The sequence below is a fragment of the Agelaius tricolor genome, unplaced genomic scaffold (genome assembly GCF_023055355.1).
Source record: "Agelaius tricolor isolate 1412-34295 unplaced genomic scaffold, bAgeTri1.0.p SCAF_1, whole genome shotgun sequence".
Classification (NCBI taxonomy): domain Eukaryota; kingdom Metazoa; phylum Chordata; class Aves; order Passeriformes; family Icteridae; genus Agelaius; species Agelaius tricolor.
This window is the reverse complement of record NW_027269261.1, coordinates 64,125,346-64,368,487: the sequence shown is the minus strand read 5'-3', so window position 1 is coordinate 64,368,487 and position 243,142 is coordinate 64,125,346. Positions and strand designations below refer to the sequence as shown.

Genomic DNA, 243,142 nt, shown 5'->3' with positions numbered 1-243,142 from the left:
ATGATTATCATTGCACTTTTTAAAGGAATTTTTGTTCTCATGTCCTTTTTGATTTCATATATTTTGTGCCAAAACTACCACAATTTCTTGTGGAAGAGAAGATCTTAAATTGAATGTGCTCCTTTGCTTGACTTCTGTCATATAACTTATGACTTCTGTCATAAGTTGCAAATATATATTGGTTCCTTTACCAAATGAACTGAAATAAGATTAGAGAGCCTAAGAGGACACTAAAAGTCATTAACTTTCTGATTTACTGAACTAGAAAATAATAATGTCATTAACTCCCATCTTAAAATGCAAGACTAGTCTTCTGAAAAGTTTAGTTAGTGCTTGCACCTGCTCTATAAATTTAAGCAACGCACTGCTCAGCTTTATTGCCTCCATCCTCAGATAGTGAGGTCCATAATTCCAGGGCACAGATGATTAATGCCACCCTGTTTGCATTCCTGCATCTGTGTGATGAGTCAGGATGCACAGGAAGGAACAGTTTTAAGCTATGAATTTTTCCCATCTTTCTCTATTTTCCTGAGCGAGTCTGGTTAGAATCTGTGTAAGAAGCTCTTTTCTACTGAAGATTTCGAATACAGCAAAGTTGAAGCTGTAAAACATTTCAGCATGTAGATGACATCTACATTTTTGACTTATTTTTTTAAAACAGTTTAAATACATTTGTTTTGATAAAATTATTCTTTTAGTGATGTTTTTGCTAAAACAATGGCATAAAATACTTCTGCTTCAACTTGTATATTTTATTGTGTTGAAAACTTTGGGATTTTTACAATTGGTTATGAGGCAAGTATAATTTCAAAATCCATATACTTTTCTCATGAACTAAATTTCCTTTTTTATCTTTTGTTTGGATCAGCATCTCTTGTTTGCTGTAGGTGCCTTTCAGGAAGGTCATGACTTGATCAGTATGTGCCTCCAGTCCCTCAGAACCATCTTCATCCATTCAAAGGTTAGTTTTTTTTTTCCTTCTCTCTTCATCCATCCTCCCCAAAGCTTCAGCCTAATCCTATGTCACCTGATGACAGCCAAAGATCTCAACCTCAGATCTTTTGAGGTGCATGTTAAATAAATAAGTTTGTGGCTTTGCATCTTTCTCTTCAAAATCCTACAATTCTGATATGGGTGTCAGAATCACTTTCTAATTTTTTCACTTTCACATGTGAAAACCAGCAAATTTCTCAATTTATCAGAGGAACTAAATCTACCAATCTACCTCTCCATCTACCCCCTATGGAGGGGTAGATAAGAGAGAGGGAAAAGTGAAGATCGAGAGTGACAGTGATAGCAAGGAACTAAAGCATTAGGATAAATAATGCCATGCTCAAAGTATTATTTCAGCATGTAATGGCTCCCTTTCCTTTCTGATCAGCTCTCAACTAAAAATCAATTTACTTTAGCAGAGAGAACATCATGTTATTTTGTTATTTATTAAAATTTGTATTCTCTTTGCAGCATTGTTGACTACCACAAATAGTCAGTCTAGAAAGTATTTAGCTTGCTTGCACAGAGAGGATATAATAAAGCTAAAAGTTTTTAATAGAGTGATAACAAAGATGATGTAATGGTATTTGCACATGACGAGTAAATGTGCTAAGACAGTTCAGCCCTGAAAATAGCCAGTGGGGTTTGAAGTATGATAAAAGCCTAAAAACTCATGAGTGGTTTTTAGTCTTATGTTTTGGGTTTTTTTCCTTACATGAGAAAAGAGTAACATGAGAGACATGAAATTATCAGGCTGCAAAGAGAGAAATGAAAGAGACATGAAACTATTAGGCTGCACATTCAAGATGCATAAGAAAAAATGAGTGTTCATACACCCTCTAATTGAAATATTTTCACCATTACCACAGAGCACTGTAGATGCTGAAAATATATATGACTTCCAAAAAGATATTCATAAAAGGATTATTTATTTAGGGTCATTAAACATAAAAGGAGTATGTCCACTGTCTCTTGAGACACAGGGCTCCAAGTATTCTGACAGTTCACCAGGGGAACATCCGTTCCTGCTTGCAGTATTCTCATATCTTTCCTAGGCGTCAGCTGCTGCCCACTGTCAGAGACAGGACTGGGCAGACCTTTAGTCTTCCCCAGTATGGCTTTTCCTACCTTCACTAAAATAGCTTGTATGCTACAGGCTTATTTAGTATCCAACACTGTGATGGATTTGAGATTTGCTGGTTGTAAGAGCTGTCCTCTTTTGGGATTCTTCAAAGACTGTTGTGCTGCAGGGGCTTGCTATCATTAAGATAGATGTGGGAAGTTCACGTTACCTGACTTTAGACATCTATGTGTGACGTAATCACCTGAATCCCTGCTCTGATCAGTGGAGAAGAGAATTCATGGTTATTGTCGTCTCCCCAGGAGATAAGCTGGGCACTATGAACCACAGAGCTCTCTGTAAGGGCAGCCAAGAGATTAACTCTCACTGCCCTTGACTGGCATCCACACTGGAGAAAATGTGAGGGGAGAACTGGTGAGAAAGGGAAGTAAGTAGAGAGTTGTATTCTGGTTCTGCTTACTCCTTCACGGAGCACATTGCAAAAAAAAAAGCAGGAAATGTGGCTTTTAAATTTTTTTTCAAGGAGAGAGTGGTGTATTTTCAAAAACAAGAGTGCAAGGACAAGTCATCTGGAAAATCTCTCTGGCATACAGACTTCAACCAATTTTGATGTCCACAAAGATGTTAAAGACATCTTTTGTTATCCAGAAAGATCCTATTCTTCCTTTGTGAGTGTAAAACATCCACAAAAGATAAATTTGACTCAAAAAATTTCCTGATTGCCATATATTTTCTCCAAAATCCCAGTTCTAGGATTCAGAGGGCTAGCTAGGAATGAGAAAAATGCATTTAAATCACTCCTGACTCTAAAAAGCTGTACGATGGAAATGAAACTGCCTAAAAATCATATCAGACAGGAGGTGAACACAGAGCAGAGCATCTGAAGGGTGGCACAAGGAGGAGTGGGCTGCTATCACTTGGGTTCAGAGGAGCTGGACTGTAGTTCCTGGTGGTTGAATTCATCCACAATAGAATTGTATCAGATGTATGACATATTATTTTGGGTATTGTTTCTGTGTTCAAGATAAAATCATCTGTCTTTCTGCCATATGGAAAAAGTTTGTTACATCAATGTTTTTCCTATCACCAGTGAAAAACAAGTTCCCAAATATCTGTGACTATACTTACAATTATACCTACACCTTTAAATATCTGAATATTATTTTCAAAGCTGAAAATCATTCTCTTGCTGATCTGCATCTGTAATAGGTCATTGTTTCTTCATGATGACACTTAAGTTGCTCACCACTCCTTCTTCAGACAAATTAAATGTACCACAATGGAAGGTACTCCATCTGCCTTAAGCCAGAGTTCTTCATATAATTTATGCTCCAAATGCTATGTTTTGCATTGTTAATCTGTAGGGAATTGCTTGCTGTTATGATGTTTTGATGCAAAATTACAGCTGCAGGACACTAACATGAAGAAGAACATGCAATAAGGGCAGCTGCAAAATAAATACTTGAGTCAAAATGGGTGGCATTCATTTGACCAACCTTCATTTACATGTGACCTAACTCTATGCACCCTCATCAATAAAGAGGAACAGTAACTTCTAAAGCACTACTCATCCTATCCCAAAGCAGAAATCTTAGCTAGGGGAAGCTGTTGGTATGACTGGCAGGGGAGGCATAATGGGAACCTGAGACAGCTTGTGCACTGCACAGAAGCAGGAGAAGAGAATTGTTTCTTTACAAGTTATTAAGCAATGAAAGAAACTGTTTTTTCACCTTTTATGAGTAATTAAGAGGTAGGTCTCTAAAGGATAATACTTGCTTAATAAAATGCATTTAATAAGGTTTGCATCATCAGAGGCCCTGCTGCACACACATCTGACCTCTCCTTCACCTCCTTCAGAAGATGTATCAGCTCACACTGGAAGTACTGAAATGTGCTTCAGCTACTCTTCTGAGAGACAAGGCAAAAGGAATGGACTGTGATATGGCAGGAAGCCTTTCTGCATTGATCTTCATTATGGTGAATATTCAAGTCCCCAGAAGTGTGAGTAATGTAAGTTCAGGCTTCCTGAACAACTGATCTGCATTTGATGGATCAAAAAAAGACACTGCAGTGTCTCTTAAAAAATTGTGCCTCTTTACATTCAACACATAATGAACATCAAACTAGCCTATGATATGGGTGACATTTTGACAGTTTTGATATACAGTTTGAAATTTTTCTTCTTCCCTTAAAAAATAAAAACATCCAAAAATCATAGGGTCCTCTGCTGGATCCCCAGACTCATTGCCTATGAATCTGGAGAATACTTCTTGTGTGGTCATCTAAATCTCTTGAAAAAATCATCCTTTATTCAAACAGCAATGGAGACCCAAAGACTTCTTTCAGAAGCTTCACTCTAAGGTCTCACTGTCCTTTTGCTGAGAGGTATCATAACCCAGAGATCCACAGCTATTTCAAGAGAGCAGTTGGAACTTACCACATGTTTAAATAAAAAATTACTCTATTTTTCATAGAGTGAAGGAAATCTTCAGAATACTCATTTGGGATTGCAGTTACCTGTAACTTGGTTGGGAGATGTCAATAACTCAGACCCTCACTCTGAGCAATGAATTTTTGTGTTTGAGCACTAGCTGAACATTGACTCATATGGGAACACGGAGTGGAGATGCAGCTTTGGTTCTCTTGACCTACCAGTCAGCAAAGGAAGGATTGTTATTTGCTGCCTGCAGCAGTCAGGAAAAAGTTATTTTGGTACTCACTTGTTCTGTAATTTAAAAAGACAACTAACTGCATGTGGAGGATTTAAAGCAGGCAAAAAAGTAAAAGGGAAGTGAGAGAAGGGATGGCAGCAAAGTTTTTAATGTATTAGGATGTCTGTCTTGATGTGTCTGTTGGAGATTTACCGTATCCAATGTTGGAAACGGTATTGGAAATCCAATGCTCTCAAATGTAATAGTTCTATAAACAGTCTACTATAGTAAAATCATAAAAAAAATCCCTGTGCCCTGATGCAGGGAATGATTGGCATCTGACTCCATTGATTCAGAATGCTGAACAAGTGCTTTATTAAACTATATTATATTACATTATACTATACTATAACTATACTACAAAGAATGCTAAAGAATACGAAGGAAAACTTGTGACTGTCTCCCAACAGTCAGGACACAGCTTTTTCCAACTGGCCAAGGAAACAAAACAATCCTCAGCAGAATCCAACTGACAAATCACTGCAGGTAAACAATCTTCCTAACACATTCCACATGCGCAAAACAACAGGAGCAGCAAGTAGAGATAAGAATTGTTTTTTCCTTCTTCTCTCTGTGCTTGTCTAGAAAAAAATCTTGAGAGAGTGAGAGAACTATGTCTCTCTGTTCAGAGAATGTGAATGTCACAGCCACTCACCCTTTTCTGTGGGGTATTGAAAGCAGCCAGAGGCACTGGTAGCTGTGCAGACACAGGAAGCTGCAGATGGACCAACATGTTATGGCTCTCCTTCAAAAATGACAGGATGCATAACCAGAGCCCAAGTCTGTGTATTGCTGGTGTATCTGAGTCTGGCTATTTTTTCCTGAATGACTGAGGGCAGCATCAGAAAATTTGAGAGCCTGAAAACTAAGTGTGGCCTGACAGTATTCATCTCAATAGGAATCAGAACACTCTGTGGCCTGAGTTTATTTCAGAATAGCAACATGCTCCTCTTAACAATTTAAAAAAAAACCCTTCTCTCTGTGTTCCCATGAACTTTCTGAGCTTGTAACACATGGAATAACTCTTACCCTCTTGTTCTTCTGGCTCCAGCCATGGAATTGTCTATACATCTAAGTACATGTTGTTTCATTATACAGTCACATTTCTGTGAAATGTTGGATGGTAACAATGTTGTCTATAAAGGTTTGAAGGATATTTTCTTGTTTGTTTTGAGAATTCTGTGTTAGGGCCACCTAAGACTAATGAATGAAAAAGAAATGGTGTCAGTAGCAGTTAAAAGGTAATTTAAAGAATTAACAGCAGGAAAAGAGAATGCTGTACACAAACTACTTTATACATTTCAGACCTTCTTTTTAAACAGAAGCTGGTGGTAGCTTTCCTGTTGTGAATCCAATGCTTTTTACTGGAAATCAATCACTCCTTCCATGGGAACCCATTAGAAACTTTAATAATAGCAATCTATTGCACCTCACTGATAGGTTTTCCAGCAGTCTAATCTTCTGGACTTGTTTTTACCAATGATTTAGGACAGCTGGCTTCTCTAAAATACATTAATTGGTTGTAGTCCTACTGTGTTTAAAGTCTTGCAAAAAGACATTGTATATTGATCATAGTCTTCCTCTGGGATTCTGGGGAATCAGCCTAGTGTGATTTGGAGCTAGCTTGGTTTCATGCCAGAGGATTGGTGCATTATTCATGAAAAAAAAAAAAAAAAGAAAGCAAAAAGAAAGCAACTGTAAATGTAAAGGAAGGAAGAATTTATGAGATATCAGATTTAGATGATTTTGGCACTTCAGACTATAGCTTCAGGCCCTCCTTTGACAAAGTCTGCATTATTTTCCCTATCCCCTATGACATTGCAATCCTCTGCTTCAGACCATGGTCTCTTGTATTGTGTGTCCAAAAGTGATTAATGAGAAGAGCAGGCTAGAGCTTGAGGCTTCAGTTTGGATGGCATGGAGCTCCTTGAAGAACTGGGAGGCTATGAAGGACAACTCAAAACATCTCTTTTAAGGAGTGATAGACATTCTATTTCCAGATATCTTTAGTTTTCACTGTGATTATAAATTGCATGTGCTTGTCTCTGTCTTTGGACGTGAAGGCAAGGCACGCTTTCAGCTGGGTGGAGAAGGTCCCTCTCCTCTGCCTGCTTTTGGAAGAGAAAAAGAGTGTGTGTTTAGTGTGATGTATGTGTCTGCCCACTCTCACATATGGTATAGGCTGGTGAGGGGTCAGATTTCTTTTCTGATATAGGGATGAACTGAAGGAACCTTCCTGTCAAATTCAAGTGTATGAGAGTATAAGGACTGACCATGCTATTTTATTTGTAAAAATTTGATATTTCAATATTTAATAAGATATTTTTAAAGGGTGTTTTAAATATTACATATTCAAGCAGAAAGCAGGTATACTTTTGGATGAGTACCTAAAAGTTTGGAAGACAGTATTTGGGCATTGGGCATAAGTTCATGCAGTTGGAAAAAAGGTTCCAGTTAGGAGAGTGACAAGACTAATTTATCTAATAATGTATTTATGCATGAGTCTGAAATGTTATTGTGAGCAGTCTAAACTAGTTAATTGGGAAGTTTTAATATCAAAAACCTTATTATACATTTCTGTGTTTTCTAAGCAGCTTGAATGTTAATCTTCAGTAGCGCTGTGACTCCAAGGGTGGTAGATTTGTTTTCAATAACTTGTTATGTTCTTAATCAACAATAGTAGTTTATATATGCCTATTTCAGCCTCGTAATCTGATGAAAAGAAGACATTGAGAATGGGTGAAATTGTCTTTATAGCATAAATCTGTAACATGTTGTTTATGCTGTTTGTAGTAAGAAGAGAAACCTTGTGGGTCTAGATTTGTTATTGTTATTTGAAGATTTATAAAATTTTTATCTTACTGTTTTACTATATAAACATAAATATTTTTAAAAATATCAAGAACGTGATGGATGTGCAAAGATATATCTTACTGAAAAAAAAGCATATCTGATTTATGCCTGTCCAAATGTCCAAAAACATGCAGCCATACATCAGGCCTCACTGGTGAGATAAATACTTGCATTTTTTTTATGAGAATGAAGAAAGTTATCAGGCTGTGGGGGAGCATGGATATGGGGTTGAGTCTGCTGCTTCATCCTGCTGGGATGGGGTGCTGGGCAGAGCTGATACCAAGAGCAAAGGAGCAGGGGCAGAGGGAAAGGGGCTACAGGCACAGCAATGCTTTGCTGCCCAGTGCTCACAGCACTCTCCTAGTCCTGAACCAACTTGGAGGCTTTGTCCAAAGGATGTGACACAGGAAAACAGGATGTGATGAGTCACAGACTGTGAGCAAGGTTGCTGCTTGTGTATGAAGATAGTGGCAATTGTTGGAAATTTTCTCCACCAGTATTCATGCTGTCACCAGCGTCACATAACAAAGTACACTCTTGTCTCCAGCCTCAGCTCCCCTATTTGCATACTGACAGTGTCTTCCTTAGCCCCCTTTCACCTCATCAGTACTCTGGAATCTCATGCTCAGTTGCTAATTCTGTCTGGTTCTCACCAAGTCCCTGTTTCATATGCAATAGTTGGTTTCCCAGGCTCGGTCCAGATGCTTTTTCCTAGAGATACTTGGCATTTAAAAAGATCATTTGTTTGAGAGGGCCCAGAATGACAAGTTAGATGTCTATATCATTATTATCCATTATTCTGACAATCTATGTGTCATCCACACATTTTAACAACAGTGATATTTTGTATTATTAGAGAGCATTAATAAAACATTATTGAATTAATCCCTGTACAGGGATCATCCTGTTAGAATATTCCTCACTTCAATATAACTCTCCATTGACAGCTGCATTTGGGTATCTGCCAATTACTGCATTCTTAATCCATTTAATGTGTTCTCTACTGGTGTATAAGAGACTAATTTTGTAATAAGATTCATATGTGTCACTAAATCAAACACCTCATGAAAGGCAGACTCTACAAATTACTTTTGTCAAACAAGTTAGAAATCTCAGAAAAAAAAATCATAGCTACAGTCATCTTGGGGAACTAAGTTACAGAATCTGAATCAAAATATCTTTAAAGAGAAAAGTGCTAAAATATTTCTTTAGGGATAATTTCACTAAGGGAATTTAGAATGATGAGTGTGACCTCTAACCCAGGTACCATCCACTTTCACCTAAGTTCATGAAAAGTGAGTTAGCATAAGGTCTAGCATCTCCAGGAGAAGGGAATAAAAATACCTTTCTCTCCTCTCTTTCTGGCAGTTTTCTCCCTGAAAATTGCTCCTCAAATGTGAGAGAGGTCTTAGTACAACATGGTGTTGAAAAAAAAAGGAGTGGGACCTTGAGTGGCTATGCAGGCCCTCTGTTCCAGACATACTTTAAAAAAACACACTGGCTCTTCGTTTATTCTGAAAGAAAGATGGCAGAACAGGACAAGAAAGAGGCGCAAAACAGGATAAAGTGCCTAAATTCTTCCCTGCTCTTTGTTCCTTCCATCTCTGTTTCTGCATGATTAGTTTAGATGTCTCCCAAGTCTGCCTTTGTGCAATCCATTTTTGGACATCTGAGAGGATATCTGCACAGGTTGCTGTCTGTCCCTGTGCATATGCAGCCCCCTGGCTAAGCCTGGCAAATGTAGGTTTCCACTGGTCAAGCTGTCATTTGGCATGGGGCTTTGCTAGCATTAATATACTTTAGTTTTTCAGAGGGAGAAACACTATGTTGCACATAGCAGCTCTTTGCCTTCCCGGCCCTACTGCCAGAAGTGAAAATAAGGAGCTCTGGGGTCTTCAGCCTAAGGACAGGCTTTCAGTGCACTAAGGTTTTTGTGCCTCTAAGTATCACTATTTGGTAACAGAAGGAAAATCTACCTTGTGTAGTGTAATATGTGTAAAAAAAAGTGTAATATGAAATCATTCAAAATAACATCATGTTAGACATTTATTTTAAAATTGTCTTAATTTAACATGTGCCTACAAACTGAGAACAGTAGCTGCACCAATCTTATAAATTTTAATTAGCCAGAAACAACTCTTAGGATATTCCATACTAATAGTGATATTATGCAAAATAACTGCATAGAAGGAAAATCATATAGATTTTTGGGAACCATAACGTTTCATCTTCCAGATCTATCCTGACATCTATATCACAATTTTAAAATGCTATAATTCCCTTGTATATGGCATCAGTCAATTTTATGATCTTTAAGGTAATTTTATTGTGCAGGTCTTCAAAGGTTTAGTGTTACTGTGTTCAGTCGTTTCTTTATGTAATCATTGTTACTAGAGAAGATGAGAGGAAATGGATTTAAATATCATGATCTTGACAAGTTGGGGAAATGGTCAGAAAATCATGGTTGCAGTTCAATAAGCCTGAGAAAAAACACTGTATTTGAAAAAAGAACAGATCACAAGACAGGGAAAAGGCACATAGAAGTTCCCGAGGAAAGGATTGAGCTATATTATGAATACAACCATATGGACCAAGGTCAACAGTCCAACAGTGTCTATGTCTGACAGCAAGGAACATTCATGCTTAGGAAAAGACTACAAGATACAGGAAGGACAGAATGCCACCTCTCCTTACACGTTCTGCACTTCTGGCACTTGAGATTAGAAGCTTAGTGGATGGACATCTCCAGCATCATATTTTAGAATACTTAAGTGTAACTTCCAAGTTTTATTTAAAAATCTCTGGACCTGTTATTATTTGTGCTATCCAAATCATCCTGTGGCAAAAGGTTTCACAGTTTAATTGTATACCTCAGACAACTTGCTTCCTTTTGTTAATGTTAAACCTGCTCCCTCTAATTTCATTTTATACCCTTTATCTTATATTCTATAAAAATAATATACCATACTCTTCTTACCCATATTTTCTGTTACTTTTTTGATTAAAATATTTAATTTTTAAATTTAAAAATTAATTAAATTTTTAATTTAAAAAATAATCCACATGTTCAATTGTTTTTGTAACTAATATTGAGTACTGGGCTTACATTCCCAAAGAATTGTTCACAGGATCTACACAGTCTCATTTTTGAGTCATAAAATCTTATTGCAAGCTGCTGCTATACATACAGAATTACAATTACTTACCTTCATGAGACTTACTTTACATTTATTGTTTCCTCCTGAAATCTTTTGTGCTTTATTATGAGACTCTTCTTCAGCTATTTTCAGCCAGATTAGCTGTGACTAACAGGAAAGTGCCTGTACTGCACCCCAGGTGTTAACCCCTGTCTGACTTACGAGTGGATCTGTGTACCTCTATCAGTTTGCCTATGTGCAGAGCCACTCACAATGTAAGTAGGTATGTGTGCAGGTATCTGATTTGTAATGACCCAACTGACATTTATGCACACAAATCAGGCATCCACAAATATCTATATTTTCCTGTCACCAAAATTCTGGTCCCCAGTGAATTAAATGTCATCCTCATTAGAAGCATAATTTCCTGGTGAACAAGCATTAGGTGTATGTAGTTCAATCCTTAAATCTCAAAACTGAGAGAAAAGTCAGTTATAACCTCTGCATGTTGGTGCTATTGATGTTGAATTGTATTCAAAAAATTTAATAGATTTCTGTGGAATGGAGTCTGCAAAGGGATTAATCACAACATGAACATCATGGCCTGGACCTTGTATACTTTTCAGACAAGACTGAACTGGAAAGAAAAGTAGAAAAAAGCTTACAGGCAGTGCTGCTGTGTGTTCCTTGAGGACAGCTGTGACTACCCTTTGTTCAATTTTATAGCTGTGAAAGAATTACTATAGAGCATTCACCCAAAATGCTAAAGGTAAACACACACCTGGGAAAATAATTTCAAAATGTAGTGTGCCCAATTAGGCATGAGTCAGCTGAATGCCTGACTGCACACCCAATTGGCCCATTAAATTTGTCATGGTTTCTTATTCAGTTTGGGTAATTGTGCATGCAAATGAACAGGTACCCATATAACCTGCAATTTCCATAAGTAATTGACATATTTTGCATGTGTAATTACTTTCTTTGTAACTGAGACTCAAATTTTGACTATCCTAATGTTCATCAAGAGCATGAGCTTTGGTCCTTTCAGCAGGAAATGAAGTTCAGTGATCCACTGACAAATTGAATTCACCTCAGAAAAATGGAGAATTATCTCACCAACCTAGATAATCCTGAATTGTTCTCTTTCTGATTTAGGAAGGAGGGGTATCATCACACATCAGCAGTGATACTTGACAAGATCCTAGCTAAATACAAACAACAAGATTCTAGATACAAAAATATTATTCCTAGTAGCCACTAAGTCCCTAAAAGTTTTTTTTTTAGAAAGAATAAAAACGGGAACAGTTGGCAAACCCATCAAAGCTTTCTAGACTAAATACCATAGATACTATATAGGCATCTATATATTAATGCAAAAACCTAATCTCATCACTGCTGTGAAATAAACAGCATAATAGAGATGGGATAACTCATGACTATAATATGAACAAAAATTGGTATACTAAGGTCAGGGAGGACAAATAAGGGAGAAGCAAAAAAGTATTGTCTTGCATATACAAGATAATGTACTTGGGAACTGAAAGTGAAAAGTATAACCCAGAAGTCTCTTGTTAATAGCTAAAAAGAACAGGGAAGTAACACTGCAGGTATGTAGACAGATCTTCCCAATGTAGACTGAAAGACAAAGTTGGAGCTTAATGGCAGGTATGAAAAATGGTCCAAACAGAAACAGGATGAAATACTTGTTCTTTGAAGACAGAATGTGGTGTGGGGTGGACCACAAGTTAAATATAAATTAATGGGGTTGTGCAGCTGTGAACATCATGTCTGGGACATATTATCAGCAATGCAGCCCACAGGGTTTCTGCTCCTCTCAGGCCTCTCTTGCCAAGCTACATTGCTGTTTTTGTTACACTTTGAGAAAGGCATGAGAGAGTCCAGGAGAATCTCTAGAAAAAGTGACCTTTGGGAAACATTACAAAAACAGGATCTGGATAAGACAGAACATATTTGGGACAATGTAGTAGAATTTAGGCATATGAAAGTGTGCCACAAAAAAGGAGAGGATAAATTGTTTTCTGAGCTTTTGGTAGATAAAGAAACAGTGATAAGGTTTGTTTTCATTAGGAAATGATCAATTTGGGTATTAGGAAACACTTCCTCCTTATAAAAGAAAGTGACACTGCTAGTCATAGATTTGCTCTGTATGAGCAGGCATCTGCAGTGGTTGTAAAATCTTAATTGCTGGAGATATTAAAAACAATTTAGCCATATGTCTTTCATGAGTGACACAGGGATAATTGATCCTGCCAGAGCTGCGCTAACTAATATTCTCAGGGTTGTTCCCAACTGTTCTTTATATAATGCTGCTATTTTATAGTTTTATTTAGAATTATGATTCTTAGTAATTGCATAGTCTTTTAAAAAAATCAAAATTGAAAAATTTCAATGAGCCAGCAGGATATAGTTTCACAGATATTTACATTTCCTCTTTGTCCTCTGGCCTCTTTATTTAGTGTCTGTTTCCAGAAAAACAGTGGCTTAGTGGCTTAATATGCTCGTCCCTTTGGAGGGTCCCTGAGGACAGTCTGCAGGTAATTTCAGTGTCCAAGAGAGAAACAATCATGAAGGCTTTAGCCCTCTGAAATTTGGCTAATCCAAGCAGTCAGGGCTGTCAGGGTTGGATAATATTCAAGGTCTTTCAAGAACAAAATGACTCTGACTTTCAGTCTATTTTTTGTCATTTCTTATCCTGACTTTAAGCTCTGAGTGTTTCTGGGAGGTAACTGTGGAAATGGTGCTCACCGCCAGACTCATATGCTGCATTTCTGATAGGAGCTCATTCTGGCTCTGCTCCAGACACTGGGAAGCTGGAACAGGTACTGAGGAGGGAACACAAGTCAGTACTCATAAAGACAGAGTCTCCCATCTTTTCTGAAGTTGTATCCATAAAAGCCATGTGCAGTATCAGGCAAAAAGCTGGAAGAACACCAAAAGTCAAAATTTTGATAAAATGGGTGTGACATATTTTAAGAATTTTAATAATTACTTGGTGTAATTATTTTTAATAATTTGGTTATTTTGATGAAGATTTAATAAAGAAAATAATGACGATTTATGCTTCTGAATCCACTGCCTCTGACTCAGATAAATAAGACTCAACTTTGTCTTACAGAAAAGCCTGCCTGGTATTGGTGAGTGAAAAGAGTCTGAGTGAAAGCAGGAAACAAAGGGGACTGGATGTAACAGAAGCAGACAGTGAGCATGGACTAAGGTGTGTTGGCAGCTTGGAGGCATGCATCTCCATCCAATTCCTGGCAACTTGCTCGAGTGGTTGGCATCCAGGGACCAGGCTGCCAGACAGGGCAGGGAGTAGTGATGAAGTTTGTATGAGCAAGCATGTTTGTATTCTGAGTCTCAGAAAGAGGTTTCTCTGGAGGTGATAAAGAGGAACTCTGTCTGCTGGAGTTAGGCAACAGTAAATACCTGTCAGCCTGGTACATAACCTGGGCTCCCAGAGCCATGCCTGCTGACCACTGTGTACCTGCATGGCACATGCTGGGAGCAGTGACCCTTGAGAATGATGTGAGTCAGTAGAAATTAGTGGTGCTCTGCAGACGTTTGCCTCGCTAAAGGCTCTTGTGCAGTCAGACCAAGTAGGTGCCAGTGTGACTCCTAATTTCCCACTGGTGCCTGTGCAGCAGAACCCAGCACAGACCAGGTTCCTTCACTGGAAGGAACTGTGGCTACTGCTTCCTTTGGGAGAGGGTAAGGGAGGTTGACACATTCACCATTTATATGGACAATAAAAAAGATCACTGATCTTTGCAAATTCAGATTCAAAGTCACAGCCATATTATTCTAGCTGTTTTTGCAAACTCTAAGGATCTCCGCACTATTAAATCATGAGACATACATACACAAGTGCTCTCTTCAAAATATGAAGCAAAACAAAATGGTGTTTAAAAATCAGTTTTGTAATTTCTGTGAGAGAAAGATCTTTTTATTTAGTATTTTGGTATTTATTTGGTTTTATTTTAATGTTGCTATAAGACCCATTTACAGCTATCAGGATTTTTCCTTGTAAGTACCTCTCTTCCCTAGGCTAAAGTAATTACATTTAAATGATGTTTTCCCCTTCAGAATGCTGCAGGTGGAGAAATATTCACAATGCAGTGGTTTCATAGTAGTCACAGTTCAGTTTTACTTGCAGCAATCTTAATTGTTTAAGGAAGACCTGAGAACAAAATGGTTCTGTATCTTTAGAAAACACATGAAGATGCCTCTTTACTTCTAATATTTTAACAAGGACTTATTGCTATGAATTACATTTACTTTTATGTCTCAATCTGTCATATGTATCTATATGCCCATGCCCAAATCCTGGGTCAGGTTTCTTGTCATTCAAAGAAGTGGCATAGCATGAGACCTCTAAAATTTCTTAATAGTAGGCAGCAAAGTCAGTTGGGAGGGTGCAGGTAAGAGGTATCTTGAAGTTTTCTTTAAAGGAACCTTTACTTTGTTTTCTACAAAAGGATGTCAACGAGTGTCTGTCCAAAATACAAAGAAAGTAATATAGGTGTCTTAAAATTTAAAGCTTTTTAAATGTGAATTATTCCCAGATTAAAGTGGTGTAAAGCAGATCTCCTACTAAAGGAAGTATTTTACTTACAGGCAGCTGATAAGAATTTTAGTACATTACATTTGTAAAGCTTGTGTGGCTGTAGATGTGATGGTAAGAACTTGAAGCAAGACTTTCTCTTCTGCCTTCATTTTGCTAGACTCATGTTTGTATTAAAATGTTTCACTGACAGGATGGTTTTCTGAGGTCCTTTCTTCCCAATGTCATCAAAAGGTAAATGGAAAAGATCATTGACCTTTGTATTATGGCTAAGGAACATATGTCCTCTCTTTCTCTAAACTTTTAGAATATTCCAGTTTTTAGGGGCCTACATGATCATCAGTTCCTTTTTGGTAAGAGGTTTCCTGCTATTCTGAAGTACTGCATTAGCAATGACAGTGACAGCTACTGGTGCAGGAGGTGTTGGTAAGGTTGATGCAGAGATAGTGAAGCCCTGGAACAGGGGACCCAGGAAAACTTACATCTCTGTCACTGGAGGGATTGAAAAATAAGACAGGTAAAAATCTCTTTGCAATAATTTGCAAAGATTTATCTTAAGATAAACTTAAGATAGTTTATCTTAAGATAAACTATGCCTACTCAAGATTCCTTCCAGTTTAATTTTCTGTTATTCATTGATTTTTACCACATATCTCAAACTGGATCGTGTTTTCTTTCTTTTTGTTTGTTTGGTCTTTTTTTCTTTTGGTTTTGAGTGGCTTTTTAAAATTTTATTTTATTTCTTTCAAGTTCCATCCTCCAGAACTGTGAGAATGGAAGTAGCTGTCAATGAGAAAACTTAAAAGTAACTTCCTACTTTCAGAGAAAGGCTGGAATACTTGACTGCAAGATAGCCTGAGGACACAACACAAGGAGGATTTAACAATAGAACTCAATTCTTTGTGAACAGCAGAAATGAGGAGCCCTACCTTCCCTTGAACTCTAGCACAGCATTTCTTGCTCTTCCACCATCATAATTCCAACTCTCCGCAACCATTCTGTGTTCCCTACCATTACACCGCCCATTTTCCTACAAATCCTTCTCAGTTGGTTAGAATAGGAACTTTGTTTTCCTGACAGATCAAAAGGTGCTGATCTTCCTCAGGAACCCCATTTGCTAACCCTGTTTCTTTATAATGGTGCAATTGATCCAAAACTGTTGAGAAGGTGACTGCTGGCTGCTGCTGCTGTGGGGAAAGAAAGAGAAGTGCCAACCAGCCCCTGCCTTTCCACCACCTGGTGCACCTCTGGCACTCCACCTGACTCGTGGTTTTCCCTGCACTTGCAGGAACTTGGTGAGACCTCAGTACATCTGTCAAAATGTGATTAATATTAGTGAATGTGTGGCAGTGAATTGTGGAGACTGATGGACAGATAGAATGATGAAGCCTCATTTAAATTAGATACAATTAATCTTTACAGTTTTAAAGATATTGAGATTTTGGAAACCTGAGTCATGGTTTTTGAACCAATAGAATTGTTAGATCTGAACAAAATATGCCTTGTAATAGATGACTTTACAATCTAGTATCTTGCAAGTCCTGTCACTGGCTGCTCTAAATTAGTGTCTTTCTTTGCCAGGAATGTAATACCACTCTTTCATTTTAACCTCAGTGATGTGAAATTGTTCTGGTAAACTAATATATCTTTCTCTGGAATCAAGAAAACTACAGCTGGTTCCAAGTCACATAAAATAAATTATCTCAGAGGTGATAAAATATGTCCTGAAGGTCTGATTCAGAATTTAATCACCATAGAGCTTGATGTACTTGTACCAGAGGATGTTTTGGAAATATGCATATGTATTTACACCACCTGCTCACAGGAAAGGACAAAACAACCTGATACTGGTTCTTGTTAGAATTAATTTGTTTTTTTCAGCTGATGTGGATATTTTTCAACCGTGGTTTCAATTATTTTTCCCCTGACCACAGTGATTTTGAACTTAAATATCATATTTGGAATTTAATAACCTGAATGTAGTTTAATAAGTGTAGAATCTTCTAAAATATTTTGTGTATATAATATTGGTTTTGATAACTGTACAGACCAAATATTGTATTATCACAAAAGACATACATGAAATATTAATTTCCAGCATGATATTAAATAAATAATATGAAATTATGACTTTAAAGACTCAGAAACAATGCTCAGAAAATTATTCAAATGTAATATTGCCCAAAAGACACTCATTCAGATATCGTTTATTATTTCCCTGACATGATTTAATATGACAGGAAAGAAATCCCAAAGACTCCAAAACAGCATGAGTTCATGACTTTGCCGTGCTCACCTAACCAAATGACATTAGAAAAACAGGTCTGGAAATCATAATTCTAAGACTTAAAATTGGAGGATTTTTATACATTTGATGGTGATCTGTTCTTTTTTGATTGCAACTATAAAGTAGGAAATGGGCATGAAACAGACCTGTTATCAAAGGCCAGCCTGAAAAATCATATTTTTTGAAGGCTGAGTGCACCAAAAATAACATTTCTTCAATGCTCTGCTTTTTTCTGTAGTTAAACCAGCAGTAAGTGATAGTAGCTTTTACTGCTGTACACTAATCTCTAACCTTATCTTGACTTTATATTCTCAGCAGTATTTGGTCACTGTCAGACCAGAAAAAAAGCTTAAATTCTTATTCATAGTGAGGTGGGGATTTACTGCCACCACATTCTCTGTCACCTCCTCCTGGACAGGAAAAGTGGAATGAGTCCTGACGTAGAGCACATGCCCTGGTGGAGCAGTGCTGTTGGCCAGGTACCTCAGCAGGTCTCCTAGGAAGTTTGGTAATGTGGAAAGACAAAGTCAGCTCTTTTTTATGCATTGTCTCCTTTCAGTTCTAGAGCAGTTGAAAACGTACTTCTCCCCTATAGTAGAGGAAATGTATTTGAATATGTGTATATAGGCTTTGCCCCAGAGGTCCCGGTTGCCCTTGATGGGCTGCAGCTGCGATGTCCTTAATTGGGCTGCAGCTGTAACCAATGAAGATAACTGGGATAAAAGGGGGCGGGTCAGCCAGTCAGGGAGAGCCTTGGAGGAGCCTTGAACTGAGAGAGAACAGCATGCAGCAGAAGGAGTTGGTGGAGATCTGCAGCCATGAGAATACACCAAAGAGGTATGGCCTTTAGAAGTCTGATAGAACAACAATATGGGACTCTAGAAATAATAGAACAACACTCCCCTGGGGCCAGAGGGGCAGAGGTGTGGGGGTGCCCAGGGAAGCTGTGTCAGCTCTGGTCTGGGAGTTTCCAGCCCCAAGGGAGCACAGCCCTGAGCAGCTCCCTCTGACCACAGCGCTGAGTGTGCTGGAGCAGGAATATCCAAAGATCCCTTCCCAAAAAAGATGGCAACAGTTTCCTAAGCCATTGGACTGCATCGTAAGGCTATATGATACTCAATAAAAAAACCTAAAAAACTTTTATACAAGAAAATTTCAATTACAGTATTTACCAGAATCACTTTTGTACCAGTTCTGTCAATAATGGAAAAATGTGTTCTGGGCAGAAGCAGAGGTAAGGGGTCTGGCTGGGCTAGACAGTATAGACTTGTTTAGCAGACAATAGAAGGCTACAGTTCATCTCTTTCAGATGCTTGGTTTATAAAGTATACCTTTGACAATGCAGACAAATTCTCCATTCATGAGAAACGAATCCTGTGGTGACTTGTAGCAAAGATAGCTGTTTAGTCAGGTGAATCTCCTCTTTTAGCCTCCTCCTCTGGGAGCCTTGTGAATGACTTTGCAAACTCAAATTTGCCTGCACAGAACACGAGTTGTCTTTAAAGCCTAACTGTTACTGCAAGTCATGGAGGTGTTCTTTGAAATATGTTTGCATACCCTGCCAGCAATGATTTTCTCCACTGCAGAAAACCTGTGTAGATTAAGGAATTTTCTCTCACAAAGGGAGATTTCTGGCATTTTATCTGTCCTTTTCATAAGGAAATGGGTCAAATAAAACTCATATATTTGAAAGAGAGGCAGGTTTTTAGGGACAGCTTGCACTTACTGATATTTGTGTGTTCAGCACTTCACATTTGAACAGACACAGGGAAAAGCAAAATGATGGGCATGGCTAACCTGATGTCAATGCAGAATTTTTAAAGCCTCTCTTCTCCTATCACATTTTTCTCTGAAGCTATAAAATGATAGGTACTTTAGAAATAATTGTTGGCATGAGCCTTTTGATTTTTCTTCACCACATCAACATATTACATAGGAACAAGTGTGTCAATATTGTGAGGAATGTGGTTGATTACAGAAAAGGATTCTTGTATCTGTATGGATTTTTTTTTCATCACAGTTACATAGGATTGCTATATCAGATCAAAACACTGGCTCATCACACCCTACAGCCTGCCTGTTGCCCTAACTTACATCTGAGGGTTTTTAAAAAACAAGGAAAAATTCCGTAATGCACCAAGGCTGTGGAGGACTCTGGATCCAAGTTGGATATAGACAGGATTTCTGGCTGATCTCTTCATCTCATCTGATGTGTTTCTACATCTACGATTTTATTATCTATAACTCAGAGGCATGATTGCTATGGTAATAGAATTCACCCTTTTGTATAAATAAGTCCATTATATTTGATGCAATATAAGGCGCTTAAAAAAATCTGCAAATCAATGTGAATCTGCAAGAGTTTTAATTAGGCCCTAATGAGAGAGACCAGGAGTTATGATACTTTTGCATAAAGACAAAGACAGAAATAGAAAATAATTTAATTATTATAGTGCTCCTTTCCTTCTAAAACATCCCATCATTTTAATCTGTTTCTCTCATACTTGGTCAGGGTCTTTTGTTTGCAGCTAAGATCATAGAAGTTTGATGAATCAAAATAATATCTCTGCTGAAGGGGATATGAATGCATTATTGTTATGCTTCTGACCTTTTGCCAAGAACAAAAATACATACTCAAAGACAAAGAAGAACTGGACATAGCATCAGGGTTTCTTTTGTAAAGCTTCCAGTTTGCTGAAACTGAAGATTTACATTTTCAATGTAAAAAATTTTGGTGTGCAGATGGAAGGCATCACTTTGACAGGCCTGTTTCTGTAGAAGCTGCAGCTACCATACTGTGAATGGATAGCTGATTAATCAGGGAGCTGGCTGGAAAGCTGTGTTTAGTTCTCTTTCCAGATCTCCTCTAGACTTGCATGACCTTGGGTAAATCACCCTTGCTAGGTCCTTGAAGGAACATCTGCCATTTTATGTGTTTCACAACTCCTGTGCAGTGAGTAGGAAGCCATATAGATCAGCTTTTATGACCTTGATAATTATTTAATCTGGTAGCAACTTAATTCAACACAGAGCAGGACCAGGGCTGGAAATTAGGCTGGGGGACTCCCAGGGCAGTTATGGGTAGGAGGAAGCTCTGTAGGTGGCCTCCTGCACAGAGCAGGACTGTTTTCCAAATCATATCATTTTACTCAGGAGCTGACCAGTGAAATATTGAGAATCTCTGAGGATGGATCTTATGAAGTATCTCTGGGCACCTGTTCTGGTGCTTACCATTCTGATGGTGATTTTATTTTCTTTTCCTTACTGGAAATTGTGATTGTGAGAAGACCCTGGTTTTGCCTTTTCTGTAACCGCACTTTAGGTTGTGGAAGATTGTAGTTAGTCTCTACTCTTAGTCTTCTCCAGGCTGAAAAAAAGCCTCTTCCTTCAGCCTTTCCCCAGGCAAGCCCTTAACCATGTGACTGACCCTGCTCTGGCCTCTCTGCCAGTCACTCCTCTTGTGCTGGGATGGCAAAACAGGGGACAAGACAGCACATACCTCCACAAAAGTGTCAAAAAGAAGGGAATAACTCCCTTACTGTATGCATGTTAATGCTGCACAGCCTGCTGTTAGCCTTCCTCATTGCAGGGATGCACTTCTGCCTCATATTTAACTTGTTTTCTAACATGTTTTTTCTGCAGAATCAGTACCCAGCCAGCCAGTTACTACCCTGTACTGTTGTACTTCCTTTTTCTGTCCCAAGGCATTAAAAATGATCTTTGTTGAAGTTTGAATCTTTGATCCCAACCTTGAGCTAGTTTTTGGTCCAGAAAGTTATTTACCCATCTTGTAGCCTATTCATCCAGTCCATATCCCCAGATCTTATGGTGATTATTTTTAATTTGTTTTCTGTATTCCTAGTTCCATTGCTATAACTTAAAATTTTGCTCTCTGAGTGAAGGACAGCAAAAACACACAGGGAAAGCAAGTTTTTCGTTTATCAGTGAAGAAGAGTGATTTTCGTGTCTGAATACACTATCAAGCAGAAGCTGTTCTGAAAAATGTCTATAGCATAAATATTGTAATGTTATTACAGGGAGAGAGAAATACTGAGTCAGGCTGACTGGGTAATAAATAATGCCCACCTCAGCTAGTGCCAGAAATCACTGCAAGGATGTTTGTGAAGATGAGAGAAGAGTGCTGTGCATCTGCACAGGAGGTCTGGTTCTGAGTGCTCTAGCTATGAACATCCTGGCATGTCCTAAAGGCAGCAGAATGATTATTTCACAGGGTACAAGTGGATGCCAAAGATTAACTGTCCCAGCCATCTCATTCACTGCTCATTTGCTGCCCTCCTTCCCTGTAGGACAGTTATCACTTTGTGCAGGTTACTGATTAGGCATTAAACTTGCAGAGGAATAATCTTAGCAGGAATCAGCACACTCAATTTCCTTGAAGCAGGAATGCTGAAAACTTTTACATGCAGTTTATTAAATTTTGTTCTCATTAAATTGGAATTCTATTAAGCATATTTGACTCCTATTGCTATTTATCACACTTTCTCTGGAGTAAAGTATTTACTGGAGTCAAACATTAATGTCATCAATCAAATCAATTAATGTTATTGATCAAATTTTGAGTGTTATTCCTACCATATATTTAATTCAGTAGGAGTTCTGACCTCAAGAACAAGTCAAACAAATTTAAGAGCAGTGGTCTGTTCACTCTAAATGAAAATTAAGTATTTGATTTAAAGGAGTAACTTCAACACTATATGCATAATTTTTGACCATATTTCTATTCCTCCATAATGGAAAAAGATTTTGTTTGGAGAGAACAATGAAGTACTTTTTCCCTTATGAAGGGAAGAACTTTAAAGAATCATGTTAGCAGACAGAAATGGAATATACAAAAGCACAGCTGCCTGAAGGAATAGGCCAAAGGAGACAACCATTAAGTAATTGGATTAACCTCTGTTTGGCTCTTTTCAGCCGAATGAGATTTATTTTGATAACATGTTGTTTCCTTTCTTCCAGGTTTGCACACAATGTAGCAGCCATTCTCAAAGACTGAAAAAGAAATTGAAGCATGCATCTCAGTAAAAGTCCCTGTCTGCATAATAAAATAATACATCTTTCAGTAACTTGAAATCTGAAACAAGATTGTTCCAGTAGCCATAACCTGAATAATACACAGATGGAGATATTTTTTACATAAAAATTCTTTATAAATTGCAGCTGCAGGGACAATCTCAGGAGGAAATGAGAACTTCTCTTATTTTACTTGAAAATGGATTTAAGAATCAAAATAAATCTATTTTAAATTAGAATAAAATGGATTTAAGAATCAAAATAAATCTATTTTAAATTAGAATAAAGCATCACAAGAGTTTGCAAGCTGGAAGTCCAAAGCATCTTTTGATTCAAATAAATTATGTTTTGATTCAAATAAATTATGTTTTACATCAATTTATAAAAAAAAATCATAAAGATCTAAAAAAAATTATTGTGCTTAGATCAACTATATTAAGTCTAATTTAAAAACAAAGTTATTTCCAAGTAGAAAAATGTCGGAGTTTTGTTAGGAAATATAAAAACAGTTAATTTGGACAATTTTTATAGTTAAAACCCAAATATTTTCTTCTGATATCTTAGCTTCTCTATAGATATAGAATTTAAATATTCTCCAACAAATATATACATTTTATAGGAGCTGTAGGAATTGCTTATTTTTCTGAGAGCCTCCATCCTAATTTATCTAGTTTCTGCATACGTTGCTTGAGGAGAATTTCAGCAAGGATATGGTGCATCTTCCATCTCTGTGGATGTTGCTTGAGGAGAATTTCAGCAAGGATATGGTGCATCTTCTATCTCTGTGGATGGGGTGTTATCAGTTTCCTTTGTCTTCTCTGCCCATATGTCTGGTGTGAGAGTGGCCCAGCCTGTGGCCTTCAGCTGTATCCATGCAGAGCACCCAACCCAGCCATAGCAACTGCATCTCTTATTGAGATAAGGATGGGTTTGGAGCCAAGGGAAGGCTGGATGATGTTTGATTTGAGAGGGATAGAAGTGTTGCCTATGGAACAGATGGCAAAGAGAATATTGGGACTTTTGACTCAAAGCAGCAAACAGGAATGAAGCTAGTTCTCTGCTAATATTAGAAAATCAGAGAGCTACTATAGCGGATGGGATCTAGTTTTTCTCCCTGTCCTTCACTCTCATTTAATTGTGCAGTTGGGCTTATTTCTTTAGTCACACATTTAGTATCCAGTACTTTGAGCTGAGAGTTTGCAATGATTTTTACCAAGGGCTATACTTTGCAACCATCTGAAGACTGAAACTATAACAGAATTCAAGTCTCTGCTCATTCAGAGCATATCTTGCTGGAGTGCACACACTAATGTTTCTGTATTTGTACTCTCCACACAGTAGGAACTAAATAGGATTTTGTTTAATTTGTTGGCATTGGACCAGATGCTTTTTCTAAAGCATCTTCTATTTCCTCAGGCCAGTCTGTTATTGTTGGGGTCACAAGGACACGTGTTCTGCTCCTTGCCTCTGAGCAGCCCGGTTGCCCACAAAGGGCACTGCAGCCAGCAGCCTGCCTGGTAGGGTCCTGCCTTCCAGAGGTGAGTGTGGTGATGGACAAGGCAAATGAAGCATGACCTCTCTTCCATGCTGTATAGCCCCCTGATGCACTTTCACATGTTTCTACAAACTGCTACAAACCGATAGTTTAAGTCTCAGGATCTTTGAAATAGTGTAAGGGCAAGGAGTTTGCCCAAACATTTTGTCCAAGCACTGAGAGTCAGAATTTATATGAAATTGTAACAGATAGTATCATGGTAATTACTGCCCCAATATCATGACTCCAGCAAAAAATGCTTTTCATAAACCTATTAAACTTCATCTTAAAACCAGATAGTTGTTTTTGTTTTTTTTTTCCCCTTAACAATATAACATCTGGAAAGGTTGGTTCAGAATCCTAATTCTACTGTTGTTTAAAGTTGATGACAGTGCCTTCTTTTGTTTTCCATAATGTATTGGCGGTTTTCTAGGCAGTTGTCCTCCTCCTCCAAGATTTCTTGAAGATTTTCTTCAAAAGCTCAAATATTTAATACTGTTAAAAACTTTGTACGTGACTGTTTATTTATGTATTTTACAGTCCCATCCTCTTCATTGAGAAAATATTCATTTCATAACATAAAATCCTTTGAATGAAACTGGTGTATTTTTCTCAGGTAAAAGCTTTCTGCTTGAGTTGCCTGGGATAGGATTTCCATGAGAAGATGTATTTCTGGATCTAAAAGATTATAAAATATCTAGAGGCTTATGTTTCCTTTGTACTCTCACAGGTTTAGGCATAACACTGAGCAAAGTCACTGAAATATGACAATATTTTTCCATTCTGCAGCTCTTTTGGTAACACTTTATCACCAGAAACTGTCACACTTTCTGATTTTACGCTGACGATCCAATGCTGGACTAATTACAGAGTCTTCAAGGAACACAGAATGCAAACCAGAGAAAAAACATTGTTAGAAGCTAAGTTAAAGATTTACAATTCTTCTCCCTCAATTATTGTGCAGAATTTCAGCTCAGAAGAAATAAGACAGTAAAAAATGTAATTAAAATGCCACAAATCTTACAAATAGTGCAGTTTCAGACAATAAGATTTCCTATTGCAAAGTCACTGGTGAGCTTGAAGGAAATTACATGGACCTATGCAAGCTCTGCCTTTTGTTAGAAATGTGGAGCAAGATCTGAGCTTAACTTGTAGAAAAAATGCCAATCTATGTGCTTAGTTATGAAGCAAAATCAGATGTAACTTCAATAGGAAAGACACGTAAATACATCTTTGAAACAAACTTTATTCTACTGTCCTTATGTTCTGCATGGAAGACAGAGATTTCTGTCTCTAGTGGTTTCTTGCCTTGGGCCTGATGCATTAGGGAGTGAAAACATAGAATTTAAGACAAATATAAAGAAGAATTTTCTCAAGTTTGGGGACTTCAGCAGACCCTTTGGCCCAAAGAATCTTATATTCTAACCATAAAATTTTCACCCATCAGAACCAAGAACTGGTGGTTCTCGTTTAGAGCCTTGTGCATCACCTTTTGCCTGGATACCAATCCTGTCATTTCACTGCCCATCCTCTTTCATGTTTTAATCTGGAATAGGAATCACTGATGCATGAAGAGAGTGAACTAGTCACTTGGCAGGAATGAAACATTCTCTTTTTCACTCTTTCCTACCCTGTGCCTTAATTTTCCTTCCAGAATGCTGCTACTAACATCCATCTATACTTCTCTCCAGCTAAAGATATCTAATTTCCATCTAAATATGAAATATCTAGAAGGTACAGAATAATCTGCTGTCCTGAGCCTTGACAATAGAGGCAATGGGTCATTTCACCTGTTTCTGCCTTTGCTAGCATTGCAGAATAAGTCTCCACAAGAAAGTAAGGAACTGGAGGTTGACAGTTGATAGTTTGATGCCAGGAAGCAGCACTGAACTGTTTGACTGTGGAATGATTTATAGGGAATGTATGAGTTTTCATGAGGAAAGTAGAAAGAGTATTTTTTTTCTGGTAATGTTGTATGTGTAACACATTATGGGAGAGAATAAAGCAGAGCAAGGTGCTTACCAAAAATCTGAGAGGGTCTCACTGGAGAAAATTTGGGTGTTTTCGATCTCCCTCATCAAAATAGCAAAAACCACTGTGTTCACCACTGGATGTCTCCCCATTTCTCCGCTGTTTCAATGGATGCTTTCTACAACATAGCCAGGACATTACTTGTTGAATTATTTATTTTTCAGCAGAGGATGTAAAGTCACAGTGACCCCAGATTTCTCTTGTGAAATGCTCTTCACAAATAACTACTTTGAAAGTCAGTGCAGTACATAGGTGAGACACCCCAGGTATGTTTAATTATTTAAGTTAACTTTCATCCTGTTTTCTCAGCAGTCTTAGCAATTTTAATATGCACTTTTAAGAGAGACTGTTACAAATGTATCATCTCTCTTTACTCTGAATAAAGTGCTGTTTTCTCTTATTTTGATTTTTTTTTCTGATTTCAGGAAGTGGAAAAGGACAGGTTCATATCTTAAAGAACTCAAATCGGGCTTGGATTTAATTATAGCTAATAACTGAATAATGCATTAGGAAAGATGCTGTGGAAACCCACTAAGGAGAAATTGATATGAAGTATGTGGTCATGGTGAATAAAACTGCTTTTCCAGTGATTTATTCCAATGAAGAAATTGCTGTGCCCTCAGGACCTGAAATCTAAACCACAGGAACAAATTTGGGTGACTTTTCAGCAAACAGTATACAGGTTTTATTAGAGCAGGTAATGGATTCTGGGACAATTGTTATTTATTGTCATAATTTTAAATCTGAAGTAAAGATATATTTAATTTAGATCAGTTAGTACTTCAGATTAACAGCAGACATTGTTGTTAGAAGGAACAATGTAGTCCAAATAAGAAGCTAGAAGTGTAGTATTCCCTTTATAATTTGCTTTTTCATCTGCAGGGAACTGCATCAGTATTTTTTGCCTGGATACATTCTTTTATGTATGTTTGCATAACTGCATCATATGGATAACCATTCCCTCAAACATCAGTGCTCATTCTCATGCTTTTTCATTTAAGAATTATTAGCTATCAGATCACAGTCTCTCTGTGAACAGCCTTCTACTTTGTAGTCCTCAGTACCATTCCTTCCTGTTACTCCAGTCTTGAGGATCATCTAGTTCTTTCCTATCATCCCTGAATTGATAATGTTATTCTTTATTAGGTCTTATAGAAGTTTCATTATTACAGTCCTAGTTATTTTGTTCTCAACAATGTTCTTAGGAAATTAAATTAATTTTGCTGAAGAACTTTCTTCTGAACCATCATTTCTCTAAATGTGCTCCCCAGCCTGGCATATTGATTTCCAATGGGTTACAAAAGGGATCTTTTTCACACATGAGAAGCAATTATAGTTTCATTTTATGTTTCATCAAAGTTCTTTCTACTAGAAAATTGAAGAAATTCAAGCCCCCCCTAGTACTGAAGAGATCAGACATAAAATCAAGTAAGTATCTTTCCTGTTTGGATAAATTGTCTACATATTTTAAGATATTGCATGGTGAACCATTTACATGATCCTAGAAAAAACATTAACATTCAGTCACTGGGATCTAAGACTTAAAATTTAAATGACAGAGTGATTTAATCTAACATGTAATGAGCAGAGATATCAGTGAGGAACTGAGAAACCAGTCTGTCATAGTTAAAAGCAGCATAATATTTGAGCAATTTAAGAAGGCATCATGCTGCATAAACACTTTTCTATTATATAAAAGATATTATATACTATACAAGTTCTTTATAAAAGGTAGCAATTATATGTCACAGCTGGGAGTCGTTTCACTGCATAAAAATTTAAGAAAAGTACCCTTTTGAGGGCACAGATTTTGTGCTTTAGCCCTTTATTTTGAGATTTATCCTGGGGAAAATTGCACAATGCTTTTGGATTGCAAAGAAAAAATTGTTTGGTTCCAGAAATTATTGTTAGAGGGGCCTTCTTTCCATTCCAAATGAAATAGATGGAGAATGAATAAAAGAAGAAATTGTGAATGTTTACCTGAATTTGACTGATAGGGACAAACCAATAAAGACACGAGAAAGGACAATTGGGCTTTCCTAATATGTTACAAGAATCTATCCAGAGAAATTATTAATTTCTTATTAATAATTTAAAATTACTAATTATTAATCCAAGCAGGCTATCTTGCTGTTTCCAGAGGTTTTAGAAAAAGGGAAGAGGAATCAAAGAGAACTATTACTGTCCCAATGCTGATACTTTCAACCTAAGAAAAATTACTGTGGGACAAATGTGCTTCATTAACATGTTCAAATATTTCCATTCTCCATCAAGAAATTACAATCTAAACACCAAATGATGTCTAATCAACAGCTTTTCTGATTTTCACCAACTAGCTCTCACAAAGCACGATGACAAATTACTTCTTCTAAAGTCAATTTCTTCATACTTTTGAAGCTTCTGTCCTAGTGAAAATTGTACTTTGATAGGCAATAATACTACTTCCATTGGCATTATTTCTCTGACATTCCATAAACAGAAAAGATTTGCTTGTTCAGGCAAATACCACACCTCTGATACTGATTGCACAGTACTAATATGATTCAGCATCTGTAGATGCTTTCTCTCATTTCACCTCTATATGGGGTGAAATTATAAAAGTGAAATTATAATTAGTAAGTGGACTAAAGTCTGTGAGATTTTTATAAAATGACTATGAGTGTTTCTGTTTGAAAACCACTGGTCTGTAAATTATGAGATAGAGAAACCTTGTTTCTCCAGTTATTTCAGTGGGGTCATGCCAATTCCATGCTAGCAAAAGTCCACTTAACTAGCCTGTAGGAGTCATACCTAACATTTTTATTATTAGAACAAGTAGTTTTTTGTTATTTCAGAATAATTGTCTTAAATTTAACTTGAAGGGTCCTTGTTATTATTATTATTTTAGTTTAACCATTTATTTGGTTGCAGACTCCACAAATATTTTTATTCAGCGGGATTTAAATTCAAACTTGGAGTATTTTCAAAATCAAAGTTTCTTGAAGAGAAAGTAAAATAAAGAGCCTCCTCCACAGAAGCTGTTCTTTTGCCACTCTTTGCTAAATAAGGTGCAGGAGAATCAGGAGAAGAAATAAGGAAAATTAAATATTGTTAAAAAAGGACCCATTTAACAGGAATTGTCGCAAGAAAATATTTGAGGTAAAAGGCTTCTTTGGCAAGTAGCAGAGTTGGTTTGGGCTTCATAAATTTAAGGTTTGTAATTTATTTGTCATTAATTGACCAAATAAAAAGAAAGGGAAGATGAAATTAACTAATGTAACTGGAAATTGGAAAATTACAAAATTCTTGAATTTTACCTGGTTTTTCATTACCTTTTTGTCCAAAATATTATCATCCAAAGAGAGGTATACACCTCTCAAAGAGAGTAGATAGTAATGTGAAAACAATGAGGTAATAGCAATATATTATGTCATCAAAAATTTCCAGTTTGGTGCAGAAATATTGCTAAACCACAAATCTGATTTTTATAGACAGAGCTTAAGTACTAGAAAGCCTTCCATAAAGCAGAGTTGTATCAGCACTTTTTTGAGATCAGTTTCTTAAAGGTACTGATCAGACTTTATGACTGCTCATGACTGTTTTCTTTATGCAGTTGTGAATGGTTAGGCCAATTTCAAAGTTTTTCAGAGCAGTTTATTCTGAAATTTACTTTCTTCCAGCAAATGTCACACGAAGTAGTCTGTAGGTGGAAGAGATGGTGCTTGTCTTGGTACAAAATCATGTGGAGATGGGAGCTGCAGTCATCCAAGTGGTGGTGCTCTTCAGAACATCTTCAACAGTCTTGAGCTCCTCTTAATTTGCTGGAAAAATACAGTATGCCCTGGAGTAGGGTCAAAGGGCTCATGACATTGTGGGAGCAGGCCATAAGGGTTTGGCAGACATCTGAGACAGGGAAAATTATAAGACTATGGAAGGGAACTACTGTCCTGGAAGGAACTGAGGGTTACATTAATTCAGCTGCTGCAGAGCAGCAACACTAGTTTTTGTCTCCTTTATTTATTTGTTCATTCTGCATTAATAACGCTTCTCTCCATTATGATCTCCAACAAATATCTTTACCTTTCTATTTCTACCTTTCATTTGCTCTTATGTGCAATTATGCTAATTTTCTTTCCATATTTTAGAGAAGCACAAAGTTAAAAAAATGTTATTAATCTTCTGAAGAACATGATTCCAGGTGAGTCCATTTGAAATAATAGGACAGTGTGCAAAGCCAATTTTGGCAAAGATGTGTCATGAAAATTTTATATAGAGAGACTTAACTCCATTAATGCGTTGCTGAACTAGTGAAAAAGAAAGTCTGATGACAAAAGTGTTTTGAAAAGAATCTTGGAGATGGTGGAAAATGGTGGATCCTTTTAAGAAATAAAAAATCTACTACAGATACATTTAAGAATGTAGAAGAGTGGTACTGGAATGAGTGAATTAATTGCACAGTGTATATCAAACGTCAATGCAAAACCTAGGAAGTTCCAAAAATCATGTAAATAGTCATAGTGATGAATCATTGGCATTACTTTTGAAAGGACTGGCTTAGACTTTTGGATGTTTTGATAGTGTTTCTTCATTCATCTACTTCTGTTTCACAAACCACAGGAATCATGTTTCAGACACTTATTTGCAGACCTTGCATTTATTATTCTTTGGGAATAAGTAAGGAACTTAATACAGGTAGCTAAGTTTGCCTAGGCTACCTCTCTAGTCCATGGCGAGTGACGAGCACTTTCAGAAGGTGATTCAGAGCAATCAGAATCCATTTCTATCTTCACTGACTACATTAAATATTTATACATGGATGGAATAGATGTACCCCACTCAGGATGTATCTGGTGGGAGGCAATCATTGTAGTGTGGTAGCTTAGTTGTTGATGCACCAGAATATATCAAGGAGAAAAGTGGTACAGCTGTCAGACCACTTCTTAATATACCTGTTCTCTAATGGAGAGAGGGCGAAGCTGTTGTGCTCTTGATAAAAAGGAGCCCAAATGTTCCTGTGCCAGAGCCATATGAGAAAAAATGATGACTCAGGATCTCACTTCAGATTCTGTCAGGGATTTCCTAATAGCATCTCATGAGCAGTTTATTAAGATATATAGATCTTGATGAAAGCTGTTAGTTCAACACATTATATACACAGTATATGTTCAGATGATCAGTCTTTTTCTTCTTTATGAAATATCTGGTTCTATGATACATTTCTCATTAGGCAGCTGATTCTAACATTAATTATGAACCAGATTCTAAGGGAGAGTCAACAAAACTATCTGATATGAATGAGCACAGCTGAGCATTGACAGGCTCTTAAACATTTGGGATCTTTGCACTGGGATTTCCCAGCAGAAGGGTCAAATGAAGATGGACTTAGCTCTGCCTTCACAGCGCTAAACCTGAAGAGACTTCCCTCTGGAAGCATTAAGATGAATCAAAATCCAAAGTCATTTCACCTTGGAGCCTGCTGAAAAGGTGCTTTCCTCATACAAATGAACATTTTTTTTTCCTGGTAGCATGTCAATGTTATCTGTCTTACAGAGGATACTGGATTTTGGCTTAGTGCGTTTGGCTTAGTGTACATGTTGTAGTAGCAGGAATTGAAATATTACTGTTAGTTTTGCTTTGGTATTTGTGTGGTCATTGGATGTATCACTTACAAGCACCTAATTAAGACAACTAAATCGTGTCAAGGATCCCCCCCCATTTGCTTTAGTCATAATTGTTTGCAATATAATGGAGGACAGACAAAAAAACTTCAGCAAAGGTCAGTGCATAGAATGACCAGTGGTGAATACAACTATATTCATCCAAATGTCCCCTCTAGATAGAAGTATTTTGCTGGTAAATAACCCTGGGAAAAATGAGGATACACTCTGATAAATCAGAAATTGTACTTGACAAGCTCAAAGATCCAATCAGCTTTGAACAATGGGGGGGGGCAAACTTCTCTAGAGTCAGCATGCACAGGAGAACCTTTTCTTAATAGTATACCATAAATTAATCACTTAATATTAGCAGATTACTGCTAGTCCAAATATGTGGCTTTTGATTTAAATCAGCCTCTATCATGTCAGTACACATTCCAGGGCCAAACTAAAAAGTCTGACATAGTGCCTGCCCCATAAAGCACGGTAGATGTTGAACTGTAAACCCCATGTTCTCGAGAGTGGAGCAATTATAAATATTTGTAGGCTTTCCATTAGAAGCTGGGAATTTGCCTATGCGTAAAGATTTTTTAATCACAGAAGTACATGTGAAGGTCTTACTCAGCTATCCCATCTCTGGAATGTGCTTATTATGTGAGTATTCAGACAGTCCTCCTGCAATCCTCACCTGGTGTTCTTTGCACAGACCATCTTTGCCCACCAGAGATGATGCAAAGGGAGATAGTGAGTACATGTAATGTGTGTGTGTGTATGTGGATGCATGTGGAGACCTGACTATCTGGCATTGTCATACTCAGTAAGGCAAGTGTGACAAGGCAATCCTTATTTCATTCACTGAAAGAAGAGAGATGGACTTTATGCACAAAAAGTTTAAAAAGTGCTAATGATCAAATCAAGAATGGCCAGCAGTGATACTGGCTTATGTAATGTTGGTTTTTTTCTTCAGGAAGTGAATTGAGAAAGCAATTGCTGTCTCAGCTGGCTGCATTGTCATGTGGAAATAAGGCTCAGCCAGTAGCAGACAGGTCTGTCTTGAAATCAGCTTTTAGCACTGAGTCCTGTTATCCCATTGCTATTCCCTTGACCTCTACAGCTGTTTTATTATAAAATTTAGTCATGTGCCAATAACAAGTTCTCTGAATATCATGGTGTGGAAAATGAATAGTTAAGTTCTCAACAGATGTCTGATGATGGATTATTTTTTTTGTCAGGTGATGAATTGTTTTATTGAGTTCTGCTGTTCTGCTGTGCTCTTAGGCTTCATATCTCATTAAGTCATACTATACTTTTTATTTTCACAGCCATAAATTTGGTACATTAATCTGCTAGGTAGATACAAATATCTATCTAGATCTCCTGTGGTTCTCCAATTTGGTAGAGGGTTGTGCCTCTCCATTGCAGAATAGTTGGAGGTTGTCAATCTGTATGTTTGCAATCTATGTGTTAGAAGTACTCAAGAATTTACTGAGGCTTCCAGGCCTGACATATGCAAAAACCTACTCTATTTTAGTTTAATGGCCATATTAAAATTAAGCCACCTGGGCACAGCCAGATTTTTGCACAGAAGCTGTCTCTATGGAAAGAACTTCTAAAAGGGAACCAGATGTTTAATTCTGAATTATTTCAGCACAGACCTTATTCTTAGTGTTTATTACTAAACACTGGTAACAAAGTACATGCTTTTTAAGAGTCAAGCAGCACTGCATATGTTCACTGGAGTCAACAGTCTGCAGCACATTAACCTTGCATTCTAAACCCCTGATATAAAGTGCCCCAGAGTTTTATTGAAAAGCCACTACCAGAGAGATCTTCCATTTTCTTGGGAACTGCAGATCTTTGGAGCTCAGACACCTGCTCTAAAATAAACACTTAAGCAAGAGTACCCTCACAGGAAATCTGTGTTTTAGATTGTTTGCGCAAGTGCCAGTGGAAATTAACACATTCATTTCTTGACAAATTTTGAAGATAAAAAAAAAATTATATCAGGAAAAGATGTGAATGTTTAGTGCACTTTTGCTTTATTTCATTCCTCTATAAAGCAGCACAAATAAAGATAGCCCAGTTTTAATATTTCTTTTCTGATGAATGACAGTGTAGGCTTGGGCTCTTCAGGTTGTAAAATAATGTATGATTTGGGATTCAAGAGAAAGCCATGAAATCAGGAGTATCATAAAGAACAAAAATAGGAAATGACTATGCAATACCTTCTAGTACACAAATGAGGTCAAGCAAATGAACCTAGCAAGCGGCAGGTGAAGACAAAGGCTATGATTCCTCTCACAGCATGCTACTAAACAGTGGAGCCCATTCACTCCTAAATGTTTTGGATGTTAGTATTTTACAGAGTTTAAAAATTGGTTAAACTCATGAAAGAAGAATTTGTTTAAGATTACTAACTAGGAAGAGAGCCTCAGTTTGGGAATGTTATTTCTGATGTTTTTGATTTTCCAAGGAAAATACTATTATACATCTACTCTAGTCTTACTATTTCCTAGGTATCTTCTGCCACTGGTCAAAGTAGAGCAAAAATATGTCTAATTTTCTATTTGGGTGGGAAAAGTTTCTAGTCTGGTTTACTGGTGTGCTGTTTTAGTGCCCTAGAAGAGGCTGTGCTTACTTTACCCCATCTTTGGTGTGTACTGTGTGACTTTTTCATTTAGATTGTTAATTGTTCATGGAGTAGACAGGAGAATTGAAATCCTTCTGACTTTCCATTCCAGGTTGTATCTCTCAGTCTAGTTGACCCTTCTGGTGTAGCTAATGCAATGCAGTGCGCTGCAGAGTTACCCAAGCTATTTCTAAATGTACTTCCAGGATCCTAATCCACTCACTCACCTAGCTTGCTCATAGACTTCAATGCAGCTGTAAGCTAACAAGTATGCAGAATGAACTCTGCCGAGCAACTCCTTTGCTTTCAGTAGTTTCATGATATTATGTGATGCTCTTTTCCCCTTTTTCATGCATCATCTTTCCTGTGGTTTCATCCTAACTTCATATCTGGAGAATGTTTGCAATTTCCAGGGAAACAAGCCGGTCTCACCTCTTATCTCTCTTGACTGACCGGGCCACTCTTACGACATTACAATACGTGATTCTAATTATATGCAAACATGGATAACTGTAATGGATAAGTGCTCTAATCTGAGAGTTCATCCCATTTATACTGTTTATACCATTTGCATGTATGTGGCTTTCAGTACTGTCAGAAGGCTGAACAGAAATTGCACAATAGATGTCAATTAACTCCAGAGAACAACCTTTGTAAACTAATACTCCTTATTTATGTATTAGTACAAAAAAAAAAAAAGGACACATAAGAAGGTTATCTACAGGAAATAAATTATGCAGAATTTGAAAAAAAGACATTGCATGAAATATGATGTATTTGGTGCAAAGAATTCACTAGGGACATCTGAAGAGGCATTCAGTGTGATCATGGTGGCATGGAAAGTGAATGGAGGTTACTTCAATCTGTTGAATAGCTAAGAGACTGAAGAAGAAGTTAGAATGTAGGAGTTAGTCCAGTTGGTGTGGGATGGAGAGCCCACATATTTTAATAATATAGAAATAAAGACACATCTCATCATAGATGCCATGTTGGAAGGAGAATGTGTGGTGGTTAAAATGCTATTGTTGGCTATGTAGGACTTTAATTTCCCCATCAGAGGAAAAGGAAAAAAAGTACTTTCAATTTAATGATTTAAATTAATTTTAAATTTTTTGTCTTTTTTGTCTGTTACACTCAGTGCAATTATGAATTTGGACGTGTCCTTTGACTCACTGACTAGCTTTTTCTTAAAACATACATAAGGAGAAGAAACAAGAGAAAGCCAAATTTTAGGGACAAGATGATGAGAAATTTAAGCCCTGAACTTCACCCAGTGATAGAAGCACTTGTATGTGCTGTCACCCCTTTCAGTGGTGCTGCAATTCAGTAACTTGCAATGTGGTTCACTATTAACCCTTCACATACATGGTTCTCTGAATGCACTCCATATGTGAAGTATTTATGAAGAATTTTAGCATGGCTATGTGTTATCACAAAAATGAATAAGCATATCGGAATCTATACATTAAAATGTTGCATAATAAAGTCTTTTATCATATGCTAAATGAAGCAGACAGAGCATTCATAAATTATGTGTCACTTGCCTGCTTTTCATTAATAATTGCTGTTTCATTGGAACTGTTCCTTATCTACAGCACAAACATGCCAAATGAAGTTTATTTTGATTTATTAATGAAGTATTGCTAATTTCATTTTAGTTATAATTTTTCATTTAAGTGAAGTTTTCACTCCTTTTATTAACAAATTCAGGCAGTAAAAATGATTAGTAATAGAAATCCTTTAACAGTATTACACTATATCTTTATTATACCTTAATCACTCAAAAAAGGTACTTGCAAAAAACCATTGCAACCACAAATGCATTTATGATGAATAACTGAATCACATTGTTTTGACTGCATTTTCATTATGATATTTTTTGTAAGACAAAAAATTGCCAACACATAGAATCTTAGTAAAAATCCAAGTTTATCTACAAAGTGTGAAAAATGTTGAAAAGGATGAGGAAAAACCTGTAAATTAAGACAAAGATAAAACTGTTCAATTTTATTTTCCTATTTTCTGTTCATCTGTGGGTTTACAACCTTCTTTTTTTACTGCCTTTTCTTCTGAAATGTTTAGAAGACTGTTATTCATACACAGTATTTCTGATATAAAAATATTTTATAATAGAAAGGTGATTTCATCTGATAAAACAGTATATTTGGATACCTTGTTAAAAAATAATTCAAGAGTATATTTAGTTACAGGCAAAACTGTGGGGATATGGTGTCCATGAATTCATGCTGTCACATTGCAATATCTTGTGTTGGGATAGTTATTCAATTCCATAGACCCATTTAGAGTTTATGTATAAATATAATGTGACCTGACAACTAAATCTGTTTTTTTGAGGAAGCTGATTCCTTCAGACATATTCCAAACTTAAGAATGCTTAAGAAACATTGCTTAAGAATGTCAACAGTATAGCAAAATTGAGAGGTAGAATGCCTTATTTAGTACAATAATTAAAAATCCAGGGGGTTTTTTGTTTTTTTTTTTTTTTTTTTTGTGCTGGTTTTGGCTGGGGTAGAATTAATTTTTTTCACAGCGTTTGGTATGAGGTTGTGTTTTGGATTTGTGCTGTACACAGGGTTGATAATGTAGAAATGTTTTTGGTTTTGCTGACCAGGGCTCACACAGGGCCAAGGCTTTTTCTAGTTTTCATAGTGACCCACTGGAGAGGGAAGTTAGGGATACATGGAAGATTGGGAGGAAACACAGGACAGATGACTCCAATCAATCAAAGGAATATTTCAGATATCATGCTTAGTATGTAAAGAGGGGGAAAACAGTGAAGTAATTCCTTGTTTTGCTTTGCATATATGGGCAGCTTTTGCTTTCCCTATCAAGCTGTTTTATCTCATCCCAAGAGTTTCCCAGCTTTTACACTTCTGGTTTCCTCCCTGATGCCACTGGTGGGGGAATGAGTGACTGGATTCATGGGGCTTGATTGCTGGCTGTGGTAAAACTGTGGCTGTGTGTGTGAGACCTTGGGTCCTGTAAGGGTCTTCTATGTCCTGGAGCTTGATTTTTCCACAGTAAGCATGAAGCATTAAAAGGTCTTGACTATTTTACACTCTGTCAGAAATAAACTTGTAGGTATGTGAAGATATTAGATCAAAAAGAAAGATATCTAATATATAGGAGTATACCATTTATAGCCCTAAGTTTTTCTTAAAGTAGTTTTCATGTAATCTAGGTCCTTCTTTATGGTTCAACAACTAGAATAATTATCTTCATAGCATGTTGTATATAAATATATTATTTCTTTGTTCTCTACACATTCAGTGTCAATTTAAGTGTTTCTGTTTTATCAGGATATTGAAGGATAGTCAAACAATTGTCTCCCTTTATAACAAAAAAAGGTGATATGTCTTCTGAGGTCCAGTTTTCCCTTCCTCATAACTTGTCCATGCTCTTGATCCCTCTTTGCCCATCTCAATATAATATATCTGAAGAAGTAGGCATTATTATTTTTTTTTTTTGCAAGCTGAAGAGAAGAATTGGACATCTGTTCTACAGTGGGCATGGCACAGTTTTGTCTAAAAATAGATTTAGGAAAAAGAATACAGTGCTGGCACTCTATGTGTTATGATAGGTAGGGGTAAAGTATGTTCACTTTCATTAAAGATGTAGGAAGCACAAGACAATCATGTACATGGTAGACCTGAAGGTATTCTCCTTTCTGTTGGGCCATAATTGACTCAACCATGCTGATGTAAGAGGCAGCTGTACTGTACTAGAAGGTGTCATAAAACATCAAAGACCCTTCACTTGGTGAGAAGACAAATACAATTAGAAACTCTAGTAGAATCTCAGTTCACTACGTGGCATGGAATTAAAAGGGTAGAGGGAGTGAGAAGAGAAATTACACTAATGTACCAAATCTGATATTAATACTTTTGTTTATGCATCTAAAACCTGACATAAATACACTACATTGCACTTTTTCTACATCAAAATTATTGCCATATAGTAAAAACAAGTCCATTTCTAGCTTCTAGTCACACAGCATCACAGAATCATAGGTGAATCTCACATGGCTTTAGTCTTGTGAAAGCTACTGAGATCTGCTCTTAACAGTAAGTGAAGAAAGATTTGTTTCTCTCATGGGTGATTCATCCCACCCCTCAGATTTTTATTTTAGTTTAGGTGAACTCATCAGCAGTTACCAGTCTCTTAAATTGACCACACTTATCATTAAATGCCTTAGACTGGACACCTGACAAAACAGAGATAAAGAGAGACAAATCACATTCAGTGCCTTTTGAGTGATAAAGTTTTGTATTCAGTCTGAGATTTAGCTTTTCTTCTATATAGTCACATGTCTTCACTGTGACCCATTGGGAAATCAGAAATACAGACTCAGAGCCTGCTCATAGTTTGTTTTATAGATTTATTCTCATAAAGTAACAGAAATATATAATACAGATGTATTTTTTTTTCATTCCTTTACAAATTAAAGCAGCTCTACATGCAGAAGTTTGTCCATTTGCAGGAATCTTCAACAACAGGATTTAATTTCTTTATGTTGGTGCTGCTCAACATTCCTGAAAGAGCAGTTGTGCCAGTGGGATTCGCAAAGCTTTTAAGTGAGATCTGACTTATCAGAAAGCTTAATGCATCCCACTGCTTTCAAAAATATCTGAAAATATGCCATAGTGTTGCCTGTCAGAATGCAATAGTTTCAATCCTCAAATGCTGCTTTAGAAGCTGGCTAAATTTAAAGGTGCATATAATTTCTTGTCACTTCAGGTATTCCTTGTTACAGCAAGGAAAAGAGTAAGGATATTTACTAATTCAGCCATAACACTTAGGGCTAGAATGGGGGCTGTGAAGTGATCATCCTTGCTCCTAGGCAGGATCAGCTATTACAGTGTCCCTCTTGACATGTTTACCAAACCTTAAAGTTATGAAAATTCTGTGGGGTCTAAGAATTTCCCACTTATTAACTATTTGTACAGCTAGACAGGGGTATCTGACATTTAACCAAAACCCTGAAGTATTTCTATTTTTTGTCTTGACAGTTGGAGCTAGGCAGGGAATCTAATCCCATTTTTATTTCTCAGTGAGAGGAGTGTGTGCATTTTCTTCTTTTTGTCCTCGCACATCAGAATTTTAGTCAGCAGCCAGAATCACATTTCTGGAAGTAATACACCATTCAGATGGAAAGAGTTGGAGCCTACTCTGCAGGAAAAAATATTATTAGATATGAATATTTGTTACACATAGAGAATTTCTAGTATTGTTATATGAGGTTATACTTTTTTGCAACATAAAGGCAGAATTATTAAGCCCAGGGTTGCTGTTTGCAAGAACATATAGTGGTTAAAAAGACTGAGTTAGTTTCTCTTCTGTCATGAGTGACTGGAAGATGCAGGCAATGGAACAAATGTTTCATAGAATCTTGTGGAAAGCTGAGACAGGAGCTGTGGGAACAGGAAAAGTTTTTCTGGTGTAATATCAGGCTCTGCACTTCTCTTCCTGAGCTTAGATACTCATCTCATGGGATAGTATTTTTTTTTCTTTGACAAAGAAAGACCAGTTGCATAATCTTTTTTCCAATATAAAAGAAATTAAATATATGAAGAAGCCTTTGGACGCATTAAAAGAGCAAAATTAATTTTGGTAAGGAGATGGTTTTCTGTCAGACACAATGATGAGATCTGGGTCTTTCTGCTTTCCTTTCTTGTACCAGTGAGAGTATAACAGAAATTATTTCCCATTGAAATTGAGTTAGAGAATAAAATTCATTACACTTCTTTGTGTAATCCCACGTATTTCTAAGATTTAAAATTAGATGAGTCACTGTTTTGTTTTTGTCAGTTTTCAGATTAAGACAATTATTAATGCAATATTATACATTGGACTCCTGATAGTTAAAGATAAGATGTTTTTTTTCATTATCATAGTATATAATTAATAATTATATATATATATTTTAAATTATATGGTTTTGAGGTATGTGCCAAACTCCATGCGAATATGTTGCAAATGATGGTTACCAATAACAACAATTAACAGAGGAACCAGACTAGAGGCGTTCAGGAGGGCCCTGCTTGGATGCCCTGTTTGACATGAGCTGGGCTGTGACAGACTCATGAAGCAAATAATTCTCAGTCTTCACACACATGATGAAGCTCATCTCCATAAATACTTTGAGGCCATATCTGGTGGGTGAGCTAATTACTTGCCTGGGAGGTGACAGCAGTTCAGTGCCCATGAAGAGCCAAGCTTTCCAGCACATCACAGATGCAAGCCTCCATCACCTACCATCCCATGTGTGATCATCCATTCTCCAAAGAGCATTGGGATCACGCTGCACAGAGGCATTTTTATTTTTCCCCAGAGGAACTAGCAGTCAAAATTTAGGGTGATGTTTGTCCATCTACTGATCTCGGTGTATTTGGGTGCTTGCCAGAAAACAGAGAAGGAAGGAAGAGAATGCTGATTTTTTAGAGGGTCAGCAGATTCAGCTGCAGAGCTTGCAGATTTATGCTGGCTAGGCCAGTTGATTTGATCAGGGATTGATCTCCATCAAAACTATTACAAAAAGAAAAAAAAAATTAACAAAAGCAGACACAACCTGCTTGTGGTTTGCAAGGGAAATGGCTTGAATTCCTGTTTTGAAAATTAGCACTGGACATCCAAAGATAGCCCCTCAGAAATCCTTGCAAAATTGAATGCTACTGCCCTAGAGAGGAACAGAAAATGCTTGAGAGTAGTAAAATCTAACTTTGTTGCAGTGACTTTATGGTTTTTTGTTTTCCATTATCTCCAAATCACCCAGAGCATCATCTCCCTTGTGCTTTGACTTTGCTCTCATCTGCTTTCACTGTTCTCCTGCTTCTCATTTCCTCCTGGGGTGAAGAACTACTTGCAGATCTGATCTCTCAGAGAGAGGGAAAGTAGTGGAAGAAGGTCTTTCTCAGGAAGGAGAGATTCCATTAGCACTCACATTTGTGTCCTTAATCTCTCACTATTATATGTATCATTTTCCACTCAGTAGTTTTTCTTTGGGCATTTTTTTCATAAGTTTAAAATTGGTTTCATAAACCAGTGCCTAGTTTGGCTATTTTGGAAGCTTCCTATTAAGACAAAGTCAGTTTTCAAACTTTTAAATAATTTAAGTTGGTTAATTTTAATATACAAACCTTAATTTTTAATGTACAAATATGTGCACATTTAATATGATCTAAGTTGTTATCCTTGCTAAACATCTCAATACTCCAAAATTAAAAATATTTACAGCTTTTCCACTTTTCCATCTCCTGGAGAATAACAGTGATGGGGTTTATTTGAATCTGTGTCTCTTGAAGGATTTCCCAGTTGGAAAAATCCGATTTTCAAAATGAAATACAATTATGATTAATATAGATTCATCAATGCACTACATTGAAGTGATTTATTCACATCTCTGCCTCATGTGAGCCTTCACAGTTGGAAAAATCAAATTTCAAGAGGCACGTATAGCAGTAAATTGGCATCGATTCATCAATGTTGATGGGAGAACAGTAACATAAACCATTACTAAAGTGACTCTAGTTGTGTTTGTGGGAAGAAGAGACAGGTCTCCATCACTGGAGACTGAAACCTCTTATAATTACAGACAGCATGTGAAAAAGAGAGTTCTTAATCTACAAAAATTTCTTTAGTTTGGCTGAAACAGATTTTAAAGAATTGCACTATATTCCAGCTTGAGTTATTATATTCCATATAAAAGGCCATGGCTTAAAATGTAAGGGCCTATTTCAGCTTTAAATTCCAGGAATTTACAAATGTGTGCTGGGGGGTGTGCTTAGGTCTCTGAAAGTGCACATCCATAGGAGTCCAGGTGCCTTGCTGCATCCACACTCACAGACATTCCTTCTCATCAATTGTATGCTTTTTTTGCAGTGACTGTCAAAGTGCTGATAGCTAGCTAGGCTGTAGCTCCACTAAATGGATTTTTCAAGTGATACCTGTTTGAGCCATCACTAGGTAAGAAGTTGAACCCAGTGTGGAAAGTATTCATGGCTGGCATCTCAGAAGATAGCACCTCTGTCATGTATTTCTGGATTTAATTATTGTTTGCTATCTTTTAAAAATAATCTTTAAAGTGTGTAAAATTATTGGAAAAAGTCTTCCTTTGATCTCAACAAAAGTATCAAACAATTTAATTTGAATAACTTTCAGTCATGTAAAAGTTTTGGTTAAGACATTTATATGACTAAAATAAAAGAAGGATCTGATCTAAAAGTTTATACCAGAATTTTCTTAAACTGAGAGTTCCATTACAAGCCTGAAGTCCTCAGCTCCTTCCTACAACAGATTTCTTTGCATATTAGCTGATGATATTATTTATACAGCATACCAGTATTACAGGAAAAGTGTTAGAGAATGACTTTAACACTCTAACATATGTATTTATCTAAATAAAAGCATACAATTACATATTTTTGGAAGAAAAAGAATGACAATGATTGCATGTGATAAAAGACCCCTTCATAGCAGAGGTCTCAATATGAAGGGTGATAGCTGTCAAATGGGATCATATCCAAACTTGTTAGCTGCTCTATTTCTGTGATTTTTTTAGGGAATTTATCAACTATGTTGCAGAAATCCTTTTCACTGTAGTCTGCCAATCACTCCTGTCCATGACACAGCTGCCCACAAACAGATAAATCTGTAAAATATCCCCATGAATATGTGAATTTTTCTCCCATACCTGGATTAATTCTGAAGTATTCTTGCCCTTGATTACATTAACTTGTCATTTTCACTAATTGTAATCCACTAAAACTGTAGGACATCAACAAAATTCCTATCAGCTGAAAATGCTAAACTATTTTCTCCTTTAAATCATTAACTTTTGGGCAAATTAGAGTCATGCTGCTGGCTTTATTTTCTGGAAGCTGAAGCACCCAGATGTTTCATTTTCATGACATTTAGCATTTAATAAACTCACTGTTACTGGTACTAATTTTCTAAATGCCTTTTCAGCTTTTGTTTTGAAAATAAATCCATGACAAAATGCTTTGGTACTTTAATTTTCTCGTCTAGTCTTTGGGGAAGATTCCAAAATAATTAGCTAAATGATCAATCAGTTGAAAAAAAAGTGAATTTGGAGCTGGATCCAAATGTGCCTATAAGCTATAGGAATCTATTCTATTACATCTGCCCAGAGAGGATAAATCACTTGGCAAGGCATTAATAGGAAAAAAAACCTCTTGACAATAAACTAAAAAGAAGGATGATTTGTATGATTTAAACAGTAGGAAGTTTAAAATCTTAGAAAATGGGTATTTTAGTTTTTACCCTCAACTTTTTTTACATTTTTTGTACATTTAAAAGAACTCTTAATGTTATTTGACTCATCACTCCAGCTCGTTGTTCTAGTTTACTAATTTTAAGAGAACATGTCATGATTTTAGTTGAAATGTAGGTATGCTAGTACCTATGTAATCACTTCTATCTGTAAGACAGCAGAACATTGTATTGACTTTCACACTCAAAAAAAGCTATCAAGCAGTAGTGATTTATTCAGATTTTCTCAAGGCAGAATTATACATATTCACATCAAAGCAGAGGAGGCTCAGCTGTTTTGGGGAAGGCTGGCTGTATGACTTTGGCAGGAAGAGGCAGATCAGAGGGGTGCGTGGAAGGCTCTCATCAAGTTGTCTTCATCAAGTTGCCTTTTCTTCACTGAAATGCTTCTTCTAAGCCCTAATTTAACAACATGGTACTCAAGACTTCTCCTTTTCATTGTTTCTTTTCTGAAGGAAAAGAAACTCCACAGGAGCTGTGTAGCACAATAAATGTGCATTTATGTCTTTGTCATTCAGCTGGAAAGTATGCCTGGGGTATTAATGGTAGCAGCTTTATTTTCCCATTTCTTTGGCAGGTTCAAAACCAAGAAAACCTCCATTTTGTAGTACCTCTCTTTAGAATTAAAAAAGCAGGTGAATTAAATGCTTCTGTTACTCTTTACCATAATTAAAATTTTTCAGTTTGGTGATGATTCAGTTTCAAAAAAGATAGCTATTTCTTCTAACTGGAGCTTAACATGGGATTAATGGGAAAACAAATTAATTTCTGAGCAAAATTTAGCACAAAAAATGAAAAAAAATTAGAATTATGAAAGCAAATATCACACTTAACAGGAAGAAACTTCTTATTCCCTCTGCTACTACCCAAATTCAGCAGTTTGCAGATTCAGCCACCAGCCATCCTATCTAATACAATTTTATTGGTGACTGAGACAAACCCCAAAGGCTTAAGACATGGGCATGTTTATTACCATTCAGTATTCTGAAAGAAAATTAATAGAACATTTCAGGTAAAATCAAATCCGGGAAGAGGTTTGCCTGTTGGCAGAGTATCCTTTAGAATTCCAGAATGATAGAATGGTTAGGGTTGGAAGGGACCTTAAAGATAATCTAGTTCCAACCCTCCTTCCATGGGCAGGGACACCTTCCACTAGACTAGGTATCTCAAAGTCCTGCCCAGCCTGGCCTTGAACACCTCCACGGATGGAGAGTCCACAACCTCTCTGGGCAGCCTGTTCCAGAGCCTCACCACCCTCACAGTAAAAACTTTCTCTCTAATATCTAAACTAAACCCAACCTCCTTCAGCTTGAAGCCATTCTCTCTGTCACTACATGCTGTTGTGAAAAGTCTTTCTTTAGCTCTCTTGCAGGCTCCCTGTAGGTACTGGAAGACTGTTATTAGGTATCCCCGAAGCCTTCTCTTCTCCAGGCTGAACTGCCCCATCTCTCTCAGCCTATCTTCATAGGAGATGTGCTCCAGCCCTGTGCTCAACTTAATGACTCCCTCCTGGACTTCCTCCAACATGTCTACATCTTTCTTGTGCTCGGGTTCCCAGTCCTGAAAACAGTACTCCAGCTGGGGCCTCACCAGAGCAGAGTACAGGGAGAGAATCACCTCCTTCGATGTGCTGGTCACGCTGCTTTTGATGCAGCCCAGGATACAGACAGCTTTTTTCACTTCTAGCACACACTGCTGAGTCATGTCAAGCTTTTCATGTACCGGCAGCCCTAGGTCCTTCTCCCCAGCCCTAGCCTCTTTCCATTCTCTGCCCAGCCTAAAGTTGTTTTTGGGACTGCGCCAAACCAGGTGCAGGACGTCACACTTGGCATTGTTGAACTTCATCAGGATGACCTGGGCCCACCTCTCAAGCCTGACAAGGTCCCTCTGGGTGTCATTCCTTCCCTCCAGCGTGTTCACCGCATCACACACCTGGGTGTCATCAGTGTCACCAGAGTCATCAGGGAACTCACTGAGGGTGCACTGAAACCCACTTTCCATGTCACTAATAAAGATGTTAAAAAGCACCAGTCCAAACACTGAGCCCTGGGGAACACTGCTTGGCACTGCTTTCCATTTGGACATTGCACCACTGACTTCAACACTTTGAGCATGATCATCCAGCCAATTCTTTATCCACCCAGTGGCCCACTCATCAGATCCACGTCTCTCCATTTTAGAGACATAGATGTCATGTGGGACAGTGGCTTTGTTCAAGTCCAGGGAGATGATGCCTGTTGCCCTTCCCTCATCCACCACTGCTGTAACTCTATCGTGGAAGGCCAAGAAATTTGTCAGACATGACTTTTCTTTAGTCATGCCATGTTGGCTGTTACCAATCATCTCATTATTTTCCTTGTGCATTAGCAGAGTTTCCAGGAGGAGCTGCTCCATGATCTTGCCAGACACTGAGGGGAGACTGACTGACCTGTCGTTCCCTGGTTCTCCCTTATCCCCCTTTTTAAAAATGGGTACTATGTTTCCCTTTTTCCAGTCAGTGGGAACTCCACCAGATTGCCATGACTTCTCAAATATGTTGGATAGTGGCATAGCCACTTCCTCAGCCAGTTCTTTCAGTACCCATGGTTGTATCTTGTCAGGTCCCATGGACTTGTACACCTTCAGGTTCCTTAAATGGTTTTGAATTCGGTCTTTTCCTGCAATGGGTGGAGAAGAAAAATGGAACAACTTAGGTTATTCTTAATACAGAGCAAGAATCAACCCAAAGGGAACACAGGGGCCACAATTTGAGCAAGAACATATTTTTCCCTTTGAGAATAAGCAATTCAGCCAAAGAAAAAGGCTCAAAGTTGTAAAGAGATTTTATCTAGTGAGTATCGGTAAAAGAGCTGTGTAATAGAAGTGGTATCTGGAAAGTGCAATTTTTACAATACTTTTCTCAAAGGAAGCATTACTGAATGAATTGCTAGGTTTTTGGACCAGGCAAAATAAAATGTATTCTAAAATTTTTACTAATCTCTGTCATAATAAAAGACAAAACTGAAAACTGAAGAAAACTCTGCTTCAGTGAGAAGTATTTACAACAATAACTAACCCAGTCCTTGAGAGGTGAGGACTTCAGAACAAATGGCTACGTGGAGTATGTATCACAAATGACATGCATACACAAAAATCCATAAAGCAAGAGAAAACCCAAAAAAATGTTACGTTATTTCATTGTAAGAATTCAGCATTGGGAGATATACTCTGTTTTGCCCATAGGTGAATAATATGACTCCTTATGTATTTAGCTAATTGGGAATTTCTGGAGAACTTCATTCAGGATAAATGGATAGTATACAAGCTAGAGATCGAGTGACCTTTTCAGGTGTATAAATAATACATGTTTCATATTTTCAATTGCCTTTGTATTGCTTGCTTCTGGAGAACTAAAAGGTGGTAGAAATATCACCTCCTTTACGATGAATATTTAGCAAATACTACTTTAATATGTGGTTCCTGCCTAGGAACCCTCATAAAGCATTTTTAATTTCCTTTTATTTTGTCAATTACCATCCCTTCACATCTGCACTTTCAACACTACTATTCATGTAATACTTTTAACTTTTTTCTTGGCTTCCAAAATCTTCAGTTCCTGGAAAGAAGTGCTGCCAATGGTGTGTAACTGAGGGCAGTCAGATGCTGACCGTCTTAAGTTCAAAGCAGCTTAAATGACCAGTGTTCTCCCTAAGGGGGTAAGTCTCTCATTTCTTACTGTACTAAGAGGTGGAAGAAAAGTTTTAGAATAGGAAAGGGAAAAGTGTTTCAGCTGCTCTCCTGAGTGCCTGTGTCCTAGCAGATAAAGACATCTCTCTAAAACTGTGCTTACTGCACTTCTATTATGTTGTCCCAGAGTTTTTATCATGGAGAATTTGGCATCTAAGCAAGACTACAATAAGCAGTCAGTTGCTGTGTATGAAAAAATCTAGCTGTGAAGTTCTAGAGCTGGGGATTGGTGGAATAAATTTTTGTGGCAATGTACAATTTACATATATTCTGTCTTGTGTTCTAAGTGGTGACCCGAAGTGTGTGACAAATAGCATTTTGTTGACTTTTAGTAGGACATGTAAAGCATCTGTGTAACAACCAGCTGTGGTGGGTCAGCCTTGGTTAACGACCAAACCTCCAACCATCTGCTCACTCCAGACCTCAGGAAGAGAAAATTGGAAGAACAAGAATGAGGAAGCTCATGGGTCGAGCTAAGGACTGGCAGATTGTTTACTAATCATTGTTGTGAACAAAGACTTGGGGAAAATAAGCTCACAAAAATGTATGGTTTTGTGATTTGGATAGTGGGAAACAGAAAGGCAAACATTAACATCTTTCCTCCCCCTTTCTCAAGCTTAAAGTCACTCCTTCACACACATCTCTGTCAGTAATGGCTGGCCCACAGTGGTTCCTCTTCACTGCTTTGTCCTTCTCAGACTCTCAGCCTGCTCTGGCATGGATGTTTCACGGGCTGTAGGGAAATCTCTGCCCTGGTGTGGAGCAGCTCCTCTTCCTCCTCATCTTCTGGTCTTGGTGCTCCACCTTCTGCTTCTCACTCTTTTTGTTCCTCCCCTCTTTCTCTATGGCATTTCCAAACCTTCCTTACAAATGCTTTCCCTGGGGCATCACCATCATGGCAGCAGGGCTTAGCTGTGCCCTGAGCTGGGTCTCTTGGAGCCATCTGGAACCAGATGTGTTCCAGGGCTGCTCCTCACAGGGGTCACCCTGCAGCACCTGGACACCTGCAGTGCTGTGCTCCAGCACAGTTAATCACTAAAGAAGACCTAAGTCTTCTTACCCAGACTTTCTGAGCACCCACTTGCTCACTGGTGCGTTAGAAACAAGCCACTGAGGAAAGCTCTGTTTTGCTGGAAGGTTTTAAAATGGACAAAACTGGACTCCAGCTGTGACATAGGTAGAAGTGTGAAACTGAGCACGGTCTGAGGGCTGTGGTGGGGTCTGAGGACTGCACCAGCAAGAGTGAATGGCTCTGGGTTAGGCAGCAGTGATCTGTGACCAAAACTTATCTCACTGCTCTTGCTGGAAATTCACCACTCCTGTTGACTTCACCAGGATTTTAGCACCTCAGAGAAAATTGTGCAGGCAAACTGCTAAGTGACGCACCTCACATGGGATGGCTCACCAAACTCTGTGGGGCAAAGGACTCTTGAGCCCCAGTGCAGAGCTGAGCAACTGCAGCCGTATCACCTCTAGGCTGTATTCTGTTTCCCACACCAGATCATCTGCCTTAACCATTGCTGATACAGGCAAGCCATAGTTCCTGTGGGGTGTGGGAATTGGGGATCTCACCATTTTTTGCACTCTCAGTTTCTTGGTGGCCATTTTCCTAATTGTCTGAACTATAAACTTGTCATTGGAGATCACAGCTTCATCTGTACTGGTTGTACAGTTGTATTATACATAAATAAGCACTTTGATGAGCATGAATTATTTGGTGTAGATGAAGTCCAACCTTGAATGACTGCAGCAACGATTTAGCTTTCCATATGTCAGAGTGAAATCAATAAAGTGTGTAAAAAAGCTGGCTAAGTATTGCTAAAAGCCCATTAGGAGTAAATACAATTCTGGATTAGTAAGTTTCCCAGCCTAATTGCATCTTCATAATCAACAGGTTTCTAAAGATTGCATATGTAAACCCTTGTCCTGCACTTTTGAATTCACAGAACAACATATCACAGCCACTGAAGCAGGGTTTATATTTTTTATTTTCCAAAATGTATAACAAACAGCATAAGTTTGTGCAATATTTCAGGCTAATTTGAGTAAAACCATGCAAACCAGGAAATTTTTTAAAGTTTCCAGGTGAATTTAAAGAGAAAAACGCTTGCGCTTCTGAGAGTGGACCTGTTTTTTTCTGTTTTTCTAGGCAGCGACATAGATGAGGAAACAAAATTAAATTACTGATTTTACATCACTTATGTAAAATTTTTATATTTATATTTTATATTTACTGTTATATTTATATTTTATATAAGTAAAATATAAATATAAATTTATATAAATAGAATATAAATTTATATTTATATTTTATATTTACTGTTTATATTTCCAAAGCTTTCAGATATCTAACACTGAAACATTCTTAATTGAAACATTATGGAAATGAGATCCAGAACAAATTCTTGTTATCTCCCATCTCAGATGGGAAGGAAGGATTAAGGCTAACTATAATGACTATAATGAAAAAAAAAGTTCCAAAAGAAGATGAAGATAATGAAGGCTTATAGTATACAATTTTTTTGTCCTGATTATTTGCATTAGATAAAATCTTGAATTAAATGATTTTTCAGAAAGTTAAAATCTCATTTTTAAGACAGCTTTCACAGTAAAAACCTAGGGCAATAACATCCATCATAATATATACAAAATCATGAATTGGAAGTAAAAAGTTGCTGGAAATATAAAAAGAGACACCAAGAGAAAATTGAAGATCATAATTCTACCATCAAAAATTCTCTGTTGGCAGTGCTATCTCCAGACCAGATCTCACAGGGTCTGTGGGGACATTCAACATGAGCACTCATGTCTATGGTGTGATTCTACATGGGAATAGCTACTTCTAGAGCAGGACCTGTTCCTACCTCTTTCTAGTCACCACTGCCTAAACTGCTTGTTGCAATGACAGTTTTTGCAGCACATGACCTGTGCAATATTAGAGCACATTAAGACCAAGGATCCAGTTCATGTAAGGCCATGACCAGTAATCAGAAAATACCAACTGGACCCAGCAGTGTAACAGCAAATCTTTCTGAATTGCAGTAATCTGTCAAAGAATCAGCAGTCCAAAACTCACATGAGTCAATTATTTGATTAAACTAAGATGGATGGGCAGGGAGAGTGTAAGAGGGAGGAGGCCAATGCTATCTTGGTCTATACTAAAAATAAAAAAGTGATGTACAGTTTTTGGTGTGTAGTAGTGGGTTTGCACAAAGAGGATCATGTTGCTTCAGCAGCCAACTACATAACTAAGGTCACTGCTGTATATTTCCCAGGTTAAATGCAAAAAATACAGTAAGGAAATGCAAACAAATAGCAGCTTGCAAAAAGGCATTATTTACATTGCCAGACATAGACTGGTGATATGCCAATTTTCATTCATGTGCCTTTAAATAGATCAAATGCCATCTTGTCTCTTTTTTAGGGCAACAAATTCTTTATTTCTTCATAAATGCACAAAAGAAGGTTGAGGACAAGCACATCTACTTTCAGTTCTACTGTAAGCCACTTACAGTAGTGTGCTGTGAGGAAGTTCTTTCATTTAATCTAGTAAAATGAGATACTTGGATTATTTAATGCGTTTATGTTTCATTTTTTTTTCTGATTGTTTGGGTTTGGTTTTGGTTTTGTTTTTGTTTACTGATCTGAGACAGCATCAAAATCACATAATTACTGCAAATTTGGGTTGTTTTAGTTTCATGAATGGCATCTCACATCCTAGCTTTTCATCTGGCTTAAGCTAATAGCAAATTGTTGGCTGTTATATTGTCCATTTAAATGGCTTTTGCTGCAAAACAATCTGATTTAGCCACGGAAGAGAAGTGGAAGCACTATAATTACTTCATTTGTTTCTCCAAACCTCCATGTCGGTAAAACAGTGTTTTTCTTAACCTTTGACAGCTGGTTTCCCTTTCTCTTCTCACTTAGGGCCTTAGGAAGAGAAGAGCTTGTATTTCACCAACAGGCAGGGCAAACAGTCCATTTAAGTTTCAGATTAAATAGAAATATTCATCATTAACATGACTTGTGGAGTCAACTTACTGATAGTGTATTGAGCTGCTCCGAGTAAGTGTGAGATTCAGGCTACACTGGTCAATGAGACATAAAAATAGCACCAGTCACAGAGCACATTTTCATGACTTAGTGAGGCATTTTCCTGTCAGCAATTTGATTGAACATTAAGAAGAAATGGTTTAGGATTGCAGCTAGTCTTGCAATCTTGCTGATATAAGAGCTACATTCAACCTTTCACTCCTTAGATAAGATTAAATGGAAAACAGACTCACTTCAATGCTGAGCATGTAGGTAAAGAAAAACAAGAGCGAAAGAGGCATGAAAACACACGCACATGCTCACACACACAGTCACATCAATGCCTTGTTAGCATTGCAGCCTTTCCATGAGAAACTGGGCACTTTTACATTTCTATCTTTGTTAAACACCGTTCATTACTGCTTGTTCTGCCGCTGCCCCATGGAAACAGTTCCAGGTACATGCGTGCAAGTGGATCGCGTTCCTGCAATGACAAGTACCACTGTAGCTACTGTGGACCTCAGCAGAAATGGTAAAGTGCAAAATGTCAGTGATCACAGGACTCAGTCTCTCTACTGCCCCGGTTTCCTTGTCTTTCTCTTGGAAGTCTTTGAGTGAGTCTTTTCTTCCTTGTTTGAAGGGGAATTAATAGGAAATTGCAGCCCAAATCCATTAGGTCCATTTAGGAAGACACATTGAAAGTAGCGGACAGGAGCTAGGAAAACAAGGAAGAGATTATTAATGTTTATGGTTTCCAAACTGGGGCCATGAGTCTATTCCATGTTCTTTTGAAAACATCTGCATGATTTCATTCCCACTAAGTCAGTTATAACATCACAAATCTCTAGTGTGATCACAAGCCAGGTTTCTCATATCAACAAGATTTTAGCTAAAAAGCTCAATGAGAGATCTTGTAGCACACGATGAGAAATCATGGACAATTTCATGTTTAAATACATAATTTTTCTCAGAGTTATACTACTCCTTCTCCCAGAGTACTTGCATTTTGGGATAGCTGAATGTAAGGCTCCAAAACTCACACATATATTTTCGGGTTTTTATATTTCACAGTGACTTTCAGATACACTGAAGAGTTCCAGAAAGACTCATATTTAATTCATATCTAACTCATCTCTATTTTATTAGACTTCAGGTGAATTATCTTTTATTATGAATAAAGGGATCATAAATTACGGTACCTATTTTCTGACCTTTCACAGTCATGGATTTTTTCTCCCTTTTAATTTTTGAGTACTGTGTATGTAGTCACACTTTTCATCATGTTTTAAAAGCTCTCAAGAGCACATGCTTCAGCACAGATGGAATTGATATCATTTGCTTGAAAAGCTGAGTTTTGCACTGTGAGATTAACATTGACAAGATTTTAAGACAGTTTTTAATCAGTTAGGTGTTTGGGAAAATGGCTGAAGGAATGTTGGCATCGGAAACAAGTCAGTTTTCATTCAGATGATTTTCTGATGACTTTCTCTTTCCCCTGATGTTCATCCCATTAAAAAAAAAAAAAAATTAGTTGTTCTCTGTGACAATTCTAAACTGAGATGGACTCTAGGGCTCCCTGCATTATAAACTGGGGTGCAGGCTTTATTTATTGACTTCCAAGTCCCATTAAATGGTGGAAAACAGAGCAGTGTGTCAGAAATGCTGGTATATTCCACCCAGTGGTATTATCCTCAGTGGTTTTCTTGCCTGACTCACGCAAAGGTTTTTTGTCTGAAAACCCACTTTAAAATAAAATTGGAAATTAGATCCTTCTGGATCTAATGACTTATTGTTTTTTTACTAAGTCTTAGAATGTATTTTTTCCCCCCAAATTCTCATTGTTTCTGTTTCTCTGTGAGATGGATCTCAGCTTTTTTTAGAAAACAGAGATAAAGCAACTCCCCTGATTAGAGTTCACAGCCCAAATGTGTCAGACCAAGATTCTCCTGTGAGGCTTGACAAGCCATGGACTGGGTGAATGTGCTAAGTCCTCCACCACTGACCCTTCTATGTACATGCTTGGGCAGAACTAGAAAGCTTCTGAGACATAATTTCAACAAATAGACTTACTCCATTCTTGAGCTAAGGTAACTTATATGAGTAAAATTAACTAAAAACAATGTATTGCCACAAAACCCACTATGATTAAAATCTGTATTGTCCTACCAAAATACTTAGTCAGAGATTTTTCAATCAGATCTTTTAAAAAAATCCCACTAACACAAAATCCCCTAAAATTTAATCACAGTGGATGCAAGATCGACAAAGAGAAATTCTTAAAGGAAGAAAAATGCCAATTACAAATTCCCCTTTTACTGTTAAAAGGAAACTATTTCTGTGTATTTCTTTTATGGATACAAAAATGAAAATTAAAAAAAGTCAATTACAATCTTCTTCATGAAGAAGGCAAGTAGGGCACCATGCACTTTCTAGCCCCACTAAATACAAATAAATATTTTACTTGTAGGTAAAAAAAAATTTACTACCCCCCTTGTGTTTTACATGCTATCAGGATGCAAAAATGCACCTCTTTTTCCTTCACTTGTATTCACAAACTTCTGTAAAAAAGCAACATACAAAGCTACATACTTGCAAGTATTTTAAGGATGGTTAGGTTATTTATGTATTGCAATTATAGCATGCCTGACAGCACAGTGTTTTCCAGAAGTGTTACTTGATAATTATTCTAAAACCACTAGTAGAACTAGCTGCTGCAATCTTTCATTTGAAATCCTCATGTATGATCTCTTGTTAAAAGCCACTAAATTCCTGAAGGGGGAAGGAAAGGGCAAACTTTAAGATTTTTGCAACTCAGCCAGCAGCTACAAAATAATAATGTGGCCCACAATTCTAAACTGGAAAAAAAAGATGTAGAAATTAACTAGGAATCATGTTTATTTGGAATGTGTAATGCTAAATATCACTGTATATTTTTTTATTTGGAATGTTAATACTTTGTTGCATTATTTCTATCTGCAGTGTTTGTGAAGTGATACCAGAGTTTTTTTGGCTGGTATGTACTCATGTTGATTTCAATATGGTGAAGTGATATTCAAATGTTTATATAGCCCATTACTTACCATCTATCTTTAGAAAACATCAGAAAAATGTTGCATAAAGAGGAACCTCAGGAGAAATAGGGATAGTAGTAATGAATTGTGTTAAATTTTCTCGTTATTTTCATAAGACTAACATAATTTGTTTCCAATTTGTCAAACTTTCAGTGCTGAAATTGGCTGCAGGCTATATATATGAATATATATATATATATTTTTTTTTCTTTTTTCCTGCATAGATCACCAAATACCCTCAAAAGGTATATATAAATAAAACAAAACCAAAACTCCCCAAAACCCTCAATGAACAACAGGGTGTTTTGTTTATTTCTCTGCCTGAAGAGTAAAAGCAAGATGGGATAAAGAGTGCAAATGGGACAGGAATAAGAACAAGGAGCTAGAAAAGGCAGGATATGTATAACAGGTTTTAAGGTAAGGAGGAAAAAACAATCCTGCTTCTTCCAGGATGTGCTGGTTTTGGCTGGAGTAGGTTTTGTCTCCTCTGTAGTAGGTAATATAGGACAATGTTTTGGATTCTGTCTGGAACAGTGTTGATAATTGAGGAATGGTTTAGTTCCTGCTGAGCAGGACTAACTCAATTGAGGCCTTTCTGCCTTTCACCCCACCCCACCAGTGCGTGGGCAGTGTGTGCACAAGGGTAGGGAGGGGACACAGCCGGGACAGCTGAGCCCAAGAGACCACAGGGAAATTCCATATCATATGGCATCATGCTCAGCAGATACAGCTGGGGGAGAAAAGAAGGGGAGGACATTTGGAGTGATGGCATTTGTTTTTCCAGGCATTGCTCATCCATGATGGAGCTCTATTTTCCTGCAAATGGTTGAATGGAAAGGAGCTTCTCTATGGATAGGAGTGAATGAATTCCTTGCTTTGCTTTGCTTGAGCATGTGGCTTTTTGTTTTATCTATTAAATTATCTTTATCTCAATCCAAGAGCTTTGAAAAAACTTTTGTGTTTTTTTTTTCAACAATCTACAAATATAAAAAAAAGTTTGTATTAATAATTTTTAATTGGATTTCCTTGGAATTAATCCAAAATATTTCATTCTGAAAAATCCCCATTTTCTTCAAATGTTCTTTTGAGGATTAGACAAACTAAAGGCACAATGCCTAATGAGTTTATCCTAATACTAAGGCAATGTTTACACATGATTTAAAACTTAAACAGATTCACTTGGTAAAAGATTGAACTATTTTGATATGTTGTAGAGTATGTGTGATTTAGTGGCTACACTTATAAGAGTACAAGATTTGATAAGCAAGGTGTTATGCTTCCAAATGTAGGTAGAGAAAGATGTAATTTTCAGGTTTTGGAAACAAACTATCAAAAAAGTATTTTTTCCCATACCATCTTTGTAGATTGTGTCTTATTAATTCTCCCAGTGCAAAACTACTCACTTATAAAAGCAAATTCATCATCATTCCTCGATGGAACAGATCTTTTATATTTTAGCTAATTAACAATCAGAGCTTTGAAATAGACATACTGTAGGTTTCCATATTTTCTGGTAAGTCTCTCATATTTCTTTTTATTTTTTTTTTATGGCTGATGAACCTCATACTTTTTTAAAACTGAATTGTCTGTCTCTATCATATTCAAACTTTTTTAGGTAAAATAAAGTCAGCTGTCCATATAGTAAATCTATACAGGATGAAATAGTTTCAGTATTACACTTTTTATTATGGCTTCTTTACAATTTCTGTTTCATGTTACCCTTCTTAGGCTGCTTTATGTAGCAAACCTCAGCTGCAAAACATGCAGATAAGATATTCATTCAGAAAATAACAACATTTTTGCTACTGTGTCTGCAACAGTGTTATGATACAAACCATAGTCAAGAGAACAATTTGAATTTTGGCATGCAAATAAGAATACAAATACTTTCCACACTGCTTTTGCAATTCCCACATTCAATATGAATGCAGAATGTGTCTTTAAAACTGAAGAGGGTTCTCACTTTGAATGTATTGTCTCATATCTTCAGAGCAAATGTTACCAAAAACAAAAAAGGAGGAACAGTAGGAGAAAAATGTGGTTTATCAGTAGACATATTAAATAGACATTGTTATCAGCTTAAGCATAAAGAAAAAGAAAAAAAGCCTTATATTTGGGCTATACTTTAGTTTAGGATGTAGTTTATGAGAATTAATATAATTACTTAAATTCCCCTTGTGAGTGCTACTGAGTAAACAAAAAAGTCAATGCTGGAAAAGTGTCATAACACTTTTTTAAGACATTAGAACTGGTGCTCTTATATGAGGACATCTGGTGCCCAAGATGAATTAATTTCCAAAAGGCTGGGGGAAGGGATATTAAGGAAATTTCTCAAAAAAAAAAAAAAAAAAAAAGAAAAGACTATAACTTTAAGTCATTTTTGCCAGGATGGAAATCAGTTAGAGAGAGAACAGCCAAGATGAGTTCCAGAAAGAGAAGAAACAATCAGAACCCCCTGATTCAAAGATTGTGTGAAGTTGTTTAGGGCTTATACAGTGGAAATGTTAAGTACCTACCACAGTTGCCCAATAATGTATAAAAATGGAGCTTATTTCTGCTCTTGATCTCTAAGTGATATGCATGTCACACAGAGGGCTCTTGCAATATTCCAATGTGAGGAGTATTGCAACAGCACTCTCCTGGAGTTTTCAATTCTTTAGCAGAAAGGAGGAACGCATCCTATAATAAAATTTTATAATCCTAAAGAGTATAAAGGTGCTCCTGTTTATGTATTACAATGATTAAAGTCTCCTTTCTATAAGGAGATAGCTGTTTGTAATGCAAGTCACCAAATTAAATATTCATTGAAAAGAAAACTCTTTTAGGCAATAGCAGTTTGGTTATTAAGGAAAAATTACAGAGAATGTGTGACAATTATTTTCTAGTTTGAATCCAATTTCTTCACTCAGAGGCTGTCCTAATAGAAATAAACAATGCAAAAACACAAAAATTCAGACAATCATAGTATTAGAAACTACTATTCAGTAAGCAATTACAAACAAAAGAAAAACTTTAACAACTACACTTATTTACTTCTCAGGAATGCACATGAAGTGCAAACAAATTTCAGCCATCAAAACTGAACCACACAACAGCAAAAGATTTTGTTCCAATGATTTGGTAACCAAAGATTTTTTCACTTACTAAAGGGTCAGGAAGAGAAGCAAGTGGTTCCCCCTTTCTCCCCTTCTTTTCCTGCCAATTTCAGCCCTGTTATGTAATATTTTGGTGATATTACAGTATGACAAAGTGACCACACAAAGCACAGGGCAGATGGGGAAGGTAAATCATGTGGAATCTTTTATAAATATCACAATTTTTTGCCTTCACACTTGCTAAAAAGAAGAATGTAAATCTCTTTGCTTAGTGGGCCTGTGAAACTTTTAATTACGTCTTAGTTTAATCACATTTAATTGCATTTTATTTCTTCAATAGAAAAATTGAATGCTGAGGGCCTCTGAGGAGACCAAATACTGTTTTCTTAGGTTCACAACAAACATGGCCCATAGATACCTGCTATTCAAACCAACATATTTGGGTCAAAAATTATATTATTTATTTTTCAATTAATTCTTTTCAACTCCTTTCTTATTGATCATGCTATACAGTCATAGTACTGTCATTCTCAGAAATTACAATGCTTAATGGGAAGAAGGATGGGAAAAAGAAGGGGAGAGAACATTTATATGTCCATTACAAATAAACAAGAAATATGACTACCACTTTAAGTCATTTCTATATATCTAAAAACATCCTCTACAAATGACATTTTTCTAGCATTGTATAGAAAATATATAGACAGGAAAAATAAAGCAATTATACCATGAGGACACCTATTTTGCATCTAATTTTGTGCCTTGAATAACAAAAGAAAATGAAGAATATTTGGAAAGTAGCTCCCAAAGCTCCTTTCAAAGTGTCTGTGATGCAATACAATTAATTGCATATCTTTGCAAAGACTGTCCAAGTTTTCATACCTGTTTTATCAAGGGGTTTGTCAGATAATAAGTTATTTAATGAAAAAGGGCTAAAGATGTTTGAGGAGCAGAATTAAATACTAGCAATAACATTGTTATTATAGCCATGAGAATTCAGATTCTCCTTAATAGCTCTTTTTCAGGCATTTGAGGAACTTCTCCAGCAAGGTCTGGAGAAGGTAAAATAGATTTATTCTATAAGAGTTAATATGCCTTTTCCCACAAAAAATGCTCAAAAGTGAGAAAAAGAAGATTTCTCCATAATGTGAAGTGTCTGTGGTCCCAGTTTGCCCCTAATTTTTGCTGAAAACACAAAAGAAATCAGCCTTTATCTGTGTTTCAATGTGCAAAAAAAATAGTATCAGTACAAAGTCAGTAGTACATGTCTCTAATAACACTATCTTAGTATAAAATATGATGAAAATGTATCTAATCAATTGCACTAGAAGGGCACTCTCATTATAGTTAATGTCATTAGAGGGGAAAATATCACCACATATATAAAAATATATATAAGATTAAGGGAACAGAACTGGTTAAGAACAGTTATGATCTGTCATTTGTCAAAGTCAGTGCTCTTTTTGAAACATAGCAACAAAGCTCAATGAATGTGATCTTTATTCTAAGAAAACCAATTTTGCAATAGGAGGTGAAATTTATTATTTCTGTCTTTTAGCTTGAGTGTGATAGATTACATCTAACAACCATTTAAGAAAAAAAATTTTGTTAACTGGCTCTTGCCTTGTCTAGCAAGAAGGCTAAATGGATAAATAAGCTGTATATTTACGGAATATTGTTACATTCCATGTTACGGTCACTGCACACAAACCACGTAATTCTCCCGTAAATGTGTGAACATCCCCAAAGTGACATTCCCCCAAGAGTCATTACAAAAAATCCTTTTTGTTAGACAGTAAAACCATGCAAGATGTAACAGTGCAACACATATGTGGCAATGCAGACATTTCCAACAAAGCATAGCAATAATCAGAGCACACAGGTTTTCAAACTTTGCTAGCATTGAGTTTTCTAAGGAGTCCAGTACTGGCATGATTTGTTGTATTACTGAAACATAGGAGCAAATGGATGAATAATTAAAAAATTGTATATAAGAAGGACCAGAAGTTATCAAACTTTTTCACAGTGCAACAGTAATAGTAATAGTACAGTGGTTTTGGTGGGCAGCAAAATCAAACTGGATTCTCTTGCTATTGCTCAATAAACACTGACAGTGTCATGGTAGGACACATTGTGTACTGGACATGAAATTTAGGCATGTTGAAATGACATTGACTCTGTCAACTTTCAACTAATGTAATTTCAACATATCACAAAAAAATAATTGTTTTTAAATAACTTATTCAAATTTAAAAATTGGTTTAAATTTTATATACAAACACATTTATGTGCACAAAAAAGGATGAAACCAAAGAAGAAGGAATAAACAGTTAGGGATCTTTTTATGTTAATAAGAATGGATACCAAGTAACTGGATGTTAATACCATGTATTTATTTCACTGTAAAGGCATGGAGTAGAGAAAGAAGGTAAGGAGAGGAGAAGAGAAAGGAGAGGAGGGAAACAGTGTATGATAAGGAAGTTAAGCAGCTAATGAAAGGGAAGTTGGTGTTTGAATGATGCAAGTGATTTCTTCATTTCAGTTATCATTCTAACTGAAATCTTTATTGAATAAAGGTTTGAGAGATTTTTGGATTTTGTGTAGCATTATGTTCACACACTTTCTCAATAACAACTGCTCTGCTGGGAACAACAGGACTTCTTTTATGACAATAAAAACTCAATAAAGAGACAGTGTTGAACTGTATGATAAATTTGAACTGCTGGCAAACCCTGGTAGAACCAAATTCACCATGCTTGACAACAGGCACTGGAGGCACTACATTCTGGATTTAGCTCTAGCCATGTGACATAAAGCTGGGATGCAATTCAGATTCTGAAGGGATGAGTAACCCTTCAGATGAGAAGTTCCTCTCTGATTTACCATGGAGAAAATATGCTCTTTTCTAAGTGCTTAAGATTAGAAAAGATCAGATCTGTGCCTGTGTGCTACTTACAATGAAAAATGGAGCTAAATTAGAATATCTTCATCCTGAATTTGCACAGTTCTGGGAATAAGGAAAGACAGGAAGAAACTGTAGGAACTCAATAGGCTGTCTTCTTAAAATATTTCGAAACATCTGCTGCTACTTATTTAAAAATTGTATCACATAATTAGGATTTTTCCACAGGATTTCACTATACTGATGATAGTCTGGAAACATGAACTCACTCCAATATCCAGAAGCCTGGTTTCAGCTGATAATTTTTTAAAAACAAAACCTATGCTGATGAAAAAATATGACAGCAATTACTTTCCTAAAGCTGAAGAGGGATTTGAAGAAATGGCCATTTATCTGAAACAAAGATAAATAATCTCTGACTTGGAAAACTGCTGAACAATCACATTTTTTATATAGCTTTACTTCCACAAAGTATGTCATGGGAATATATAATATGTACTTTTTTTCACTTCTCTTGCAATGTGATTTAAGAAGATATGCCAGTCAAACTAAAGGGCAAAATGAACACAACAATGTTCACTAAGTTACTAAACATTTATATTTTGTTTGTGGCAAAATTGTTCAGAGACTTATATGGATATATTTTTGCTTCATTTGTCTTGAAATAAATTTCACATATATTTACAAATGTTTGGAGCCTTTTAGTTTAATTTTAAAAAAATTTTTTGACCCAGTTAAAGGGAAAACAATGAACTCATTGTTAAACAGGCATAAATAACATTACTAATTGGGTTCATTTTTCAAATCTAAGCAAAACAGCTTCTCTCTACTGGACCTAAACCGGTGTGCTAAATAATAAATTTTTTCATAGCCGTTCTTTTCCCATAGGCTTGTATGCTTAGTTTCACCAGTCTGTCCCACATTTATAGAAAACACAGGTATTTCTTTAATAATTTGCTAGATAAATAAATTTTGGAATTAACATAAGAAGGAATCAGTTAATGAGTTAATTGCAAAAAACCACAGCTTCTGATTACTTTGTGCATTTAAAAATTTTTCTTATCCTCCAATTAATTTTTTTCCCAAATGTCCTTTATTTACGGGGTTGCTCTCTGCGAGTTTTCCCTTGGTGTATTCTCTGGTAGAACTTTTTTCATAATCTTTTAATATAGAAAACCACTCCTAGCTCATGGGGCACATTAACAAGTGTAATGAGAGAGGTCTAATAATGTTTGTGGACCAAGACTTAGGGTGGACTTCAGCCACTTTGAGCAAGATTTAGGTTGAGTACCAGTACCCACATTTGAAGTCATGTTCACCAAGCAGATCCTCAAAGACACCAGGAAATATCTCTTCATTGTAAACTGCAGAGCTCTCCAAATATTAAACTTAGTGCTGTGCATATGCATGAGCCACATGAGCCATCTCTATACATTACTAGGTGTGCCTGGGAGCACCAAATTTAATGTGCAACTATTTCACCGGATAACTGTTTTGAAGTATTTTACATAAAGAGGTTTCTGAAAGAGAAACAGGCCTATCAAATAGATGTCTTGTAAATTAACCTCAGGTACCAATGACTCTTGTATTGATGGATCTGGAATTGGGCAAAATTGAGAGGAACATGCAGCTTGCACTCCACTTACATTATTTTGTAACTCAGAAACACTAGTGCCCTCCTGGAGAATAGAAGCTGTAAAACTGAGCTTTTCCAGTTGAAGAGGGCTGTGAAAGAGTATCATCTTAACCCCTTAGAGACTGCACAATGACTACAAAGGTATAAAGAAACTATCGTCTCTATCATTTTAAAAGCAAAGTACCTACAGCTGCATTTTGTCAAGGGCCTGATGAAGGGACTTGGTCATACTCAAAACATGTCTGGCAGATAGGAATTGAGATTCAATCTCAGTAATTCCCAATTCTACAAATCAAGACAATAAATAAATTCTAGATAAGGTAATTAAATTACAAAATATAGCCAAAAGTAAAAAAGATTAATTCAGAGCAAGGGATGGATGTTGAAGAAGCTCCTGTGGAAAAAACAACATGAATTGAAAGTACTTGTAGATTATCACTGTGAAATTGTTTTGTTTTGTTTTGAAAGCTAAAACTTAAACCTTTGGTCATTTAAGTAGAATCTCTGGAATTCATAATTTATTTGATAATCCCACTATGCTGAGACGCTATTTATAAACTCATTGTTAACATAAAACCTGATATTTAGTTCTCCTTTTGGTATGTCTTTACAGATTTTGAGTTTCAAAACTTATTGCAATCTATTAGAAATTTTCCAGTGACATTTAGTCAGTTTCAGGACAGATCTTAAAGTTTTCATTTAGAAAATATGGCTGAAATTTCCCCCTTGGATGTCTTTTCTGCATAGAAAAAATAAAAAAGATTAATTCAAGGTAAATTAAAAAGAGATTAATTAGTGCATATAAAATGTTGTGTAGATGCTCATTCAGAATTAAAGCAGCCTCAGTGAAAATTCCACACTAGGAATGTGGAAAAACTAAATTAAATCAAGGTCACCTTAGTTCTTAATAAATGATCACTCCAGCATTTAGCATGGTTTAACTGTGCTCTTTAAACATATGCATCTTCTAAATGGTCAGTATTCCTCCACGTCTTCATTTAGACAAGTGTAGTAAGATTTAGTCTCCAAGTATTTGCTTAAAAGCCAACTTCAGGAAAATGGAATGACTAATAGCAAGTTGCTGGAAGGCCTACATATACAGGCTTGGTCCTCACAATTCTGACCAACATGAAATTCCTGTATATCCACAGAATGGAGGATGTTCTACATGGACTCTCCTGCAAGCAGCCTTAGTGCACAGTTCATCCTGCTCTATTGCTGAATTCTTGCACTGGACTGTGATGAAAATCTTAATGAGAATAACCTACAGGGACCCAGGTCTTGTAAATAAATGAGAACTGATCTTTTACAAGAAATTCTGAAACTTAGAGTGTCAGTTCCTTCTAATGACATTCTAGCAAACAGCAGACTGTCTTATATCCAGAAAAAAACAACATAAATATTAGTGATTTATTGCTGAATTCTGGTGATAAAATTCTAGTCAGTACAAGTTCATGCTGCTGAATTTCTGGAAGAAACTGCTGAGAGTATATCAGAACCATCATACATCTGAGACACTGAGACTGGGTGGCAAGGAGAGCAGAGAATATAGTTTCTGCAGTTATAGTTTCTGCAGAACTATAGTTCTGCAGAATATAGTTTCTGCACTGCAAAGTTCTTACTTTCTCTTTTGACCATTACATAATGTTTTTAAAGTCATTCAATGCTTCTGTATTATAGAATATTACCAATGTTTGTGCTTAATGAATTTGACAAAACTTGCTACTTCAGAATGATGAAAAAGATCATGTTTTACTCCAAAGTCTTCAAAAGCTCCAGAACCAAGGAAAAAAATGAAGCCATCTTACTCTCTTTCAAAATAATTATATATGGGAAAAATCTCACGCATTGCACTGCTGACAAGTTTACATTCTCTCAGTACTGAGGAAACCTCCTTCATAGTCTCCCAAATGGCTGTCATATCAAACCTCACACCAAATAAAACTTTCTGCTTTTGCAGACTTGGAAGTCATCTTAACTTTGGAAAATATATTACTGCACAGAAAGTGCAAAGGACTGAAACAACCTCAGTAATAAACCAATTCCCACATGGTTTTATGACATATAATGAATTCACCCCCTGCAGTTGCTGAGGTTTTCGTGTGGTGATTAATATGTAGCATTGAATATAAATTGATAGTATGATGAAATGATTGCTCTTTATTCTAGAAAATATTTGAGAATAGGTATTATATTTGAGAATGTCTATCATTGCAGAAATACATGAAAAATCTAGGTGAGGTGCTTTACTTCCGTCTTTCCTTCTTGCGTAGTATGTTCATATAAACAGTGTTCCAACTCTGCTTAATGTTGATTTCAGTTTTCACAGAAGTACAAGTTCTTTAACTAAACAGTAAGTATAACAGTTTCCACATTAAGTAAAGTTTCAAACCTCTAATAATGTATGAGAGTAGATGCACAAATTATCTATTTATGACACATCTACAAGGAAGTTATCATGACTGGTTTGGTTTCACTTGACCTTCAGAGTAATCCACACTCTATTCTAATTAAAATAAAAACCAAACCAAACATATGGGAATAGTATCAGTTTAATGAATTCTCACTTTTCATGCTCTTGCAACACAGCCTCTCTTTATTTCTGCCACATTTGCACATCTGTGGGCAGTAAAAACGTCAACCCCTTCAACTCACTGTATTATAAATGCAATATACATTAGTTCCAGAGTTTTAATTTAAGAGGGCAGTTGGAAGGTAATTAGGATAAATATAATGAACTTTTGATCCATTTAGATTTTCTTTCTCTGATGTTAGCCTTGAAAAAAAATTCAACATGTAGAAGTGTACAGCTGTTCATATAAAGATTATGGTAGATAATCCTCATGAGAGAGTTGAATTTTTACTCTCCTTAAATTTCATTTCAAGAGTCAAAAAACTGCTTGTGTGTGCTTCCAAATACATTTGTTATAAGATAGAAATAAAAATGAAGTTCCAAGAATTCTCTTTTTTTTTGCTGCTGGTAAATTTCAGCCTCAGTACAGGTGTCAACTATGACATTTAGGGGAGGAAAAAGAAGAGGAAAGCATTCTAATTAATTGCTTGCAGATCTACAGGAGAGTGAAATTTAGTGTCTACTGCACGTTGCACCATTATTTATGAAAGGTACAGTAATGCTTAAAATTCTGTTCAAATGTGGCTCATTCTAAAATTGCAGCTATATACAGCTTTTAAAATTGCTTAATCTTTATCTGATTGCTTTTTAATATCAGGGAAAGGTTGAAGAGTTCTGATCAAAATATAAGAACTGGGAATCTCTTCAGCTTTTGAAGGCTGACTGAAGATTTACTATTTAAAGTTTTAGATTAGCTCAGAATGTGTAAATCCTTTTCTACTTTCATTTATCAGAAAAATAAACTTATTCAGTGTATTCAGTGAACTGGGGAAAAAGCACTGTCTTAATCTGCAAACAGAACAGGTGAAAGTCATAAAGTTCCAATTCAAGTATACATGACCTAGGACTTGGTCTAAACTTTTAAATTCTCAATTTGAGCAAATACATAAAACCAACATCCAAAAGAGTAACTTTGATGTTCTTCTGGAAACCTTTTATCCATGGTCTGAAAACTAAGCATTCTTTTTGGTGGAAAATGAATATTTTAAGAACACTTACATAGTAAATTCTGAAGCCAGTTATGAAGAACTGATTTTGCACAGAGCTGCTCATGATCTGAGAAACATCCAGCTGAGAAAAATTGCCCAGTGATAACATACAACTGAATTAAACAATCATCATAAGTAATGTAGATGAAAGTCACAGAAACACAGTTTTTGAATGATGGAAACTTTGTAGGAGTCTGGTGGGCAAGAGAAAGTCCAGTGAGAGAAAATTTGTAGTACATTTTTGTTTTACACTAAATTTGAGATTTTGTTGCATAGGAGAATTCTTTTCTCTCCTGGCAAAATCTTTGGTTCAATGTACTGGTTATATATTACGATGAACATTTCCTGATCTATAAAAAATTCTGTGTTATTAAATAGCAATAAAATTTTGACAACATGGATTCTACCTTCTGTATCTGTCAGTTGATAACATAATAATCAAGAGGAATAAAAGTGTATATCTTATCTATGTCTATATCTTATCTATGTCTATATATATATATATCTTATCTATGTCTATATCTATATCTTATCTAGTCTATATCTATATCTATGGACTCCTTATCTCTGTGTTCTTGAATAAAGAAAATGAGATGAAAAAAAAATGAAGCTGTATAAAACAAAGTGAGCCATGTGTGCAAATACTTTTGTATAATACACATGGTAACCAATCCAAGTTTTATTTAGCACTTAATTTGTACTCTCTCTTTCTTGAAAACAGATTGTTCTGCACTTGTTTTATACTTAGGTATCTTTTTTATTTTTCTATGATTTAAACTTTCTACATATGGATAAATAGTTATTTCTAAATAAATATATACATATAACTGCACATATGTTACACATCTTATATCATGATTGTAGGACTCTAAATCATTCTACTTACAGTAAAGAAGTCAAAAAAGCATATACAACAAAATAATCTGGAAAATTAGAAGTGAAATACTTTCCTCAGTAGGTTAAGACTACAAAGTTGCATTAGGAGGAACCATATTCATATGTAGCTCATATTTTCTGTGTAAACCAGTTAGATGTCAGGTGAGATTAAAGACTTTGATCCTTGTCTGTCATGAATTAATGGAGTTCCACTGAAGTCATAGCTATTAATTTAATTTATACTAGTCAAGAATCTGGAATATATATTTCCTTTTGCTGTAAACTAGTAAAAAAATTATTACACAATGGAGAGAGATTTTCTCCTGAGATGCTGATCTTTATTCACCATTTTTCCTGGAGTGGAGTGGGGGCAGAATGTGATGGGAGACAATATTTCTTAATGTGGGAGAAAACAAATTGAACATGTTTCTCCCTATGTGACTTTGTTACAGAAAAGATTTTCTATGAGGAGAAAACATTAGTTTTTAACACTGCACTGCCATATTAATTACAGACCTCTTGTTTTATAAGGTAATCAGATGAATATATGTTTAAAAATTTAGAAAGGTGGTAAAGCAATACCATTCCAGCAATTCATTCTTCACAGGAACAAGATTTATGGATTTGAGTTGCCTGATTTGCCTGGCTTGTCTCACATTTTGCTCCATAGACTTGAATTAGAAATGTGAAAATATTGCGTGATCTCCCTTAAAAAAAACAAAAAAAAAACTACCCAAAACAAACCAAACAAAAACAAACAACAAACCAACACTTTCCTGAATCCTTTACAATAAAGAAAAAATCATGTACCTGATGTCAGGTTTTGATGTCGTGGGTCTTCTTTTACTGGTGGGACACATTAAAAAAAACATAGATAATAAATTAATCTACAGTTTCAGCTCAAAATACTGAAATAAATTTCAATAAGAAATATGTTTGTTTCTTGGAATCATCTCTCAGATAAGAATTTCTATAAACCAGATTTTTTTTAAGCCTGACTCTCCTAGTAAATAATTTAAACAGATAAATTTTCTGTCCAGTATAACCATATAAGTAAACTGCTTCTAGGCAGTAGTTTAGTGAACTGGCACCAGTGCTATTGCTATCCTTTGAGGTTTGAGATTTCAATGTGCAAATTTTTTATGCAAGTCATTGCATTTAACCAATGTAGAGAGGATATTTATGCCTTCAATCACTTACCTACTAAGATACTGTAATTTATTGCTATTAATTATCTTTAGAGGTATAACAGAAAGCGTTTCTCTATTTGCATATTACTGTGAGGAAACAATCAAGGCAGTGCTGTGACCAAGAGGTTAGCCAGAATATGGGTGATCATGAAGTCTGTCTTGTGTATACAAAAGGGCTTCTTGTGTAGCTATTTTGTATCCCTGGAGTTGTTTTATGGAATGGATGGTGACCTAAGGCGCCAGACAAGCTGTGGAGATGAACTTTGCACTACCACTTTAGGGAGCACAGGAGCAGACTGGGTGGGTCCTGGTGATCCTGGGCTGCAGTGCTGGGGCTGCACTGGTCCCTGCTGTGCCAGCCAGGGAGGTCACAGGCAGGGCAGCGCTGCAGCCAGACTGGATGTGCTGATCTAATCCCTGATATTCATACGCAAAGGAGGCACCAGACATTCAATTACTGGGGATTTATGTACAATTTCATCGTTTTGGTTTACTTGCATGTATGTAGAAAGACAAAAAAGCTCTTCTTTCTAATCCCATAAAATCCCCCAAACCTGAATGTTTGCATTTTTATTGCTGTTTGCAGAGATTTTCATCCCTTTATTACCTTTAGTTTTTTCATCTTTCAGCTGTTTCTTCGCAGTTTTTTTTTCTACAAAGAAAAAGTAGCACAGTAAAGTTTGGTAAACTGACAGTTGAATAGATTTTACCTAGAGTTTTCAACTAAAATTCTTTGAGAATTAACACAGATATTTTAGGGGTTGCCTCAAACATGCAAATTTGCAATCTCATACTATTTTTATTGTGATCTTCAACATATATATGAACACATAGAATAAATTCCTACCTTCTTTTTCCTTAATTGTCTTTGGTTTTTTTGTGGCTAGAAAGATTTGAAAAGAAATAACATTAAGTGACAGGCATAAGAAATACAGGGCTCTTACAGTAAGTACATTGTGCAAAGATTGTCTCACTGGTAATTTCCCTGGAAGAATTACTGTGGTAAATGTGTCTCATGGCATGTTTACAGTGTCTGTAATATTGCAACAGTGCCTGCTACTCTTAGTGGCACTAGCAGTTCAGGGCTTTGTGTAGAGTGGTTAGAAATTTTTTGAATATTGCTGGTTGTAGAGTAGTTTAGAAAATCCTGATAAAGACTCTAGCACTTGAATTCTGAAATTCCCTAACTACTGCCAGATTTACCTATTTGTTTGTTGCCAAAATACACTAGGGAAGGACTCTGCCTGTTGCTTGCCTCTTACTCTCTTTCCCAGAGTGATCTCAAACATCTGAAAGAAACAAACAAAAATCTCCAGGATACAGAGCTAGATGGACCTTTATACCTGCCATATGTGATCATTCAAAAGTCCTGCAGCAATAGATTGTGATTTATTTAATTGGGGGTGTTTTTCCTAGTCTACATTCACTTAGAGCATGTGCTGTTTCGTTTTCTGCATCCTTTTTCCCCAGCTGCAAAAGCATTTGGTCTGTGACTCCATTCAACCAATCATGGCAGATTGAAATTAAGCAAAGTATATCACTTCAGGCACCTGAGCCCTTTTCAGTATTGCCTGTTGACTGCAGCACAAAAATAGCTGGCTGCCTTCAAATGGTTCATTTGCACTTTGCATCATCCAACCAATAGCAATAATGCTTTCTTCAGTGTCCTCTGGCATGTGTGTCATTTCATTCACACCAGCTCTTGCAGTGAGGAACACCTGTGTGTAGCTCACCAGAACATGCTGCAGAAGGTGAGCAGTGAAAATCACATAATCAGATGGAAAGAAGAGCCTATGGCAGAGACCTCTGTAGCTGCAGTACTCCAGAGTCACTTCACCTATTCTGCTCTACGTTATTGCTGTTCCTTGCTCATGAGCAATGTGCATTAATCAACACTGGTATGTTCATTAGCTCTTTCCATGAGGCATACTAGAAAAATGCAATATTTACCTGATGTTGGGATTTCAGCTGTTGGCTCTCCAGGAAAATAACCAGCAATGAAGAGAAAGGGGACAGGGAAGAGAAGGAAAAGAACAAGAGTTTCAGTACCATGGTTTTTCAGGGCAAGCAACCATTTAAATAGATGATCTCTTTCATCTGCAACTTTTCTTCAGGGTATTAATTTACAAACAAATGTGTCTTGACAATGGGTATGTATGTAAAATTTCACACTGAAAGCTAACAGTCTCACTCCTTGAAGTACTATAATCCAGCATACAACGGTTCCTGCAAATGCAAACACTGTGCCAACCAAAGCTTTCCAGCAAGCAAATATTTTAAGAGACTCATTTTTAAGTGTGCCTTTAAGGTTATAACTGACTATGCTATTTTCCAAAAAATGTATTCAGCTTAAGTGTTACCTCTCTTTTCTTATCATCCTCACTTCCCCCATCCAAAGACTGACACTGACCTTGAATAGCTGTCATTGACCCCTAAGTGTTTCTCCCACACTAGCAGTTTGACTTGCCTTTTAAGAATAAAATCTCTTGAGAGATTTTGACTAAATCTTTCCACACCACCTAGCACAAGAGAAGCATATATTCCTGTGCTATTTTAATACCCAAAATAATTGATGAAAACTGGTCAATCCAACAGATAGAAATTCTCTGATGTAAATCATCATCAGTCATTTTAAATCAAAGAAATTAATTACATTGTCATTTTGAATCCAATAATTTTTAACCCATCACTGCTTCATTAGTCCCACTTTTATGTAAGAATACAATTTGAAAGAAAAAGAAAAGCCTCTTTTCTTAGAACTTAAGAGCAGGACAAAAAAGGAATAAGATCACAAAGCATTTAAGGGTATTCCTTTGACTGAGCTTTCTCTGTACTTTCTTCCTGCTGAGTTTTGGCTTCAGATGAACATCAGCTCACACCAAGGTGAAAATGTTTCAGTCAATGCTTCTTCCACAGGAAGACCGAGCAATTAAGCATCATTTTCCCTAATGCATCCCAGGAAACTTTCACTCAAGTCTTGGCCCATAAGGAGACCTGTAAATGTCAGTGCTCAATGCTTAGGTACTACTGGCATTCAACAAAGGCCAGTTTTGCTGCTATTAAATGCTAACATGCCAAAGTCCTTTAATATTTACTTTTTAGTTATGATCTTGCTCGTAGCTTCTTAAAGATGACACATTACTGCATTATGACCCATGGAATAATTAATGGGTTTTTTTCATTTTCAGAAGAAAAAACTAAGATTTTTTTTCTGAGGTACTGAATCTAGGAAAGAGTTTCATGCTCTCACTTCCTAACTGAAGGAGTGTCTCTTTGAGGGATCTGGATGGGCCCAGTTATGTGCATGTACCCTAATTTAGGATTAATTGATTTCCTTGGACAGTCAGGTACAGGAAGACTGTTGACCTGAAGGGCAGTAGGTTTGACCCTCTGTTGTATGAAATGTTAGGGTCATTTCCTATTCTCAATGCATCAACAAACTTTGACTTACTCTGAGAACATTGGGACATATATTATTCCTATTATGGAGCTTTCATTTTAAACCTAAGTGGGAATATAATTTGCCAATTCTTAAGGTCTTTTTTAAATATCAGTCTACATGTTCCTCTTGACTGCAAACTACAGTTTGGCATTCCTGTGTGTGTAAGATCTGCCACCAGCTTTGTTTTCTGTACAAGGCAATGTCTCACAATTTGTGAGTCTTTAGTCAGTATGCAGGGAGTTAATTCTGTTTCATTACACATTCAAGTTTGATGTACGGTCAATGGCTGTCAAAGACCCTCCTGCACACTAAAACAGAAAGAGTGAAAAATAAGATGATTTACTAATTGCTTTTAAAATTGAGTGAGTGACTATGTGGTGTATACCTGCCTGCAGGTTAGATCATGGCAGCAAGCTCCTACTCTGAAATTGTCTGTGTGATTAATTTGGGTAGTTCTCAAACTCAGCCTTGTCTTTCTGTTTATACCTGCATTCCCTAATTACCCGATTTCTTTAGTAACTTAAACCACATTTGCTTTTACAATAAGACTGAACAAGATTAAATGTGTGAATGAATTCAGCCCAGGATAAATATATTAATTTATTTTATATTCCACTGGACCTGAACTCCAAAATCAGTGGGTATTTTGTGTCTATTGCTACAACTCATACTGAATTACATGACAGCTACATTCATGTTATGGTAAGTACACTGTACACCTGACTAAGAAATACATGAAGCAAAATGTATTAAATAAAGAAGGCAGTGATCTAACTAAGTGCTCTCCTTTAAGTGTAGAAAATCAATTTGAAATAGACAGCTCTGGTGTTTAAAATCTTAAGCTTGATCTATTCAAGGATGGTTTACACAAAAAGGGGCAGTGTATAGAGAATTACTTTTGTAAATGACCATAGGTCTGGGTTTTTTCCTTCTTTTTCTTTTTTCTTTTTTTTTTTTTTTCATTTTTCTAAAGGTACTGTTAACCTTTATAATCATTTCAAGCAGCAGAATATAAGCTCAAGAATGTGGTACAAACAACCCTCTGCAAAGGTCAAGGGAAAATATCCTGACTATTCCTTATATTCACAATATACCAGGGTAATATAGCTCTCAATAAAAAAGCATTGTAGACAGTGATTTTTATGATGAAAGCAAAAGGAATTAGTTACTTAAATCTGTGATGAGCTTCTAACAGTAGTGAGTGCCATCACTGGGTCTCTCAGATAAATCACTGCAGAAGACATTACGTGTCAGTAAACAGATCCAGAGAAACCAAGACTGAGCAAAAGTGGATAATATAATTAAGTAGAGCAAAATTTTCTGAAAATACTGGCAAAAATGGAAATAAGCCCATGGATAGCTTCGCAGAAAGTAATAATTTTGCAATAATAACTCAAAAATGGAACATTGCAGTTCAGGGCTGAAGGATATCCTTCTGTGTAGGCACATTTCAGATGCCTTGTGCTCACACTTTTGTTTTACATCTGGGGTTCAGAGTAACCCTGTTTTCCTACAGGTGTTTCAGAGCATGATTCATCCTCTCTAACTTAAGCACCTAGCACAGGTGACTGGTCTAGGAAGTTGAAGTGAATCACTTTGCTTTGCCTTGTCATCAGCTTACTTTCCACCAGAATAACACATGGTTTGGTCTTGAAATGTCAGGCACAACACCAAAAAGCCCCCACAGATCCTGTGCTAAAGAGGCAACAACTAATTCCTCTGTGAAGGTCCACACTTCAGCATTTTCACTATTCAAAGCACGCAGTACAAACACTGTCCTTCTGATTCTTGTCTGACCATGCTTTGCAGTATGTAATGTGCCACAATAAGCATAGATCCCAGTCTTCACCTGTTCAGAAGCCTTTCTTAAAAACAACCTTAAAAAGGACAATATCCCATGACTTCAGTGGAAGTTTTTGCAATGTGACAAATTCCCCTTGAATCCTCCTTAAAACTAATCTAAATTGGAAATATTTCTTTTTTTTTCTTTAATTTAATTTAGGTTTTTTATTAAAAAAAGCTTTTATTGGAACAAGGCCAACAACGTGCTTAGTGAATTAATAATGTAAGTAATTTCCAAATGGTAAAAGAATTAAGGGAAAGGTTCTCTAATTCAGTTATGCTACATGCTATTTTCTTGTTTTCAATAAACAGTATATTTGCATAGATATAAATTATACATCTACACTCATCTAAACCCACCAGAATATCAGTTTTGCTACCAGTGTAATTTACATTATTTTCTAGGGAGCAAAAATTGCAAATACAGTTTGAATCTTGCATCTTCACAATATTGCATTATAAATGTGCTTGATTTTGTTGTGTTTGGCTGTCAGTAAGCAGACAGAATACAAGAGTATCTGTAGTATAAGCAAGAAAATAGCATTATCTAACATGAGAAAATTGCAAAAATGCAAATTTAGAGAACATGCATCTGAAAAGAAGATTTATATTCCATAAGAAATAAGTCATTACACGTACTTGCAGTGTTTTTCGGTTTGACTGGGAAGGAAAAAGAGGAAAGAAAAATGGTCAAAACAGTCAGGTTTGGCAGAATATTGTTATGGCAGAGAAAGGCTTTATTTATTCTAGATGTTTCCATGTATCAAAACATATTTTTACTAATCTCACAGCAATTAACAACAATTTAATAATGAATGATATTATTAGGGGTGTTCTCATTTATGGACTGAAATTGGTTTGCTAGAGTTAAGGATGACTAATATTAATAATAAAAAATTTTAATTCTTCCCTTATTTCCTTTCATGAAGAAGCATGGAGCAGACATTTTTTAAACCCATGATGACAGTCCACAGTGAAACTGAACAATGCTCCTTCCTGTACCAGCATCAATTTTGCTCTGTCATGTGCATGAGCTGTGATATCAGAGACATTTGCCACAGATTGGGGATGGTGCCAGACCAAGATCTAAATACTATATCATATGATACCTGCAATGGACGAAAATTTAAGTATTGCTCATCCTGGGAGGTTAAGTGTTTTCTGAAGTCCAAATGAAAGGCAGACCCCCCCAAATAACTAGAAAAATGGAACCATTTAAAGTAAGCAGTTTCAGAAAGCAGTTCAAATTCTTTGCTGACATATGTCTTTGACATCAATGGAATTACAGAAATTTGACCTTTGGTGTGTACATATATCTATATCTTAAAATGACAACCAGCCTTACAAGTATGTACTGTGCTATTTAGTTTGTGGTACAATATGTCAGGGCCATTCTATACATCAAAATAGATCACAGGACAATGGTTTGGACATTTGTCATATGCAATTGTATTTCACTATTTCTTTAAATAACATTTTCAAAACAAATATGAAAAATAAAATACAGGAGTGCTTACCTGGTTTTGTAAGGGGAACATTTTTTTCGTGTCTGACTGCTTCATGCTCTAAACAAAAAACAATAGCATAAAAAAATTGCCATAATGTTTCTCAGTTACATTTTGCACCTTTTTTTTTTTTTTAGTAAGAAGGATTGCATGTATGTTTTTCAGGATTAAACATTCCCCTTCTCTTATTTCATGCTGTTACTTGCAAAATGAAACCCACAAATGAATGGTTATTAAGAGATTATCTGCTGAGGGATCTGCCACAAAATAGCAAAGTTCATTAGTACTGCACAAAGCTTCACAAATATAGCTACTATTAATCTACTAAGAGTCGTGCATGTGTCTTAAGGAAGAAGTAAGTTAGAAGTTTCTTCTGTGATTTCTTAAATGTAATTTTTATCCATTTTCAATTTTTATTATTGGAAAGGAGAGTGCAGAGTAAAAAACTCAGCAACCGTTCACTCATCCTTTATTCTTGATTCAGATACACTTGAGCAGAATTGCCAAAGTCTTGGACAAATACTATTACGTATGAATAAATTATATTTAGGTGTGGAAAATACGTCTCATCTCCACATGTACACTTCCTCCCATTCTTCTACTTCATAATCATTACTGAAAAAATTATAAATTATGTTCTGTTGCTGGAAATAGAAAAGTTGAAGCAGCTTTTTTTTTTCCAAATAGGTCTAACAAACAAAAGTCAGACTTAAGAAAAACCCCACCACACAGATCTCATAGCACAGTAGCAGCTATGCAATGGAAACTGTGGCCAAAATACATTTTATGGCTGTGGAATAAATGGACAGCTCTGCTGGCCTTGTTTCATGGTGATGCTCCCTCAGCTCAAGGACTGTGCATCACTTTCCTTTTGAGGAATCAGGACCCAAAAGCAGGCTGTAAAGGGGAAAGTGCTGAAAATGTGAATGGCCTCTGAGAAAAGGGCAATATGCCTCAGCCTTTCTGCTACTCAGATGAATAATTGAACTCCTGGTAGCTGTGATTTCAGGTGGCCAGATAAGTTGAGAAATGCTGAGATGAAGACATCATACGGAATTTCAAATGGGAAACACTTTTATGAAGCATGAATGAAAAATTTGTTCATTTGAGTGAAGAGTGATTCATTTCCCACATCTGGACTTTTTTTTGATCATTTAATTATTTGGGCAATTAATTGACAGTTTAAATTATTATTATTGTAGTTGAATCTGCATTCTGAAGGTGTGAAAGGTATAGAAAATCAATAAGCAGGCTGTGTGGTAAGTTAAGGTATTGACTCTCTTGAGTCCTTTTTGACTGAGAAGAATTCAGGATGCAGTTAATATTAATTTCTATTTTTTTTTTCTTTAACTTAGCAGGAGCATTCATTCAAGCTAGGTAATTTTTAATAGACTTTAACTCCTTTATGAATTTTTGTTGATGGGACTTTTGATATGGGAAGCATGGAATGAATTCACTCCTGCACTGAAGCAATTGGTTACGTCAAATGGGCTTTTAAATAGTAATAACAAGACAGTATATTAAATGAAAGGAACGGGAGACATGGTGATAAAGACACTATAATTTTAAGCAAAACTAGAAATTGCCAAGGCATGCTTTCTTATGTAAAAGTAGAAAAAGATACATGTATCCAACAATTTTACAGGAATTTTTCTAATTAAGGTAAGAATAACATACTTGCTGGCTTTGCCTGGGCTACAGAAGACAAAAGAGATAAAATTGTAATAGTTAGATACTGAAAGAAGAAAAAATAAACTCTTTTTTTCCCCTTTCTTTTTAACATTCAAGCATTTTATTGGAGTCAGTTCTCACTTGTTTTTAGCTTCCCCTACTTGTGCAGGGATGCACAGCATTCAAACCCCTAAAGTTCAGACGGTTTTGTGTTGACTGCCAGTGATGATGAGAATGTTATAATTCCTTGTCTGACACTTCACAGCTTCTAGAACACTCATTGTTACTTGACTTTTTTTCCTGTCAACATTACATTAAAAAAACTATACACTCTTAATCACAGATAAGACCCAAAGATTTAGAGTTTAGTCCCTAACATTTTCTCCATAGGACTGATCCAAAGTCCTAATCCATCTGGTAATTTATTCTCATATTTGGGATCCTTTCAGAGGTCTGATTTACAGCTAGACCTCACTTCATTAGCCCAGCTCTGGCTAATGACAGGCTGAAACAAGCAGCTAAGGAGCTGAAAGACCTTGACCTGTCTTCATCATTGGAAAGACAATTCTTAATAGAACAGAAGCTGCAATTTCCACTCTGCTGGTTTTTCTTTGTGATCAGTTACATATTTCAAAACACTGTGAAAAATATTGCAATGCAAATATACTACTCTAGATGAGTGCTGAATAGTGTTTAGTACCTCCCTCCCCCTCCATCAATCAGGGGAGAATCACTTATTCTTACCTGACTTCTCAGTGGGAGTTGTTTTTTGTTGTTTCATTTTCTCCTCTGTATCATGAAAACAGCATTAAAATCACAATGTGTTAGCATAGGTTCATATAATTGGAAATATAGTTTTATAGGTGATATTATGCATATGGTTCACAATGACAAAATAAATGCATGTCTTCACCACCACTATCCCATTATAGCACTGTAAAACAGCATGCAGGCATTATGAGTTCTGACTGCATGGTGAGATCATGTTCATGGAAAAAGTAAATTACTGGGCCTAATGTCTCAGCTGCCAGAAAACAGCTGCATACCCTTCAGCATCTTTCAGGCAGGCACTCAGGTGGAAGCCATCCTATTCCTGCATCCATTACACCTTTGCCAACAGCACCTTCCTGAGTGTCTAAGTCTAACAGCTTGGTATTAAACAACACTAAGAACTTCTAAATATCTTCTAGAACTTTAAAGACTGTCTAACTAAAAACATGGTTGAGGTATTTATGTGTCTACACACTGAAGATGAAAAAGGTATGGAGATGTCCAAGCACATAACAGGTCACAGAGGGACACATGGGACAGTCTGAAATGCCAGTCCATACCACCTGCTACTGGACAAGCCTACCTAGACCTAGCTGGACATCTGTCACAGGACCTTGGAACAGTCTTGAACTTCTGCTAATCTTATGGGAAAAGCTGCCCATGCCCACATGCTCTTGAGCTGCCTGTGGATTTGCTCAGCACAATTCTCAGATGATGTAGACCCATGTCAACATTGGCCACCAGACCTGAACTTCCTCTTCTCCAAGTAAGTTGGTGGGATTACACTTTCTAATCAAGTGGGGTTTGTTTTACCTTCTCAATGTCCCAGTCAGGTGGAAACTGGGATGTTTATGTTCAGATTTCTGCTCTACCCAGTTTGGTTGATTTTAAATTCACCCTACCTCATCCTTTTATAGCTCAACTCCATTTTAGTCTTTTTCCATAATTGAATTCAAGCTCCCCTCCTAAACTCTACCTTTCAACAATCACATACATTCCTAAATTCTTTTTAAATATGCTTAAGACACAGTCAGACTGTATTTGCCATTCCTCTTGCTGAAAGCAGCTTGCAGCCACTGCCTCTGACCTTATCCTTTCCACTAAGACCTCTGGAAGGCATCATATCAAGGATGACAATGACTGTGTGGAGATCAGGTTGGGCAGATATCTCTTGGTCCCCTTCTCTTGCTTGTTTGGTCTATTTCTGGAAGAAAAATCAGTACTGATGGGGTCAAATAGAGGGAGGGATAAAACTCTCCAGTTACTAATATTTTCTATTATTTGGAAATTGAACATATATCTACATTGCTATGCTTTTCATTTGTTTTCTGGTATGTTTCAATTTAATTTCTGTTAATTTGTATTAAGTTTGGGGCACTTTTATTGCCCTTACTCAGCTATTGCTACTGTCAGTTTCTTATGAAAGCCATGAATTTAAAAGAAATAAAATAAATAAATAAAAATCTCAACTCTATGTTGTGTATGTCTGTGGAGCTAGAAATGTTTTATAACACAACCAGCAGCTTGAAGATGCAACTTATTGAGAGAAAGTGTCTTTTTTCTGCTGTTTGAGGAGCTTTAACATATAACAGTGCATTTCACTAAATTAGATTAGGACATTAAAATTTCTATGTACCAATACAGAAGAAAACCTGGTATGCTGCCTTTAAAGAAAGACCCTGTAACATGCCCTGGATTAATGATAAGTAAAAATAAAAAGGGTTCTCTTTCTTTGGGTATTATCCTGATACTTTTGAACACTAAATAAGATATTTTTCCTTCCTAATTCTGTTGAGAATGTACAGCAATATTTGTTTGTAACTCTACGATGACAAGTCTGTGAGTAAATAAGTAAGGAAATATGTTTGTGAGTGGATGGCACATCTGATTGATTTGAAAGTAGGGGCAGTGTTTCTCCTCAGAATTAATTTATCTTGAAAACTGGACAGGCCTGTGGATTTGCATTCATCTGGGAATGAACACAGTAATTCTTTGGTATTCATTTACCTACTTATTCTGCAACCTAACCACACAGCAGATATTGGTCTGCTGATTCCACTGGAGAACAGCCTGATGCATTCCCTGGCAGAACTATAGGTGGTGGCTGCTTGGCTTTTTCTCTGAGTTTCCAGACACTGGTTGTAGCCAGAAGGGAAACTGAAGGAGTAGAATATCCAGACTTAAGGAGAACTGTCTTATAAGGGAATACACTTCAAGACATCAGGAAGCTTCATAAAATCGATCTGTTCACCACATTCAGTATGAGGAAAAGCAGAGAAAAACATATGATGAGGATAATAATAATATTATTTTGCCAAGAACAGAAGTAATATTTCTAATTTTTCCTGTATTCTTTTTTTACCATATCACAGGGAGTCTTCTAAATAAAAAAATTAAACAATTTTGAGGACTTCATAAAGCTATAAAGAGTAAAAGAATAAATGTTATGAATATTAAAAAAAAATACTGATTTTGAGTAAGCCCGAAGTTTAAAGTTCTGAAATCCTTCATTGAAGAGAATTTATTTGCTCTGCAGGGCTCCAGTTTTGCAGCACTACAAGTATTAATATTAATTTTTTCCCTGATGTACCTAACTTAAATGGAAAAAAATAAGGCTGTAAACATTTCTCTGTGTATTGCAGGCAGTTTCAGCAGAATTACATCAGGAATGGATTCCCTTGCTTTACTTGCCTTCACTGACATACACAAAACACTCTAATTTAAACTTTTCCCTGTGGGATCAATATATTTTCTGAAATTCCATGGTATTTCAGTCATGTGATACTTCTAAGTCTGATGGCAGGAGGCATATGAAAAATGGTTTGAAGCTGCACTGAATCAAGGTGAAAAAGGAGGCCACTGTTTTGTTCAGAATGAAGCTTTTATAATTCAAGCTGTTAACTCAAGAGCACTCCTTGGCACACAGCAGGCAGAAGCACTATTACCACCAGTGCCTGCAGATTAATACTTCCAGTCATCAAGTGAAACTCAAAACAGCCACTGTTCTCCAAAGCAACCATTTATCATCTGAGAATAGAGATTTTATGCTAAAGGAAATTTAGCAAGCATTTTCCTATTTATTTTCCCTTCAAGCACCTAAATACCAAGGGCTTGGGGTCTGGAGTGTGCTGTAGTATGCGAGAGTAAAATCCCAATTGGTCCAATATACTGGTTTGTGACACAGTGCTCTGATGTTTGAGAATGCTACCAAGGAAATTAATTTTCCTGCAGCTACGTGGATGAGATTGAACTAATTGTGCAGCAGGACTGATTTCATTTAGCAGGAAAGGTGAGTGATTATATCATCCCTCCAGACAACCCACTTTCTGGCCACCACTGTGGCCACCAAGCTTGGCTTCCTTGTTCCTGCCTTGACTGAATTCACCTAATGCCTGAAGCATTCTGCTAGCTGTTAATACAAAAAAAGTGATCAATGAGTTAAATAAAAAGCTTGGCCTATGTGTCTTTGAAAGAAGAAGAGAAATATTTTTTTCCCTATTGACTCAAAACCAATATATCTTCAGTAAATCAGATCCTCAAGGCTTCCAGAAATGTGAAAATGTCTATGAAAATATTTAACTTAAAGGTAGAATATTGTACATTAGAGAAATTAATGAGAAAAATTTTTTTTTCCTAATTTTTTAAGAAATAAAGACATTTATTTCTTAAAAAAATAGGAAAAAAATTAATGAAATAAAGCCTGCTTGCTTATCGTTGAGCACATAAGGTTTAAATGGTTTATTTAATCACTTATTCATGAGCACTTCATTTCAATGTGAAGTTCAAACAGCAGCACTTCCAGCAAAGGTCAATGGGATGTGAATACTTGCTTTCCAGTCCCCACTGCTTCTGGAGTGGGTACTGGAAAACCACTCAGGAGTGATGTAAGCTGAGCATCAGTAGCTGAGTTTTCTGTGAGGTTACCCTCTTAATCTTGTTAATTCACACCAGACCCAGCTGTGGATCCTTTAGGGACTTCCTCCTCAAAAAACATGATTAGAACAGAGCCCTGGTTTAAAAGGGGGACCCTTTGTCCTGCTCACTGCAGCCAGGTATTACTTACAGTTTACCCAAGTGTACAGTCAGTCCAGGATTAGTATTGCTATTCTTAGTTCAGCTCCTGTTACTTTTGAGATTCAGGAGCTGGAGGCTGACTCTACTGCAGAGTGTGTACTCAATAAGATTGTAGCTTCTCCTTTTTGGGGGGCCCACACTCACTTAATGTGATTACTAATTTACTGAAAGGGTTGAGAAGGGTTAATTCCCAGTGCACCTCTTTGATGTAGTGCAGGCCATTAAAGCACTCCTTCCGCACACTCTGGGAAATGGGTTTTGCTAATGCTTTTTACTACACCAGTGAGAAAAGTCACAAGAACAGTCAAAAACTGTGATAGATGAATCCTTTTAGTTAAATGTCATCTTCATATTTGTTCCTCTCCAAGACACTGAAAAAACCCAATGGCACAAAGCAAAAGACTTGTGCCTAGCTCAAGGAAGTGTCCAAGTTTTGCAGACCACACATATCCTGATTAAGTGGAACTGGGTGTAAGTGGAGGTTACTTCACCAAACCTACCTGGCTTGCTCTGAGAGACAGCTTTTTCCCGTTTAACACGTTCATGCTCTGAAAATAAGAACCCCTATATTAGAAGGCTTTTTAATTTTTAGAAGATTTTAAAAATAAAAGATTCTCATTATTGTTTTAAAAGATAACTTTGCATGAGAAGAATTTTTTGATAACTATATTATTTATCAAGAAACAATGTTGAACTATTTTTCCCCTATAAAATTAAATTAATGAAAAGGCCTTTAAACTTTTTAATGTGGTTTAATTATTTTCTGTGGATTTTTATAAATATAATAGAATTTCTAAAATTATAAATTGCTTCTAGTATTAATTGTGATTGCTATCACTGATCTTCTGTATAGAAGATTTCTCCTTGATGCTTGATACAGAAATGATGGCAGTTTTTATTACAACAGAAGTGGGGTTTTCTTGTAAAGAATGACAAATAAATGTTCAGTATTCTGCATAAAGGAAAAGAAAAAAAAAGCTTTCCAGGTTTCCCTTTGTCCTGGATTTGGCTGGACTAGAGCTAATCTTCACTAGTATGGAGGTCCCATAAATATACTGTGAGGCAGCAATAAAAAAGGATATTATTCTGTATTATAATAAACGTGTATGCAATTTTGTGCTATTTAAAAGCAGTGTGCTATCCAGATCCCAACATTATGAGACAGAAAATATTTCAGAGGAATGTTAAAAGTATGTTTAGTTCTGATTTGTAGCTCCGAAGTCTAAGCTGTGCAGCAGGCGAGCATTGCAGCATCCCAAGAAATAAATCTCTAAAACTTGGACCAGAGGCCTGGCCAGAGAATTGCAGAGACCCTTCCCCATCTGTGACCCCCTTGATTGTTTCCCAGTGTGAAGCTGCCATGGAGACAAAAGGCATAGGTGGGTCTCAGCTGAATTGGAAAAGTGTTTCCATGCAAACTGGAACCTGTGAAACACACCTGGTCCTGCACTAACAGAGCGAGTCATTGAAAACCAGTGTCATAAGTCAAAATGTTGTGTGAGTTTGTGTTGATGAATTCCACCTTAGGCTGCAAAAACTTTTTAAAAATAAGGAAATACCTTCCTTCTGAAAGTTATAATAACAATATTCTATATTGCCTTGGTACTTACTGTGTTCATGCGGGTTCTCTGAGGTAGCTAGAAGTAAAAAAAAAAGGCATATTTTAATAATTTTGTAGCTGTGATGCTAGAATTTAGTTCATTTCTTAGTGACATTTTAGACATATAAAATTTCAGTGAAATCTATTGAAGTGTGCAGAAGTTATGTTGTATCACCTACACTGTCCACCCCCGATGCATAAAGGGGACACTTAGCTAAGGAACACAGGCACCCTGAATCCCTCATTTAGCCAAAATTTGGTACAAACATCCCTGGAAGGCTCTGCACCTCTTCTGAGGGCTGAGTCACCCTCACTGAAGGCTGACCATATACTAAACCTTGGGAAACTACCTGGCTAAGCAAGGTGCTCACCTTACTTAATGCCCACTAAGAGACAGGGCAAATTCAGACCATAAGGTGTCTACCAGACAAAGACAGAAAATGAATTTTAGCTTGAGTGAGGAAACAGCACCTAGGACAGTCTAAAGATGACAATCCCTGACAATTGCACCTGCTCTATGAGGGCAATGAATTTCAGATGGCTTCAGTGATACTCCAAGAAGCAGAAAGACATTTGGAAATGTTCATTAACTTCATGAGGCCACTTCTAAACAAAAGGATTTCAGTGCTGTGACTTCTAAACTTTGTGCCATTTCATTTTCTGCATTTTTCCAGAAAAAAAAAATCCCAGAGGAGATAAAACTGAAAACCAAATGAATACTTTCCATGGATGTTAAGACAACATTTCTCAGGTAAAGAAATGAGAGCTTGGCAGCTGTACTCAATGCCATTATTGGTTCTGCAGAAGGAAACAAAATGTCAAGACCTAGCCCTCCAGCTGGATTTTTCTTCTTGACTTTTGCTACGCAGCTGTTGTTTTTGAGAGAAAAAAGGCTCTACCACCTGCATGTCTTCTGTGTGTGAGAGAGAGTAACCCCATAGAGAGATGCAGCAGGGCAGGGGATGAGCTGCCTTTGCAGCCCCAGCAGCACAAGCAATAAAATTACTGCTGTGAGCTCCCAGGCTGTGATTCACTGAGCTCCTGAGCTCCTGAGCTCCCACTTGGGACAAAAGCTGCTGTGCATGTGGGTTTCTGTTTCAGTTGTTTTCCCTGCAGTATAAAATCCACTCCCATTTTATATCCAGTCTCTAATCCAAGTTGGGCATTTAAGGAGACAGCAACTGGAGATGGTATACAGAACAAAGTGAAAAAAAACCTAGAACATTTTTCTGGGTAATAAAGAGTAAAGATACAAAGTAAGTGCATATGCTTGCTGCGAACTGAGGAATCAGAAACAGGAGTTCAAAAGAGAAAAAATATGGACAAAGCCACATTCGTTATTTTTATGTGTGTAAGTAAAAATGTTTTGTAAATTTATGCTCATTTAACACTGCAAGACCAACCAAAATGTAGTTCCCTAAGCATCATAAGCTGAGGCAAATTCTACTGCAATTGTGTTTCCATGAAATATGCCAGAAATTTGTAGAGGAAATTAATTTTTTGTTGTGTCAAGACATAGTGAGATATGTTCAGGAAATATGAATTTAAATTTTCAAAAAGGAATTTCAGAGCAAATATTTAAACCAAATGTGAACATTATACCAGTAGCTAGTGTAATGACTTACATAACTAATACAGAATATTGTGCCACATAACTCTTTCAGTAATCACCCAAAATAATTAGAGCTAGGCCACATATGAACAGTGTTAATTTAAATACTCTCTACTGATGCTGCTTTGCAAATATTACAAGCAAACTTCTGTAATAACATCCTTATCTAATATCTGACTAAAATCAAAACAAAACCTTTACTCCTTAACTTTCCAGTGAAGCCAATACAGTTATTTCCCCTTTTATGCTGGTAAATATCAGCCATAGAGAATGTTTAAAGCAATAGGAACTCAGCTAAAGTCTGGTCCTTGAAGCTTGTGAAAGTATCTCTGTTGTCCTTTTCCATCTTTTCTGTGGAAGCATTAATTAGACAAATTTGTATAATGTGGGCATCAAGACAGATTGAAGACTGAGATTACTGCTATCTGTGCTTTGCCTAAAAGTCCAGCTTCCTTATTTCTGGCATAACACTCAGAGATATTTCTACCAGATATTTTGATGAAATAATGAAGATATTCTAAAGTTAAGTCTCTAGAGTGTTGGTTATTCTAAAAATATCTATAGTTTTTCTATAAAAAAGCCAAAAAGAAACACTGAGGTGAAATTTTGAAATGGTATTTGGGCCATAAAAATAAACCTTTATGTTTTGCTAACTCTTATTTCAGTCAATTCAATGTCAATGTTATCCTTCTTGTGTGTCATGATCTCATTAAAAAATGCAACTCAAATGACATGTAGACTAAGCAGAGAGTTGAAATCCCAAGACCATTAGATTCATTTTTATAGTATCACAATTATCTATAGCATGGGTACCTTGATTTTTATTTTATTTAGTGAAAATAGCAAGATGATAGCCCAGGTCAGACTCTGCAAAGTGTGTAATAATATATGTAATTTAGCCTAAAGGGTGAGAAATTAGAGGCTGTGTTATGCACCTCTGGGAATCTCACACACTTCATGTTGTGTCTTGCACTGGATGTGCAAACAAGCATTTTTTGTTTTGGCCACTGATGGCAAGAAGGTCTTGGGCTAAATCAACTCTTTGTCTCATTTCAAATGGTTGTTCTGATGTCATTAGCTAACAGGACTACCTACTGGGTAAAAAAGTACTTATTGTTCACAATGGCAGAAAATTCAGTCCTAAGTAAGTGTTTTATCTTCATTTGTTTAACACTTAATTGTACTAGAGGAGGTCAGATTTGAATCAAATGAAAACAGTTGGATTTTTGATGAAGTATTTGAAGCTACATAAGAATGGATCAATGAAATTATATGGTTCTACTCCCAGCAAAAATTTGCAATGTCTTTTCTGCCATTCTAAATTAAACTTGGAAAACAGACTTCATAGATTTCTTGCTGTTTTCCACTTCAATTTGTTTTTTACTTGCCTGGAATTCTGAAGGCCACAAGGGTATTAATTATATATGGCATATTTTTGTAAATTAGATTCTGATACAGCATTTTATTGAACCATAAATTGGTAAAGCTAAAAGCAGAATGTGCTTTTTGATTATAACATCTATTTTCTATCTGGGTAACAGGTATTTGCTGTTCACACAGCAAATACCTTTGCGAGTGTGCACATTCTACAAGAAAAGAATATGTTGTGCAGGAAATAAAAGCAATGCCAGAAGTACTTGTTTTAGTTAAGAAAAACAAAATAATAACATGTGCTGTAGGTGGGAAAAATTATTTCCAATTAGATAGCTACAGGTGTATTATAAATAAGGAATTTACTTTCCATTAGACAAAGTAAGAGCCTGGTTTATTTCCCTTTAAAGATAGCACAGAGATTCTTTACCATGTTTTGGACTGGACATTGCATGAACACACAACACACTATGTTAATCTGTAACGACATTACAGGCCAAGAGAGAGATCAAGATCAACAGGAATCTTCTAATAGAATTATCAAAATTTGAAATGCATACCTTCCAGTTTATGCATCATGGCAAAGCTAACAGTTGTTTTCCCTCCTTAATATGAGTTCATTCTCCCTCAACTACAGACCAATGAACTATTTGTCCTTCGGACAAATTAGTGGGCATTTTTCCTTCCAAATTTAAGTTTCAAGAACTTAAGAGACCACATCATTGTGCATAATTTAAATAAGACAGTTTTGGTCTAGTTAGGTCAAGGTTTTTCAAAATGTAGCGAACTGTATTATAAAAAAGTCAAACAGAATAAAATACATTCCTTATATGTCTCAGAAAATAAATTCAGAAAAAAGGGGACTATTAGGACTTACCACTCTGTTAAGGAGCAGTTCCCTACATTTGTGAAGCTGTTGCCTGTACTCTTTGCCATTCAAAGGAGAAGTCAAATGTTTGCATAAATTTTTTAGATCAGCAGACCTGATCTGTCATATCTGCCTGTGTCTTACTCAAGTTCTTCTGGCTAGATGAGGAGCAGGCAGACTGTGTTGCAAAGCCAGTCTACTGAGCATATGTCTAAAAATGTGGCTCAAAAACCAGATTAGCTGCAGCAGCATTCCTAAAACGAGAATGGCTTGTGCTCATCCTGATCTCTGCTCTACATTAAAAAACTGCCTTGACAGAGTATGACCAAGAGTTACCCTGTGGCCGAGTCAAAATAAAGAAAGCAAGAAGTGTGTGGTGGTGGCATGAATAGGGGAAGCTGGTATATGATTAAAATACACTGTAATGTTAATTAAAATGCTGTAAGAGCCTTGTCCTCACAGGATCTCTTAATTCCCTACAACATCAATTTTTAATTTCTGGCTTGCTTTAAACCTAGTATTTTCCAGGATATTTTTCCAGGTTTCTAAACATTAAGGTAGTATTATATCACATTAACATGACAAGTATGAAATGCTAAGTGATTAAGACTGTCTGGAATATTTGTAGGGAAGCAGAGAGCTTGGGCTCTTTGTCTAGGAATGCTCCTCTGAGTCTGTGCATCTCCACAGATTTCCATGGATCACTCTATCAGTAGTGGCTGAAGTATAACAATAGGATAAGTTGTTGAGACAAACCCTCCTAAAAGGCTGTGGTTTTCCATTATCATTAATACTTAACCATTGATATTAGACCCTATATGGTATTCACTTGCAACAAACTGATCTTCCTATTGCCACTTTCCACTAAAAAAAGCTGTCAGGCTGCTCTCACAGTTCTTTCTGCTTTATTTTCTTTACCAGAGCAGCCTAGCCCAAGATATCTATCTGCGTTCCTAGAGCTGTCGTGTTTGTGTCCTTGCTGTTTGGTTTGTTTTATACCTCAGGGCTGCATATTGAAAAATGAGCTGACTTTTGGTTTTGGAGGATTTTGTTGACGTTGTCTAGAACAACTTGTTTTGGAAGACTTTTTTTTTAACTGGCAGTTCAAGAGTACTTTATATAACAGGGAAAAACAAAAAGTAATAGAGAGGAGAGAAGGGAGAAACTTTATCATGGTGTAAATATAATAGAAGTAGCAAAGAAGTAGAGACATTTCCAACATTTTTAAATGACTTTTAATAAGAGGAATTGCTTCAGCTTCAATCTGAGATGCATGCCTTTAGGAATCATTAGTAATGATCCCAATCTTTCTCTGTTTCCCAGTTTGTCACTTAAACAATAGAAATGCTCTGGGAAATGTAAGTTGTTGAAACAGCAATCTTGCATGATGGCACTGAAAACTAATATCTTTAAAGTAGTATAAGTCCTAATATCCCAGGAGGACAAATCTTCCATCAACAGAGCTGGAAAGAATAAAATTTCAGTCAAAATAGATGAGGTACATCTGCTGCATTAATGCATTTCATCTTCAGGCACGTGTAGTGAAAGACCTGAAGAGCTTCCTCTCAATATCATCCTCAGCTTCTGACGTTTTCATGTGCTGCTCCCTGAAACTGTGGGATGGGAACATACAGATGAGGGAGAGTATGCTAACAAGCTTTCACTTTTAGAAATATCAGTTTTACATTTGCATATAGCTAAGGCAAAACACAGTGGAGCTTGGGATGTCTTTATTGTAACATGAATTATTGACTCTTAAACGGCAACTGAGTGAAATCAAGCAGACTGAAGTTTATAGGATGTTAGAATGATTTTTCAGAATATAGATGTTAGTTTATGCAAAAAATGTTCACCACTCTATATAAAAAATTGGAACCAAAAGTAGCACCTCTTGCTGATGTTAATATTCATTATAATTCAATCTTCAGTCATAATGTCTGTTATTGGTGAAAGCTGGCAAATTAACCCCCCTGGGCCCAGATTCCATGCAAATACTTTGAAAAGGAACTTCTTGGTTGAGGTCCTTCTTATCTATGACTGGATTTGTAAGAGCATAATAATGGCTGAAAATATATTTATATATGTTATTAAATAAATGTGAAACAATAATAAATTAGAAAAGAATAAGATGACCATGGAAATCATGCAAAGAAGAATTTTGGAGGAAAGAGCAGTTGATATAAGGGGTGGAGAACAATAAAAATTAATTGACTTTTGAAAAAATGGACTTTTCCCAGTGTGCTACTCAAATTAACATGGTGATTAAAGTGCAGGGCTAATGAGTAACTTCTAGAGGCATAACATACTGAACCATCTTTGTTCCTCATGAAATGCTGCTGATGACTGCTTTTGCTTTAATTACGACTCTGTAAAAGTACATTTCTGCAAATGATGTCTGCATAGATAAGAAAAAGAAAGGTAGATTGACACTAGAAGAACTATTCATTCTGGAATTGTATCTGAATAGAATACCTCTGAGCATTCATTTGCACACATCTTTGTGCAGAGCAATAAAGTAATAGTTTATCCCATGGGGAAATTTTTAGCCAATTAAACATGTTTTATGTGGATATGCAGGTGTTCAAGCATATTATGCTGATTGACAAATGTGTTTCTGACATGATGCCAATATATATGTGTTATACCTAACTTACAGTAACAACCCAGGCCACCAATTACACAGAGCACTCTTTCTTCAGAAATCACAGCTGTTTCATAATCATTAAAACAGTAGTTTAACTGACTCCAGTTTTTGGTAACAGGGGCTGAATAAATTACTGTTGTACTTTAATGCAAGTAAGAGCATTAACACAAGCTGTAATCATAACTGCAATTGAAATGTTATGCCAGATCTATCAATATGAATAATTTTACAGGTTTGTTATTTTATAAGACTTAAAAGAGAGTAATCTTAATTTGACCTTGAATAGATTACAAAGTTGTAACCAATCAAGGTTACAACTAATTAGTTGTAAGGTTTTTGTAAATCCTACTAAAAATTAAAGTATCGGCATTTTTTGAAAAAACATGGATGCAAGGTAGCATCACTAGTTTTATGTGCTTCAACTGTGAGTACACAGAGGTGTTAGGTAGATAAACATGGAGATTTCACCTTATTGTTAAAATGTCTAGATTAAATATTTGCATTAGATTCTCCATTTAAGTACAGTGAGAGTGGGTATTCAATCAGTTTTTAAGATGTACAAATTACTTGCTCCTTCTTCTGACTTCTCTTTCAATGTCAGATTATTAAAAGAGTGGGAAAGTTGTTAATTAGCAACAAACAATCCTAATATTCATCAATGTTTGTTTTCTGTTCTTGTTACTAAACCTAAACTATGTTCCCTGTTATTATTAAGTGAGAAATATTAGTATCTCCAGAGGGGCAAGTAATTGCATTCTGACACAGATACAAGACAGATGAAACACTCTTTGCAGATGCTTATTTCTCTCTATCAGCCCTAAACTGAGATTAGGGTGAACAGTTTCAATGTAGATTTACAACTTTAGACATAAAGTTTGCATGAGGTAAAGTGTCTTAATGATTACAATAATCTGAGTATCTAAAAAAAAATCTTAAAATTTATGAATTCAGTGAATTGTCATGAGCTTCAGACAGTCATTCCTCTACCTGCTTATATTGAATGGGTCATGTCTTATCCCACTGAAATATACAACCTAAACAGAGGTTGTACAGATCATCAAGTCTCACATAACCCCCTAAAACTGACATAAATTATTTATACCCCTAAGATAGTTGAGACAGGGCAAACAGAGGTCAAGAAAATTTCAGTTAACTGATTTAGTCTTTTCAGATAATTTTCTTTATTTAATATAAATTATCTGTTCATCAATATTTCTTGAAAATGCTGGGGACTTGATATTTTAGCATGGGAAATCAAAGCTCATTAGTGAGTGCATGGGTAGCCATCTATCAAATTGAAAACATCTTTAGTCAGGAATGGATTTACATTGAAAAACATCTTGTTTCCAGTTCAAAATTCCTGTAGAGTGTTCTTCAGTAAAATCACTTTATTTAACTCTTAATCTGATGCAGGATGACAATATTAACTTCAGTTTGGAAGATCCTTTGGGCTCCATCTTGTGGCTATTTCAGTGACTGTTTCCTTTGAGAGAGCTGCCTGCCTTCAGCTGCTCAAAATATCACTAATAGTTTCAACAGCACACTAGCATATGGCTGTATTTATTATTTTCTAGAATATTATACAGAATTTTTGACCCTATTTTAGGAAAATGGTTTTAAAAGTATTCACAATGATTTGAGGTTTTTGATTCCTTTGTTTTGCACTAAAAGTTCTATTGAGTCCGTGCAATACACTTTGCAGTTATAGAATCAGTTTCTTTAATTTCTTATCCTTTGACTCTTGTTAGACGTAGTGACGCTGTGGTTCATCATGAACCAGTGGCATCTGCAGCTGAGCAGAAATCCCATGCTACCATGATCATTTTCTTTATGAATAAGATGGCTGACTTCCAGTTTTTCTGGTCAATTACAAAACTAAGCAGTTTTGAAATCTCCCCATTTTGTTTTGGTTTGTTTTGTTTGGTTTTTTTTTTTTTTTTTCAGTTTGGAAAGCATCTTGATTTTTATATATATATATATATTGAAAAGGGATGCCACTGTGCTTTGGCCAGTTTATTCCACCCTCTGTATGCAGAAGAGCAGTTTCCAAGCCATACAGTACCATTACATGGAGTACAAGAAGGAAATTGTTCTTTACTGAATTGACAAAAAGATATAGTTTGGAGCTTGAATGTACATGGCTTGCCCATTTTCTCCTTTTCTTTGATTTTAGCTGCACTCAGATATTATACATTTTTTACACCACAATGCATTTATTGAGAAAAAGACTGAATGTGATCCTACACACTCTCCTGTCAATTTATTTTGACAAAACCTGTTACATGAATGTGATTTTCATTTTGCTTTCTAAAACCTAGTAAATGAATTTAAGAGCAAGGTGTCAGAGTGTTAATGCTGAAATTCAGAATGGGAGTGTTGCTACTGACAGGCAACCAGGACCTGCAACTAACTAACTTACAAGCTTTCATAATATCTGACTGTAGGCAGTCTACAGAGCAAGTGAGACTCACAGAGGTCTTGAATTGGATGTGCTCTCAGGAGCAAGGCAGAGTTTTCTCTCTGTCTCTTGCTCATTAGCTCCAAGGAGGATGGAGAAACCAACTCCCTGGCAGCTCAGGTTCACAAGTCACTTTCAGAAATGAGAGTGTTCTTACATGTACTTGTGAGAATGAGCAACCACAGGGATTGTGTCATGGCTGAATCCTCTTTGGTCCACTAGAAACACAGATGTAAAGGATCTTTACAAAACAAGACTTTCTGACACTGACTGGAGAGACAACTCACTACTCTTACTTGCTTGACATCCCCTGCTCAGTCCATGTCCTCTATAGTCAGAAATAAATAGGGAGGTATGAATTGAACTAGGAAATTCTATTTTATGCAGAACTAGAAAAACTTGAAGTTTTCTTTGATCTGGCTCTGTTCCAAACAAGGATTTTTGTAACCCTCTGTGGTTATAAAAAAATTTTGAAATATGAAAATGCTCCTTTTGTTTATAGAAACAAAAATAATTTTAATATTTCTTTCATTTAAAAATGGCAATTAAATGTGAAAAAATGCTGAAATATTTCAGCATGTTACGTTTCTGTTTACTCTTTCCTGGAGATGCCTTGGAAATTATGGGATTTATATCACTTCACCAACCCCTGGATCTATTTTAATTAGTTTGATTCCTTGCTCACAGGAATGCTTTGAATTATTAGCAAGAGTTAAAAATTTTTGTGTACTGGGAGCCAGATTTGCTCTTGGGAAATTCAAGAAGTGCCTTCCTCATGCAAAGGTTTTCTCCCTCTTGCCCTTTTGGAATTGACAAGATTTACAAATTTCTGTGACAGCTTCTCTTTCCCACACATGTTGAAAGAAGGCATAACATGATGCTGGAAGGTAAAGCTGCCCATTTTCTAGGACTTTGTGACCAAAAAGTCCTAGAGACCTAACCTTTAAAAGAGAAATAGTGAATGCCTAAATTTCATGCATTAATTGTGCCTCAAGGTTTCTGTTAGAATCATCCATATTTGGAGAAATCAGCACAATATGTAATCTTTCTCCATCTTAATTTTGTTCTTTTCTGTCTCTTGCCAGCTCCTTCAAATCTGATTTATGCTATGCACAGAATGTACCATCGACTGAACGCGTCATTCCATCTTCTTCTCTTTTATGATGGCTTGTCACTCTGTATGGCTCATTATTCTTGTTTTTCTAGATGAGGGATGTATTTGAATAGGACAAAATAATTGGAGAAAGCTTCGTGTACAGTGTGTGTGCTGTATGATTCACAGGAGAAATGGTAAAGTGCTGTTTGAACTGTGCATGTTACTACCACAATATATTTTGGATAATGAGCCAGTCAATTTAGAGCGCTGCCTGGCTACTTCTATTATTTTTGCAGCTGTGCAAAAAATACTGTATCCTTAAGCAAAACCAGTGAACATTATCCTTTTTTATTGCCAGTCAGAGGAATACACATGCAGCCTAGAGCAATTTCTTGTGACAACAGAATAAGCAGAAATAAATAAAACCTTATCATATTTGGAGTTAGCTAGTAGCATGCAAAATTTTCCATATGAGGCCTGCAGAGAAGGGGAAGACAGATGAGAAAGCATGGCAACTAAAGCATGGCAACTAAAGCATGGCATGTTCATTTTTTGGAAGAGGCCTTATTACTTCTCTCCAGTTTTTCAGTTTAGCGCATAGCTACTAAAGGCATGAACATCACTGAACCAGTTCGCTTTAGTCGCTGGAAGATTTCATTTTTATGGCATTTTTTTCCCTAGAATCACTACCTTCCTTGCTGACAATGTTGGTTATGATCTCAGAAAACCAGAGAGTGGTATAATCCAAAAAATAAATAAAGGGATGATAAACATAAGAATGACTAAAACTGAATTTCAGTTCATGCTTCCATATTTCTGTGAAATAGGTTGGTGGTAACTAGCAGGATGAGATACAGCCTGAGCCAGGTGCATGAAAGTAGCCTACACATACTTGTTGCAAAATCCTTTCAACTAAGAAATCAAAGGAAAATTTTTCAAGCAAAAGAAATATAGAAAAGAAAATGAAATGGAAAAATCAATCTAACTTCAAAGAATGTTCATGAAAAATGCATTTTTCAATCACTTTTGCTGGGGAAGATTTTGGTTAAGAGGGAAGAAAATCCTAGCTGGTGGAAAATGAGCACTAGATGTTTAAAAAAAATTCCCTTGGTTTTCTTCTGTAAAAGAATGGGCCCACAATCTGACAAGGGTGAGAGAAGTAGCATCCTTAAAAATTACCTCATTCTTTTCTTTCCATCAAGGATGTAGCAGCTCATGTTTTTGAAAACTGCAGACATTTTGATATCTGAAAACCAATGGCTCTATGAGTAGCTGCCAGTTTTCTGATTCTCCCTGCTTCATGCGCTACCTTTCACGCCTCAGTTGCTGCAAACTAATCTTTGGACAAAATATCCTGCTTAATACCTATTAAGCATGGTTGTTTTTGATAACTGAAATTAATTTTATTGTCCTGTTAAAGACATGAAGTGAAATTTTGGCCTCAGTGGAATGAATGGGAATTTTGCCACTAACATCAACACAGCCAGGATTTCACTCATGAGCTGATAAAACAGTTGAGACTATAATTTTGTTTTTTCCAGTTCAGTTAACAGCTCTATACAGGGATAACAGAAAAAAACTAATAAATTAGTAGGATTGAAAATGTCTTCATGTATAGGCAGTAAAGGTTGGCTCCTCTGTACAATTATGTGAATCCTAGAATTTCCAAATGGCAAAAGACACGCCCTAGCCCCCCCCCCCCCACCAAATATCTCATCAATTATAAAGAGCTATTTTTTTTTCTCATTGAATGAAAAATCTTTCTCATAAAAAAAGAATCTTGAATAATCCTAAGAAATATATGGATATGTTCTGAAAATGTTCCCATTACTCGATTTAGTGAGAAAGACAAGATTTATAAGCCCAGTACTGAATAAAGTTGAACAGGTTAAAAAAATACCACCTCAGTGCAAATATTTCAAATTATTTTTGCTGTTTGAATAAAATAAGAAATTTAGGAAAAAAAGTTTTAACTCAGCAAATCTTATTCTGAAAGACCACATATAAATAGATATTTAGGTTTTGATAAATACATTATATTTATCTTTAAATAAAAGTAATATCTTTTGTTCTGATTTAGGGCAAATTTTTCCACTAATCTGTTAAAATATCAGAGAATGACTTCAGCAAAGGTTACATGCAAGCTCCATATATATGTGAAAAGAGGAAATTAAATGTGTCTAGGAAAGCAACTTCTGCAAAGAACAAGCAGCCAGGTCAGCATGCATGGTGCCCTGCAAGTTTGTTCTCTTTGACAAATCCTAATGTGGTAACAAAGGCCTTTCATTTTCCTCCCAGCCAGAATGAGGAAGTGTCTGACACTGGTATGTATTGGCCTGTTTTAAAAAGGAGCTACCAATAGTGGAAATGACAACAGTGTTATCCCAGCAGGAGCAGATAAAGTTGGCTGATGGTAGCACACGCGGTGCTGTATGTCATCACAATGCTGTAAATCATCACAATTGTATCACTGAACGAAAGAAACATTTCTCACAGCAGTCACAGCCTGAAAGATGTTTCAGTCAAGGGAAGAGATTGATTTACCTTTCTTCTCCCCCTCCTTTTTCACTGCAGCTGAAACAGAAACAAAAATACAGTGTTTTCAAAATTGAAGTTAATAGCAGTATCAGTAAAAATAATTCAAACACCTATATGAACATTTGTGCACATATATCAAATCATATATATATTATGCCATAAAGGAATACATTTCTTTGCCAGATGAAGAAACTGAAACATTTCCTCACAGACACCCAGCTCTGCCATTGATGAGAGCATAGTCCAGCTTTCTACAGCCTCACACATAATTTTAGACATGGTTATCTTCCTCCCAGACATTGAGAATGGGAGAGATTCATAGAGTGAAAATTTCAAAATCAACAATGAAGGAGGAGGATAGATTGAAATGTCAAGGGGTAAGAGAAGTATAGAGAAAGGTTATGAGACATCATCAGTTTAAGAGAAATGTGTACTTTTTTGCTATGAGAAATTGTAGCATTAAAAAAGAGCAAAAAATAAGACATAAAAACCTGCCTGAAATTATGTTTCTAAGCCTCTGACGAATATTGAGACTTTCAAGACCTGATTATCCAGCAATCCCACCTCTAAACCCCATAACATGAGCTTTGTAGGAAGGAAAATGGGAAAGAGACTGGAAGAAAACTTATACTTTAAAATTTAAACCAAATTTTAAAAACCTGGAATTAGTTCCTCACTGGAAGCTGTGATGTGTGCCCAATATTAAAATTCTGGAGACAGAATAAAAGTTCCCTAAAACTCAGCCCAGTATTCCAATAAAACCTTTCATACATCTACAATGAGTGCTGTGAAACCATAACAAAATTTTACTAGAAGGGATGAGGTGGCTAAAGTGAGAGTTACCTGCATTTACAGATAACTGCTGCAACTCTGATGGAGATGAGCCAAGCTTATCCTTAAATCTCTTCAAAATCCATGCACTACCCATTCGCCAGCCCACATTTATAGGACCAAAACTTCTAAAAATGTAGTAACAGATGTCACTTTATTTTGAAATGTATGTTAGAAGTGGTCTTAGTAAGCCTCTGCCTTAGGCTAGCATTTGCAGGCAAAAGAAGAGAGAGGAATTAAGATTCAGGGCCTATGTTTCCCAGAAAAGGGTGTTCAGCACCCGGTTGCCGATATGAATGGATCTGATGTGATATTGTAACTGGAAATGAAACAAGCAGAAGTGTGACTCTGCATTTATTGGATAATGTGCCCTGGTACAGGACAGAAATCAAGGATCATGAGGTCAGAAGAGGGCAGACACTCCCTAGTAGTTTCAAATGTTTGCACTTTGTGTGCTGATCTCTGTCTTTTCAGTGTTCTTAAAATGAGATATCATTTTACTGCAAACTGTTTGTACATTTGGATAAAAAGAGTCAAGAAGGAACTGGTTAAACCTTGAATTACTAAAATGCTATTTATCAATGGCCTGTGGCAAAAATATTCTGATTTAAAAAATTTTTAATGTTTTCTACCACTCACCCTCCTTTGAGAATTAGATAAATTTTAAGCATCTCAAGAATGTGCTCCAAAAAAAAGGTTTCGTGGCTAGAATCAGTGAAAATCTGGCACAAGGTTTCTGGGATCTGGTCCTCTCTGCAATCACTTCTCTTTTTTAGGTAATGTGTGTAGCAAAGATGTTCTGTGTACATTTCACAAACTGTGGTTACAGCAGATTGAGTAGGTTTTACCCCCAGAGACTGCTCTAGGAGCCTCAATGGCTTTTGAAAGGCATATTTATACAGCCACTTGCCGTGTTTTGAAGGGACTCCCAAATCAACCGAAACCCCAAATGTTGCAGTGTGTCGCCATTTCCTGTCTCACCCATCCCATCCCCATCAGGTATGCCAACCTTTCCCCCTCCGCCTCTGCCCTCCTGCCTGGCAGCTATCCATTATTCTTCACCTTCCAGCAAGGCGTCGTGTGATTGGCAGATGCCCCCCAGGCCTGGGCTCATTGGTTTGTCCCAGCGTCCACATCCCCTGAGCCTTCCCCTGCTCACACCTGGTTGGCCCTCACCTGTCCCTCCCCTCCCCCTGTCCCCGGGGCTTAAAAGGACACGAGACCATGCAGTCGGGTTGGGAGTCTGTCTGTCTGGAGCTGTTGCCACATTCAGAAGTCTATCATGCTACAATAAAACTCTGGACTTAAGCTCCACGGCAGAACCCGCTCCTTTTCTCTTCAGTGTCGTCTGAACCTTTTCTACCAAAGGTAAACTGAGTTCCTATTTTGCCTGGACTTGTTCTGAGGGCCCAGCTGCAGCACCTAGCCAGCCAAAGGCATCTCTGGGGTGAAAACGCCACAGCTGCCGCCTTTGGTCCAGCAGCGAGGACAGATGAAGCCAGGCAGGACACACCCCGAAACATTCGGGGCTTAATATTTAATACCCAATTACGAGACTCTGGGAAGGGCTTATAGGTGAATGTGCAGTGCACCTCTGGGCTCCTCCTGACTTCTGTGCTGCCAGCTCATGGGATGTGGCTCAATGTGCTTCTGCTCCCCAGGCAGAGCAGGGCCCCTCCACGCCTGCCACTGCACTTAGGGCTGGCCAGCTTCTGTTACCATGCTATTATATCCTGTTGGGACATCTGCTGGAATTTTCACCTTGGCCACCGTCTTTCTGATGGGATGTACCGTAAATACTCAACAAATCTCATGAGACAGAAGAGGCCTCATTCCGACCACTGTAGCCAGTAACATCGCTCTGGTCAAATCCTGCTACTCAAAAGTAAAATGATAAAGAATAAATGAAAAAGGGCAGAACACTGTCCTTTACATTGCTCTTTCAGAAGCTGAGCAATGTTTCTGAGTCTGAAAAGCAGCAAAAAGATGGATAGTTTACCCAAGGAACTTGGTTTGCAGGTGATAAAAGGCCAGATTACCTGCTGAATAATGTGTAGTAGCTAGGGAGGGAAGGGCATGAAACAGAGTGATGAACTAGAAAATGTGATGCTCCAATATAAGGGATGCTCTTGGCTGTAGAACTCATCATTGTAGATGAGTGCTTTTTACCCTGATTATTTGCAGAAAGAACTAATTCTTGAGTCAACTTGTTTTTCTCTCTGTGCTGAAGAGACCTGCCTTGTAGTTCTTGAATTACGAATTTGTACACACAGAGCTATTCAAAGAGGGCTCTATTAGCAGCCTAAAATCACAGTCTGTCTTTTCTAGGCCTATCCAAATCCAATCATACTTTTTCAGTTACTATAGATAGTATACAAAGCAAAACACATTTATCAAGAATATACATACCGTGTTATGGAATTACAAATCTAGATTGACAACTATTCCAGAAACCAGAAATGAGCATTGTCATATTTTAGGTTTTGTGAAGAGGTTAAAAAAATAATTTCAAACCATGGAGGACCCTGTTCAATTTTTTTTTTTTTTTTTTTGTGTTGAGTGGGAAAAGAAAGGTAAATTCCAGTGGTGGAAAGGTCAGAAAACTGTGATAATGCAGTAAGTATTTTCAAGGAGGAAAAACATTCAAGTTTAAGATTGTTGTATTGTTTAAGACTTTTATCAGAAACTTGAACCTTTATCACCAGCAGTCCTTCAATCTCATACATAATGGTGTTTCCAAAGGACTTTTTTCTGAGTTGTTGAGCAAACACAAACCATTTCAAAATTGTGAAGATATCTTGAAAGCAGCAAAAATCTTCAAAACACTGGTTCCTACTCAAAACCAGTTCTTTCTATGTAGCTTTATTACCCAGAAATAGCCAGAAACAGATATTTAGTCTAAATAGTCTTTTATTTAGTCATAAAAGTATCTTCTTCTACAAATTCTCCCTTTATTTTCTTATAAGAAGCAGTTGGTTTCCATCCTGAAACAGGGAAGTTTAACTTTATTTCTAAATGTGTAATAATTAATTATGAAAATTACATTTCCATACAGATATCCAGTTCCTCTGTGTCATTTCTAAAGAGCCCTTGACTTAGATTTGTGATTTTCAGTCTTATCATGATCATACTAATTAATCTCAGAGGAAATCTTGAATCTTTCTTATTTCACTTTGTATGAAACTTTTGTTGTTTTTCCTAGCCCACTCCAGTGCCACATTATCGTGTAAGGGTTTTGTACACAACACTCTAGACAAGATGCAGCTTTGATTTATGCAATAGCTTTGGAACATTTTATGCCTTTTTCCTAATGCATTTGCATATGGAAGAAAGTTTTTCACTGACTTGTCTCAGCAATACTTTGGTACTTTCCTGGATTTACATAGTAAATTTAGAGATAAATATTTCTTTAATATTTTCCCTCTACTACATATTTCATTATATTTATGGACACTAAATTTTCTTTGACATCGCGCTGTCTGTTCACCTCATAAATTCAATGTATCACAGCCCCTTCTTATCCTGCATTCTTTAACTGATTTTGTCATCTGAAAATTTCATTACATTGCTATTTCTATCTTATCCTGTTAATTAAGGAATATAACATGAGTCCAGACATGGAATCATAAACAATTCTTCTGTAAACAAGATGCAAGATGAAAATTAATCAATTGCTCTCTAATTCCTAACCAGATATTTATTTTCTTTAATATTGTAGGTCTTAGGCAGCAGCTCCTTGGCTTCTGCAGTAATTCTTATAATGAAACTTTATAAAGGTCTATTTAAAACATTAAATAAATGTTGCGCTTATTACTTTATTAATATATTGGAAACAGTTATTATTAAGACATAGTTTCCATTTCTAGATACAACACAGGCTGGAACACAGTTTTTTTCCAGATATTTGGCTTTGTTCTTAATTTAATTATGGATTCACCAAATTTCTGACAGATTTTTAATTTCTGAATAACTCTGCTGTAATTTAAATACATTTGCCCTGACAGAAAGGGAAATACATTTGGAAGTAATTGATATTTTGACTAAGTTCTAGTACTTATTTTACTTATAAACATGTAAGCTGTGGTGAAACAAGATCAAATGCAAACTCATCCCATGTGTCAGGTACTCTGTGATAACTGTTCATATGCATGCTGTTATGCTGAAGTGAAAACCACCTCATGTAGACAGCTACAGCAAAGCATCTGGCATTCACTGAGTTGATACTGTCTTTGCCCATCTCACCATAAATTGTCCATCTGTTCATAGCTTGAGAAGAAGATACTGTTTGAAAATACTTAAGAACCATACACAGTGATATTTCTCTCTCAGACCTTCGTAGAACATATTTTCTCTCCCTCTTTCAGTCTTTTTGAGTTTAGAATTTCTCTTATTCATGTCAAGTTAAATCTTACTCATGTTAAGAAACCGCAGTTAAAAGAACCAGTATAGTGAGTATCAGAGAGGAGAATTTAGCCTTTAAATTGGCTAGAGCATCTTTTATTTGGAATGATTCTCATTCAGTAGCAGGAAAAACCTTTCCTGCCCTTTTCCTCCTCTGGTCCAGATTTTAATGAACAGTTTTGGAGAAATAACCTCTTATTCAATTATAGTCATGCATTCTATCACTAATGGGCAAGAATTATGTTACAGTTGAACTCCCTCATAACCTGCCTATCCCTTTTGCCTTAATTTGTAAGACATAGCTGCTGACCTACTAAGAAAAAAATTATTCGCTAGAGAACCCCCAAAAAGTTTACAGTATTTTTCTCTTTATTACCAACAATGCCTTCTGAAGAATACAGAAAGATCTTGTCTAGAAGGAAAGTGTGCAAACTCTGCGTTGAATTATCAGTATTCACACTATATGGATTATTAACCCCATGTGCTGGATCTGGCTACAATAGGGTTAAATTTTGCAGTAGTCAGAAGGGAGCATAGCCAGGACCCAGAGGTAATTCCATACCATGTCACGTCATTTTCTGGGGATGGATTCCAGGTTGGGTAGGTGGTGGACAGAGAGGTCAGTTGTTAGTGTTTCCACAGGCAATATTTGCATGTGAATCACTTGCTTTTCTTCTTGTACACTCTGCCATTAATATCCTTGCTGTTATTGCTCATTGTCTTATTTTATTGCTGTTTCCAGACACCCTCATGAGGCACCTTTTGGGCCTCCAATTTTCCTCCCCAGCCTGCCTCAGGGGGGAGTGAGGAGAAAGTGACAGAGCAGTGGGTGGTTTGGAGTGTTCCAGTGGGAACACTAAATTGAGGAATACCATTCCTAAATCCCCACAGTCCTCTCTCTGTCACTTGGTAGAAGAGGCAAGAGTATGGTAATGTTCCTGAGCAAGTTCCCTTTGACTGTGTGTGGTCCAGTGCAATTTGGGCCATAAATCCAGAGGGACTGTGACACACTTGAGAACTTGTTTGAACCTCATGAAGTTCAACAAGGCCAAGCGCAAGATCCTGCACATGGACTGGGGCAATCCTAAGCACAAATACAGACTGGGCAGAGAATAGATTGAGAAAGCCCAAAGGAGAACTATTTGGGGATCTTGGTGGACAAGTTCAACGTGACCCAGCAACGTGCATTGACAGCCCAGAAATCTAACCATGTTCTGGGCTGCATCAAAAGCAGTTGGGCCAGCAGGATGAGGGAGGAGATTTGGTCCTACTCTGGTGAGATCCCAACTACACTACTACATGCAGTTCTGGGGAACTTGAGAAGGACATGAAGAATTCCAGTGAATCTAAAGGAGGCCATGAATATCATCAGAAGGCTGGAGCACCTGTGCTATAAAGACAAGCTGAGAGAGTTGGGTTTATTTGGCCTGGAGAAGAGAATTTTTTGGGGACACCCTCTAGCATCCTCCAGTAGCTGAAGGAGCATACAAGAAAGATGTAGAAATACTCTTCACAATAATATATAGTGACTGAACAAGGGGAAAAGGTTTCTAACTGAAAGGAAGTAGGTTTAGATTAGGTACTAGGAAGAATTTTTTTACTGTGAGGGTGATGGAATAAGTAGAGGCTCTGTGGACTGTGGATGACCTATCCCTGGAAGTGTTCAAAGTCAGGTTTGATAGGGCTTTAAGAAACTTGGTCTTGTTTGATGTGTCCCTGCCCATGCCAGGGTGAGTAAAACTAGATGATCCCTCCTAATTTAAACTATTCTATAAGTCTATGAGAAAAATGGCAATAAAACAAATAAGCCTGATTCTATCAGCTCTTGAGAAGCAGATTATCCCAGTCAGAGAGAATCCTTCTTTCTGATCTAAAATAATATGCAAAACAATAATATTATGCATCCAGAATTTTGATTTATTGCATAAACATGCAAAAATAAAAAGTTAGACTGATTTCTGGGCCCCTCACTTCAAGGAGGACACTGAAGTTCTGGAGTGTGTCCAGAGAAGGGCAATGAAGCTGCTGAAGGATCTGCAGCACAAGTCTTGGGGGTGTTTAGCCTGGAGAAAAGGAGGCTCAGGAGAGACCTTATTGCTCCCTACAACTTCCTGGAAAGAGGCTCTAGGCAGGTGAGGGTCAATCTCTTCTCACAGGCAACCAGTGCCACAGCAAGAGGACATAGCCTCAAACTGCACCAGGGGAGGTTCCGGTTGGACATCAGGAGGAATTCTTCACAGGAAGGGTTACTAAAAACTGGAATGGACTTCCCAGGGTGCTGGAGTCATCATTCCTGGAGGCGTTAAAAAAACTACTGGAAATGGCACTTAGCGCCATGGTCTAGTTGACAATGAAATGTTCTGTCTAAGGTTGGATTCAATAATCTTGGATGCTTTTTCCAGCATAAATAAGTCTGCGAGTCAGTGATTTTGTGATTCAGAGGACTTTTCAGGATGCTATTATGGAGTTCTTGTTGTACCAGCATGTAGCAGTCCCTAACTCCAGGAAATATCTGAAGTATCTGTAGATATACTTTAATTTACAAACCCGTTTTTACTACCAAAAGTGTATTTCTACATACCTATGCAGATGAATATTACTCAGCTTGAATATTTTCCTTAAGGAGCAGTAATAAAAAAATCAAGTATCAAGCCACGAGGACAACTTCACTGTAGTTTGCCATAAAACATATTTTATCTTTATATAACCTACTTTTTGGAATCAAAATTTCTACTCCCTTTCTAATATTGTGTTCATTAACGTTATGTATGTTACTTCTGTTCTTTTTTTTTTTTCTTATTTTCTAGTGTCTCTTGAAGAATATTTACAGAGAACTGCTGACTCAAAATGGGAATTTTATACTTGCCATTATGACTCAGTCTTGGTTAAAATGTGTCATTATGTTAGTTTGACTTTCAAAGCTCTGGTATTTTCCTGAAGTATTTCTTACTGACAGCGTGAAGCAATGATGTTCTGTAATGGATGGGTCATTTGAACAGGCTGATATTGAGATTTTTGTATACCAAATCTATCTACCTTACATTTTAGTTCTCTATTAGTTCTCTCATATTAGTTCTCTATTTTATAATATAATTCTACATTGAACTTCTGTGAATTTGATTTTCACATTTCAGCAATGTACTTATCATAACAAAGGGGTTGCACTGAGGCCACTTCTGTTACTGCAATTTATACTGGATTTGACAGACTTCTGGTAAAGTAGCAAGTGCTAATCCAAACACTGTTATTTCTCAAGGCATTCTTGGTTGGCTAGTTTAACCTGAGATGTCCTCTGAGGAAGCACCCTATGCACTGTCAGTTGGCTAAAAAAAAATAAAGAGCTCATAAAGGTGACCTCCTGCTCACACGTGGTTACAGGGCAATGGCCAAAAAATTTCTGGAATACTTTTCTCCAGAGAGGCTTTTCTCAAACTGTCTGCCTGATGTATGTGACATGTCACTTATCATTGTTAAGAAACAGAGGGTTAGTGATGTGCAGCATCCCACACGAATGCTTAAAGCCACTTTACGCATTGGGGTTACACTCTTCTGACAAAATGTCAATGTCTTGTCATGCATATTCAGTGTCACTGAGTTAGTTGTATTTGCTTTTGGAAATGTTGTACTTGTTTGAATCCCAGAAACTAAGAAATAGCGTATCTGTCACATGAAACAGAGAAGACAGAAACAACTTTTAAAAACCTGCAGCCATTGAGCTGAACTTCCTCCAAAGGAAGATTGTATAAGGTTTGCTGTGTCATGAACTTTGATGGTTAGCAAATTACTGAATCCTATTGTTGACATAAAGTGGTGTCACTATGTATGAGTATGCAACCTGAGATCTTCCCACTCAAGCTCAACTTTCCTATTCAACTTTTCTGTTGCAGTCCTGCTTCAGGGCCTTGAAGGATCTATAGTCCCGCTCACTGGGCAGACATAAGATACACAAGACTGTGCAGGCAGTTGGCCCAATCGTGTGTCTGACTGAATTTAATCCAAGTATTTTAAGTTCTTATAGAGTTAGCTAGAGTCAAAGAGAAATGCGGTCTCAGGTGTGAGATATCATTTGTTCTCAGTGAGCTATGCAAGGCATCAAGTACATCCAGAGATGACATACAAGGTTGTATGCAATGCAGTAGGAATAACTGAAGTGGGTAGTGCTCATCTCGCTTGGGAAGCTGGTAAAGGCTGTGTAAACCCAGGACTATCAAACTCCACCAGAGTTTGATAGAGTCCATTGTTCGTCCAATCAATAAAACAAATCAATTCTATTCAGACTTTGCCCACACTTCTTTAAGAGAACAAACATAGGTGCTTCTAATGTGACCTTAAACTTCAGTAGAGTTAAACTTGGCATTCTTCACACTAAATATTCAAATCTTCATTCTTGTGCTTTGACAAGCAGGAAACTATAAGACTGTAAGACAACACAGCAACATAGATTTTTATGTTTCTTACAGTGTTTTAATTGTAGGTCAAAAAGTTAGGCCATGTAGAAAAAATCTGCATGAAATGCAAGTTCATTGCTGAACATAGCTTGTACTTCCTACTGCTATACCATAAGAAAAATCTTGCATATGTTCTATCAGCTACTACCAAAAGAAGACTTTTACTAAAAAGACAAGAGAGATAGTAGAGTTAATCACTTCTGGGTAGTAATGTTTTCAAATATACTGAGCATAAACCGTTTCATATGCAGCCAGTGGAATTCTACAGTGTTTAATTAGACATGTCCTTCCTTGAAATAATTCAGTTTTGGAATTTTACAGGACAGGAGTTGTTATTCATAAATTGTTTCACTGTCTGACCAAACTGAGTAAACAAAGTAGTTTTTAAATACTTATTCTTTGTATAGTTGGGTGGGTGTTTGACACTTCACTGAAGGTAATTCATTAGCACTGCAATTAAAACACTTTTACAGACATGTATTTCTTCTTTGCAATTCTTGATCTTTTGAAGTAAATAGGATTTTATTCTCATAATCACTTGAATAACTCAATCTTCCAACCACAAATATTTATGATAAGAATTAGAGAATAAACTCAATGGAAAGGTCAAGAGTCAAATACTTAAGGGTCTAATTAATGTTTAACTGTTCATTAACCTATGTTTCATAGACATTTGTGCTAGAACCTAACAGGAAAACCATAGGCTTTGAACCAATAATCAATATAGAAAAATCTGCCCACACCTAGAAGCATAGAATTTAAGTTGTAAAAGACCTTTAAGATCAAGTCCAAGGTGTCAGTCTAACACCACCACCATTTTTTACTGCTAAACCGTGTCCTCAAATGCCATATCCATAAATTCTTTTAACACTTCCAGGAAAGATGGCTCCACTACTTCTCTGTATGGCCTCTTTCAACGCTCGCCAGCTCTGTCTGTGAAGGGTTACTGCTCCCTGTTGGCTAAAGCAAACTAAATGGAATGGTACAATAATGTGTCCCTATTTTTCTAATGCCCTAGACCTTGAACTGACAATTCAGGTTCATCTCCTTTGACTGCTGCAAGGAGTTTCAGACTATTTAAGCCCTAGTTCATTTTCATAGAAATATAAAATGGTTAAGGTTGAAAGGAACCTTAAAGATAACTCAGTTCCAACTGCCCTCCCATTGCAGCAGGGACATCTTTGACTAGGCCACATAAATCAGAGACCCATCTGACCTGGCCTTGAACACCTCCAGGGGTGTATCCACAACTTCTCTAGGCAACCTATTCACCAACCTCACAGTAAAAAATTTCTGCCCACATCTAATCTAAACCTACTTTCCTCCTGTTTGAAGCCATCCCCCCTTGTCCTGTCACTACATGTTCTTGTATATAGTCTCATTCCATCTTCCTTGAAGACTCCTGTCTGGTACTGGAAGGCCACAATTAGGTCACACCAAAGCCTTCTCTGCTCCAGACTGAAGAAACCCAATTTGCTCAGCTTTTCCTCATAGGAGAGGTGTTCTATCCCTCTAATTATCTTGGTGGCCTCCTCTGGATTTCAACAAGTCCATGTTCTTTCTGTGCTGGGGACCCAAGAGCTGGATGCAGCACTGCTGGTGGGGTCTCACCAGAGCAGAGGGAAAGAATTACCTCTTGTCACCTGCTGGCCATACTGCTTTTGATGCAGCCCAGGATACAATTGGCTCTCTGGCCTGCAAGAGTATATTGATGGTTTATGTCCAGCCTCTTATTCAGCAGCAGCCCCAATTCCTTCTTGACAGGGCTACTCTCAATAGCACTTTTTTCTGGCAGCACTTAAGCCTTTACTTTAAATCAGAATGATACAACTATGCAAAGTAATAGCTGATGTCTGCTATTCTGCTATACTTTAGGTGAAATAGCTGCACTTAAAAACTTGCAAATGGTGTCTCTCATAACTTTGTCAGAGAAAATATTACATCAATACTTCTAATATTCCTTAGGGAAACTCTAAAGATAGGAAGCAGTATTATTCGATTATCTGAACCAGTTTTCAAAACTGACTGGAAGATTTTAAGATAGACTACTACATTTCCATGACTCAAGAGACTGTTATTAGCTAACAAGTTATTACATATTTTTATCCATATTATCCATTATTTACACATTTAACTTGAGCAACTGTTTTATAATGAAAAAGTGGATTTAATCCATATGCAAATAGGATAAAAGTAAACTAAGTTTTGTTTGAATTTATTTGATATGAATAAATAAACCTAAACATAGTTGGTTAATTATAATTACAGTGCCTAAATATGCCTAGTATTTGAGATGTACCATAAATTGTAATTGAATTTTATTTGATGGCTAGTGCTGATATTTCAATATAAGAAAAGAGAGAAAAGTGCAATCAAATTATATGTAGAAGAAGTAAAATGCAATCTGAAATGACTAATTTAAATAGAAAGAAAAAGACAAAAATCAAGAAAAAATAAACTAATTCCTTTTGACTTTGGAGTCTATAAAATACCACAGCTACAACTTTGTATAGCCTCATATGCACCTGTCACTTGTTCAATCAGGTAAAAAGAATGTTCAGCAGCAAAGGATGCCATTCAAGGATATTCAGGAATAACTAACCTCAGAAACTGAGATCTGATTTGTGACACCTTGAACAATGGATTTATTTTCTCAACTGAAACTTAGGTTAAGGTTCAGTTCAATTTGGGATTGTTACCTTTTTCCTTAGGATTATTTGAAGCCTTAATTTCTTTTCGTTTTGAAGAGTCTGAAAAAGAAATCAAACACAAAAATGAAAGAAGAAAATTAGCAACATAAACATACACTGCGTTCATTGGTACTGTAACAAATGTGCAAAACACCAGATCAGATAAATGCAGAAAAGAGATGTGTTAGGAATTAGAATTTCCATTTAATTCAATAAAAGTCAAATCTAAAGTTGAAAGCAAACTCAAAATAAGTCCATTAAATCTGCTGGCAAAGTTTCTGAGGAGTCAAACCATACACTCATTCCTGTGCAGCCTATCATTTCAGCCTGCCATGTACATTCAGCAGCAGCTCTGTTATAATTCACTTAGAACAGACTAGCACTCCCACTGCAATATTGGCTGTGCAGGTCAGACAGCACTTAAAGAACACCACAGTAAGAAGCGTTATGACTTTATTATTTTTGAATCATGTCAGACACTGCTCCTTTCAATATATCAGATCTTTTAAATGAGAAGAATCTAGGTTTGGTCCCTTTTTGCCAACAGCCTGTAACTCAAAATATATCAAAACTGCACTGAGATACCAGCAGAAGACTTGTTATTTGCCAGTCACATAATTATAAGACATTACCTTTTTCCTTTAAGGCTGTTGGAGGCTTCACATCTTTTCTTTTTCCAGCCTCTAGAAAGAAATATTTAACATTTATCACAAGTCAGGTTAGGGAAATAAGATGACACTTGAATAGAAGGCAAGTCAAAAGAGATGTGGTAATTAAATAGATTTAACAGCATGGAAATAAAGAATAGGACAAAAAAAAAACAAGGTCATCCATTCATCTTTCTAGTCTTGGATATGCAAAATAATAAGCCTTCAAAATGTCATTAGCTTCTCTGAATTTTAAGGAAACTATGAAGCCCTCTCTCAAGCAGGCAATGAAGAATTACTTAAAAAGAAGAAAGAAACTCTACAGAGCAGTTGGCATCAATGACTTTTCTTTTGCTGAACCCAAATAAAAACTAATCCACATTGATACCATTGAGATATTAGGAATACATCTCTTGAAAGCCAGAGGCTGCTGACAAAGATAAATGGGAGTTTTTTATTCAGGAGTGACAAAAGGACCAGCTACTCATTCAGGACTCCAAAACTCTTTTAATATTGAAAAGGCCATATGGGTATTGCCTGTGAATAGAATTTCACTTCCTATGTATATATAGCTTTTTAAAATGACAGGCACACTGGCTATAAAAGAAGAGCAGTGCTCATCCTTCAAATGTACATTCATATATTTTATGTCAAAATGAATAGTCCAGGGACTTAATTGTACCTTTAATTTTTTTTTTCTTCAGTATATGACAAAGTATTAAAGGAGATGAGAACTCCTGTGATATGTTGCCATTATATTGCAAGGGTTCCATAGTGTTATTTCCTTATTACAAGAGTTTCATAGCTCCTTGATGTTTCTCGTGGGCAGCTCCTCTAAGCACTGACTCTTCCTTCTTCTTCTCGCAGCAGCCAACTGACTCCAGTTCCCTCTCAACTAACCTATCCACTCTTTTAAAACACTCTTCTTCTTATTGGCTACAGCTGTAGCCTGTTAAAGTCAGGCCTACTCCTAATCTTTAATAATTAGCCCAGCTGCAACCCTTTGGGGGTAAGATTACTTTCTATACTACCTTTATTTTCTTATATTCCATCTCCCTTATAGTGATATTCTAGTTCTCCCTTTCTAGTAACTGACAAGGGAGAACTCAGGGACAAAAAAAAACAAAGCAAGCAACCAACCAAATCCCCAAAAGCCCCCCAAAAATGCAGTGGTTAGATAAGCCCAAATAAAGGAAAAATATGATCTTCTTTTGGTGCCCAGGTGAGACAAGGACTGACAACAGTGGCATAGAGGAGAATTCTCAGCCACGAGGGACGTCCTGGCTTCATTTCCTACAGTTTTTACAAGGAACAATACATTCCTTGCAGAAGTGTGTCATTTTGTTCTAGATCTATTCAGCAGCCATAATCTGGACTGCATCCAATATCTCCAGCTTCCAAAAAAATGGGACTTTGTAACAATTTGGACTTCAGACGTGCTGCTCCAGCTCAGGAACCAGGCACAGTATTGACAGCCTTTGCTGTTTCATTTAAATTTTTCAGCTGTTTCAGTTCTCTCCAGAAAGAGAGTGCTCCATACACATCACATTGCAACAAATAGTGTTTGCTCCAAATAGATGCTACCAAGCAACCCATGACCCCTGTGTAAACCGTTAGCAGTGGTCTTGCAACTGAAAGGATTAGACACAGAGATGTATGTGCCCATGGTGCCAACAAGTTAAGAAAAAAATTTGTCCTATCAGTCACCCTCAAACACCTGGATGTGTCAGTAGCCTCAGCCAGTTTCATTCTCAGACACCCACATTCCTGAGCTGTAGCCACATGGACCAGATTCAGCCTAGTTCCTTTCAGTAATATTCCCACTGTGGGATTTAAACAACTCATTTTTGACAGACCAAATCCAAAAGTGGTATAAAACCAAATTTTAGTATTTCCCCCAAGACATAAATTCAAATATTAGCATTTAAAAGAAGCCCAGATGATTTCTAGGGATTCTACTGGGATCTGTACAGCACAAATATTATTAAAAACAATATCATGGTTAAAATAATCTAAACAGGAACAAGGATGGGTTTGGTTTTCCACACTTCTATATACCTACTCAAGAGCTCTTTCTAGACTAAATAACTGTTGTGATATTCAGGTCTGGATTTCTTAACTTCTTCACTTACCTTTTTCTCTTATGCTCTCTGGATTCTTGAGATTTTTTACCTTCAGGGAATCTGTAGGAAGATAATTATGTTTCTGAGACTTAGAAGACAGGAGTACCCTTCTACATTTAAAAGACAAGTCAAGAAATATTGAGAAACCAAGACAAAAATTGTGAGCATAAATAGATGCAAGCTTGATCTCTCTTTATATACTCTCTAGAGACTGTCTCATATTTTTAAGGTGCAATAACGTTAGTAGCAAAAGCGAGAATAGAAATTGCTTTTGGTGACTGTTCGTAGAGACCACATAGAAGAGAGAAATTCGAAAGATGAGGATAAGAGCAAGCAATGACACAGGATTAGGAATTCTTTGGGTCTTATCCAAAACTTCATGAAGACAGTTTCTGCTTTCTCCCTCTGAAGAATATATCTTTACCTCAGTCCTTTAGGGAATATGCATTCAGGGTCAGCAAGCACAGGAAAAGCACACGCTATGTTGTGTAAATAGCTAAAGTTTAAATATTTTTTTCAAGCAACAGTTGCTTGACATCCTAAGTGTATTTATCAGGGAAATTAGGAGAAAATAGTTTTTTCCAAAGTGAAGAAAGAATTTGATAGGCTTTTGAATGTATGCTGTTTGAGTGAGAGAATATCACAGCCTGCAGAATGCTAAATAGACCCAAGTGCATTCCATCTGACAGGATATAGCACCTAAGCATATAGAAAAAACCCATGCCATTTATTCCAAATGAAAGTAAACTAAATCTTCAGCAAAACAGAAAAAGCTAAAAGAAGATTCTTTAAAAAATAATTTTAACTCTGAACATCCTCCTGGCTACCATGGTACCAGGAAGTGATCCCACTTATCCATCTGGATTTAAGTGCGAGTTGTAACAGAAAAAAACCCCACTTCCAGGGTGGCTGAAGCTGGTGGAGAAACCACCGCACAGGGATAGGTTATGAAATTAGGAGCCTGATCTTCACAGCAGCAGGTGGATTCTTCTTCAGGGGACTGAGAAAAAACTTCCAGTGTGAATCCTGAAACCCTTTGAAGTAGCCTCTATATTGAATATATGAAAAGGCTTGAGGGAACAGGTGCCCCACTAGACCATTTTACTCTGGGCACACTGGTGATCTCAGTGATCAGCAGCCACCCTTGCAGCCACAGCCACAAATCTTGGCCTTGTGGGTTTTGTCCCACGTGCCCACGCTGGCTTTTTGTCATCAGTGTAGCAGATCTCCCTTACATTTCCTATCATATTTAGCTCCTAAAGAAGCTTCAGCACTTTTGATTCTCACAACTTTTGGATATAATTCTCAGTGCAGGACACATTATATGGTGTACCAAGTTCCCCACCCTGTGAGCCAAGGATACTGAGATCACCAGTTCTGCTCTTCTTCCAGGGAGCAGGTTTTCATTTTCAGAAGTTTAAACAGAAGTTTAAACTCACTGATGACTTTTCAGAAGTTTTCAAACTTCTGCTCCCAGCTGACCACTTTACTGCTGGTCTCAGAAGGGGAAAAACATAAAGCTGGCTTAAAGCCAGCTTTCACCATAATGCTTTCCTCCCACATTCTACTCCAGGGGTGAAGCTGGGTCAGGTTAGGAAGATGGTATAGAATGATGAAGCAGCAGCAGTGTGATATCCTCAGGATAAAGATATAATTCTCATGCAAATGACAATGGCAGATAAATAAATGGAAATAGACAGAAATGTAAACTGCTACTGTTCACGATATAACTCCATTTTTAAGGGAAAAAATGTTACAAGTTAAGAAAAAAAAAAGCCACAGGCAAGATATTATTTCATGTTACATTTGCTTTAAAGGAAGTGTAAGTATTGCATAGCAGGTACAAATCAGCTCATTTGTTTCTTTAATGACAGTATACTATAACATATATGGCAAGAAAGAAATACGCACTATTGAATTATTTCCCCTATCAATCTGTGTATGAAAATAAATAGGTTTCTTATCCACACATAGCTGACATAAGAAAATATTCAAAGACATCCCAAAACATGTCAAAAGTAAAGAAGAAGAAAAAAGAACATTTGTTCGGAAAATAAATCATGGAACACAGGGTAAGAATGAATTTATGTTATCTATACAGGATAGATGCTGTCAATAACTCAGCACAATGAAAATATATTAGAAAAATTCAATGAAGAGTTATATATGAAATATTACAAACTTTTGGTGCCACTGTTACACCCTCTGGATGAATGAACTTCTACTCTGGTTAGCTGGGTAAGATACCTACCCAAAAACCATGTGGCAAATTATAACTTAGAGTTTCATTGGCCTCAAGTCATTTGAATGCACTTATGTCAACAGAAAATCAGATTTTATATTCGTGAGTATAAATAGGCTTCTTTACTCTTCTTCACTGCAGGGAAGAGCTAAAAAGCTAGTTATAAATTGAGAGTCTTGAGATGTCCTGTATCACTAAGAAGTGGAAAATGTATTATTCCAGTGTTCTCTTTAACTACTCTCAATAAAATCAGGCTTCAAGACTGAAGTCATTTTATTCACCTCATAAAATAGATAAAGTAACTTTGTAGGGTTATGATCTATAGAGTATCCCAGCAACAACTCCAAATTCAGGGATTTAATTTTCCTCTTTCTACTTTAAATAAAACCACTGTGCTTCAGTTTATGAAATATAGCCTGCTTTAGGATAAGGTTTTTAGTCCGGACATCATCCTTGTTCATTCAAACTTAGCCCATCCTTCAAAGGGAATGAGGTGTGATGACAGGTCTTTTATTGCCTAAGGTGCCAGACACACATTAATCACCACAAGTATTTAACACTTCACCTAGAAGTGTTCCTTTATTTTGTTTACATGAATAGTAACAAACTCCCAAGATACATAAATAGGAAGTATATGCAGTCTTAAAAATCCTTACTTTCCTGTGTCCTTTGACATATTTGTATTTTCCAGAAAGATCCATTTTAAGAAAAGAATTGCAAAACATCAAGTCACAAAGGGTAAAAAGAAGTCCCCAGTGACCTGCTCAATAACATTTAGAGGCCCACTCGTGAGGCTTGAAGAGGTGGTGGAGAGGGGAAGGAATGGCATGCAAATAGGCTTTGATTAATTTATGAACCACAGTTTGGGCAGATATGATGACAGAAATGGGGGACAAATAATGTGAAATATATGTTTATGCAGTAGAGTAATCCATAATGCAGTAAGAAAATACAACTAAGAAAGGCACCAAAGTTTCTAGAAGTTTCTCCCCAAAGCTTTATAACTCCCTATAGTCTTTGATGCTGATATATTTTCAACTGAGCTCTACAGCTCACTAATCAGCATCCTTGTTTTTAGGCACAGGCACAGAATTTTGCCAGTTTGATGCCTACTATGGGAAACAGTGATGGCTGCATCAGCAAGAGCTCTCAGGATCTGAAGGACAGGCTCAGCTGGGCTGGATATCAGTGCTACTGCAGGGGGGTCGGGAGCCTGTGATGTCTTTGCAGGTATATTCAGCAGCAAGTTTTCAGCTGTATTGACATTTAAAAGAAATTCCTACCTGCTCTTTTCTGAAGGTTGAGTGGAGAAAGTCTTGCCTCCTTTGTCACGTTAGAAGGACCTGTAATTACTAATTACTAATAACTTAGTAATTGAAGTTGCTGATAAGTTAAACAGGAGCATAGGAGACAGAAAATAGTGCTGTGGCCACTCTCAACAAACGACACACAATGGAAACTTTTAGTGCTGGCAAACCACTATCCATTTGCTCTAAAGAAACTCTTATCAAAGAGAAAAAAGTTTTGTGTCTTCTCTCTTTTTTTTCTCCTCTCCCTGCCTCCCTGTAATGCTTTGAAAGGAGCAGCAGGCTGAATACAGATGCTCCATGCAGGGATAGAGGGGGAAGAGTTGTCACTCAAGTGCCTCTTTTAATTTTCCAGCACAACACCATCAGGCAGACACAGATTATAGGCAGTGTTTGGAGAGGGCCATAGGACCCCATAGAGTTTGGATATACAGCTCTGGTGCAGATAACTAAGGTAGTGTAAATGGGACAGGTGTTCATTAGGAGTAGAACACACACCAATTAACAATATATGCACCAAGAGAATTTGCAGATTGCCATAATTTAATTCAAATTTTTGAACAAAGAAGTAATTGAATGAACATAGATTCTAGGATTTTGAAAATATACCTAGCAATAAATTATTCCTCCTTTGCTGTATATGTCTTTGTCATCTTTCAGTACTGCTTGAATTGATCTACTTCAGTTTTTCTTTGAAATCACATGGAATGACTATAACTTGAAATAGTTACAGACTAAAGTCTATATATTGCAGACCATATCTATCTATATATATCTACAGGCTTATGATAGTTATAGACTATAACTTAGAATAAATAATAACTTGACTATATATGTGGTAGATCTTTTTATTCTGAAGATGTCAAATAAGACTTATCCATAAGTAACTTCTTCCAAATAAAGTTATTTCTAGAAAGGAGGGAAGAAATAAGTGTAAAAAGCACCAAATAAAACAATTGATGAAAGGAAACTTAACTGCATTAACCATCTACTCTGATCAAATTGCCAAAAAAAAGGAAAAGGAATAAAAAAAGATTCAGACCAGCTCTCATGTTGCAGATGGTTGACTGGATGAAGCTCTGGGGTTTTAGCTATAACTTTTACAGAGTATGGAAAGCATGTTTCCCACTCATGTGCTCAAAAACCTTACTTTCTTCCTATTTTGTTCACACATTTGTGAAATTATTCAGTTTAACTGGCCCCTATTAAAGACGTAGCATTGTTCAGACCTTCTTTACAAAGTACTTAACTATTACACAGAGTGATTAATGATGTTGATTTAATTAATTTTGAGAACTCTAAATTTTGTCTCGATATATTCTATTTATATTCCCCCCACCTTTTTAATGCTGTAGATCCTGTAGAATATTTTAACTAATTAAAATATGATTGGTTAAGATTTATAATGAGAAGGACTGCTAATGATTGTTTAAAAAATTAGCATCTTCATTCTATTTTGTGTAGTTTTAGCAAGGCCTGTATTTTATTATATATTCTTACCTTTCTCTTTTAAAGATGTAGGATTCTTCCCTTCCTTTACTTTAGCATGTTCTGTAAAAAATAATTTATTGATTTTCAGGCTAGAGTGTTAAATGGTTAATGGTTAAATGCTGCTAGGATAATGATTGATTGAATAATCAGCGGTTTCTAACTGACACAAGATACCAATTAAATGTGTAGCACAAAATTAATTTTCATCAGTTTTAGCATGCTCACAAAGTGAAAACACAAATTTTCTTAAATTTGAAGAAAGAACAAAGATCACTCAAAACTTATTTCACTTTGCAGCTCATAATACCTGTTATCAAGTGTTCCTAAATTCTGGGTTTAGCCTACTAAGTTTTCCTAACTAGTGTAAACAGTGTACTCTTTGCACTTCTAATTCAGCTAATGCCAATTAAGTTTCACAGTAAATTTACTGAAATATTAAATTGGTTATAAATTCCTAACTAAACCATACTTTAAAAACCAATATGTAATGCATTCCAAGGTTCCTTTTTTTTGATGCACATAGGTCTTAGTTATATACAAATTCGTCTTGCCATGTTACCTTTATTTTTTGTGGCAGCTGGAGATTTCAATTCTTTATCTTTCCCAGGATCTGCAAAAGAATTAGTCACACCAATAAAGTCACAGTCAGAAACCACAACTGACTGAGCAATGAGATTTAACCAGAGGAGAGAATGAAGCATACAGATCGTGCAAGAGACTAAAACTATATATTGGAAGACATGGTTAAAATTGAGTTATTGGAAGATTTGTACAAAATTCACCAGGTATCATTCAGAAAGTTCAGTCCACAAAATACACAAAATATGTTTTGTTGATTAACTATTGTAGAATTAATTATAAAATTTGAAGACTTCAGCTCAGTATGAGACAACAGTTTTTCAGTGCTCTTAACCAGAAAGGTCAAAACTGATGCTTTGCCAAATTTGTCTCATTGGAGCTGAGATTGCCCAAAATAATTGGAGAAAATAATGTGAAGATTCTTGCTGAGCAAGGCCAAGGGTCTTCTTCTTATAAAAAGATCAGAGACTTGGATTTTGGCTTCCTGCATTTCAAGTAATGTAACTGCTGGTTAAACTGTTTTATATGTCATCTGAGAAATTCTGATAGGTGGTTTCTGGGAAAACTAAAAATTCTAGGTTCTCCATCACATATGAAGCAAAAATCCTTCTATTGAAACACTCAGCAGCAATTCAGTGCCAGGATATATTAAACAAAATTGTTAGAAGACCCTCTTGTTTTCTACACATAGGATAAAAAGTCAAGACTCTTGATGAGGAGGAGTTTGTGTTTAGGAGATGGAGGTTGTGTTTAGTAGATAGATATGAAAATTGTATAAGCTACAGTAGGTAGTTTTAGTGGAAATTGTTTACTGCCTTAATGACACACAGTTCACAAATTGTCTCTTTTATTATAAAAGCATAGACTGTGTAGCAGTCTAAATAAATAGCAATTTATCATGATATCAATAAAGCTTCTTGTTCATAGCTTAGTATTTGTCTCTGACTAAGATGAACTGAGGTGCTGGGGAATCTGAATTGAAGGAATACATAAATAAAAAGTTTTATTTATGGTAGAAATAGCCATCAAGTGGAAAAACCTAATTTGCTGTTGACATTGAAAGACCTCTTCCATTGGGACTGATGTCAAGAGATAAATTTTTCATTATTTTTCTCCTTTTACATTGTGTTTCTAAAAAGGCAATACTAGATACTTCCATACAATGTAATTTTTAAAAGAGAAGACTTGGGAAAGAAATCTGTTGAACAAGGTCAAAAATGCAATTTTAGTGAAATAAAGCCGTCTCTTCTATTCCTCATTACGCCTCAGACTGACTGCTTCAGAAACTACTCCTGCTCTCCAGCTTTGACCTTCATGTTTTGTGCTCACCAATTTATTATTCAGTCCCTTATTTTCAGAATGAAAAAATACACAATTTACTGCAGATATCTGTAGGCATATTTGGTGGACATATTCAGACATATTCATAGTCCTAATAAAAAAATAATTCCAATTTTTAAATATTAAGTTAATCACAGAAGACTCTGTGAAGAGAAATAAAATTCAGTGGAAAGACTGAAAAACATTTTCTTCTGTGCTTGTGCATAATGAAAAATTTCCATGAGGTTTCATATTCAGTGCAATAGTGTCTACAAACAAAAGAAGACAGCTGAAGACAGAGCTACAGCCAAAATAAGTAATTTAAAGCATGACATAAAGCCTTTACTTTCAGAAGCCCATTAGTAAGAAATTAAAGCTGTTGTTCCATTATTAAGAGCAGTTACCCAAACTCTTATGGAAGATGTTACTTTCATAAGTAAAACTATAGCTTACTTCCTTGTTTCATCTTTGGTTTATCTGGAGAAAGAGAGGGGAAAGGAAAGTGAAAACAGAAAAGAAGAAGGAAATGTTAGAATACATGTTCACAAGGGAAACTTTTTAAAATATAATCAACTAATGAAAATGTATTTAAATGCATGTTGACCCTAAGTGCTTTAATATATCTTGAACCTCCACTGTTTCTTGACAGAGTATGTGAAAAAAGTTCATGGTTCCCACTTATTTCCTTTCATACATGCACAAAGAATATGAAATCCCCTAGTCTGATATGATCTTTTTTAACTGATGGCAAGTCTCCTTTCTTAGTACTATTGGATACCACCAGAAAGAAAAAAAAAACCAACCTTTTTATCATCTCTTTTAAATATTAATCCTCAGTAACAGGCATTAACTTGCTGGAAACCATCTGATATTTGCTCATGACATTTTTCAAACAAATAGGTCAAAGAATTAAAGTTAAGTGCCTTTTTGCTCATCTTCTAACAGTTAAAAATATTACCTGTAGTTTGGCTTTACAACTAATAAAAGACCATTGAAGTGAGATGTTGCTACAACCTTTCAGCCCATTTCCAGATGGGGGAGTTTGAGATCAAAGCTGCAATAATCACTAAAACCTTTGTTTGAAACAATGAAATGATATCCTGACTGCTAAGCACATCCAGCCTACAGCACTCCAGATTTTCCTGCAAGTCTTCTTATACTGTTTTTTGTAGATTGCAAGTCCCAGTTTTGACCAGGACTGAATCCCTCTACTTTCTGAAGAGTGTTCTGATGCAAATACTTCGAATCATAGAAGTACATGGTAATATTAAAAAAACATCCAGAAGGTGTTTTTTTTTGGACTTGTCTTTTGGTGATCAATGGGTTGGCAGCAGCTCCATACATATAAGGTGCAGAAATGAGAAGCAGAGGGAATTGCTGTGTAAAAGTGTTTGTGCATCAGAGGAACTGAGCTGCTGCCAGCACTAGGAAGTAGCTGCAGAAATAGTTGTGACAGACATTACATGTTGCTCTTATTCCTTTGACTTGGAGACACTAGATAGTGCTGGCATGGGGAGACAGTGCTGCTGCTGCTGCTGCTGCTGCTGCTGACTGCTGTCATGGGAAACAGTGTGTCTCCCTTTTGAGTTCCTTGGGTATCACAACCCGGGGTTTAGAAAACCCTGCTCCATGCCAAACATGAAAAAATACTCTTCAGTATTTGTATTCAGTATATTGTACTCTTCAGTCTGTGCTCTTTATGGCACAGTTAAAATGTTTGGCAGGAAAAATCCCAGCTAGTGGTGGTACATTGTAGAAAGGATAAATCTTACAGCAACTCTCTTTGCATGAGAGACAAAAAGAGGGGAAGCAGTGTGGATGTCTGGAGAAGCGCTTGTGTGGCAATGGAAAATAATGTGAAGATACCCAGCCTAACAATGCCTGAAATCTAGGCCAAGGCCCACCTAATTATAACATTTTCCATGACAACTACCAAGCAGCTGACAGCTGCTGCAGGGTGTCTGTGCTGGCTTGAGTAATTCTAAGTAAAGCTGAAGCTGAGAAACTGAAGAAAAGGAAGGGATAATAGCTTGACTGACTAAAGCTACACCAGTAAACATGTCGTACACCTTATATTAAGGGTTACTGGCAAATTCATCATCAGGGCTCTAGCTGCCAATTTGAGCATGAATAAATATAAAAATCACCTCAATCACATAAAGGAAGTCTGAGCTGATAAGCTTTGGGGATTTATTACTTCACTTCTTACCATAATAACCTAACAAAGAATGGATTGTGTTTAGCAAGTGTACAAGAAGCACGTATGCAGAATATAATGCTGAAGTTAATAATAATAATAACAATAATAAATAGTAGAAATTTATATAATAGGAAAGGACACATCTTTAGATGGTTTAAGGCATCAATCCTTCTCTTTTTGCATTCACTCAGTGGCTTGAGTTTTGTTTTGGCCTTGTTGTAGACCATTCCTTGGTATTCCTGCTGTCGTTGGCTTGGGACACTGGATATAGACTTTGTGTCCCTCTGAACTATATGCCATGCACACCTGGTTCTTGCAGCCTTTCTTCTGCTGTTCCCACTCAGACATTCCCACTCATGCCTTATCCATACCAATCCTAAGATTTTTGTGAAAAATTTATACAAGGTCTGGTCTCAAAAGTTTTTGAGATTCTCTGCAGTGGCTCTTCATGGGGGTGATGTTTCATCTGGAACAAGAAGGGTAGCTCAGCTGACTTCAGAGAGCCCTTTTACTTCATTGGAAGTTATTCTCTCAGACTGAGTAGCAAAGGCTGATCCCTGTCCAGGCTACAGGGGCAGGAAAACTCTTGAAAGATCAGTGGGACACTAAGTCCCAGAACGTTTCACCTGAAGTGGGAAGCCACCTACCTGAAACTTTTGGTTGGGGTGGTAGTTTTGTGGGACAAAGCCAGTTTTATAATGGAAATTCCCTGTTGCTATGACAAATGCAGCAGAAAAAATACTGGTGAACCAATGGATTTAAAGGTTGCTGTCATGCAGCTCTCTGAATCTGAGGTTTTTGTTTCTGTGTCATTGTGTTTTAAGAGAGATAATGCCATCATGTTTTGTTTTCTTTTTACCTTGCACTGCTGCCTTCATTGCTTTTCCTTCTTTTTTCTCAAGGCCTGCTTCAAATAAAAGATATGGTTTAAGTAAGATTTCTAATCGGAGGTGTTGCTACATCAGACAAAGCTCTTCTTAAATGCTTACGCATAATTTTGAGTTAAAAGATTTCAAAGATTTCCAATCATGAGATTCCCCCCAAAGATATGAATACATAATGAATATTTTTATCTGTCTGAAAGAAGAGTGATTTCTTTTTTTATTTTCTTAAATATTTATCTTATTAAAATAAATAGTAAGTCTGATCAAGCAGATGTTGTGGCTGCCCAATGCAGGGGCTTGGAACTAGATAGTCTTTAAGGTTCCTTCCAGCCCAAACCATTACATGATTCTATGATGTCAGGTGAAACGGGGGCTAAACTGCAGCACATATTTTGTAATGGAGAAGAGAGCAAAGCAAGCAGATCTTTACCTTGCCCACCCATCCCCAAGCAGGCATGATTTTCTGTTTGCACCACCGGAAACCTGCACTCTGCACCCCTGACACAGCAAAACATTGCCACATATTCTCAGTTTTAAGCATGAGGCTAGTCTCACTGGCAGGCCACAGATGGACTGTATGTTATAGCATCTAACTTGATCCTTCTGAATACTGAGATTTCTGTGGGCAAACAAGAAGTCTGAACCAGACCACTTGTGCAGCAGGGCTGCTAAACCTTTATTGACACCATGGGAAGCAGCTGTAACAGCCCAGGTCATGATGCTTGAACATATCCAATTGCTTATTCACAAGCTTGGCAAGCACAGTTTGTAAATCCATTTACACATCTTGGGAGACAATGGATATTAGGGATGAAACTATCTAAGAAGAGGTGATGCAAGAAGAGGTACCATTAGACTTTGCTCATGGAAATATGGGTATCTTTTATAGTTTCTCACAATTTACACTTCAGGTTTGGTCATGTACAAGATTATATCTGTAGGACAACTTATATATTTCTCATTTCATTGAATTATTTGGGGTTAAAGATTGTAAATCCATAAATGTACATGTTTAGCTGTAAATGGCACTTCCAACACTTCACTTCTGTGAAACCGTGCTTATGTAGCTATAATTTATAACTATTATGCTAAATAAAATCCTTGCTTTAATTTAAAAAGCTATCATCTTACAGTGTTTGAGACAAAAAATGTGACATTAAGAAAATAAGCTTCACTGTCATTGTTTGAAAGTACAGTAAAGAACAAAAAATCAGCATATGTGGCAGGATGTAAAGTGGACAGGGAAAATTAAGTTACATATGATGAGTACAGAAAATGTCTGCAGCTTCAGGGTCATTAGCACATATAACAACCTCTCAGTTTGTTATTTCACCCTGTCATTTTATTAGAACCAATCACAGTTGAAAATTAAGAGTCTGCCCTTTAGAAACAAAGGAAATTCTGAGGGTCATGTTCTGTTATCACTGTTTATGCTGGGAAAGTAAGGGAATTCAAAGGACCTATGAAGTTCCTCCATGTGTGCTCACTGCTTCCCTGCTGCCTGGACTGCAAGTCTGGCCCCAGGGGAGCCACCAGGACATCCTTTCAAGAACATTCGGGAGCTGCTGGGCATGATGGCTCAAGCAGATCAGCTCAGTTAATAAGCTACAGTCTGTCTGCAATGTCTGCTGGTGGCCAAAGGAATGATCTTCTGATCCCAGGTTCCCTGAACCTGAGATTCAGTGAAAAGTCAGGTATTGATAGATGAGCTGTTTCAACTTGAGAGGGATGAACCCATTCACGGGCATCAATTACTCCCTTGTGATATGAGCAGGTGTTTGTGAGCAAGCTCCATGTAAACAGTGCAAAATTGCACTTCTGCACCTCAGTTACCTCAGGGAACTCATTTTATTGAAGATAATCTTCAATTTCCCTGAAAATAAAATCTAGATTGAAAATATGCCTGACTCAATCCTCAAAGAAATAAAAGGAGTATTCCATTTCTATCCAAGTACCTAATTTTTAATTGGTGTTCATGGACAAAGAGAAAGCCAAAAAGAACCAAACACCCTTAATATTTATCGTAGACCTCTGCTATTATCATCCATATTCCCTGGGCCTAGATCAGCTGTACTACTTATACTAACCATGAGCTTGACTCTGACAAGCCAAGATGAATCTGAGCACTGAACCCTGCCACTGAGCAAATCAATATCATGGTGCTTCTAAAATGCTTACTGAAGTGGTCAATATCTTGAAGAATAAGCCTATTTGAATATGAAAAGAGCCACCAGAAACCTGTCCCATACTCATTTCAAAATATATTTTTAGCATTGAAACTGCAGAAGCAGCTCTTATGAGAGTTAATTGAGCTATTGAGAACTGTTGTTTTCTTCAAAGCATTTTTATCCTTTTTAGCTGAAATGAAAGCAGTTTTGGGTTGTGAAATTTCTGTAAAATTTTTCACCTGCTCATATCACATAAATACTTTTATTCCATTTTAATGGAATAAAAGTATTTTTTCTGGATATTGAACTGCAGGTTAGAAGAGCAATACAGCTTTCTGAGAAAATCAGGTGTTTAGTCATCAAATGTATGTAGTGGTGGTAGACTATGAGTGTGGTTATCATGAAGGAACCATACATCCTTGAGAAACATTGAGGCTGCTCTAACAACCAGTTATATAGATATATTAGCAATGCATTCAGTAATGCAGCACCACTTCCATGAGGGAGTGAGTGCTTGTAAAGAACTTGTTGAGACAGAACAGAGCTTCAGTAACTTTTGGGAACTGCCAACTAACATCATATAGACATGGCAGAGCACTATCTGGGAGGACAAACAAGACATTCTGTTATTCCCTTTGCTTTTTCAGAAGAGAAGCATGAGCTACTTTGGTGATGCTGAGAGGTCTTTTACCATGAAGGTAAGAGCTGTCATTTTGAAAGTCTCCATAAACAGGAGGCCCATCCATGTAGAGTCAGTGTTTGGAATAAGATTCAGAAGGTCTGGTTATCTCTGTTTCTCTCAGAACAGAGACAATTTTTCTGAGTAGGTCAAGATGTCATCCCTTCCACTGGGCATTTTTAAAGTTCTTGTCACTTCTGAATGGCAGCCTGAAAGATTATCTCCTTGTGAAAAATGATTCTGTTCCAACTATTCCCAGTTTGAAAAGCTGATCTTTTAGCCATATGACCTAGGTAATATGATTGTTGTAATGTATTATACTTTTCTCTGTAGAATGGCAGGCATTAAAAAAAAACAATGAAATAAAACCCCCCTATCCCAAACCAAACCCCCCAAAAAAACTCCTGCATGAAACAATGCAAAATAAAATGAAGGTAAAATCAGGAATTCATCAGGGATCTATATTTTCAGTAAAATATAGTTTCAAAGAATAGATTAAATAAATGGAGTAATACTCCCACATATATTTTGTAATTTCTCAGCAAAATTCTTGACAATTTGGCATAATATAGATCAAATGGGCAATTTACTTTGTAATTGTTTCTCTGATTCCATCATAATCTCTTAGGAAACAAATGAGAGACAATTCAGCAGATATTGTTTTATGCTGAGAATGGCCAGGAGAGCAATTCATCAGTCAAATATTTGTGCAGTCTCAATAGTTGTAGGCTATAATCAAATTTGTCAGAATATTTTTATCCCAAAAGAGACAGGTTGCATAACTAGCATCCACATCAAAAATATGCATTCTAAAATGTCACTGATTTTAAAGCTATTTTGAGATATTTGCTCAGTGTGATGGAAGACTGAAAGAAATCATTCCCACTGGAAACAAAAAACATTTCACTCACTGAACCCCGAGGCCAGAGGCTCCTCATTGTAGCATCACAAAAATCAATAAATCACTAACCTAAGAAGTGTATGTTATGGTTTAGAAACTGTTCTGTTATATGGAGAAATGAAAAAAATTAATGCTGTAGTAGCTTGTGAAAAAATGCAAGAAAGCTCCATGTGAGTTTGATAGTTCATAAAAAGTACAAGCTGGTGGGAATGGCCCAGACCTCCTTCTATGCCAGCAGATTAATTTTGTTTAATTACCAAAGAAGAGAATTTCATCAAAAGCCTTGCTTTTTTCAGAACAGAATTGTTTGCTTTCCATAAATATGCTTAAAAAAATTTACATTTGCCAACACCTACTGAATATTGAAAATTACATTGTGTCCAGAGAGCTGCTAAGTCTCTAAGGACTAACAGCACAAAAATGAGAAAAAAACAAATAAATAACAACAATGTAGAACAAAGAAATATGGGTTTGATATCTATGACTTTCTTCAGACTTAAAGAAAGATTAAACACTACTGATGATTACAATTAAACACTACCAGAATTTGTCTGCATCACAATATAGAAGAAAATAACAGCATTCCTTTGTGATTCTTACTAATTGGGAAAAGGAACGGCTGTAACATTTTCATGTAAATAAGATTTTCCCCCTGGAGTACAGGCTGTGTTTGAGTTTCAAAATTAGCAACATAAAGTTAAATTTAGATGACGTGCTAACAAGAAATTTTTAAGAAATCAACAATTTCCCCAGAGCTAAAATCAGCTCATTTTTATTTAATGAAGAATAAAACAATTATTACAATTTCAGGTTCAGTATTAGGTTGATCCTATGGCAAAACTAAGATGGCTGAGGCCAACACTTTCAGTTGTGATACTGTTCTTTTGACAACAGAAATAACAGAATTATTCCTATATTATATAATGGAAACCCACAGTTTCTACTTATCCTTAATTAACTGAACTTCCTAAAACTTTTCTTTCCCCTCATTTGAAAGAGAATGCTTATAAAAAGTATGGTGGTCATTGACATGAATAAACATGGACTAAGAGTGAAGGGCAGCTTGCAACCTGACATTCCACTTTCTGTTTTTGTTCAAGTTACAACTGAGATCTTTAATATTCTTGAGGGCAATTTGGAGCTAGTAACTTACACTGTACGTATGTAAAAACCAGACACTGATATCAAACAATTAAATATTTGCTATATTTGCTCAGGTTGATCTTACATGCTTGATGTTTCTCACCAGTCCCAGTTCCCTGTGCCTTGTGGAAAGGAGGAACCTTTGGAGCAAGCATTGATGCTTTCACACCTCCTACCTTCTGCCATTGACAGTTCATGTATGAGAAACAGGCAAAACCTGTTACAGCAAACCCCCCTGCAAAACTCCCTAGACTCCTTAAAGAAAACAACTGTTCAGTCACTGGGTTTGTCCTGCAGTTAGAATGGCAAAAAGAGAAATATTACTTTGTGTCATGTCTCTGTAGAAGATTGGCTACTTCCCCTTTCTGCCTGTCACAAAAGGCTTGAGTTAGGGTTAGAAACTGAATTTCAGATTGTTGGAGGACTAAAGTTAATCCATGAAAAATTTGAGAAAAAGATGCCTGCTTTGAGATGCTGCAATGAAGACACCATAATAATTTAAAAGGCTGTTTGTTTCAATTAAATCATACTGTTAAAAGTTTTTTTCACAAGCAGTTTTTTTCATTACAGTCAAGTTAACAGCAGCATTCTTCAATTTCAATTTTCAAAACCAAGCAAATTACTCACCTTTTGACTTTGGAGTTTCCACAGCTGCTGTAAAATAAAACATTCACAGAAACAAATTGCATAAATGAATAAAGGAGTTAAAATTGATCCTAACACCTCCTCCCTTTATCAATATGCTGCTTATCTATGCAAAACAGGAGCTCATTTTTTATGTAGACAAAAACTGACACACAAATGTGTTGCTTGTTTAGATAGTCTCATGGCAGATGACTAATTAACCTGCAGATTAAAAGCAGTGGAAAACAAAGCCAATGGATAAGTTATATATGGAATTTCAATAGCTCTGCTATTTTCAAGTGTGAGGATGAGACAAGGAGTAAAATAGGCTCCAGAATGAGCATATATTAAACATAGCTGGAAGGTCTGCAATAGAAATGGTTTTTTTAACAATTTCAGTGATTTGCAGAAGCCAGGAATTTTTCCACTTTTTTTTTTTCTTTTTTTTTTTTTTTTGAGTTTATTGAAACTTCTAGAATTGATACAGAGGAGGATCCAGATTCGAAACTCTTCCTTTATATAAGTTTTCTCAGTTGTGTTTCTTTACTATTCTTCACAATTGCATTACCTAAATGCAAATTAATTGAACTACCACATTTCTCTTTTTTTTTTTTTTATTATTCACATCTTCATTCTGAAGCACTGTGACAAGTTTTTATGTTATAGAAAAGGACATTCATTTTCCTACAAATTGACTTTCTACTGTAGGTATTTCTTGCTTGGAATTTGTATCTGAGCAAATAGAGTCATCTGATGAATGAGTCATCAAGCTTGGCTGTAAAAGGAGAGAATCTTTATGCTCTCCTAAATTTGGATAAACTAGAGAAGTGGGTTCCACTTGAGAACAAGAGCACCTTGCTGCAACAATAAAGTGCATGGGTGCTTGACATCAAGAAAAAATAAACAGCCTACTTTTTTTTCCTACCATCCACATTCTGAATCTTGTATTTTGTGTTTGTTTTTCTATCCATTTACTGTAACTTTCTTTGAAAAGATAAACCTTCTAAAAGATTAAATAGAGAATTCTTTCCCTCTTGTTCTTCTCAACATTTAATTATATCTCAGTTCCAGAAGACCGAATGGTTGCTCCACATCCATTCAATTGCTTAAGTAACTTTAATTAAACCAGCAAAATGATATTCATGGCTTTATTCTTTTTATCCCTCTACGTAACCCTGTCTCAACTGAAAATCAAGCCAGATAAATGAGACTCTAAAACTTACAGTCTTTTACAAGACTTACCATGGACTTTTGCTTCTTTCTTTGTTGTTTTGCCTGTAAAAGCAAATTTTAAAAAGTATCAAATATTAACTTCTGACAAGAATTAATTTAAAATATTAAAATTGTTTAAAAGTAAGATAAAAAGGAGAGAATATTCACCAGATTCCATTATTTTTTCTTTTTTATGTGGTTCTGGAAAAGAAAAAAAAAGTAAAATGTACATTTCTCTTCTTGTAATGCTTTGTTTGATTGCTTCAGACAATGATTTTTTCTTGTTACTATTGGCCATTGGATGTGCACATTCTTATGGACTCTCAGTTCAGTGAGTCCTTCCCTGCTATCCAGTGTGTCCTTTATGTTTGTAATCCATCTGTTCAGTGGTTTTTCACACTGGATAAACAGGGTCAGATTAGCTGTTAATAAGGGAGAGCAAAAGATTCATCTTTTATATGGCGCTAAAAGGAAACCATAAAAATGGTGTAGGTAAAAACATCTGCAGTTTTACTCCAGGGTGGTTTAAATGGATCTCTGCAACCCAACTATATGTGCTTGAGGACAACTACATTTTAATGGTAGTTTCTGTCATATCTCTTTCCATGCTGCAAGAATGTGCTTTAACGCCCCCTCACAGAAGGAGCAGGGCAACCTGCCACAGATACTGACTGAACAACATCTACCAGCCAGCGCCGACATTCACAGTAGCAAAAAAAATAGTTAAGATTTTTCTGTCTGCAGATGCTTTTAAACAGCGTGTGGAAAGGCTGTGCAAGTTTGGATCCACACAGGAACATTTCCTAAATTCAAGACTATCTGAGCTGACTGATCACAAGATAGATCCCAGAATCATCAAATCATAGACTATCCTGAGCTGGAAGGGATATTATTGAGTTCTAACTCAGGATATTCCACGATTCTATGGTTCACAAGGATCATTGTGTCCAGCTCCTGGCTCTCCACGGAATAAGCCCAGCAGTCACACCATGTGCCTGAGAGCATTGTCCAAATGCTTCTTGAACTCTGTCAGGCTTGGTGCTGTGACCACTTCCCTGGGGAGCCTGTTCCAGTGCCCAGCCACTCTCTGGGTGAAAAACCTTTTCCTGATACCCAACCTAAACCTCTCCTCATTCAGCTTCAGGCCATGCCCTGAGGTCCTGTCACTGGTCAGCACAAAGAAGAGATCAGTGTCTGCTGCTCTGTTTCCCCTCAGGAGGAAGCTGCAGACAGCAATGAGGTCTACCCCCAGTCCCAGCTGTACAAACCAAGTAATTTCATCCACTCCTCATATGACTTCTCCACTAGACACTTAAGTATCTTCACAGTCCTCTGGATGCTCCCTAATAACTTTATATCCTTATATTGAGGTGCTCAAAACTGCACACATAGTGCAGGATAGGACACATAGGACTCATAGTGAACACTTTTAAATACAAGCTCATCGCTTACCAATATCCAATGACTGTATTTTCTCCAGGATTATTATAGGTTGTATTTGTATTAAAGCTGTGATATAGAGTTGAGCAACACTAATGTTTAAACAGTTTCTACTCTAGAATCAAGATATAAAGTTCCATGTTCAAAGTGGTTCTGAATGTTGCACCCTCACTAAAAGCCTTACAGATGTGACCTATCATTCAATTGAATAAGAAAAAGGAAACAAGACCTGCCAACATAAAATTAAATATACTTTTCAACAACATTAATATGAATAATATTTCCATTAAATATTAATTTGTAATCAATGCTTACACTGACTGCACAGTGAGTAAATAAAAGACATATTTCCTGCAGAGCTATGAAAATAATTAATATTTGAAAGGCCAGATTGATCTTAAACATGAAAGACTCCACAATTGTTGTTTTAAACAAAATATGTCATTACTCCATACTCCCACCCCAATAAAAGCTTATATCGAACAACATTTCAAAGCAACAAGATTAATTGACTGAAATCATGAACGAGTCTTAATATACTTATGTAAAGAACAGTTTAGTGTATTGATTACATAACAAATGTTAAAAATATTGTAGGCTCTTTGAAGATATTTTATATGAGAAAAGAAATTTTTGGTAGAAATGATGATGGAGCAGGTTTGTGTCACCAAAAAAAAAAAAAGAGTCATGGCTGTGATTTTCCCTGCAATATGAAAAAGTGATGGAAATAGAGAGCAAGCTGGTATTTTATTGCCTGAATAAATGTACTTTCTTGATGGTATCCTACCCTGAGTTGCAATTCTAGTACAGATCAAGGAGGAAAAATATAGCTAAAACTGAGAGGACAAAAGTTTGGGACTCAGTGGTTTGGCCGCCTCAATGCTCTTAATCGTGACAACATCTGCAGCTTTGGTTTTGTGCAGCCTGAGTGCTCTTCAAACTCTCCACTTTCTTGCAGATATTTTAGGACTCGTTCTGGAAATTATAATTTTCACTGGTATTGTGGAGGTTTCTGTTTGATTATTGCTCAGGACAGCTTCATGGAAACGAAAGGAAATGTAATTCTGTCTTTAGTGGTTCTGAGGCAATTATTTTTCTCTCTCATTCTAAGATCCCTCAGCTCTCAGGAGATCAGGGAACAGAATGATCCTAGCAACACTCAAGCAAGTGTTTTTGCAAAGTATATCCATAAAGCTAAATAATCCATTTATTTAGCTTTATTTCACAATTTTCATTTCCCTAAACTGCAAACATAAGGGAAGGCCTGTAGAGCTTCTTTCATAATAGTTTTATTTCTAGAGGCATATGAAATAAAATCCTTTTCCATGAGAAAATTTATAAACATGAATAACAGAGAATTTGACATCAAGCATTTCTGGGAAATCTGACATGATATGAGATTTCAGGTGATTCATGTCCTGATACTTGAATGGAATGAACTGAAAACTTTTATTGCACAAGCCATAAACTGCAGGAAATTTCAGACCTAGATCTTTCCTGTTTGCTAAAAGTTATCATTCCTTGATGTCAATGTCTTATTCTTTACTTTTTTTTGTACTTTCAGTAGTTAATATGACACATGAAATGATATTGCCCACTGTAAACACATCAGACATTTGCCATGGCATTTGTCATTATTTTTATATTTCATCATTTTTGCATGTATATGAGACTGTACAGCATATTTTTATTCAGGGAAGTTTTGCTGGTAATATAGTATTTTTCTACCATGCATGGAATTGAGATTTGATTTAGTTTGACATTTTACCATCTTTATTTGCTCTGATGCTTTAAACAAATGGCTTTTATTTTTTATAAAAACTGGCAAAGTTATGTATAAAATGCTCATAAAACCATACAAATGTGTTTTTTGCTTCATTACTAGTGACATACTCCTAGGCAATTCAGAGTAAGTGGGAGAGAGAAGAAAACCTGAACCTGTCTCTGTAGCTCTTCCCTAAGCCACATTATTCACTAAAGGAAAAACAGTGCTGAAAAGCATCTAGGCTGGCAAATTTGCTGAGGTGTATTTTAAGTTTTAGTACCAGAATAAAGTCACAAAGTGTGACCCTCTGCCACCTGACAGGAAAGAACAGGTGATTTCCTGTCATAATTTATATAGATATGGGATGCATGTATGAGTGTTTCTGTGAACCTGTTATTTCTTAATTCAGATAAAGCATTCATGTCCAAGAATGGGTCAAGAAAACAAAAATTGTATTGGGAATGACACAGATTGGAAAAGCCTAAATAAATGGCATTTCAAGTGGATATGAAAAAAATATGCTGTTGTGTGGGATACACCACATGTTAATTAGCCAACACCATTTTGTTTGCACTCAGTAGCTGAATAAAAATGGTGCTTTCTGTAGTTTTGTTTATCTTTTACCGCAAATATTTCAGTGAAGCCTGTTGTCATATTCTATGCAGTGTCTTAGATACCTAAATCTTTAGCAGAAAGTTAGCTTGGTCTTTTGGTTTTGTAATCGAGGTTTTATACACTATGCATAAAACTTCTTGGAACTTCATATCATGTTGGTTAATTAAAGCCAAATAAGACAGAGTGGTAAAGCTCTCCAAGCTATCCTGTCATTAAGAATATTACAAACATAAGCATTTAGACAATGAGGAGGTCCCTTTAGTCTCTTCTGCTTTCGGGAATGTTGCAATGTGTGTTTAATCATGTTGTTAGACCTGAGATAATCCACATGAGAAAGTCTTGCATCAAATTAGATTTTTCCTGTTCTCCTGCTCCCAAGATGTATGTGTTCTTCTCTATTTCACTGCTATTCTTATTTTCTTCTTCATTGTAGAAAACCTCACCACTGTTTTATGCTTTGATTTATAAAGATCATGAGCTGTACAAATACATTTCTTTCTGGTATAAGAACATACCAAGGAAACCTCTTACATTGTGAAATCATGCCACATATACTCACTCCTCTATATATGATCATCTGTTGAGGAGGGCAACAGTTTTCCCAATGGATTTTTGTGAAGAAAAGGAAAAAGGAAAGCAGGTGAAAGTTCTCTGTATCAGTATCTTTGTCAGAAATCTACTACCTTGTTGGGAAATATCTGATAAAAATTTGATGCAAAGAAAAACAAAAAAAGCCTGCATGAAATGCAACTGAATTTAGTTCCATCTATTTGGTCTGAGGCTTTTCATCACAGGCAGAAAGCAATGGCATCAAAACTGTCCATTATAAATTGTAGATGTAATATAAGCACATATATTATAGAAAAGTCTATTCCACACCACTGCTCCCCTGCAAATCAAGTGGCATTTTCATAATGATCACAGTGAAATGGATGAGGCCCATTTATTCCCATTCATGCAAAGTGAAGTTGGTACCACTTCCAAAACATTAATGCCTGGAAAGATAATTACATCTGTAGGGTATGTGATAGTCTGGATTCAACAAAGCTTAAGCATGCCCTTGAATGCTTTGCTAGGTGACTCTTCTGGGGGATGCAGGAAAGGCTGTGGATGTTGTCTACTTGAACTTCAGTGGGGCCTTTGACACTATCTCCCACAGCATTCTCCTGGAAAAGCTGGCAGCCGTGGCTTGGACAGGAGCACTCTGTGCTGGGTTAGGAACTGGCTGGATGGCTGGGCCCAGAGAGTGTTGGTGAATGGTGCTGCATCCAGCTGGGGCCAGTCACCAGTGGTGCCCCCCAGGGGTCTGTGCTGGGGCCAGCTCTGTTCAATATTTTTATTGACAACATGGATGAGGGGATTCAGCCTTTCATTGGTAAATCTGCAGACTACACTAAGCTGGGAGCGTGTGCTGAGTTGTTGGAAGGTAGGAGGGCTCTGCAGAGAGACCTGGAATGGTTGGATGGATGGGCAGAGTCCAATAAGATGAAGTTTAATAAGTCCAAGTGCTGAGTCCTGCATTTTGGCCACAATAAACCCCTGCAATGTCATAGGCTGGGCAGTGGCTGGACAGTGCCCAGGCAGAAAGGGACCTGGGGGTACTGGTGACAGCTAGCTGAACATGAGCCAGCAGTGTGCCCTGGGGGCCAAGAAGGCCAATGGGTCCTGGTCTGTTTCAGGAATAGTGTGTCCAGCAGGACCATATTAGAGGATGGAGGGATTAGAGGGAGGTCATTCTGCCCCTGTACTTGGCACTGGTGAGGCCACACCTTGAGTGCTGTGTCCAGTTCTGGGCCCCTCAGTTTGGGAAGGATGTTGAGATGCTGGAGCACGTCCAGAGGAGACAACGAGACTGGTGAGGAGCTTGGGACACAAGGGCTGTGAGGAACATTGAGGGAGCTGGGGGTGGTTAGCCTGGAGAAAAGGAGACTCAGGGGTGACCTTATCACTCTCTACAACTCCCTGAAAGGTGGCTGTGGTCGGGTGGGGGTTGGTCTCTTTCTCCGGGCAGCAGTTGACAGAACCAGAGAACACATTCTTGAGCTGTGCCAAGGGAAATATAGGTTGGATATTACGAAAAAGTTTTTATGGAAGGAGTGATAAAGCAGTGGAATGGTCTGCCAGGGGAGGTGGTAGAGTCACCATCCCTGGACGTGTTTAAAAAAATATTGGCTGTGGCACTCAGTGCCACGGTGTAGTTGAGGTGCTAGGGGATGGGTTGGATTTGATGATCTTGAAGGTCTCTTCCAACTTAGTCATTCTGTGAATTCTGTGATTCTGTGAACTCAAGATGGAGTTAAAGATATGTTAAATCCTTGTTGAAATTGGGCCCAATTCTAGCCAAAAGTGTACTCAAATAATTAAACAAGTTCAGGGCTATGAAAGTTTGCCAGCCTCAGAAAACAGAGCACCTTAAAATGTCTTTTCTGTAAAGAGTGGACACTTCTAGAATCCTTTTAGCTCTGATTTTTTAATTGCACTTTATTTGACCCTCTTTTATTGATATTATTGTTACTTTGATGTTTGAATAAAAATAGTTTTTATAGTTAACTTGCTCCCCCTGCCTTGCTCTTAAAGTAGTGCTGTCTTTGTGTTAGCAATATAAAAGTACTTTGATGTATAGCAAATACTTGGTGACAAAAAAAGAAACAAGACTGCATTTACAGTACAGGTGTCTTCACACACATTGTGATCTGAAAGGAAGTACTGAAAATTATATTAACTCCATATTATCCTGAAACAGAGAATACTCTAAGGAAAGTATAAGTGCAAAATAATGTGCCAAGCTATGAGACTGGGAATCTCAAATTCCTAGCAAAAGCAGAAAAAAATATCATGGATTTTAGGCCATTTACTCAAAAGCATTTTAAAAAATTGTTGAATTAAAACTGGGTTTCAGATTAGAAAGCCTAGTGTAAAATAAGCTATTTCATGCTCTATTTAAATAAATCCTACGTCTAAAGAATTCATGGTTGTAAGGTAAAATCTTCTAACATCAGAAAATTCTTCCCCTTACAGGGCATCATCTATTGTGACATAAGTACAGAATTCATTTTTCCTTTCCTATTCAGAGTCAGATAATGGCTCAGCTTACATAATCCTGTGGACAATTTAAGACATCATGCTCTGTAATATTTTCTCAGACTTCAACTGGGATGAAAATGTCAGTGGGTTAAAATGATTTGTGGAATACATCTCCATCCACACAATAGATTCCTGCAGATATTAAGTGGCTGAGTGATGGACTACTGCACCAGCAGCAAGGTTTTAGCTGCTGAGGGTGCAGTGCATTCCTGGCAGACCAGGAGCAGAGGCTTCAATAAATTCCTGGCAGAACAGCTCTGAGGCTTCAATAAAGCCTAGTGGAAGCACTCAGGGACAAACAGTTGAGGATCAAGACCCAGTTTCTCCTGTCCTTTGGCATACTGCAGATAATCTCCATCAACTGTGCAAAAATAGGCAAGCATGGAACCATCCCACTGAAACCAGAAAGAAAATTACTAAGTCAGAGAAGATATGCTATTTTACTTCCCAAAAAGCTAAGGTGGGACAGAGAAGATTATGCTAAAATGGACTGAAAAGAAAGCTTTGGTGATTCAGAAGGACTGCAGAATGATCCTGGATCTAAATCCAAAGACCCTGAGCAGCAGTATTAATACAGGTAGGGCTTCATTATTTTGTTTGCTGCTGCAGAAACACCTGCTATCTGAGTGAAGATTTTTTTGTACAGAAATAAACTGCAAAGCTTGTCCTTCTGCATTCAATAAGTTATCTCTAACATTTGTAACCAAAAAGATCAACTGTAAACCCGGAATATAAACCCTGAGAATGGCTGTGCTTATGTTCTGAAAAAGACTGAGAGGGTTAACTTCAGGAAACAGAAAATTGAACTGTCTACTCCAGCTACCAGAATAATTTTCTTGGTAACATCAGTACGACAGAAATACATGCAGAGATGCTTTCACCAGGTGCAGTGGCTGCTTATGAAGAGAAATTTCAAGGCACACAGAGGCCCTCAGACATGAGATTCTGAAGAGAATGCAGGATGGAAAACTTTACTATGTCCCTACAGAGAGAGAGATAGGTGCCTTTTCCTTTCTCCAAAAGTACTTGCAGGGGTGTATAACATAAACTTGACCCTGATTTTCAAAGTCTCTCCTCTTGGACTGACTACACATATCTAAGCAAGATAGGAATACATAGTTTGATGGATGATGCAGAGGGTGTGGTGCTGTGAGTAAAATACATCCCTCGCATGTGACCTGAATCTGAGAAACCTGACAAACAATCCATAAGTTTGCCTGTTCCACTGTGTTGCTAAATTATACAATAGAATTACTGAATTTTATTAATCTTCTGTAGCATATGGTTTTAGCTTTCTATATACTTGTGTTCTACAGGTGATAATTAAAAGATAATCAATAATCCAGCTCCTTGATAAAACTTTTCTACGTTTCAGACATACCTACTGTGCCATAAACTTTTTTCCTTTTCATGTGGAATAAAACTGGTTATACTTTATGGCAATAGTTTTCCTGCTGCCATTTTGATTACAATAATTTATCTTGAACCAAGAGTTAAAATAACTTCTCTGCTAAGTAAATAGTGCCCGTTACAAATAAAACCAGTAGTTTCTTCCTGCTTTAGACAGAGTGATCTCAACCTATACAACCCATCCTCCAACCAAGTTTTTCAATATAGCCTGCATTCTAATACCCCATGGACCCATTTCCTACATTATTTCATACAAAATGTCCTCTTTCTGCTTCTTACAGTGAAAAGATTGGTGGCATAATAAAGTAATAGTTCTGATACAACTGGCAGTCAGTTTGGGAGATTGGATGCAGCTGACATCTGAGCACTTAAAATTAGCTATTGTATGTCATATTTATTTTATTCTTTCTGGATCCAGACTTATTGATTTTCAAGGGGGAAATTGTGCTTAAAAGGATTTTCTATTATGAACCCAAAGCGAGTGATAAATAAGATTTTTTTTGCATGTGTGTGGAGAGGAAGATGGGGAAAATTAGGCATTAAGACCCTGTAATTAGGCAGTTAAATGACAGTACAAAATCTGTTAAACATACTGTAAAATTAATTAAAAATTTCAAGACCATTCCAGGGAAATTCTAAGCAGCAATTAGGATTTAATTTTTGCAGTGTTGAAAAGAGTTAGAACTGGTTTCCATTCAGGCAAATTATCAGGGGAAAGCACTGTCACTGGTGCTTAGAGGAGGTGCAGGAGTCTTGCCTGTGAAGTGAGGCCATCTCCTGAGAGGGACTCAGAGATGAGCTGCTCCCATCCCTCTCCCTAGCTATGGGAGCACCACTAACCAGTGGCACTGAGGCTCCTCACTGCCTGTCAGGGAATGCAGTCAGCCTAAATTAGCAAATTTAGCTGGAAATGCTCTCTGCATGGTTTGAGCCTGTGCTCCCTCCCCTGTCATGCACCTCCATGCCCTGACTTTTCCCACAGAGAAAAAACAGACCCAGCAAATTTACTAAACTCTGCCCCACCCTGCAGAATTTGCTGCAGCTGTGGGGCATGGTAAGGATTGAGGTGTGAGGCTCCAGAAGGATGGGAATAAGAGGCAGATTTCCCTCCCAGCCCCCCATCTCCTGACAAAAGGTGTCAGGATGAGGCAGCTGCTCACCACCGACACCCCTGGCTCTGAGAAATGAGAAACCCTTCAGAGAGAGCCTGCTGGGCCCAGCACACAAGGGGTGCCTGAGGAAATCCTGTGAAAGAAACCTGTGCCACTCCTCAGGGCAGAAGAACAGACTGATATTTTGTAAGGGTGGGTCACTCTTGATATTTTGTAAGGGTGGCCAACCTGTTCTGCTGGCACAACTGTGGGGGACAATGCACTGTGCAGAAAAAAGGAGGGGATGCCTGCAGGATTTAGAATGGGAACAATGTAAAACAGGATAACTGAGGAAGACGTGTAACAAAACATCTTCAACCCTAATTTCTCCCCTTAGAACAGCATCACTTGCTTATATCTAAGAAACTGTTCTGCTTTACAGACAAATACTGGGATCTCAAGCCCAGTTTCTGATGACTACCAGAGAGGTGGTTTTTTTCCATTTAGAGAAATCTGGAAATGTTTGAAAATATCCACTTTCAAAATTAAGTGATGGAAATGTATTGAGGCTGGCTTCCTAGAGCAGCTGGGAGGTGCAGCTTGCAGATGCAGAAGTTCTCATAGACTTCCAAACTCCATATTCACTTTCTTTGTGTCCTCTGTATACATGTAGGGAGATTAAAATAATGCATGTTGAATTAGGCAGGGATTTCTCAACCAGTGACATTAGGATCAGGAACATATGTGATGTAGATGCACTGTGAGATGACCAGCTGTGCTCTCAGTCTGTTCAATCTGTTAAGAGGAGTAAACCTTGAGCTTTAGGCATTCTTGGGTACAGGTTGTGATGTAAAAGATATGTGGAAGAAAATGAAATATGAAATTGGATAATGTATTTAATTTACTGTGCTAATAGGAAGCAGTCTACTTATGATGTTGCCAAACAAGCATATTTAATATTTTGCCATGGTGAGTTATTCTGGTGGTAAATTAATTTTCAGAGAACTGGAGAGGAAGCTAAAATGTAGAACTCAAAACCTACTGCCCTTTATAATTTTTAAGGCAAACTAGATATTTAGAAATGTGTCAAAACAACAAACTTATTTTATTTTTTCATAAGAAGCCATGCCAGTTTTCCCCTTTTCTTTTTCTTAAGCAGATTACTGTCATCACCATTCCTGCCAACAAGCAGACTCATTGGAATATTTTTCAAACATGAACACAAATATTGGATGCAAGCAGGTGGAATGAATTAATTATAAACATATGGTTCTAACATAAGGATTTCTACAGAGTACTGTTGAGAATTCTAAGGGTCTAGCTATACAACACACTGTGGCAACAAAGCTGCTTTAAGAAATTACCAGTGACATGAATGTAAATGTTTGTGGAGCCAGCCTCACTGACAGGCTGAACACCCTGTCCCACACACATTCCTAGCACAGCTTCCAGCTGTAAGCCCTGGCACTGGGGTGGTTTGCACTGCTCCCCCTGTTGTGTTAGCAGAGGTGAACGTGGTGTCAAGCAAACACAGCAGGCAGGGATGGGGAGCACTGGTGGGAAAATGGTGCTTCCCAGGCCAGTTTCACACAGGGCATGGTACAGGCACACAATGTGTGCTGCAATAGCCCACATCCTCTGTGACTCCAGGCTATGAGTCCTTCTGTGGTAGAGACAACAGCAGTGTTCCTGGCTTGCAGTGGGCCTTGACCAATTCCCAGTCACCTCTACTGATGGAAGACATTATTCCCTTTTTTGGTGGAGGAGAGCTCTGAGATAGACTACTGAAACAACCTGAATTAGAGAAAGATAGCCAGAAAGCAATCTTAAAGAAAAAAAGAAAAGCTATCTCACATCCATACAGGGGGATCAGCTGGAGGCAAGAAGCAGCAGAGGAAGTGTGGGCTGGGCACTGCTGGGATGCCAGCACCAGGCACAGCTCAATGGCAGAGTCTGGTGCAGCGCCAGCTATCCTGCTTTAGACTAGAATAATATTATGGTTTTATACTCCCACATTTTCATATTGGAATTCCTGAGGGGTTTTTTGATAGTTAATATAAAATGTAGTCAAACTACAAATATAATGACTATTCAGGTTGTTATTCATTATATTGGGTTTTATTTAATTAAGAAGAAATGAGATATGGCATTTTTAAAGATGAGTGTGAAGCAGATGGGATAATAAATAAATAAAAAATATTAGATTTTTACAATCCAATATAAATCCAGATAGGAATTTATGCCATTATTTGTTTAAAAAAGTTTGCTTGTCTTTTCAGTGCATATTTATGATTATCCAGGAGCTCCATTTTGACAACCTACTGTGAGATCAGCACTTTTAAATACCAGGTCCCCTTCTCAAAGGCCTTGAATACAGCTTCACACAGAAAATAGTTTCTATAAATAGTGCTTTTAAAATCAGACTTTACATTCAGATTAATTTTTTTATCTCAAGCCCTATAGAATGGCCCAATATAGCACCTCATAGCTGCTATGGGAGGACAAGAAGCAAACATAATGTTAGAAATCAGTGCTAAATACTTTTTTTCTTAGCAAATATTTCACATACACATATTTTCTTTTTTCTTAGCAAAATTTCACAATGATTTAGAGCAAAACAGGCAAAAAAAATCATCCCAAAAACTGACAAGAACCACTGGCTTATGTGCAGTCCAGCAGATGGTGCTATGATGCAATAAACTGGTTCACAAGTACAAGAAATTGCATGCAAACATTTTTCTTCTTTACCTGGTGCTGCTGCTTTTTTGATGGCTGGGTTGGCTGCAGGAGCTTTTGCTGGCTCTTAAAAAAAATAAAAAAAAATAAAATTAACCATTTATTACAAAGCATTGTATTTTAAAAACCCCATAGAAATCTGAGGAAAGGCTTCCAGGAACATATTTTTTAACTGAAGAGTTAAACAAATAGATTACCAAAGGGAGAAGGGCTGAGTTGCTTTCAATAAACTCAAAGGCAACGACACAATAACCAGCTGAAGGGCTAGTAAACTCTTGTTGTTAGTCATTGAATCCCTTCTTTCAGCTTTTTCTGCTCACTAGTTGGCAAAGCAGAGGAAAGAAGGCACGTGGGGGTTCCAGCACAGCCTTGCCCCTCAGGCAGCAGCTGTGTGCTGGGAGCCTCTGCGTCTGATCTTGCAGCTAGGAGAGCAGAAGGTCCTGAACCAGCCTCTGGCAGGTGTTGAGGATTCACTCTTGTGAATGCAGCAGTGGTACCTCAGGGGATCCCACAGCCATTCCCAGCAGCATCCTTTGCCCTTGTCTGAAACTGGCCCTGGTTAGAAGAGGTGAAATTGGGCTGCTTTAGCAAAGCACATCCACTGAGTTGGCTACACCAGGCATCTCCCTCCATCCTGAAGGATGGAGGAGCATTAGGAGAATGCCTTCATGTTTGATCCTGCAATTGAAAGAGCAATTGCTGTGTTCTCCTAGCAGAGAAATGTGCCCTTTCTGGCCATTTAACTGTTCTTGGTCTTTTCATGAAGCATTTGCATTATACTGTCTTTGTTTGTAGAGTGCGTGGGTCCTTGCAAAATGAACGTCCTAATGATAAATGGTATGTGCATCCCCATGTGGATTTGGGGAATCTTCACCCCATACAGAAGAACCTAAGTAACCTACTAGATTTATTCACTCTTTATTAGTATTTTGTTAATTGATTTTATCCTCAGGAACTACCAAAACAAACTGTACTTAAACCACAATAGTTTAACAAATATCCATTAGCTAAACTTCACCAATGGTCATAAAAGATGTTTTTGTATCAACTAGAAGGTTCTTTAAATTAAAATTCACATTTTCATATCTCGAGAGGAAATAACTAATAATGTTAATCACAAGCTGAATTACAGAATGCCAAAAAATGTTAGTTAATCCTGCACATCTGTCACTGTATTATTACAATGAAAAAGAACATGGCTAAATCAGGAATGTAATTTTGACTCCTTCCCCTCCAGTCTTTTGAGAAGTTCATAAAAGATGCATCAGATTGTCTTGTGAAATGGAATGAAAACAAAATATAGTTTGCATGTGCAATGTGGATTGCTTTATTTCCATCCACTTAAAAGCCCAGAGCTGATAATTATATACTAACTTAGTTATTATCACAGCACTGTAATTATTTGGGGTGCTCATCCCTCCTTCAGGCAAATTTGTAGAAGACCTTGAAGAAGAATTTACTCAGTATCCATTTTCTGAGTGCCTGTTTTTGCACAAGAGGCCAAACACACATGTTCTACAAGTGTCAAATGGACCTAACACAAAATAGCAAGACTCTTTCCTTTATCCTCCTCTGAGTTCTCAGCTAGAGTATGCTTGACATTGAATTTTTTTAAACCTTTTTTTATAACATTTGTGAAAAAAAAAAACCCTAAGGATTCTTTGTGTTATACAAAGATTTTGATTTTAAATATTTAATATCTGAGAAACTAAAATAATTTTGAGAAAAAATAAAATTAAGCATATATTTGACTAAAAAAATTCTGTAATTTATTTAATTTTTGTATAATTTTTAAGAGGCATTAGAACAAAAGTGCACAAAGTTTAAAATGGCTTTTGCAAGCATACCATTTCCAGTTTGCTATTCACAAATTATTTAAGTGCTAATGATTCTGCATCTTTACATGAGCTACCTTCAGCTGGAAATTTCACTCATGTGGCAGAGATGGGAAATTCTGCTATGAGAGCTGCTGTGGAATTCTCTCATGAAAGGAATCACAGAATGGTTTGGGTTGGAATGCACCTTAAATATTATCTCATTTCAAACCCCCTGCCAGGCAGGGACACCTTCCATCAGACCAGGTTGCTTAAACTCCATCCAGCCTGGCCTTGAGCACTTCCAGAGAGGGGACATCCACAGTTCTCTGCAGAACCTCACAACCATCACAGTGAAGAATTTCTCCCTAATATCCAATTTATACCTACTTTCAGTTTAAAGCCATTACCTCTTGTTCTATCATTGCATACCCTTGTGAGAAGTCCCTCTCCAGCTCTCCTGCAGGTTCCATTTAGGCACTCAAAGGCTGCTCTGAGGAATTATGTCTCCAAATTATAAGGTAATTTAAGACTGCTTGAAAACAGGTTCTTATTTCACTAGCAGGACATTACTTGTAGAGTAAGTGTATGAAATGTTTTGTTAAATATTTCTGCAAAATTTGCATAGGAACACAAAGTATAGGCTTTTTTTTTTCATTTCCAAAAGAAATCTTTTAATAAATTGCTGCAAAATTGAGGATGGCAGGAGATTGTTCTGCCATAGAAGTCATGAAAGTTCATACATGGAAATCAGAGTCACTGCACTCTTTAATTGTGAATTTGAATCAGATTTTGAAGCCCCATATTTTTCCTATTTTTTTATATACTGTACTTTCAGAACAGAATGTTGAGCAGGTGAAGTCCTACCACTGTCTTACTGTCCTTACTGTGTGGAGGCATTGCCTCTTGCAAATTTGCAGAAAAGGAAGACGTAGCTCTTTCCTTTTAAATGATACCAAGTTCTCAGAACATTTTTTGGCTACTTTTTCAGAAGGGCACAATTCTCTTCAGCTCCAGAGGTTTCTCTGTTGGAACCAGAGCTGCCTAGACAGGCAGGGCCCTTGTTTTGCGTTTGTGAAGAAAAATTTGGTCTTCAGCATGTTCAACTCTGAGCCTTCCCAGCCTTCTTATGAAAATTGCTGCCACTGGGATCACATTCAGCTGAGACCTCAATTTGACATTTCCTCCCCTATGAAACCTTTGTTTTTGAAGACAGTGATAGGAAAGACGGGAAGGCAAAACTGTCAGTCACAAAGAGGAGTGTGCAGTTAGAAGCAGGATAAGAACGGATTAAGAAAGTAGGAGGCAGCTGAAGTGTAAACATGTCATTTTTCAATTACAAACAGTGTAGCTACTTTCTTTGTATTTTCAACAACTCAATAAATATTATTTTTGGGATAATGAAATGAACTTTTGAAACTGCACGGCATATAAAAGAGATAGTAGTTTCTTACTTTTGAGTTCTTTGGATACAGCAGCTTCTTTTTTATCTGTAAGACAAAGAAAAACCAAACACATATGCATAAACACACAGTAAGGGTAAAGGTAGACAGAAAACTGCAGTGTGTGCTTTAGAGGTGAAACAGCTTATTTGCTATAAAGTGCATTGCAATGATACAGTGATTCTTTCCACTTCTGTTTGTTCCATGGAACAGTGGCACTAATTTAACCCTAAGGGTAAATACAGGAAAGCCTGTGTGACCCTAAACACTTTTGTTTAATTTCGGTATGGTAATCTGTGGGGTTTGACACGTGGCTGAGTTACCATGGCTCACATGCAGCAGCTGAGCTATGGTTGCTCACCATGTGCACATGGTCAGGCTGCAGGAGCACAGGGGAGGATGTGCCAGCAGCCTAAGAACAGAGATTTAACGAAAGGCACTCTCACTGCAGCTGTTGACAATCACACAACTGAGGCCTACTTTAGAAGATTTTCCACCTAACACCTTTTGAACTTAGAGGAACTCAGGCCTACATATGGTCCATGTGTAGCAGGCAAAATTCATCCCTGGTTGAGTAAAATTGAAATTACTTAGCTGAATCAAAATGCAGCATGGCCAAGCAATCTACCAGAAAGACTTAAATAGGCTGTTCATTCTCACTTAAGGTAGGATTTTTGTGCAACATTTTTTCAGGACTTTTTTTTCTGATTGCTGAGAGATTTGGAGTCTTTACTGGGGTGATATAAGCATGCAGAAATATGCAGAGATAGCTTCACTCTCCATTATAATTTTTGGTGCTATTCTACCTCAAGGCTTTTAACTGGGTACAGAATTACCCATCTTTAGAAACATTCTTGGTGCTTCACATACCTTTTTCACTAGTCTCAACTGTACAACCAATAAATTACTCATGGGGATCTTGTGAGACAGGAGCAAGGGCATGCTTAGAGCAGTGGTAGAAGATGCTCCTCTGGATGGTTACAAGGAAACCAACGTCATCTCTAATTAACTATAATGTTTCTGGAATATAGGCAGGATAATTCTTCTGTCCACAACATATATGAATGATAAATGAATTGTGCTCTTAAACACTAATATGAGAAATACTTCAGGGCAGAAACTGTCAAATTAAATCGCTTGCAAATCCAAGACTATCCCATTACTGCTAATAATACAAAGTTGCTTCCTTTTCTGTTGCTTTCTAAATTGCTGTGGAGAAGTTGATATGAGATAAGGTAATGCAAATGACTGCCAAGTAGTCTAATAATCTTGAAAAATTTGGAAGAAAATATATTTCTGCTTGGGTGATATGTTGCTCTGAACTGAAATATTTCTGGGTTAATCCTCTGCTTCCGCTAACTCTGTGTGAAAGCATGTTCTGCAGGCATTACTTCAAAGTATGATAATTACCACATTTGGATGAAATTAATCATGAAGCAGCTTCCAGACATGTTATCTGGCTAAGGAGCCTATTGAAGCCTTCAAGAAGTGCCTATTAGTTTCCAGATATGGAAATTTTGAAAGGTATATATTGCAATGATATGAATCATTTATCACAATAATCTTCCATTGCTGGAGGTTATTAAAAAACAAATAAATTGACAGCACCATTTACAATAACAGACTGGATCTAAATAAAACCTTCAAGTTATTTATTTCCTTTTTTCATATAAGTTGCCATTTACTAGGGCAACATACTTTCATATATTTTAAGCCCATAATTTATTTCAAAAGAATCAATGTGTTTTCCCATCATCTGAAATATAAAGCATATAGTAAATAGCTGGACAATTTTTCCAGTAAGAAAATCTCATAATATGGGGGGTTGTGTATTTTTGTTTGTTTTTAAAGTGCAGAAAAATTACCAATACCTGATTCCAACAGCACATATTAATGTGAAAATGCAAATAGTGTTAGGATATTCTTTTCAAACCAAGATCTCACATTTGACTTTTAAAGCTGTATTTATCCAGCTAGGCTGGAGTGATTAACAGAAAATTGTCCAGAGGAGGTTGTGTGGGACCTTGAACCATGGAAGTACCTTTGAAGGTGTATACAGCAATTGCATCTACACACTTCAATTAAATAAATCACCAAGTTGCAAAGAAACAAACAACTGTAGATCTTGCAGAAGGAAAGAAAGCTGATCAGGACTTCTGAAGTCCCTAAATATGGTCACCTGCTATAAGGCATAATTAACACTTAGCTTATCAACTCGATGAAAAACAATACCAAAAATGAATTGGCCAAAAAGTTATACTGGTGCAATTTGAGATAGTGAGAAATTGGTCTCATTCATTGTTACTTTGCACAGGTCTAGGGTTTAACTTTTAAGCTATGTGAGTGTGGTTGGGAACATAGCTTATATAAAATCAGGTTTTAATAGTCATTATGTATTTTTCTTAAGAACAGCAGCAATATGTTCTCTTGCTTCTTGGTGGGGTTTTTTTTTTTCTCTATGTTCGTTAAGAAGAGGAATGGCCAAAAAACCCAATTTCTTCATAAAATTTTGAAGACACACGTGAAGACACATTTGATATTTAGGTCTTCTTAAAGGACTCCAGTAAACCACGCAAATACTGTTCAGTTCAAAGATTTGGGTACCTCTGACATCCCTATCAATTTCCTTTTCTTGAAAAAGCCTGCAACAGACTTTAAAAGGCTAAGCTGATGAAATAATTGATCATCTGTGGAACACTGTGAAGCATCCTTTTTACAGTTGTTCTCCGGAGGTATTTGAAGACAATTGTATTCTGGCCTATATTCTTAAAAAGTAAACATGCTTGTACAAGCTCTCCTCAGGTGAATGAACAGGTTTTACTTTTATTGACTCTTGTGAAAGACTAAAGTACAGTAATACTTAAAAAAATATTTTATTAAAAACCACCAAATATTTAAACAAATATGATCTTTGCTCTTATCTCTACAGGCTAAAACAATCAGTTTTGAATTCAAACTAGGAACAAGCATTTGGCAGCCAGCACAGATGTACCTCAGTAGAACAGCAAAATTGTATTTTATTTTTTTTGCCTCTTTTTAGCACATAGCTCAATTTTTTTCCTCAGGCCTCAATCAGCATTTGTTTGAAGTAAACTACCATTACACACTAACTGCAAATGACATCTAAACTACACATGGGGCAAGGAAAAAAATCCCTCTAAGCTTATATAGTGCCTTTCATGGCAGTGAGTCCCTGGGAGGTTTGTAATAAGCTATTAGACAAGGATGCCCCAGTGCTCTGGTACAGAATTTGGTTGTTTGAGTTTAAAAAACTTCCAAAATGGAATATTTCAAACACTGCTATGAAGTGAATTCCAGATCAGGGGTTCACAAAACTTTTACAACTTTTTAACAACGGATTTATAATACAGTGTACATTGTACATTTCAGAACAGGAGATCTGCTCCACGCAATGTATAATTTTGATAACTAAAAGGAAGTTCTGGGAAATTATTTGGTTTCAAATTGTATTCTGATGAAAGACTTCCCTGTGTCTTTTTTCCTAGAAATCTTTAATTCAAACATACCTAGGGGTATTAAGAAAACCTTAAACTATTATTCAGATAAATGAGTATTTCAGACACTGTATGTTGATAGCTCAGATAATGATGAACCATGCTAAAATAGTAGCTAAAACCTCCTAATTAGAAAAATTCTTGTATATGTTGTATCTAAAATGACTTTTCTATTTGGAAGCTTAGAAAAGAACATGTTGGTAATATCAAATTTGCAAATAGAAATTAATTTCAACATCAGTGGGCAACCACAGTGTCCAAGTTGAATGGTAGCTAATATCTTAATCAAACATGCTGTAACCCCATAGATTCTTCTGCTGCTGATCTGGACTAAGCACCAAGATCCCAGGGAATTACCAGATCCTCTAGAAGATACAATTCACTGAATCAAAAGAAAAAATTAAGATGTTAAGCAGTTACTGCAGGAGTAATTCTCACCCGAAACCTCAGCTAACACTTTCAATTTGTTTTGTACCTGATTATCTCATACTAGAATGGACTTAGTCAAACCCCACTGACTGGCTAATGGTCTGCACATACCCACAGAAAATAGGTTGTGTGATGAAAATGCCTCACACAACGTGACTGTAGTTCTCCAAGCAAAATGTTCCTAGTAAGAATCACACATATCTCGCCTCATTTCTTGGTTCTATTGTTATTTTGACATAGGTATTCAATTCATCTAGTGATTAAAGGTCAGAGAACAAAAAGAGAAGATGGCAGAAAAATGAACAGAAACTTCAAGAATCAGAAAGAATTGTGTTGAAAATAAAAATGTTTTCCAGTGCTTTGAAGTCAAAACTCTGTTGGTTTTTCAGAAATAAAACCAAAAGCTTCTGGCTGTTATTACCAATCAAAGCACAGCCCATCAAGTGCATGCTTTGGGAGCTTGGTTCTGGCTTTGCAAGTACAATGCAATAGCAGAGTTTTCATGACATTGCATCTTACAAATATGACAGCTAAGCTTCCCTCTGCTGCCCTGAGCAAGGGTTCACATGACTGGAAATAAAAATGATAGCAGGTGGCATCTGATGGCTGAGAACTTCCATCATGTGAATGGAAAACATAATTAAAGTCGCCTAGAGACCAGTCTCACTACTGTCTGCTCCCAAGCTAGCAGATGTAGCAGAATTTGAGAACAATTTATTAAGTGGCACAATTTGCAGCTAATGTGATTTACAGAGGTAACAGACGAACACACCCCAGATAGCTGAGCATTTTTCAAAATGAACTGCTGTTGAGCATATAGTAATTAAACAAGAATTGTCAAACATTCTATTAAAATATACTGTGGTTTAACTTTTTTTTTCATTTACTTGGAGTTCTTAAAACTATTTTCCACAATGTAGTATTGATTTCAACTAATATTTCAACAATTCTGGGAAGTGTTCATTCCTGAAGTGCCTTTAAGAATTTCTTACTAAGTTGCTTTTTAGCTTATATTATTTTTCATAATTTTTCATTAATTACATGGCATTATTGAAGTAATTTTTACTTTACCACACCTAAAAGCTTTTTAGAATACTTTTAAATTTTGATTTCAGGCACTTCTGAAACAGCAGATGCCCACATATAGGGGTGTTACATCAGAGTAATTACACCTTTCTGGTGTAATGTGTCCATTTTATGATAAAGATTTTAAAAATTCCCTACAACATAGAAAGAAAGAAATAATATTTCTTTTCTTACTAGACTTAAAATCTATCAAGTTTCTATCAAAATTGCTCATGCTAATCTAGGATTAAATTTTTATTATCACTGAACCCTTACAATTTGACAGAATAAAAGAGCTATTTTGAAATATCAACATTTCTCCCACATGCAAAGTTCTGTGTTTCGACCAACACTTAATTTTGTTCCCTGTCTTAATCACTGAGCATGGTACTGCCATATGCTCTGTGACAACTTCTGGCAAAAACTTTTGCCTTTCCAAAATTACATTTCTTGGTGGGCATGAGAAAGGCATCTCATTTCACCAATGAGGCTGAAGTTGTGCACGAGGGAAAGCAAGGTACAGTGCCACCACTGCTTCAGAGCTGTTCCTGACCTGTTACATGACAACAATAAACTCTCTGACCAGAGTTTAACTATCTTCCTTTGAGAATAATGGGAATGACAGGGAAATTCATTGGTGGAGACCAGTAAGCCTTGAACCCCAGACTACAGGTTTTGCATTACTATCTTTTGCCTGCAGAGATTTCTGCATGCAAAAAAAAGGGGAAACTGCAGATAATGTTATTATAGCTGAGTAAAACGGGCAGATGCAGAGCTTCTGGGTGTCAAAATCAAATTTCCTCAAGCAACAAGAGACTGGACTATAAGATAGAAATTTAAAAATGAACTGATAACTGATATGGTATGTAAAGGTGCTTGAATAATGTAGAAAAAGGAGTTAGCTAACTAAAATTCCTCCGTTGTTGATTACAATGGAAAATTGGTGATAATACTCTTAAATGTAGGCAGATAATTTTCCACTGAAGCAGGAAAAACATGCAAAACTTTCCATCTATTCTCTGAGAACAGTATCTTCTCACCTCAGCATTGTCTGTATTTCCTCTCCACTCAGAGTAGCAGGCTTTTTGACAATTTCTAAATTGCTTTCACGTCTCCAAGTCCCTTCTGATCACCAGCCCTTGGAGGTGCTGTTTTGTCTCTGCAGTGTCTCCTCACACCACCATTTGCAAGGCAGCTCTATATTCAGTGCAGCCAATGAGTGCCTGCAAGCCCTGGGCACCAGAGCATCAGAAGCAGATAGTAACCTAAAGCCCCAGAGCTTTTCAGAAAGTGTTTTGGCAATACACATGGATGAAATACTAAATGTTATCTCAAACAGATTTCCCCAGATCATTAAAAGGGTTAGCTCAATAGAGCAAAAAATAAAGCAAGTAGAGGAGGGATGTGAGCAGACAAGTGATTCAGTTACAGTAAGAAAAAGCCTGCACTTTACAAATGGCCAATTTCAAGTATAATAGTGGTTCGTGGTTCCACTAATTGGTGATTTCTCCTTTCTACTTTGTAATTCCTGGAATGAATTCAGTCTCTCGCACTGCAGAGCGGGTAGAAACTTGTTCATCTTAAATACATTCTCATGCATGAACAGTATCCTCATTTGTATCAGAAATCCTGTGGCCAGACAGACTATGGCAGGGATCATCTCCCTGTACTCAATACAGGTGAGGCTGCACCTCAAATCATGTCCTCAATTTTGGGCCCCTCACTTAAAAAGCATTGGAGGACTGGGATAAGTCCAAAGATGCGCAATAGATCAGGTGAAGGGTTTGAACCACAAGCCCTGTGAGGAGCAGCTGAGGAAGTTGGGCTTATTTAACCTTGAGAAAAGGAGGCTCTGGGGGTGCCTTATCACTCTCTCAATTACCTGAAAGGAGGTTGTAGCAAGATGGGGATTGGCCTTTTCCCCCAGGTAATTAGCAGTAGGACAAGAGGAAATGACTTCAAGTTGTGCCAGAGGATGTTTAGATTGGATACTAAGGAAAATTTCTTTGCAAAAAGGATGCTCAAGCATTGGAAGAAGCTGCCCAGGGAAATGGTTGAGTCATCATCCCTGGGGGTATTTCAAGGGTATGTATGTTCACTTGAAGACATGGTTTAGTGGTGGACTTGGCAGTGATGGGTTCAAGGTTGGACTCAATAAGCTTAAAGGTCTTTTACAGCCTAAAAAAATCTTCATCAGGTATGGTTTAAAAAAGCAAAACTCAGGAGCATGATATGAGTTTGCAGTCATCCACACACAGGAAGCTGCAAGTGCAGCTAATTCCAGAAACTGCAGTCCTTTCGAGAAAAGGTAGCGGTTTTTATGTAGCAAATGTGAGTAATAACATTACTTCCTAAAACTTAGGAATCGGATATTTCCCTGGAATAACCTTTCATTTGAATTAGCATAAATATTATAAGAGATGAGAATTTTCTTTAGCTTTTTTTTTTTTCATTCCTTGAAACAGCTGGGGGATGCACTCCAAACTTTTCTTAATAAAGGTCAGCACCAATACTGTTTGAATGATTCAGAAGAGAATTTTGGGTTAGAATAGGCTTTGTTAAGTGCATGTATGCTACGCTTCCTTGTGATATCTCTTCCTGTACTCTTCAACACATTTCCATTTCTTTCTGTCTGTTGGGTAGATAGATGTACAGATTGTATCTATAGGCATTATCACTAGGAAGAAGATATTTTCTTATGTCTGAACACAGATTATGTCAACATTCTCACTCTTTGAGAAGGGAAATCTTAAATAAAGAAATGTCCATCCATTCATCTTTATAGGTGACACAGTACTCTAATTACACTCTCATAAATGAGACAGAATCTATGAGAAAGCAACTCCATGCAGAACATACTGCAATCAAGCTAAAAATCAATGCTTTTCTAACCACAGTTATGTATGGCTCTTCTGTTATAGAAGATTTGCCTATTCTATTTTCCTAATAATTCAATAATACTTTATCTGACTTAGTCTCTCAGAGTAACATAGCAAACCACAAAATTGGCTCTGCTTCTTGGAAAACAGGTCAGGAGAACAAGCATGGCCATTGGGAACATTTACTGAAAGGATCATAACTAAAAGTGAAGGGTAAAGGCTTATATTTAAAGTCAGAAATACCTCTGATCTATGAACCTTTATAGGGGAAAGGCACACAAGAGACTGAAGTATACTTTCAATTCAGTGACATGAATGTCTTTATCTAATATGTGCTCATCAAAACTTAGTAAAAGCTTTTAAAGCTTTATTTCAAGGTCAAGGGAAAGATATTTTTTCTTTTTAAGTGCAAAGCAAAAGAAAAGAAAGAAAATCCTCCTGATCTCAGACTCTGAAGATTCCTCCTGACTGACTGTGAGTCAAGCCATGAACTTATCTATTTAGCAACAGCAGAAAATAATACTGCATAGTTACATCATTTCAACTTGGTAGACGCATCTGTGCATGGACATTTAACATAGATTAATTATCCCAAATATCAGGCCTGCTGACTCAGATATACATCTTATTTTGAGGGCATAGAACAGTTTTCCTTCATTAAAGAGATTACCTTGGTATAGTTTGAGACATAGGCATATTCTAATCCTGTTATTTCTGGATATGACTGGAAAAATAAATATTACATTAATCCCCAGACCAGCATAAAGAGAGTTGAAGAAAAAAAATAGGTTCTTTAATTAAAGCTATGCCACCCAGCTGCTTGCACAGCACAGGTAGTTCTTTCCCTATACCTGAAAGTCTAAAGGCAAACTGTTTATTTGGTTGCCTGTGTGGGTTTTAAATTATTTATCACATTCATGCTTGATTATTCCTAGTATCATATCTCCCCAAAAAGTTCTTTATGAGATTGACTGGACAGCATCAGAAGAGGTTGCCTGTCAGACACTAAATTACTCCTCTGCTTTGCTCAAGGAAAGTTCTCTCACCAACTCATGAAAAAGTGAGTGGTAGTGCAAACCCAAGCCCCCTCCCTTTTATCTATATTTATTAAAGGGTTGCCATTTCTAATTCTTTGTCAACCAGGTCTTACCTACATCATTCACCATTTGCCTCTCTTACATCTCTCCCTACTTTGTGCATTCCAAGACAGAAAAGAACAAACACAAAATGTCAGATCTGGATGGAACAATACTCAGTGTAGACTTGGAAGCATTCAGCTCCTAATACTCTACAAAAGAGCCACTGAAAAGTGCACTGCATTTATTTATCTGCTACTAAGATTTCATGGACAGGGCAGCTGCAGCAGATAGCAAATACTCACCTCTTTCTCTGCTAGAGATCTCTTTGCACAACATATTGGGGGGGCAGGAGGGCATGGGAAGTAAATAAAAATATTTCCAATCTGGAAATTACAGGGGAAAATACTGTTGCTACTGCCTGGGTGGAATGTGGTCAACATACCCAACCTGTCTCACACAATATAATCTGAGGTGGACTAAACAGAGGGTGGAGTGGAGACTGCAGACAGATTCTGTCAAAACCCTTGCACAGGAAGGAACTCAGTGGTACTTTTTAGTGTATAAGCCACATAAGAGCTGAAAACCAAGAGAGATTAAGGAAGAAGACCTGCTGTGAAGTCAGCAACTCTGGTAAATTCACTTTCCTTGGACTGATGCATGTCCCAGTCCCAAGATTACCTCAGATATTATACAGAGATACCCACCACCCCTCACTGAGTAAAGGCATAGATGCATGACTAAACTCACTCAAGCTCTGCCTGAATGTACATAAATAATACAAAAGTAAATTAAGAATCACCAGAAATTAGGGAAGACTCCATCATAACTTCTGAGCTCAGTCAAATGGCCTGACCCTTTCTTCTCCCCCACAGGGACACATATTGGGTAGGAGCTGTATTCAATGCATGCTGAATGATCATCTCCTTCATACATTGCTTTGAATACATTTTTGCATTCAGACACTATCACTGGCAATCCTTCAACCTAAAACTGTCACAATTTTATTAATGGAGTGCTATTCTGTGAACCATTAATGAATGAGAGTCCTTAATGGGTGCAAGCAGTCACTGGCAGAGGTAAGGATGTGGAGATCCAGGAGGGGGTCTCTCTATTTGGCATGTGAGCCCAAACAAATCAGTCCAAGCACCCTCTGATCTGGAAATGCTCAGTCAACAGTCCCCATAATGGGACCCTTGTCAGCATTGGTGCTTGGCACCAGTTGACAGGAACTATCACCATCAGTTTATCATCCTACTGTAAAGCTTTCATACCTTCTCTCTGTGAGTTCTCACAGGCATCTCCTCACAACACTGACTCCTTTTCTCTTTCTTCCACATGGCCAGCTGGCTGACTCCTTCCTATCCCTTACACCTCACAGCATGGCCAGCCAACCCCAACTCTCCTCTTATATGCCTAATCCACTCTTTTATAACACTCATCCTTAGTGGACACAGCTGTGACCTATTAAGGGCAAGGCTGTTCCTAGTCTTTGGTAATTAGTATGGCTGCAACTCCTCAAGGGCAAGATTGCCTTCAGCACTATCTCTATTCTCTTACAATTCATCCTCCCACAGACACTGACAGGCTGGTTGGGTACAAGGGTCTCAATTTTCTTGGGACGTGGACAGACTAATCAAACATTAAGGGTTTAAGAAAATCTTCCTTTTTCACATGACAAGGGGGCAAGCATGAGAAAGGATCAATTTCCACTAAAGCTGATTCCTAGTAAAGTAAACTGGAGTTGAGTTTTCTATCTGAGAGTCACCTCATCAATTGCAATGAAGAGTCAATCTTAAGACTGAGTCAGTTCTTATTGTGAGGTGAAGGAGAAACAAGGGGAAGGTAGGAAAAACATTTTTCTAGCTCTTTCTCTCTTTCATCTAATTTCTATCTTTTGAACACTGAAAGCTAACCATGTCCTGGAATGGCACAAGTGTTTGGTTTTGTTCTGGTATAGATTAATGTTACCATTCCCACTTGAAAAACTCTTTCAATAGGTAATAAGGCAAGAAACACCATGGTGACTTTGCAGCCTCAGTCCTTGTTATAAAAGCAGAAGAGGTGTTTAGGAGCTCAGTTCTCACAGAAAATCAATGGGAGTTATGTGTCTGGCCCCCCGTGACGTGTTTGTATATCCACCAGGATATACATGCTGCATCTTTCGGCATGCTTTAAAATCATGTTGTCAATCATTGATGATGATGGAGCATAGAATTCAAAGTCCACCGAGTGCTTTGAAGGACATGTTTGAGCTGCCTTTTGTCTTAACAATAAGTTGTATGAAGACCATGGTAATTGTCTTTCTGCTGTGTTTGCATCTCTATTCTGCCAGATTTTTTTCTCTTCTCCCTCACTGTGAACCTGTTTTTATTGTTATGTTTTTATCTGCTTGGGGAGATTCAATTTGATTTTTTACTAAATAGTCATGTCTGGCTTGAGGATTTCTGGAAATGTCAATTAGGAAAGCAGGCTTTTCTATTTTCCATGGAAGACTAAATACTTAGAGCATGACCACCAGTCATGTGCTCAGCTGATAAAAGTAATGCAGAAAGGAATTTCTGTTTTTCCAAAGAACCTGCAAGGCAGTTGTCTCCAGCTGCATTTCTGCATTGACTCTTCACTACATTCTCTTTTAGCTTATTATGTATATCTCTGAGGGTTTACCTCTGTAATGCTCAGGGCTAGAACACACCATCAGGCTCTCTAGTCTGACATTGTGTTGTCAGAGACTCCTATATTTCAGCTAGGCACATTTTCAGCTGGTGTGTATTTTTCATTAGGTAAACAATCATCTACTGCAGACACCAGGGAAAGCAATATCCACCCTGTGCTGTGGTAGTTGATCACTCTTAGTGTTAAGAACCTGTACCTCATTTTCAGTTGAGATTCACTTAGCTTCAGCTCCCAGTCATTCATTCTTGTTTAACTGTCCCTACTATGTTAAAGGGAGCTGTTGTTGCCAGAATTTTTTTTTCTTTTTTGTTTATTCTTTTCTGCAAAGGTACTTAGTATCCACAATAACCAAGTTACCTCTTTCTGAAGAGATGAATTGAATAATTTATTCTTCTTTGTGAAAAAAAAATAAAAATCCTTACTTTGTAAATAACTCAAGCGACTTTTTTTTTTGTTCTTCCTCCAATTTTACATGCAACTTCCAGTCTTTTCAGTGCTTTGTAGACAGGTGATGTGTGGCCATGGTCAGTGTCCTCTGTTACAAGGTTTATAATTTCATGTCTGTATGAAAAAGTATCAACCTCTATTTTCCATTCACCTTGTCAGTTATAAAGCTACCTTCCAGATGTAAATGTAAGTGCCAACATAACATGAGACAGTAGGGAACTGGGCCCTGAGGTTAGAAAGACTATATTTGGGTGTCACAAGAGAACATAAATCTGAGTAATGGGATAAAATTAAGCAAGGGAAAATTTAGGCAGACTGGAATGAAATACTTCTTAACTGTGAGATCTATGAGGTTGTAGAATAATCTTCTGTGGGAATTGATGGAGGCCTAGTTACTTCAGACATTTAGAACTAAACTGGTTAAAGCACTTGAAGATATTCTGTAAGGAATTATCCTGCATTGCCAGAAGGAAGGATTAGATGACCTAGCAGGTCATTTCCATCTCCTCTTTCTGTGATTTTGTTGTACAAAGCCCCATGAACAGGAAATTGTTATCAAAGTTAAGAGATGCCCCTAAACCCTGTTTGTGTAAGAGAAAAAAGAATAAATCACATCTCTTGCTGGTAAGTGTGCAGGAATTCTAATCCAGCATTTCTGTGGGTTAGTAAATGCTACCAGTGCTGATGGCTGCATGCATAGTTTGTGAAAGCAGAAGCATCTGCTAATGAAAAAATGTCAGGAAACTGCAAGTGAATTATGAATAGGATGCCAGAGAAGAGCAGTAGGAAGGGAAAAATAAGAATGGGCCTGACATGCAGAATAGGGTAATGAGCAAGTTATTAGTCAGGAATGGATTGGCCTGTAGTAGAGGAGATGAAACCTGAAGCTGCAGTCATCCATCTGGGAAAACGAGGTGGTTTTATAAGCTTTTGTGCATGGGCATTGATTCATATAATGATATTACCAATTGGAATCATAATTAAGATGAAATCAGAGCCAGGGGCTTTGCTAAAGGTTGTATGAACCCACAACAAGCCAAAGCTCTGCAGAAATGTATAGATGGATGAGCAGTCTAGGAGAGAAAACTGTCAAAAGAATATTGGTAAGAAACAACTTAGAGAAGGATCACACAGTTCTAAGGTCATTAAGTTCCTCCTTTGATTTGTGTGTGTGTGCTTTAATGTGGTTTGTTCCTAAAACATCTCTCAACTCATAACACATTGTGTTTCCTTAATTATTGCTCTTATACATTCATCTGCATGAGGAATCACAAAACAACTCATTGCTTATTATTTCTGTTGCCTAATTTTTACATTTGTCTCTTCTCCTAACCTTTCTAAATTTAGCTGCAAATAAAAGCAAACTGTAGGTTCCTGTTCTGGGTTCACCTGGGAGGGAGAAAGTAATTTCCTTCATAGCAGCCTGTATGATGCTGTGGTTTGGATTTTTTACTCAGACATTGTTAGCAAACTTGAGTTTTGGCTATTGTCAAGCAGTGCTTGAACAGCATCTGAGCTTTTTCTTCTTCCCACTCTGTCTGTGCCTACTACTAGGAAAAGGCTTGGAGAGGACATAGCTGGAACATCTGAACCAAATTACAGGGAACATATGGTAGGGAATACACCAAATACAGAGGTGTACTCCCTACCATATAATACCATGCTCAGCAATAATAGTTGAGAATAGAGGAGGAACAGGGAAAGGGTGTACTCTGCTTCAACTGGTTGGGCATTGTTCTGCTTGGGAAGGTGGTGAGCAATTACAGAATTTGTATTTCTCCTCTTTATTTTATTTATTAATCTGTCTTTGTCTCAACCCATGAGTTTTCTCATTTTTGATCTTCCTGTTCTCCTCCCCTTCATGTTGATAAAAGGGGACTGAAGGAGAGGCTGTTTAGGTGTTTAGCATCTGGCCAGGGCCAAATCAATACAGTGTCTTCTCATCATTAAAAATAAAAAGGTAAAAAAAAGAGTCAGACAGGGTTCTACCACTCAAAATGCCTACCTTCTACTTGTTGTAGCAGCCATTCTGAAAACACATTTGATCAATCCAAAATGCATCATAGCACTTACATGTGCACTCCAGTTCCTAAGTGACTCAGTTTTTACCTTTTCCTCAGAATTTGTTTAATAAGAAAGAAAATTTGTGAATAAACATATTTCATTTTCTGTATGTGACCAACCACTTTCAAAATACCTTAGGTTCTCTTGTTCTAATTTCACAATTCCATTTTTTCCTTGTAAGCAACCTAAATTGTGACAGCCTCTACATCTCACTGGCTGTTGCAGACCTTACATTGTGGCCTCCTCTGAAACACACATCATCCTCCCATCTGCTGGCATCTGTCATGTGGCATCTCTCATACAAGGGAACATGAGGCACATCACAGTGTCCAAGCTGGGCTGCTTAACGTTGTCAGACACTCAGCTAGAAATACACTCCTGGCAGTGGGCAGGGTAGAGTGAGGAGTTTCAAACTCTGTTCTTGAGAGGAAACAGAGATGTATTCCTACAAATGTCTTCCTACAGCCCCACTTGCTCATCAGGAAAAATCTAGGATCAACTTTTGTGTCCCCAATGAAACATTCAATTTATTACAGTTAGATCAGTCCAAAGCTTTTCAGCATGTCTGGTATGCATCTACTTCTCTAGATCAGTGTGTTAGCCAAGCATGTTTTTTCCCCTAGTTATAGATTTTATTATATTATAATATGTATATAATATGATATATTTTAATTAATTTTTACTTCTCTGGCTGTACTGAAAGTATTTACATTCCAAAATTATTATTCTGAAAACAGTGTTACATTTAGATGACATTCTAACATTTTTCTAGCCATGAAAGCAGTAGGATAAGCAGCATGGGGGAGGTAAGTAGTAAGTTCATCATTACTTCAGCAAACTCTTTTTAAATAGCCATATTTGAAAGCAAACAACAAAAAACCCCTTAGGCATATGGATTGAAATAAAAAGATAATTTGCCACCAGGTGTCAGTAGTGGATCTTTTATTGTAATGGAAGGCTTAATATCAAGACTGAAAAGGTAGAAGCTGAGACAAGGTAGTCACAAAATTAAATGCATTTTTTAAATTACTGTTCAGACCAGGAATTTAAAAATGATTGAGGGAATTTCTCTTCCTGCCAGAACAGGGCAATAACAAAGAAGATACTATTGGTGTATAAAATGGACTTTGCCCTCCATTTCCTACCAAACCATTGTGGGTTTGTTTTCAAATTACAAGGACTGTCCTTTAAAGAAAATGCATCTGTGATCAACCCATGCAAAAATTTGCTGGTACATGGTCAGTCATGTTTGCTTCTTGTCTGGTCACCTCCACTCTGCTCTACCTACTAATAATATTCTTCTTCCAAGAAGACAAACTTAAAGACAGATTTTCTTGCTGTCTTGATCTCACTGGGAAACAGAGTAGTGAGAATAACCTGGTTATCCAAGTTTTCCGGCAGTCATAAGATATTGTTTTCAATTTTTATGTCCAAGATAAACTTTTAGTTCGCTTCTTTCATGACTGCAGAGAGACTTCACTTGGTTGTTACAGTGCCATAATTAAAATGTAGCTTGGTGTCTGTAATTTTAAGCCCCCAGAGACTTTACCTATTCAGGAGGCAAAGATTTACTGTGCTATCTAAAGAGAGACATCAGCACTCCCCAGCTCTGCTAACACAGCCTGGTGTGAAACATATGACACAGTATCATGCCTCATAGATATATCTTTACCATATTAATATCTTTATCAGTGATCTGGATGAAAGGATCAGGTGCTCCTCAGTCAACCTTTTGGACAATACCAAGTTGGGCAGGAGTGCTGATCTGCTGGAGGGCAGGAAAATTCTGGAGAGGGATTTGGGCACACTGAATTGATGGGCTGAGGCCAATTGTATGAGGTTCAATGAGGCCAGGTGACAGGTCCTGCACCTGGGTCACAACAAACCCATGCAGTCCTACAGGCTGTTGGAAGAATGGCTGGAAAACTGACTGGCACTAAAGTACATGGGGATGTTGGTTGACAGCCAGCTGAAAGTAAGCCAGCAGTGTGTCCAGCTGGCCAAGAAGGCTGATGGTATCCTGAGCTGCATCGGCAATAGTGTAGCCAGCAAGACTAGGGAAGAGATTGTCCCTCTCTTCTTAGCATTGCTGAGGCCATACCTTGAAACCTCTGTTCAGTTTTGGGCCCCTGACTTCAAGAAAGTCATTGAGGTACTGGAGTGCATCCAGAGAAGGGAGACAGAGCTGGTGAAGGGTCTGGACCACAAACCTAATGAGGAGTGGCTGGGGTTGTTTAACTTGGAGAAGAGGAGGCTCAAGGTAAGACCTTATTGCTCTCTACAACTACCTAAAAGAAGGTTGCAGTGAGGTGGGTGTTGGTCTCTTCTCCCAGTTATCAAGCAATAGGACAGGAGGGAATGGATTCAAGCTGTTTAGGGGAGGCTTCAACTGGATGTTGTGAAAAATTTCTTCACCGAAAGGGTGGTCAAGCCCTGGAGCTCGCTGCCCAGGGAAATGGTTGAGTTGCCAGCTCTGAAGGGATTTAAAAGATTTTCAAATGTGTAGGGATACAGTTTAGTGTGCCTTGGCAGTGCTATATTAGTAGTCGGACTCAATAATCTTAAAGGTCTTTCCCAACATAAATAATTCTGTGATTGTGTGGGAGATGCATCCAAAAAATATGTGTGCAACTGCTGCAAGCTAATTCCTTTATTTATGGAGTGGTTCCAATACTCCTTTGTAAGGGCTTCTATGCTCTGTGGGGAGCATGCATACACCAACACAACAAAATGGAAGTCAGATCATGCTCCCTGATCTGGGACAAGCAGATCTGCACACCAGAACTGCTCAGGGTGGTATTTAAGTGTGGTGGTCTTAAAATATATGTCCCTGAGGTCAGAACCAAGGGATTCTTGAACAGTAGTCCTGCTGATAAGGCTTTATGATTTTAGCAAAATCATTTTCTTCCTAGACATCAGTTGCATTGTCTGATGTCTCTGGGTTAACACAAGGGAAATTGTGAAAGTTTACAAAAATTTGGGATCTTTAATCCAGCTAGCATTGGTTTATCTTTCAGAAGACATGTATAAACAGAAGATAAATATGTGGACAACTGGCCTGGATTGCATTCTGTACCTGAATTTCACCATATGGAAAGTGGAGAAAATGACACTGACTATCTTCCTAAAGCAGTTACAAGATTTGTTATCAAAATTGCAAGAATAACAGGAAGATCATTAATGACAGTTGAAGCAGAATTTTAGGTAGGAAATGATGTGATGATACAGGCCACCATTATTGCTTTATAAACTCATTTTACATATGTGATTTGTTTTGAGAAGCAAAATAAAGTGGGAAAGGAGTTTGTAACAAAGACAAAGGCTGGTGTGAATATAATTTCTAGGAAAGTTGATTCAAGAAGGAGAAGGGAAGCTTGAGACTCTGGGAAAGGGACCATCAGGAAAAAATCTGCAAGTAAACTATTAGTGCCTGAAAGCACCAGACTCTGTATATTCATTTTCATGTAGGGCTGGACACCAAGCTTTAACACAGAGGGTCCCTTTTCTCAGTCAGATTGCAGACTGGAGCCCCCTGGGCTGATGTGTCCCAAGCACCAGAACAAACTTTGGGAGAGCCTGGCAAAGGTTTACACCTGCTGAGGTGTAGCAAGCCCCTTAAAGTGGATTTGGAGATGCAGCTCCTTCTCTATCCAGGGTAGCACTGGATAGATTTTTGTAAAAGGTTTTGGAGTCTGACTGTGCCAGACCCTTGTTTCTGATGATTATGTTTGTTTAAGTTAGACCTCTGAATTTGTAACAATGGAATTATCTATTTCTCAGGATAATTAACACAATGCTTTTGTATGAGCTGAAGGTCAGAGGATTAATGTGGTTTTATCTATAAAGCATTTTTAAAAGCTAATTAAGAGTCATCCAGTTTGCTCTGTACTAAAGACTGAGGACATTTCATATTAGATGACTCTTGATTCTCTGCAGCAGCAGAGGGCGGGGGGAAGAGAGAGAGAGAGAAAAATAGAGGGAAAGAGAATTGGAGAAAGAGTGAGCTGGCATGCAAATAAAAATATCACAGGGATGCAGTTAATGAAGTGCAATAAAAAAACCTCCATTCCGGTAGCAGTAGAGATAAAATTGTCTCTTGGACCAAAGGACCAATCTAAAATATTAATCTGAAAATATATTCAGTATTTGCAATTACAAGCATTACTTGTTAGACCAAGAGAGATGAAGAGGAATATAGAGAAGTGCTTCTCTCAGAACATTATTTTAGAGATGTTTTTATCACTTAGTGCTTTCAGAGCACCACTTCTTCTCTCTCTCTCTTGAGCCTGACAGCCTGTACATGCCACCATTCCTCCATAGGGAATGCCTGGTTAATGGGCCTCCAGCCAGACATGAGTCTTCTGGGAGAAACTGTGCAAGGGTGTGGAGCAGCAGTGGGACTTGGGTGCAAGGAGGACCCTGGAGCAGAAGGAGCTGCCCACTGGTGTGGGGATGAGTGTGGGTGGCAGTGAGAAGGCAGCTTGCCCTGAAAACACCTCAGCTTCATGGATTGCAAAGGTCAGGGGACGCAAAATGCGACACCAACCAGAGACATTCAGAGGCAATGCAAGAGTTTGAAAACTAGGGTGAGGAGTTCATGTTCAATGCAATGGCCTCTGCCTAGCCTTTTAAAGGGAAAAGGTAAGAAAACTGGAAGGTTTTATTTGCTTTTGGATGCTTATGTATTCTGCTGATTCAAATGTTCTGAGGTTGATTTTCTGTGTCCAAATTATGTAAAGACATTGAGGTGCCTCATTTCAAAACTGGGCTATGCACTACTATTCTGTTGATCAAATATGGCAATTATTTCAGGCTTAAAACATATTATGGATAACAATGGGTGCTGCCAAAGGTAGAAAGTCCATATGCATTCAAAGAACAAGCTGAAAGAGGAATAACAGCAACACGTGCAGCTAGAATACATTATGAATTACCATCCTCTTACACAAAGGCTAGTAAACTCCAAAAATGCAGCAACTTACAGAGCTAATAAAAGGGACAGAAATATGTAGATATCTTGGTTTGTCTAATTTGTGTCTTTCTAGCATTAGGCTACAAAGGATGACTCACTGGATTTAGCAACTGCTTTTGAAGATGAACATATTAATAACTTCATGCTGCAGCTCTGCCATAAAATGTAATCTTTTACAATTCTGTATTCTCAAGTGAAATACAAGCTTAGGACCAGAATAAAATTACAAAAGATATTTGAATTGTTAGCTTATGTTCTTTTAAAACCTGTGTTTATACATTAAAATATGCAACTTAACTAGTAAAAGAATATTCTCTTTCATCCCTATCCCTTCCCCAGTGTGTACAACTTCCTACTATAAAAGACATATTTAAATATGGGGCTACCAATATAGTTGTCCCAGGTAATCTGTGCATTTTTATGTTTTCCCAAACATAAATTACTATTTTTCTTCCCATCCATAATCGCTTGAATAAGAAAACTTATGCAGTCCACATATGATTCAGTGGCAAAGAAACCAGTTGCTTATTGAAATTTGCATATGTAAATCACAATATTAGTAAACAATGGGATATAGATACTTTCAACTTTTGACAACATTCAACAGATTTAAATAACTAGAAAACAGAATGCAAGGTTTGCCTTGAGGACATAGTAAATATAGCCCTGAATATTTACATCCTATTTTGAACCTTTCTCCGTGGCTTTAGGCATTGCACTAATCTACAGAAAGGTTAATCTGTGTACTTGAGGGCTTGTAGAATGTTATATAGAAAGTGACAGATAAAGCATCAATTTGAATCTGTGTTTCTAGGTATTCAGATGGTGACCAACCACTGAACATTTTGTTTCTCCTTGATTTTAATGAGACCGTTTTGCAGGCTGTGTCATTTACTGAGACACTTTTGCATTTCCACATTAAATATACTTGCAGATTTACTGAAATAATGGGGAAGAAAAATACAGCATTTTTCGTGTAGACAAGACCCAAATATTTATATTTCTATGCATGAAACAATCAATTAGGTTTAGGATATTCACTAATTTAAACTTTTAAAAAATTCTTTTCTGGGCATGAGTAAAAATTCAGAAAATAACCATCTATTTTTATATGGTAATATTTCCATTTATGACTTAAAAAAAAATCTGTATTTTTAAAATAATTAATGGAAAATATATACTCTCCATTCAGTCTCGGCCATGTAGCTTTTGAAATTAGTTATGCTCTTGATAAATTAAGTGTATGAGTGAAAGCAGTGTTTGTAATTGGTTTGTAAATGTATTTATATTTACAAATTATATTTGTAAAAGTCTCAAGATCATAGAACAGGAAATTACATGTATTATATATACAGATATCTATAATAATATAATATAAACATATATATATATATATACTGTGATATCTATCTATCTATCTATCTATCTATCTATCTATCTATCTCTCCATTTGGATTCTTGAATGATAATGTGCTACATACACCCTTATCTCAAATCCTTAAAACTTGAAAGTGATTACACTAAATAGTCAGATACCATTGCAGAGAAAGCCAGAGTTCAATTTCTTACCTGCTTTTTTAATTTCAGGGACAGCTGTCTTCTCATGAGCTTTCTCCTTTTTTCCTGTTTTTTCTAAGATTTAATTAAAGAGAGTAATTTGATGTGCTAGAACTCTGAATCATACACTCAAATATGCAGTCAACCAAGTCCTGGTGGGCACATACTGAAAAAAATATGACTTATTTGGGAGTTCAGACTATTCCCTTATAGCGCTCGCACCCAACTAGCCACAGAGCAATCAGCTGAGAATGAAAATTAATCAGTATGAATCAACTGTGGATGATTTGGACCCTTAATAATTCATCAAAAGTTAGGCAAAGATCATCAGTGCATGAATGTGGCAGCTTCTAGCTTAAGTTCCAGTAGCAATGAGATTATTAAAAAATAATGAATGACTTAAATATTTCGCATGAAGCAACACCTTAGTGGATTTTAGATTCTTTCTGACAGTTTATGATTGGAATATTATTTAGATGGATATCATGACTTTGCAGTTTGGTCGCTGTAAGTCTCAATTGTGATTGTATAAAACAAACAGATCTACCCCACCTTCAGAAACTGATGTGCAATCAATTAAGTGATATCTTCCCTGAGTTTTCTGTATTGCAGCATAACTATGTCCTGTTAAATATGGACTCCATTAAATTGTTTAAAAAGCCCATTGATGGCCACCAAACAGGACATTTCATTTGTCAGAAAATGAGTTTAGGTAATATTGGATGCTGAACATATTGGACACATAAGACATTAGATACAGAAGAAGTGGAAACATGCAAATAGTGACTGAGTAACCAAGAGAAGTACAATGCAGCCAGTAGCATAGGATTAAACTAACAGAAAACAATGGGAAATGAGCCAGAAGTGTGAGTAAAAGCTGAATGAGGCCAGTAAGAAATGTTTCCAAACCATACCTTTCACTTTAGTTTCAGTCACAGTCTTCTTTTCATCACTCTTTTTCTTCTCCTCTTTTCTCTCTAAAAATAGAAATTGAAGTTCAGCTGGCTACTTTTACACAGAAACACACAAACAACCATGTATATATGCATGTATGTATAAATGTATTTGAGATGGGGCATCCACTAACTGCAATATGTTCAAGATTTGACAAGTTGGTCACTTATTGTCAGCAGCTCAGAAGTACAGCTTAATACCCAGAGAGTGAATGTGGTGCTAAGGATAAAACTGGAACAAATATGCACACCAGATTATTACTTAAACATTAATTCAAGAACCTATGCCCATTAACTTGGTGTAACGAAGAGTTTATTGTGGTCATTCAATAGCCATTCACTTGCTCTGCTTCTTTTGTAAGACCTGACTGAACGACAGCAAAAACTTGCACATGGTACTTGGGAACAAGTGTAGAATGCCATGAAAAGCCTGCATATACAATATACCTTTATTACCCCTTTTACTAATTGAATCTTTGAAACTGTCATTACAGGGCTTCTCTTATTCATGGAGAATTGTTGTTAAAGCACCATCTACAAAACTACACGACATTATTTCAGAAGCATCTGCCTTGATTTTGGCAGTTATTAGGGCAATTATAGAAATAAGGAGAATTTTTTTTTAAACAAGCTTAAACAGTTTAATTACTTATTTCATGAACGTTTTGAATTATAAAGTTGAGAGTTTGGTAAAGGATATGAGAAAATTATATTTTTTATTTTTCCTTTGGGAAATGAATCCCTTTTTTGATGGGAAAGAATACAAGAGTATAAGAATAGCTAATCTAAGTGCTTTTTTAATTGTTCATCCATAAAAAGACAAATTTGTTACCTTCAGTTTGTGCTGCATGCTTCAGGTATTGATACTCATACATAGTTAGTGAAACTATAGTTTTCATTTTGCGATCTTTTAGTGTTACAAATGTGGATAAGAAACCAAGATTTATTATCTTACAAAAGATAGAACCATAAGACTTTAAGCAAGAGACTTTAATTGAAACTATTTAAGGAATAGGAATATTTTCAAATCCAAGAAACAAATATACTCCTGGCCCTTGCACAAAACTAACATGAAGAAAAAGGAAAAAAAGCAAACCAAAACAAAACAAAAAGCAACTTACTTTTCTCTTCTCTAGGTACCACAACAGACTTTTCTTCTGCATGGAAAAAACATATACACACAGGGGAAAAAATTAAAAATTGTAGAACATTTTACCTAAACTAAAAGATATCTGTGTGTTTGAATTTTGAAAAATTGAAAAATTGCTGTGTTTATAGAGTACCTGAATTCCACAGTGTTTCTATGATAATTTCATAAATAAAGTTATTTTGCCTATTGTGGAGGCAATGTATTTATCAATATTCAGGGTCTCCTCAAATGATACTTCTGCTGATTTTCTGACAATTACTTTTAACATCAAGCATAATATAGATGTTTGCCAATTCTTTCTTGTTTTAAACAGATTTGTTCAATGCCTTTCTCTCGCTATTGTCTTCAGAAAATTCTCACGTACATTCTACAGAATGTTTCTCTAAGTTTTATGCGCTTTATTCTTCCTCCTGAAACTCTGAGCACTACACTACACTTCAAGCTACAAATTCCTCTGTGTTGTGAGGTTTCTTAGGTATGTGTAGAGCATCAGAGTAGTGATTATCCTACACTAACTTATTTGGAACTTCATATTCTTGTATACTATAATATTCTTGTTATTGCCTATCTCTCTCTCTCCCTGACACACTTCAGAGATTTGTACTAGGCATTGTGCCTCTCTGGTTGAAATGGAATCACCTTCAGATTTCACAAAAGCTCTTCCACAGCTCCACTCTTCTGTGCCACCTATGACTCTTCAGTGGATTATTTCCACGTGTAATGTGGATCTACTCTAATTTCTAAAATGTGGTTTAAGTACTTGCATACTCTGCCTGAATTAATCAAACTGTTACACATACGAAGTGTGTGTCATTTACTGACAGAGAAGAGGTTCCTTCTGTTTTCCTTCCATGAGGCTTTATTAATAGTAATTAGATGTTGAAGTGTGCTCGGACTTCCGTAATGTCCATTTTTTTCTGAGTGTCTCAGTTCTGGTGAGTTAGATTGATTTTTTTGGTTTCTTAAATTTCTGGTGCTAGGTGATGCATGAGAATAATTTGTAAGCCCAAGGTCCTTACAACAAGATTCTCTTTAATCTGAGACCATTTCTGCCTTTGAACTTGTAGCATTTTGCATGCCTCTGGGGTCTAGTAAAAACCACATGAAATCTGCCTTAATTTGCACAGCAAGGTTTGGAGCCATATACATCTTGAAAATCACAAGCTGAGGTGCTGAGCTTTGAGAAGTGAAGCTTTTTATAGAAGATATACAGGAAGTGGCAGGAATGACTACTGCCAATAACCCAAGCAAAGATGATGATATCCATGGCTGCAGAATCTTTATTGCCAAATCATTCTATCAATTAATCCCACTGACATAATTTTCTTCCATCAAGCTCTCAATTTGTATTATTCAGCATCCAGGCAACTTTGAGATTCTATATTTGTTATGAAGTCTCTGGGGGATGATTACATGGAGGTATTAAAGGACTGGGCCCCCTATTTTGCTGCCTAATGCAAGATAAGCACTCTTGCTCAAGTCTGAGGAAAACAGTCACTGAGCTTCCATTCACATCTCAGCTGCATCTAGTCCCACTGGTGCCCCTTACAGCTACTACTGAGAGAAATTTCTGTAAATAAGAGTGATGGTAAATGGGTATTATGGAAAGAGCCATTTCTGACTTAAGGAAGTAATCCCATTTCTTGAATAAATATATTTCCTCCCAATTTGAACAGCTCACATTTAGAATGTTGTATATTAAGTGTATATTTAACACCAGCAAAGCTTGTAATTTCTAAAGCAGTTAATGTAGTGGGCTCTATGCAGATATGTACACAGCTAAATTAAGAGGCAGAGCAAATAATTAAATAGGAATTTAGGCTGGTCTTTTGCTCTGTAAAATATGAACCTCATCTGTTAATTGAAAGCACTTACTTTTTTAGCTCAGAACAGTTACAGAACTACATAGGGCCAACTACAAGAGGGATCCTAATATGCACAAATTAGGGGTTACACAAGGAAACACAATGTGCTTTGGAGGATTTGGCATTGACCACAATATGAAATTCAAGTGCAATTAACAATTGAAAAATCTATTATTATTGCTACTGTTTCTTAATTAACAGGATTTTTTCACCAGTAGCATTAGTCCTGAGCCATACTTCATGGACCGTGTAAAACATATGAGTACAAAAAGACCTCACTCTCCAAACCCTGCAATGCATTTACAAGAATGAAATAAGGACCTATGCAGCTGGAAGAGTACATGACAGAATCAGCCAGCAAGGCCAGCAATGGACTTTTCATTTAGTCAAGTTTTTTTTCTGTAGACTCTATGCAGAAGCTGAGCTTTATGTAGCATAAGAAGGAGTCCAGTGAACATGAGTATTGTGAATTAAAGCAGTGATGTACTACTGAATGAGACATTCAGGTAAAAAACTTATTCCTGGGTGAAAAATAAAAAGAAGTAGCATAGAATAATTTTCTTGCAAAGTGACTGGATTGAACAGAACAGACCTTGCAGCAAAGTAACCTCTGAGATGGAATTATTTTTTTTAATAAGGGATGAAGGACCAAGGCCAGTAGAAATCCAAGTAAGATTCAACAAAGACCAAGAAAGGGGTGTTTCAATCTGAATTTTCTCCACCCATCTTGACAGCACCTTGTCTTTGTGTTATTCTCATAGGAGAGCAGCTAATTCTTGGACAATGGTGGGAGGGGAGATAACAGAAGCACGCTAAGAATGTGGCACTTGAAATCAGGCCTGGTAAGACCAGTGTGCTACTCTGCCAGTGATGAGTGGAATCTAAATTTAGAGATGCACATGAGTTACGGGGCATGGTGACACAGAAATGCTGCACTGGAAGAAGGACGAAGAAGGTGATCTTAGAGCTTCTTTACTATACTTCTCCAGATGGTCCATGTTCTTATGGAAAGTCTGATTCTGGAAGGAACTCTCAGCTCATCCCAACGTGTCAGAGAAACTGAGGTAAGCAGGGAAGCAAAATATAGCCACAGATTCCTTCTGCTGGAGAGGCATGCATGTAGCAAACACTAACTAGTGGAACTGAATACCAGAAGTTTGGAGATGTTTGGGTCCACATTAGCTTTCTAAAGTTCAGATCCTTATATGAGGCTTATTTGCATTTATCGAAAACCCTCTTGTGAGGAAACCTCAGGAGGAAAGTTCCTGTGAGAGACTTGGGATATTTATTGCCTGACTGTGAAATGCTACAACAGCTTTTCTTGCCTACAGATTCCAGTCCTGGCAGAGCTCAGGATCAGCAGAGACACATGTATACTCACTGACATACAAAACAGAACAAAACAAACATTAATTCATCTTTTCCTGAGAAACCGTAATTCAGACTGAACACAGTGACTTCATTCAGGATAAGAATTCATTTCATTTTTGTCCAAGCAGCTCTGTACACCTTAAGCTGTCATTGGCATAATTTTAAAGGACCATTCAAGCAAAACACAAGCTGCCTTTTAAAATTTTTTTCCTTATTAATTTTGAAGGGATTACAGTTCCTCTTTGTTTTACTTGGTGACTGAAATCCTTTCTCTGCTGGACTCAAAAAAAGTTTTGTTGTTGATTTCAGTGTGAGTTGGATATCCTTTTAAATATTAGAATAACTCATTACATTTCAGTTTTTGATGATATTTCTTTTCTTTCCCTTTGGTCTGTTGCTTAGGGTAGAGACTGAAAATGACTGGTCAGTTGCACTTTTGGTTCTAAACAATTTAACACCCATTCACAAAATAGGATCCCCTAAGAGTTACAAAGCTTTTGGAGAAATGAATAAACAATGAAAGGATGTATTTCTGCTTAGTTTAGGATGTCATGGAAACTCATACCTTTAAGATTAAATCTAAATTTCAAGTAAAAATTGACCTTAGCTCTCTCTTTGAATAAAAAAATCTCTTTCTGGGGTAAGAGAGTCCTTGTTGGTCTGGTTACTTTCTCTGTGAGAAATAATTCTGTCTTGATTCAGCCAAACTGCTGAAAGGCCAAGAAAGATCAAAGAAACCTAAATAGTATTAATCCAAAGTTCATAAAGTTCCTACAATTGCTTCTGTTCACACGCGAAAACAAAGAAGTGCATGCACATATGCACAAATGTGCTCTCTCTAATTTACAGGTGAGTGTTTAGGCCAAAATGAAGTGCATTTATTTGCAAAGCTCTGTTTAAATGACACTACTTTTTTTTTTTCTTTTTTTTTTTTTTTTCTGCAGAGTAAGGAAATAGAATTTCTTTTCATATTGGGCAAGTGAAACTCTCTTGGGGCATTCAGATCACTGGAGATATAGCACACCCTGAAGGCCTAGGCAATCTCTCCAGCTCGACTCTGCTTTTTTTGAAACTGCTTCACTGTTTTCAAATCCCAGTCTGAAACACTGTTTGGCAGCTGTGAAGATTGCTTGTGGAGATAATTTTGAGGTCTGCAGAATCTATGCAATAGAAATACCATGCTTGCAATTCCTAATGCTTTCATGTGACCTACATAAATGTTTCTTATTTCTTCATGTAGTGATTATAGACTTCTTTTTCATTGCTCTGTTGCATTAAGCACCAGAACTCTTTGCTAATAGCATGGCCCATATGTTGCCCTCACTAAACAGCACAGTGTGGAGCAAAGGAATAAAACCACAAGAGAGATGAAGCCAGAGTAGGCATGGCAAGTCAAAAAAGATGACAGAACAACTTCCATAACAAGACCAGCAAAAGAAACTCTACTGGACAATGGTCAATGGTAAATATGATGCAAATATGATAAGGATAATTACTTAAATTCCCAGGGGAGCACTGATGTTTTATGGTACAGCCATTACTAGTGAGAGCCAAACCAACACAGCTAAGGTAGTTTGGCTAGCCTTCTCCCTCCTTGTGACTGAAATTCCTACTGGACAACAGGAATCGATGTCAGGCTCAATTCTGTTACCAGAGCTGGGAAGAGTTTTGCTGATGCTCTTTATGCAGTGTGCTTTTGGGCAAGCATGTCTGAGCCTTAATAATGGGATGATGAGGTTATGCAGGACTTTTGTAAGAGTTTCATTTTTCTTTCCAAAGAAACATCAGAGTTCTTCCTTTGAAAGCCCAGATTAACTTAATTCCAGTAAGTGTTTTCCTTTTGCAGGTGCAACATATGCAATAGACTATGGTTTTTCTACTACATTTAAAAAGCACTATGGAAAGTTAAAATAATCTCCCAAGGTATTTGTTTGTGTTTTATTGGGTAAACTTTGGGGAATATTTATTTTCAAATGCATACTCTAACATTTTAAATTGTATTATTATAAAGGCTGAGAAAATGAATAATATGTCTAATCAAAATATACATATCTTTATGCATATTTTTTCTTACACTAGTATGCTTTTTTCTCATGTCTGTTTAACTTTTTGCATTTTATGATAGAATATAAGAAGTACAGAAGAGCCTCATGTCATTAAGGAAAAAAGTCAAGGACTTTCTGGAACAGTGAAGATTTAGGAGATTTAAGGGTTTTTCCATCATTGCTAAATCATTAGAATTTACTGCTTAAATGTCTAATTTAAATCATTAAATAGTTCACTTTGCAACCCTGTTCATATTATTTCAAAAGTTTTATTGTCTTCAGTAGAGACTCATGGAGATATAAGGCTCATATTTCTCAAAAAAACCTTTTTATGCTGTAAATACAGCAACGCATTAAAGCTAACTGTTCATCTATTAACCTAGATTAAACCTAACCCATTGTATTACAACATTTCTAATATAAATATTTTTCTTTTTTCCTGTTTATATTCTCCCTTGGATTAAAATTTATCAGAAAAATGGGTTTTCATCCACAACTCATGTCAGTACTATTAAGAATATTCTAAATGGGGAGAAAATTTTCAAAAGGGTTCTGTTGTGTCTTGAATCATGATCTCTCACTGATAGGATTTTTTTAAGGTAATTGATTCTATAGTATAAAAGGAAAACAGAGTTTTTTTATAGAACAATCCATGCACAGAAGAGAAGGCAGACATTGACAGAGTGTACAGAAGTAGATTGATTTGTACAAGATTTATACACTCCTGTACATCAAGGGAGCTTTGTCAAAACTTGTATTGACTTCAGTAATTTAGATATTTTTGGTTATTATATTCATGAACAGAGATATAGACCAGAAATTCTTCTTAAGACAGTCAGATAGTGTACATTCTATATAGCAACAGAGATGCAGTTGCCAATTTAGCCTCCACAGGGGTTTTGGGGGAAGTTAAACACATTTCACAGCAACTTGCTTTACTGCATTCTGCTAAATTTGTAATTAGAGGATTCAATGACCTAGAGAAAATACTCTTTTTCCTCATAGATCCTCTGAAGATGTTATAGATTTTTTTTCCCTCCTCACTTAATATCACAGATACCATCAAGATGACAAGGAATGGCCAGTATACTTCAGTCAAGGAAGGGGGATATTTCAGAACTTGTCATCATTCATTAACAGATCAGAATGGTTATGTTGATGACTCTTCCATGATCAATGCTCTCCCACTCAAAGATACAGGAACAGACTTTTAGGACAATATAACTTGGAAAATCATACTCAGATACAATCCTGTTCAAAATTTTTTTGTCATCCAGTACTCTTCAAAGCGGTAGAAAGCACAGGTCTGCTTGAGATCATATACCACATGCATTAAGATTCTTTCCACCAGGAGAAGGATTTTGATACAGGCTTCTCACAAAGCTGCTGTGATCTTGTGAGAGGGCAAAGACATGGAACAATTAACATGAAGATTCACCAGTAACTAGCTAAGACTCTGATCTTAGTTTTTTACGCTTGTTTAACTGAGTCTTCCTGAGCGATTACCCTGCCATGTCAGAGAGGGAAACATGGGAGGACTATCAGAAAGGAAGGTCCTTTTCATGTGAATGTGGAAATGGAGGAAGGAAAAAGCTGTGTGAGCTGAGCAAACATTCAAGATCTAAGAGAGAGAATCTCAGAGAAGCAGTATACGCTGCAGAGAAGTTTTAGGTTGTCAGTGAATAACAAAATAAAAAAAAATCTAGAGTTAAAAGTGGTGTGGAAGACTACCACCAAGGAAGAAGGAGGATATTAAAGTCAAAATTCAGATAGTCATGGAGAACTGATCTGTTCAAATTACTGGTGACACCAGTGTCCTGACATGGCAGCATCAGTGTCAGCCAAGCTGAGAACACTGCTTCCAAGTATTTGTGAAAGCTCCATAAAAAGATAAGATAAAGAATTTAAAATTAGTTCTTTAGTTCCTAGTTTACCAAACAAGGTTTCCAAGCTTGAAATACAAGTAGATGTTTTATATCAATGCCTTTATCTTCACAAATTCTTTTATCTTCTTTCTCTTGTTCACTGTTACAGGATCCTATCGTTTGTTTTATTATTCTCTGCTGCTCGTGATCTGAAAATTCAAACTCTTCATTGAAGTTTTATGGTAAGATCTTTGAAAAAGCCAATCAACCATGAAATAAAAAAGAAATTATTTTTTTCTTTCTGACCAGATTAGTACAAAGCATTTTGCTTTTTGACCAGGAAATCTCTGAAAATTTCAGCTCACACACTTCAATGCCATTTATTGCTTTGTACTAGAATCTAGTGTACAAATTGAGATAGTCTTAAATAATTACCCCCTTTCCAAAAGATTTTCTGTGGAGCTGAAGGAAGAGAAAAAGGCAATGACAATGGGAGGAAATGTGAGATTTAATATGTAATAACGATATGCTCTTTTTCTAAGGCCTCAAGAACTCAGCAGAGCATAGTTTCTACAGGACATTGGATACTATCCAGGAAAAGAATTCCATTTGAAGGTATCAAATAATCTAAAAATTTTAGACATATGTGGCACATACACATCACTATTTCTACCTTATCAGAAAACAAGAATGGTCCAAGATTACCTAAGGCAGCAGTGGCAAAATGGAACAATACTAAACACATGTCAATCTAGAAAAAGAGTAAGATCCTTTCAGCCTTCACCAGCTCCATAATTACATATATAATGTCTGAATATCCCTGAGTTGGAAAGCCTAGGGTGTAAGTTCATTGGTTTCATAAATTTTTTTGTGTGATAAACGTTCTGTTACTTCCTACAGTTTTACCTTTTTTCAGAGCTGGTTTCTTCTGTCAAAGGCTAAGCAAGGCTTTGATGTTATATAAAGTATATTTTTCAATTAAAAAACACTTCTGTCTGTTCTCTATTCTAACAATTTATGATACTACTTTCAACTATATTTATAAGAAGACTCTTTTGTTTCAATCTGTCCCTTCTCCTGATCAATGATATTTAGTGATGTACCAGTCATAAAAGTATCTAAGCACTAAGAAGTCACATGCAGATGTCTCTTCAGCTATTTTAAAGATTTAAATTTCCCTGCCTACTCCTCTTTTTTCCCTTCTGACATTTTGCCAAATATTCTCATAAATTTTTTTTTTCCTCTAGGGCTGAAATAAAGCTTCAGGGTTTAGGGTTCCTCAAGGCACTGTGGCATATTTTCTCATATATGGAAAACAGCATAACAGCTTTTCATGATAACATTTTACAAGTAATTTTGCCTTCTTCATGTCTTCCAAATCTCTTGCATGAAAAGCATGTATCCTAGTGACTGGCCTTGAGCCTTAAAGGGAATTTAGTTTTATGGTTCTGAGCAGATAATCTCCCCCAAATTTGTTTGCCAAATGGGTGTCTAATTTACAGTGCCAATTACCTGAATTGCATGCATAAATGAGCTAATGAAAAACACAAATGTGTAACTGGTCATAAATAGTCATTTCTATGTGCAATTGCAGTAATTGCATTCTCCTCATGATTTTGAAAATCAAGAATCTAATGTTAATTTGATGCTAGTTCATCTTGTGTAACAGTTATATTTAAAGATTAGGTTTATCATTCAGCAAATGTGTCAGCCTTGTTCAATTATGTCTTTTTTCCATTATGGTTAATTGACGGATAACAGAGTTTAACATTGCAGGGACTTCTTTCTGCTGATAAGCAGGGTTCAGACATTTTCCTAAAGTAAGCAAGAGTGCAAATCTATTTCTACCCTGTCTCAAAATAACCACAGTTTTATACTCCTTTAAACAGCATGTTTAAAAAGAAATAATCATTTAAGATAATGATATTTTTGGGGAAAGACATAATAAGTCACATAACTATTTTTATCCAAATGTTCTGATTCACAATAATCACATTACAGAAATATCTAATAAATGTAACACTTTGTTTCAGTCACGGTCCTGGCAAAACCTAAGTCTCATTTTTCTGTTTTCAAATGCAGGAAATCTTGTAGCTCTTGTTACTTACTCTGCTGCCACCCCATCTGTTCCTCTCTTAGACTGCAATTGCTTTCTGGATAACATAGAACTAAGACCTCTATGAGAGAAATTAGCAAGTGCCATGGCGTGACTGAAGGACTCAAGTATCATATGAAAACTGCTACATAATTACACTAACAGACTCAGCTGTTTTGTACTATTAAATTGTATGGTGAAAAGACCAAGTACATATATTGCAGTTGTAGTTCTAAGTCATCAGACATAGTTCATTTTAAAATTAAAATGAGTATTTCAATCACTTTACTGTAATGATCAGACTATAAACAATATAATTCAATTGCAGGGATTATGTTTTAATCTTCTGAACATAAGATCTGACTTTGTATTTCTCTTTCAGTGGTTTTAACAATAGGGTTGATAAATGCAGAGCCAGAAATATTACATTCATTATTACAAACAAGGCACAGAAAAATTACTGAATAACAATAGCTGAAAGAATAATCCAAAGTATGTTAAGAGGATAATGTTGATTATGTTTATAGTTAGATAGAAGTTATGGCTGAATGCCATTCAAAGCATTTTACATATTAGGCCTCAATCCCGTAATCTGTTTCACTCAGGAAATCCCCCAAGCCATCTGTAAGACTACTATAAGGAAAATTTAACTTTTGTCATGCCTATGTCACTGTGTCATTCTTTTCCCAGGCCTAGTAAGGTGATCGCTTTTGTAATATAGGCTAAAAAAAAAAAAGCTCATTAGAACAGTCAAGTTAATAAGTAGAAGCCAATAAAGGTGGGAAAACTTGAACTTGCCTTCAATAGCTGCTGGTTTCTTTCTTGGACTGTGTTCTAGAAGAAGACGAGGTGGTGCAAATTCCTTATGTCCTGCACCTAAGAGAGGTTTTGAAGTATAGAAGATGTATACACCAACAGGCTGAGCAGTTTCACTGGGAGGATGAGCTCCCTTCAAAATGGTTCATGTTAAAAATATTACATTGTGCATAAAAGCTAGTATTTTTCAGACACTATAAGAAGGAAATGTATTTCTTAACAAATAGACCAATTTATTTTTAAGGGTCACATTTGAAACCAATGAAGTCCACGTGACTCAAACATATGCTGAAATGATACAGTTCTGATTTTCTTCCTTAGACTCAAAAGATAAGAATAATACTATAATAATAAGGTTGCATACTCATGATGCCTGTTCTACAACAAAGCCTTATTTTCTTCTGTCAAACAAATGATCTTCAGCTGCTCCCTAAAGTCCACTTAATGAGCTCCTGGAAACAATAGTTAAAATTATGATGTTTCTCATCCTTAAGGCTCATTCTTAATTAGCCAATACCAACCAGGTCATGCATTGTAAACACTGATGAGGTTGTGATTCCAGCTGCTGACTGAAACACCTCTACTCTCTCAGAGTGTTCAGCTGGGACTTTCTGTACTGTCTTAGCCTCTGTGCAGGTACCATGTTTTGTACAAAACACTTCTCACTTCACTTCTCCGCAGATTCACAAACATATTTAATGTACCCTTATATTACTTATGCTTATTTTCTAGTTTATGACATATTTGAAGTCTCCTTATTTCCTTTTATTTCACTGGCATTTAGCCTCAGTAGCTATCCTGTCACTGTTGTTTGGAAAGTGCATTTTTTGTGACCTGAGAAATAAAATTAAATAGTTAAATATTATATTGATTCAGCCATATGCACCAGCATACATTCACTGCACCAGAGTCCACATGCAAACAGACTGTTAAAACTCAGCTCCAGCTTCACGCCAGAAACTCAAAGCCATGCCTCATGCTTGATGATAGATTCAGAAAAGGAATTAAGGCTTCAATAGGCCTTGGAAACAGCAGCATCTTACTTACCCCTCTCACTTTGCAAAGGTGTGTATACTCATGGGGAATGCATGAGAAAAATATCATCTTGAAGACAGCAGTGGGATTTGAGCATCATGGACTTAATGTTATTAAGAAATATAGAAGGAAAAATAAGATTACCCATTCTTAATGTTATTAAGTCCATGATGATGCATCTCATCAACACATGTACAATTGCAGACACATAATTTGCGAGCATAATTTGCGAGCATGTGATTCAGTTCATCCAGTAATTTGTATAAAATATCAAACATAGAGCTGCTCAAACTTGACATGTCCCTGAGCCACTGACAAAATATTAACACTTTGATAAAACCAATGTATTGAAGGTGTTTTGCAACACATGGTAATAATCCTACATTTTCCATGTATTTCCTGTCTTGGCAATAAACCCAAGTGCATATTTACTGATAATATCACAGAATAACTATAGCCTTAAAATGATTGTTAGACAAACTTCAGGAATACAGATATTTAGCCATGGTTTTCCAAATGCTTTATGTCTAAAAAAAAAAAAATCTTGAAGTTGCAAACTGAACTAAGGAGCTGCTGATTACCTTTGTTGCCAACCAGAATAGAAAAGTTGCATTCATAACCATGTCAACACACAGAATCTGAAGCAATTGAATTTCCAGTTTAGAATGAAAACAAAAAGCAACATAGCAATTAATGAAGAATGGGTAATCTTATTTTTCCTTCTATATTTCTTCAAAGTCCTAGAATAAACATTAGGATTTTTTTACCCATTTTTTTTCCTTTTTTTTCCCTTTCCAGAACTAGACCACCTATTCCCCAATTAGAGAAAGTGATAATTTTTATAACTTGGGTGAATATTTTGTGTGAAAAAGGATAAAGGGCAGTGGCTCAGAATGTTGACTAGATGAGTAATGATGAAGGATAGTCGATAATTTGGACTGCAGAGTGGATCTACAGTGTGGGGCAATGATCTAACTCCTCTAGGTCAAATTGTAGGCTGGCCCCATTATCTCCCTGTGCTTTGCTGTGGCAGCAGTTTTCTAATGATAGCACCAGTGTGCGCATTATGCCAGTATGATACCACTTATTGCTAATGACTTGTCAAGTTCTATTTTATAGCTTTACAAGTTTTAAGCAAATCATTTATTTCATGCAAATTGACCACATGATCCAATATCAGAGTGTTTTAAGTTTAAGCTTCAGAGATCAAAAACTTTCCCTTAGGCCAAAATGTTTGTTCTGAGCAGGTTCCCATCCACTCTGATAAAAGGCTTCTTCAGTGTTTCCATGTCTTATTAAATGTCTCTCTATTCACTTTGATGGGAATGTAAAGGACAGTAAATGAATAAATATTTTATCCATTCTTTTGATGAAATATGTTAAAGGGGATAACCTAAGTCAAATTTCTTTTCTTTTCCTTCTTCTCTCTTCTTTAAGTTATAAAGCACAAGTGGTTTTCTGTAGTACAGACTGATAAATAGAAATGAGGAATTGGCTTCAACAGATCAGACCATTTCTATTAATGCGTCTACTATCTTGACTCTGGCAGTGGCCAGTTGGACACATATCCATGATGTAAATGAGAGGAAGGCAGGATGTATTTAATGCTCTCAGTGGACAATCAGATTAGTCCATGAATGACAAGAAGTTGTTATCCAGATTACCACTATTATTGCTGGACATACACTTATCTCACAGCTTTAAAAATGCAGCCACAAAAAGCACTGCATAGTTATTTGCTTCTCATTTCCAACATAGCCTCCATTTTACTGCTAGGAGATAAGGCACTAAGGTTAATTTAAGCTGCTTTAAAAAAAATAAAGTAAGCTTTGATGTCTCCAAAAGATGTAATTGCAAGCACAAAAATGTCCATGCATTTCTATGCCAGTCTGTCCCTAGAGTTGATCCACAACATTTCCATGTGTCATCGGTCCATGCAGCTGTGCTTTAGATATCTCCTCCATATATGATATTGTAAAAAGCTGACAACAAATTACATCTGATGAGAACAGAAAGAGTGAAATATTTTGGATTTAGGCTCATGGGAATGATCTCACCAGAGGAAAAAGTTTCACATCAAGACACGAGTACCTTCCTCCACAGCCTCAAAGGAAGGAAATAGGCTGCAAGGATGAGTAGAAGGTTTAGGACTCTAAGTAGGTAACATGAATACTTCATTGAAAATCAGTTACAGTCCTCAAGCTCTGGGAAACTTCTGTCATCAGTGTTTATCAAATTGATTGAGATGTCTTGAAGAAATTAATCCTGACTCCGTTTATAAACATTTTAGATTTTTTTATTGCATGATAAGGAATACAAGACAAACTTTAATTACCTTACTTTTCTCAATCTAGGAGATGTCTTTCTGCGTGTGTCAAAAATGTCATATTTAAATATTGTGTATAAATTGCTTTATGATAATATCAAACTTTATGAGTTTTCCTTCTTTCCTGATCTTCTGAGTTCAACTTGTCTGCAGCAACTTAACAAAGTGTCTAAATATATCTTTCAAGATAAAAAGATTAAATACTTGTAAATATTATTATTAGTATTATTTATTATTTATTTGTATTATTTATTATTATTATTGTAATACCAGCATGTCAGACTGGTGAAAATTCCAATTGGATATGGAGAGAAATAATGCTACCACAGAGTGCAATATATGGAAATACCATTCCTATGACTGTTCATTTCCTCATATCCATATACCAGTTCCTTCAACAGCAGGAATCCTATGGTCCAACAGCACCAATACTTTGTTACAGTTTCTCATGGCAAAAAAATGTCCTCAGATAAATCTCATTCTGCTCAGATATGAAATCATTCTCTAGTGATGGTAAAAATAATTCAAATAAAGTAATTGTCTTTGCAGAGTCATTTTTTATTAAAAGTAAATTCCCATCAAATGTTTAATGAATGTTGGAACAAGGCATGGATCAGCAGAATGAGGCAAGTGCCAAATTTGCTTTTAGGGGACTGAAAATGTAATGGAGTCCAACCCTTTTGCCCAGGCTTCCTGTTTTGACGTGTCAGTTGCTACAAGTTAAAGGTGAGTCTCTACCCAGCTTTCAGTCATTACTCTCCAGATATTAGGCTGTGACTGTTCTGGGGAAAGGTTTCTCTGCTCATTGTGTGTGCATGAAAGAAGCAAACTGTTTTTTCACTAAGAAAGAACAGCTGAGGATCAAGAGGTGAGATTATGTAACTGTACTGAACAATGCAAATGCTCATTTTCTGGAATGTATTACTTGAAATAAAATACTGATGCCCCATATAGGCATTCTTTCCTAAGGAACACACTGTGACACAAAGATTTCATGCACACTGGCAATTAAATGAGGCCTGGGAACATTACTGGGCTCTGGAATCCAGATATACATATCCTGCAACATGTTTTTGGATAGCCTCTGATAACTTTGACTTGTGCCAAGCAGCAGTGTCTCAAAAAATTCATTGGCTCAATTCAGGAATTGGCAGGGGCCAGGGACCACTCCCAATAGGTAGCTGAGATACATCCAACCTATTTTGACCTTGAGGAAGTGTACTGGATGTGGCTCTCTCTAAAAGAGAGAGAAAAAATCACATTCAGAGAGAGAACAGTTGAGTTGAGTTTGATTTAGTAACCTAGATGTGGCCACATAACAAAATTATGTCAAATGGGAAAAAAAGTACTAAACAGGATTTTAATGACCTATTTGAAACAAAATTTTTGGCAGGGGAGGATGGAATTAATGGATAATAAAATGAGACATTTAAGAAAGTATATTTTAGTAGACAACATATTTGTTGCACTCAGAAGGTGGCTCTTTATTAAATGGTTAATTGCCCAACATAAAGTGAAACTCTGATTTTGCATAAGGCTGATGATATTACTTAAGAAAAACCTACACTACAGTATATGCAGTGATTATCAGTAGCAATGCAGTCTTTCAAATTTTAGTATTGTCACACTGACTATCAGCCAGTTTTTTTTATGATGCACAAGAAAAGAAGAAAAGGAGAGATTACATGGGTAATGACAAATCTACCTATGTTCCACTATATCTATGTGTTTGAAATCCATTAAAAAAACCCCACAATTTTGGAACTCTACATAGAGTCTAACTTAGAGTAAAGCACGTTATTGTGAAATACTCCCTCCAAACACAGGCAAAGAAACCAGGCTTATACAAATAACTTAACCTTGGGAGTCCATCCATCTATTAAGCAGAAAGCAAGGACCAGTAGGTTGAAATTGAGGGTGTAGGAAGGAAGGAAGCAGACTGATATTCTAAATGCTCTTTTGAAAGGGAGTAAAGGGAAGGATTAAATTTCTCTTCTCAAGTGACCAAACATAAGTAGCACGACTTGATAGACTTCTATTTTTAATGCATAAAGATTTGAGTTCATCCTTTGTTGTTGATAATGGATTCTCATATATGTTTCTATGTAGTAATAATATATACTATATACATGTGCATGCATGAACATATAAAATCATAACAATATTTATTTAGAATGAATCAGACAAAGGTTAGGGTTCAAAGGCACCATCCATTTCCAAATTCCTACCACGTTTTAGTGATGTTTCTGACCAGAAAATACTTGATTTGGTGATTAAACAGGTGTGAGAATCATTGTTGCAGACTCCTGGAGGTTGTGTGAACATCAGTTGCTGTGTTTTCACTCAGACACCAAATCCAATTAAAGTCACAGCTGGGAATTTGCTTGATATATATATATTTTTTTTTTTCCTATGCATTTGTATCTCACAAAATGCAAGTGTGCATAACAAGTGTACAAATGAGGCAGGCAAGACAGGCATGGGTAGAGCTATTGGTGTTTTGGGGGTTTTTTCTGTTTTAACTTAAAGCGGATACTATGGGTCCAGAAATGCATGCAATGTATTTTAGCTGCATGACAGAGCTTTCAGTTTAATCTATTTACAAAAGTGTATCTGTGAGAACTCCCTTACATAGCTTTTTTACCACAAAATCCCTCTTTATTTCCATCCATATTTGTGAAAACTGTTCTAATTTTTATGTTCAGAAGACTGAAGTAATTTAGGAGTTAAGAGCTAAGCATTAACAGTTCTGTCATTATACGTTAAGAAGTCACATAGCCTTTCCTGACATTAAAATAAAATTGAATTGAAAATATTGAAAATTAGATTTGCTACCTCCACTTCCTCACATTATTTATCACAGGTAGTTAGCAGGTAAAAATAAACCTACATGTTATGTCTAGAAATCAAAAGATGGATCTCAAAGAACTAAGTACCAAGACAGTGGAAATTATGGGTTATTGTGTGGTAATGATGGGTTATTATAAGCACAGTGTAGTACAAAAGGACTGTAGAGGCAGATTACAAAATGAAAAGACGTATTCAGTCTTTCTTTCTCTCCCCAAATAACCTTTAATAAATTGGTATCATATATAGTGACCCCTAGCATAATTAACATGAATATCAGGAGTTGGCATAGATGCTTTTTTTTTTTCACAATATGAAATATCCAATTAAAACAGAAAATGCTGTAACTAAATACTTGCAGCTAAAAATTAAACAGAACAGAGGGAATTTATAAGCTGTTATGATGAAAAGTAACAGACATTGACTATGCCATGTGAGCACTGCTTAGTAATTTCTGTTCTTTGCATTTGGTTTATCTGTACATATAATACTTTCAACCATCCTTAGTCCAACTACACCTAAGAAACATTCAGTGCTCAAGTCAGAAAAGCTATAAGTGCTAGCTACAAGAATGATAATGCTTTATGTTGTCTTCAAGAAAGAGTGCATATGCCAGTTTTTGCAAAACAAAAACAGCCTAACATAGATAAAATCAAATTACAGATAAAATTACAAATTTTGATAATCTCTCACAATTTAAGATATTTGTGGATAATGAATATACTTAATATAGAAATCACTGGAAGTCAAACTAAAACCAAGTATCTCTGTCCCCAAGCCACAAAGTTTTTCATATCTCTGAGTCTTTTTGCTAGAATGAGGCAAACAAGGAGTTAATGATTATGTTACCCGTCTTGTCTGTACCTGACAATCACTTAAGACAATGAATCCATAGCTATTTTTCAGAAGTTAAAATTTCAATAATGCAGTCTGAAGTTAGAGGGAAAAGAACTGAGAGGTTTTATTAGGTCAAACATCAGAGGAGGGCCCAAAGTTGCAAGGTGGTGGCTCCTAACTCCTGTTTATTCACTACCACTGAATTCACTGGAAGCTAAGTTCCATGACTGTAGTTATGAGAAGTACTGAAAGAAAAACCCGCAATACTGGAGATCATGATTATTTTAAACCAATAATGCTTTGGTAGCTACTAATTCTTCTTTCCCTTTAGTTTTGCCATGGAAGATGCTCTATGCTTTAAAGAAGTTATTTTTAGAACAAAGTGTCCTGGGTTTCACTGTCATGAGTTTTAACCCTAGTGCTCAAGGCATCCTCCATGATTTTTGGGTAAATGACTTAACTTACCAGGTCTTTCCATTGAACATATAAATGGATCTAACAGAAATTTAAAGAAAATGAAAATTGAACATTGTGAGCATATGACAACTAAAATTCCAAATCTTAAATTCTATGAAAGTGGAAGCTCTAAAGGCTGAGCTTTTGTTCTGATGCAAAAATTGTTTAGGTTTATTTTGTTTGTATCATTTGGATAGGAAATATCTTCTACATTTATTTGAGAAAATATTTCTCTCTCCATTTCTTCTTTACCCTTTTCACTCACTCCCAAAACTCTGTAGCAACTGGAATGCATTTTTTTTCCAATTGGCACCACTGTTTCCTTGATTACATCAACAGCTGCTCCTGATAACATAATTTCAAATTTTATAGAAAACTTGTCATTTCAAGTCTTCATTTGAGCAAAATTCTTCCTTGCACATTCACAGCATATTTCTTGAATGTATGTAGGCTGTCTCACTACCAGACATTTAAAAGTTAACTTTCAGACAGTTACATCTAGATAAGTCACCCAAGGGATCCATTTATAGTCAATGGAGAGAAATTGGTACCTTCAAAGGGTGATTCATCTTTTCTATCTTAGGCATCTTTCTTAGGATGAAATTGTCCTCTGGAGGCCTCCATTTCATACCACTGGCTATAAAGACAGTTAAAGGTTAAAGCTGGGCAATTAACTTTTGGGTATCTAAGTGAGATGCAATGAATTGCAAATATTTTATTTTGCAGTTGTCCATAAAGATGATGCTTCATGCCACCAAAATATTGCAGGACTAAAAGAGCCATGCATGGTTTTTCACACTGTAGATACTGTTGGTAACACATTGCTCCCCAAACAACCAAAAATTGTATGAATAAATCTCACATATAGGAAGAATTTTGGTTTTAAGCCTAATTAAAAAAAAACCTGTTTAGGTATAATGTGTGTGGGCATTGAAGACCTTTTGAAATATCTGTTATTTACTTTGTCAGAGAATACTGGGTGTATTGAAGGACAAAGCAAAACAATAGGAAGGAAGGTGAACTGTCAGAGGGAGGAATAGAGGTTCCTGATGAAGAAAAATAAAGTAGTTTTTGACTCACTATAGGTATATGTCATAAGTAAAACATCTTTTTGACAGTGCAGATACATGCAGGATGAAAGCTGATATTAAAGGAAAGTTGCACCTGAAGAAAGAATGGTGAAAGGAATGGATCTGCCACAGCTTACAGTCCCAGTGGCTGTGGATGAGATGCATAAATGGGTGGGCGTAAAACAAGGTAGGGATGTGTTGCTTAGGCCAAAGCTACACACTCTTCTGTCTACTGCATTTGATGTTCTCAGACCAGAAGAGGTGAGGAATTCTTGCTAAGCTGAAATGCGTCATGATGGAATGTATCTTGTCAAAGTACTTTTGGATCATTTCTATGCTCTTTTTATCTATGTGATATGGTAAACTGGTACCATTACTGTTGTTGAAAGTGATCCTCCTCATTTTCCAGCAGAGACAGCATAGAATTCTATATTGGGATTAGAAGAGTAACTTCCAGTTTCATAATAGAGATATAGGTTTTTTATTTTTAACAAAAAATGAAGGAGAAAAGTGGAAGCCCTTCAGAACACATTTTTTCCTTCTTCATAATGTTTCAGTGAATTCAGCATCAGGAGGTGTTTAAAGGCACATTGTATAGATGTCAGCTACTTTCCTTGTTGTTAAAATTAAGAGAGATTCAATCTATGGTGGCTAACTTCCCTAAGAATTTTCAAAATTATATTCTAAAGATAACAGATTCATTAGCTCACTTATAATTTTAATAACTTGGGCTTATAAAACTGACTGAAGGAGAAGATTGTGGGTTATCATGTTTCATCAAAGGCAGATGTTCACTTGCAATCCATGTAGGATTCCTGCTTTACTGAAATGGTTGGCACTTTAGGTGCTGTTAGCTGTCTTATTTACTTTAAGCAACTCTATGATAGAGCCTTGCCTCCAGCTTACTCTGATAACCTCTCTGTAATCATTCCAAGTGGCACGACCCTGCTTCCATCTCCTGTGTATTTCCTACTTACACTTGAGTAATGACAGGAGTTCCTTTTTCATCCATGCAAGTCTCTTGCCCTCTTTGGTTTCTTGCTCATTGGGGTGCATCATTCTTGAGCCTGGAGGAAGTGATCCTTGACTATCAACCAGGTCCCTTGGGCCCCTCTTCCCACAGGATCTGTTGCTGTAGGATTCTTCCAAGATCCCTAAAGAGGCTAAAGTCATCTGTCCTGAAATCCATGGTTGCAATCTTCCTTGCTGCCTTGCTTCTTCTCTACCCCTTGCTAAACTCCACAATCTCATGGTCATTGCAGCCAAAGCAGCCCAAACCATCACATCTTTGACAAGGCCTTCCCTGCTTGTCACTATGAGGTAACCAGCACATCATTCCTTGTGGGATCCTCCACTGCCTCTGTCAGGAAGCTGCCATCAATTTACAGGAGCTTCCTGGACTGTTTGTGCCTCATTGTGCTACTTCTCCAGTAGATATCAGGGTAGTTACATTCCCTCCCGAGAATCTGTGCCTGTGACTTTGAAGGCGGCTTCAAGCTGCCTGTAGAGTGCTTCCATTTTTAACTTACTTTTTGTAGCATCAGTATCTGCTGTAATTATTCTAACTGGAAATCAATTATGACAATGAGTCATTAAATGCAATTACTATTTTACAAAGTCCCTTGCTAAACTTATTTTGACATTTTAAATAGGAAACTATTTGTTTACTATTAGCTGTTTAGGACGGGTATTTTGGCATTTAACTTTTGCCTTTATTTTCCAAAGAGCTTACTTTTCAAAACTAAAGTAGTTGAGTCTTTTGATGATCCTCCATTGAAATCACCCTTCATTTGAAACTTGTTTACTGAACTATGAGAAATTTTTTTAATACTAAATAGTAGCAATAAACATAATGCAATTGTGAGAATAATTTGGTTACTCTAATTTCTCTGCCTTCTCAGCTTAAATTGCTTTGTTTCCAATAAAATAGAAGATTTAGACTCATTTCAGCATTTTTACATTCATCAGCAAAGGTTTGTGGCTTTCTCTTGTATCTCATAATTTTGACCCTCAGAATGCCTTGCAGTGAACTATCAAAGAAAGACATCCATTCCTTTCTGCAGAAGCAGAATACCTCACATTCCCTTTGTAGCTGTTTCCAAGAGAGTGAGTAGTTTGAAATTTTTTGGCCAAGTTACAATGAAGTGCCATAAGAGTGTTGACAGATGCAGCTTCATGTGCCAGCATCTGGCTCTGATTCACAGTGGGATGATACAAACTGAGAATAATGGGTAGTTGTTTTGCCTCTGTGGGATGGTGTCAGGATTGTGCTGATAACATCCCCTTTGAGAGATCAATGTCATTTCAGAGTTTGACAAAATAGACAGGTTTTGGGGTGGGAGGGGGCAGTCATAGACAAGAGTCTTGTTAAAATGGGGTAAGTGGATATCTTGTCATGGTTTCTTGAATAGAAGTTTAAAGAAGCAATATTTAACTCTAAATGACAGATAATGTTTATTTTAAGAATTGCACATTAATATATTAGTTAGAAAACTTTTTAATAACTCAATTTTTGGTTTCTCATACATGTATTTAAAATTACTGCTCATTAATTCTTTTCTTTCAAACTCATTCAAAACTCTCCCAGGATATTACTAGAGAAATAAATAGTTCTTTCATTCAATCATTACCATTTATGCCATCCGCAGAAACAAATGGGTTGGCAAGGCTTTAATTATGTGAACAGATTTTTTTTTGATAAACTGATGGACAGTTAACTGCCATCTCTGAATAAAAATCCAGATGAGTCTTTTCAAATTTTGGGGTACAATATTTCCCTCAGCAGGCATTAAAAAAGTAAAAAGTTTAAAAAGTAAAACTAGAAACATCTCACTGCCTCCCATATTTCGCTTTAGTATTTCTCTCAAACAAATATCTGGCTTGCTTGTTTTCTACCACTGGGGTCAGGGCTATTGAGTAGCTTGCACCAGAAAGCATTTCTCCATGGAAAAAAAAAATAAATGTTCCTTTAGCACTTACTCTCAAATGTGAAAGACCATAACTCAGTTGAAAGTTTTTCATGCTGAATTTCTCCAAACAGCAAGCTAATAATATTATTTCTTATTTTTTATGACTGATTTTTATTTCTTTTTCTAGTTGCACTTCATTAAATATATCCCCAGGGAAACTATATCAAAGTTGTCTCCATGTAAATGTAATGTAACAAGTTGAAATGTTACTCCCTGTCATTGAGATATCCATAACACATCCTAGTCTAATCAAGTAGGAGTGACACTTAAAAATAGTTCAAGAGCCTAAAGCGTTTTGCCATCTGAACAGTGGAGGGCAAGTATTTAGTTCCAGTGCTACAGCCCACCCACAGCAAATATAGGCATTTTTACTTTCTAAAGTAGTCTTTATCGCTCTAGGTTTTTTTGTTTTTTTTCACAGTAATATTGTCCATGATCTTTCAATATTGATGTACCTTTATACCAGTATCTCCATATTTTAAGGATATTAAATGGCAAGTATCATAGTGATAGTCATGAACTTCTCTTGTCATATTGTGTAATAACAGCAGTCCCTCCTCTTTGACAGAATATTTCTTGGCAATGAGGAAGAGGTAAGCCTTGGAAGAATATTGTAGACATGATGGATTTTCAGTCTACACTTCCCAGGACCAAGCAGTCTGTAAGATTCCCCATGGATACTCATCACAATTTGCCTTAATTTCTTGACTTTTCATGTTTGCCGGAGGGGGCTGGGGTGGTTTGAGGTGTGGGGGGGAGGGGGTGTTTATGAGCATATGTGCAAAAGGTGAGGCTTCAATGATTATTTTAATGAGAAGGTGAGATGACTCTTTTACCCTATGGGATACTCTCTTGCAGTGTACACATGCCAGAAATCCTGGTGAATTTCTCCAAGTAATATATGTTTTTCAGCAGTATAAGATAAGTAAAATTGTCTACAATGCATTGGCTTTCATATTGGCTTTGGGACTGGCTTTGAGACCCTGGAATGGAAATTCATAATAAATATAAGGGTAGATTGATGAAAGGAACTGATATGGCCACATTCCTTTGCAGTCTAGCTGTTACTGGAAGCAGCTATGTAGTGGTACAGTCTCCATAGGGCAAACATGTTCTTCAGTGCTAAGGTTTTAGAAAGTCCAAATTGTGAATAATACCACATCTGTGTTCCCACTGTCTTTGTTGTGAATTAAGCAACTGTAAAGATCATCCAGTAGTGAGTCGGATGTACTGTGAAATGCAAGTGGTTTAACCAAAACCAGAACAGAGTAAAGGTATGCATGCAAAATAGACCTCTAAGTGATTAAAAAGAAAACAAAATCACATCACATCACAGGTAGATAACATGCCCGTGAGGAAAAAAAGTGCATTTCAGGACTACATACCCAAGACATGCTTACCACTCTTAATTCAACATGCACAACAATATGCTGAAATGCCATGCAGAAAGACAGACATGCAAGAATCCAGTTTCAGTGTTTGCAAAACAAAACAGGCATTTCATCAGAACAGCTCCTTGATCTGCCGGACTAACGCCAGACTGGCAAGCATTGCAGGAAAAGCAGGGGAAGAGTAGGAAACAGGCTTATGGCACAGGGGGAAGAAAATAGTCGATCCAGTTAACTTAAAGTATCATGTGCTCCATGCTAAAAGAGTGACCAATTAGTGCCCCTGAAATCCCTCCACATGGGTGAGGATTTCAAACTCTCTAACATAAAAAAATAGTTATGAAAACAATTTTTAAAATTTCCACTAAAATAGAACCCTTTCTTCTACCAATAAAAAATAAACTATGAATAAGAACATTAGAAATACTACTGAGAAAAAAATATAGGAATATCAAACAAATTATCAAATACATGGAATAGACTATATATCCATTAAACTATATGTCAGTATTCTGCATCAAAAATGCTATCTTGGACTTAAGAAATGCCAGTAAAAAATAAAGGTACCAGTCAGAGCTAACATTCTTAAATAATGAAGCTTTCCACCTAAGGTTTTAATCTTTATAAGGAAAACTTGGAAAACTAATCTTGAAAGAAATGCATATTAATTCTTTCTTTACAGGCAGACAAAAGGAGTACAAAGCAGTTTGGGCAGAGAGATTTGTTAATGATGCTGAGACAGCACTGCCTTGGCTGAGCAACTGTAGTCCAGGGACAAATAGGACCAGAAAATCTATGAAAGGTGGTTCAGCAGTTCCTCTGAGAAATTGTCACTTATCATGAGCATTTTAGACAGAAGGTAAAAAAAATATTTTTAAGGCCGATTTCTCAAGAGATAAAATCAGAAAGCAGTTTTTTATACTGTGTGCAGTAGGCTTCAAGTGGTCTACCTCTAAATGTATCAGTAGAACCCAACTGGTCACTGTTGCAGTCATGATATTCAAAGGAAGGACTTCTGGATTAGAAAAAATCAGTTTATGGCTAAAACTCCACTATTATCATTGTAAAGTCCTGAGAACCTCAAATCTTCTCTTTCATAAAAATTAAAATATTAGTCTTAGTATTTATTTGATATTGATACAATTATTGTTGATTAAAGCAGGGCATCCATGAAATTTGTCAGTATCAAGGACAAATACTACCAGTGAAATGAGAAAACCAGCTAATGCTGCATGAAGCATCTTGGCAAAAATTCTTCCTTATATGTCTTCCTTGAATTCCCTGTGTACATTTCATTCATTTTTTATAGCTAAGACTGCATTGTCATGATGAAACTTTGAGCGGGTGAAGAATATTTCAGCTTCATTTGTTAAAATCAACATAAGAGCATTAACTGACCTCCAACATATTGATGTGACTGACAAAATGCATTATTTGATGTATTTTAAGAAGTGTATTTATTAATGAAACCTAAAGAACTGAGTTTTACTTTTAATGTTAATTGTTTGAGCACTATAAAATGCCATATTAAGTGAACTACTTTTCTATAAATTCTTGCTTAATATTTATATAAAAATAAAAAAACCCTAATCTTATAGTAATTTATATGATTTTTTATAATAGTAACACTGCAAAAGTACTTTCTAAGAAAAAATGCTGAATGATATAACTAAAAATGACATTAAAAATTTTGCCTAAGGAATCAGCAATTCATGTTTGATGCAATCAATCACAGAAAATCTCAATATGTCTGTGCAAAGGAATTTTCTATGACAAAAATTTTTTCCCCTTCACAAATGGTAATGTTGAGATTGATAGAAATTATTCCTTGTTTGAAAGAACTGCAGTGTCAAGGTGACTGTAATTTAATTCCTCAGCTAATTTTCACTCAGAACTCTTTGTTTGGACGAAGTTCTTTACCATAAAATATATAGACCGATAAAAGGATAAAACATACCAGGTTGTAACTCTAATTGGATATTAGGGTTATTAAAGGGTGTTTTCCCCACATTTATCTATTCAGTAAAATGAATTACAGTAATACTTCTGTTCACAAAAGGACAGTGTAAAATGAGCACTTTGCCTGAGAAAGACAGTAACAAACTAATCGATTACTGTTTGGTGGCACTCTTCTCAATGATGTCCATAAATCAAGGCTGATCATACCTGACCTCTGCTGCTCAGAAACACTGAGTAGTGTTTCTGGAGTCTGGATGTTCCAGCATTGCCTTTCACAGCTGGTGGGTTGAATAAAGCTTGTTTTCAAGGCAATGGTTTTTTTTCCCCTCCCACAAAAATGCATCTGGCTTCAGAACAACAACCATCTGCAGCACCTAACTTCAGGGCACAACGAGTGACTTGAGGTCAAAAAGCAGTCACTTTACCGATGGAACTCCAGGTGGACTTTGGGAGATGTTAAGGAGTAGTCCTTTTCCACTTCACCTAAAAATTGGATTATTTAAGTTACTTTAAGACTTATTTCTACTTTTTGGAGCCTAAACCTGTCACCCTAGTTTTTTATTCACTTGTAAGGCCTTCTGATCACCCTATGTCCATTTAATGTCTTTCAGCTCCTTAACCTGTGGTTTCTTACCACAAGTCTGTCATAGCACACTGGTATGACACAAGGCAAACACTGGAAGGGAAGAGTCATGTCTTTCATCTTCTGAAATTCAAGACACTACAGACTTCATTTCTATTTCACTGCTCTCTTTCACGGATTTCCCAGTTTCCTTGAAACTGGAAAAGTCAAAACTGAAAAAACCCAAGATGTCCCTTCCTACAGCACATTTTCTCTGCCTCAGGAGAGGGTCAAACAGGCCAGGGAGCCTTCTGAGAAAAAAAGGGCTTTTACGCTGCTGCTTGTAAATGTCAGGACAACTGTAAGAAAGATCCTGATAATCTCCATGAAAGTTTTTATGTGAATTGTTGATGGTACAGTTGTGTAAATCCAGAAATGAGGTCATTCATATTGATACAGGGTGTTATTTTTTAACTCAAACCATGACTGAGTCTCTGTAAGTTTTAGCTAATCATTCTCCCCCTCTGAGCCTAAAGCAGTCCCTCTGTTTATAACTGCTTGTCTTTAGAAGTCCTAGAGGAAATGCAGTATTTTACTCTCTTGATGGAACCCTCTCCCTACTGAATCCCAAGTTTGTCCATTTTCTCTCTACAAAAATCTGTGTCCTCCCTTTCCCCTTTGTGAGAGTCTTTCTTTCTCAGCCACGTCCTTATGACTTCCCAGCTCTGTCTGAGCCTGGGCATGTCAAGAGAGGATGTAAGCCACAAGGCAGAGATAAGAAAAACAACAACCAGTTCAGAGGTGTACCTGTGGAGAGCTTGTTGAGCAAATAACTGAACAAACAAAGCTGGTAAGGTCTTGAGTGTCCTTAAATATTCTCTCCTTAACTCTTTTCATGAATATTATTGCTTTTCACTCCTAGGGTTATGTCTCTTTACAGTATGTCTAGACTTCAGCAGGAAGAGTATTTATTAAATAAGGTTCAGGGTCGACTGACTTAATATTATGAGATGATGCTCATTCATCATCAGTAGCTCTATCTTCTTTTTTTCAGTGAGGAATTAAGTGTCTGTGTTAGAACAGAATAGCATGGAGATGTGGGAAGAGAGATGATAAAGCACAGAAGTGGTGGATCAGCTAAGGTATTTTATATACTAGCAACAATGGAAGTTCTATTTTTGAAGCATTTTGGAGTTAAGCCTTGCTATTTGTAGAGGAAAAAAAACCCAATAAGCCAAATAATAAGCTATTAACAATAAGCTCCTTCCTCTTGCGTCTCAGCCAAAAGAAGCATGGAAAATTTTAGCAATTTCTACAGCCTTCCATTGACTCTACTTTTAACATAGCCTTGATTTTAATTCATGCACTGTAGACAGAAAATTAGAAGCTTTAAGAAAACAGCCATTAGCTCTTATGCTTTATTAAAACTATTTGCACACTCTTTGTTGCTCTTGTGAGACCTTTCAATAATAAAAAACCACACTTTTAATACATAAAGGAGCAAAAACTTGCAGGGAAACAGAATATTAGAACAGAGTTCAATGATATAGGAAAGTACCTGGATAAAAATCCCCTTGTGCAAACATGTCAATCACATAGCGACAGAATGCATATTGATCTAACAGAGCAAAAAGGAAAAGAAGAGTAATGAAGAAAGTGAATTTAGAATGTCATTTGTATTTAACAGTGAAGATAAAGTTAGGCAGTGCGAAGTCATCTCAGTAGCCTTTTCATAGGTGGTCTTACTTATATATTTCTGGTTTTTTTCCTGACCTTCAAGTGGTTCATGTGTTTAGAAAGTGACAATTTGTTGTTCAGATCTAATTCAAAACCTCTAGCCAAGAAGTGCAGAGCTTCCAGTGTCCCAGACCTACCACCTCTTTTGCTGGGCCAGCTTTGCTTGGAATATATCCTAACCCCACGCACAAGTACAAGGCAAACAAGCACAGTGCTGCCTGGCCACAGGTCTCATCATGACTTTTCATCATCCATGAAGATCAATTTCACAGACAGCTGATAGGAAATTTAGGGAAAGGTTTTGTATCACTGTATTTTGTTGATATGTTTTTACCCGTAAAATAAATATGTATATTTTGTGAATGGGAAAATAAAGAGAACTCTGTGTACTTACACTCCTATAGCAACAAGATTTTCCACAGAATTCTACTGTTTCACTACAGAATCATTTTCCAAACACTAATCTTTAAAAGTACATATTTATATATTAAATTTGTGTATATATATATATATATATTTATATATATATACACATACATATATATACATTTTTTAAAAATAAAGGCTTCTGAATCTAAATAAAATGCTGATTTCAGAAGTGTCAATTCTGATTTCTCCTATACATAAGCAGAGCTGAAGAGCTTAATAAAAATTTCTAACATTAGGAATGGTGAGGAAAAGTTATCAGCTTTAACTGAGCACAAAATAACTTCAATATTGCTGTATTCTTCAGCAGGTCAGAAAAAAAATCTTGTTGCCCCAGTGGACTCTAATGGGCATTTGCTTTGAAAGCTAATGTTGATGTCTAAATGCCAGGTATGGTTAGCTAAGTCAGTTCTCAGTTTTCCTTGAGTGAAGCATGTTCATCCCTGTGTCCAAGACTCTTCTAGCACAGTTCCTACACTGTAGAAGTTACATCTCTTCCTCTCTCCCCCTCCTGTGGCATCTCTGTCCTACTCACAAAGCCACTTTCTCTCCCCATTGCCAACTCCAAAATAAAATTATGCTGCCTTTGGAATAATTAAAGTTTTTAAAACAGCACTGCTGTTACATTTAAATGCAAACTGTAATTGCCAAGTATGTGACACTTGTTACATCATTGACTTATATATATAGGTCACTGCTACATCAGTGTCACTTGCTGCTGAGGCATTTGTGTGACTGCTGCTTTGTTATGTTGACTGATCCAGCAGTCCTTGGATGAAGAGCTACTGCTTTCAAGTCATTATTTCCTATGCAGATGTAGAAATTAGGAAAAGGTTTACCAACTTAACAAATATCCAAACATTTTTTCTAGTTGATAGAAGCCTAGCCAGCTGTTTTGTGTTAGTGAGATGGCAAGGGCCATACTAGTAAGGATTGTAGAGCCTGGGGCAAAACTTTCAGCATGTACTCAGGGCTGTGGCTGTAAACATTGCCTTTAAAACCTCTAATGAATATTCATAATAATTTTTACTTTCATATTTGGGAATTCAAATTTATCATTCTGGCTGACTCCAACTTTGCATTCCTTCCTTAAGGCTACAGTATCTGCCCTAAGTCTATATGATAATTCTAAAAAAAAAAACCCCAAAAACAGTGTGTGTGTGAGAAAACACATACAGATCTTTTTTCTTAAGCCCACCAAAAGCTACTGAAACCAGCAAAGTGTTTGCACTGACTTTGACACAGTTGCAATAGGGTCTCAGTGAGTATTTATAAATAAAGTGGAGCATTGCCAACACTTTAGCCCAGAAAGCAAATGGCAGGGCACAGCTCTTGCACAAAACCCTGTTTCTCTTAGTTCACTTTTGCCAAAACATGCTGCCCCTATCCTTGCTGCCTGTTGGGAAGATTTCCTGCACCATCTGGGCCATTGTACAAAAGACTGCAAGGGAATACAGAACAAAACTATGGCAGGGGACAACACACTATGGACAGTCCCAGGGCAGAGAACAAGCCTGTGCTGGTTCTGTTTGAGTTGTGATAGAGACATAGCCTAAGGCCCTAGAATCACACCATTTCATTGATATTAAAATAATCTATTCTTTAAACTTAGTAGTATGGACCAGAAATAAACCAGACTGTGTTGTTGATTTTGTTTATCTGTTTTTTGTTGTTGTTGTGGGGGCTTTTTTCTGGGTTTATTTTGTTTTGTGGAAATGTAATTTGAATAAACTTTTAAAAAGAGGATTAATCTTGATTGTACCTCAGAAATAAGATTTTATATTAATTTCTCCTCATATTATATCTTTAACAACTCTACTTAAAAAATTTGATTTAAAAAAGAAATTGGAGGCAGAATGTAAAACTCTCAATAACAAAAATATAACTTCCATATGGCACAACAAGGTGCACTATAACATCCTATTTAAGTTTATAGGAATGCTACCAATCAGTAAAGATTGAAATCTAAGGAATTTTAAATGAATATGATTTTTCAAGTGCCTCTTCATGGCTAAAAATCCATTTTAATCTAAAGTCCTTTATTAAAAGGGGAATTTCACACTTTAGTTTTCACCTATAACTCTGTAATGATGACACAAATATTCATATAAGTACTAAAAGATCATGTCAGAATTTGGGACTAGATTCTTAATGATAAAAATACTCATGGAGGATTTTGTCATTGGGCTTAATGTGATTTACCCAGGAAGATTACCTCTCTTTTTAAATTTTAATTTCAGTACGAAATGATGCAAAAACTCTTATGTCATCACTGTTGTATATTTTACAGTTTCAGATAAGCTTGCAGAACTACTCCCTTGAGCAAGCAAAGATTGCAGGATCAGGAAATCTCTGAAAAACTGCATTGATTTTAAATCTCTGAAAAACTGCATTAATTTTAAATCTCTGAAAAACTGCATTGATTATTATGTTCACCTTGGGTCACAGTGGGACTGAAATATAAAGATGAATTTTTTTAGAGCATCCAGCAGGGCACCAGTGGTTTTTGGTGGGAAAAGGAAGCATGAGAGTAGGATATACAGATTCCAATAGATGTGCATAGCCCTGTCTCCAGTGATAAAGGCAGTTGAAGAGGCTCCTTCCTTCCTCCACTCCATCTGCTTATTCTCATTTTCACCTGCTGGGATTCCATGCACAGTCACTGGGTCACACTCTAAAGCAGACTTGCAAAATGATCTGTAAATATTTGATGTCAAGATGGATCATTTTGCTAATATTTATCATCTAAAGTTGTTGGGAATCCCACAAAAAAAACCAAAAAAAAACCCAACAAAAAACCCAACAAACAAAAAACCACCACTATTCTATTGGTCTCTGTAATCTTTGATGCCTACCTAAAATATTTTGTTGTTATCTGCACAGCACTTCTTTTTGAGAGCTTTATCCTGAACAGTATGGAGCAGACCCCACTGTGCACTGAAACTCTTCCAGTGCAAACAAAAAATTGAAAGAGATTTTCACCTCCCAAGTGAACTGAACAATTTGCTGAACTTTTTTCCTTGGTCACAGCAATCAGTGTGATAGATGCTGCTTTGATTCCATGCCTCAAAGGTCCCAATATTTCAAGTGAAGGACAAAATTAACTGGAATACAAATAAATGTTAAAAAATACTAGTTCAGCAAACTATGTATGTCAGAAAGTGGGCTATGTCTCAAACTCTCTCAGTTTTCTAGAAAAGTATAATTTAGGCAACTCCTAAGGGGTCCAGAGCAATGGTTATGAAATTCTGAGAGAATCTGATCAGGCAGACTCAGATATCCAGGCAGGGACAGCTTCTTTGATGTTCAGGCACAGCAATTTATCTGTGGTTAACAGCTGAAAGGATCAGATAGGTGCTCTATGCATCACTGAGCTGCCTCTTTCAATGTCAGAATAATCCCGTGGCTGCAGTGTGGCACTTCATACAGAAAGCCAGGTCCTGCTGCCTTCATTCATACAAAATTGTACTCAGTGCCATGGAAATGCCACAGGGAAATCAGGGAAGCAGTCTGTGCAACCTGGGAGTAGAAGAATGCAGGCTTACTCTGACAAAGTGGAGCACATAGTTAACACCTTGTTGACTATATGGTGTTGATCCATGTTGGTTCTTTGTTTCATCACTTAATTTCTTCCTTACACTAGAGAAACAGCATTTCTTTCCTTTTTGGAAGAAATTTGGAAGCTGTTCACATTAAGTTATATGAGGCTGGTATGTCACTATGTTGCACAACACCTGACAACCTGCCTCGTACAATATGATAGATAAATTATAACATTCCTTTTACACTGTTGCTACTTTCATTATGGTTACAGAGGGCATAGGCAGATGTAGAAACAAACCTAAATTCCCAATAGGTTATTGGATAGTCTGAATTTTCAAAAATAACTCTGCTTGCAATCTACTACATTAGATGCTACTGAGCAAATCCACAAAGTCTCAGACCTATCTGAAGAGAAATTGGTCCTTGATAAAGAAGGATTTAAATGAAAATGAAACTTTAGCCATGAAAACCTCCTAGAACCTTCTGATTATATACATTAAACTTATTTTATTTTCTGTAATCATGTCCTAGCAGTGTGAGGTTCATGTGGAATTTATTTGTACTGTGCTTTTGTTTTTCATGGGTGCACTTTGGTCCTTGACACATCTAACTCCATTCTCTCTCTTTCTTCCCTACTACCTTTTTAGGATCTTCATCTGTTTCCTCCTCATTTTGTTTACCTTTCTTGTCCGATTTAGTTACAGTCTGAAGAGCTTTCTCCTCCTTAACTTTTGTTTTGGCCTTTATTAGCCCAGTTTCTGTTGTTTTCGTCTCTGCTTGCTTGACCTTCTCTGCCGTCTTTGCTTCTCCTTTTCCATCCTTCACTTCCTTTTTGACTTTTGCTTCCACTTTAGTGCCCTTTACTTTCTTCTCCTCTGCAGACAATAAAGAAAAAGCTTTCAGTGTCACTCTCTGCCCCCAACATAACATTCAGTGCCACTTACTTTATATTGTGCTATTAATAATGAGCATTTCTTCAATATTAACAGCTTGGTAAGACCTGATGAAAACTATAATCCCCTCAAACTAGGCAGAATTAAACAGAAATATGAGATCCAAATAAGCTTTATTTCAGTGCTATACCATGAACTTGGCTGATGCTAAATGTGATAAAATATGCCAAATAATATTAAGTGTTTCTAACAAGATCATTTTTATGGTATAAACTAAGGAGAAAGATATTGGTCATTAAGCTAACAAATATGGGAGGAATATATGTACAAGTTTAGACTTCAGAGTTAAACTCTGTTGTAAGCTGGAAAAATAGTGTGTGGTTATTTTTAAGGGTTGCTTTCATGAATTGGTTCTAGGTCTCAGTCCAAGAAGTTTTGAGTTTTTGAGTCTGACTCTACACCAGTTCTCAGGGCTGAGAGTGTCTGAGACCAATTCATGAGATGCCCTTCAGCAGAGTGAGGAGGCTTCCAAGGAGAATTACCATTGATACTGTAAGTATCAGTAGCTGAAGCTACACAGAGCTTGGTGAGACCCAAAGCATTCTTTCTGCTTTTGTGTGTCAGCAACTTTTTCTCACCTGAGACATGCATGCTCCCAGTATGTGTGTTTCTAGTTCACCCCAGTGGAAAATCCAATAGTATTAGTATAAACTACCACTGGATATGTTTTAAATTAACCTGTTTAGTGCAAAGTTCATAAACCTGTTTTCTTCATAGTTCTAAATGTCTCCATCCTTGAGGCAAAACTTGTATGCTACCAAATTTATGCTTTCTGTTAGGCCCTAGACCTCCATTCCTGTTAAATCACTGAGATAACTAAATTGATTTTATCAATATGTAAACTGGAATATCTAAGTATTGCAAACCAGAATTCAGATATTTATATAAGAATGTTACTACTCCCAGACAAAACCAGGTATTGCTGGATAATGGAGAATTAATTTCCTTAACTAGTTATAGTGAAAATGTATATCAGAGCACTCGCAGGTAGGCTTACTTGTTTTTCAGTGAAATGGTGGCTCATACTTTTATTCTCAATTTGAAATTGCAACAGATTTTGAAAGGGATCAATCATAGAATTAAACCCTGGATGTTCTACAAACATTTTAATTCTGATTATATATTCATTTCATTTTAGTTTCATGTAGCTGATTTCTCACACACATTTACAATCTCTGCTTGAATAAAATAAAGTTTATGCATTTCAATGTCAATTCGGCTTAAAAACCTGTAGTATAGATAAATAAATACCTTTGGGAGGAGGTTTCTTTTCAGTTTTTTCATGTCTTTCAGGTGCATCTTTTTGAGTTACTAGAAATGAGAACAACTGTGTATTAGGGAAAAATCTCACAAAGAACAAGAAAATATTGCCAAAACACATCATCACTGGAAATTTCACATTTCCTTACAATTCCCATTTTCCAGTTTTTGAAATTGTTTTCAGATTCATATAGTGGGGTAAAGAACTTAAAAATATCTGTTGAGGCTCCTTTACAAGAAGACAAGTGAGTCACACAGATCTGAAGCTGCCTAGGGAATGTTTTTACTACATAGTCCAGATGAAACAAACTTGCTCATGTCAGGTGCTGAGCAGACATGGAATTGGCCTTGTGCTACAGCCAACAGGAACCCATGTGGCTGTATTTGTCTTACACAAAGGTGTTTTTCTTAGCTTGGGCTCATTGTCAACAAACACAGCCATAAGTCTGGTGTTCACTTCAGAGCCCAGCTTGAGTGAGTTCATGTCTGCATAAGATACACTGTGTAAACACACACACACACACACACATGACTGTGTTCCATAAAGGCTGCTAAAATTTTATGCAGACCTCTATCTTTGCCCTCCTGGTCACCATCCAGACACAATACCAGAACAAGCCAGCCTTGAGAGTTAATTACACTTCTTTCAACTGATAACTACATAATAACAATCCTCTCTAACTGAATTCCATCCTAGAACTCCAGCCTGTACATGACATGATTGATATTTAGACTTGGTTTTATTTTTTTTAAGATGTTTTTAGGTGATGTGTTTAAAAACCACTCATATCACTGAGGCTTTCTGGAGCCTTTACCAGAGTCTCAAGAATTACCTTGAGTCTTTGTAATGAGCATAAAGAAAACCTGCTGACTGTGTGGGAAGTAGCCACACAGCTCTCAGTATGCCCATTCCCCAGAGCTGGCCAGAACCTGAACATTTTCATTTCCTAGGGACTGCAAGTGGTTTGAAGCAGCCCCTCAGCACTGCTGGTAGCTAATCCAGTTTAGAGCAGATCCCTGAGAAAAGGGAGGTGGGCCTGGCAATGGAAAACTCAGCAACACAGTGCTGGCAGAAATGCACCCTTGGACATGCTGAGGAAAACTGACCCCATGCCCTGATGCCATAGGGGCTCATGGCAGGGAAACTACCCAAGAGAGGGCAGCATGGCTATTTCACACTGCAGCCACAAAGATCTGCAGCTACTGTGTCCAAATCCTTCATAAAATTTTCCAGCCAGTGACTGGAGTCATGGCTGCTATTAAACACATTAAGGCTCTGAGTGATTATTTGGTTAGCTAGCAGAAGATAAATGGGTAAAGAGGCTGGCTGCTTATTAGGACTATCTCAGTGATTCTTGGAAGTTATTTGCTTTCCAAACCAACACAGACACTATGGGCATTTATTTTCTCTGGCTTACTTTAGCATGATTTCATTTTTTGAAAAAAAATCCCACACTTTCAAGTCATACACTGAAAGTAGAAAAAAATGAACAATATCCCTGTAAAAGAGAGACTGGACGATGGCTACCCTTCAAAGTTTTTTAAGGCTTTTAGTCTTCATTCTGCTTTCTTTCTTTCTTCACTTTTAATTTCTGTTTTACATTTCTCCTTAGACTATGATCAATTAAAAAAAGAGTGATTTGTACATTTGTACCTATATTGTCTGAACATATTCAAATTAAACCTAGTTAATTCATGCATCTCAACATCATGGGATTAATCTCAATGCCATAACAAACTGATATGAATTTGGTTGTATGCGATTTCTTCAAGAGTCAACTAAGTAAAATAAAAAGAGACAGAGACTGAAAATGAACTTCATTATAGAAATATCTGCCATGGAGAAAAATCTAACCTCAGAGAAAAACATTCAAATGCCAAGCAATAATAAATGTTAGTCTTTAAAAAATGGCATAATAGGGCAAGGTGATTGGATTTTTAAATTTCCCTGCCCAAACCATAGCCAAAGATGGAATTATCAGTCAAAAGAATAGTGAAAATCACCCCTCACACACCCACGATATTGCTTCATAATATATATGATAATTATTAGATGTGTAAATCTTAACCAAAGCCACTGCTGCCATAGAAGACAATGCAAATCATATACTGAAATTAAAATGTTATTGAAAAAAAATAAAGGCAAGAAAATGAAATTCTATTTTTGGATATGATGGAAGACCCAGATTGAGAGATAGTAAATACTCTTGCATTAGTCTGCATCCAGTTGAAAACTAATACACAAGAGAAAAACTTCTTTGCAGGCAAATTACTGAATCTCTTTGTGGAGAAAAAAGGCATCAAGGAATGCAAAGAAAATAGTCATAGGTTTCGTTCTTTAGCTGTGTAAGGATGATTTGTAATAAACTCTGTGCATCAAAACAAGAGAGTAAAGCAAAAAGAAATATGCCGAGCAAGACTTCACTCGGGCTGATCAAGACCTGCTTAAGCAAAAGAGACAACACCCAAAAAGTGTTCAACATGAACTAGAAGAGCTTTGTACTTTAAATACTTATCTCCACACTCTCCCAAGATTTCAAACACTTAAATTGTACAACTTTTAATAATGATCATCAATACCTTTAGACGGTGCTTTCTTTTCTTGTTTTTCTGGCCTTTCAGATTTCTCTTTATGAACAGCTAGAAATAAAACCAATAATATTAATGGTCATTAAAAAAAAAAAGTTGCATTTGAATGAGAAAAAGGGTCAAGAAACACACTGGCACCATGGTCATGCATGCAAAGAATGAGAAAGATTGATTCAGCTGCTGCTGTTTGTTGTTGGTGCCAAAACATGGAACTGGAACTTTCAAAATCTCATCTGCCATCACTGAGGTCTTTGCCATTGGCTGGAGGAGCTGCAGCCTTTCTAGCTCCAGTAATCCCATGAAAGAAGATAGTCAAGAGTCATACTTATTTATATTGCTTTTTTCTTTCTTTTTTAATATATTTATATCCTGTATTTTATTGATTTATTTTGGTTTATTGTTATTTTTTAGCTTTCTTCTTTATTACTTTGGATAGTTTCTGAAGGATTTCTGAACTCCACAGAGCAACTAACAGTTTTTCCAGCTATGAATGATTAAGCACTATAATTAATTACAAATCTAATTGCAGTGACATTATAACTAATGTTCTTTGGGGCTTTCTGTTTGCTTTCAATTTCCACCTTACAAATTGAAATTAACAGCTCTGTAGCTCCTAGATTTCTGGCTCAGGTTTCAGAATACACCCGAGTTATGCGGTAGTCACTGAGTAGTGGGTAATCTGAAATATTCTCCTGTGTGGGCTCTGATTTGCTAATTTTTTGGGATTAATGTGTGCACAGTAACTTGTCCATGGATGTGCAGAACTGATATATGCATGGGCTGATGTGCCCTGAGGTGACCTACAGGGATCATGTGTGTGAAAACACAGGGTTCCCTATTTGAGTACAAGGTATGAGATTATCCTGGGAACACAGAAATGTATGCATGAGCATGGAGCTGGTGTTTAAAAAGAAAGTAAGTACTGGGGAAGATAAAACAGTGCTAGATATCTATTTACTGCAAGTAACTACTGAAAGAACTTGTCCTGGCATACTCAGTGGCTATTCAGTGGTTCTATGCAGTATTTTATTTAAAATGCATTTTTTCACACATGGCCTTCCTGATTACCTCTGTGAAGGGGCTGTCAGGTGCCTTTTTCTTGGGTGACCATAGTCTCTTAGCAACCATTCTTATTGCAAGTGTTGGAAATACCCAGTGATTATCATAAGATTACACTAATCCAGAGTACAAAATATATTATCTTCCTTCCCCAGGAAAAAAGCAAACAAACAAAAAAACATGCAGGAGGAATATTAAATGCTACTTATTGTGTAAGACTGCAAATTTGTTATGATTTCATTATTTTTATTCATAATATTTCATAACTTTTTTTCTGCAATCGAAGGGATACATGAATGGAAATTGAGTAGAGAATAAGCTTTAGGGTACCTCCTTATGTAAAATAAATTCTGACATTAAATAATTACCTGCATGCCTTTCCTTTTTTTCAGGTTTTTCTAGTCTTTCCAGTTTGTCTTTACTTGTCACTAAGAAAGAAAAAAAGTGTTATACATATACCCAAAAAGAAAAAGTGGGAAAAATTAAGATTTTAAAACAATTTCACCAAGGATGCCTTGGGATACTAAGTGGCAGAGTGTGTTACTGCTGAGCTTCCCCTGCATATTTTTACAGTGTACATCATACTACAGGGTGTGAGCAGCCAGCTCTGGCTAACGAGTTACTGCCATGGTAACATGCCTCAGCTGTTTGCTGCATATCATCTCTTGCAATTGTCTGTCAATTCCAGAAGAATTCCAAAATTGTTGGTTACTAAGGCACAGCTCACAGTAAATGCTACTGCCTGTGGTAGGGAGAGGGCTGCACCTTGGCCACCGCATACTCAGACAGACACAGGTTGTAAAAACCCCGGAATCAATCTCGGAGCAGGAGAGAATCACATGTGCAAATGATACATCTGTGACTTGCCAGCTGGCTTGAAATGGATAACCAGTAAGGGATATGGATGGTTAGTAATGGATACAGACATGGACACTAGCTGAGATCAGTCCCTGGCAATGACGATCCCAGAACCATAATTAGATACCCAGTGTGTGCAAAGCAAAACTAACATTATGACAGTGGAAACTGCATTATGCTATCCACTCTTTCACAGAACATTTTCCACTCACTTTTCTTAGGATTTTACAATTGCACTGTAATGTTCCAGAAAATGAAAAATAAGTGAGTGGGTTTTAGAGCACTTCTGAAAGAACAGCTGTGAAAATGCAAGCCTAGCTTAAGTCTAACTCCTGTGGAGATTTCATCCAAGTTTAGTAAAACTCCTTTTGTCTAACATGAGGAGATAAAAAACTTTTTTTACCGTACCATGAATTCCATGTGTAACTGGATGTAAAAAAGAGTGATAGGCAATATTCAGGCTTCCACATTTTTAAGCAATATAGTGATGAAATACTTGAGAATATGGCTGACATCTCTGACTGAGACACTGCTAAGTGACTGAGACACTTACAATTACTCTCTGCATCATTAAATAACTTTCTTAAACTTCATCCCAGAAGTTGATTATAGATTAGAATAGGATGCTATTTATGCGCTCCATTATCTCAATCTTGAAAAGGCAATGTATTTAATGTAGAAAATAGGCAGCAAAAATACAGGGATGCAGTCTCTAGGGTCTCCCAGTCACACATAATGATATAATGAAATGGACCTTAGAAAGACACACATTCATAGTCTTAGTTTTTAAATTTAATGTACAGTCTGAAAGTAATGTTTATTAGCACTGTGAATACAGAGAATGTCTATACACAGTAGTGTTTCTGTAGCAGTTTTGGCAATAGTTCACTACATAAAACAAATAGTTCACTTCAAGAAAAAATACCACTAGGTAGACAGAATATTAATAGGATTTATGGCACGCAGTATAATTGTCATTTTCTTTCACTGGCTATCTGAGTTTGGCTGGGATAATCTTTTTCTTGTTCTAAGAAACTTAATAAAACATTAAATATTGTTCTCCTGTGAAATCAAGTTGAAGAATTCCACAGGTTTTCCGCATTATAACAGAAGTCTTAAAGATAAATTCATGTTTTAACATGGGACATTATTGCTTTTGCTTTGTAATTTTTCTAAACCCCAGAAAAAATTTCCCATGTTATCACCATTCTAGTTTCTACCAATAAATATTCATTCTAAGAGACACGTCAACTTATATGCCTGCCATTAACTTCTAAAATCAGTCTTGTTAGCTCAAGGCACTTTGAATTACTTATATGAAATGGAAAAGCTCCAATCAGAGACTGTTAGAAAGGCCTTGTCAAGCACGGCTTTCAGGAAGTTCACCTTCACTTGAGTTCTTGGCCTGAATAAGTCTGCTGTGGTTGGATATTTGGTCTTCCCTTTTCTTGTTTTGGTAATTTATTATGGTCATTGGCCTGTTTGCTCTTCCAGAATATTTTTCTTCCTCCAGCCCAAGACTTCATTAGCCATAGGTTAGTGCAAAGGACATGTTCTCAGAAGAATTAAGTGTTTTGACAAGTAGATGCACTCCACCAAAATTTCATTTGGCTAAAATATCCTCACAAGAGGTAAAATAGACAGTGGCTATTGTAACCCAGAGATAAATCTCACCCATTGTGCGTGGAGAGTAAGCAGTATCTTGATTCTGACTCCTACAACAGATCTGTAATTTTTTGTTGGCATACACCACCAGGAAATTATTAAATTCTCTCTAAAACCTCTCCCCAGTGTCTCTGAAATTAATCTGGAGGAATTTAGTTTTCCTCTTTTTTTCTTTTTTTTTCCTTTTTTTTTCCTTTTTTTATTTTAAGCAGATTTCCAAAGCCGAATGTCTACGTGGACCATTTCCAGTTTGTTATAATTTATTAATTACTTTTTGGTGGAAAATATTCTCAAGGGCAAGTAAAATACTTGGATTTATTCAAGAAGAATAAACACCAATTTGTGCTCTAGGTACTTTTACCTAACTTATTAGTACAGTAAAGACTATCTGAATGTAATTTCAGCTATTCTGTAGAGTGAGTAATTAAAATTGTTTTTAAAAACCTCATTCTCCTTCCAGCTGGATTTTACAACACCTCCTCCATCCTCAAATATTATTGGGATCTACAAGAACAGTCTAAGAGTCAATAGATTAGACTATTTTGAATCACTTATAAAAAGGCAAGGAATATCAAAAGCTGAATACATACCCTTTGGGGGTTCCTTCCTCTCAGTTTTTTCTGGTTTTTCAGGTTTGTCTCTCTGTGTTGCTACAAATAATAAACAAATAAATAAACCCCAGCTCACAATAAGTCCTTAATCTAGATGTATTAAACACACTTATTATCTCATGAAAGTGATCAAGGAAAAGCATTCATGAACCCAAATAATGGATTTTAGCTCTGAGTCACAGGTACTTGATGATGTATAGACCTTCTGAATGTCAACATTTAATTCCAGGTCCAAGAGAAATATTTTCCTTGAATAAGTCTTCAGATATCAGACCATCTTTTTCTGAAAGAAGTGATTCTTCAGCAACCTCAATCTAATCTGTCCTTTCTCTTTTGGTCTCATTACACAACCACCCTGACTCTTAGATTTCTGACAGAGGAAATTATTTTCAGCCCTTGACAGCATTGCTTTCTATTCTTAACAAAAAACTGACCAGCATATTGCTTTCTATGCTATTTTTTTCTTTATTTTTAGCTGTCACTTCCGTCACAGGATGGATTAACAAGAAAACATCTCTTTTAATCAGAGTGTAACCTCAGGAAGAGCAGCTGTTCAAAACACAACCGACTCCATGTCCTGCAAGAGGCAGGCAAACATGAGTCCTTATAGACTCTCTTGCCCACCTAGGTCTCAGACCATGTTATGAAGAGGTTCAATCCTACATACTAATGATTTTATTCTTAGTAAACCCATACTACTAAAAGACTAGAATTTCATAATTTCAGGGAAATATTGTTTTCTTTCCTGTACCTAGGTTTCTGGGAAAAAAGTAAAACAAATTCTGATTAGAAGACAGTGAGCTTTATAAACAAGCACATTATGCTTTTGTATCTATTCATTTCACCAGCTTTGCAGTGAATGCCATTTCACAAAAGGGCAAGCACTTTTTTGTTGGCTGTTTCCACATTAAAAAGCAAGTTGTAATGATTAAGAAAAATCATTCAGAACATTCAGTAAATTCATTATGTCTTATATGTGTTTGGATTATCCAAAATTCACTTTCAGTCATAACAAATAAATTATTGTGATAAAAAACAGCCGTACAGTTGAAAAAGATTGAAGAGAGATATTTCAAAGTCTTTAAAGAATGTGGACAGCAAATTTACACTAAAAAACAGGCTGTGAAAAAAACAGCAGCACCAGCAATGTATTATTGAATGAATTACAGACTGCAACTCATCCAAAAGCTTTAGCAGAGCTAGGAGCATACCAAGAAAAAATCATTCCCCAAACTGAGTATTTTTGCAGAAATTGTAGCATGCTTTTACATCTTGCGTTTTTATTAGCAGATGCTTGCTCTATCTTAAACACTTTTGTCCGTTTTGGCAGGACCAACAGCAGAGTTTTGCAAAGAATGTGATGGTCAGTGTGAGTGAAACCTGAGCTTCTGCACATTCAGACAAAAGCTCTTGTAGTCTCTATGCCAAAAAATATGGCTGAACTATGCAGAACAGATTGATAATCAGAAAGCTTGGATTTATCCACAGGGCATCTTACTTGTGTAAGAGAGATTATTGTGGGTTTTTAAAAATTTGAAGTAGTTTTTCCATAGCATTTCCTTATTTCATGATTTGAGAAAAAAAACACACAACAACAAGAAAACAAACCAAAGAACCCAAAAGAAATCAAAACAAACAAAACCCATACCCACACAGCAAACCCATAAAATGAGCCTTGAAAAACACTAACTGAATTGAATGTCAGTAGACCTGAAAGTGGATAGAAAAATCTAATTTAAATTTGTTTCACATTCTCAAAATGATGTAAACAGCAAAAATGCACAGAAATACTAATATTTTTGTGGACTACAGCTTAAAACATGAAGAAGGGATAAGTTGGCCCCTTCTTGAGAAAGAAAAGTAACTTGATGTATCTGGGCAGGGAGCCTGGAATGTGGATAAGCAGAGACCAGGCTGGCATAAGCATAAGCTATTTTTCTCTTCCCAATTATAGGCTGAAGGTGATCTCTGGTTAGTTTGAGAGCCTTATCCTGTGTGCTGATATCCCCATAGCCTCAGAGGTTGCTAATCTCAGATTGTAATGTTTATCATTACCTCTTATGGGCACTGTCAGAGCTATGGCTTCCCTTATTTGGGAAGGGCAGGTGCTGCCAAAAATTAAAGTGTTCATGTTTCAGGGCTGTGATCACTGGCCATTTTTGACTCTTCAGTCACAAGACCAACAAAATCCACTGAAGCTTTTGTTCTAACAAATTTAAATCTGATGATTCTTAGCATATTAACTCTCCCCCAAAATATTTTCATGTTCAACTTCATATGTAGTTATAAAAGGTCTGTCATAGAAAATACATCACTGTCTACAGATCTTTTCCATATTTTGTCACTTGGATATATTTTTCTTTGTCAAGGGCTTAATACATGCTCTTTCTCAAGCCCAAAATTCTAGGTGCAAGCTTTCAATTTTAGAATTAGCCAGGCTGGCCATATTGCCAAGTTTCTGTGAAAAAAAATTAGAGTTGATTGGATATTATTTTTCATTAAAAAAAAAGGGGGAAGAAAGAACACAAACATAAAAAAAAGTTTTTAAGACTACTTTCACCCTCTTCAGCTGAAAAATGCTGAAACTAAAACTGTTCATTCAACTTGAAGTCAACCATTTTATTAGCTTTATGACACATTTTGTAGTTAAAAGATCACCTCTTTTATTGCTTTTGCTACTAGGATGCTGGTAATATCCATAAGGTGAAATAGACTTAAAACCAAGTAGATTTATGGCAATGGTGGAAGCTAAATTTTTTCCACAAATTAAAAGGAATTTTCTTGGACTTCCTTGCAAATACCAAAAAGTCATAAGCTCAGACTGAAGTCTTATTAACATTGGAAAAAATATAACACCCCAACCTAATTTTCACTAACCTAGATTTTGGAAATTGCTGAAACATTTTTGCATGTCTTTGAATGAAAATTCAGCCTGAGGCAAAAAGATGAACATGGGAAATCTCACCCTAAGTGACTGGAGTGTGATAAATTTATAAATAATCTAAAATAGAAGCTTATAATGGAAAATTTTAAGGTAATTTAACTATGTATTCCAAATTTAATATTGCTATCTACTTCACAGAAAAATAAGAAGGGTTGCATATATGTGAGAGGATTTTCCTAATTTCAATCAGCATCACAGATTTTATTTGCATCAAATTGAAGATATAGCGAAGGGGGATGCGATTTAGTTTATCTTGGATAGTTATCCAACAAAGACATTCCACCTTCCAAAACAGAAAGTGTGAAAAGAAGAGGTGTAGTAAGGCACTGCTTCTGTACCTAAAAGAAGCAAAAATAGTTTCCAGCTGAGTAAGTCTTAAGTCTGCTGCTTAGGACGAAGCCAGGTGATGAGTGCAGTAAGCATGAAGCAGAGATTGCTTGCTCCAGCTAACAGACTAAGTGCTTGTCTACAGAGCAGCACTCTCAGGAAAGTTAAGATAAATGAACTAATACAATGAAGTTAGAGTGCATTAGTCAGAGAGCATTAAATCTTTGCCTAGATGCTTTCATTCAGAAGCAAAGCAACTTTAGATGACTACAACTTAATTCTTCCTGAAGGAATGCTCAAAAAAAAGGGGTTTGGTCTGGAGAGGGGCACAGGCTTCCAGGTTCAAATACATAATTTAAGGAAACTACAGCTATGTTGCCATCTGTACCATGTTCTCCAGATTAAAGTTAATGCAGGCAGAGTTGTAGCTGTACCTTGAGAAATCGGGTGAGACAGATTTGTCTGTGCATGAAATATGCTTTTCAATTTATTAACTTGGTGAAATTATGTGGGTTTCTAGAACACTAAGATTTGTATGATCTAGCTCTATTTATCTATTTAGCTGTCTCAAATACTTTGTCTTTCAGCTACAGCAAATTAACCATCATTGCATTGTTCTCTTCCATACCTCACCCCAAAAGCAATGTATTAGTGAAGTGATTTTGGGAAAAGCCATACAGTAAATAAACATTTTCCCATTCCTTCTCAATGCCTGTTTTAATTAGAGCTATTTCCCAGAAATGCAGGGCAATTCATTTCACTGGTGAGATCAGTTTTCCATAAAAATCAGAAATTGTCATTGGACCTTCAATTAGACAGAAATTTGGTACTTACATATACTTTTGTCTCGATATTTTTTTACTATTGTTCTTACTTTTTGCCAAAATAATGTGTAAATTAACTCTTATTGGTAGTAATAGTAATAAAAATTATATCAGCTATTGTTAAACAGACTCCAGATGCAACTCTAAGCCCTCAAAATCTATCTAGAACATAATATCTAGATGCTCAGGAGAGTTTTGTACAGGAAGATAATCAACCCCTTGTGCTTCCCCTGGATGATCAAGCTCCTGGTCATGCAGTCCAGGTGCCGCTGCATTCGTGAAATTACTAATACCTCAAATACCAAATTGGAAAGACCCTAACTTGTAGTGAACTTGTGCTTATGTGCACATGTTATCATGAAATAATTTGATTTCAGGGCTCTTAAGCATGACCAATGGCTTTGTGAAATTATTTCTCAGAGTATTTCTTCTTCCCAGGATTAAATTTGTTACAATAATTGAAATAGACATTATTGCTAGTAGTTTATCAAAATATTTAATTAAAAGCAAATTTTAGGGCACCAGTTTGCCCAGCTCTCAATACTGCTTGAATCTTTTAATTTCAGTCACTTCCATCTGGGATTTTTATTCATTATAACTGTTCCTCATATTTCACTTCAATCTTTCAAAAATGAAGCTTATAGATTGAACTCCCTTGTAAATTGTGGGACTTGTACTCAGAGGATTTGACTATTCAAAAAAATACAATAAAATTACTTTTAAAACTCTAGTGTTCCCACATGTTGGGCAGAAGACAGAAATGTTTTTTCCATTTCTTGCTATTAAAAATATTAATTTTACTTCTGAATTTTTTCTGTTAAAAACAATAAAAGACTAATTGTGCATATTTCCTGAAGGTACTTCAGAAAGTAACCATAAAATTCCATAAGGATTCATGCCTTTATCACACTGTAGACAGGGGCCAGACAGAAGTTTTCTTGTTATTGTTCCTCCTATGTACAAGACGCATTGTTAGGATAAAACATGAAAACAAATTAGAGAAAAAAAAAATTGTTTTGTACTTCAGCAACTGATTCTATAACTAGAGACTGCATTATCAGGCACATAAATAATGGGATTTAACTAATGACACCTGAACACTTTTTTTTTCTGGCATCTTATAATTTCTGCAATGTTATTATTTTGTGCAAAGAAATGCACTTTTGTATAGATTAAATGGTACACAAGAGGCTGTTTTGGCCAAGATTGCAACATCATTTGTGTTTTTACATTACTTTGCTTGAAAAGACCTTAACTGGGATCCTTGCTAATGGATCTGAGTTCATTATTGTCTGACTTGCCCACTGGTATCCTAAAAAATTCATTTTGATAAAACATGATTTATTAAGTAGTTGGGAAACCATTCTAGGCAGTTCAGATGACCCTGATTAGCACAGAACTGGAGCTGAAAAATACCATAAAAACATTTTACAGAGGTGTAAAATACTATAATACCACACTAAGAATACATGCAGAAATAAATATAATTGCATGAGGGAGGGTGTATGTTAACACACAATATTTTTAATAAGCCTCCTTTTTACTTCTTCCTGCCACTATCAAGCTGAGCACCAGTGTGTTAGAGGGATGCTCATGAAGTTTTATGTGGCCTAGCTTTTATGGAGGAGTTCTGTTAGGCAAAAACACCCCTTCAGATATCCCAGAAAACACCTTTGTTTGTATGATCTCTGAAAACCAGTCCAGACCAGTTCCTCTGTGCATTTTCGGAAAGTGCCAGTTATAGGAGATTAAACAGTTTGAAAAAGAGAAGGTTCTTAAAATGGAACTTTTCTTATCTCTGATACACACCTGGCTCACTCTTAGCTATGACTTCCTAACTTGGATGGCACCCACTGGCCTATAAATTTACTTTTTTCCTTGCCCAACTCACTTCATGCCTTTTGCACCAGAGGAAGTTCATCAACACTCAACTTTCTTGCACTTTACTAGAAAAAAGATTTCGGGAAAAGTTTGGGCAGGAGAATCTTATTATGAATGTGCATTTTCAATCTAGCTACACAAGCATAAAATTACATTTTTTTTTGTTAATGCTTAGGTATACATGAATTTTTGATCCTTTGCAGTCTGTGCCAGCTGATGTTTGAATGCTTCTATGGTACAACAGGAATAGTTAACCAAGTTAACAAAAATGATGTAGTTAACAAAGACACTGTATGTGACACAAATATGTGTGAGCAAATAGACAAAAAAAAAACAGTTACCCTTTGCTGGTGTTCGTTTTTCAGGTCTCTCCGTTTTCTGTTTTTGAATTTCTGAAAAAAAAATGCAACGCAGATTTGTCAATATTAAAATAATTTTCACACACAAAAACATCAGATGCATTCTCATATTAAAAAAATTATTTAAAAGTGCTTAAAATATTATGGCTGCACCATGACTTTATCACCTACATAGTCAGAGTTACATACAATATAGTTCAATTTTATAAATATACATAGAAAATATATTTGGATAAAAATCACAATATTAAGTGTCTTTAATAATTATTCTGTTTTTAATTGAGCCACACAACTACTTTTAAAAGCAAGAATAGGTTTTTCTGATCTGTAAAACCTATGCAATTACATGTGTTGGTCATGATTCAGAAAAACATTATTTGCTAAACATTTTTCGTATTTATCTTGAGTTGTTTACCAAGATTAATATTTTATGTTTTCCAAACTACCTTTGGAAGGAAAAATGTTCTTTTCACTACATTTTCTAAAGTTTTTAAAGCTCACATACTGAATTGTTAAGCCCAACACACAATAAAAGGTAGACTCAATGCTCTATACAAACTGTAAAGATAAAAAGTTCCCAGGTTAGGGATTGTTGTCTTGGAGAATGACTCATTTTGATCATGCTGTACACCAAAATCTGAGAACTGTCTTCCTTAGAGGAGGAAGGGGCACAGTATTTATCTGCCCTTGTTTTGCCATTCCTTTTGAACGAAATTTTTCAGCTGCAATATTGATATTAAATTGCTGCTATATACCTCCATATAAATCTTTTTCCTACTGTCCTTATTGTGTCAAAACCAGGATAATATAAAAAAAGGTAAAATGCTGAATTCTTGAAAAAGCAAACCAGAATTAAATCAAATGTGCGTAGCCCTCTTTGCACACGGTTGTAGAAATTGAAAGAGCATTTATTTTAGCTCTGCAATGAAGTCATTAAAACTATACAGAATGCCTGGGTTATCATATTGTGCACATATTTCCTGCAGAAGGAAACTGCTCTAAAATAGTGTATGAAAAAAAACAAATGCAAATCTCACTAGACTCTATGGGAGATGACTTCTTGTATTTCAGTGTTACCTGTGGTATGCAGGGTCTAAATAACAAGAACCCTGACCCCAAAATTAATACAATAGAGGAAAAGTTATGCATATAACATCTCAAGTCTAAGCTACTCTAATGCCTATTGAAGACAACGGAAATATTTCACTTACGACCTTAGTAATTTTCTCAGGATACATATTGCCAAAGAAATCCAGTAGAAAACAAAATTTCCCCTTCCCAGATATTTACAAAAGTCCTTGAAAATAATGCAGAATGTTTTTATTGTACAGTATTTGGTATCTGAAATAATTATTGTGTGGTTTGCAAAAACATAGCTATTCTATGGCATCAGGCTATGTTGTCTTCAGATGGAGAAAATATTTTTTCACTGAGATAAAGAGTAATAAAGGGTAAAAGACATCACTGTTAACCACTAATGTATGGAAACATAACTGAGCTAATTATATGATGTCATTAGGCTAAAAGAAGTTTTTATTCGCTTCTCCTCTTGCTGTTTGCAGCCTGGGTGGCAGTTCATTTATAGTTCTATAAACCTCAAAGGGTGAGAATTGGAAGAAATATACTCTACTGATTTACTGTGTTTCAGCTGAGCCTGGATTATATTTATTTCAAATATGTGAGGATATTTTATTTCTATTGACTGAGAGAATCCTGTTGCTGGATTTTCAAACGTTTCCACTTGTTTTGCTTAAATGGCTACATGGTCTAGTTTAGGTACCATAAGTGGTAGGAATGGTGCAAGACAGTAACAGATGGAAGATTGCTCCCTCATTCTGGGCACATCTGAGCAGTTTTCCATGCCACTGCCTTCAAACACTGACTCAGGGGACTTAAAGAAAGCTGAGTCACTTCCTCTGCATTGCAACATTCAGTGGAGACATATCTTACCCAGTTCAAGAGGTCACCCTACATACTGAGATGAATGTGAATAAATCATATTCTTCAGGCAGAGTCACACAGACACATATTCCTTGCTTGCTTTAAAATGCCTCAGCTCTGCTCCATTTCTACCCTCTATTATGTGTCTCACTACAGAAAACAGGCCTATTTTTCTTGAAAAAAATAAGTATAAAATAAGAATAAATCCTTGTTATTTAAAAATAAAGTTTTAAAATTACTTTTGATTTAGGGAAATTACTGCTAGTTTGACTGGAAAATATGTATGGAGCAGTGGATCTAGAGCTGGTTATTTAAATCAGGCTCACACTGTATCAGTAGTGAAACTTGCTTCAGACAAATATTCCAGTAAATCGCACAAAAAGATACCTTTTTAGATGGCCACACTGAGAACCTCATCTAATTTTCTGCTACAATTAGGATACCACACATCACAGAGAAAACATACTCAAATTCCTAGAAGTGAAGTACATCTTAACACACAAGGGTGTGCATATATGCATTTACACTCTTAAAGTCTCTTCACAAACTTCCCATTACAGCCTGAACCATCACAAAAATTTGCAGTCTGGATCACACCAATTCTGACACATTACATCCCAAATTTTCCCAATACAAATAAATCTAGTCTTAATGTAAGCTCAATGAAATCAATTTACAAAACAGAAAATAACAACTATTTGTTAACTTCGAAGTATTTAAAATCAGGAAACATATTAGATTATTGGAGATTTTTTGTTGTTGTTTTATGAGAGTTCTGATACTCTCTGCTTCATCTTTTATGACAAATAGCTTTAATTTTGTAGTAATCACATCATATCTTATTGCTGAGTTGACAAAGTGGTTGTAATATCATAGAAGACTTACATGGCCAGTTTAAAGCATGTAATTCATCTCTATCAGTGCGACACATTGTTAATAAATCCTAAATATTACAAATTCATGTTTAGAAAAATGACAGAATCAAGCAGCAGCAAGGATAATCTTTGTCACCACAGCAACCATTCGGATTTTTTATGAGATGACAGGACAGTTTATTAAATTATTGTAAGGGAGTATGTATTTTAAAAGCTGTATTTCATTGTTTGTTTTCTTAAATTATTAGACAGACATGAAAAATTATCTTTCCCCTTGTGTTGCTTGGGTTTTGAGTAGATAAGTATTTCCTTAAATATGGATACTGCTTGATGATAATTTCTATAGACCTCATGTTTGTGCAGACATACAGAACATACAGGGTGATTATTTTAAATAGGTCCAAGAAGGAAAGCTAGGAATCTTCTCACTGACCATTTCAAGATGCTGAAAGGAGACACACTCAACTATATTGCTGTCAGGCTGATTTATCTGTGTCCTGTTGACCCAAAACAGACCTTACCAGTCAGCTGAGGATCAGTATTGCAGGAAGCTTTACTGGAAATCCCTGCTGAACAAGAGAGTCTGGGCAGCAGCTTCCCCACCCCCCACCCAGCTAATTTTCATTAACAGCAGTTGACAGCGTCTAACGAGAGCAGAGCCCTGGCTGTGCACTCTAGCTCCGGGAAGATCAAGATGGGAGAAAATAATTTCAGTCCCTTGAATCTGTGTGAACTAAAGGGTCAGCACTGTGCAGGTTTGCATCAGTGTGAATCAAGAGCAGAGCCCCTCATGTGAGGGCATGAGGAGATTCTCCTGGTTCCCTTTGTCTGCCTTTGTGTTTCTGATTTTGATTTTTTGTTATGTCCTTTTTTATGACATAGTAAAATGGATAGCATTATTCTCAGCCATTTCAATTTTATTGTGTTATAATAGCATCTATGAGCCTTAGCCTACATGAATTACTTTAGGTACCACATGGAGCTATGACATGATATAAATATCTCATCTCTGTAACACAGGAGTTCAAACTTAAGAGGGATGCATTTCTTCTCTTACTGGGAAAGCACAGCCTTGCATCTTGCTTCATTAGTGGATAAAATGGTGAATAGCATTCTGGTATTGTTGAAATAGCACCTACACCTCACCCTCCCCTGAGTTTCCATCTTACAGATTAAATATACCTTTAAAAAAATCCCCAAAATCATATTAAAAATGTGCATGATATAAGAGACAAAGTGAGGGAAAGAGTCGCCATTTGAAACACAAGAATGCTTTGCCCAAGGTAACCCAGAAAGTCAGCAAAGGAACTGGGGATTTACCTCTGAAACTGACATTCAACATTACCCTCCATGCTTAATGCCAACCTGTTTCTACTTAAATACTGCAGTGAAGAAAGAATGTAGTTCTAATATATCTAGTGTTTTAAAGGTATAATTAAGCAGATGGAATTTTCTATGAAATGAGAATAGATTTTTTTCCCTAACATATTTTACCAGCTGGTCATCCTTTTCATCAGCTGTTACAGGTAACACAGCGATTTACACCCTCAGTGCCTTGACATTCTCTCTCTTACAAATATCTAAATGTGAAAAGGAAAATTAGTCCAACTCAGAGTCTGGTGAGCCAGAGGTTAATAATTTGCTTTTGAGTAGTTAAAATCCTTACAGCTATTGCCAGCAATTTAGTGAGGCTATATCCTTGCTAGTTTATCAGGACTAATTGGTAGCAGGTAGCTGATTATCCTGAGGAGTTGGTGGAAACAGATACTGAGGGCAAGGCTAGAGTGAGTGGTGTTAAGAGCTTTAGAAGATGGGAGACGTAATTTCTAATGTGCTTTTAGAAGTCTTCTGTGTGAAGAATTGTAGTCTGCTCTCTTGCTGTTGGTATCCTCAGGAGAAATTTGCAATTGTGCAGCTGATGTCTATTTTTAATCTAGATAGTACCAGCTGGTGAGGGTGACAGTTATCCTTGTGGGGCTAGGAGGAGAAGAGAGGAAGCTGTGCATGAGAGCAACTTCTATCTGACTACTAATACATCAAGTAGCTGTGCTCTACAGGCAAAAACACCCACAGCAAAACCAAAAATCACCGTGCAACAGGAAAAAAGTGCAGGGAAAAAACAAAAAAAAAAACCAAAAAAACAAACAAAAAAAAAACCAACCAAAAAAAAAACCCAAAAAAAGGAAAAAAAAAAAAAGCAAGCAGGAAATACTTGATTGGGGAATTACACTGGTGTATTTTTTTATTGTGCCCATATCCAGGAACCAAAGGCAGTGTAACAGAAGGCCTTAAATACCAGCATTCAGTGTTGAAAAGTCTGAGTGACATATATGGCTTATCCTGGTGACTTCCCTACCATCTTGCCAGTAGCACAGTCTCATCCTCAGTGTTTTTGTAGATCTTGCCCTGTTCTGGGGACTCAAAGCAACTTCAGGCTGGGGTACATCATAACTTTTCCTGAAGCCATGTGTTGTAAGAGCTTTCTTGAAAATGCATCGGGGACAAATTGCTCTTATCAATGAAAATGCTGAACGGTTTGTGTGCTCATCCATGACATGAGGAACCAGATCACAGCACCTGTTAAATATGATTTCAGAATTTTTTATCCAGCTCTTTGGAAATTACATGTTAGAGTGAGAATGAAGGTTTCTTCTTCCTTTTTGGGAAGGGAAGGGAAGGGAAGGGAAGGGAAGGGAAGGGCCGTGTCAAATTGCACTTGTCTTGTTAAACTGAGGATTCACTTCCCTTCATTTCCCTCCCCTTCCCAAATACTTTATTGTTGTTATATTATTATTATTATTATTATTATTATTATTATTATTATTATTATTAGTCTTGTTTTTATTCTGGTAAGGTTTCCATTTGAAACAGAAAAGCAATATCTTATCAGAAAGGTTTTTGCAGGGAGGGAGGTACTTCGAATTATCTTTGACTAATTGTCCTGTAAGCATGACTGGCATTCTTCATGAAGACCATATGCAGATTTTTACGGTGGAATTTTAATGACTGAGCTTTTGAAAGAACTGAAAGTGGAAGATATTAAAAGTTTTCAATCCTATACATTTTAACATAAAGTTTTATTTTTAACATATATAAAGATGTTAAGGCTGTGTTTTTCCTTCCCAGACAACAGTCCTGTACCTTTAGGCTCTAAAATCAAAAAAGGAATGCTATTTGTACTTTGATTAAAATCAAGAACCAAAAGACAGACAACCTCTTTACTCAAACAAATCAGAGATAGAACCGCATGATCAAAACCAGTGGAACATGAAATTTTCTTGACATGCTTTGCCTTATGGATGCCAGTCTGCAAGGTGTTACTGGTCCACGGGTAAATGATATTTTTCATAGCCAATTTTATCGGTCTGCATTTAATTTAGTGTAATTTTCTAAAGAAGAAAATGCAGGCAAGGCTTGTAGGCCTCTTAGAGCAAAATTATATATACAACTATACCTAAAATCTCTAATCTTGATTAGCACCAAGGAAATCTTTTTCCATACAAATCTATTTAATTGTTGTTTGATTGGGTCTTTTGGTTTTGTCTCTTTGTTTTTGAAAGATGTTAAAAATACAATAAAAAGAGATCACAGACTGAGTTCCTTGACCAAGATTTCAAAAACATGAACCCTGTAGATTCTACCTTACTGCATTAGTCTGTAAATAGTCATTCCTTGGCAAATTCAATCACATTTAGATCCAATTGATTTTATTTCAAGGGTTTGGCATGCAGAAGAGAGAAGTTTCTGTGGGTCATGAGCATGGGCTCCATTTGCTACATGCTCTCCTTGGCACAGCAGTAGCCGTGAAGGGATCTGAGTTCACTCAGAAATATGCAAGCCCCCCAGTTGTGATGCTGTGCCTTTAACTGAGTTTTGGGAAAGTTGTTCATTTTCCAGGTCAGGCACAGCAGACTCAAGCCAGTGGGGATCTGCTTAACACCCTCTCCTCTCAGAGTGAGAACCTCCCCAGAGCTCCATTACTGGGGCACAAATTAAGATTTCCATAAAGATTGCATCATTATCTTCACTTAAGGTTTTCCCTGATTTAAAAGGATACCTTCAACAACTGCAAATCTCTCTTCTAACACTTCTGTCCAGGGTCCTTACCAGCCTTGCAGCCCAAAATTCTTTCTCTTTTAAAATGTAGTTGGTAAGTTTGGATTGAAAAGTTTCAGCTCAAGCTGAAAACAAATCAATATTCTGCAAAAGGCAAAAGAAGTACAATTGAACATCCCTGTACCCTTGCGGTATATTGCCTTTTTTCATCTGTGTAATATGGAAAATATTTTCTTTCTTTTACAAGATGCTATTTTATGGTGGATATGCAATTGCTGTACTGATCAATGTAAGTAAAACCAGATGAAATTGTTAAAAGAACATTAATAACAGAAATGGATGCCACAAAAATGAAAAGTGCAAAAAAACTCCATATCTGGAAAAGCACTTTAACATCTGAGAATTGAACCAATCAATGATTTCCATCTTTTAACACAGAGAGTATTTTACACAAAGGTATGCAAAATGCTTTATAGTAAAGTGTAGCCTAGGGAAACAGCAAAAGCCTTTTAGTGAGATCTTTAATAGCAACTCATAACAGAGAAGTGAACATTACCATACAGCAACATAAAAGAAACTGAATTCAGAAGGCATTTTCAGTACAAATAGGTATATGCTTTAGGGATGAATGGAACTGTCTAATTATTTTTTAAGACACATATATGACAACTACACTGGTAACACAGTTTTCAGATTGCATTTATGGTATTCTGAATTTATTGTCTCTAGCTCATTTCCAAACTGCCTGTAGCCTTGGGTTCACAAGAAGTTGTAGATGGATTACAGCCATGCAAACACTGTTTTCAGTGGGGAAAATGCTTGGAGTATGGGAAATTATAACTATATTTTTAATAGTTCTGATATACTTTTTGAGGCATTTGCACCGGTCACTCTAAGGCAGCAATAAGGACTTCTGTCCCATCCACCGAGTCAGCTGGGCTTCTGGTCTAATCCTACATTCTTAGGTACTTTAATAGTTAAAAACAGTCTAACATACATGATAAATTTTAGGACTAATATTTGTTTACTTGATCACTGCACCAAAAAACTATGCAGGAAATTTTCTGGTCTGAGAACCTTTCCTTTTGGGAGCACTTTGTTTGTTAGCACAGATCGATACCCAGGCCTGAACAAGCCAATAGATTGTGCTGAATAAATTCTGACTGGCCTAACCTTGGGGTGGAGAAGGGGTTAATAGGAGTGGGTGTCTGCCATCAGGTCTGGGGGAGCTACACCTTGGCCAGAGCTGCTGAGGGTGAGCCAGTGTAACTGACAATCCCCTTAGAAGCTGACATATCTTTTAAGAGCATGATGTGTCTTCAGCATATTAATAACCAGCCTAATACTCTGGCAATGATACTCTCATTTGAGCTGAAGACAGATGGATAAGGTGCCTTGCCAAAAAGTTTATTTGTCTTTTACAAAATTTCTTGTGACCTTTAACAGAAATTTCTAGTTTGTGTTGGCTTTTTGTTGCAATTTATGATTTTTTAAATCACATTTTTCTAAGAAAAAAGTCAAAAACATATTTTTCTGTCTCACATATAGACTAACTCACAGAAAATTAAAGATCCATCTCTACTTGAAGGAAACATTTCTTTTGATTGTTGGTAAGAATAATCTTATGCCTATAATAAAACTTTTCGGTAATCCTGAGATGTATAACTGTCAAAATGGTGCTTTATTTTTTTCTCTGCTTTTTAATTGAATAGTATTTATTGAAACTAAAATTATTTTCAATTTAATAAAGACCTTTTTAAGCATGGTTCTCAATGTTGAAGTGTTTGTAGCTCTTTACTATTTGCACATCTTTATTTCCAAATTTGTGTTTTGTCAACTCCTTTCCAAACTCACAACTGAGGCCAGTATTGCTCACAAAAACAAACAAACAAACAAACAAAACACCCTCCACTTTCGTTTTTATAGTAATAATTTCTAGTAAAAACATACAGGCATGCAGCTCTGAAATAATAGGATGTCTCTAAAGGTGAAACTAACCCTGAAAAAATGAACAAGATTATTAGTCATAACTATTATTATTATAGAAAAAAATGAAACTAAAAGCAAATTAAGCCCAAAAGAATTAAACCTGTCTGGCACTTGTGAAAATGCCCTATAGTTTTTGTATGTTGAGAATATGTATTGTTAAAGACTGCAAAGTCCCCTCCAGCATAATCATTCTCCATGTCCACCGAAGAATACTACTTTGCCAGACAATATTAAATGTTCATTCTTTTCCAATTATTGAAGATAAATATTAGTGATAAGACTTGGACTGGCAAAAATAATTGCAATAAAAAAAAGGTGCTTGAGAGATATTTTCATATCTTCAAAGGATTCTGAAACTGATATTAATCCCATTGCCTGTGGAAGCCCATTGTCATTACTTGTACTTCTATTATCTTTGCTTTTAATTTACATCTCTAGGAAAGTGATCTTTGCTTTCTTTGGGATCATAATTATGATTAGACTTTTCCTCTTTCATGGCTAGACAATGTCCTTGCCACTCCCCTTGAATTTTTTCCAATATACAATTGTACTGTGATATCAGCAATCTCATTTTTTCAGTTACTATATTATATTATAACGTAAATTTTGTGCAAACATTTTAGCATTCAAAAAGGCTGCTAGAGTGAAGGCTTGTCCATTCACTAAAAACAGACATGGAGATATTTCAAAAATTCTCATTCTATTAATGAATGCCACAATAACTTTGAGTTAAATCCAATAGAAACACTTAAATATCAGGCCCATAGTGCACATTTCCAGAATGAAATTTGAGAGAGATTTTCCTTAAAAATGTGAAAAAATGTCAATTTGTTCATATTCTGGAGACAGCAGTAGTGTAGTGAACAATCTGACTGGTATTTTTTTTCTTGTTTAGAATGTTCAAATGCCAGTGTCACCTAAAGAAGGATCTTTCATAAAGCTATAGATTAAATTGCTGCTCAGAGTAGAAGGGATTTTAATGCAGAAATGGCCCTTTACAAGTAGGTAGAGAAAACTCCAAACCAAAAAATTTGGTTCTAATTTTATGAATAAAACTAAAGTTTTATGAATAAAACTAAAGTTTTGACACCCAAAAATCTCCAGATTTGTATAGATGGTCTTCTTTTGGGTCCAGCCCTAACAGCAGCAACATGGAAAGAATCACCGATGCCATGTCTTGTTTTGTTTTGTTTTAGAAAGCTTTTCTTCTGGAAGTCTTATTTATGGACCATGTAAATGACAGCACAAATTAGTTGAGAGAAGCTGCTTGGAGAACTCTGCACCTAGTGCTCAGGGGAGCAGATTGTGTTGATTGTGAGAGTGCTACCTGCAGGAGCTCACCTGAGCCCCAGCTCACCTCCCAGGGCTCTGCCTTCTGCGCTCATGACCTTCAGCGCTGGGAGAGAATTTCACTGTGCCTAAGGAGAAAAGCTGTTCCCTACACTACACCACAGAACTCTCAGAAAGCTTCTGTTTAGCCTTAGACCCCAGAAATTAAGCTCCTTGATGTTTATACAGTTTTAAGAGGAGTCTGCAGAGAGACAGGAATAACTCTGAGGGGCTGAGAGGTGTCGGTCACTGAGGAGACACGTGCAGTACTCTGCACTGGCATTTGCAAGGGACTCATGGCTTCAGGCCACATATATTGTATTTCTGTAGCTCAGTAAAAGAGGTGACAAAATCAAGTACAAACAAGGCCAGATCCTGGCTGCCAGGATGAAATGGAGACCTCCAGTCACCTGGGGATGGTAAGTTATTTGAGGATGTTGCTATGTGAAAATGGCAATACTTATGACAGAAAGGGGCACTATCTTCAGCAGGCACAGTCAAAAGAAAGTGTTGTGCAGGGACACAAGGATGAGAATGCTTGTACTCTAAAAGACAGAAGGAAAATCTTGAGCACACATTCAGGAAGTGGAAAAGCCCACTCAAAATTTGTTTTACTGTTCTGGAAGGTGAAAGATGTTTGAATTTGGGCCTTTTCACATCTGTGTGGCTGCATTATCCTGTAAGGTACCAGATCAGGAGAAATCACCAGATTCTTGTCCATAACCTTTATAACAAAGATAGAAGACCCTCTCAGGATTTATGTCCAGGGCCAGAAGCTTTGAACAGTGAGGAAAACATTCCCAGCTGGCAGTTAGATACTCAACTCCTTGGATGGAGCAATTTTGGGTCCAAACAACCATACAGTAACTTCCAATTGCTTACAATTTACACAGCATTGAGCGTATTTGGATCACTTCTCTGAATTCTGTTTCTACATCTTTCTGCCCCAGTACAATGGGTAAGGCCTATATCACTGATTTCCAGAGAAGGGATTGCAATGCTGAGCATGGTGCTGTCCATAGTGTTTTTATGGATTATGCCTTCCTAGCCATGAAGTAACAGCACTTTCAGCCTGGCCCCTACACTGTCCCGTGGTGAGAAGACAATTCCACCATGGACATCCTTGCCAACAATGTGCTACAGCTCTGTGCACCTTCTGTAAAATTAAAAATGCACCTGTCTCTATGGGAAAAGACACAAGGCTGAAGGTGTTACAGTTCTTACAGATGAAGTAAAAAGAGAGACTATTTTCCTACACTGTCTGTAAGTTTTCCCAACATGAGGAGTCGTCAATAGAAAGATAACTGCTCCTGGTCTTCAAGCCTTTTAATTAATTGGATTACAGATTGAGATTGACAGATTATTTCATTAAATAGAAGCCTGATCCAGTTCCATTTAACTTCAGAGAAAACTGGATTGTAATCCCAGAAGCAACTGGGGTGTTGGATTCATCAATATGGGCATTTACCCCTTGAGAAGTTGATGGATTCCGAATTCAGTTCACATAGGGCTGCTTACACATCCTACTATTCTTCAGCTTTGCTAAATATGGAGAAAAAACATGCCCTAGTTTTGAAAAGATTTACATTCTATCATCAGTAATTCCAGCCTTCTAATACATTTGCATTTTGATTTAATAGGAGTTGGATATAAGTTTTATGTTTCAGCAAAACAATTTCAATATCCATAAAGATTATAATATAAATCCTACTTCCTTCACTTGTCTGCTTTAAAAATTCGATGATAACTAAGTAATTTTTTCAGAAGACTAGGATGCAGTCCTTTCTTTAGGGGCCTGTGTTGGCTTCAGGTAAAATGCTTGACAGTACCTCATCATTATTTCTCACTAAACATACTTTCCATATTATTATTCCTGAACTTTATTTCTCTACAGACATACATATAACTCCTTTGCATTAAGAGAAGTCCCACAAGCATGGCAAGGACATAAATAACATTTCTGTAATTCTATTTTTATATTATTTTTTTTCAGATTTTCTGTAATAATTAAATAATAAAGAGTAATGAAATAGTAAGTAAGTTAATAATGAAATAGTAAAGAATTCTTACAAATTCTTACAACAAACAGCTCAGTAAATATTATTATTTGTGTTTTACATTAAAGAGGTTTGCTAGAGCACCACTGAAAAGGCTAGTAGACTGCCATGTAACTATTGTCAGAATTTATATCACAGATATACAATCAATTCTTAAAAAGGTTACTAAATATTTTCCCTCTATTATCAAGCAACTGACCAACCTTTTTTCAGGGAAGGTTCCACTTCACCTAAACCAAGAGAAAAAAACAGGTATCAGAGAAAAGATTAAAAAAAACCACAAACCAACAAAACCCAAACCAAACCAAGGCAAAAACAACTCACAAAACAAAACAAAACCAAAAAACAGCACCTTCTTTCATGTCGGCTCATTTTATTTCAAAAAATATTTTTTCTTCTTTATATGCTAAATAACAAGCATCAATTCTGAGATTTTGCATTTTTCATTAAAAATCTAAATTGCCATAGAGTTTTGGGTAGATAAATTCAAGGTGCAGTAGTAACTAAGGAAATATCCAAATATCTATTCATGCTTCTGTATATTAACTTGTGACTACAATTAAAAATTTACTTTACTTTATGCATGTTTCCACATTTTAAGGAAAGGCTCACTGGCTCTTTTTAAATTCCAAATAAAGTATATATGAAACTAAGCAAGATTGTAAATCTAGCAATGGCCAAGGCAAAAAAGAATCCATTTCAGTGTAACTATAAGCATTTGATTGCTGCAATATGTTATTTATATATTTATATATTTACTGCACCTCCATGTAGGACATGGAATTGGAAGGAGTGATCCCGAATGACTGGCCTGGGTGCAGCCTCAGCTGCACTGACTACAGCACAGAGTGGGCAGGGTGCTGAAAGCGCTCAATTTTTATGATATAGTGCAGTAAGATGCCTTGCTGCCTATTCACACTCCTGGTTGATGATGAAATTCCACTTGGGCAAAACACTGCCAGAGCTAAGGTTTCCAAATCTAGTAAACATCAGATCTTGAATTTTTGTCTGTCAGGTATTTCATGACTTTTCCTACTGCCATTAACACTTAGACACTTGAGTATTTGAAAGTTTGCACGTGCTTTGGGAGCTATGAAACCCTAAAAATACACACTGATCAAATTTTACAAAGCTGTCTATTTTTCATCTTTTCTGTTTGTCAGCCTTAGGAGAGACTGGCTTTCTGCAAGTTATAAATCATATCTCAGAATAGGATGCCCAATTCACAGACCCACGTGTAGCAGCCTATCTATTAGCATTCATATAGGATGTTAATATAAAAAGCTCATGCACACATTTAAAAGGTAAACACTTGGTAATATCTCAGGTTTCTGAACAAATGGGTAGAAGTCAGTTTCAGTACATGTCACTTTTTAATTATATTCTGGTGTAGCCAAATGGAATGTAAAATAAACTACCGTGAAATGAAGATGTCACTCCTACACTAATCACTTGTCAGAATGACCAATATGATGTGACATGATGATCCACTACTGACTGTGAGCAGTCTCTGCTCATACTGGGGAACTCGGTTTTATTTTTTTGTTTTGGTTTAGTTTTGGTTTTTTATTAACAGAAAGAGAGTTTTTTCCAAAATAAAAATATTAGTAATTTACTTTTTTTTATCTGATTATGTAATGAAGAATGGTACCACAATGGCAAAATAATTTCTAGTAAACTGAATTATTTGCAATATGCCATCCAAAATCCCATAAGTTCAGTTGAAATGTTATATTCTTTTTCCATTTCAATATATTGCCCCATTATCAATATGTCAGATTGAAAAAAGTTCTAAATTTCTTGATGTATCTTGAATATTTTCCAGGGTTCTTTAGATTCTTGCTGATTAAAAGAAAACAGTCATTTCCATTCTCTGAAGCAATATCCTGATGCATATTTTGGTTGTGGCTTTGAAGTCGTATATAAATTAGTGTTCTTTTCTTCAAGATGTACTAATGGTCATATTTAATTCTGACAGCTTTTCTGTAATAGTACATTAAACATGAGATGAAAGCTAACAAAGAGACCAATTTACTGATTAAAATAGCCAGTGGATGCTTTATTAGCAACAATGTTCACTTTTCATTTTTGTTTGACCTTCTTGTCTGTGATGTTAAAAGCTGAGTAAGCCGTTTTAATGCGTGTAAAAAAGCAGTTAGAGCAGTTACAGAAGTCTTTACATTACAAATACCTTCATCACTGTCATCATCATCACTCCATACGATGTCAGACAGTAAAGAAAAAAAGCCATAAATCCAATCAGAAGACTCTTCCAGTGTCTCATGAATGATTCTCAGTGGTTCTGTGCTGAGCTTGTGAACAGATCTTCCTGAGTGCAGAGTTTAAAACAAAAGCGATTTGAAAAAAGAACCCAAACCAAACAACTCCTTCAGTAGTAAAAGTTCATCTTCATTTTATACAGGACTTATTATACTACCTCTTTTAGCAGAAACAAGGATTGTGAATGTTAATTTTTATTATTCAAGCATTTGAGGACAGCTCTCCTTCCTGTGGAAGGCTGGTATAAACTGTATCTTATTGCACTTGTTCACAGAGTGATTAAGGACCCAATGTACAATTTGGTTTGACGTTGTACTCCAAGTTCTGGCTCTCCTTCTGGGGCTTGGCTGGGCAAAATATGAGTATGGATTTCATTCTAATATTCTTCATCTTAGATAATTGCTTCATTTCAGCCCAGTTTTTAATCTCAGATCCCCTGCCTCTTGATGCCCATCTAGGATTCAGTCCCAATTATGTTCCATCTCCCCACTGAGCTCCTTCCTTTATATAAGTCCTGGCTGAAGAAATTGGTGAGCCTTGGGTTAGCTACACAGACAGGTCACATCATTGTCATAGACCACACATACAGCAGGGGAAGAAGAAAGCTGTGCGTACTCAGACCAAAATTAACCTGAGCTCAGAATAAACACAAAATAAATAAATGCAAATCGTGGCACAGAGACCGCTACTTTCAAACTCATACTCCTGTGATTCTGGTTTTTCTCTCACAACTTTTCTAGAATTTCTTTCACGTACACTTGTGCACAAGTGCATACTTAACTTGTTCTGGTCTTACTGCCCCTGTAGGCAAACAACTTGGGAAACAAGGAAGCTGTGCAATCTCATGTCTGTCACGTTCCTGGAACCTCTGATGGAAGTGAGACTTCTGCTCCACACTGGATCCACACTCAGGCAGCGCAGCCATCAGTGGCTAATACTAGTACTCCCTTAAAGGCTTTTCCAATTGGGACTTCACCATATTTCTCCATACCTGACCCACTACTTCAGAGGGACTTTCCCATCTCTGACAGAATTCTGACCATTCTGTGCAGCAATTTTCTATTTTCTTGAACTGTGTACCAAACATTGCTTAGGAAGAGGGAAAACCCTAATTCAGTCCATGTTACTGCCCATTGTACTTGAAACTGCAGACTGAGTCATTTCCTGGTCTGTGCAAAGCTTTTCCACAAATATAAGCAACTGAAGGTAGACTTCAAATGTGATTTGAGCTTCTGGCCTAGTCTTGCTCCCACGAGTTTCGATAGAGATATGTACCCTGAATTTAACATTATCAAGGTGAGAACCTTGTCTTTCTCTCTTGTCTTTCTGTAGGTAAAGATTTTAGTAGGAAGCTAAAGACAAGTCTATTCAGAACTACTTCTGATTGCAGTGTTCTGACTCACAAGCCAAAATGAAAAGCAGTCTTACATGGACTTGCAGGCTAAAAATCATGCAAGGTGCAGGCTTAAAGGAACTTTTTCAGTGACAGCAGTAGGAAAAGTGCTTATTAAGTATTTTCTTAAAGTGCTGTAACAAAACTTAGATGTAGCTTTATTTGAAATATAAATGAATCACTATTCATGTTCATTTTATTTCTAATTCATTATTCTGAAACACAAGAGACCAGGCTGACTTTCTATTGGTTTGCATCTGCTTGTTGATAATGCAGACCAAAGCAATATTATAGTTCATATTTTGTGAAAATTGTATTATACAGGTATATGCTGCTGAACAATCAGACACATCAAATAAATTAAAGGTATGACATGATGCAATGACAGAGTTATAAAGAAATTCATTTGGTGCACTATCGTGCACATTATTTTATTCAGGAAGATTGAGTAGTAAACCAGCAAATATTTACTTTGTTTAGCATGACAGTTATTTGCATTGTCTTCATGCATTGAGATGTAGAGATTTAATTTTTTCAAGTGATTTGCCAGAAATTGTCTTCTCAAGCATTAACCAGGAGAAAGAATACCTATACTTAGGCTCTTAAAAAGTAAATTTATGACCGGACCCCTGATGCTATTTACACTTTAATCTAGAGGTGCTAAGGAGTTAAAGTGGACTAGTAGAATGGACATGACCAGAGGTATCTTGGCATAATCAAGATTTTGATTCACAAGCAGGGATGGTTTAACTTTGGACAGCTGCCTTTATTCTCAGTGTGGCTATCCACCCTCCTTTTACCCACTGGTTGCTTAGGAAGGGCTCAGTTACTTTTGCAGCCACAGTTTTTTACAGCTGCAAGGACTACAGCTATAAACTAAACAAGAATTGGTATCAATTTATTTTAATTAACTGGTCTGTCAACTAGTAGCTCAAAAACTGCTTCTGCTTCACAGGAAGCAGAGCTGTCCCCCCTGGGCAGGCAAGGGAAATGCTCAGAGAAGTGCAAGATAGAGAGCAGAGGAAATTATTCCAACCACCCCAAGGCAAGCCATCTTTGCTGATGAATCAGTCTTCAACATCATATCCTGGTCTTTAATTCATAACATCTTCATACCACACTATGAAAAGGGATTAGAAATTATAAGTGTCCAGAGGCAAAATTGTGTGTCCAGTCATGCCTATGCTAACAGGTGCAAGTTGCAAATCCTGTTTAACATAGAAAGTTTTGAAAAATCAGTTTGGTGCTATGTAGAGGACATTTTATTGGTATTTGCAAAATGAAATTTTGTATTAAACAGATACTGTGAGCTCACTTGTGATCTGATGCAAGTGGCATGAACCTGAACAATTCTGTCTTTGTGCACTGATCTTCTGTTTAAATTGTATTTCCAACATTTTTAAGAGTAGTGCTAATAGTAAGGATGTGTTCTAGAATTCTTAAGAACACCACATCAAGTAATGCTGAAGTGAAAATTAAGACTGATTAAATCCATGCTTTTAGTTCTCCCAACAATTTTGACAGTACCAGGTGCTACAAGGTCCCTAGTAGAATGAAATACAAAGGAAATGAAACAATTCTGGTGTTAACAAGTACAGAGAAAGATTCAATGTACCTCACACACATGCAAAGAAAGACAATAATTTCCAGAAGATTTGTGTACTCTTACTTCAGAGTGAAGCTGAAAGAATGCAGATTTTCATAACAAAGTTTGAGCTTCATATTTTTAAATTTAGAGATGTCCAGCAATTGAAAACGTGACGAGATTTTTTGCAATCATCTTGTAGTCAACATATTTGACTGGATTAGCAATCTTCCATCCAAATTCTCATTTCTTAGGAGACTAATTATTTTAAAAGTAAGCTCACAATATATTTATTTTTCTAACATATGATGTGTAATATCGAATTTGTAACTAATCTATAGCTATAATTAATATTATTTTAGATTAATATAATTGATCTAAACTGAAATTGATACATCATACATCACATAAAATCCATTGCTCTGGAAGCAGAGGAGGCAGGATTTTGCATTTAAATTGTAAAGAGGCTATTTCTCAGAATATTTCTCGGATAGATATAGACTTGTGAAGTTTAAGCTTTTGTTTAACTTTTAAATAGACATTGAGCCAACTTTTAAGTCTTAGATAAAATAGTAAACAATTTATAAATGCCTGTTGAAGGAGAGGAAACAAAGTAAATGGTTACTGAGGAGGTAAAGCTCAGAATCATACAATTAATATTGAAGAATTTTTTAGTTGACACTACATAATTACCTTTAATCACAGTTTAAATTCAGATTATCCTATTTAGTGAAATATACCTGAAAGGATACTTAATCCCTGGTGTTCCTAAACTCCCTCAAAAGCCAGTGCAGAGAGACATATTGTGACCTTCAGAAGACAAGTGTCTCTCTTTCCTCTGAAATCTGTTTTAGGGTTACATGAATCAATTTCCAAAGATACCCACTCCTTTCCATTGACTAGAAAAGAAGTCTTAAAAATTAGCATGGATGCATCACCTTATTTTCCTATTACTGAGATATGTGACATGGATCCTGCTAGTGATGTTGTTTCACATTTAAATCCTTCTTGTTATTGCACACTTTGGCTAAGCACTTAGACTTGTAACTTTACATTCATAATTAATGCCAGGACTATACAACTATTCCCCTTGATAAATTACTTATGTTCCAGAACACCACTGATTCCACAAAAATGCATTGCTAGAATGTTTTGTTTGTCAAAGTATTTTATTACTTGCTACAGTATAAAAGATGTTTTTCAGATCAGTAAAAATTCCTCTTTCTTGTGCTGGCATGTTCACTGGTGGGCATAGTAACAGTTTTGTTGTTTTGTTTTCAGAGGAAACATCAGAATTCCAGAACCTTCTGGAAAATGATGAAATTTGGAAGAGTTAAAGCTGACAGAGGAAGAATTTCAATCAAATAGAAGGAATTTGTATACTACTAAGATTTCAAAGAAATCTTATCCTAGGACAACTCAATTGAATTTGATTGGAGAATGTTTGTTAGGTATTGGAGATATCTGGAAGATTATTTGGATTTTCCATACTAAACATATGCAAATATATTTAAACTAATTATCTAAGAAATAGCATCAGATATGTTGTAGGTACTTCTAAAAAATTCCTATGTAATTTGAAACAGCACATAAAGTGCTACAGTTCTTTGTAGCTCTCTAGCATTAGTGGTAGAGAAACAGTAATTTGATTAAAAATGTGAGAACAACAGTCCTGAGCAATTAATTTAATCATTTCTGAAGTCTCTCTGGCTCAAAATCTTACTTCCAAATTATTTTAAAATCAAATTTTAACCTTAATGGTAATTAATAACCCACACTTAACCCAGCTCCTTGAAACCAGGCATTGACAAAGTTCTCAAGTCCTGCAATTGGCATTAACAAGAAGATAGAAGGAAATTTTCATAACATGACAAAGAATTTTTGAACAGAAAACCCCTTTTTTTTTCATCAGGACTGATAATGGGTACTTTAAAAGTGATGTTTGGAAACAAGAATTGAGTATGGTATGGTATGATTAGCTGTATGAACATGGTATGATTAGCTGTAGCCTCTCAAGCAAATTTGGTTATGTATAATAGTCTGTGTCATTTATTCCTGTGAAGTGCACAACAAAAAGTGACTAATTGATTATCTGTGCAAATCACTTCAGTCTTCATTCGAGTCTTAGTAACTCTGTGAGAAATGCAGTTTCCTATCAATCTTTTTTGCCTGTCAAACGGTTAAATGTATACTCAGAGTTTAACCTGTGTTAAGGTGGCCTTTTTTTTTTTTAATGAATCACAGCAAATTAGTTAATAATTTTTGGATTTACATCAATTACATATTTTGACTCCGGTGAATGGAATGCAATTAAGCTACGAGTGATGGTAATTATCTGGTGCAAAGATTGATCTGTGAGATATAAACTACTTCATTGACACTGACAAGGTACAGCTGATGAAGACAGAGAATGTCTGTTGTGTTTGATAAAATACAGAAGCCAAACACTAGCTTTTGGTAATAAAATATATTTCATTCCTGGTAAAATATTCTATTATAAATATAGAGAACTATATTTCAATTTGAAATTTTATATATTTTTAAGTTTCATTCTTTCTACTCTGTGATCTTTTAAAAAGTAGCATCTAAGATACTGAACTCAATATACACAGTCTCCTATTAGTAATGTCCCAGTTTATCAGCATAACTGTCCTTAGGTCATATGTTTCTGTTTCATGGACTCACAGTTTTGTCAAGCTTATAGCTCTAAGCCATAAACAGGTAAAACTCTGGTGGGTACCACTGAATTATTAGTATAAAAATATTAACTGAATTTTTAATTGTATTAGATATAAAAACTGTCCAAAAGTGCTGAGTCAGCTTCCTCAGTAATTTCCATTTAATAAGTACATATATTGTAAATATTAAGACTACAGCCTGTATCTGTCTCTTTCTAATATCAACCTTAGATAATTATATTGAGGTCAAGTTCATAGAGGAAACCTCACCTGAAAGGGAAGAAAAAAGCAGTTATAACTGGAATTTACTTGGCAAAATTTAGAAAGAAATTCACAAACTCTCACAAAGTAAGTGAGTAATTTCAGGTCCATTTGACATAGCCCTACATGTGGATAGGAGTGTATGTTTAGGATGGGCTTTAATTGTAGTTTATATGACTTGATTTGATAATAGCTGGAAGGTTTTGATTCAGATCTTCATTAGTTGGTGCTTTCTGAAACAGATCTAAAATAATTTGAAGCTTTATTTTTTCCCATTCTATGGGTTCAGTTCTCTGACTAAGAACACAGATCTTTGGATCTGTCAGGGTATCTGTAATGCCCTTTAAAGGGCACTAAAAGTGTAAAATTAGTACCTCAGCTTGACACCATTTCCTGGGACTCTCCTGGCTGGGGGCATGTTTTAGCTGTCAGATCTACTTCAAGCATGACGAGAAAATGAGGAACAGGCTGCTGCAAGCCCCAGCCCAGCGGAGTTGGGGTTAGCTGAGAAGCAGTGCTGCCCTGTGCTGGCCTCTGCTCGTGCCCATGCTTTGTTATCAGTCACACACATCTTCAGAACACTGCAGGCAGAAGGTCTTTACCAGGTGGGAAACAGGGATCATCGCAATGTTGGGCTATACCTGGTGGCAACAGCATGAACCCCAGAAAGGTCAACAAAAAAAAATGAAGAAACACCATTAGCAATAATGAATATTCTCAGCTGTCTCTTGGCTAAAGGAAGCACTTAAGGAGTGAAGTTTAATGTCTGTGGGGCTGCTGTTATGCGGCAGAAATTTGAGTTCATTAAATGGAGAAACAATGTGCTGTAGGTGTGAGATAATACAGTGTGAATCACAGCAAGGTAAAAACATGGTCAAACAAAGCACAGTATTTTCACAAGTCACAAACAAATTCTATTGTTGAAAATAATACATTACATATAGGTGATTCTAGTTGAGTTACTTCAATTTCTTCAACAGCAAATAACCGAAGAATCGCCTCACTGCAATTGCTACCGGAATGAATTACTGGTTTGATTTGTTTGTTTAAAATTAGAAATTTCACAGATACCATTATGCACTGGAAATTTGCTTTGTGCTCTGTGTCCCATGAAGCAGATTTAACCATGAATTCTCCTCTTAGATCCTTCCCTATACATTGAGACAGTCTCTGGAATTTAATATTTTCAACTGCATAATGTCACAAAGTTTAATCTATCAAAATTTATCATTTATACACTGGACCTTTTGGGATGAAAGCAGCACTTGCAATACTGCAATAGTTCATAGATTGTCACTCTTTTCAGTATAAACTCATTTTCTAGGGGTTTATAACTCAGCTATGAAATCTGCTGCAGACTGAAACATGAGAAATCAGATGTCATCTGAGCAGCCCTTCTTTAAACTAGAATTGGGCTTAAATCCCTTGAAAGGATTTTTTCAAGGAAGAGAGAAAAAATGTTTTGTAGGTTTTAGGTACATTAATTGAAGTCATATAATTCAATTAAGAACTTCATTAAGAACTTTGAAACAGATAAGCTGTTCAATCATGCTTTGAATTTACATTTATAAATACGGTATAAAATATATTTCAGAAGACTATAGCACTGTTTTGATACATTTCAGAGTGGGAGGTTTGTCTAAGGGCTTTCCATGTTTGAAAAAGAGAAAAAATTGTATGTTCCATTAAGTTTGCTGGTGGTTTAAACTAATACAGAAGTTCATTCTTTTTCCTGACTAAATGCAAATATATTTTCAGTTTAAAAACTGGTGTATATAAAGTCATAGGACACAGGAGCAAAAATAGCTACACTCTTTGCAGTTCCTAAATTTTCAAGTAAACATTAGCCCAACAAGGTGACTAAAGTGAGATGATATTGCAGAGAAAAATGTACGTGTATATTCCTTATAATAATTATATACTCCCCAAGGCCAGAAAAAATCCATCTGTGATTGCAAGGCAGTAATAAAAATGACCACAGGTTTAGGCAAGGAAATGGTGACTTCAGACTTTGTTATTCAGAAGCTACTATGGGAAGCCCCACAACATTTGGCCAGATGTTTTGCATTAACTTAAAAATATTAGAGATATATAATGAAAGAAATCATCTGCCTGGATGGGAGCTCCATGCACTGTTAACTCCTCATTGCTAAAGGAATTACCTCCAAAAAGGTCTGCCTTTGCTACAGGTCTCTAAAAAGCCTCTTTATTTGAGCAAAACAAATTAGCCCCAACAAAGAGTACCCATGTTTTGGTTTTTTTTTACTTATCAAAACAACTTAGCAAGCTCATTCTGCCAAGTGTGTCTGTGTGTGTTTTCTATGTTTTCACCTATATTATTCTGTAGGTAATTTTGGGTTTCATAGATTTGGTGAGGCTTCATTAGGTTTGATTTAGTATGGCCTTCAGGTGACTGGCTAAATCACTGTCAATTTACTCTGAATATTGAGCATTCTGGATCTGAAATTAGGGGGATGTTAATTAGCTGTAATTGGTCCCAGAGATGGCAGGGAATTTTGAATGCTCTATTAGCCCATTAACAAATATAGATTCCTGGGCAATCAGTCTTATGGACTAAAATAATCTTAAATTATTGAGTTGCATTTACCAATTAAAATGTATAATCCAGTTATGTGTACAAGAAATGCATGAAATACATTCATGAATTATGAAGCCTGTTAAAAAGGTGTGTTTTCTAACACAACGCATGGAAGTAATGAACTGTTGCAAAGCACACATAAAGCCAAAATTAACTTTTTTCTTCATTTCTGAAAATATTGAAAATATATGAGATTCTTCAATGTGGTATTCTACTTATTCTATATTTGTACACACTGCGTACTGCATGAGATTTGTAGTTTCTTCTCTCAAGCTTTTGTAATGCATGTCACCTTCATAGCACCTTAGAAATATTTCAGTCATGTTCACAGTTGTACAATACAGCATGATAGGAATGCAAGCTTTCATTTGATTCCTCAAAGGAATGAGCATAATACACTAAAGCACAACACTGCAAAATTTAATTTCCTTCTTCTGGGTAGATAGAACAGGGTTGAAAATTTCAGTACAGATCTAATTCTTGTCTCATACCTTCCTTGAAATCCACTGCTAAAGCTAAAACTGATTTGTAGATTCTATCCCTGTCCTAACTTCTGAACAAACTGACACATAACCACCCAGGAAGCAAAGCTTCACACATGCAAACTGTGACACAGGGCCCCCCTGTTATATTTTATGTCACAACCAGCACCTCCTCAATAATACAGAGTGCTATAGAATTTACAGCCATCATGTACTGGATGTGTAAAATTACACAAAACTATATATTAAATCTTGCTGTGACCAGATCTTGAATTCATGTTATCTAACTTCACTTACAGAAACCCTAAGTGTTAACCTCCTTCAGCCTCCTTCAGTTCCATAAGCTACTTTACAAATGCTGAATAAAGAGGGCCAGTAAAAAGCAATTTACCACATCTGCTTTAGCGTGAAACTAAACATGTCTTTTTCATATCATTCCAGGACAAATACCATCTTATATAAATTGTCCAAAATTTCACAAATTGATAATTTACTGTTAAAAGGATGTGAAACCATAGCAATCAAGAAGCAAAACCTAAGGGAACAGAGGCTTGTGTGAAGTTCATACTGATAAATTAAAAAAATATATAAGAGCTAAAATACATATACTGACAATTTATGTATTTTTGGAATTATTTGCCTTTCAGGCAAATGAGAGCAAAATTATTAATTATTGAAGGAAAAGAAAGCTCAGGTTCGAGTTTAAAGTACTTCCTTCTCAGGTCACGTGTAGTGTTTTTACTGAGCTCCATGAATCCCTGTGTACTCTAGGCAACTCATAATCTAGGGCATTGCACTTCCTGTATTTTCCAGAGGTTAGCAGCTCTGTAGTGCAATCAGGGGGACAAAAATCCATGTCTATTCCTCAGCCACACAGTTCCCTGACTGGTGTACCAGGTCAGCCTGCTCCCGCTTTCTGCTGCGCTCCCTCCTGCGTGGCACAGTCACTGCTACAGCTCTGCCATGGAGACGGTCATTTCTGGCACAGAAACACAGTGGACGTCCCTGTGGGAGGCCCCAGAGCAGAATCCTCTGTCAGCTCTTTAACTGCCCTTCAAAAATCAGCAGGCTGCTCCTCGGTCACCCTCCTGTCTCCTCTAGGCTGAGTTCAGCTCTCTCAGCCTGCCTCATTCATATGCTCTGCATAATTTCTGAGCATGAACTTCATGGAACTTCAGGTAGAGAAACAGGAAAGAGATTGGAAGCACTGGCTTATGAAAGGCAAGTGTTCTTTGAGGAGAAATACACTGGTTTTTTCTGTGATTTATGGATTTAAAAAGCACACAGTTGAATATAATTTTTTGGCATCTTTCATTTGCATTTGAAAACTAGGAAATTAATTTTAATCTTGCTTGCAAAACTAAATTTACAGTCTCGAATATAACTATTTACTCTTTTTATGTAGGTCTGTTTTTTCAAAGAGCAATATCAAACCCAAGAAAAAGAAATTACTGGGTTTTAGATTTAAGGAGCCACTTAGAAATATGCCTCAAATTCTACTTTCTATATGAAAAGGAAGCATTGCTTCCACTGTAGGCAAACTGTCCAAAGTGAAAATCATTCTTGTATCAATAATGCCAGCTATGTGATTCTATGTACAATCTTCAGCTATTTCCATGGTATTTTTACAAATCACTGGGTTTAACTCAAAAAACCAGTAAGAAATCAGGAGTGGAAACTTATGGGTTGTGATAACAGCTATGCAACTATTCTTATATGTATGTAAATACATAAAACAGTCTAAAAAATCCTGGTCTAAAGAAGTACAGCAGTTCTGTCTCTTAATATTTGACCATCAAGATCTGATTTGAATGCTGGCTTAATTAATCACTTAGGAACAGAAATATTGCTGGGAAGGAAAAGAAACAAACTCATGAACTCTAAATACTGAAGTATCTCTGAAACCTTTACAAAACAAAAACTCACCCTGCAGATTAAATTTAACATTGCTTTATTTCTACATCCTGGTCTGAAAATGGCAGTTTCCATCAACACTTGTGAGATTTAAGTTCATTTAACCAGTACAATGTGAACAGAATTCCATCTGCTTCAGAAGATTCCTTCAGACTCTGGTACAGATACAAATTCTTATTGTTTAGCATTACCCTTTTTTTATTGAGCACGTGTGACCTGAGCAAGTTCAGAAATTTCTGAGTTTTAGAGTTTAGTCTGAGTTATGCCCTGATTCTTGACTGTTCATTGAAAACTTATTAAGAACTTGATTAACTGCTTGACTGATTGATTGGCTGATTAATATTTAATATGGAAAACTAAAGTTGAATATGAGAATTTCTTTCTTGGCTTGTCTCTCTGTTGTAGCATCAAGAGTTTGGTGTCCAAACTAAAATCTGATGCTTATTTTGTAAAGATGTCTCAAAAATAACTTTATATTTTCCTGGTACTCCAGAGATGTCCTTCTAAAAACAAAGACAGATGAAAAGAAATTTTGAGAAAGTTTTGTGGTACATTTTCTCCACATTTGAAGCTCTGTGACATCTATTGATCCAGGATTTGTTGGTCTCATTCAAGATCTATATTTGTTTCAAAAGCTTTCTAAGTAAATCTTGAAGTCGATATTGATATATAGCAGGATAAAAAAAATCTATGAATTTATCAGTAAACTAATAAAGTCCAGGAAATTTACTCCAAAACATCAGCTCAGTTTCTTTTGAATTAAAAGTCTGAAGTCCGAATTTCAATTCCTAGTTAATTATTGTGACAGATGCGATCACTTTAGAGCTGGAGTTCTCATTTGAGGAAGACAAGGACCCTAATAATTTGTTTTCTGGTTCACATCCATGTTTCCCAAGTGTTAATGGCTGTTAGCCTCACAAAGGTTTTACTACTGAAGGCTTTGTGAATGCTACATACCCTTTGCAAACATAGGTAGTTGATTTGTTTTCCATTTTTTATCATTGGCAATAAAAGGCATAAGTATTCTATTTCTTTCTATTTGCTGCTCTTTTTTTTTTTTCTGTTCCTCAATTAGAAGGACAGTCCTTCTACCACCTGCTTCATTTTCATCTTTGTCCCCTGTAATCAATATATATGTAATCAATCATGTTTATGTTTACCCTAAAGCTTGATCTTGTTCATTTGTCTATCCAAGTCTTAAAACTAGGCTAGATTATTGAAGACAAGGGTGTGTTTTAGCTAATATTAAGGATCTGGTCCTCTGAGTTATGGTTTTTGAAGATCAGTTTTAGGGTTAGCATGTTCTTCTACATTTTTCTGATCACTGAACTGTGCAAGCAAATATCAGAATACTCAAGGCAACTATTAAAGACTATATTTCTGAAAATATGAATAATATTAATTTAATATTTTCTAGGAAAAAAATAATATAGAAATTGGAAAACAGAAATCTGACCTTACATGCTCTTATATATTTTATGTTACTGTCAACATATTCATTTTCCAGGATGAGGATGGGCTGCAAAATGGAGAGACTCAAATTATAAAGGTGCATGTGGTGTAAACTAATGTGTTCTGACACTTCTCACAATATCTTCTCTCTTGGTAAACTCAGCAGAGACACTGTGCTGTCCCCAAGGAGGTGAGACACTGGCATATTTGTGTAATAGATGCTGCTTAATACATTTTTAAATTTGAATACACAAGGTGTCAAACAGAATATGCTAAGTTTTACCTGCTAAATCTTTGTAATCCACCAAGTCAAACATTACAATAGCTACTGCTGACCAGGTAACAATCAGAGCAACAACAAGAAGCCATGCTGCTGGAGAGCTGAACGTGTTCACAAAGTCTTCTGTCACTGACTTCTTGCCCACTTTCATGGATGACGAAGGAACGGAGCCGTTCTTACCATCTATTATCGTCGTGGTTGTTGACATGTGTCCTATACAGACAGACAAAACAGAGGAAAACAGTGTAACAGCTTGGAGCCTTAAAGCCTTAAAGAATATAAATGCTCTTTTGAAATTGTTTTGTCATCAGAATGTTTAAAATAAATATAAATATTTTATTACTGAAAAAAGGTTCCTGGACTTTCTGGAAGAAATAGTCACAACCAGCCTTTTTTATTATATGACATTTTTGAGTCTGCCACAAATAGCTACAGGCCTAGGAGAGTGATTGATGAAAGCATAAAATATTATTACCCTCCAAAGGATTGTCTTGTTACAGGCTATAGGCCAGATTCTCAGGTGATGTGATTAAGTGAACTTCCATTGACTTTAATGGAGCTAATGCATCTATGCCACTTGAGGTTTGGCTGGAATTCTGCTGTGAAGGACATGTATCAGAAGCAATAGAAATATATATACTTCATTTCATCCCACAGAAACAGAAATTATTTCCAAGTCCAGGATCCTTAAAAGTTGTGAATAAGATTGTCGCTGATTTTAAAAACCTTTGTTTCTGGAAACTTTTACATAATGAAATAATCTCCTAAGAAACAAAAGTTACAATGGCAAAGCAGACTTGATTGCAGAAAGCATAGGATTGGTAATAAAAAGATGGTAGGAAGTTGAATGTTACTTAGCTAAGTGACCAGCTGACACACATTAACTATGTAAAGAACAGTAACAGTAGTGACTTAACCAACTTCCTGAGGTACTAAAAATGCTAATTCTGGACATAAACATTAATTCTTCACACAAACCAAAACTATGGTAACTGAAACCTAACCGTATTTGAAAGTTCTCAACTTAATCTGCTTCATAAAATACATTTTGATAAAATAAACAATCTAGGGAGGTACATTTTTTTTTCCATTATATACAATAACAATAGTAAAAGTATTCTGAACAGCGCAGTTCAAACTGGTAGAAGACCACAGTATCTCCACTTAGTTTGCAATACCTTGTATGTTAGAGTTAAAATCTTCAAAGATATATTACCTGTGTTCTTGGTCTGACACCAACTTGCAGAAATTAATTTCAATGTTTTAAGAGACCCTTGCCCATACAGACATCTAAACTTTCAAGGAATCAGGTAGCACCTGGTTTGTGCAGATATTTGCTTTTTGTTTGTCTTCTGTCACAGTTGATGCTACCTATAAAAATTATATTTTCTGTGTGACAGGGTTGCTCTGTATGAAGGTAAGCAGATTCAATTTCACTTTTGACATAGAAAATGACAAATAGGCACTGAGAAAATTTTGCTGGAGCTAAGGTACAGGCTGTTGAAGACTTTCCAATATTTACCATCACAATCTCTATTTAGACTCTCTTTGAGAACTACAACATTTATATTCTTAAAGAAATAAATGAATGAAGAAAGGATAAAATCATTAATATTGCCATATATACATACATTTTTTCCTTCCTATTTTGCCCAAACAAATCTGCCGATCCTTACGCTAATGAATAATGGTTTTGTTCCTTCCCTGTAGAATGTTAAAACAATATCCTAATGTGATACTGAAATGCGCCTTTATGCATCTGACAAAAACATAAAATTGGGAAGCACAATTTTGTTGGAAGAGGTTCCCTAATTCTTAATCTGTCATATCTGTTATCAAATTCATGTCTTAATCTGTTCTAGAATTCTTTTTTTTTTAGATTTTATTATGCAGTGCATTGTATTAATGAGTAGTTGCCTTAGCTCTGCCTTTTAATTTTGCTTCTGCATCTTGGTGCTGATCAGTGCCTTGCCTCAAGCCCTGAAAAACTGCTCTGCTACTCAGCAGGGCTGTAAAATCAAAATTGCCATATTACATGTTTTGTGTTACTTACTTGAAATTTGTTCTTATTTATAGAATATTTATTCTGTTCATAAATAATGTCTATCCCCTAGGATAGAATGTATACAATTAAAAAAAATATTATAAAACTATCACTGCTTCCATTTCTCCAAACAAAAATTTTAGATCAAACAATTCAGAGCAGGAGGAAAAATCTGCCAGGTGACAACTAAGAATAAAGATCAGCTTCCTAAGTCAAATTCAAAATCAATAGCATTTTGTCATCTCACTGCATACATGATGGAAGTAATTTGTGCATGTAACAGGTCATAAATGACACATTATGCATTTTTTCCCCTTGAGGATATCAGTCAGAGTTTATGATGTGTAAGGGAGAATAGAAAGGTACTGTCTCATCTTGACAAATCTGATTAGTACCACAGCATGTCTTCAAGGACATCCTAGTGGCAGATATTTGCAGTTATAATACAAACAATTAAAACTCTATGTGTGTATACAGATATAGACTTATAATTACCAGTCAAAGGATCATTCCTCTAGGTTTGTTGTTATGTAAAAATAGTTCCTTACTATTTAGTATAACTAACTTTTCAAACTTAGACCACTACATGTCTTTGGTGAAGAAAATAGTAACTGATGATTTATCAATCAGAGCAATGCTGCAGAGACAGAGATTAAGTGTGCTAGAAGGTTATCTATGAAAAGCTTTTGGCTGTTGATGTAGTCAAGTGAGATTTCCCTTTAAAAACTCAGGATGTTATGCAATAAAATTGCTGTCATTGCATTCATTAAAGTGTGAGTGAACAGTTATTGGTTCAAATTTGACTGGAAGTCAAGCTAGGAAAGTACTGTAATACTGCTGGAGGTTCCTGATACAGGCACTTGCAGTGTGATTCAGGGGCCTAAGAAAGATTTCCAGTGTGGTTTTAAATGCTTTACATTATCAAAAATGTCCTCACAGGACTGGCAGGCAAAATCTAAAGGACAGTAACTTTGGAACTGCCTAAGAAAAAAACCTAGACAGGATGTCCTAAAGCAAATAGAAATTAGATTTTTATGTCCCTAGATACCTTTATAAACAAAATTGACTGGAGGATTTTATCTAATGACTCCTGAGAAATACATTGTTTGCTGCTACATAATCTCATGTAGGGTGGATTGTATATTCATACCATCACCATTTCATGGCTCCAAAATGAAGAGGCAGTAACACTGAGATGATCTCCCTCTCTCCACAAGCATTCTATCATTGTAGTACCCAAGGTGTTTTCTGCGTGCCTTTTTCTGGTTCTTTCTCACTTTCAGGTGTCTTGGTGCTCTGTTCATTTCTGTCCACCTTCTACCAGTTCTAACCTTCTCTTCAAACCTTCAGTGATAATATTTATGAAGCTAGACAACAGAGAAAAAGGGATGTATATACAATGTTTTCATTAGCTCAGCCAGCAGTGACTCTCCTTTTTCTCAGAAAAGCACCAAAGTTAGGCAGAACTCCTGCCCAAGTGGTCAGTGGAGATTCAGGTGCCCAGTGGGGGACTGAGGCACCCAAACAGGCATTTTTGTTGCTTTGAAATCACCTGATTGAGCCTATTGAGTTCTACATTTACAATTAGCAGAGGTCATTCAGCAGCAGGTTAAAATCAGATTGCTGAAATTTCCTAGGTATCCTTGCTGTCCATATAATAAACATTTTCTCTCTCAAGACAAATTTCTGTGTCCATATTACAGCCAACCTGAATCCAAGTCAGTTTACTTTTGAGGAGCATTGTAGTGGATCAGAAGATTCATGAGCAGATCAGTTGTCCCTGCTCTGGGAGAGGCAACATCCATCACAGGAGTGGAGGGTGCAGCTGAAGGCTGCTACAATTTCAGCCATCCAATTTTA

At 36.5% G+C, this 243,142-nt stretch overlaps 1 protein-coding gene across 1 annotated transcript; it reads right to left on the bottom strand.

Moving 5' to 3' along the window:
- Positions 1-49,543: 49,543 nt before the first annotated feature.
- Positions 49,544-239,534, bottom strand: TRDN (triadin). The gene is made up of 37 exons (XM_071437566.1): positions 239,242-239,534; positions 224,518-224,544; positions 212,050-212,100; positions 205,712-205,771; positions 202,967-203,026; positions 201,531-201,590; positions 198,942-199,001; positions 197,418-197,612; positions 192,590-192,649; positions 175,565-175,636; positions 164,337-164,399; positions 163,435-163,497; positions 142,755-142,790; positions 139,499-139,552; positions 127,514-127,546; positions 127,376-127,408; positions 126,137-126,163; positions 120,594-120,641; positions 117,988-118,011; positions 116,195-116,245; positions 115,645-115,695; positions 114,121-114,189; positions 110,605-110,655; positions 108,458-108,508; positions 107,835-107,885; positions 95,462-95,491; positions 82,879-82,905; positions 81,769-81,816; positions 77,168-77,212; positions 76,430-76,447; positions 74,765-74,812; positions 73,887-73,907; positions 69,914-69,940; positions 68,811-68,846; positions 68,571-68,615; positions 67,584-67,619; positions 49,544-52,287 (listed from the first exon to the last, which is right to left on the bottom strand). The coding sequence occupies exons 1-37, from the start codon at positions 239,444-239,446 to the stop codon at positions 52,145-52,147; spliced, it is 2,079 nt and encodes a 692-aa protein (XP_071293667.1). The 5' UTR covers positions 239,447-239,534; the 3' UTR covers positions 49,544-52,144.
- Between the last annotated feature and the right edge of the window lie 3,608 nt (positions 239,535-243,142).

Excerpts from the sequence above, each read along its gene's own strand:
- TRDN (XM_071437566.1), bottom strand. The coding sequence starts at position 239,446 with ATGTCAACAACCACGACGATAATAGATGGTAAGAACGGCTCCGTTCCT. Across the intron at positions 192,650-197,417 it reads AACTAAATCGGACAAGAAAG|ATCAATATGCATTCTGTCGC; the intron begins GTAAACAAAATG and ends TTGCTCTGTTAG. Across the intron at positions 69,941-73,886 it reads CAAACCGAAAAACACTGCAA|AGCCAACAGCTGAAATCCCA; the intron begins GTACGTGTAATG and ends ATTTTCCTGGAG.